At 44.5% G+C, this 236,286-nt stretch overlaps 4 protein-coding genes, 1 long non-coding RNA gene and 1 other non-coding gene across 7 annotated transcripts; 5 read left to right on the top strand and 1 right to left on the bottom strand.

The window, feature by feature from the left end:
- The first annotated feature begins 16,498 nt into the window (after positions 1–16,498).
- TMEM61 (transmembrane protein 61) lies at positions 16,499–20,210 on the top strand. Its single transcript, XM_075157029.1, has 2 exons — positions 16,499–16,909; positions 19,672–20,210. The coding sequence occupies exons 1-2, from the start codon at positions 16,560–16,562 to the stop codon at positions 19,955–19,957; spliced, it is 636 nt and encodes a 211-aa protein (XP_075013130.1). The 5' UTR covers positions 16,499–16,559; the 3' UTR covers positions 19,958–20,210.
- Positions 20,211–21,561: 1,351 nt separating this feature from the next.
- On the top strand, positions 21,562–24,622 carry BSND (barttin CLCNK type accessory subunit beta). Its single transcript, XM_075157028.1, has 4 exons — positions 21,562–21,738; positions 22,813–22,892; positions 23,287–23,529; positions 24,334–24,622. The coding sequence occupies exons 1-4, from the start codon at positions 21,562–21,564 to the stop codon at positions 24,620–24,622; spliced, it is 789 nt and encodes a 262-aa protein (XP_075013129.1).
- Positions 24,623–26,824: 2,202 nt separating this feature from the next.
- On the top strand, positions 26,825–26,895 carry TRNAG-CCC (transfer RNA glycine (anticodon CCC)). The gene has a single exon. It is a non-coding gene; the product is annotated as a tRNA-Gly (tRNA).
- A 2,152-nt stretch (positions 26,896–29,047) lies between these two features.
- PCSK9 (proprotein convertase subtilisin/kexin type 9) lies at positions 29,048–35,497 on the top strand. The gene is made up of 11 exons (XM_075155696.1): positions 29,048–29,192; positions 29,334–29,457; positions 29,660–29,793; positions 30,427–30,568; positions 30,672–30,868; positions 31,015–31,198; positions 31,513–31,683; positions 31,948–32,096; positions 32,209–32,374; positions 32,584–32,765; positions 33,035–35,497. Exons 1-11 carry the CDS (start codon positions 29,169–29,171, stop codon positions 33,200–33,202), a joined length of 1,641 nt encoding a protein of 546 aa, XP_075011797.1. The 5' UTR covers positions 29,048–29,168; the 3' UTR covers positions 33,203–35,497.
- Positions 35,498–37,642: 2,145 nt separating this feature from the next.
- USP24 (ubiquitin specific peptidase 24) lies at positions 37,643–102,206 on the bottom strand. Its single transcript, XM_075155697.1, has 68 exons — positions 101,757–102,206; positions 88,430–88,595; positions 87,400–87,467; positions 85,748–85,891; positions 85,131–85,253; positions 84,224–84,259; positions 83,574–83,639; positions 81,942–82,007; positions 80,901–80,975; positions 79,978–80,136; positions 78,461–78,575; positions 77,825–77,928; positions 76,560–76,667; positions 76,001–76,096; positions 75,719–75,880; positions 74,442–74,486; positions 73,760–73,867; positions 72,910–73,059; positions 72,000–72,131; positions 71,363–71,474; positions 71,031–71,107; positions 70,004–70,144; positions 69,798–69,851; positions 69,490–69,605; positions 68,739–68,805; positions 68,457–68,567; positions 67,968–68,066; positions 67,716–67,886; positions 66,990–67,075; positions 66,750–66,843; positions 66,334–66,489; positions 64,293–64,390; positions 63,426–63,521; positions 63,040–63,268; positions 61,926–62,085; positions 61,471–61,626; positions 60,825–60,895; positions 59,902–60,062; positions 58,964–59,025; positions 58,418–58,609; positions 57,998–58,115; positions 56,507–56,651; positions 55,943–56,062; positions 55,570–55,695; positions 54,754–54,852; positions 54,460–54,542; positions 54,091–54,232; positions 53,551–53,670; positions 52,926–53,146; positions 52,363–52,487; positions 51,571–51,712; positions 51,066–51,216; positions 49,647–49,742; positions 48,892–48,995; positions 48,356–48,469; positions 47,499–47,595; positions 46,625–46,741; positions 45,907–45,999; positions 45,458–45,560; positions 44,535–44,656; positions 43,900–44,013; positions 43,515–43,580; positions 43,185–43,251; positions 40,993–41,071; positions 40,310–40,385; positions 39,104–39,190; positions 38,658–38,768; positions 37,643–38,489 (listed from the first exon to the last, which is right to left on the bottom strand). The coding sequence occupies exons 1-68, from the start codon at positions 102,063–102,065 to the stop codon at positions 38,427–38,429; spliced, it is 7,842 nt and encodes a 2,613-aa protein (XP_075011798.1). The 5' UTR covers positions 102,066–102,206; the 3' UTR covers positions 37,643–38,426.
- A 60-nt stretch (positions 102,207–102,266) lies between these two features.
- LOC142084747 (uncharacterized) lies at positions 102,267–160,470 on the top strand. 2 transcript variants are annotated; one of them, XR_012674434.1, is made up of 5 exons: positions 102,267–102,313; positions 103,763–104,888; positions 131,529–131,614; positions 142,575–142,768; positions 160,224–160,470. It is a non-coding gene; the product is annotated as an uncharacterized LOC142084747 (long non-coding RNA). The 2 variants fall into 2 exon arrangements; XR_012674435.1 differs by lacking the exons at positions 131,529–131,614; positions 142,575–142,768; positions 160,224–160,470 and adding an exon at positions 106,992–107,486.
- The last annotated feature ends 75,816 nt before the right edge of the window (positions 160,471–236,286 follow it).

Raw genomic sequence — 236,286 nt, 5'->3', positions numbered from 1 at the left:
ATTCATGGCCAAATTATATTTGTTGCTCTTGGGCCTATTCTGCCCACTAGCTCTTTTCCTTCTTACATCCGAGTTGATGTTATCTGCTTTTGTTTACCAATTTGTCTGGTGACTGGAATTATGCATGGAAAAGAAGTTTCCCATGCCCTAAGAGAGGTTATTTTAACCTCTCTGAAGGAGCTAAATAATTATTCTTGATCTGAGTGTGATCAAGTGCAGGGCTTATTGGATAACAGCATCACAAGGGGATGTTTATACCTTCAGTGTAAATACTGTTTTGAAATTGTTTTTATGAAGGCACATTAAAAGTGTTTATAATATTTTCCATGTTCTGCTCTTGTTTTTGGGAGCAGCAAGGAGGGAGTAGGTAAGCGTAAAGATTGTGATGTGAAACCGTGCTTTAAAACAGAGGAGTGAATCACCATTAAGATTACGGTGAAATCGCCTGTGTACCTAGCGATGCCAAGCATAGAAAATACAGGAATCAGAAGGGGACGAGGGAAGGGGAGAGAAGTGTTTTTAATGCTGATGTTTTTCAGTTTTAGTTATTTTAGGTGTGAGCAAAATATCATCCAACAATCTATGTAGGCTTAGGAAAACATCATCTGCAAATCTGGTTTGAAAAGCTAGGATCCCCTTGATATCTTTGATAAGACTAAAATCCCTGGTCTCATCAATTACATTATCATTTTAAGTGTGTTTAAGCTGTTAGTGCTTCTTAAAAAAGCAGTCCTCTTCCCTTCCTCTCCCCCCTCCCGCTCCTGCCATCCCATCCGCCCACTCATGCTGTTCTGGGCACGCTGTGCAGTACAAATGCTTCTGCTGCCACTCAGTAAAACAGGTTGGGGAACTGATCTGACTGAAGAATTGGACTGGTTTTTAGATCAATTTTTTTTCCACCTGGATCTGCTCTCTGGTGGAGTTCACCCCACACACGCTTGTGTAAGTGGGGTGCGGGGAGCAGAGCAGGGGCCTCTCGTTGGCCGTGCCGGAGCTACCCATCTCCTTATCACAGATCGCCCTGCCGGTGCTGTGCGGGACTCTGTTCGTTACCAAGCAGGATTTAGTAATAACTATGCAAAGGCTTTTGGACGAAGAAAGAATGAAAAGATGTGGCTGTTTGTCTAAGGAGACAGCTAAAAGGGACGTGATAATAACGTACAGAGCATTCGGGCTGCAGACAAAAGTAGGCTGAAAATTTCTGTCTCTGTAAGAAAAGTATGAAGAGGCATTCAGTGGAACCAAAGAAAGGCACTGAAAAGCATTAAAAAGCCCTTTTTTTCACGCAAGCTCTCATAGCCTGGTACTGACTGCCACAGAGCTGCTGTGGAGTGGTACCAGGATGTCAAAAGGACGGGCATTTGAACAGTAATAGTCATGAAAACTAATAAAGGATTTTGGGAAGGCTGCAAGCCGCCTTAATCCAATGAACAAACCAGCCCGTGGTTACTAGGGGATAGGAGTACCCTTCCCTAATCCCTACCCTCGGCTTTCCTGGGCGTTTGCTTGGCGCAGAGCTGGTACTGTGGGAAATGGGATGTGCTTGCAGAGGGTTCGAGGGATGTGGCGTTCACACTGCCGTGTGAGAAGCTCCCTCTGCTGAGGAAACCAAAGTATGTTCGGTCGCCTTGAGGGAAGGGCCTGTTGGGGGACGTAGGCCGGAGTGGGGCTTTCTGAGCGGCGTTGACACGTGTTGTTCGGGGTGTGGGCTGAAGGAATCTTGAGAGCTTTCGTACATCCGGTAATTGAAGAAAAATGTCAAATTTCAGCTTGAAGGAAAACGTACAGGGGAATGTTATCAGGTGTTTTATGGACTGATGGTATCAGAACAACAGCCAGAATATTCCACAGGGATGACACACACTTACGTATTACCTCTGAAAGAAAAAAGTCGCTTTGTGGCACAGCAAGATTTAAAGCCAGCCTGGTCTGGGGAGTGCTCTCTGCCTTTCTCAGGGGGAGCAGGGCTGTACCGGGCAGGAGAAGCACGTATCCCACCTCACACCTGACAGCCACGTGCTGGGATTGGGGTAAATTTCCAAGGAATATGGGGAAGGGTGGCCAAACACCGCTAAACACTTTTGGTGGTGTAAATCTAAATGGAAAATAGCTGGTGTGATGGTCCTACCTGTCTGAAGAGCAGGGACTTAGGAACTGGAGTGGCTCTCTGTGACCTTTCTCCACCTGGATGCACATTTGCGAGGCCCAGGAGATTTCAAAAGACAGCAGAGACATTTCAACTGATGTTTGATTCATCAAACCTGCGTGCTGTACCTTACACCCGTCTCTTTAGAGGGTGTATGGGAAGAATGTGGTTTACTGTACGTTGCTCGATTGCCCAAGTTCCAGATGGTGTTTTTTGAAAGGTATTTATCAATAGAATATCCGTTATCCAGGAACCACTTCTCAGGTTTCACAAATATTTCACGTGGGGGAGTAGAGATGCATGACGACTTGAGGAGCAGGAGGGCAGCGGGTTTACTACAACAACTGTAGCTGCGGTGGCTGTTGGAAAATTGATCAAAAAAGGACAATGGGATTAGAGTTACTTTAGAAACTGCCAGGTAGCTCTCAGGGAAAGTGAAACACCATCTGAAGGCTTAGACAAGGCTCTTCAGGATGATTAGGCTATTTTAGGTGTAGATGGACCTAATCTAATGTGGAAGGACTTGTTTAACATCTGGGAAGGGTCTCCAGCCTGTAGCCCAGCCTGCTCAGCACACCTAGTCCTCAGGGTGACCTTTGCTCTTTCTTCCTTGCCTTCCCCTTGTCCTCTCAAGGCTGCACTCGCCCTGTTTGCACTGGGAAGGGCTTCACCAAGAGAAGGAATAGCTCTGGTGCTGCAAGGCAGGACGAGGAACCAAGGATGCTTGGGGTGTACCCTATGTGCTTGCACACTGGCTGTGTTGTGTGGCCCCACTCTTCCAGCAATGAGTTATTGTAGACGGCTGGTGGAACCCCAGCTGTTGTCTTGGGAGGAAGCAGATGTAGGGCGTGAAGTGAAATCTGGAATATTAACGATGGCAGAATGGGGCCCATCCTTCGGTGGCTGTGTGCTGCGTCAGGAGGCAAGGTCAGCTGCTGGTCAGCATGTTCACAGAGCTGCCGAAAAAAACCGGCGCCCGCAGAACGTGCGAGAGCTTTCGTGTATTCTCTCTGATGTGTATTAAATCCAGCTTTACAACTGCCTGTGAAAAGGCGAGCTGTCTGGGATTTATAAAAAGAATCACTTGTCAAAACAGAGAGCCGGGCTGGGAAAGGAATTCAGCCCTCCCTTCATTGTCACTGGGGCCAGTGTCCTCAGCAGCAAAAATGAAATGGCTGTGGCAATCTAGCTGGCATGAGGAGCTGGTTGCTGAAGGACCTGGGGTTCCAGCACTGAAGCTACAAACTGGGGGAGGCCGCACTCCTCAAGGGTGAGCGGTGGAGGAGAGCGAGCTCATGGGCAACCATCCGTTGCCTTCATGGCCCGTCTGGGCATGAGGCTGACTGAGAGTGAGGGAGGGGCAGCAGTTGGAGAAGTGGCGGTGGTCCCCTATCTCCTTCCATCGGTGAGATCCTGGAGACGCCGACTGTGCTGGGCATCAGAAAGGAGCTGCAGTCACTGAAAGGCCCACCCTGTGCACTAAATGTGTTATTTCAGACTCATGATACATATATAGCTCTCCATATAATGGACACGTGTGCAGGTGGCCTCCAAGATGCCCAGGGTGAACTTTGTCGTGAAGGCAGTTGTGAACCACGGCTGGTGATGAACGTCTCCAGGATACCTCCTTCTCCCATCACTTGCCTCTGGCCTCCTCTTGCCTGGAGTGGCAAATGCTGTGGGAACACGCAAAAAGCATTCGGAGCTAACGTGATGGTGAAGGCTTGCCAGTATCACTGGAGGAAAACCCTGGAAGTTATTTTTCTGTACAGGCCACATTTTTCTCCCGTTTTCAGCTCCCAGCAAATCTGCGTGTGTGTTTAGCCTGCCGGTACCAGATGTACTTGCGGTCCCTTTTCCTCCAAATAAAGCTAAGACTTTCGCTGCCTTGGCCGTCGCCATTCTCTCCGTCTGGTGCTGTCGCTCCGTCACCTGTCTGCTTTCATTTATTTCAATGTTTTAAAAATTTCATGGGCACGCTCCCAGATGATGTAAACTGATAAAACTCCAGGCCATGCTCCAAAAACATCAGTGTAACTGTAGGATCTAGCCCTTTGGGTTTACTTACCTATGCCAACGAAAAATAGAAAAGCTGTAAGCAAAGCAAAAAAGGAAAAGAACGGCTGAAAAAGAACAGTTAAAAATGTTGGTTATATAAGAATTGTATAGCTAGTACAGTTACCTAGCATATCCTTTTCATAAGAGAAGCAATCGCAGCCAGATAAGTTAATAATTAAGGGTGACAAAAATATACCATTGTTCCAATAATAAGGAACCGTATTAGTCTTATTGAAGATAAATGGAGGCGTATTTAATATGGCTCAGTGCTATGCTGAGAGACTGCCAATGCCCCTTTTTCACTAGAAGACTCAGTATAAAATCAGGTCCAAAGCTGATTGCCCGTATCCGTTAAAGCCATTTTACTTCCCTCCGAGTTGCTCGCCTCCTTTCGATGGCAGATGTGCCTTGGTGGCAATCCACGTTGGGAAGCGACTCCCACGTGCATGGAGCTGAGCAGAAGGGAGCTGGAGGCTTTGAGAAGAGGTTCCTGCCCCTTTCTGTCGAGAGCGACAAGACCTGCTCCCGCACATGGATCGTCTCATGGAGGGACAGAACAATTTCAGACTGAAGGCTGAATAAATAGACTGGTCCTCACCCCTGCAAATAAGCGATGGGCAAAGGTGTCTGCACGGGACGGTGATGAGGGTGTGATTGTTCAGTCTCCTTTAATACAAGAGATTCCTGTAAAATTCAGACTTGATTATAGCAGTACCTAGTAAAACGAGGCAGCAATTTCAGTACCCCCTGACACAATCAAAAAACAATTTTTTCGTACCCCTAGCAAGCGCAGAAATGCGATGGCTGCAAAACTGTGCCGATGGGGAGCCGTGCCCTTTCTATACCCACACACAGAAATCCTGTTACTCCCAAAATAGATCTGAGAACGGGTAAATTCACAGATTCTGTCTCCAGCTGACGTTAAAATTTAGGCGCGCTTCTCAAGCCTCGCGTGCTGAGCTGGAGACTCACACAACTGCTTTCTGTTTCCTTCTGCCCTCTCCGTCCTCGGCGAGGCCCATTTTTTTACAAAATGCTTAAGAAAAGCATCGGGAGATCAGCCAGCAATAAACCATTGTCATCCCAGAGCGGTTAATTACCATTGTCTCTAGTATCAGCCAAGAGCCTGTAATAAGCTCTGAACTTGCATGGCATGGAAGTGTCCGTTCACATCCAGACGGATGCAGATTATAGGGACGAGCTCTCCCTCCCGCTGGAAGAGCACGGTGAGTCACCGAGGGAGGAGAGCTTCATCCCGCTGCGAGGCAAGGAGTCGCCCGCCAGCAAGAGTTGACAGTTTTCTGGCACCTCCGGGGAAGTGAAACTATACTTGTTAAATAAGATGAGTAGCCAGACTAGCTCCTAGCTAAAGAAAGGACCTGATACATTTTGGGGAGAAAGATTAACTCTCTGGGTCCCGGAAGACTTCACAGGGAGGTCGAGCGCGGAAGCCTATGTTCTCCATCAGGGGTGGCAGGTCTCTGTCTCAGGGATGCTACTTCTTACGGGTGCTTTCTCTGAGGTCCTGCCACAATCTGAGGTGCTGACCGTAAGTCATCTGGATATGGGAGATAGAGACCTTTTTTTTCAGTCTCAAGGTGAGGAATTTAGGCAACGTCTTCCATCTGTTTCTTCACATGCATCTTTATAAACGTCTATTACTCACCTTCATGTCCTCTTTCTCCCAGACCAGTATAGGGTCTGTTTTTCTCTGACGTGTCGAGGGAAGAGATAGGAGCAACCTGCTCCTACACCTCCATAGGAGAAAGCTTCTGCTACTGCTGTTTCTTTCAGGAGTAAATCAGGAGAACATGTTTGGATTGGGGCCTTAAACTACAGAGCTAACCGGAGCGCGAGCCAAATTCACGGTTGAGGGAGCCGCGGCACTGCTGCTGGCTTCATTGGAGACGTGTGTTGATATCCGCAGCCAGCCTGGCTCTGACACCTTTAATGCCATTACGGAGAAGCTGCAGCCCTTTATTTCCCAAACTCACCTCCTGTCATTTTTGCAGAATTTCGAAATTGTCTCCAGTTACCTAGAAACTCGGGTAAGAAGATGTAAATATTCCAGGTTAAAAGCGAGGCAAGGTGTGCGGGCAGAAAGAACAGCTTTTACTAGGTCCACAGCCAATGTTGCAGACAAGCTTTGAAGAAAGCAGACAAGCTTTTGGGCACAGCACTACAGCCAGAGCAACACCACTGCCGCTGGAAGGAAGAGAGTGACATTTGCTGTTTGAAACGGAGACCACGTGGCGTGAAGAAAAGAGAAGCGAGCTAAAACAACACCTACCTCCTAAACTGGAGTAAGAAATACAGCACCTTTCCCACGCGCCTCACCACCTACAACCCTCAGACACCAGGTGCCCCAAATACTCTGACCCGCAGAAGGGCTTTTGTGCCTGAAAGCCGGTTTATTTTTTTTTCCTTAGACTAATAAAAAGTGCTCCCTCTCCTTTCAGCCATACCTTGCGTATCTCCTCAGGCTGTTATGCCCGCAACAAAAGTTTTGCAGGGTTTGCTGGCAGCATAATGTCCCTCAGCAACCTCCCAGCCCGGCGCACCGATGTAAGCAAGTGCTTGTGGGCAGCCCGATGCCCGGTCAGGAGGTGAGGTGATGCAGGGGGTACTGGAAAGGAAACCAGCTGTGGAGCATCTGGGATGGGTGTGTGTTGGACACCGAGGGCTTCCTCGTGGCTCTGCACATGGTGGCAACAAGAAGAGCTAGATGTCTCCTCTATCCTGTTTCTAAAAATCATAATTAATGCTGCTTTTTGCATTTCTGTGCTGGGAAAAAAAAAAAAAAGCCCATTACCTACTCCCTGGAGACCACTGTAACAGCTGAGGGCAGCGGAGACGTGAAGGCTGCACAGGGTCTTGGGGATGTCAGGGTAGCTGGAGTTCATCCCGCGTGTAATGCCGAGTTCACTGGAAAGCAAATTTAACCAGTTTTGTCTTCCATTAAAAGTGCTTGCTACTTTTTCGACCATTGGGATTTGGAATCAAGGATACACAGGAGCTCCATCCTCAGATATTCCATGTGTGGGGTAAAGCTAACTGCTGCTGTGTTTCAGCAGCCAGCGCAGCTCTTCCATAGCTCCCTCTGCTCAGGTCTGACGGCTACACTCACGACCGGCATCGAGCTTGACTGAGGAGCCTACAAGGCTGAAAATCGATGTTTCTTCACCGCGAACCAAATGGCAGCTCATGCTCTAGCAGAGCCGCAACATCTGCAGCGTGTAAAAAACGCTTGGTGGTGGGTGACGCGCGCGTTAGCACAATGGTTGTGCCTCTTCCCAGGAAAAGAAGCGCAGACCTGAAATGTGCAGAGCACATGGGGCCTCCCTAAGGCAAAAATCTCCAGGAGCTCACGAAAAGTTTTGCCTGACTAAAGATTGAGCAGAGACGTCAGGATTTAACTCTTCCCTTCCCCCTCCCCTTTTTAGACGAATTTCAAATCCTTTGCAGATTTTGGTGGAAAGCTCCTTAGAAGCTCTTACTGTCCCCATTTGCAACACAGACATTTCCCTCGCAGGAAACCCACAGGTTTATCTACACAACAGCCTCAGCGGGAGGTGGCACGTCAGCCTGGCGCTCCTGGACTAACACAAGTCCCAAATGAAGAGCAGAAGGAATTTAAGATCATTGCTCGTCCATAAAGCTCTCTGTGGATGAGGGTATCAGTACTTCTCCCTTTCCAGGACTTCCCACCACAGTCACATTCCTCAGGACGGTGCAGCTTTACAAACTGCTGGTGAGGACACCGTTACAGTCAGGTTAACACACTTTTAAGCTTTAAAACACCCAGAGGTTTTGGTCTAGAGGCTTGCTAAACGATGGACATAGCCAGTGCAGAAACCACTTCAGAAACCGATATTAAACACGGACTCATTTCCATTGCCTGGACATGACCGGCAATGTGCGCTTGTAGCCCAGCAGGCCAACCGTATCCTGGGCTGCATCACCAGCAGCGTGGCCACCAGGTCGAGGGAGGTGACTCTGCCCCTCTACTCTGCTCTGGTGAGACCCCCCCTGCAGTGCTGTGTCCAGCTCTGGAGCCCTCAGCACAAGGAAGAGATGGACCTGTTGGAGCGGGTCCAGAGGAGGCCACAAAAATGGTGAGGGGGATGGAACGCCTCTCCTATGAGGAAAGGCTGAGAGAGTTGGGGTTGTTCAACCTGGAGAAGAGAAGGCTTCGGGGAGACCTAATTGCAGTGTTTCAGTACTTAAAGGGGGCTTGTAAGAAAGATGGGGACAGACTTTTTAGTAGGGCCTGTTGCTACAGGACAAGGGGGAGTGGTTTTAAACTAAAAGAGGGTAGATTCAGACTAGATATAAGGAAGAAATTTTTTACAATGAGGGTGGTGAAACACTGGAACAGGTTGCCCAGAGAGGTGGTAGATGCCCCATCCCTGGAAACATTCAAGGTCAGGTTGGACGGGGCTCTGAGCAACCTGATCTAGTTGAAGATGTCCCTGCCCATGGCAGGGGGGTTGGACTTTAAAGGTCCTTTAAAGGTCCCTTCCAACCCAAACTGTTCTATGATTCTGTGCTTCTAAGTGATGGAGCTGAATGTAGTTTATACACCTCTTGCTCTTCTGTTATAATTCAAATCCAGTAAAAGCCATTGGAACTAGGTAATAAGATATGTTATGTACAAAATGGGACATGGTTTAGCGGTGGACTTGGCAGCGTTAGGTTAATGGTTGGACTCAATAATTGTAAACGTCTTTTCCAACCTAAATGATTCTGTGATTCTAAATGGGCTTTTGCAGTCAATAAAGTCTTGGGGCAAAAAAAAAGCTGTCTACAGAAAGAGGACTTCTTGGTGAACCTGGCCACAACAAACAAACACCACTTTGTGGTCATGGGGATGATCACCTTTCATATCCAAATGCTAGGCTTTTCCTGCTGGAGAGCAAGAATGAGTAGTCCCAAACCCTCCGGCTGCCGATATGGGCAGAACCACGAAATGGCCAGCTGCAGGTTCAACCCAAAATAAGCCTAAGGACACTGGTGAAAATTGCGTCATTTGAAGATGTAGGACAAATATTTTCAAGGCCTGGATTTACTTAGTGGATTAGGTAGGAGTGCCTGAGCCAGTATATCAACTAACACAACTAATTAGGCATTTTAAGACGATGCAAATTAAGGCAAAGATAAACAGCAGGAGATTTCTCCCTTGCTTTACGTGTACCAGGTGCAGGAACTCCTTCCCATCTCCACATCCTCATGGCTGCGTGCTGTAGCCCCTTGTCAGCTTGGCAGGCTGCGCCCACCTCTGCTGTGCCCAATGCCCCGTGCTAAGGGAAAACACGAGGTGTGCCAGCCCCTTGGGAATGGCTTCTCTATGGATCTGGACAACGTGGGCACCTTATGCCTGCAGAGACATGTCCCCTAAGCCCTCATCAGTGGCTCTTTAGTGGCTCTGCCATGGGTGACAGCACCCTGCTGAGCGGTGGTTGCCAGGAGCGGCTGGGTGCAGGGAGAGTGGCCTGGGTGCCAAATCACCGATGGAGACCTGTGACCTGGCCCAGGGTGTTGACACTCCCGTCCCAGGTATGAGGGCCCTGGCAGGGAGCCTGGGCTCCTCTTCTCTGGGCTTGGTGCCCTGGTGCACCCAAATTCACTCTTGACTTGGTGCTCTGGTATCAACCACCTTGTCGTGATGGGGCAGAAAGTGCATGCATGTGCACGCACACACTCAGAGGTATTGAAAAAGCTAACTTATTTAGCCTGATTATGCAGTGAAATACACTATTTTACATGTGGTTTGCTGCAGCAGCAAAATGTGGCGAGCAGTGACTCAAAAAGCAGCACTTTTCTGTGCCAGCAGCGCTGATCAGGCACAGCATCCTTACCTGGGGGAGGCAATTACTGGAACAATCTTTCTTTCTCCGTTCCTCCTTTGTTCCTGTTCTTGCAGGGGCTGTAACTGTCTTTTATATCTTCTTGTTCTCTCCACTGCGGTTTCACCGTGCACGGGATGTTTTACATATTTTGCACAGATATTCTGTCTTTATTCTGGAGAAGGCCTTTGCCCGTGCCCCGTGATGTGTTGCAGCACCTTGTCCACCAGCAGGAAAGTTCTCAGAGAAGGAAAATGAAGTTTGGCCAAGGTGCTGCTAAGCAGACAGAGGTGCTGGCACTGCTCAGCACTTACAGCCTCTACCTTCTTGTGAAATATTTGTCATGGGTTTGTGGCTGCTGTAGGCCAGCTCTCTGGGGAAGACAGAAGACGGCAGATGGTTATGGGGCTGGAGGACCAAACGGCCAGAGCAATGCGTTAGCACCGAGCCACCGAGCTCTCTGCAGCCCTGTGCTAGGAAGAACACACAGAGCCATGCGCCAACGCTGCCTTGAAGTGCTTCAGAAGCCATTTGACAATCAAATTTCAGAGGAATATAATATCTGAGCAGGTGATGAGCAGAAGAAGATGCCTCACTGTCCTTTGATAGGGGAACTGGTGATTCACAGTGCCCACGTCACACACGGACGGTAATGTGAGTGCTTGGCACTGGTGTATCTGCCACAGGGGAATCCAGATGTTCACTTCTGGGGTCCCTGGGGCCAAACGCTGTCCTGCCAAGGAGTGAGGACCACAGTGTTTAGAGGACACCTGGGATTTGTGGTCAGGGATTGCACCCTGGGGTTCGAGGACCTTGCTGCATCCCAGCCCGGGGGGTGAGGCCATGCTGGGGTGCTGGCCTCGGGGACCCCTGCCCCATGCCCCTCTGTGATGGAGACCCAACCTGCTACAGAGCCAGTGGCATGTGAACCAGCCCTTCCTGTGCCTCAGTTTACCATTTGTAAAACTCCTCAGTGTCTGCAGGTAAAAGGAGCTGTACACCCACATGTTTTCAGCCAGCCTGAATGGCTACCAAGCGTGTATGAAGCAGATACGAATTACACGATGGGGCTTTGCATCAGTCCCTGCACTCTGTACAGGTAAACCCCGAGCTGTTTTTGAACCAGCAAGGTGAGGAGCTGCAAGCAGCGCAGGAACAGCAGCCCAGGGTTCAGCTGCAGCGCAGATGTATCCATAGAAATGGCTTTGCCTGTCAGTGATGCTCAGCTGTAGCTCAAGAGCAACGCAACGGATCTGTGAGGTGCACAGCAATAGCACAGAGCAGCGCGACAGCTGTTAATAAAATCTACCTCCACCTGTGTGATGAGTAAGTGTGCGTGAATCCGGGTGCCAGTCATACGGACCATCCTGAACCTCACATCAGAGCATCTTCAGCTTGTTCAACATCCAGGTATCCTCATGGGTGCTGCAGAGCAAAAAGATCCAGCTGGAAGGGGGAAAAAGGGGCAATACTAGCACTTGACAGAGAGGTGGGGAGAACTGAAGTGATCACAAAGCAAGCTTCTGGCAGAGATCCCCCTGTGCTGCAGCGTGGGTGTCCCACCATAGGACAGCGGTGGCCCATCTGCGGGGTAGAGGTGTCCCAGCCACGGGGTAGTGATGTCCGCGGGGTAGAGGTGTCCCAGCCACAGAGTAGTGATGCCCGCGGGGTAGAGGTGTCCCAGCCACGGGGTAGTGATGTCCGCCGGGTACCTCTCATGGGCTCTGCAGCCCGAAGCTCCCTCCAGGTCCCCGATACGTCTGTTCCCTGGCTCCCACGCTCCGGGGGTGACCGGGCTCGGTACCACCCGTCCCTTAGAAGCACGGGCAGTGCCACCACCGCTCGAACCAACACACCCGCGGCACTTCCAGCCTCACCGACCTTCCCTGCCCAGCACTCGCGGACCACGAGATTCCCCCCCCCAGCAAGTCGCCTCCTTGACAGGCGGAATACAGCAACACAGTGCCTGCGGGCAGAGTTTCCTTTCCCTGTTTCTTTTTTTTAATCTCTTTTTTTTTTTTTCCCCAGGGCCGGAGCGCACGGGAGCTCCGCGCCCCGACGGGACGGGACGGGACGGGGCGGGGCGGGAGGGGAGCGGCGCTCCGAGGAGCGACCCGGGCCGCCGCCCCGAGGGGCCGGGCGGGGAGCGATGGGCGCCCGGCAGCGGCGCGCCCTGCCCGCCCCGCCGCCGCCGTCGCCCGCCCCCTGGCCCCGCCCGGCCGCGGCCCCGCCCGCCCCGCGGGCCGGGCTCCGCGGGAGCCGCCGCTCGGCCGGAGCGGGGCTGGCGGCGGCGGGTGAGTACGGCGGCGGGTCCGGGGCGGGGGTGTAGGGGACACGGACTTTCGGCTTTGCCAGAGGGGAGAGGCGGCGGGGGCACCGGCCGCGGCGGGGACGGGTCCACCGGGGGTGCCACCGGGTGACAGCCGCTTCTTTAGAGGGGACGTCGGGTTCAGGCATCGCTGCCGTCGGGGCGGCCAAAGCGGCGGCTGGCCTGGCTGGGGGCACGGGGGCCGGGGGGGATACATGGGCTTCGCTCTGTGGGGGCTCCCCTCCATCTGAACCTGCCTTTGGGAGGCTGAGAACGCCAGGGCTTCTCGGATGCTCTTTCAAAAGCTTCGTTACTATGGTTTGGATGGGTACCAAACCCTTAACTAATAATAATAATAATAATAATCATCATCATCATCATCATCATCATCATACCAAATTCAGATAAAGGCAGGAAGGAATCTTCCTAATGACACGCTCGCGCTTCGGCGCGTCTCTCCCCGGCGTTCCTCTTGGCACGTCTGTGTGTGGTTGAAGGTCTCCAGCCCGCGTGGTGTGGAAGGACAGGCTGTAAGCGCTGTGGAGGGATGGGGTGTGGAGGTGGGTTTTTGCTTGATAGCGGTGGGAGAGATTCAAAACTCTTTTTGTTTCTTGTGTCGCTGGAAAAGAGTGTTTTTTCTGAGTAATGCTTTGTAGACCCTATGAATCACCATCTGCATAACTTTATATGGGGGATGCTATTCTCAGCATTTTACTGGAACTATGTAAACTATTACCGTTCGTATGTGTTTGTCCGTGCAACATGCAACTCTATTTCCCCGGAAAGACTATTTCAGAGCAGGTCAAAGGAGGAGACGGGGCAGAACAAAATGTCAGGGTGGCTCAGCGGCTGGAGACGGGTGTTTGGGAGCCGGCAATTGCCATATTCGGAGGGGCAGCCCCTCCGTGGAAGCCTGCACTGGAAATCCTCAGCAGGAGATCTGATGTGTGGGATGCTGAGTGCCCCGGGAGCGGAGCCGGGAGCAGACTCGGGGAGCAGGGGCTCGGGTCCTGCCCCAGCATCACACCTCACTTCCCACCCCTGCTCCTTCGGCCTCTCCTTCCAGCGGTTGCTGCGCTGAGAAAAACATCGTGCGTTTTTTAAAGAGGCTCGGGAGAGCCGTGCCAGCCGAGACGGGGTTTGGCAAGGGGACGGTGCGATGGCAATGTCACCCAGCGCGGAGGAGCTGCCCCCGCACACGCGCTGCGGGAGCACGTGCCGGGTAGGCTGGAGGAGCTTTTAGCGTTGCTCCCCGTGCTGCGCTGGTTTTGTCAAGAGAGAAGAGTTTATTCTCTCGAGCTGTCAATCCGTCACCTCCCAGAGGCTCTCCGCCTTCCCTCCACGTCCGCCTCCTCCTCGCTGCCAGCGCTCCCAGATGTGCGCAGTGCCGGGGGCTGCAAAATTCCCCGTGCCCGGGCAGGGGAATCGCAGCATCTCCCAAACCTCACCAGGGGAATCGCAGCATCTCCCAAACCTCTCCAGGGGAATCACAGCATCTCCCAGGCTGACCCCACAATGAGGAAAGCGTTGACTGCAGAAGCTGAACATTTCAACTCTTGGTGCTGTTTCAATCCAGGCTTTCAGTGCGCAGCGACCTGTAATTTCCATGCAATTGGATCAAGAGCTTTGCTGTAGGGTTTTTTGGGTTGTGGGTTTTTTTTTTCAAATAATATAGGCTCAAAATTTTCCAGGAAAATGCTCTCAAAAGGAGCTGGATTCATGGGTTAGTAGGGGCCGTGCGCTCTCCTGAGCATCTACTGCTGCAAGGCAGCAAGAGCCCAGCTTTTCTGCTGTGTCCTGCTCATGTTTGGGGGTCAGTTGGAGGACGCTGATCCCTACTAGCATCTAATAGCATCTCTAACCGGTCTCTAACAGTCCCTACTCCGTCTCAGCTCAGCCAAGCCCCTGCAATTCAGGAGGGAGCATCTGAACATGTCCCTTCATTCTGGGGGGAAGATCTGCCTCCTCTCAGCCCAGAAACACCACCTCCTTCCTGGCGGGTGACTGCGGCTGCTGGTGGGGACCACCGGCCACCGCCAGCCCGGGCGGCGATTCGGGCTCGCGACCGCGGGATGAGAGCCGGAGCGTGTTGTCGGGGCTCCCAGTCCTGCAGTCTTCCTGCAGGTTTCCTAAATCCCACTTCTCATCGGATTTCTTCATTAAACGTAGATTAGATCAGATGGTGTTTCTTTCACTAGGAAGCAATTTGGCTTTCCATTTAGCGGGCCCATCTGATAAATAATGGCTTGAAATAATGTAATTCCACCCGCCCTTGATCACCCCGAGCCTGTGCTGGACTTCTGCTCCCTCCTTAGCTCTGGCTTGGCACTTCCAGATCTCAGGGTACAATTTGAGTCCCCGCTGTAGGAGGAGAGCCCTGTCTGGAGGAATCTAGACCAAAGCCACCAGATTATCTTCGTTTTACTGACATACAGGCAAAGTGATGAAGGCAGAGGTGAGGGATGACCATGGGTCACCCAGCTCTCCATCCATCCATCTCTGCGCTTGAGCCCCATCTCCATCCTGGACAGCCCCCAACATGCAGGCTCTCCCCTGGCACTGCCACCACGAGAAGCCCTTGCAGAGGAGTCACCCAAGACTGAATCCGTAAGGGGGTGCTGGTGCATAATTCCCACATGGTCCAAAGCTTTTTGTCCATCAGGAAGTGGGAGCTGAACCTTCATCTTCTTGCTGGGCAGTGAGCAAGGCCAGAGGGGATGTGGTGGGACCTTTTTGCCTCCCTGGTTGCTGGTGCTGTTTGGTTCGTTGGAAGCTGGGGATGCCCAAGCCTGGAGAGCAGATGCTTGTTGGTTGCTGGAGAAAGCAATGGGGAGTGAGAGCCCCAGAGATCAGAAACCAGCTCCCCCTCCCCAAATTTTCCTGCACTGGGGAAGGATGGTTGCTCTCAGCATGTGACATTGAGCTGAGAAGTGCCACCCAGCAGGAACATGTGGCACTGCCAAACCAACCCCAAACCACCCTGAGAGGGACGGTGAAGGTGGTGAATACACCTGCGGGATCGATCGTGCTTGGGAGCTGACCCAGCGGAGCAAGATTTGATGTGCAAAAGCTCGTTTGGATGAAGATTGAGCAGCCTCTTCCAGCATCAGGGTATTTACCCCACCTTCAAAATAAACTGAAGCCTCTCTGTGCTTCTGGAGTGTCTCAGAATGGAACATCATAGCTGGGTCAGCAAAAGCCTCATAGATACCTGTGGTCTGTTGCCTCAACCCTCCTGACCAGCATAGAAACACCTACTTCAGTGGTAGGTCATACCCTCTCCGAGGGTTTAGCTTGTATCCAGCACAGTCCTGACTTTTAATGGAGAGACGGAATGATTCCCGCTCCCATCCTTGCTCCGAGCTTGGTCGCAGTGGGGAGCGCAGCTATTGTGGGCTCCATCAGTCACGGGAGAGCTGTTCGGGGTCCCTGCTCGCTCAGCGTCTCGGGAGCCATCTCTAGATGAGGTACCCTGAGTTGCCAGCATCTGAGGGTTGATTTTTCCCTGAAATAGCATCTCTGTGACTTTCAGAGATGGTACTTGGCCTTTTTCCCTGAGAAAGCAAGAGGCAGCGCAGCCCTGAATCTCCTGGGCTGTGGGCTTTCGAGCAGTGATGCCAGACACCTACTGTCGCCGCGGGACATACCTCCAGTTTCAGAGGAGAAAACATGTGCACTGGTAATTCGGAAACGATGACATCTTAAATTTATGTCCCTCTCCCTAACCTCTTCCATAAGCCTTGCTTTGATCAGAAACCCAGCTGGCGTTCCTCCGAGCTTGGGAGGAAGTCTGGAATAAAACCCAAAGACAAGAGCTACGCAAGTCCCTGGAGCCGCCCCCGTAGCTCCCCTGGCTGGGGTTTCCATCCTGCCTCCGTGGGAGCGCTGGGGCATTTCTTGAAAATGAGGATGTTTTGACGAGGCTGTTGGGATATTTATGGGTCCAAACTGGCGGCTGATTTTGCCCTGCGCAAGGGCTTCCCATCTGAGGTGGTGGAAATGCCCCTTCTGATGGTCAATAATAAGTAGCTGAAGAGTCTGCGGCCCCCAGAGAGCTCCTAGCTCAGTAGTTGTCTCTTCTGGTATGTCTTCTTCCATGACCTTGTCCCTCTCAAACCCGGTCCCTTTCTTGTCTTGCAGGACGTGGGCTCTCTCATGCCCTATCTCGCTCTTCTCCCCTCCTAAAACCTCCTTCTGAAGGATGGCAGCCGCCTCTTTCCGCTACGGCGTGACCATCACCGGGGCCGTGCTGCTGGTGACGGGGACGCTGTGCTTTGCCTGGTGGAGCGACGGGGAGGTGGGCACCCCGGCCAGCAGCGGGGCTCGCCTCCTGCCTCCCCGGGAAGCCGAGGCCGTTCCCAGCTCTTCCTCCAGCGCCTTGCTCCGCTCCGTCAGCTTCTTCTGCTGCGGCATCGGCGGCATCCTCCTCCTCTTCGGGCTCCTCTGGTCCGTGAAAGCCAACGCCAGGGTGGTCTCCCGCCGCTACCAGTACCATTTCCCCAGGGACCTCCAGTACTTCACCGCAGAGCCTCTGGAGAAGTGGAACTGCAGGTGGGTGCAGTGCTTGGGTGGGAAGAACTCGAGGGTGGGTTTGGCTGTCCCGGCACGGCCGTGTAACTAAACCTGCTCTCGGGCCTGCCTGCGGGCGAGCTCAGATGAGCAGTAACGCCGCCGCGCTGCCGGCCGCTGCTCAGACCCCGTTCTGTGCTCTCCTCCTACTCCCGGAGCAGAAGCTCTTGCTCATTAGTGTCAACCCCAGCCCCCGCACCCTCCCCTCCCTGCAGGCACCCTCCGTGCCCGCGCTGGCTGCTCCCACGGCCGGCTCAGCCGCAGATGGCTCTCCTTGCCCTGCGGGGCCATCACCGGCCGAGGCAGACATCTCCTCAGCAGAGCCACCGAGCAGAAGACCGCGTTGGTTTTCTGGCAGAGCGCCTGGATTTGGGGGTGGGGGGGGTCATCCAGACCTCCAGCTGTTGAAACCTTCCCCGGTGGCACGGGTCTGCAGTGCTCTGTAAGGATGACGGGGTTTGTGGCGTCTTTAATGGAAGCAAAATCTGTGTTAAAAGGGGGTTAAAAGAAAAAAAGAAGGAAAATAATCCTTGGATTGGCATTGAGATGGGAGTGGAGGTGGAGGGTCCCTCTACGAAGCCTGTTTTGGGGTATGGGAAGACCCCTCGCCCCCCCAAACCCCACCAAGGGTCCCCAGACTCTTCCTGTGTGAGCCTGAGATTCACTCCTACTTCTTCATTTAGAAGTTTTTTGATCAAAAGGGTTTTTTTTCCAGAGACTGCTGTGGAAGCCGAGCCAGCCGGCCCTTCCCAGTGCTGTTTTATGGGGTCACAGCAAAGATCTTGGCTCCAGCATAAATCGGGCTCTGGGGAAAAGCAGCACTAAAAGAAACTCTTAAGAACATAAAACCATAAAAATTCAGTCGGGGCGGGAGGCACGTTCCTGGTTCTCTGGGGGTTTCGGTGCCCATCTGACTATCTGGGGGTGAGATCATAAGCTGGTCTGGGCAGTCTGGGGGGGGTTTCCTCCTCCCATGGAGGGCTTTGCTGTGTCCCCCACAGGGAATGTCCCCTTCCCTGAGCTCCCGGCTCCCGTACCGGACGGGAAGGCATTGCCACAGCATTGCTCGTGCTGCAGCAGCTCCTGCAGCCCCAGCTGCGCTGGCATTTGCGCAACAAAGCCCTCCAAAGCAGAAAACGCTGCTCCGCAGAGGGTTGGCAGCGTGACACCCTGTGCTGGGTGAAACCGCCCTCTCCGCCTTTCCAAGGCAGCATCCCTCTTGCAAGCTGCGGCTCTTTGGCAAAAGCCACGGCGCGGATGCCCGGGGTGGTAGATCTGGGACAGGAGGCTGCTGAATTCGGGATGGAGGCATCCCTGCAAGAGCATCGCAGCTTTCCCTTTGGACCAACTGTGCCCCTCCAACGCCTGCAGCCTCCCCGAGCATGCCTCGCTGGGTTTTCACCTGCAAAAGCAAGCGGACGGTGGGTTGCTTTCAAAGCCTCCCCATCTTTGGCGCCGAAACATTTCGTAGGGTGCCGAGCGGGGCCGTGCGCAGGGCAGAGGTTGGGCGGAGGTTTTCCCTGTACGCAAGCCGCGTTTGCTCACCAAAGAGCTGTTGGAAGTGGCACCAGGCTTGGCCGGCGCACGGAGGGTTCCGGCGGGCACAAGGGTGGAGTGCAACCGCGTTGAACCGGGACGCCTGGCTCTCACCCGTGCCAAACCGCTCAGTTGGCTGCCGGCAGCCTCTGTGCTTCGGGGGTGACGTTGGGGTTAGGCAGATGATGAGGATGCTCTCCTGCCCGTGGGAAGCAGCGCGGTGCGGAAGGGGGGGCAGATGTCTCGAGAGCCAGCACTTCTGCTGCTTTGTGGCCAGCCACAGCGACAGTGTGGCTCTTAACGCCGGAGGTGGCAGCTCTTCGAGGCTGCCTTGCCAGGCTGCCCTTCCTCTTCTTGGGTGAGGGGTTAATAAACTCAGTGGGAACTGGGCAACGTTGCCTTGTTGCAAGGTCTGATGGATGGTGCCCTTCCTCCTGCACGGCTCCCCATCCTCCTGGTGCTGGGAAGTGGCTGACACCGTCTTCCCTTGACTCTGGGCATGCAAAACCTGCCCATGAGCCGTTCCCAGCACACACGTGTCCATCACGCTCAGGGATGCTCCAGCCGATAGGGTTGACGGGGCACTGGGATGCTCTGGTTGATGGGTGCTGGGATGCTCCTGTTGATGGGGCACTGGGATGGCTCTGGTTGATGGGTGCTGGGATGCTCCTGTTGATGGGGCACTGGGATGCTCTGGTTGATGGGTGCTGGGATGCTCTTGTTGATGGGGCACTGGGATGGCTCTGGTTGATGGGTGCTGGGATGCTCCTGTTGATGGGGCACTGGGATGCTCTGGTTGATGGGTGCTGGGATGCTCCTGTTGATGGGGCACTGGGATGCTCTGGTTGATGGGTGCTGGGATGCTCCTGTTGATGGGGCACTGGGATGGCTCTGGTTGATGGGTGCTGGGATGCTCCTGTTGATGGGGCACTGGGATGCTCTGGTTGATGGGTGCTGGGATGCTCCTGTTGATGGGGCACTGGGATGCTCTGGTTGATGGGTGCTGGGATGCTCCTGTTGATGGGGCACTGGGATGGCTCTGGTTGATGGGTGCTGGGATGCTCCTGTTGATGGGGCACTGGGATGGCTCTGGTTGATGGGGCTCAGGGATGCTCCAGTTGACAAGTGCTGGGGTGCTCCAGCTGTTGGGCACTGGGATGCTCCAGTTGACGGGGTGCGCTGCTGGGTTTCTTCTTTTTCCCTTGCAGCACCTGGGACACCAGCACCATCCCCACCTACGAAGAAGCCCTGACCTGCAGACCTGCTCACGGCGCCCCAGCCTACGTCCAGCCCCCGGGGAGGAAGGAGGAGCTCACGCCGCCCCTGTACCGCTACCTGGAGGAGGACGAGAGCTGGCAGGGCGGCCGCCGGCGCAGCTCCTCCGACAGCGCCTTGTTCCGTCCCAGCCCGTCCTGGCTGGAGACCCAGCACCCCGGGGAGCCGCAGGCAACGCCTCCCCCCAGCTACGAAAACATCAGCATCCGGGGTGTCTGAGCTGGTGGCGGCAGGCGGCCGGGACTCTGCGGGTGGCTGCCCGGTCCCTTGGCTTTAAACCAAGCCCCTTCCGTTGCTGGGGTGAGAGGAGGGTGGGCGAGGAGGAGGAAGGCAGCGGGGTCCGTCTGGCTTTCCGAGCGATCGATCCGGGGCTGTCAGGATTGTGGGTCCTGTGGGCGATGCGTTCGGAGCAGCGCAGGTAACTGGCATGTTTGAAAGCCTTCGTATTTTTAATAAAACCACTGCTGGTTGCAGATGCTTTGCATTCCCTGCTCTGACCAACCCGGGGGAGCTCCTATCAGGCCAGGGGCTGCCCACTCAAAGCAAGAGCTATATAATAAAAGCTGCAGCAAAGAACGAGGAATCTGGCCATAGAAAAACCAGCTCCGTGCTGCCCCGTTCGCTCCTCTGCCTTTTCAATGCCCCTTCCAGCCCTATCTCCATCCCTTCCACCTGGCTTTCCCCGCATACTGGCTCCCACCCCTCACTTCATTTGGTTTAGAGATGTTCAGTGGCTCCTGCGTGCGTTCAGGGCATCCAAGTGCACTTGGCATTTCAGGCAGTATCCTATAAAAAGACGCCCTGCGCGGCTCACCCCCCTCCCTGCCCGCCACGGACGGGTTTGCAGCCTTGCCCAGAGGAAACGTGAACTTCATCGGGGGCTGCTGCTGGTTGCTCCATCCCACCGAAATAACGGGCTGCCCCGGGCGCCCTGTGACCTGCAAGGCTGCAGAGCGGCTGTGGAGCCACAGCCAAATATAACGTATTATTTATAATATAGTATATTATTTTTCATAAGCCAGGTACACGCTTTCGCACATGGGCAGGCAAGCAAGGGAACAAACCGAAGGCTCATTAAAGCCGCTGTCTGGATGTGCAGTGGGACAGGGACACCTTTTAATACCCCTGCTCCATCTCAAACACAGGGCACACGGATGCTATGTCCTCATCCCCTGGATGGACCGACCCTGCTCCATCCTACCCTGGCTTTAGCCCCCCCTTCGCCCCCCGTTTGCTGCCCCACTGAGGCAGCCCCACCGGTGGTTCCCCAGCACCCAGCCGGAGCAAGGCGGGGGCTATTCCCAACCCACCGGCCTCCAAAAAGACCCCGGAGCTCTCCCTCCTCCCCTGCTGCAGCCCCGCAGCCCTTGAAAACATGCGGCACCCTGGCATCCCCCTTATTTTGGGGCTCTGCCAGCTCCAATTTACAGCCAAGTCCAACTCCAGCCCCCAGGGCTGGGAAAGTCCCGTCGGGACCAGCCGCTCTCCGGGTCCCCGTCTCTGCCGCCGTGCCCCCCTCTCCCTTCCCCAGGCGTGGGGACCGGCCGCGCGTGCCTGCAGGGAAGGTTACCCGGACACGTGCCGGGCGGCTTCACTGGAGTGTGAACGGCGGGTCGGTGTTTGCATTCATTACAAACCCATTAAAAACTGGTTGGCTCAGCCCTGGGCAGGAGCAGGCTCAACGTGCAGCTGATCCTCAGCCCCTGGCAGCCTCCGGAGAAAGAAACCACTCCTTGCCTTACCCCGGAGCTGCTCAACAGGCAGCAGCCGCAGGTAAACGGGCTTCCCGGCATCTCTCCACTCCCATCTCCCACCCGGCACCCATGGCCGAGGAGAAGACCTTTCGCTACGGGTTCATCATGCTGGGTTTCTTCCTGGTGATGACGGGAATGTTCATCATGAGCGTGGAAAAGCCCCAGATCTACATCACCTTCTGCGCCCTGGGCGTCCTGCTTGTAGCCGTGGGCATCATCTGGAGCATGTGCCAGTGCTACCCGAAGGTAGGGTCCGTCCCGCCGCCGCGCGCCTCGGGGGGCTCAAGGGCTCAGCCAGATTTGGGTGGCTTCAGCTCCTTGTCCCACTTTGTCACTGCGGACGTGTAGCCTCATGCTGTGCCTCAGTTTCCCCATCCACAGTGGCAGGTTCCGGAGTAAAGCCAGCTGGCTTTACTGGGGCAATCCGGAGGGGGAAGTGTTGGTTTGGGGGGGTCTCACCCTGCTACAGCTTCCCTGCAGGATGCAGCCCCGCTCCCTTGCCCCCCTGTGCCCTTGCACCTCCCCGAGCCCAAGGAAATCACCTCGTATTCATCTCTCCCGTGCAAATCCCCCCTAAACCAGCCCCTTCCTTGCGGGGATCGGGGGCTTGGCAGGCTCCCAGGACTTCGGAAGAAGGGGCTGTCACGGCCATGGTGGTCCGGAGGGGCCCGGTCCCCCCCAGCACAGCCCTCACCTGCCGGTCTCCTTGGCAGAGGGCACCGCCGGCACGGCGGGGCGGCCACGCGTCCCTGCCCCGGGAAACGGAGCTGGCAGAAAAGGCTTTTTTCCGAGGAGAGGGTGGCTGTGAGGCTGCTCTCAGTCCTGCAGGGCAGCCTGTCAACAGCTTGGCTGCACCCCGAAATGTGGGGTGATGCACGGGACCCCAGGTCCTGGGACCAGCTGGGACCCCCAGGACCGGCCGAGTCCCCTGGGACCGGGGTGAAGCTGACCCCAGCTCCCCCCAAAGCCGAGCTCAGCCCCGGCGAGGAGGGAGATGTGCTCGGGGCTCAAGGATGGGGCACCCTCGGTGTTGCCCCTGGCCACCGACCTCCCCATGGGTGCCGGGACCCCCCCTGGGCTCAGGGACATGCATGATCCCCCTGGGGACAAGGTGCTGAGAGCGAGGCAGCGCTGGGTTCATTCAACGCCTTATTGATTTCCCCCCAAAAAACCATCTCCAAGCAAAACATCCAAATGTGCTGGGAAAAGTCCGAAAACCCAGCCGGAGGGACACCCTGGACTTTTTACCACTAACGAGGGGCGAGGGTCCCCGTGATGCCCAGCGCAGCCCCCCAGGCTCTGCGTTTCTTTTCCCCCCAGATAACGTTCGTCCCCGTGGACCTCGAGGCCGAGCGGTTCCTGGACCACAAACCCATCGTGCTGCCGGAGAGGGACACCCGGTAGGTCCCAGCGGCCGTTTTCCTTTTGGCGGATGTTTTCATCTGTACACACGGTTATCTGCGTGTCCCCGGGGACAAGGGCAGCGTCTGAGCACACCGGCCCCGGGCACTGGGGACAACTACACCTATTGCAGCAAAAAATGACAAGCAGGGGCCCGGGCGGGGGAGGCAAGGGCTGGCTGAGCCCCCCGGGGCCGGAGCCGGAGCGATGCTGGAGGGTGCAAAGCATCCGGCTGCATTCCTGCGGGCATCCCCCCCGCAAGGACCCGCTGGCGTGGGCAGTGGTGGGGCCTCTGAAGCACCTGATGGAGTCCTGCGTGCGTGTCCCCGAGCATCTCCCGGCCCTGCGAGGGTCCAGGTCCCGCTCAGCACCCCGTTCCTCCTTCACCCGCAGCCTGATTGTACCCTGCCCCAACCAAGAGGCCACCAGCACCTACGAGAAAAGCCTGCCGTCCTACGAGCAGATCCAGAGGCAGGCGGTGGGCTCGGCCCCGCTCCCACCCATGGCCCAGCCCAGACCCCGCAGCTGCTCCCAGTCGGCGGTGCAGGCGAAAGCAGAGGTCCACCGGGAGCTGGGGGGTGCCGGAGACCCCCCCCCAGAGCCGGCGCCTTGGCTGGAAATGGCGGCAAGCAGCTGGTACGTGAGGCCCGCGGGGTTGGGGTGACAGCGGTGGGGTGCGGGGTGAAACAGGGAGGGGTCAGAGCCCCAGGGAGGAAGAGGAGGCAGAGGGGTCTTTGCTACTCGCACAGCACCAACCACCGGACCCCCTCAGCCCCGCTGGAGCCCGGACAGTGTCTGAGCCCATGGGGTCTCTCGGTACCAAGTCATTTACCAGGGTGAAATCAGGAGGAAATCTGGATTGCCTTTGGTTGTGATTTGCGTTTTGCTTTTATTTCACTTTATAAATATGAACAACGTCCCTCACCAGAATAAATCCCAAGTTCCTGGTCAGACTCTGATAGAAATGAGACGCTCAGCACGTGTCCCTCAAACCAGATGCCATGTGTGATGCCCATGCATTGCTCCAGGAGATCCCAAAAACGTTTTGCAGGCAATGGGGGTCACCTGCACGTGCAGCCTCGGGGCGTAGGACTCGGGCACCCGCTCTGCCAAAACGCAGCTACAGCTGGGACGGGGCGCTCTGCTTTCCCCCCGGGACGTGGGCACAGCGCGCGCGGGCAGCCGCTACTTTGTTCCATGGGAGGAGAAGGAACCTGGCGGGCGGGTTGTCCCCGTAAAGGCAGGCACTGGGGGCTGAGACAGGGCCCTCCAGGGGCACCCCAGCCACCCAGCAAGGGGACTGGTGATGCTGGGATGGCTGGCTGAGGAACGCTGAGCCCAGCAGCTGCCGACGCTGGGGGGAAATCCCAGCTCCAGCCCAGCTGTGTTCAGTGTAACCCCGGCCTGCCGCCCGCCCCTCAGCCCTCTCTGTTCCTGCAGCCCGCCCCGGCCGGCCCCGGGGGACGCGCCGCTGGCATGCCTCCTGGAGGACATGGACACGCCGTCGCTGGAGGGCTCCGTGCCCAGTAGCCCCGTGCCACGGGGCCGACCCCTCCCGCCATCTGCTGCCCACCCCAGCTGCACCCCGACCAACTCCCCGGCCGGGGGAGAGCACCCCAGTTCCCCCCGCAAAGGCACCGGGGAGGAGGATGACCTCTATTATGGGCTCCGAGAGGGGCTGGACGCTCTGCTCGAGGATAGCGACTGCCTTTTTGAGCCTGAAAACTGATTTCCCGGCTTGGCGTGGACCCAACTCATGGGAGCGGATGCGGACATCGCAGCCTGGAAGAGACGGGCTGGGGCTGCCCCCCGAAAGCGCAGCGCCTGCACCGTGGAGGAGCCCCCAGGCTCCTCTGCCTGTCCCCCGTGCCGTGCTGCGCCCCTCGTGCCCACCCAGCCGCACGGGAGGCTGCCATCCTGCAAAACCCAAGGGGAGCATCACCATCTCCTGACCCCCAAATTTCCGCAGCAGAGGGGACAGTCAGCAGCAAGACCCCCCTTCCTGGGGCGCTTTAGGTGGGCACAGATAAGCGCGAATGCCGGGCTGGGCAGGATCCGGGCTAAATAATGTCCTTAGGAAGGGAAAAGTTTAGCTTTGCTGCTTGAAACAGGACCAGCGTTTAGGTAGGCAAAGATGTATTCACCCCAGGTAGGCTTTACAGGGCAGAGATGTCCACAAAACCTTTTTCCCACTTACCAAAGCCGCCCTGGAATTAAAATTAGATCCTGAGACTCCGGCAGCAGGCAGCCTTCATGTCTCCAGCTTGGGAGAGGGGTGATGGGGGGGACAGACTGTGCTGTCCCCCATCTCCTGCACGAGGACCAGCTTCCAGCGCCCGCAGGGGCTGAGGGAGGAGGACTCGGCTGAGCCGAAAGCCCGGTGACGGCTGTGGCTTTCTGAGGGCCGTGGTGGCTTTGGGCAACGTTTTTTCTCTCCGCGAGGTCACCGTCCCCAAACTCCCTCTGAATAATAAGCGTTTGTTTCAAATCACGTTGATGGAGCTAAGCCTGGTTCATCACCACGACAGGGGCAACGCAGCAGCTTTCTGCAGCCTGTTTGCAACATGCAGAGACGGCAGCGCCAGCGGGAGCTGCAACCTCCGCCTGCCCTCCGGCTACTCAGGGCCACGGGGATCTGCGTGGCTGAGCCTCCCCGGGGCAGCTGGGTTCGGATCAAAGCATCAGCGGACCCAACAGTATGGGGATACTGAGAGTCCCTCGCCCTGTTTTGGGAAAGCTGGGCTGGATGCTGGCTGTGCCCGGCATGGCCCCAGGAGGCTTGGGAGCACGTATCTGCTGGCAGAGCGGCTCTTCAGCAAATTTGTGTGGGTTGACAAGCCCAAAAGTGGGGAGAAAGCTGTCCTCTGGCGCCCGAGGGGGGTGGAGCATGGGAGCCCTGGAAGCGATGCTCTCCCCGTGCTCCCCTGCTGCCCAGGGAATGCTTTGCTGGTACAATCCAAGGTGGTGCAAGAAATGGCTCTACCTGGGGGCTTCATGCCCCTGTGACGCCCTTCCTGGTGTCATTGCCCCCCTTGCTCACCTTCGCGTCACCGCAGCAGTAAGGGGAAAAGGGCAGGCAGCGCCCCGTGCACTCGGGGTGTTTATGGCCAACGGTGCCGTCAGGAGGGTGGGGAACGAAGACGCCGGTGTTTGCTAAATATTGCCAGCAGGATTGCGAGCGGCTGTCCGAGAGGAAGCATTACCCAACTGTTTACACTTGCTCGACTCCTGCCTGTCCTTCCCGGCGGGGGGGGAGCGGGGTGGCTGCAGGGACGTCGTTCGGATGGGGCCACGTCTCGCTGGGCTCCGGAGGGTGCCCGGGACAGGACGTGGCTCTGTGTATTCAGTTTAGGACTCTTGTAAAGACCTGACAGCTTTTGGCCATCCCATGTCCCAGAATTCACTACCACTTTTGGCAAAAGAAACTTAATTTTCAAAAGCTTTTTCCTTGGAGAAAGGAAAGGGCTGAGAGGGGGGGCTGAGATGAGGGGCTGGAGCCTCTCCTCCCACCCAGAACCCTTTAGGCAGCTGGATTTGGGTCCCCGCATCCCTCGGGAAGCATCCTTGCTGTGCCCACAGGCGGGAGGACCCCGGGCACAAGAGGCTGCCAGAGCCAAAGGCGTCAGCCCCCCCACGCCGGCTGAGGTTAAACATTGTGGGAAACGGGACATTCCTGCATGCAATTAAGAGCTCCGCAAAGCCCAAGGCCCCACTCTGCTCTCGGGGGGGTGCAGCACCCAGCCGAGGAACCCGCAGGAACCCCACGTCTGTGGGACGCCCACATCTCGGCCACACGCGGCTGGGACCATCCCCACCGCAGGGAGGTGGTCGGGGGGAGGAGGAGCGGGGTCGCGCTGCTGCCCACGCAGCCCACGCGGGAGGGTGTCGCGCTGCCTGGCCTTGGCGGCGCGCGGGGCAGGCCCGCACCAGCGCACCAGTGGTGTAGTGGTATCATGCAAGATTCCCATTCTTGCGACCCGGGTTCGATTCCCGGCTGGTGCAGGACGAAGCTCAGTGCAGCTGTAGCGTGTCTATGGGCTTTAAAGAATCAAGTCACGCTCAGCTACCCTAAAAAAAAGGGATAAAAGTGCATATTTTTTTTTCCCTGCCCCCAGGCCTGCTGCTGATGCAGGCACAGCAGGATGCCCAGCATCACCCAGCACTGCCCCAGAGCTCCGCGGCTCCCCCAGGGTTGGAGGGCAGCAAGAGATTTAGGTGCCCTTTCCTCCTTGTTGGGGTCTTCTCTGTTGCCTTTTCCGCTCTCTCCTTCCTCCCCCCCAAAAAAGACCCCCCCCTTTACACAGCCGGAGGGTACCGCTGCTTGCAGCAGCAGCAGGAATTGCTGCTAGAAGCTCCCCTGTGTGCCAGGATGGGAAATGGATCTCTTCTCAGAAAGGCGCAAGTTTTTGGCTATTTCTGAATATTTTTTCATGAAAAAAGAAATCTTTCAGCAGATATCCGCTCCTTCCAGAGAGCTCTGGGGCCGGGCGTCTCTCACTCCCTGCACAGGCGTTGGGGCCGGGTGTTCATGCCAAGACCTCTCTGGGGTTGCCCAGCATGTGGGGGTGCGTGTGGGGCTGGGGGAGCCTTCGCCACCCCCTCCTCTGTGGGGTCTCCCCATCTTTCCCTCCGACACGGTTTGTCCCCCATGCAAAAAGGAAGCAAGTGACTCTGCAGGGAGAGGGAGACTGTCCCCCTTGAAACGGGGACCACCAGTGCTTGGCTAAGGTGTCCCAAAGCATCAGCTCCGTGTTGCAGGAGGACTTAGTGGAGCCTGATTAAACTGAGCCTAAAATCAGGAGCGAGACTCGTCCCCGTGAGGAGCCTGGTGGATGCCGGACCCTGGGGATGTCAGCTCACTGCAGCAGAGAGTGGGAGGCAAGTGGGGTCCAGCACCCCCCCAGTTACCCAAACCAGAGTGCAGACACCCACTCGAGGTCTCATTAAAAATAGAATATATAAATCCATATAAAACATATACATCCATATAAACATATACATCCATATAAACCATATACATCACTATAAAACATACACATCCATATAAAACACATACATCCATATAAAACACACAAGCTCTGAGGAGCTTATAAATAGCCAGTAAAAAAAAAATAAATCCCTGTTTCCCTCAAAAGCAAGGAGCAGGGAAGGGGTTTGCCGAAGGTCACCGGGGATGTCGGGCCGGCGTGGGAGCCTGGCGCTGCGGCAGGGGAGCGATGGAAGGTAGCGGTGAGAGCCACAGGAAAGCACCAACCGTATCCCGGAAAAATAATATTTGCGATGTGTGACGACTCTGTAAAAAATGCCTAAAGAGGATTAGAGGCTTTCATGGAAATCTATCTCTGAAGTAAGCCAGTAAGAGGCACATAAAAGCCTTCCGCCCTTTCTGAAAATAGTTCTTGAGCGCCTGCGTTTTGCCAGCCAGAGCTCCCGGGGCCATGCACTCGGGGGGGAATTTCGAGCTCGCTGGTGAGCGGAGCCCGGTGCGGGCATCCAGCTCCCCTCCTCTCGCCGCTTCCCCGCGCGGCTGCCCACCCACGGCTCCGCGCCCCCGCCGCCGCCCCTTCCCGGCCGCGGCCCCGTTAATGGTTAACCCGCCCGGGTGGGCCGATGGGGCCGGCGGCGGTGGCGTGATCCCCGCCCCCGCGAAGCCGCGGCCGCGGGAGCGCTCCGGCTCCTGGGCTCCGCGGGTCCGCTCCGGCTCCGGGGCTCCGCGGGTGCGCTCCGGCTCCGGGGCTCCGCGGGTGCGCTCCGGCTCCTCCGCGGGCGCGCAGCAGCTCCGCCGTCCCGGCTGCGCCGTGCTGAGGGGGCTCGGCGGCTCCGAGCATCTCGGCGCTGCCCGTCGGGGCTGCGGGCGGGCATGGCCCCGCGGGCGCTGGCGCTGGTGCTGGCGCTGGTGCTGGCGCGGGCGGCGGCGGAGCTGGCAGAGGAGCTGGTGCTGGCCCTGGGGGCGGCCGAGGAGGAGGCAGCCACCGTCGAGGCCGCCACGTCGGGTCCCGCCGCCTTCCATCGCGCCGCCAAGGTGAGGAGCGAGGGGCGGTGGGGGCGGCCGGGGCAGCCACGCGTGTGTGTGTCCCCCAAACCCAAGCCCGGCACTTGTGTCCCCGCAGGCGGCGTGGCGGCTGCCCGGGCGCTACGTGGTGGTGCTGCGGGCAGGCGGAGGCGAGGCCGAGGTGCGAGGTGCGGCACGGCGGCTGCAGGCCCGGGCGGCTCGGCGGGGATACCTGACCAAGCTGCTGCATGTCTTCCACCTCCTGCCCGCTTTCCTGGTGAAGATGAGCAGCGACGTCCTGGACACGGTACGTGGGGCGGGGGACAGCAGGTCCCAAAGCAGCGGGTCGCGGCGGGAGGCAGCAGCAGGGGTGGGCATTGTTGGGGGGTGGCAGCCCCAGCCTCGGGGTACAGGAGCTTTGCCACCACGCTGTGCCTCCTCTCCGCAGGCACTGAAGCTGCCGCACGTGGAGTACGTCGAGGAGGACGCCTATGTCTTTGCCCAGAGCATTCCCTGGAACCTGGGCAGGATCGTGCCGCTGCAGCCCAGCTCAGGCGCCTACAGCCCTCCCAGTAAGTGCTGGGGCGTAGTGGGAGGACCATGGGGGTTCGGGGAAGGGTCAGTCACCCTGTCCCCTCTCCTGGTTTCGAGGGGATGGGGATATCCCCCTGCCCCATGGTGCTGCGGGTCTGGAGCTGCATTTTGGGAGCATCCCAGGTGGCCTGGGCTGACCGCGGCAGTGGTTGCCTTTCCCCCTGGCTGTGTCCCTGATAGATAATGGTGACCTGGTGGAGATTTACCTACTGGACACCAGCGTGCAGAGCACCCATCGGGAGATCGAGGGCAGGGTGCTTGTGACCGACTTTGAGAGCGTCCCTGAGGAGGATGGCACCCGCTTCCACAGGCAGGTGAGCCCCAAGGTGCCGCATGCTGCGGCCTGGCAAGAGCATTCCCCTGCACCCACCAAACCCTGAACGGGCTTGCAGGGCTTCCCAGGACAGGAGAGTCACTCAGCTCATGACAAAATGCCGGGCAGGACATACAGCAGCGGGAGCTGTGGTCCTGGGGGATGTTGGGACATTCAGCGTGGTCTTTTTGGGGCTGTGCTGAGCGGGGCAGGGCTCCTTTCCGAGGAAAGCAGGCTGGGGGGGGAGCACGGGTGCGTGTCACGGTGGTGTTGCAAGAGGGAATGGAGGTGTCCACCCCACACCCGGGACCGGGAAGGCTGCCTGCACCCTGTGGTGGGTGCTAGCGCTGCCTTGCATGGCTTGCATCGCTGTGTGTGTAGGGGAGCCCAGCGCTAGCACAGCCCCAGGGAAGGCTGGCTGCATCCCCCATGCTTTCTGCCAGCTCTTCTCCTTCTGCACGAGATGAATTTTTTATCTTCCCCCCACTCCAAAATATTTTAAAAGATTTATTCTGCAGTGGGATTTAGCTGGTGCAAAGCACAAGGAGTGGGGTGGGATGGGGAGGACGCTGCGGTGTTGCAAACCTGCTTTGACGCAATGGGCCGGGGCGTAAAACCGTGGTGCCTGCACCAGGCCAGCAAGTGCGACAGCCACGGGACCCACATGGCCGGGGTGCTGAGCGGGCGCGACGCCGGCGTGGCCACGGGCGCCAACATCCGCAGCCTCCGCGTGCTGAACTGCCAGGGGAAGGGCACCGTCAGCGGGACCCTCATCGGTGAGTCACCCCACGCCCTGGAGAGGAGCACGCTCCCTCCTGGAGCCTCCCACCTCGTCCCTGTCCTGCGAGAGTGTCCTGTCCCTCGTCTCATCCCCCCCAGGCCTGGAGTTTATCAAGGGGACGCTGGAGGCTCAGCCCTACACGCCCCTGGTGGTGCTGCTGCCCTTCGCCGGCGCCTACAGCCGTGTGCTGAACGCCGGCTGTCGGCGGATGGCGCAGATGGGGGTGGTGATGGTCGCGGCCGCCGGTAACTACAAGGACGATGCCTGCCTGTACTCGCCAGCGTCCGAGCCGGAGGTACGGGCTGGGGGGGCTCCCTGAGGTGTGGGGATGTGCGGGGACGTGCTGCCGCCTCCCTGGGCTCATCTGCGCCAAGTCGGCTGGGTGGGCTGGGGCTGCGCATCCCGTCCCGCCCACGTTCCCCTCTGTCACCGCCCTGGCAGGTCATCACGGTCGGTGCCACCAACAGCGAGGACCAACCTGCCTCCATCGGTACCCTGGGCACCAACTTTGGCCGCTGCGTGGACCTGTTCGCCCCGGGGGACGACATCATCGGCGCCTCCAGCGACTGCAGCACGTGCTTCACGGCGCAGAGTGGGACGTCGCAGGCGGCCGCGCATGTGGCAGGCGAGCTGGGCTCCGGGGTGGCAGGCAGGGCTGGCCCTCCACTTGCTGGTGCTGGGCACGTGTCCCTGCAGGCGCAAGGGCATCAGGGCTGCCTGCGCCGGGGACGTTTTTGCGTGCCACGGTGCCACGGTTTTGGCATGTTTGGCTCATTTGGGTGCTGCAGCCTGCACAGTGCTCCCGCATCCCGTGCGTGCAGATGATGGGCTGCAGTGATTCTTTCTCATGTCTCTCTGGAGTTGCGTTGCTCGGGGGAGTCGTGCGTAGGCGGCCGCGTGGCCCCTGGTTCTCACCGCGGCCCCCCGGGCTCTCGGCAGGCATCGCCGCCATGCTGCTCAGCGCTGAGCCCCAGCTGAGCCTCGCCGAGCTCCGGCAGCGCCTCCTGCACTTCGCCACCAAGAACGTCATGGACATGGCGTGGTTCCCCGAGGAGCAGCGGCTCCAGACGCCCAACAGCGTGGCCGGGCTGCCCACCCGGCTGGGTGCAGGTAAAGACCTCGGCTGCCTGCTGGGTGCCCGGCAGAGCTCTGCCCTTACCGGGGAAAGAAGTGCCTGGGTGAAGCACGGCGCATCGGCAGGGCACGTCCCTCCTCGAGCTGTGCCGGGGACGGCTGAACCCGAGCACGGCTGTTTGCACGCAGAGGGTAGGGGGGAGACCTGCCAGCCCCCGTTGGCAGCCCGGTCTGTGCCGTGGGCTCTGGGTGCTGCTGCGGGTGTCCACCCTGCCGCTGACGCCCTCTGCCCCGTTGCAGACGAGCAGCTGTACTGCCGCTCGGTGTGGTCGGCGCGCTCGGGGCTCACCCGGCACGCCACGGCCGTGGCTCGTTGCGCCGGCGCCGAGGAGATGCTCAGCTGCTCCAGCTTCTCCCGCAGCGGCAGGCGGCTGGGGGAGCACATGGAGGTGAGCAGAGCGTGCGGAGACAGAAGTACTGCCCCGGGGTGCCCGCCGGCCTCGGAGGGGCATCCCCAGGCCCCCGAGCACCCCTGGTGACACCGTGCTGCCCCGGCCGCAGGACAAGGACGGGCAGAAGCAGTGCGTGGCCCACAACGCTTTCCGGGGCCGGGGTGTCTACGCCATCGCCCGGTGCTGCACGTGGCCCAGGGCCGAGTGCCGGATCAACGCCAGCTCCCCGGCGGCCGAGGGGGCCGGCTGCTCCCCGCGGGACCACGTGCTGACCGGTAATGCCCGACATGGCGGGTTACAGAGCCTTGAGGCAACCTGCTGATGGCCAGGAGTGTTTCTTCCAGAAAAACTCTGGGATCTGGGGGTAAAAGGGTGGGCGCGAGTGCTGAGCTGACAGGGAAGGGGGAGGCGGGGAAGGCTCAGGGCTCAGCAGGGACATCCCTTAGCACCTGCCCCGCTCCGACAGCCCCTCTCCCCTTGGCAGGGTGCAGCTTCCACTCCCCTGCCGCAGCGCTGGGTGATGGCGGCAGACCCGTCACAGGGCCGGGGAGCGGGCCCAGCCGCTGCGCCGGCAGGACGGAGGTGACGGCGCACGCCTTGTGCTGCCCTGCCGCCGGCCTCGAGTGCCGGGTGAAGGAGCACTCGTCCCTGGGCTCTGCGGAGAAGGTAGGGACGCTACACACTCCTCTGCCGTGGTGGTGTCCTCGCCTCTGCTTGTCCCTCTGCCACCCTAATGGGGGGTCGGGTTGGCTTCGGAATCTCATTGCGACCATAGCCCCAACCCCAGCCTTCGCCGGTGTCCCCAGTCGCCCACCTGTAATGGGACAAGCCCCCTGGCTGGACCAGTGACACCCTGAGCCCCAGGGACCACTGGGGACGGGCAGACCCCTGCCCCTTTGCTGACCCGTGGAGGGTGACCTCTTCTCCCCCGTTAGGTGACAGTGTCCTGCGACGCCGGCTGGACACTGACGGGCTGCAACGCCCATTCCCAGAGCCCCGGCACCATGGGAGCCTACGCCGTGGACAATACCTGCGTGGCAGCCAGCACCCTGGGCAGCAGCACGGCCGTGGTCATCGCCATTTGCTGCCGGAGCCGGCAGTAGGGACGGGCTGAGCCGGAGATGCAGCTGCCCTGGCCCGGCGTAGCAGGGATGGGTGCCTTGCTGGATTGCCGCGTCGCCGGCTCGGTACTTTCCTGGGGCTGAGCTGCCGCTCCCAGCACGGTCCACGCTCCGACATGCGGCTGCTGATGACCTCCACGCTTGGGCTGCTGTGATGGTGGGGTACAAGCTCGTCCCCCTCTCACACACAGTGGGGCTGAGACCCAGGGCGGCTCGGCAAGAGGTCTCCAAACAGCCCCCGCGCAGCCGGAGCCCTGCCCCATCACTGGAGTCATCCCCGCATCCCTTCCCCACACGCGCCGGGTCTCGCTATAAATAGCCTGACTCTACAAGCCGCTGGAGGCTGTTTGTTTGCATTGTCACCCGGCATATGACAAACCCACCTCCTTTTTAAAAAAAAAAAAATGTGGTGAGGATTGCTCCTTTCTTTCCTGGTTAGTTGCTCATTAGGTGTCAGCTAGTGCCACTTAGCACCTGGAAAATCATAGTTTAGCCATTTTTGGACAGTTTTATAACTGCCTACTCATGTACCTAGGAGACTTCTTTACTTTTTAGTCAAGTGTAAGGGTTTTAGTTTAAACAGTCTGCTTGTTTAATTAGATTTTAATCTGCATTGCTACAGAGTCAGCTACTGCATTGTTAGTGGTTTTTTTGTTGTTAAGTCAAAGTTAATGATCTGCTGTTGTTATGCACTGCTTTAACAGTTTTCTTTTCAGGGCTTCCCAAGACACATAGAACTGGCTGTAATCCCTTTTTAAAAAAAAAAAGAAAGAAGAAAAAGCTTTCATAGTACCTTGGTTTTTACATTTGTACCTTAAATATTTATTTGAAATTTTATAAATAAACATTTTATAAATGTCTTTTTAAAATAAAATTAATAGACCGGTGCTCAGTAGAAATGATCCATCGTCTGGCTTCATGTACATCCCCACGGGGAACCAGTTTGGAAGGGGGAAGCTGGCACCCGTCCGTCAGGGATGCTGCTCCCCCAGATGAGCTCTGCTTCGTTAGTGAGCCAGCCACAGGCCACCACCTCGGGCTCTGATCCCTGCCTCTGGCAGGAGGTGCCCCTGGATGACCACTGGCATCCTCAGAGGTCAGCGCAGACAGCGTGGGCACCCTCCCCTCGCCCACAGCTGGCCCGAGCGCTGGCACTGGCACAGCAAACAGGGGCTGAGTCTTGTTGTCCCATGCACACGCAAGAACAGAAGTTTGTTTTTAAAACAGTGGTGTAGGACAAGAGCTTCCAGTTACGGAAACGAACCATTATCCAGCTTTGGGGAACGTGCCCTTGTGCTTTTTGCTGCTGTTTCTAGTAACACTGGGCTTCACTTGATAAACACTGAAGCCCCAGAAAGAAGATAAAGCATAGATGCTCAAAGAGAGATGCACAGCAGCAGAGAAAGGCTGAGAAGTACCAGAAGCCACCAAAGCCGGGTCTCACTTTTTTTGGGTGATTAGCAGCTTCCTGGTACTACAATATATAATTTGTGTGGTGTTACCTGAGGAGAGATGAAAAAATAAAGCTTGATACAAGCACCAGGTTAACCTGTCAAAGTTCAGCTATTCTGGGTTGGGTGTTTTTCCCCATCAAAAAGCCCCTTGTAGATCTGCTTCTCCAGCTTTAATTGGCAAGAGAAGATACGAAACCCAGTAGGAAGCACCACTTTGAAAGGTTTAAACTATTTCTAACTTGTTAGCTACAGACGGCAAAAGCCCAACCCTAATCTAACCATGTAATTACATAACATGTATATAATTACAGCCCATAATTTTATCAGCTATAATCTGAATTTTGCACAAAGGGGGGGGGATGTTACCCTAAGAGCTCCTGAACAGCTTTGACAGAGCTGGTAATTTTTCAGCAGACTTACTAGGCTGTAACCTCTCAAAACAAGCACCAGAGATTTCACCTCTGCTGACTTCCCTGCAAGAGGGGAAGATTCTGCTGCCTGCTCACCCACCAGCTCCCATCAGAAGGTGTGAACACGTTCCATGCACAATAAGCCAGATACAGCCTTCACAGCTTAGCTCAGGCGTGCATAAGCCTGGTGGAAGGAAACAACATTAAAAGAAGATTAGCTCTTGCTTAGTATCTTGTATGCGGGTAGGCAGAAAAGCCTCTCGTTCGGGAGAGAGCAGCGTTGATCCCAGGTACGCTGCAGTCAGTCCCGTCAGCACACTGCAATACCCAGTCCACGCTCCCAGGAGCGGCAACGTCAGCGGAGAGCACAGGCTGGGTCACGCTTGAAAGGGAGAAGTCTTTGTCCTTAGAACAGAGGACAAAGGCACCTGTCAGGAAGGCAGAGCCGGGGCGGCAGCCCTGTCTGTAGCTCCTAGTTCTGCTTACGAAGGCAGCAGAGAGGCGAGCAGGGGAATACCAGCACCTCGGCACCGCTGCGTGTCCAGCCTCTGCACCTCGCGCCAACAGAAAAGGCAGTATTAATTCAAGTCCAGATCGCCTGCAAATCTTGCTATCTGACACAGAAAAGCCGGTCTAAATCCATGACTGCAAGCGTAGCCGGGGTAAATCATTCTGCTAAGAAGGTCAGGAGAAGAAACGGCACACAGACACAAATCTGACAGTGCACCAGAACAAGCCAGGGCATAAGGATATACAGCGGCGCAGCTCCGAGGGCCATTCAGCTGCTTCGATTTACTCTGGACAGGAGCCAAAATGGCAATCGGGGCAACCTCTCAGAGCTTACCGTCTGCAGGACTGGCCTAAGAAGTTTCAAGATAAGAGGATCAACAAGACAACAGCGTAGCAGTGTATGCGCAGTCTAAAGATTACACTAGTTTTCTGTGAAAGGAATAACTTTATTCCATTGACCAGGAATCCCAAGATTGTTCATCAAGACTGCCTATTTTTCCAGTGCCAAATGTCTACGTATTAATCAGACAATATCTCCCCGAATGCTCACAGGCAGGCTGCGGTTGCTCCTCACTGAACATTTTGTAAGCTGTATAAAAACATTTTCATCCAAAAAGATTGGCAGTAAAAATTACAACATAGAAATGCATCACAATTTACACAAAAACTAGTTTTGTTGAACTCTGTTTTCCAAAAAATAATCTTCAGCAGGTTCAAATGACAGCAGCTGGAAACAAAAATAATTGACCAAGTATCATCTTATTGCAAATTATAACCATTGACTTTGTACAAGCGTGAGCAGAACCATGAAAAAGTTTGTATTGGTTTCAAGTGTACAGTGGTGATGAGCCATCCTGATGCAATTCTCTTATCAATGCTTCTCTGGGCCCGCGGTAATCGAGGACGTTGTTTCCATAGGAAATAACAGGAACCTGAAGTGACAAGTGGTGCCAACCCATAGGAACATTACCAGCTTCTTCCATCACCACCACCGCTGCGTACTGACTTCTTGTGATGATTTATGACCCATTAACAAAGTATTAGGGATGGGGAAAGGAAGAAGGGATATCGTAAGAAATGATTTATTCAAAATTAATTTAAAACATCACATTTAAAATGTCCCAGCACATTATCAGAAACATTTATAAAATGCTAACTCTGCCATGTGTCTATGAAGACATTGTTTGGAAAAGAAAGTGAGAGATTCACTACAATGCCACCCTTACTTCTTTGCACGGGCCATTTATGACAACGGCTCTCTTAACCCACAATAAGTTATAAAGCTGTACAGCTGAAATCAGATCGGATGTTTACTTCCAACAGTGAAATGACTGGTTAATTTCAATATTAGTGCACAACAGTGAAAAGCTGTCTGCTGCTTCTTGTTTCGGCAACAGTGTGTAAAAAGAAAAAAAGGCACTTTTTGGCTGGTTGTGCCTTTAACTTGGCAAATTTATCTATTCTGGAGGTACCCAGGCACTCCTTAAGATGTCCCCCATTTCTGTGCATGTTTGTTTATATAATTTTTTTTTTTAAAAGTAAGGCAGAATCCATAAATAAAGGCAAAAAGCAGTGCAGAAAATGTGACAAACGCAAAATGTACACAAGATGAAGAGTTAGTTGGCACAAAAGAAGCTTGTATCCAGAGCCAGAAATCACTGAACTGCACTTGACATGGAAAACAAAACCGTGCTCAAATCATCCCAACTGGTTTCCAGTTGTTTATGAGCAAATCAAAAGAGCTGTGATATTTTAAACGTTGCCTGGTCAAGTGAAAATACAAACAAAGCCAAATCATTCTTTCCCCGTGTTAAAATTGCTATAAAATCTGCACAACAGTGTCCCCAGCTCACTCAAGGAATTATTCATCATATACAACCAATACCAACTTTCTCAGTAATTTCAAAGCATAAGCAAGTGATTGCAGATCACACGATTGTGACTACATTTTATTCAATATGTCTCCAAAGGTTAAAAAAATTTAATGAGTAAAACTGCAACAGAATTCCATCTTAAAGTGCTTTTTTTCTTTTAAACTACTCATTAACTTTTTTTTTTTTAAATTCACCAACATCCTTTAATAATGAACACTTGCATACCTAGAGAACAAAGCTTTCCTTTTATTGCCCTTCCCAATCATCTGTGGTTTTCAGAAGGGACCGGAAAACATGACCCAATCCAGAGCTCCTTGACCAAACCATTCTGTAAGGAATCACCCCCCTTACAGAGCAATCTTGCTGATCGTTCTCATAAAGAGCTTTACAAATTAGCAGGGAGACATATTAAATACAGAAGTCCTTATGTAAACCCATTCTTTAACTAATATTTTACAATGAAATGTAAGTCATCACACATCTTTACAGAAATTTGAATATTCCTATTCAATATTATCAGAAAGATTAAAAATTTGCCCTCCATACATAAGGGCAGTCTGTTTTTTTTTCCTGTATAAAAACCAAAAGAATTTTTTTGCAGCATCACAGAAAAGCAACAGTTTTACATTCACTCATTTAATGTTCACATAAAAATTCAACCACTAGCGTTTGTGTATTTGATAAAATCTTCTTGACAAAGTGTTTTCGGTGTCTGGACTGTCATAAGCTACTGCAGGTGAAGATGCAGTTTTCTAGAGCATTTATTGATCTGAAGCCTTCGTGGCTAAAAAATGCTTTTAGCTTTCAGGGAAACAACCTCCTCCAGCATTGCCTCCGATCCTATAAAGCCACTTCTCTTCCAGACTCTTCTAACGGCATAAGCAATGGGACTCCAGTTTCAGTAGGTACCAAGCATTAAGTGTTTGAGTTGATCTGTTTTTGTGTTCATAGGTATCCTCTATGGGTCAACATCATCAAGGTCACTTTTAGGCTCACCAATCATCATAGGAGACTCTGAGCCCTTTCAATACACACAAGGGATGGGAAGAGAAAGATACGGCACGTTATTTTTGTAGGGCGCACAATTACTGTGTCTACATTCAGTGATGGTTCTGACCCGAGCCCCAGGAACAAGCTGTCAAACAGAGCAAGGCAACAGAAGATAGACATGCCCTTATTTTATCGTTACCTGCTGCAGATGTCTCTCTCCGTTCTCGTTGGCTGGACTACTTTCTGACCCGTTACTGCTTCCAGACTGATCTTTCTCATTCAGCAAGGCTGTGGCATAGGCCAGCGTGTCCTGAGTTGGAAACAGTCCAAGAGAGGGTCAGGGGCCATGGTGATACCTTCATCTCAATCATTATTATTATTATTTTTTTTTTTTAAGTTGATTCTGAAACAATATAGCTGCTGTAGTGAGATAATTGAGTCACCACAGGTAATTGTGAGGCATTGACTAATATAATTTAAAGGTTAGTTTTTTCAGGAACAACCACGGGGTCTGGACTTCTAAAGGAAGAATGATCTTCAGTGCACTGGAATATGCTAGAGTTGCCAAAACCAAAGACCCTAACTGAAAAGCAAAAAAGGAAATAATACAAGTTTAACGTCGTTTCCCAAGACTGTGACACATACCTGTGCTGAAATAGTGCGCTGGAAGGTTTTTGCAGTTGATGTTTCATTGGATACATTACTCTGTGGAGCCCAATAATGTTCAGACATCTGCATAAAAAGCCCAGAAAGCCATAAAATTGCCATATGAGTTTTACATGTGTAAAGCCTCATCCACTTGTGATGGTAGGTGAACTAACAAGTCGGGAACAAGCTTCCTGAATCTTTTGGCAATGAGCTGGAGATCTGGGGCATAGACAAGCATGCATTTTTAATGCAGCCAGAACAGTCAGAGAGGCTATTGCCCCTCAGCTGAAAAGTTGCAACCAACTCCCTTGATTTGGTAGCTGTACATGCGTGCAATTTACTGGATGCCAGCTGAAGAGTGGTGGATTCAGGGTTTATATGAGCCAGTACAAAGTAAAAATGGGTACAGCAGGACTATCCAGACCTGTTAGTTCGCTGTGTTTTAAGAGAAGAGTGGCAACAAGTTCTGCCAGCTGCACTGCAAGCATCCCACTAATTCTGCTTCCAGTATTCAGTACAGTACTAGTTTATGCATCTGACATCTGCCTGGCAGCAGCCGTCAGGACAGAAAGGCAGCCTGGAGTTGGGATGCTATCGTCTTGTACATGCAGTGCTGGGAGACCAAGCATTGCCCTGCTTGACTGTAGGCAAACCTGGGCCAGTTCTGCTGACCTTTAAGTTTCCAAAATGTCCTTGGGTTTTTATTAAAGATGTGCTGGCCAACCTATGTTAAGTTTAGAGGGAAGAACAAAAAAATATAGGAATGTGGAAGGAAAAAGCTGTATCTGTCAACAGTTAAGTTTTGTGCAAAGCTGCAGTGATTCTGTAAAGAATCCACTCGCTTACGTGTTCCCTTGCACCAACATGCAGGCAATGGAAAATTGATTTTTTATAAAAGTGAAACCTTCTAACATGAATACAATGGCACTGAAAGCTTCCCACATGGCAAGGAATGATAATCATTACCACCTTCACGCTTGGTTTTATTCACTGTACACACATCTATGCCTGAAACATGTGGGGGGCCTACTGAAGTTTTTGCATGCACTAGATTTAGCTGCATCCAAACTGCTCTTGTAAAAAATGAAGTTGCTTGTATTTTGTCTTAAGAGTCATCTCAGAGAGCCATATAGAGGATGGAGATTTCATAATTCTCATTGTAAACAAAATGGCAGTCCTTCCGTAAAATTACAACCAAACTACCTTCTTCTGTAGCCACTGCACAGCCCAACTCCAGTGGTGGGAATTCTCTTTGAAATAATCTTTCGCAGTAGGGCACCTTAGAAATTGAAATTATATTCATTAGCCACGAACAAGACATTCCAGCAAACTTAAAAAAAAACAAATCTCCAAAGACTTCTCTTTCTTTGTGCTGCTGCCCTCTGTATGCACTGTTATCATTGCAAACTCTGACCTAAACTGTACAGCCCTGTTATTAACTGAATTAACAAGAGCAAGAACGCCTAATAAAGTTTACACGAAGTACTCTACTACACAGATTCACGTACTTCAGAACTATGCTTTATCAGGACATATGCCAAGTTCCAAACAAAGAGAATTTAGGAATCATAATATTTAAAAAATCTGGGACAGTTTCCTTATGTTTACCTTGGTCTTAATCCTAGGCTCCTGCTCTACAGAACGTAGCTGACTTTTGCCTTTATAAACAGCAATTATAGGTTGTTATATGAGAAATCCATCTCAGGTACTAATCAGCAAAGATTTCACTTCATACTGACACATGCACTATGAAGACCTTTGAGCACCACTTATATCACAGTAACAAAAGATAAAGCTGATCAAAAGTAGAAAGAGCAGCAGCCTTAACAGTCACAGAGGGGCCTAAGGCAGGGATGAGGTTAAATTCTGAAACCTGTATTACTCACTTCTGAGCCAAAGTAACAAGGAACTTGACACACTGGTAACAACGGCTGCTGTCCACATGGTTGCTGTGGTGCATCAAGGCTGTAGGGAGAAACACATGGATTAAAAAACACAATTCAGATTTCTGAACCAGCCACTCTGAAAACATAACAAAGATGAAGCTAAAATTTTAACTTAGGTGGAAGTTATTTCTACAGATGTTAGCATGAGTATTTGTGTTAAACACACTACTGTATTGCTGGCAGTTTTGAGTACTTCCACAACTCTATTGGATTAAAAACAGATCAAAGTGAAAATGCAGTAATTCATTCAAATGCGGTACCTGAATTTTAAACAGTCCTCTCCTAGTGCAGTTAATTCTTCCCCTATAATCCAGTCTATGTTAGATAATTGCTATGGTTATATCTATCTGAAGGAAAAAAAAATGTTTGAAACCCCCATAAATGGACCAGATCACCAGCGTCCACCTGGATCAAAACTTTCAAAGCTAGAGGAATGTTTAAAGCTTCTTCACACAAACAAACATAGCAAAATTCAACAGCCATGAATCTCTTCTATAGGAGACTTGGACAAAACTCCAGGCCATTCCTACCAGGAAGTTTTCTATACCATGAACTCCCACGTCTTAACAAAATTCTTTGACTGAGGAGAAGCACACAGATTTCCATGGAGCTGCCACAATCAGATTTGTTACTCAAAAGTTGTTCTGTCCATAGGAGTCAGCAAAGAACACTGTAGTGAAACCTCTAAAGTATGCAAACAATTGCTAGAGAACTGCAAATTGCCAGTTTTTCTACCGTGAAAGCACAGCAGATTATTAGAATTACAGCACTGCAAATTATGCACACACACCCTCTTGAGAACCACAGAAAACTATTTTTTGCTGATTTCCTTTCTTGGAGTAAAACTAGCCAATGTGACAGATAGGTCACGGTCCACGTGCAGTAAGACTGGATGCTGTTCAGCGCTGTTGCAAGGAAAATCTAAGGTAAAACTACAACTTCCACTCCCGAAACTCACAGCAGTTCTTGTAAAATATGTGTAATTTAATAACATTACACAAAAAGCCTTCAACATAAAAATCCAATGGAATAATTGCATCTCTCCTCTGTAGAGGAAAAAAGGTCATGTATTGCCCAAGTTACAGAATAGAACTGGTCCAAGTGGGACCAATTTACCCAGAAGTAAGATAACCGCTTAGCTATTCTCTTACACTGCTGCATCTTATCTTCTCTTCTATCAGTCATACATGGAAACTACTAAACAGAAGAGCAGTGAAGCATAAGAGAGAAATAAAGAACAAAGCCTAATATTCCTTCTCGCTAAAACAGAATCCAAAATAACTTAAGGTGAAAGCCACAATCTGAAGCAGCTCCTCATCCAAACATGAGGATTGCTCAAGCAGCACTAACTCATGAGAGGTGCTCTTTGAGCACCATGTGGCTACCCCACATTTCTCTTGCACACAAAGCCTCTTCTCCTGATTCATAAGACGTAAGCTCTCATCACTTCTGGGACTTCTCTATTGATTTTAAATGTTTTAGTAACTTCACTTCAGTAAAGTTTCTGTATCAAATGGAGAGACAACACTTTGTATGAGCAGCAACAAATGGAAGCCACCTGTCAGATTATGAGGCTATCCTGCAGTTAGTAGCACTAGCATCCTTCCATGCTGAACCAGTTTCTTTTCAAGGTAATTAGATTGGCAATTTCTGGAGATACGTAGGAGATAAAATTTAATTTCTAAGGTTACAAGATTCATAGAGCTACTCTGTTATGTTAATCCAAGGTACTTTTTTTTTCCCCGCATTAACTTCTTATTTCAAAAGTTAGATCTGCTTCTTATTTCAGAAAGTTATCTCTCTTGCCAACCTCTTGGTTAAGGTCCCTTAATGTCACTTTCTAAGTACGTAAGTACCACTCTTCTCTGGGTTCACTGACTGCTGTTGTTGGAGATAATTAATTTTTCCCAGTTAAATTCCTTTCCAGTTTGTCATAACTATAATATTCTAACGCTTATTTTGGATTTTCTTAGAGCGTTTTGTGGGGTGGTGGTGGCTAAATCAAATAGTGTCGAGTTGTTTTCCCTGAGAATAAAACAGTTCAGAAGGATTAGAAACTAGGAGATGATATGAACCATCATCAACATAAGGGTCAGTAGGAGACAGGAGCATTCACCCACTGGCTTACTTGCCTATTAATCCATTTTCAGTTTCAAAGGCAAATTTGATGCGCTCTACTTGTAATGGGTCTTCAATAACCTGTTAGGAAAGAAAAAGATGAATAGAAGTAAGTTGAGTATGATACCTGTATCTAGTCTACAAAATGGTTTTAACTACCTCAACATGAAAAACAAGTAAGACTTGTGAAGTTTCATATATCACCAGATTTAAAAAGTAATAAAAATTCCAAACTGAAGGATTAAAAGATACGTGGATGTTGAAATTACCAATGCAGTCCTGACTTTTTTCATTATGCATCAATACAAAAATCTATCCTGTATAAGTCTTTACCCTTCACCTACCAGTATCTCATGGAGTAACTGGAATATGTTTTTCAGTTCATGAGGTGGAGCAGTTTCCAGCTGAGTCTGCATGTAAGAAATATAAAGTTACTTAGATAGTAAAATATGTTGACGATGCAAAGAATTACAAGACAGCTTTACAGATTTTTGAAAATTTGTTGTTTTAAACAGTAAAAGCTTAAAAAAAAACCCAAACCCACCAACCCTCCTGCCAAATCCAACAAACTGATTGTTCTGCAGATTAATATGTTAATCCAAGGTACTTTTTTTCCCCCCCGCATTAACTTCTTAGTTAATGAAGTGCCATTATAACCCATCAGACACAGTATGACCAAAGCCTAGAAGAAACACTTATGCAAAAAGCTTATCCTGATTATCTCCATACCTTGATGAAGTGTAGCACAGTAAAGGAAAAGTGCTCATTACAAAAGCAGCAGTAGACCACCATCTCAATGAGAACCGACAGAGATCCAGTTAGCTCTCGTAATGCATACATCACCTAATGGAAAGGTGCAAACAGTTTCAGACACAGCCATACAATTATTTCTAAAAGAAGGATCAAGTTTATAATAGAATGTTAGTCTTTTCCAGGAGGATGCAGTTTTTTCTCCCAGCACCTGCACGGCCCAGTGAGCTGAACCCCTGCCCTCAGAGCACTCCATTCAGCTCCTGCTGCCCACCTCCAAGAGTCTGGTCAAGCATGATCCATTAAGTCAGAGCAATTCAAGCTAGCACCTCCAGCTGACACGTGGTAACTGACTGCAAAATGTGTCCAGCTGTCTTTAGACAGTTAACTTCGTAAACTCTCTAACCAGACCCCTGAGTTTAGCAATGTACTGGAAGATAAGAAGGTGTCAAGAAGAAACCAAAGGTGCCTTCTTGTTTAGGCTCAAAGTAATAACCACACACTCTCCAGCTGTCTGCTTTTCAATATTCAGTGTTTTTCAGGTAAGGATATGTCAAAGAACTAACATCAGATCAGCTTTCAGGTTCAAACAGGGCAGAATTTAGAACAGATACCTCCATTAAGTAAGGTTTTCCCTCAGACAGGAATAACAAGGCTTCCACTTCTTGATGCAGAGTCAAAAGTGGACCTGAAGCGGTGATGCTTAGAGGTGGACGCTGCTTAAAGAGACCAGGAGCTATAATAGCAAATACAAAAATAATCCACTAATAAATTAGATTGTTCTACACACCTTGAAGACACCGCTGCTCATTTGGCACCATGTAATCTCTAATGACATTCTTCTCAACTAGCTTATAGCTTGTATAGTACCACTGCAAGTAACAATCTCTTGCACACTAAAGTGTCATTTACTTTAGTGACAATATAGGCAAATGAACTGCAAGAAGGCCAAAGCAAAATGTACTGTACTATCAGTAGGTTGAGCTTTAGTTTCACTTCCAATCACTGTTGCATATGCATCATATTCAGAACGTTTATCATCCTTCTTTGAACCTGAAGATCTCAACTTATTCCTTCATTATCTTTATTTGGATATCTTGTCTCTTGTAAGAAATATCTAGGAAAGTATTTCATTGCTTGTTATTCAGTAGCTCAGTCTAAATACTCCCCTTCAGATTAGCAAAAGGCATAACAAAACTAAGCAAAATACAGCTTGTTAGGCTGCGAGTCTGTCCCAGGTAACAATGACACAGCTTGATTCACTCACATGAGAAAAGACCTTTTAGGCATATGGAGGAAGGGGGAAGGCACAATAATGTTAATATCAAGATTCCCCCCGCCGCCGAGTGCCTGTAATACTATACGTTTGCCACAGACTCTCAGTACATTTACAGCAAAATAAAAAGTAATCAAACGTATGCTAACCATTACTGCCTTAAATTCAAAGTGATTGCATTTTTCCTTACTGATATTAAGTTACTCCCAGTAAAAGTAACTGAAATGCAAAGTCACCAAAAGGCAAAAACTCAATTCTTACCAACATTTCTTTGTGAGGAGACGTCAGAGTGCAGAACAAGTAGTGCTACGGTATTGTGAAGATATCCAAACTCACGTGCTTGTGCTGAACTCCACCTGCGATTCTGCTTGAGCCAAAGGAGAGATTTAATTAACTTTTGATTGATTGATTTAGTCAACTTCAGCTAAGTCAAAACAAAGCAATGTCCTTAATGGTCCACCACCATGTTTTAATATTTTGAAGTTGGTGAAAATGTTGTTATTATCAAAACCATGACACTTGCTTCTGCCAAAACAGCTATTTCCATGTTAAGTACACATAGGCAGACCAAGACTTGCATGAGGTTTACAGAATAATCCAAGGATTAGTCTATCCTACCACATGAAAAGTATTTATCCATAATTTAAGCATCATAAAAACATGGGGATGGACAAACTACAGCACAAAAACACACACTACATAAGCTTTACCTGATTACTCTGCCGGTTGGGGCCAAGGAGAAAGCTGATCATGTGCCTCAAAGCAGAGTGTCTGAGAAGAAGACTGCTAGCCCTTATACCCTGCTGTTTAGATAACAATAAAAAGTTACATTCCTGTGCAGGTAAAGAGTTAATGCTCTACGGAACAAAAGTAAAATGCATAGGCTAAACACTGCATTTTCTATTCTAAAAGAAAAAGGCACACAGATCAATAAGGTACACCTCTAAAAAGCTGTCTCTATATAAACCAGACCAGAATGAGCATAAGCAAAATAAGTGTCATATTAAAAAAAAAAAAAGAAAAAAAGAATAGGGGAATAGAGAAACCACACTAGGGTGAACAGTACACTCCAGCCAGTTATTCTGCTTCCTACAGGACAAAAACCCAGAACGCTGGATTTTTTTTTTTTTTTTTTTTTTTAAAAAGAACAGCCAAGAACAACCCCCCAAAACAGAAACCCAAAATTCAAACTCTGGAAACGACATCTTCAATTTGTATAATTTGCTGGTATATTTTTGTGTGATTTTATCCTAATCCAGTGTTCAAAGCCATTTACTTTAAAAAGAAAAAAAAAAAAAGGAATATTCTAATAAAAGTTCTGGAAGAGTTTCCCTGTGCTGCTTAAACCTTCTATGAATATGGACGATTAGCTGCTTTACTATTGTCCTTTAAAATTAAATTAGCATTAAAAAAATAATGGTTTCTTACCTTCTGTACAAAGTTATTGAATAGCAAAAAGTACTGAGCACAGTTTTTACAGTTTTCAGGTACATCTTTATCCAGTAGAGCAAGTAGCACCTCCAATAATTGATGTAGACTTTTTAACTGTGAAAAAATTATTGATTTGAATTTAAAGAGTTGTCTACTGCTTAAAAAACAGAAGTGTTTCACATATCAGAGTTAAGGTATGGTTAACAAAATCACGTGTGGTCAGATTCGCTTGCTGTGATGAATATGAACAGCTAACATAGGATTGCAGCCTTCCCATTTTTAACTCTTCTGAATGAATGCTACATGTATTAAACAGAAAAGTAATGAAAGCATTGGCACGTAGGTAACTTGCTCAAAGAACTGGAACTCAGCAGTTACATAAGTTTGCAATATTTTTAAAGCAATTCAAATTACTCCTCAGAGTAATGTTCAAACATTCCAGGTCATTACAGTAATGCAAAACAAACCAGATGAGAAGTAAACTGTCACTCAAGGTCTCATGTTATCACACTCAACTATGCAAAAAGCAGTGTTAGTGTTTTGTTTGCATCAAAGCACACTAAGGGTATACACTGTTTCCAAACTATTAAAAGAATGTGTGACACCAGTTTATAAGACAAGCTGAAGTCAGGCAGAATTGTTTGTAAGTAATACTTTGAACTTATATTCTGAGAATTATAGCAGCATGTTACCTCCTAGGGTAGGAAGAGACAAGCATTAACCTATTCAAGAAATGAAGAGCTACAAGCATGATCAAGACAAGAACCTTTCATCTTGTCATTTACAAATCGCACAGCATTGTCTGCAAACACAGCAAAAGCCATTAGGTAGAGACAACAAACAGGATCATTGGCGATGAGGTGACACTAACCTTCTCCTGATAAAGCAAGGCACTGTCGAGGGTTTTTTCAAGAATAGTGGCTACAGCAACTCGCACCTCTCTTACACTGCATTCCAGGAGGAAAGTCCTGGAAGATAAAAGGCGAAGCTGCAAAGAGAACTGGAATCAACGTGTACACGCAGTTACTATGATTAAGTGTGGTGTTTATTATTTTAAAAAGGATAGCAGTCCAGATACTTCTTGTACTGTACTTCTGTGGATAAGCTTTAACTTATTTTCCTGCACTCCTGCTTGTCACTAGTAAGGCCTATAATATTACTCTATATTTATTCATTCAAGTAAACTAGAAGCTATCATAGGATCCTCTCTTTCAATGCAACTTCAAAGATAAAATTTTCTTTACATTGACACACCTCTCTAAGTGTGTCAGTTCTCCAAGAACTTGTCTTAGGTGTTTTCAAAACACCTATTAGCTGATTTTGAGCTTGGCGAGAAAAATTCTTTCCAGTTTATCTGTGATATTTGTCAGGTAATTATTTAATTCACCTTACCCCAAATACTTTCACCATGTTCTCCTTTCCCATCACTTGCAGGAGTGACTAGACATAAACTTAAACACATTCCAAGGCACTCCACTGAATTAAACATCTGGATCCTCCTCCAAGTACGCTGCACTATTTTATTAGATTTTCAGAATTACTCAGAAAGCTGCACAACCAGAGAAAATACTAGAAATAAAAACCTAAGTGATTATCTAGAGTGCCTGTTTAAAGAATATGCACAGTTAACTCTTTGGGAATACATCAGTATAGGCCAGATCATATTATTAGGAAGCTTTATCCATACATGAGACACAAAACACCGAAGACAGAGTTACCAGTACTTACTTCACAAGCTCCCGGCCCTCTGGCCCGACGAAATGTTCAACTAACCACTGACAAGCATCAGTGCTTTTGGAAAGCAGTGCATCTATGGTGGCAATCCATTCTTCTGTATCAGCCCTTTAGCAAAACAGGGACAACTGTCAGTAATGAAAGAGAAAAAAAACACCTCCAAAACCTAAGCCATGTTTCTTGTTTGCCAAATAGAAAGAATTTTTACTTTAATTGAACATACATTAGATGGCTTAAGACAAAAACACTTAGAGAAGTACTCTGGAACAACTTGCTGTCTTTAAATCCATTAAAGCCTTTCCATGCCCAATCCACTACCACCAAAATAATGGACAGTTGGAAGAGGCAGCAAACATTACCCTCCTTCCTCTCTCAGATTGCTTTGCTATGGGATTCCAATGCAAAGCAGAAATGTATCGCTAGTCCTGTGAATGTCGTCTATGCTACCTGCAGTATTTCAAGGTGCTGTAGGTACGACAAGCATGAAAACCTCAGAATATGTTGTTACAGTACCCAGAACAGGGCCTTACCTGAGTTTCTTCTTGGTTCGGAGATAGGTTTGGAAGAGGAATTGGACTGCCAGCTGTAAGCTCACCTTTGCCATGCATGGATAATAAGGATGCTTTACCTTAGTCTGAAAGAAATGTCAAATTTACTTCAGAGCAGAAGTATGCCTGCAGCACGTATGCTGTCTCTCAAAAATATCATGTTCTATTCAAGTAATACACTTCATTTGGAAAAAATAAAACAAAGCATTTTTCTATGTTAAAAACAGTCTCCAGTGCTCACTACACTAGTTAACAAATACGCTAAAACAGGTACAAACTTGCTGTAAGGCCCACAAGATCTGTGGATTTAATACATTTAATAAATGCTTATTTGTTTATTACTCCATTTAGAAAATCTTAATTAGTAAACTGTATTTCCAATGAAAGTCTATCAACTTTGAGGCGACTAACACCAACTATTGGATCTTCCATATAGAGAGGAATTTCTGTCCCTCTAGAACTCAGTCTGCATCATTAAAAAAAGGTGTGTGTTATTTCATAAATTTTACTATGGCACGATGATGTTTCTCCCACTACTAGAACAGGAGGCTGGAGTCTGCTTTGAGACAGATGTTATCAGTATGAAAAATTACCGGAGACAATTAATCGCTCAGCTGGAAAAGCAAAATCATGTCAACCCTTCTCTTCCAGTTTTCCTGGTTGTGATCCAAATAGTTTCTGTGGCCCTTTCTACCTAGCATATTCTGAATACTCTAAGATTAAAATTTAGTACTTACAGCATTCAGTGAAGCTAATGACAGAACAAAACTGAAGTAGTCACTACTGTATACATCTCTGTTCTTCATAAATTTCAAGTTTTCATCTCTCACCATCTGTAAAAGTAAAAGAAGGCCAAAAAAATTAAAATGTTGTCAAAATACATTTCTCTAACTGAAATTGCACCTTTTATGTAAATTTGTGTGATGTTTAAAAACCAGTGTCAGACTTATTCTGTTCACTCTCTGAATCACTACTTCAGCGGAGGGGAAAATACATACAGGAGACTTAGAAGATTTGTATAAACCCAGTGATTTTCTTCCAAGGATATTACAAAACGCAAGACAACAGACGAGCGACTTAATCATTTGGCCATTAAGGGAAAAGAAAAAGGAAGAAGTTGCTGATAAGTTCTATTTTTTGCTTGCTTTTAATAAAAAAAAGCCAATAGAACATCCTTCAAACCTGAAAGGCTTGCTTAGAAAATTAACATGCACAGAGCAAGGAGCCATGCAACAAGAGCTGCAGCCACAATAACGTACTTAAATGCCAAGCCCCTCTTTTCAGATGAGATTTTGCTGAAAGACTCTCAATAAATTTGAGCCAAGTTTGTTTATTGTAGTAATACAACCCCAGATACAAGAATGCCTAAAGTGACTATTAACACCCTGATACAGCCCATGAGGACGGCCATACATAGCTTGCACAGTTTATTCTGACTGTGTATGTGACGCAGGCTCTCTTGCACACGTGCAGATCAGTAAGACGGTGTGTGTTCAGAAAGCCAAATATATGCAAGATTGTACCCTCTCCTGTACGGACCAGAGCTGCAGGCCTGCGGACTGAGACCTTCCTCTTATGACAGCTAACCGATATCCAGGTTCTACCAGCCTCTCACTGCTCTGCCAATGCCATCACACCTCCATTTTCAGTCCTGACTTGCAAAGTTGCCTTCAACATCCGTATTCTTCCCTTTGAGATCATATTCAGTATTACATAAGCTAACAGACACGAGCAGAATTGAAGCTGGTTTTGGTTTCTCTTACTTCTCCCCTTTCCACATTTTTGTGGACTCAAGAACTTGAGGATGACTGTAATTTGCCATTGTCTCCACTAGTCCTCAAGTGTACTTCAAATGAAGCATCTCTCTCTGCTTGCATGCTGACTGCTGCTATATCTCATGTTTGACTAATTTGCCTGCAATTTCTTCAAAGCAAAGAATGATGGTTCAATTTTGTGAGAAGGGACAACAAAACTTACAATAATGTACCACTGAACAGCTTGTTAATAACTTTATGGCAGAATCCAGAATTATTTTCTAGCTTTGCTTTCAAGAAGGGAATTATTTCAAAGCCACCTTCAAAGTTACTGTGTTCCTCTTACTATGTGCTTAAATTTCATATGAGTAGAATTTATTTGCCACTTTCAGAGCGCTCTACCTGATATATCCGCACAGGCATTTTCTCCACAAAAAGTCCCTTTTTTTCTCCTTTTCGAACCAGCTTAGTCAAGATGGAGAGGCGGTCACTGTTGGGCCTATGGGGTCGAGGTGATGACTGGGGTGAAATTTCTGGTGAAGACGGAGCAGATCTGAAATATATACAAGCTCAAGGTGAATAACGAAATCCCATGACGCATCTACAGTTCAAGTTTAAAATACCAGTACAGCCAGTATAAACTTAAGGGAAATTTAGATGACAGTCTGAATACTTCTTGAGGCTGTCAGTCAGCTTGAACTTCTTACTGCAATAGTGACAGCAGTATGGAAGAAGAAATTATAAAAGCAATGAAAGACTATTCATTAAGCAGCTTAAAAAACAAAACAAAACAACAGAAGGGTCAGTATACTCCTTTGTCGAACAGGAATTATTAATTTCTTAGTTCTGGAGATAGGGTCTCGATATCAACATAAGAGAAACCTTTACAGACACAATAGAAACTTACAACGAGAGGTCCTCCGCTTCTTGACGCACAACACTCACTCGACTTTTCTTTGGTAAGACTGGAGAGTTCTGATCAGACACTCTCTGGTAAAACAGCATATAGGCATTCCAGTACCGCCGACGCACATCAGGGTAAGGGTTAGCTGATGGGGAAAAAGGCATTCGATGAAGGCCTTTGAAGGTTTAGTACCTTTTTCATTCATATAGGGAAGTGAAACTGGGTGTGCAAGTAATATACACTGTGGCAGTATAAAGTAATTTGTCAGATCAAAACATCAGTCTATGTTAGCGAATAATGAAAACCCGAATTCTAAAATATTTTTGCAAAAAGTGTATGTATTTTAAAAAGATAATTACCAGAATTATGAAACAAGTGAATATGGGTGGGAAATGTATTTGGAACTAATTCCTTAAAGCACTGAAAAATTTAACTATATGATACCACACCATGTTCTATGCACAATCATTTTCACTAGCCTAAAATAAGGCCTGTTTCGTTTTTGGTGTTTGTTTTTTTTTTTTGAGACTACTTTAACAAGGTGCAATTTTATTTTTGAATCTCCTCTGCTAAGTCTACAAAGTGCTGAACAACAGTGAATATAGTTCAATTAATATTAGCCCATATACTAGCTGTTATGTCCTTCAGTAAACAGAAAACTTTAGGGAAAAAACTGCTTCAGAAGGATGATTGGATCAAGTAACTCAAGGCAGATATAATGGACTGAGCTCTACCTCTACTGAGAGCCAGTATGAAATATAAAGCTACTGTAAATCAATCTGTGCTTCTGCTTACATTGATCATAGACTTTAGGTCTATACTCTCCACCAAAACATTCATATTCCAAAGTTTCATCGGTTAAATCAAATTCTTCAACAACGGTGTCATTAAATTTATACCACTTTCCTTTTCCACATCCCCTGTGATCAAAACAGAAGAGAAACACAACAGGAACAAAGTTACTTGATTGTCTAGTAAAAAACCACACCACCCTGACCACCCTGGAAATGACAACCCTGAACTCACATTTGTTTTGACAGTAAATAGAAAGCCGAGTTCAATCAATGTCAAAGTTACATTTTAAAAAAAATAAGCTTGATTAAAAATATGAGAAGCACATCACCTGCAACTGTCACAGGAAGCCCTCAAACTGCAATACAAGGTACGTAACAATTGCCGAATCTTTTATCATATGGTGTCCTATATTATTGTGTTATCATCTTAACACTCACAATGTTGGGTGTTAAGAAAGGGAAGAGAGCTTCCAAGAGAGCTCTGAATGGCTCACTATAACTTCCCAAAACAAGTAGTCTTTAGACCGCTCTCAGACCCCTCATGCAAATCTTCTTGGCCATTACCTCCTGTCCTTTATAAAGGAGTAGTAGTGCCCTGCATGTGCCTGGCCACTGTGAACAATCACACCAACAAGCTCATAGTTTTCTGTAGGGGCAACTTTTTTCCTTGGGGAGCCTCCGCCTCCTTGATCTGCATTTCTACCGTTGTCCCCCACTTCCGAGGACGAGTCCTGGCGAGCCATCCCTGACACAGTGTAAGGTTCCATGTTCAGCATCCAGGGAAACTGTTTGAAGAGATATTTCAGATTAACCGAAAGATTATATTGTGTACACGCTTAGTGCAATTTTATGAGAATTGTATTAATACTTCCCACATTGGGAACACCAAAGGAAAACATGGTACTTCAACTTTTTATCCTTATTACACAGAAATTAAATAAAATGTCTTTATGGAGGTTTTTGCTCTTGCTTTCTGAAAGGACCCCGAGAATGTTGCAGACAAGGAAGCTCTAAGGAAAGAGACTTATTTTCTGTAGCATGATCATGTCTGTAAGTGTACCACATACCCAAAATCCCTGTATCAAAATGTGGGGAAAAGGAGGAAGAATGAATAAGAAGAGTGAGAGTCCACTCCACGAAGCAGCGGGGGTGGAGATGGGTGTGTGTGCATACAGAAAAGTTTTCTTACCCTTATTTGTTCATCATATTTAATAGAACGTCCGCTCTCCCAATCAAAGCCAAATCTCATCAGGTGAATCACCAACAGGCTAGGTAAGACCTTAATGCATGTGCGCTTCACTGTAGTTCTCTTAAAAAGAAAAAAGAGTATCACCTCTATCTATGTACCTCATGCATTCTGTACTATTCTTCTATAGATGCACAATTCCAGCCATCTCAAACTGATGTACCATACAGCCACGGGAGGCAGGATGACCACAGGAGACTATAACACATACAGATAGGGTACTATTACAGGTATTACAGTGTGTGGGCAGTGGGCTGGTATGTTACAAAACATTTTCCTATCCTGCCATGCCCCTAAATGTTCAGTCTACAATACGAGTTACAGGGAACGAAGAATGCTATCTGCATGGATTTAACCTTTTGATTAGGTCTTCAACATAGAAAGAGTAAGCAGTATCTAAGCATGGCTTCTATGACCATGTAATGCTTAAGAAAATATCAAGCTACAGCTGAATCTTCTTTCACATGCATGAAGAACCAATACCTTTTCTTTACACTTTTCACAGTAGTATGCATTGCTTCCTTCCAGAACTTCTCCTCTGACAAACTGATCCAATGATATTTCCAGACTTTGACATGAAGTCACACCTAGGTTGAGAGCCATGAAGGCTTCCTCGCGCTCATACCTAAATTCAAGAAGAAAAATAGTCAGGGCATTGACAGAGTAGAACCTATCCAACATGCATTAACACGACATATGCTTAGGAAAGAGTATTACATTTGCCCCACAGCTATCAACAGCTGTGATGCTCACAAAGGCATATGTCTACCTTCTTGTGCCATTTTGACCTACATATTTTAATAGTTATGGGAGCACATAACGTGGTAACTAATGCACTAAATTTAACATTACCTGTGAGGACAGTCCTTGCAGATCTTCTGATCAGAGAAGATTCCTTGAAAAGTATTCTTAAATATTTGGTCTCTTCCTATTTTCTGTTGGAGATGTAAAGTTAGACATCAGTTGGACATATTGCAGAGTGAAAGACCAAGAAAGCAATAGGAATTTTAAACTTCTGAATACTATGTAGATTATAAAATAAGCCAAATGGCTCTCTGCCTTCTCTTCTGAAGAACAAAGGAGAAAGAGAGAAAAGGTACCAAGGAGATGCATATAAACAAGGAAAGAAATCCCTGAGGTTTTTACCTTGAGGTACTCATCCATTTGATCTATAAGACTGGTGAAGAACTCATACGCATCCTGTTGCTCTCTAACATAAAGTTCCTTATTCCACATCTTGAAAATCTATATAAAGTATAAATATATATAAAAAGGTGGTTGTTCAATATACATATTACTAAAGAAACTGATTTTTAAAAGAAATTTGTTGTTTTTATATGTTTCAACTTTTTGAAGTAGAACTTACTTTATCTCTAGAAATTCTGCAATGAGAGAAGGCTGAATAAACGGTTACTTGTTAAGTAGGTGTCGTGGTTTAACCCCAGCCAGCAAAAATAAACGCCACGCAGCCGCTCGATCACCCCCCCCCCCGGTGGGATGGGGGAGAGAATTGGGAGGGCACAAGTAGGAAAGCTCCCGGGTTGAGATAAAAACAGTTTAATAATTGAAATAAAACTAAGTAGAACAGTAATAATAACAGTGAGAACAACAACAATAACAGAATACACAAAGCAGGCAATGCACAACAGAACCGCTCACCGACCGCATGTCACGAACGGGGGGCGAGCCCCCCCACACACCTGGTTTTTATACTGAGCATGATGTCACATGGTATAGAATACCCCATTGGCCAGCTGGGTCCACCACCCCGGCTGTGCTCCCCCCTCCCGGTGCAAGCATCACCCAGCAACAGCCAAAGCATCAATGGGCCATCAACGCTCCTTTCACACCGAACCCAAAACACAGCACACCCCCCAGGCTACTGGGAAGAAAGTTAACCCTGTCCCAGCTGGAACCAGGACAGTAGGAAAGCTATATATTCTAAACAAAAAGATGTAATACCTTCCAAAAGTTCTCAGGTACATAATACTGTAGCTTGCTTTCCATCAAATGACCAAAAAGAGATTGAACTTGATAGAACACATTGTCATCTGGATTGTCTGTATCATCATCAATAGAGAGCAAGGCCTGGAAGGAGACAAATAACCTTATTAAATTGGTTCTTGGCAAAATTATTACTGTAAGTTGTCATGACACACAGCACAACAACTTATAATTCATGTATTTGTGTGTATATATTTATGCACACACACGTAGATACACAGGTTCTTTTTTTTTAAAAAAAAATTCATTTACAAGTGGTGCTAAGATGAACTTGCAGTTCAGGTGACAGTAATTCCAAAAAGAGGACTTTACTGGATGTTGAACCGATTACCTCTGGGAGACCAGGCTGCATATACAGCTGCTGGAAGACGGCATTCATGTAACAAGTAGCACCACCATTCTTCAGTCCCACAAATCCTGAAATGGAGCGACTATCCACTGGTGGAAGATACTAGAAACACATTTTTTTGTCCCAGTCAGTTATAAAATGTATGAGACTCCAACAACATACTATAGTTTTTATAATCACATTTATATGAGCTGTTAAGTCAATTTAATGGAAAACCAGGAATGTAAAGTCTGAAAGATCGCAAAAGCGCTATATTTGGTCATTTAGATATTTAACACTTTGCACAAAACTGTTAATGGCCTAAAATGTATCTAAATAAAATTGGTGATATTTAGGAAATACTTCTTCTTACCCAGATAATAACTGACAAAGACTCATTGGAGTATTTGCTTCTGAGGAAGATCAAATGGGTCTGCATTTACTCTTACCTGCTTTTTGTCATTTTAAATTGAAGACCAGGGAAATTTCATGAATAGAGCAGTTAAGTACATCATATACAGTACTCAAAACCATGCTAATACAAATCAGAAAAGGCTTCTTGCTTACATCAAACTCCTTGGTAAGTGCAGGGTCACACTGGTGATGCATAGAAAGCAGCTCTTTTGTAATAAGCTGGAGATTGGAAGGTGAGCTATCAGCCAGCATCACTAACACTTCATAAGCAGCTAATCGGCTATCTGCTGTACTGCACCTAAAAAGAAAACCACATTTGAGATCTATTTTGTAGATGACTCAATTATTTCTAATTCCAGAAGGCCATATTACTCAGAACAAGTGACAATTAATGTTCAAAAAGAACACTTTAAATGATAAAACACTCCTGAGAGACTGCAGAGTGCTCTTTTTTCTTTCTTGGGGAAGGGGAACAGGGAAGAATCGAATCAGAAGAGCAGCACCAGAAACATGCCTTTAAATAAGCCTCCCTTACTGACATGGAGACACCTGTTGTTAACATTCTGTAGCAAGGAAAAGTAGGTGCCCTAAAAAGAAGACACAGAATTGGTTGTATGTCTGAGGACAGACAGATATTCTCTATCACTGTAACACTGACGGACACATAATGACTTATTTACAGGGAGACAAGCTTTGAAAGAGCTAGACCAGATAACTTACTTGCTACAAGAGATGACCTTAGACCTAAGCTGCGCTAGACCAGTACAAAACACTCCTGCTTAGCTCTTTTCAATGGATCATCAAACACACTAGCCCTTTCTTCTAAAGGCCAAAGAAAAGGCTTTATTTACTTTAAGCAAACAAAAGAGCATGCTTGAGATGAACTGCGATGGAGCAAAGCTGGAGCAAAACCCTAAGGTGTAGGAAGTCCCATTCAGTTCAGGGGTTGCTAAATGCTCCACTGGAACCTTCTTTAGGTTTTGTGGAAAGGCAGTGTGGATGCGCCCGATCCAACTCTAACACCAACTAGTCAGTGCCGTGTAAGCAATCCAGCTGCAGCAGCACAAAACTCCACATGAGCTAATTTACCCACCCCTTCAGATATTGTATGGCAGTAACAGAAGGCAGGTGTGACAGGAAAGAGAAAGCCCACTCTTTTTTCCCCATTTGATATATTCTGGGCTAGTATCAGCTATCTCAGGTGCAAGGAGACTTGCTCAGCATTAGCTTTTTACAAAACACAGTTCTTTTGGATGGAAAAAGAAAATAGCAGAACTTTTGAGATTCTCATTTACAAGGGGCTTGGAAAGTTAATTTCCTGCTCATGCTCCAATTTAGCCAACTTTCCAAGTGATGACGTGCTAAAGGAGTACTCTTTGGACTCATGAAATCAGCACTCAGTTGTGCTTGCAGTTCATCATTGATCTAACAAAGCACAGACTTTGGAAGTACAGAAAAGCAGAGACTTTGGGTCACACAAAAATTTACAAAAATGCTATTTGGACACTTATGTAGGAAATGTAAGGAATTGAAGAAATGCTCCAACATTGGTATTAAATCCAGTATCTGTAGCCCCAGCGCGACATTTGCATTCATGAGATAGAGGACAAAACCCAACATAAACAAAAAAACCCCAATTTTTACTTTGGATGAAAGTCTTGCTGACTGATTGCAGCACTGCCTGCTGGAGAATGGCTATTCAGAATAATCCTGGATGCTCGGAAGAGGAAATCATCCAACAATGGCTTAATCAAAGATGAGCCTGTAACACAGTAATCCACATCTACTGTTAAATACTTACATTATCACTGCAAATGTCAAAAGGTGTTCCATAACAGCAAAATCACTTAATAGCACCGTAACAACAAAAAACATATCCAAATATTTTATCAAATGTCAAAGGTACAACAAAGGTACTGCCAAAATTACTCCTTATAGCTCTGTATCACTTCTACCAATGTATTATAATGTCTTCATACATACTGTCTACTGATCAAATCACCTGTTAGTGCTATGCAGAATTCACACTAGTCTAGTCACTTTAGGGTAAAAAGGAATACTTACCAACCATTTCCTTCTCTGCCCCACAAAGTGAAAGGAGAGTCTTGATGAGCCTCAAGTGTCCTGCTAACAGGATGTTATCAGCTTCACTGGTCTCACACTCAGCTGTGCGGTTGGGTTCAAAATTGTCTAGCCAGGTGATCTCATCTTCTAACATGGCAGCTGGGCTTATCTTTAGCTGTTCCATTTCTGATGCTGCAAGATAAAAAGAAAACCCAGAAAAATTAACAGCTCTATAAATGTAGAATATAAATACAAAGAATTTCAAACCATTTGATAATGGTCTAGTTTCCCCCACAATGTGTACAAAGTATACCTTCCACAAAGGAACTCATTTCACCTCCCAAAAGGAGTGAGCTGCCTTGCTGTTACCAAACGCCAAGAAAGTCCATGCCAGGCATTAACACAGGACAGCCAGCACACTGGCAAGTCACATCAAGTTCATGGTGTGGTAACCCTTCCGTGAAGGCAATTCTACATCTTGTCTACAGAAGGAAGACATGCTGGGAAGCTGCAATCAGAATGACATATGTGCCTGTACATACTTACATGTGAGGTCATCCAATAACTGACATCTCAGGTCAAAATATTCTGTACACTGGGACAAAAGTCTGAAACAGGTACAAATAGAAGAAAGGTGTAATTTAAGATCAGAAACTTTTTTCTAAGCAGTTGCCTTTAAGGCCTGTGTGCTCTGTCCACCTAATCCAAAATAGCATAGCTATCTAGGTATGCTTCTGCATGCACATGCTGCAGCTTTAAAACAAGTTCCTTCCCAACAGCTACTTCTGAATGTTATGAATAACATTTAATCCTGCTTTCTTCCTTCGCCTCATAACAATTTTAGTTAATTATCAGACGATGATAAAACAACCACATGTTTTAACTTCTCACTTGCTCCTCTATTCAGATTCCTCTAGAAATTGCTGTTTAAAGTTACTGTTAAATTCAATAACCTTTGGCCAGTTGGGGAGAAGTTAACAGGACTGCAACCTACAGTCTTTACAGGTGTAATGGGTAACACAAACAACAAGAAATCAGATGAAGTCATGGGTCCAGACATCACTGAAAAGGCTGGAGCCTTTAGGATTGGTTTCTGATCTGGATCTATGCAATACTATCAAATAAATTCAATGTTACTGTCATACATCCCATAGCCTCTATGCCTTATGCAGGATTCCAGACAGGTTCTGACTGCCATGACCACATCCTAGAAAAAGCAGGCCTATTTAGCATTTACCACCTCCCGAATGGGAACTCAAATAAGCTGAACTGTAAAAGTTCACAGAGGAAGAGTTGTACCTTGAGAATTCAGCTTTATTTCCCTTCAATTTACGTACTTCTAAAACTATCTGTGGTGTGACCAGGATGTCTACTTTTGACAGACTTGCAAAGTCCTAACCCCTTGTGCCTCAGAGCTTCCACAGTGCTACTCATTTAAAAAATGTGATAGATTTGCTTCCTCAATAAACATGCATCTGACTTACCTCTGGTTGATTCCTCTCATGATGCTGGTTGGTGACCAAAGAGGCAGCTGGGCGCCAAGAACAACACTCAGGAGAAACTGGTTTGGCTTTTGTACATCTGGGTGAGCTGATGTGTCTGTCTGACTAAGGGTGTACAACTGGTCACAGGCAACACGACGAATCTGAAACAGTGTCATTGTCAAACACTAGCAGTTGCTCAAAGGTTGCAAAAAATACACTTCTGTTTTGTTAAAAATCTTACAGAAAAAACAGACATTGAAAAACTTGTGTAAACCAGACTATGAGCTCTGCACCCGCCAGCCAGGGTTTCTCTAGTTATAGGGATTTAGCAATCCACTTTCACCCCTGAGCTAAAAGCTCTGATGCTTTATTAAACACAGATTGTAAATTCAGATAAAGGGGAAAAGATGCAATGACTACATGCAAAATATATGAGATGCATGAAAAGAAGTAAGTGTGACTTGAAAACCTCTAGGTTTTAGAATATCCAGCATAATCTCAAATCAGAAACAATGAGTTTTAGGAGGGTTCTGACATTTGGAAGAGTTTTTCAGAAGTTCAGAAGAGTCCACTAAATCTTACCCAAATCTTTCGAGATGAAAGTTACTTGGAACTTTCCCTAAAGTACTAGTTTTACAGAATTTGTCTCACCAAAATTACAGTATTTTCTTTAGACTAGCCACAGCACAGTCCTGTGCATCTCATGGATTAAACAAGCCTAAAGGATGTAATACTTCAGCATTTTCTATCAACATATCACTGGATACTGGAATTACTTACAGTTATACAAAGGTTATTCATTCAAATACAAAAAACTGGAATATTTGTAATGAACAATTTTATCTTCAGACCATATTAAATGATCAAAATGTACACATTTCAAAAGTATAACATTTAAGAAGTTTTCAGAGAAAGACCCTCACCTCAGCACTTGGTGATCCAAGCAGTATGTCAATGATGAAATCGGCAACACAAGGCAAATTGTAAAAAGATCCTAGAACAAAAGAGTACCAGGCTATCTTTTTTAAAATAATAATTTAAAATAAGTCAGTTATAAGTCGTGCATTAAAATACCATAGGACCTAAAGGACATACCCCTCCATTGACACTGAAAAGCAGTAACGGCTATTTGCATATTTCCCCATCTCCTTCCCTCACCAGAACTGGCACCACGTTATAACAGCATTTTCCTTCGCCTTCTACCACCACCAATGTTTATACTTCCTGTACACAAAGGTTCAAGTACTAAACACTAGCTATGCAAACAGCAGCACCTACAGAATTACATACTTCAAAGCCAGTGCAAATATTTATATATCGGCAGTAAGTCAGCTTTCCCAAAACATTTCACTAAGGCACAGCACTACATGCCTTGTTTCATGCCACCTGTTCTTCAGTCCTGGGAAAAAAACCTGTATTTTTTAATGAAATTTTGTGTTTTTAACTTGAGCTGTCTCAGCTTACAAAGCTAGAAGTTTCTCATGATTTTTTTGTACTTGTCTGTCTCCAAAAGCCTTCCCCCACCTTACTTATATTTCAAATAGTGAGTAATCCAATTCTATTTCATACCTAGTTGCTGACTGCGTAGCTGAAGGCAGGTTACTAAGAGAGACAAGGCTTCTCCAGCAACCAGAGCATCTTTGGTGGACACGGACTGCTGTCTCACACAGATACCAGCGTGCAGCGCAGTTGGCTCTCCTTCGCTTCCTGAACTGCAATTACTTCCTGCATTAAGAAATGAACAAGTGCTGTAATCCATTATATTTTTCAGATGTTTTCAGCTTCTGGTCAGTTCTCTGCAATTTAAAAAACTTCTCCAAATGCCACGTCTCCAGATGCTACATGAATGTACAGCATTTTTCTCAGATTTGCGTAATTCAATCATATAATATCCTGAGCTGGAAGGGACCCAAGAAGATCATCGAGTCCAACTCCAATGAATTCAGCTTCAAGCCTCGAAAGCGTTCAATTAAGAATAAACCAAATGCTTTCTTTAGATTGGTTTAGAGACACAGTTAACATACCTGAGCTGCTAAGTCTGTTTCGAATCCCAGCAGGAAATAAAGTATTGCTCTCTTTTATTGGCTGACTACTTCCCACGAGGTCCAGTCGTCCTGCAGCAGCAGCCCAAGAGAGTCGCATGAAGCAAGCCACTGTGGAAGTGAAATCATTCACCTCCATAGTCTGAAGGAACAAGAAACAGCAGTTACTTCTCCGATATTCAACAGCCTTTGTTAACCATAGGGATAAGAGGAATGTATCTTCTGAATCACGTCAAATTGACATTTGGATTTGTCTTCCTCTCTCTTCCCTAAGCAGGCTCAAGGATACAAGGGTCTTTTTGTTCCCAAGGAGAGATTAGTATTGCTCCTTTAATAGGAAGTAGTTAATTTTTAAACTCTCCACTAGGGTAGACACCCTTTTCACCTATCTGGAGTTAGGCATGCTGATTTCAATCATATCGATCCATTTGGGAAGCGCTGCCCCAGAACCTAACATAGCATACTCGTTAAGTTAACTATGAAGTTTCTTTCAACTGGACTCAACTTTCAAACAGGTTGAGTTCTTGTCAGATTAGATTATTTTAGTAAATAGCCAGTCTCAGATTGATTACACTAACATGCCTATTAAAGGGGAAAATAGCATTTTCTTGAAGTATTGAAAATAAAAATTTCCTTTTTCCCCAGGGTACCATCAAGCAAATTTAATTTTAATGAGCTATTTGAAACAAAAAACTTGCCCAAAATTTCTAATTCAAAGAAACATGGACTATGTTTCTTGAACTAAGCCAGAAGTTCAAGCAGGAATTTTCTCCTTTCTATTCACAGAAAATTAACAAGGATAAGATCTTAAGAGTTAAGCGTGACTGAAAATAAATCACAAGTAAGATTTCTGTGTAGATCTATTTCTGGTAAGCACTTTTGGGGTACTGCTTCCTTTTGGACTGCCAAAATAGTTTCTGAGACTATGTTAAAATTCAAATCAAGGTTGGGGAGAGAGACTGATGGTCAGGATTTTCAGAGGCCTGGGCAAGAACCTGTATAAGAGGTGGACTTTTGATTAAAAATCCAGGAGTTATACAGCTGTCACTGGAGACGACACCGCTACATCACCATAAATCATCAAACACTTCCTTACTTGTATGGCAACTCTTGCTGCTGGTATGATTTCTTCTACCCTAATGGAGGATCTATCAGACACAGAGAGCTGTCGGTAGGATGACTTCTCAGGTGTTCCACAAATGGACATCTGCCTACTTGCTTGTCGGCTGACATTACGGAAAGGGCGTGAGGACAATGCTTCTACCCCATCTTTAATGAAATCCTCATCCAGTAAGGTAGGCATTGTCTGGCCAACAAGCAAGAACCTATATTCACAGAGCAAAAACGTCAGGCTTATTTTTGAATGTTCACAGCAAGTGAATGAAACAGAACTCAAAGTACCAATTAATCTTAAATTAATTACAAGCAGCACTCTAAAAGCCAAGAAAGCAGCACTTTCTCTAATGAAAGACAATTACATACCTTGCAAGTTGCAGGCAGATGGAATAGACTCCCTGTCTTGTTTCATAGTCTACTTCTGATGGGATGGAATCTCTCTGCATCACATTCACCACCAAACTTAAAAACAAATCAATAAGACAGACTCCGTTTGAAAATGTTTTACATTAGGAGAGAGCTGCAATTAATTTATCTCTATCCTTCCTTCCTCCTATTCAGTCAGCTGAGTGCCAGTCAAAACTGCCAAACTGGCGTCTTTGGAGACTAACATCCCCATTTCCCCCTCCTACAGCTACAGATGGAAGCTTCCTATTCCTGCTGGAAAATCCTTCAGGATCTCTGGGGTGTGGGGGGGTAGACAGAATTACAGAGAGCAACATATACTTGATAAATCTGACACAAGCACAAGCAGCATCGCCAAGTCTTCCAAACCACTCACATTGTGCCTCAACTCTTATCTGAAGGGTCTGAATTTTGGAGACTGTAAAATTTAATTTGGTTCCCACTGCACGATCTATGCTTTGACTGCTTAAAATGTCCACTGGTATCTACGCAGGACATAGTGTAATGTACACACTTGCAAATTTGAACTGAAACACTTAAATGCTAACTACTGAAACACCAACCACTTTAGAAAAAGCTACTCTTCACAAGCTTATCTGTGCCTAACTTTATTTTGGGGTTTAACAACATGTACCCTATCACATTACTATGGTAGCTACAGTAGCTTTTCAGACACTGGATAATGAAAAAACGACTTTGGGTGGTTTTTTTCCTCAGAAAAAGCAGCTGACAGGGGTACTAGTGTGCTACAGTGTGGAAATCGGAAACCATGCAGAACTGCTAACTAAATGAAGTGTTATAAATTGAGTCAAGATTTTGAAATCTAACCTCAAACCTCCTGCTCTGAGGAAGTTTTCACAGAAAGACTTGGCACAGTTTCTTGCCATCTCATCATCTGCAGTTGGCATCAGCTTGGAGCTCAGTACCTAAAAGAAATGAATAAATAAGCATGCATACAGCCCCCCTGCCCTTAGTATTCTTTATCTGCTGAAGGTTAAAAGTATAACAGAAAAAAATCCACTACAAATGAAGCAATTAACAACACACTTATGCGAAGCTGTAGTCAGTAAAGAGAAATCACATTAAAAATATTCAGGACAACTGTGGCTATTACAGATATTTATTCTGTATCAAAGGGCATTTTTTTTTCTCATTGCAGTTCACTTGTTAAGGGAAAGGATAAAGTACATACTCTAGCACATGAAATGTTGTTTTGATGCTCAGTTGGTGCTCCTTAAGAGCCCAAATCCCTCTCCTTTTTAGATTTTCAGTTGACAGTATCCCATACAACACCCTACAGATGGATTACTTATTGATTCATGTCTTTTGAAACATAACCATATTACTATTATTGTTTTTTTTTGTAAAAGATGGTCCAAATAATTCTACGGGCCTTATGAACATCAACCACTGTATCATCCCTCCTGTTTTAAGTCAGCACTAAACTTCACAGAATGCAATTACTCTCAGAAACATGGCTATAAGGAAGTCTGCGGTCTCTGTGGGTCAGATCTCATGTACATTTACAATCAATTTCGCTTCCTTTTACATAAAGAAAAACCAAAACAACACCCAAACAAACAAAAAAACCCAGCCCCTCCCAAAACCCCAGAAAACCCCCAGAAGTTCTTTACTTTCTTGAAAAGTCTCTTTGTCACGTACAGCCAACAATGCTGCATGTGGGAAAACAAAACACATCTTTTCCAGGTTCGCAAGTCACAAGAATAGTTTACAGAGTTCCAGGCATGAAATCTTATCACAACACTGCATGATACAACCCTGAACATCTGCCACATTTAATTTTCATCTCTTTCACATTCTCTGCAAATTTCCTGTGTGCATTTTTTTCAGAAACCAGTTCAGACTGGTTCCCATATTTTCAACAGATCACCAGCTGAGGGGATAAAAAAGCACATCATCCTTTTCCTGATAGAAATCGTCTTCCAGTTGGCTTGACTGGACTTGAGGAACAAGTGCACTCTCATAATCTACACATCTAATCCAATTTACTACTTCTCATCCCTTGCCAGAAAAGCAAGCAATTTATTACTTGCTTTTATTATTTTCTCTGGCATAGAAGCAGCAGATAACTCGTCATACTGTAAGATAACCTGCCAGTTCAACAAGACACCCGTGCTGTGATATGCTAAACCATTTGTTTTCAGTTGTAGAACTTATCAACATATTTCAAAGACATCATCAAATATCTTTCATTCCAGCTGTACAGAAAAGGGGGAAATCCTAACGCTGCAGTGTGATGACAGTGTAGGAAGATGAAGACTACAGAAACCCAAAGGAAACCAACCACAAGAAAATTCCTACAGTAATCTTGGCACACACCGGGAATGAAAGAGAATAACTTTGTCCATTGTTTTTGAAGCTGCTGGCAACAGGTCCTCCAACTTCAAGTTGTTCAAATTGTATTTGTAATGAGTCCTTATAAACAGTGGGACCTGCGAGTGGAACTAGAAACTGTCCAGCTTCCTAGAGTGTGCAGATTACAGTTGGCTCTTTTAATATATACTAAAAATCACATACTCAGAATTTCTGGAGATTTGAGCAGGAATTTAACCTAAACGGTATGGACTTTGATGTTTCTTTGCTCCTCTCCACTTACTTCAGAATACTCCTTCCACCTTGCAAATCACAAAAAGAGGGGCCTGGCTTCACAGTAAAATCTCTAAAGGGGAACTTTTTACCCCTTTCATTCTGCATAGAATTTTATCACATACATAAAAGCAAACTTTGACATGACATTTGCATTTTGCATAATGACCCTGTCATGGCAGACTCCTGCCCAAGAAACTTTGAACTACTTAAACCTTAGTCTCAGAAACACAAGTAGAAAGAAGTAAATTTGTTTTCTTACCTCTAAATTGTAGAGCACTCTGAAGGTGGACATGCCTGGAGCAAAAGATCTGAAAAGACTTTCTAGTATTGAACTAGCACTGGGCTGATGTTGGTGTTTTGAAGACAAGGACGGTGATTTTGAAGACTGAGAACTTGGTTCTGATAGCAGTGTTTTCTAGGAGGAATAAGCCACAGAAGAAATATTTTGAGACTACCGCATTTTGTTGTAATTGGCATTACATTTCCTATAATCCCTGTAAAAACCCTCTTGCCTCCAGCTGCTTGGAAATAAGTTGATAAACCTTAACATGAGCAGTATCTTGCAATAGAGTTTCAAACCCTTCATAGATTATAATCTGACAGGGAATTTAAGAAACCTGGTAGTAAAATCCTTTTTGCTAACCTCACCAAGATTACTTATTGTTTAATCCATACCTTCCTTCCCAAGGAATCAAGCTGATCAAGAGCCTCCTGAATAGCTGGGTCAGTGGGAATTAAGAGCAGAAGTTTCCTCACTCGCAGTGTTATCCTGAAAAGTTATCAGAAGTTACTTGCACAAAACAGCGTTCAGCCACACTGTAGCTGGTGAATGCCTACACACTGCAAAATAAGTAGCTATTCAAACTTCGCAGTGTGAGCATTTCTTCAATATTTAATAACTATTTAGTTACTTACCTTGGCTCCTCTAGGTTGGCAAGCTGGTAAAGCATATCAAACACATTACACACGAGAGCCATGACTACTCCAGGGAGGGATTTCTCCTGAGAATTAAGCAGAAATACAAAGGTATTTTTCTCCCCTCTCTGTTGCAAGTAATTTAAGAGAGCTCTTCACTAAAGCAACTGACCCAGATGTCAACCTGGCCCACAGAAATCCCAGCTACTTTCTAGACTAAGACAACATTTGAATTTTTACATTACCCGATTTCCCTTTTAACTATACATTTTTGAAGTCAACCGTTAGTTAGGGTTGACGTACAAAGCACCAGGAGTGGTCTGAACTGGTTGATGCTTCTTAGTTTATTTTCATACTGCAGCTTTACTAATAGTGGAAATCTGGAAATCTCTCCCCCCAACAAATATACAATCTCAAAATTAAATCATATGGGTCTTGTTTGTTTAAAAGACCCTGTAAAGATTAATAAACAACAAGCAGGCTACAACAGGTGACAGAATACAGATTATAAAGTCCAATCTGCATGTGTAAGGCAATTGTGTATTTAAATGCTTTGTTTCAATTGCAGTTTGAAAGCAAAACCAGACTATGAAGACTGGATACTCAAGCTGATGTGAACAGCTTCTGTCTCATTTTACTACACCTCTTCCACACGAGCTGTGTCTCCCCCAACTATTCCCCCTCCAGGAAAAATCTGAGGGAAGGTTTCAGGCTATTACACTGTACCTGTTCCATTGCATAGGATGAACTAAATACACTGCCGCTGTTGCTGGAACTGGTTGAGGAATCTGCAGAGCTCCCTGATGGAGTCCCACTGCCTGATGTTTTTACTGTAAGGACTTGTTCATCAGAGAAGCCCAGTTGGTGGAGTAGTTTCTGATCTTTATTCACAGTTAGCTGCAAGAAAATATTTATCATTTAGTTCTGGAAACGAGACTCAATTTCATAAAGAATAAGAATTCTTTGTAGTTAACATACCAGGCTGTCATTGGCAAATATCTGTATATTATCCACAGGTGAATTCAACATCTTTGCTATCTTCCACCTGACGCTCCCTACAGTTTCATTGCTATGAGCCTGTAAAATTAAACAACACTGGTTCAGTAAGGCTGCTCAAGCAGTAAATTCCAAGAGAAAAAAAAGAAAAATCTTCCATTAAAGCCTTCCTGCTCCTCTGCATAGGGTGATAGAGGTATTGTCCACAAAAGAGACTGACAGGGTAGGACAGCAGTAGAAATACTCCATCACTGACAGTAAGCAAACAACTTCTTCTTCCCCACCCTGGAATGATGATCAAAATACATTTAGTCTACAGACACTTCCATTACAGTAGCTTTATAGACACTTTTAACATTTTCAAATAGTTTTCACATTGACTGGAGTCCTTAAAACCAGCTTACTCTGTTTAGTCCAGGCACCAAAAAACCCAAGAGTAGCTACGTGATCAACACCGCATGACGCACATACCTCTATGGTGAAAGTATCTTTGGTAGACTCGTACGTAACATTAAGTGTTAAAAGATGTCCATGGAAAGAGGCACCATGAGGTAGAATAGTTCGGGGAACAGAATAAAGGTCCTACAGGAAGAGAAGCATGACAGTAAATACCACCCTTGAAATCAAAGACATTTCTATGATGGTATGTAACAAAGTTACTAGAGTTGCATAGGTTTAAATAACCTTTACTATTTTTAACAATGTTGGAAGTTGTGTTCTTAGCCTCGCCCAGTAAGAAATTATGTATCTTACCTCTATTGTTATCACATAACGCTCTGCCAACAGCAGCAGTCTCTCAATTATTACAAGTTTAGTTGACCTAGAGATAACCATTGAAAACAAGAGTAACTAGTCTCGGAGATTAATTTTCAACGCCCACAGGTAACTACCATGAATTAGCTGTTCTCAGATGTAACTCCTTAAACTTAAAGTTAATTCAGTTGAAATTAACTAGGAAAACAGGCCAAGAAGCTTGTGTTATACTGCTTGAGATGTAGCCAGCTTCAGAAGAAGCTTCATGTTTCTGAAGGTCCCACCCTGCGCTCATATATTTAAGCTATACACATTTAGGTATGTGTAAGTTAAGCTAGAGGATGAAAAATCATCCTTTTCTCTCCCGATTAAAAAAAGCCCCAAACACAAACCCTGCTGCCCCAGAAATATTACATGACTAATAGGCTAGTAATAGTCTGTGGGTTTTTTTGTGGGGGCTTTTTTGGTTTTCTTGTTTTGTTTTGTTTGGCTGGTTTTGGTTTTTAGGGGGCTGGGGGGGTGTTGTGGGGTTTTTTTTTGTGTGGGGTGGTTTTTTTTTTTGTTAAAAACAAAGGTTTTTTCAAAGTCTCTTTGGAACTCAAATTGCATTGTAATTGGAATATTCAATTGAGAAACCACCAGAATATACAACTACCAATATTGAGAATTTTAATTAGCACTCAAAATCATGTGAGAAGCAGCTGGAAGCAAATGTCTACTGTCACATTTGTTCTTTTAAAGGCAGGCCTACCTGTAAGGAGACTGAACTGATGTTGCTACCGTAGGCATAGCAGTTGCTGTAAGCATTTTTGTAGCTCTTGTAACAGCATGGGTTAACGTTGGACCACCGAGTGCAGAGCTGGCTGCCTAGAATACAAAGCAGCACATAAGTGCTGGTTTACATGGACAATCAGTATGTCCTAGAGAGCTAAGAGGACAAGAAATATTTGTGAAAATAAATTTTTTCTTTAAATAGAATTATCAGTCAATTATTCTAATTCTAAGATACAAAACTGAAAAAGGCTGTAGGTACAAGAACAATTAAAATTTGTCCTTTACCTCTAATCGTGTGTAGCAATCAGCAATGAATTTCTTGTGCAGTGATACTGAATCCTAAAAATAAAATGTACAAATGAATTAGAACTTAAGCCGTAATCATAGGAATTACTCAAACTGATAGAACGCAACAAATTACACTCTTTAACATGCAGAGTATCAAGGCTCTATGAATGTCAAAGCACTTTCATGTACAAATATATGCCCACCTTTTTCAATCTAGGAGTTAGATTAATATAGCTGTAATTTATTATCAATTGAATAGCTTCATTGGCAATTTCTTCATCAGGTGACTCCATTGCAATCTTCCAAATGAAATCCATTCCTATTAATTCCAGTTTTTCTACACTCTACATAAGAAAGAACAACAGTAATTTGGATTTCTTACACAATAGTGAGTTGAACCACAGGAACAAAACAGTCTTCTATCTGCTGGAAAAGCATCTTTTGACTGAATCTTGAAAGTTTTCTTTTCCAACATGCTGCCAAGCTTTGGCACAGTGCAAAGTGAAATTAATAGCTGCGGATTTGTATACTTATACTAGGAAAAATAATAATTTGTTTACAGGTGGATAAACAAGTTCCAAAGAACACCCTCAGTCAAGCCAACTGAAAAATTAAAGACTTCAAAAGCATGGAGAAATTTAATCGGGAATGGAATTTGTTTCACAGAGGTCAACATGGTAACTAACCACATAATAAACCATCACAAAACCTACTATGATACTTGGCAAAAAATTATGCATTTGAAATAAGTTAACTCTGTGATAAAGATCTAAAATGCCTATGGAAAACTACTTAACGTATAACCATTAATTTAACAGAAACATTGAAGGATCGTAGAGTTAAAATTATTGTAGGCTAGAATTTGAATATGATAAGCTTAAAACTCTTGTAAAGAAGAAAAAAAAAAAGAAAGGAATATTTCCCTGCTAGGGAGAAGCAAAAAATGCACACTAGAATCCATGATTATTAATAAAAAAGTAGTCCACTCATTCCTCCTGCAATGTTTTAGAAGCTACATACCAGCTTTCAGCTACCAATGGCTGAATTTTAACTGTCACAATTCTGGAGTTTTAGCTTCAGAATTTAACAATGTTAATGCTAGAAGGACGATCTGCATATTAATACAAACATGACCATGTCAAACAGCTGCTAAAGAATCCTTGTCTCACCTCCTCCCATCCCCAAGATGCCACAGGTAGTACACAAGAACGAACTTGCTAGAACACTCACCAATTGAGTTCCTTGCCTCTTTAGTCGATGGTCACACAGGTTCACATTTTCAAAGAAAGTCTTAAATAAACTAAAACCTGAAAGTGAAAAAAAGATGCAAGCTTTTTATTCAGGTCAGGCTAAGTTTCTATGTTTTTTTGAAAAAATGAAGATATCAAATACAGGAGATGACCTTTTTGCCTCTACAACTATTAAAACTCAAAATGATAGAAAAAGATCCCTTTATTATATTGATTTACAGAACTGTTTGGAAATTTAATTTGAAGGCATAGGAAGCAAATTTCTGGTATATATTTCAAAAACAAATCTGTTGAGCAAAGCCATTTTCTTACCATTCATAGTAATTTCATACGACTCCAGTTTAAGAATTTTCTCTTTGAAGAGCTGTTGCTGTACATCACTCTCTAGATCATGCTGTCCTTTTGTAAACCACTCGAAGCACATCTGTGAATGAAAGGCAGATGTATTTTTACCCCATTGTCATGGCAAATATTTCAGTTTTATACAGCATTGGCAAACTATGTCAGATACTATAGTAACTCATCTTACAGAAGTTCTATCTACAGCAAGAGGTTCAAAATCTAATCTCCTAGTAACCTCACATATTATACAGGCTGTATTGCAGCATTAGGGTACTTCATCTTTATAGTCATCTTTCACGCAAATAATGCTGAATGTCTCTTATGACTCTGCAAACTTGCACGTACCCCTTTTCAAACCAGCATCCACAAACCTGCAACTAATCTCCTGGTCAACGTTCCTCCTTCAGTCAAATTTAATGTTAAAAGAGCATCCTAGTCCTAAGTGAACATGTACAGTGGCTCTATTAGCTTACACAAAGCATATAATGCATTATTAGTTTGTGTTTGCTACTTACGTTTCACATGTCTCAACAAATACACATGCTATTCGTGATCCATTAAGACTCACTCTGCAACCACAGACACCAGCTTTTCAAGTTTTTCTTACCTCTCGATCTAACTCACAAACATCCTGGCCAGTTACAAGGCATTCCCAGATCTCCCTGGCACGATTCCAGCCCAAATAAAGGGTGGCTTCTTGCAGAAAAAATGCCAAAAATTTTAGATGTGCCTCCAAATACTGAGAAAGAGGAAACAAAAACTCAAACTTAGGACTTTTCTTTCTGAAACAAGAACTCTGAGCATTCTTTTTATTTTTTGCAAACTTAGTTGTCAAGTAACAGTACACTTTGCAAAGCCTGGAAAACAGAAATTGTTTCTGCAGTGAGATTTATTTCTATTTTACACAATTTTTAACGTTACTTCTTTTTGATTACCTTTCTAAAAAGGAACACTGAAGTCCCTTGGATTTGCTATTACTTTCCTGATACTGATATTATTTGACACTAGTTACTAAGTCACAAGTAGTGTGGAAAAAATAATTATCAAAACCTTAGCAACAAACTGTTACAAGCTATCTGTGTGTGTGGCTTCCATGGCCTAACTAGCAAATCTGTTTCAGGTTTCAAGAGCTTCACACCAAATTCAAAGGCATAGTCTCTACGAGGGTAGTTGAAATGAAAGCTGGTGGAGAAGCTGGAAGCTGCACAAGCTTGGAGACAAGAGGTCCTAGGGTGAGGAGATCTAGCTCTCAACCAGTTAAAGACTTTGCTAAGAAACTTGTAGATTGTGATGTTTGCCCACCCTTGCTCTATAATATAACAACAAAGCTACAACAAGCCCTAATAGGTAAGTGTCAGAACTATAAATAAAAACTAGTGTAATTATTCACCAGAGAGAACATACATACCAGTGAATTCCAAAAATGAAACATCACCTGATCTCACACAGCTTGGTCAGTAACACTCTACATCATGTTTTCAAAAACCTAAGGTAGTATGAAATTCAGGGTTCAGTACCTCCCGGTAAGTGTATCGGCCATCCACTAATGTTGCTCCAACAAGTCCTCCTGGACCTGCCACAGATGCAGCCAAACGGTGGCATGATATTAAGCTTCCTGTCACCAACTTCACTATTTCAAAATTTTTCTTTAAATCTTGAATAATGCTCTTGGGGGAAAAAAAAAATTGAGAAGAGAGGTTTTTAAGAAAATACATAAACAGGCACGTGCACACAGCAGTCTGTTCTTCTAGACATGTGTCTCTTATCAGAAGGAGTAATCTTCCCCTCTCACCAGAGTCAGCTGCATCCCTTCCAAGCATCCAAAGCCCCCTGACGTTAGTGTTTTCAGCATGCGCTGAAATACACGTGCTGCAGATGGCAAACAAAGTCCCACACCTCCGCTCAGCCACTGTATAACACATGTGACTTGCTGGTATTCTAGTCTGTTTTCCAAGAGTCAATGTCAATTCAATTACAAAGCAGCTGGTCTAAACATTAGCCATTGTTCATTTGTTAACAGAGACATGCCTGTTAACTATTCTACAAAAAGCTGAGAATAAAATAAATTAGTCCTGACACAGCAAACAGATTTATATATATATACACGCATACACAAATGGACGGCACGCAACACAGCATCTCTACTTGAACAGTTTGTTTATGCTACATCACTAAACTGTACTTAAACTGTTTCTTAGTGGTGTTTTTTGTTTTGTTTTGGTTTTTTTTGTTGTTTGGTTTTTTTTCATTTTTTTTTTTTCCTTTTTTCCTCCCCTCACTTCTAATTTCAGACTTCCATATTCTACAGAAGCAGAGCCACACAGACATAAAAAGGGCTTCAAAAATCATCTCAGCATATATTCTTACCTTGTCTTGTTTTTGGTAAGTTTGCTTAATAAATGAACGTGTGATTTCATGGAGCTGACGTAATGCTGGCACCACCCACACAAATTGAGGATTATTGTGCTGGGACGACTAGTAGTAGGAAAGGTAAAAACAATTACACATGTGTACATGCTCAAGAACAGATTAACTTTCCTCTTAGACTCCTAGAAGCCTAACGATTTCCATTAACGCCGCTGTTTCAAAACAACAGCTACTAGCTCTGAAGGCTTCAGTTACTTGTTCCTGGTCCCTTTCCAAACACACTCAAGGTGTCCTCCTTCGCTTTCTACAAGGAGTCCTTTGACACACACATAGGCCATTTTGCTATCCTCATTAAGCAGCCCAAAGTACCACCTCCTTGCTAGAGAACATGCAAATTAAGTAGACAAAAAGAACTCAGTAGCATCAAGGAGAGATTATAACCACCACCTTCCTCAATTATGGGAGATGAAGCAGGCCTGTTAGGGCACAAAAGGGCAAATCGAGTCAAATGGTGTTACTTATTGCTAAAGCAAGAATAATAGAAGAAAGAACCTGAAATACTACTGAGGGTTAAGAGACAAGAAGAAATATCTGATTGGTGCTGCAAGGAGCCCTCTGATAGGAAGCAAAGGATACTTAAGCTGCATTTTGAAAGAGATCCTACAAAGAATAACCCTCCTACCTCATGGTTAGAACTGCTCATCACTTTTCTGGGAGGCTTCGTTTTCTGTAAAGTTTGACCACACAAACCAGTACTGAGGTTGCTTGTTCAGAGAAGTGATGTCTGGTTTAAATACTGACAACAACCAATACCACCGACACACTTAGAGAGATTAAAATAACCTGCCCATAACAGAGAGCTCTCTACTGAAGACTCCCTCATGTATTTAAGAATGCTGCCTTAGTATTACATTCCCTCCCAGTTTATGTCTTCATTTCACCTAATGAAGGGAAATAAGAAATGATGTATTTTTAAACATCTGCTGTATGGTTACTCCAATCCCTTCCAGCCTACAATGACAGCTTCCCTTTAGTGTTCCCCACTGCAGCACCTCTGTTAAGGCCCTTGCCAGAATGTAAGTAAAAAGAATGCAAGAACAAGAAAGGACAAGAGAAGATCCAAAAGAAAAGACTAAAAGTTTTACAGAGATTGAGAACTCAAAGTTTGAAATCCGTATTCATAAACACACACACAAAAAAAAGTGTGATCGATATCAAGAAGCAACATACTATGCCTCTTAAACAATTAAAATCCTCTACAGATGCTGCAACACAGACAAAACTTAATTTACCATGAAATAAATGAATGAAAATAGTTCAAGCATTTTTCTTTATTTACAGGTATACTTCAGACTGAAAAAAAGTAGACAGGAGCATTCCTGCAGACCTCAAGAAAAACTGCCTGCTATGTGAACAGTGCAGGATAGAGTATATGCAGTCTTTTAAGCCATGCACACCTCTGCTGCTGCCAGGAAACATCTTAGCACCGGCAGCTGCGGGAATGGCTTCTTTATGTTAAATGAAAAGAGTTTAAGTATTTTATTAAAATACAAAACTACTATGATTTTAATATCGATTTGCATTTTGAGACTTAATGGCCATGCCAGAACACATGCTTAACTCAAAGAAAACTAATCCAGGCTTTCACATGAAAGGGACAGTTAAAATACTGACATACCTTTATAGTGGTTCCATTTGCAAATTCTAACCTTGGGCCCATCCTGGTAGTTTCCCATAAACTGATCACTCCTTGTGCTGAAAATTTGCTTAAAACAAAGGCAAGAGACTTACTATGAGTCTCATGGTCAACAAACTGGCTCACACAAAGCCTACCCCTCTCGTGGACTCCCCAAGGTAAGAACTTACAGATGGGACACGCAATTTGTGCATCTTGAAAGATAGGGCGACATCAAGGCTAGATAACATTCCATTTTGGAAAAGATAAAATAATAAACCAACCCTCTTAATATCCTCTATGCATTTGATGATGTAGCTTCTTTTGATTGCCTCTTTCACTGCATAGGCATCACTGAGGATTGTCAGATGTTCTTCCAAGGCCTGCTGAATAAGACTACCTGGTAATGTTGGAAGATGAGCCAGCTCCCAAAGCACCTCCAGAACCTAGAGAAAGAAGTGCAAGATTAGTCCGTACCTAGGAAGTACAGAGACTAGCAACCCTACGTTTCATAAAGGGGAGCGGGGGGGGGTGGAAGAGAGAGATTTTATTTCACATTCACATGCCTTTCCGGTGGTTGTCTCCACCCGTGCTTCTCGACCAATGCGCCCTATCAGACTCAACAGCTTCTGTCGCACTCTATCACTTTCTGTCTCCCAGCTCTGTGTGGCAAAGAAATAATGTTCACTATTACAGCAGCAAGCACTGTCAGTCTGCTAAGTCTCAAGTGTACACAAAAATACCGTTTATAATTGTTTTACTGCAGGAAAATCAAAATACAAACAAGTATGTTTCCATCATGCATATTTCCTTATTTTTGTTACTGGGAGTCACAGTACTAACTTGCCCAACTCTTTTTTCAAATATAAACTAGAAGAGATTAGCACTGCTTATATAATGCACTTAAAATCTAAGTAAATTAGCAGTACCAGTAGCAGATCAGGCTTTTGGGTTAACAGAAAAAAAAACAGTATTAAAAGTGTTATTTTATAGCCAATTTTATATTTATATTTTAATATAGAAAATATAAATGTATTCAAGGCATTTGCCTTTTGGTAGGCTGGATGCACAAGTATATCTCATCAATTCTCTTCCTAAGGAATGTAAATTCATGTGAAAACTTACCTTTTGGATTAGGACAAATAAATGATTGAGCTGATCAGAGCTAAACTTCACAGCAGCTGCAGCAATAATGGTATGTATGTTTTCAATCACAGTGGAGGATTGTCCTGACTGAAAAGAGGAAGGAAAACACATGAAGGTAGGTCTTTATCCCAAATGAGACAGAGAAAAATCTTCATGTAAGCATTATCCTACTATTCATACTAATGAGAAAGAATAACAGCTTTTTACATATTAGAAACACAAGGTAAGAATAACTGTCTCTGCTCCTCATTTCACTGGCGGAGAGGTCTGTGGAAGTAATTCTAAAGCAGGAAAGAACAAGTTAGTCTGCCGTTACTGCAGCAGCTTCAAGATGCTGCAATGGCACATACCGCTGTAAGGTGTGGTGCCAGCAATACAAACATCGCTATTTTTATTGCTTGGTTAAGTTCATGTGTGGGGTGCTCCATCCCTGACACCCTTTAAGGCTCTACTCAAAAGTGAGCAATACAAAATCTCCTCCCACACTGATGGGAGCACCATGGTAACAACAGCCAGAAGGGGGAAGGAAGTATTGCATTTTAAAGAATAGAAGTGAGCAAGCTAGAATCATACTTCAGCTCTACTAAGCATGCAAGACTTGCTACCATGCCCGCACATACTGCAGAGCTGACAGCATCCAATGAGTTTAGTCTAAAACTTCAACATTTGGACAGAGAAGAAAACCATTTCCTGCAGCAGAAGATTATGTTTCTGGTCAAAATTTCCACATCATTTGCATTAAGCAGTCAAACCACCTATCCTAAACAGCGATAAGTTGAATATACATAAAGTGAATGTGAAAAGATGACTTGTCAGTCAGTTATATGTACAGGAAGTTAAATGAGAATTCATACAGTTTGAGCCCATTCTCTTTAGGGTCACACTGTGAGCTGCATTCAGATTCATACCTCCAGCCACGAAAATTAATATCCTTAGGCATGGTTTTTGGTCTAGACAAACACTCTATCACCTATTTCAGGCTGACAACTCTTATTCCAAGTCAAATGAACTGAACTTCATCATAAGATTTAACAGCTGTGTTACAAGAAATTGCCAGAACACTTGATTTTAAATGGTAAAGGAAGAAGTAGAAGAAAGCCTCTGCATTAATTATACTGTTAAGATTTCAACACCTCCACTTTGTAATAAAGAGATGCCTACATTATAAACCAAAAAATCCCACCACTAGAATGTTTGCTTTCGTAAGACAGTCTAAAAGCACCTGCCTAGTCTTGGTTGCTTACCTGAATTCTCCAAATTTTAGTGAGCTCGTCTAAAGATAATTTACTGCCCAGCAGTTCAATAATTCCCTTTATACGATCACAGTATTGCGCTTGGTCTATATTACCTATGAAACAAAGAAAGGTAACTAAATTAATAAATTTAAAACAGTATTAGATACATTAAATGCAGAAGAATAAACAAGTTCTTTTAAAAGGGAGAAGAACAAAGTTATCTTCATTTGAAAATTCTTTCTTTACTGTTACAGACAAATCTATCAGTTCAAAGAAAAAGAAAAGGCTCCTTCTATTTTTGTTTTCCCTCATACATCTGATAGCAGTTCACACCTATAGGGCCTTACTACTTGGAAAAAAACCCAAAACCTCTCTTCTCTCTTTTCTAGGGACTAACAATATACAGAGATAAACTGAGAATAAAAACCCCAGGTATAGCAGAAGACATCTGCACACCTGTCAAATAGAGAACTAGGCGACAGTAGCAGAATTTGCAGCGTTTTCCTTATTCTATTTTGAAGACGACAAAAACCTTGAATTCCTTTGTTAATAGTGTTCCATTAAAATGTATTGAAAGGGACAGACAAAATTTTTAAGTTTAAGACATTCAAAGCACATGCCAAAAGTCTTTGCGAAAGTGCTTACCTTCTAGAGCGATCGACAGGACAGAATTTTCTACTAGCCAATTTAGTAGTCTGTCTGTATCTATTGCATTCTTCACTGACTTGGATACAGTGCTGTCTTCTATTAATTTTGTTACCTAGAAATTGCAAAATGTGAGATGCTAACAATGATTCCCACACGCATTATACATGCACACAATGAAATCTATTCAAAAGGTTTACTGCGAAGCTTAAGTGTGAATACTGAAATATTTTGAGCATAGGAAGTGTTTGGGGTTTTTTTTTGTTTGGTTGGTTTTGGGGGTTTTTTTTTGGTTAATTTGTTTGGTTGGTTTTGGGGTTTTTTTTTGGTTGATTTGTTTGGTTTTTTATTTGTTTGGGGGGGGGGGGTGCGTGTTTAGTTTTTTTCTTTGTTATTTTTAATAAGCTGTTTAAAGGCAAATCCCTAACCAGAAACACCTCCTTGTCATCAGTCTCTGATGAAGTAGATTCTTATTCCCAGTGTGACACATAAAAGCTGGCCTGTGCTGCCAGGTATATTTCTACAGATATACCAGAAGTAGGTTATCTCAGGCTTCTGCTTGTTACACTCAAATCAGTGTCCTATTTTTTATCCAATACAGAACCGATACAGGCTCCTCACTCTGGAGAGAAAGAGTACATTTCTGCTAAAGCCTTCAAAAGCCGCACTTTTATAACTTTACCAAGGATACATGGCATTTATGATTAAGAACAAAACAGCAATGAGGTTTAACATCTCAATTTTCCCATAAATAAAGAAGCAAAAAGCACAAAAGAGGGACTCTAAAACACCTTACAATGTCTGCATACTAAAAAAATGCCTTTTTTTGGGACACTTAAATTGTACAAGTTCTGGAAGGAAGAGATGAATGAACAACTCTATACTTAAACCACAATGCCCATGAAAAATAAACTGTTTTATTCTTCTACTTAGATACAAGATACTAGCACAAAGAGCCCTGGTCCATAAACTCCAGCTCCTAGGTGCTACTACAGGGTCCACGTACAACCATAATAAAAAAAACCCCAAAACCAATTACATAGTGTAATGATCTGATGTAACTGGACTGAGACACCAATCTAGGATTAAGTCCTGTTTTTTTTTTTTTTTTTTCTTCCCCTTTCCTCTCAATGAGAGGAGGGGAGAAAAGGGATATCCCATAGGATGCTCTGAATTATCAGGGTTATCTCAGAGTGAATATTGAATGAATAGCATAGACCATTGCTTATAAATCAATCTGAAATTGCAGTTCTTCGAAAAGGTTCAAACTATGCCTAGTTGTTTTCTAATCGGGAGACCGCGGTCCTTGCAGTGGCTACTAATACTACAAAAAACTCTTGTCATATTAACTTGCTTTGGTATTTACCACAAACTAAGCTTTTGCTAAGGCAACATAATTTGTCACGAAACATCGCGCCATCTCTTTTTTAACGTTGTGGTTTTAATGACTTACTAACAACCATCCCACCTACACACATGCACACATACGTACACACCCACACAAAAAGCAAACCTACTTCTTTGAGGGAATTCATTTTTGCACTGAAGTGAGGAGATTTTAACATGCGCAACAGAATGTCCAGCCGTAAGTCATCTACCGCAGTTACTAAATCAGGTTGGAAGCGCATACACAGCAGTTTGATACCAGACAAGAGCTCAGGGATACTGACTAGTCTCTGTTTAAAACAACAAAAAAAGGACAAATAGAAACATTGCTATTTTTGCTATTCTGTTTCAGACTTCAATGATTCACAAAGTATAGGTTTAGTGACCCAATACAGACCCTTTAATCTACGAAATGCAGTACCACGTACATCTGAAAGTATTACTTGTACACTGGAAATTCTACGACAACAAAACCTTTGGTTAAAGTGGACTCTCCTGCTACAGATTTGGTACGCTAAATTGTTCCTCTGTAGTTACAAAACCTGTGCATACTTTCTAGTTTACAATTAACAATTTAAGTCTAAGTAAAAAGGCAACACTCAAAAATTTAATAGAACTGAATGCCAAATACAGGAAGTATTCACAAGTTATATGGACATTTTATCAACAATTACCAAATTGTCAGAAGCAAACAGCTAGTGCAACAGTCATATGCACAGAAGTTATAAGAATTTAACAGACTGCAAGATAGCAAGCATCTTCAAGTCAGTTAGAGAAGTGAGCATTCTGTACGCTTCAGAAGGGGACAAACAAAACCATATTTAATAGCAACAGCAGGAAAATATTTTTAAAAGGGTCATGACACCAGATGTCTACTGAAAAGGGTATTGAATGGAATTGGGTAAATGTATTTTGTTCTATGTCATTCAGTCAGAATTCAGAACAGGCTGTATTTTTGCCAGTGAAAATAAAGCTATTGTTCTAGCCTACGTTGCCAGCATTTCCAAGACACACAGTAAGTTCTTCCTAAATAAATATATATATAAAACATTACCTTGTCTTTCAAGTCCTTCTCTTCTACATTCTGTACATATTTAATCATTTTATGAATAATTGGATCCAGCATGGGCTAAAGAACGTGAGAAAAGGCATGACAATCATTTTACGTTTCCTGAAATCAATTACATTACTCAGAAGACCTGGCTGCAGCAAAGTGAAATACGTAGCTAAAAGCTCACAATTATCTTGGACATAAAGCAACACCTACTGCATATTAAAGCTATCCTGCTAGGTACATCCAGAAAAAGAAGCAATTAGAGTAAGAAGCCATTTCAGACCACCATAATACAGGTTTAAAGAAAAAAAAAAAAGAAAGAAACAAATCTTTCAAAATGCATCAGTAACTAGACATATGCCTCTCTGATTCCCAGTGGGTTCTAAACTACCTCCTTTTCAAATAAAGACCTTCAATCACTTATTAAATCAATAGTTTTTGTTAGTGAGTGTAGGTGTGAAGCCTGGGGTATATTTGCGTGTACAAATATCATGGTGAATTTTTTTTCCCCTGTACCACAATTTTTCCCAGTGTAAACTCTCATATCCATGTGCTTGATCTCAGCCAGAAAGTTGTATTTAAAACAAAATCCATCTATCAAGCTAGATTCTTTTCCCACATGCTTTACACTGATGAAGCTTACTAACGGCAGTGGCAAAGCTTCTCACTGTTGCCGATGTAGGTAAGTGACTACAGATCACTGTGCTTAGAAAATGAATCTGAACATTGTCTGAGCCCTCTATCCATCACTCTCAGGATGCTCAAAATGATTCTTGTACTTTATGCAATGTGAGTTTTGAAGGCTTTTCGCATTAGTCACCAGTTTCACACCAACACAGTTGTAAACTAATTTTCAGTCCTCTGGTTTTTCAAATTCCTACGATAAAAAGAACAGGTTCTCATGTAGTTGTCTTTCTGATACCGTACTGCTTAAGATCTACTTTAACACAGAGAGCTGCATCTAATTTTGAGCAAACTACCACAATCACGTTTCAAGGCTTTACTATTTGCTGAAAAGAACTCATAACAAAGGCATTTTACCTGTACTACAGAAGAGTTAAGATATTCTGCACAAACTCCAAATGGTTGAACTAATGCAGAGATTGCCTGAAAGAAATACAGCAAGTATTTAGGCGCACATATAAGAGATCTTTTCAGAGCTAGTGATCTATACCTTAAAAGGCAAAGGAAGGTGAATAAGTATTATTTATCTCACATGATAATTTCCAGTCATTTGCCACAAATCGATTTTCGTGTGCAACTCCTTTACAACAACACATGGTTCAGGAAAGATTTACTCTATGGCATACAGTATGTGTTATATACTTTTGCGTGAAATAAAAAATGCCTTCCCAGTTTTTACTAATCTTGGTCTTCTCATCATTCTGTTCAGTCTTCTCTGTCTAATCCTGTTTCAGTCACAGAAGTAAACAGACAGAAAGGGACACATCACATTTTGGTTGCTCTCTACAGAAATGAGAAGTGTGAATGCAAGACTTAAGGTTAAAGCCATATGGCAAATTTCTTCCCCAAAGCATTAAGTGGGAGAAAGCTTTAGTAAATATGTCATATACATGTCAAGATTTCTTCAATGCATGATTTTATTCTTATTTACTTTATACCCAAACTATATACCTATACTACCCAAACTATATTTGGGATTATATACTCAAACTATTCTATGATTCTATGATTTTCAAGTGGTATCTATCATGAAGAAGTGAAACGTATAAAGATATTTGTTTGCCAATAAATAATATCAAAATTGGTTTCTTCTCACACTGGCTCAAGAATTGTGAAATTGAGTGTGCACCACTACAATCAAAGGCCTAAATTAAGTGATGCTGAACCATACTTCCTTCCTAAGCAAGTAGTCATTAGTCATTAAACAAAGTCAAAGTTTCTATTGCAGTACCAGGATTTAAATCGAGTTTCCTTATTCTTCTGTCATGCTCATATATAAACGTATCTCTTTATAAAGTAGCAAATATCAATACCCCAAGAAAAGAAGTTGAATTCTCTCCAAATCACATTTCACTGAAAGCAGACTGATTTTATACTGAGGGACAAGATTCTAAATAACATGGTTTTCCCTTAGCCTCCTTGTTCTTCAAAGCTTGAAAGATTATGAAGTCTCCTGAATATAGATTATGAAGCTAAAATTGAACAAGTTAGGCTTTGTCACCAAAAATAGTTTAGAACTGTTGAACCAGTCACTTTTCAGACACAGCTCTTGAAAAGTTGCTTAGGATTGACAGTGTCTGTCTTCCTAAGGATTTTTTTTTCCTTAAACAATGATTTCTATAATAAATGACAGAGGTCAATTCATTTGCAGCTAAATGCAGTTACAGCTGAAATAAACAGAAAACCAGGGACATACTTGTGAATTTACAGTGAAACTAGACTGACTGATGTCTAACTGGAAGGCTGAATGTTAGCCAGAAAGGTACACTAACCCTTCCTCTTTTCTGTGATGTCTCAAAAGCTCTTCAGTCAGGATTCTTACGCACAACCTCATTTGACCTCCAGTCTGACAGCACTTCTCCAGGGCTCTGTGGGAGTGTTGCTCTGGTACCAAAGCAAAGGTAAGAGCACTGCCAAAAGGGACGGTACATGTTCTGCATGAAGTGTGTAATGGAAAGGGAGAAGTCTTGTGACAGAAAATGAACTTACCCCAAGTTCAATATCTTCTGAATTGAGTTTGGACTGAATTGCTGAAAATCCACCCAACTCTGCAAACTGAAATAAAATAATCAGTATTATGTTAGTGAACTACAATACTTTATTTTTTAAATAAGCTATCATAGAAAATACTCCATTGAGAGTTCCTGGGATGCCAACAAGTATCCTTTACCGTGGAACATCACATTCAACATAAGCTTTATGTTTTCATGGAACTCACGGGCACACTGGGGAATGCAATTATAGCTGGTACCAGTTTAAACATCAAGCTAGAAACTCTGTCTTCGGTGAAAATGGATATAGGGAAGAAAGATATGCCACATATAGCAACAGCTGACTGGCCAAGCACATTTGACTGGGAAACAGCACTGTAGCCTACGCTGAGCTCTCGACTTTCTCTCGTCATAGCTATCATATTAGGGTAAAAGTGCTCAAGGGAGAAGGCAGCAACTCAACAAGATTTATTTAGCAAGGCCCCTTCCCTACATGTAGGTAGGATTAAAATCTTAAACTTTTTTTTTTGTGGTTGTCAGAAAAGTGAAGACTGGAAAAAACAAGTCGGGGGGAGGGGGGAAGAAGAAATTCTCTGAAGCCCAATGAATTCAATGTGACAAATAACAATCCCGTTTACATTTACCTACCCTGTTTACCAGATCCACCAGCCACCCATGAGGTTCCTTGAACAATTAAAATATTAACAAATTAGTAGCTGCAACAATCAATGCTAAATATTTGTCTTCTGAAACAGAGATTTGGACAGACACATTCAGCCCATTAACCCACACCCCAAATGCATGCACTACTATTTCAAAGAAAACAGCAATGTGTTTGTAACAGCTTCTTTACTAAGCGTGTAGCTGGAGCTCTGGGAGGTTCTCATTAGCATCACCCTTTTTTGGACTCTGCTTGACATCACTGACCATGTGCTGTGGCAACAGTAGGCACTGTGGCTGCTGACTCACAAGCAACTGTATTTATAGCATATTAGCAGCATGGAACATTACTAAAGAACCTTTCCCAAAGCAGCAGACATAGAATTTTCTTTCTACGGCCACAAGCTTGTTTCCTGAACGAGAGATCAACACCACCAAGGCTCCTTTTTTAGACCTACCCATCTGGAACAACTGTGACAAGACAGTGCAAACCTCAAAAACTGCCTCCTTGGCAGTGTGTCTGGCTTGAAGATATCCTATCCTCGGCCGTCAGAAAAGCATGAATTCTCTGCTAGAACTGTACACTACCTGGTCATTTCACAGTCAACAGCCAAATAGATTTCAGACCTTAGATACAATAGATCTACCTGTCTAATTGTTGTGATACTTTAGACCAGTGAAAGTATACCAATTTCTAAATCCAGCCTTTAATAGAGAACTGGGACAATTTGAGAAGACAAATTCATTTCTACAGACCAACATGTACTGAAGATCTATTTGCTGTTGGTGACACATTTAAGCTTTCTCGTGTTATAAATACCTACTAATCAAACAATCTTTTCTGAAACAAACACATCTACCCTAAAAATAGGTTTTAGGGCATGGCCATACTCACCTTCTGAAAACTAGATATGGGCGAGACAGCATGCATATTCCCCTCCCCGAAGACTTCTGCCCAGTTTCTCTGGCATACCTTCATTCGATTCTTGAAATGATACTCATTGTCGGGGTTAAATGCCTTGAAAGAAAAGCCCATTGCAATGAACAGCATGGCTTATGCCAGTCTCAAAACTTATCTTGATAATGTCTGACTTGTTCAGTTGAGCATTCTCCTGGTTGACAGTTAAAGATCTAGCAAAAACCAAAGTTTAACAGAAGACCCCTGCTCCTGCCTCTCAGTTCTCACTGTATAAAGCATTCTGAAGCTTCCATTCTGTACAGACAATATCTAATACCCATGTGAGCCAGATATCTGTGTAAAGGGGGAGATGAACTCAAAGTACCAGTTTTAAAAAATAAACAGTGAAGTGACAGCAGATGTGATTTTTTTTTTTTTGAGAGCGCTAGTTTTCAAAAGTTTTGAACAGCACTCACCCCTTTATGAATTGCATACTGGATGTCAAAAATCTGCAGCAAGCAATGGCTGCAGATTGTAAGGCAATATACTACAACTTAAATATAGTTAGAAAAAGCAGCAGCAGCATAATTATGAAATGCCAAAGAGTCAAATACCATTGTAAGCACACCAAGCAGGCCCACAGGAATAGGATCTTGTTTTACTCTTTCTGCAACCAGGTCCACTAGCAGCATAAGCATGTTGTATATTCCTTCATGGATTTCAGTTCCCCATTTGTGAACAGCACTGGATGTCAACAGCTTAAAAAACAAAACAAAACAAAACAAAAGAAGTAATTTTTTGAAGTTTGAGCACAATCACAAAACAGAGAGAAATTTATCAACCGCTGAGATTGTTTTGAGAGCAAATGTTTCCTTAGAGTGTACTAAACGCTATCTGGTATGTTTTTCAGATGCTCTTCCTGCACTAAGGGCTTAAGAGTTAATTAAATTTGTAATTTCGTTGAAGAACACCTTAAATTACAGTTTATGACAGAAAATACAATGTAGCAAAGCAAACTGTTTTCCATTTCCACGCACTAGCAAAGACTGTAACCTTTGCAGAGAACAACTAATATGCAAATAATGTGTCTGCAGATTGAAGACACAACTATTAAATCTTCAAGTAGGCGTGCCACAAAGCTGCACTGATTCAGCTGTAATAACCATTTACCAATTCACACTTTTTGAGCAGTTTCTGTTGGAAAACAAAGAACACGTACCACGAAGAGAGAGATATTCCATGCTGCTTTCCCACCTACTGAAACATGTTCTTTAAATCTGGTCTAATGTGGTTGTTTACAAAGAACATTAAGCTTCCCTCTGCAAATTTCTGCTGGCTGTGTCTGAACATAAGCAGTTAAAAAGCTTAATACTTTAAATATAATTCCTTTTTGTACTGTTTTAGGCAAGAAGAGAGTTTCTTGCAAATATTTCAGCAAATTGTAATTCAGCATATTCTGAATTTAGATTTCTACAGATTATCCTTCTGGAAGAGTAATCTACACTGTTTATTTAATATACAAAAAAACACCAAGTGATTTAAAAGCATTACATGTAAAGTTATTACTCTAATAGCCAAATGGAAAAATAATTTTTCCCTTAAATTTCTATCTTCCTTAAATATACCTATATTCTCAGTATTTTAAGATTAGGACTGAGTAACTTTTTAAAAGGTGTATATATTTTTTATACATATGGTCTAAAAACTGGGCAAGAAATTTAGGCAGTATCCAAAATGGACAGAATAGTGGGAAGCAAATTGGTTTGTGGAGCTCTGTAGAGAAAATTCACAATAACCCAGAGAAGAACAGCCAGAGAGGCACACTAGGCATTAAGCACTGAGGGGAAAGATAAATTCTAAACAGATCATGCGAAGAGGTAAGAAAGAATTTAGCAACCCTCCAAAGAAGGAGCAGAAAGAATAGAGTTAAAGGAATTCTGATTCTGAACTTGCCATTAATGGCTGTATCCAAGGGTCTTTAAAATTGTCTTTAGGCTCCACTAATTAATATAGAGCTCTTCATTTAAGAAAGAAAAAAAGGAGGAAAAAAAAAAAAGAAAAAAAAGAAAAGCTATGTGCCAGAATTGGCCAGAGTTGCAGAATTGGGACTTTGTATGATTTTAATCTAGGAAAATAATCTGACTATGATTTTAATCCAAGAACATACTCACTAGTTACCATAGTTTCTTAAGTCTGGATTACAAGACACTATTTCCACCATGAACAACGCAAAGATACATTGAATTTGTCTACTGTACCTACTTACCTTTTTAAATGCTTCAGGCATGCATCTGTCCATAAATCTCTTGCAATTCTCATCAGAATCGGAAAGACCTTTACAGAAAGGAGAGTGCTTTTTTAAAATATTTAAAAAAAAAAAAAACTTTTTAAGATTACCTCAGGGAGCTTGTTGCAAGTTTTTGGGAACACCAACCAAAACGAGCAGTAATAAATGTACTACTGTTCATTCATAACTAGCATGCTTTTTCAGCCACAAGTAGTGTGTCAAGAGAACTCGCTTTTTAGAAGTAAGTTTCCAAATGTTTCATCTTTTACAACTTCTTCAAGCATTATTAGCACCATAAGTATTTCTCCCTTCAAAGTTTATAACTTACACTAACTTCAGATAATTTCTGATGCTTCACAGCCTCCACCCAAAACCAAGTCTAATTATGCCCTTTTAACACAGTTTAGAAACAAAGAAGCAAAACAGAACCACCTAACAACTTCCATTCTTCCAACAGATTATAACCTCCTTTCAGTCTGCCATCAGGCACTACGGGAGAACTATCTTGCACTCTTATTATATACCAGTTGTTGGGCATGATGCCTCTTAACCCCAGCCAAAGTACTGAATACAGAAAAGTCAAATTCAGGTCTAATGCAGTATAAGCATTTCACTAGGGAAAAACAACCAGTTATACAAGCATGGTACAGCATGGATTTAGATGACAGCTTGTTTTTACAAATGGAAAATAACCAGCACAATGAAAAAAAGAGTCAGTAATTCAGCTCTGAAAAAGAGTAATTCCTACAATCATTAGAACATAAAGAAACATGCTCCACTTTTTAAAAAAGCTTGAGTAAACAAATTACTTTAGAGACAAAAAAGAGACCGACATTCTTTTTACAGCATTGGGTAGAACAGTTCACTGTTAACCACTTTCACAGAGATGTGATCATTCTGCAGGGTGCTAAGTAAACAACTGTGAGATTAATACAGAAGACATAACTGCCCACTGTACTATGAAATCCTTTGAATAGATAATCTTTATATGTGTAAAAAGAGAACTTACCTAGTCTTGCTAGGTAGGTGGATGCAATTAGGCACTTGCCTAGAGACTCTTCCCGCTTATAGGGTATGGACCAGTGATCTGTTAAAACTCTGCTCTCCAGTTCATATAAGTTAGTTGTTGGAAACTCAATACCTTCACCAGAGCAATTCCCATTTTCATCATTTTTCTGTGAATAAAGAAGTTCAATGAAACAATTTTCTCTCTTTCTCCTAGACACTTTAAAGGATTTAGTAGCTTCAAAAAAGCTGCTGTGCTTACAATAAGCATGTCAAATTCTCAACAACCCTGAGGCTGCTTGTGTTTTTCAAAGTAGAATTTAATATTTCAATTTGAAGTGAAGGGATTACATACCTTTATACATTTCATGTAGGTGATAAATACTATGTTTACATGACTAATTGCTAACTAATTGCCTATTTAAGTGGCAAATCTTGTTCCTTAGCATATTGGCTCCTAGAGCCAAGTGATAAGTACTTCCAGTCCCTGTGAGACTGTAGAGTACAAACCCTGATCTTCATAGATTTGCATATTAATCCTCTGCTCAAGGACTGCTGTAGAATATGGAATAGTTTATTTTAAGGGAGGCCAATTTTATCGCCCTCTCACCCCATCACATTCAGAAACAAAAAAGACTAATCCAGTACATAAAGATTATTATTTCTTATTAGCTAATTACCCAAAGAAAAATTTACATCTCAAATATAGTTGTCCAACAAGGAAACTACAATTGTCTTTCCTCCTGAAGTCAAAATGAGTTACTGGAAAACGTTCTGGAAGGCAAACAGGGAAAAAGCAAGCAGATGTCTGCAGCTCAGCTTTACAGGTTTCCCTCCTAGTGCCACTAAACAGCAGCTATTTCTGTGTACGGGCAGAACACAGAATTAGCCCCATGTTCTCTGCTAAGTGCCATATGAGGTAACTGCCTCAGTAGCGCCAAATGAAAGAGTAGACAAGTTACCCATTTATTTTCTTTTGTTTATTCTTTAACCTCAAATAGACGCTAGCTACCCAATGTGTCAAAGAGTTCACATGGGCTAACTTTCCCTGCCTTCAGGAGAGCAGACAACTCAGGCAGGAGAAAGGACAGAATATCTGGATCAGGCCTGGCGGCAATCAGGAGCAACTGTCGGAGATAGAGGAAAACACAAGCGCAGTGATGGTAACAAGATCCCCGAGAGCGAAGCCAGGGACATGTGGGGAGGAAGGACAAGCAGGAAACATGTTCAAGAGTGAAAAAAACAGTGTCAGGAAAGTGAATGGAACAAATAGAAAGGAATAAACCAAAAGAAAGAGCTGAACTCAGGAGGACATGGTATACAAAGAATGAAATCAATGTATGCATACAGGTGTGCTTCCAGCTCTCCCCCTGAACTTGCTATTTGCAGGATTAGATCTGTTTATGAAAAAGTAAATGTGTCATATTCACTTTCACAATGATTCAAAAATATTAAGCCAAGGAAACGGCAATTGTACAGAGCTTACCCTTTAAAGTTCACTGGTGCAGATGACGACAGCACACAGTGGCTGGACTTACTAACAGATTCTGGAGAGCAGCAGTAAAATTTATAGGAATGGAACACAAAACAGTGCTCAGAAAAAACCCAACATGTCAGTGTTTGGGAAGCAAGGTGCCACCTTCTCCCAACCCTCTACTAAACATTTAGTCGTAAGTTTGTCGTTATGGGAAGTTGTACTTTAACAGACCTGAATATCAACTTCTGAAACTGTAGTCGTCTGATCCAGTACTGTGCATGGAACTCTAATGTAATTCACATCTAGCAAATCATGCCCTGTTTAAATAATTCAAGTTTTGGAAAAGAGGTGTTTGAAAGTCTAAATGAAAAGACACTGAAAGCATTTAAAAGCAAAGGTTTTCTAGGAAATATCCTGTCGTATTGATTAAACAAACAACAGTTAAGTTTACAGCTTCTTAAAGGACACCCATCCAGAACACAAATCCATTTCCTGTAGAAAATAAATATGCAGTTATAAAGAAAGCCCTTACAGCAACAGTATGGGATACAATGATTAGTCTAATAAAGGTAGACTGAGTATAATATAAACACCCAATTGCTAGGTCCCACATTTCAGTTCAGCCTAGACTTGGAGCAAAGAAAAGCAACACTTCAACAAATGATTACAGTAACTGAACTACAGTTGCTCCATTCCCTGCGGGAAAGTGTCCATGTTAAATAAAAATACCCATTGCTAACACGAGTTTAAGAGGTGTAGTCTAATAGCAGTGCAAACCTTCAACTGTTGCTGAAAAACTCCACCCGTTGTTCTGCTTCCCCATCTGCATCTAAGCAATGTTGCTCTTTATTTACCTCTTTCCACACACGTGGTTGCCAGTCTGTAATATTACAGAAATTCATAAAGAAAGAGTGAAATAACACATGTTCTTCACTGTACACTCAGCTCCCACAAATAAGGGCATTATCATAAATTGCGCTAAGGATGCGTCTGGCCTGTTGCTGGATGGAGTCTACCAACAATGTAGTGAAAAGATGGGTTTTTTACACAAGAAATAACAACGGGTGTGGTACTGGGAATATTGCCCTAATAACAATGGGAAATATTTGCATTGAAGGAGCACATCTTTGGCATATTCCACTAATTAAAGAAAACAAGTCTTCTTGCTTGTCAGTTTTCTGCTACTAAAACCCTGCCCAGAAAGTACCAAGTTTAATTATTTATCAATTTTAGAACCTTTCACATACAAGTAGCTTCACAGCTACTGTGAAACCTGCAACAATCTCAAATAAATGCCCAGGTAGTTTAAAACTCAAATTCCCCTTCAAACCATTAATAAATTTAATACCCTGCATTTTTTGGAGATTACTGCTACGTTCAGTTTATATTACTGCAGACTGAGTCTATGTTTCTTACAACATATCTAGTATGAGTAACAGACTTTAAAGACATTTGCTGCTCTCTCATAATTAGTGTCTTTCCGTACAAAAAAAAAAAACCACCACAAAACCTGTTCACCATCCAACTTTTAAATCGATTTGTGTACGGCTCTTTAAAGTGAGGGATTATTAACAGCAGTAGCAGCTGCTGTAGCAAGGTGCAATGTCAGCTCAGCTCTTGCACAATGTTAAGGTGGCTCACTAACCAACACAGGCTGAAGATCTTACTTGCTCTGTTGACATTCACAAATGCAACACGACAGCTCTGAAAAGGTAGCTACAATTAACACTTTAACTGAGGAGCTAGGAATTGTCACTACAGACTCCACTGACATGGGTCCACAGGTGAAATAAAAGCTTTTAAAGAAAGAGTATGCTATACATGAAAATAAATAGTACATAAGGCCATGTCAGCCTCCCCAAAAGTGGTTTTCTGGATCTCTTTTTTGGGGAATTACATGCATTTTTTAAATATATATGTAGAAACTCACTCACTCCGTCCCTCCCCTCAAATAGATGACTTAAGAATGGTGTCTGCCAGTTGATGATGACCTAAATCAGGACTATGCAATTCTGGCTGAACTGACTTAATACTGGACCGGCACCTGATATGTTAAGGATATTCTCCACCAACAGAATAGTAAAAAGCAAAGAAACTATTCCTTGCGGCCAAAGGGTCATCCAAAGATAAACTGTTTAAAAGTCTGTAAGAATCACCTGTTTTCTGAGATAGGAAATCATGGTGCACATCACACATCCTCTGACTATTCTCCATTGTGCAGCCAAAATCTTGAGACCAAAAAACATTTGCTGGCAAACCTTTAACATCATTTTCCATGCCTTCTGATACAGCTCTTATTACACAAAAGCCCCGAATATCCCTCCATTCTAACAGCATTACTTGACTCTTCTGGCTTATTTTCAAGGTGTGAAAAAGCAGTTATGTCCAAACATACACACACAGGCTCCCAAGAGAAATATCCTCACATGAACAGTCTCAAGCACTGATTCAAGATTCTCACTCCAGGGACCTGGCACCTCCCAGAGTTGTTTGCAAGGCTGAATAAACAAAAATTGTTAAATATCTGATCAATAAAGCATTGCGTAAGTCTGTAGTATAAAACCTTCCATGGAAGACTAACACAGAACAAAGATTAGCCCTCACACAAAAATGGAAATATAAATTAATTTTAATTGCCAAAAGGTCACAGCTGAAGGCTTCAAACTGTATTCCTGTAATATTCAGCTAATTGACTCATTAAACACTGTTTAACTAAAGCCACTGATGTTTACCACACTGGTCACTTTACATAAAATAACAAGGAGTTTAAGAAAGTGTTTTGATGCTAATTGGCAGTCTTAGTAATGAAATTGCAGTCAAATTAGAATTTAAATTTATTAATTTGATTTTGATAGAAGGCTACCAACAGAATTTACTATCACCAGAGCTGTCACATTATATGCTCTTGAATCTGGTATAACTTATGAAACAGAACCCCAGTCATGTTTCTTTCAACAAGCGACAGGATCAGGCTTTCTAAGATACCAGCAGACCAACCAGTTCCCTTCACCCTCATGCCCCTCTAAGAAGCGATTTTCACAAAATGACCGTCATTTTATAGCCAAGAAAACAGATTTTTGATGCTTCATTGTATTGTTAAAAAAACCCAACAAAACAAAACAACATATTTTGTTACTATTTACCTACAAACAGGGCCAAATTTAATTGTTCTGAAAAGCAGTAATGAAAAAAAACGCTTAAAGCCAGAATTAGAAGCCAAAAATTCTAGGTCCACCTTTCAGTTTTTAGCACAGACATACTAAGCAATAACACGGAAATCAATTTTTCTATGCTTCAGCTTCCCCAGCTGTAATGTGTCAGCAGTGATACTTCCCCCTGCCACAGCATGATGCACCATTCACTAGTGTTTGCAAAGTACTGCAAGATGCTCAGGTGGAAACAATGCAAGAGAAACACATCAAATACCCATAAAAACAGACAGAGCATTCCTCTGCTGTCTGATCTATTATGTCCATCAATTTGTGGGAGAAGCTATGGATCCTGAAGTCATGACTGGACAGTCCCTCCATCTGCCAGGCTACTGATTAAAGCAGCTTTTACTTTCACACCTGGATGTCAATTCTTTCTTCTTTTAATTAACTTTTAAAAGGAGGATATTCAGTTACCTAGAACTGAATCACAGGCATAAGACTTAAAAGGCTTTCAAATAAATCAAAGCTACCACCTTGCACTTACACTTGAACACACTAAGCATGAGGGATTGAATGTTTAAAAAAATTGTTACATTTTCATACCTGTAATCTACTGGCTTTTTATAAACTGGTGCTCCAGAACCTTAGAGAACTTCTTTAAACTCATGTTAAGTGGCAGATGTGGGAAAAAAATTGAAGAGTATTTCCCAGTTGCCTGTTCTTGCCATCAGATCAAAGTCATTCAACCCACATTGCTAAGAGCAAGCTTGATACCTTGTTATGAATATCACACTATTAGTAAGCCTCAGAAAATGGTGTCATATATGGAATTGCCACATTATGTTTCTTATTTGGCAATAAGAAAACCCACTGTGATTTCCTAAATGTTTTACTGACCAACAGACATTTATTTGCAAAGTATAGTAACAGTTTTTAACTGCTTTAAGTCCTAAACAGATACAGCATCTTGCCCTTGTATTTTCATCCACAGGAAAATACCTGTATGCAAAATTTTTGAGTACAGCGATAGATAGGAATGCTTTTTGTTATTTATGTTCTGCTAAGAGAAAGTAAGCTCGTTGGGGAGATATATGGATGTTTTATTCTTTTTGCATAGAAATTAAGCTCTTTAGTTCAAATTTTTACTATGCACTTCTTTACACAAGCAAATGTAGTCTTGTCATAAGAAAAAATATTAGTATTTCATCATGTTAATATAAAGGAATGATACCAGTCTATCACTAAAGGAAAATAAATCCTATGTTACAGACTCTACCTAACTGAAGCTGATTTGGACTCTCATCCTCAACATAAAGATGTCTTAAGAAAATTCTGGTTTATTTAGCGAATGTTCTCACAGTAAGTTTTGGACACTGACCTTAGCTGAGAGTAGTAGAAGTGCATTATCAAGAATGCATGGTTAGACTAAACCCTTCTTAGTAGTTGTAAGGGATTATAACAAATCAACCACAAAAATTCCCCCAATATCTCACAACCAAGAACTACGTAAGACTGGGAATAAGAACACAATATGAATTTGAAAAATAAAAATAAATTCAGCAAAGCTAGAAATTAACTAGGGTTTTCTAAAAACATTGCTTGTACCAGTCTCCCTGATTTCCAGGGTGGTGGTGCAATGTTACTAAGTGATATTCCCCAAGATACTTGCCCAGTTGTTCAGAGATAAACACAGTACTAAGCATCACAGCAAAACAAAACAATTGAGGCTCTATAAAAATCATATTTGAATTAAGAGATTCATTTAACTTAAAAAAAGAGGAATACCTTTACTCTTTTATACTACTATTACCATAGTATTTAGTGGAATCTGAGACGGATTTGTTACAACCACTTTTGGCAACGTATTTTAAAGTTTGATAACTAGTTGTAGGCCAGGGAGAGGTCACGGAAAGCACTGTTAAGAATGCTATTCATAAGGAACCAAGAAAACACACTTATCTTGCATGTGTTTTTAGTATTGTCTGTGGATATATTTAAAAAACTTACTCCATTAGCATAACTACAAACAGCCAGATTCTGAGTTGATACCATTATTCCTCCCAACCCTTGAGTTTTCATAAGCACAAAACCCCATGCTTATTTCCAAATAACTCAAAATAACTTTGTGTGGTATCAGATAAACATTGTGCCTTAATACAATAAAACAATGAATCACAAATGCTTAGCATTTCAGTACTTAAAATTAAGTCAATACTTCTATCTACCTTTGCCAAAACACCAGGCATTAATAGAGAAGTGCTGCAGAAACACTAGATAAAGTATTTATTATAGCATTTTAGTGACCAAAGGTCAGGCTCTGGAAGGGAGAATTAATTCAATAACACTGCTAAACACTCATCTGTACTTCTGTTCTATGGATATATACTGATGTATAGTGAGACAGAAACTAGAACTGACAAAGCAGCTGACAATGAGTTTGAAATCAAGTTCTACAATGTATAATTACAAAATTGTGATTAACTAATATGAAAAATCTTTAAATGCCCCTCAAGACTGCTCTGCTAGGCGTCAGAGAAGGCAGAACTGCTGTAAAGTAGTGAGCAGGAAGATCAAGTGGCAAGAAACATTGAGCACATTGGCTTTTTTTAATTAATTTTAATTTGGCCCATGAAGCATACCTGAAACATACATACCAAAGACTATTCCTATGGCAGCACAAATATGCGTTTTTTTCAAAATAAGAGCTTACAAAAGAAACAGGCACTTCCTTTCCATCTTTGCCCTCCTCATACAAAGAGCTACTGTTCCTTAATCCAAAAGCAATCCAAATGATTTGCTGGAATTAACTTCTAACACTGGCTAATTTGTTTTTATTCTTTCTTCCTCAGTATTTCACTTCCTTATTAAATAGCTGCCACAGAATAGCACTGTAAACTGGGAAGATGACCAGAAAATGCCTCCAGAGAACGTTATACCAAAGACACTTCCTGCCCAGCTGAGAAGTTCGCTATACAGAGTTGTCACCTACCTCCACTGACCCCACAGGCATCACCTTCACTGATGAACCACTAATTATAAAGTGCTCATCTCAATCCGAAGATTACTCTAACAATCACATTACAGGCTAATGCGTTCATAAATTATTCAAAACAAAGCTTACCTTTAAAATTAACCAATTGCACTTCTCAGCATCACCCCTATTTTCCCTAACTTCATGTAGCATCTCTACTAGTCTGTGTTGTATCAACAATGAAAAACAGAGTATTTTTTTCAAAATCCAAGAAAGCATTAATGTAACCAGAATCTAAAAAGAGGTTCTACATTAGGGCCACTAATTTTTGAAAACAGTGATGCCGAAAACCAGGAGTGCTAAAATACTAATTCCACTTGACATTCTGATGGCATCCAGCCAGGGCCTCAATGCCACAATCCACCACAGAGCTTTATTTGATTGCTTAATTGTTTTACAAGGCCAATTCCTAGACAAGCCACTGTAAAACTTCCATATGAGAATGCCAGAAATACTCACTTTTGCAAAGCTCAACACTACTTACAAGACAGGAGACTGACTTTAAATTTATAAAATTGTAGTGTGAAATCCATCTCACCTGCTTGAAGGCTAAATACCTTTTTTGTCTTTAAATAAATACACCTTCTTCCATTCAAGGATCAAAGAACTTCATGAGCCTAAAGTCCATGGTACTCCTAACAAAGCACACACCATTATCCTCATTTTACGCACTAAAAGCTAAAAGAGAGGTTAAGTTACACACCCACTGTGATGCAGCACATCTGTGGCAGAGCTGCTTTCAGTACTGAGCTCTAATAATGAGGAGAGACAGAGCTTTGAACACAACAGTTCTGCAGCGTGACTAGTGAGAACGTTCCTGGCACTTACTCATTACAGTTGCTGGCCTGCTTCCTTTACAAAATCACCTTCTCTTGAAATCACAGAGCACCTCAAAAGCAATCTTGGACAAGTTTTATGATAAACCTTATCTAGTAAAATCCGGCGTATATGAGCCTTTGATCCAGTTCAACTCAAAAAAAAAAAAAAAAATCAAAAGAGCACCTGCTAAAGGAGACAGGAATAGCTAGAAGGTAATATAATCCGTTAATCACAATTTACCCAAAAGGTCATAGTAATGACTCTCAGAAGCTCTTTAAAAACAAATCAAGATTATTTTAGTAAAGGTTATACAAACCCTTGTTACATGTTCAATATTTTTAGTGTATTTTACCACAATTTCAGGTTCTCTGGTCACAATCCCCACATTCATTTGGCCTGCTCTTCTCCATCCCATTCCTCCCCAGCTCGTGAAAGTCAGCACTTGGGGCACTCACGGCAATTCATGGACACAGTGAAAGACATTGTCATCACATTAATTTATAGTCTTATCTTAAATTATAACGATTTAGCAGCAGTTCATAAAAAAAGCTTATCTGTCAGTCATATGAAAAGATGAGTAAACCATCATTCCACCACCCCGCCTCAGCAAAGAATCACACCGTAAAAATCTGTATGTTGCCTAAGGAATCATAGAACGGTTTGGGTTGGAAAGGACCATAAAAATCACTTCGTTCCAACCCCTCTGCCATAGGCAGGGACACCTTCCAATAGACCAGGTTGCTCAAAGCCCCATCCAGCCTGGCCTTGAATACTTCCAGGGATGGGGCATCCACAGCTTCTCTGGGCAACCTCTTCCAGTGCCTCACCACCCTCATAGTGAATTTCTTCCTTATATCTAATCTAAATCTACCCCTTGTCCCATCACTACATGCCCTTGTAAAAAGTCCCTCTCTAGCTTGCTTGTAGGCCCCCTTCAGGTACTGGAAGGCTGCTATAAGGTCTCCCCAGAGCATTCTCTTCTCCAGGCTGGACAACCCCAACTCTCTCAGCCTTTCTTCATAGCAGAGGTGCTCCAGCCCTCTGATCATCTTCGTGGCCCTCCTCCGGACTCGCTCCAACAGGTCCATGTCCTTCTTGTCTTGGAGGCCCCAGAGCTGAATGCAGTCCTCCAGGTGGGGTCTCACTAGAGCAGAGGGGCAGAATCACCTCCCTCGACCTGCTGGTCACGCTTCCTGATACAGCCCAGGATATGGTTGGCCTTTTGGCCCACAAGTGCACGTTGCTGGGTCATGTTGAGCTTCTCATCAACCAACACCCCCCAAGTCCTTCTCCTCAGAGCTGCTCTCAATCCATTCTCTGCCCAGCTTGCATTTGTGCTTGGGACTGCCCCGACCCACATGCAGGACCTTGCACTTGGCCTTGTTGAACTTCATGAGGTTCACACAGGCCTGACTCTCAATAAACACAGAAATCCCAGATTCTTGCCAAAATGCACTTATCAGATTTACTTCAGCTGACGGACATAAACACAGAAGTTGTGTCAAACAGGCAAAGTTACCTCTTGTAAAAGCAGGTAATCTCAGCCTATCGAAGTGCTTTGGCACTACATAGGGCAAAACTTCAAACCAACTGTAAACGTATAAAATTGATACTTCAGGAACACTGCACAAATGAATGTGAAGCCCCCTTTGTATTTCTAAGTTTGTCTGGCCTTTTTCTTTTAATGAGTTAAGCATGGTCATGCTAACAGCATCAACGCCAGAGGCACACCACAGCTGTTAACTTAAAACTAAATCAATTGTATGCTCTTTGGAAGACATTAGCCTGCTGAAACAGAAGTTTTAGCCCTTGTGAAAATGAATTTATGTATGTCTTCATCTCAAGTCTCACATAGAAAAGCACAGAGTGCGCGTCGGGCCAGCTCATAGCACCTGTCTTGCTTCTGGGCCAGTTATTCCAAATTCAGGCTTCTGTAACACTTGCAGACACCCCTGAAGACCAGCAGTCTGGACCACTGAAAGAGGATTCACACTGGTTTTACTATCTTATCTAAAGAAAACATGTTTTTACTAGTACGAATGTATCTGGTTTCTGTGCTATTCTCAAAGAAAACCAACAGACAAGCCTTTCTTTGATCAACATGCTTACTGAACACTATGTAATAGAAACCAAATAAGCATATGCAAACATAATGGATTCATTACTGATTAGGGAAAATGTAAAGTGTTTAATCATTCATAAATCTATTCTTATATGCATGGTATAAGAATAAGAAGAACGTAAATACAAAGTACAGACCTGTTACACACACATCTTGGAGAATGACTAAAGCTTTCTTGTTATTTTCAAATTAAAAAAATCTAATCCTAACTTTTGTTCATGAAGAAGATTACTAGACCGGAAAATTTTATTTAGGGGAAAATGTCTAATAATTGTGCTCTTTTGATTTATATGTTCATGTATATTGCTGATATATAAAATCAAAAAATCAAACCAAAAGTCCAACACGCCAGTACCTCCCCACTAAATAAAAGTTAAAACTGGTATTACGATGAGAAGGAGGAATACACACTTTAAGAGCTGTCAGAAAGAGACATGATACTGAGAGGAAGAAAAACAGAAATAACATCTGAATTACCACAAGATAGTATGGGGTACAATATGTTTCAACATAATGTATATGACTACAATGAATAATATAGCTATTTGTGCAATGGCTTTCTGTACAGCTTCATATGCCATAAGCTTGTGCTAAATGGAAAATTACTTACTGATTAACCACCTAAATAATAGCTGTAATTTATTAAATAGTAGTAGTTCTTGATCACATCTAGTTCTATTAAATAAATGTAGTTCTAGATCACATTTGAAGAATAAAAAAACCAAGAACTGATCACATATCATTTCTTCCCCTTTTTATAAAATATATGTCAAAAGCTGCTAGGTTGTGCAGCAACATTAGACAAATAAGCACAGGCAACAATCTCAAGTCTTAAGATTTTTACAGGTATAACTCTTAGATTACAAAAATACTGTTTTGCATACATGTGCAGTTGACAGATGCTCATATGCAAATGAATCCAATTACTAAATAGAGGCCTGAATTTATGTAAAGTTTCATGTACCAATCCTTCTGAAATGTCTCTTTGTGCAGTCATTTGCCTATATTGAAATGTTTTGGTTTCCCTCTTGTGGGTTAACAAGAACACAAGTCAAAGCAATCAAGAACATGAGTAGCAAAGGAAACTATAAAGTCTAAGTAAGTTTGATCAGACATACAAGCTGAAATAAAAGGGGGAAATATCCTCTTAGTCAGAGTTGTCAAAGTGTCATTTGTAATAGGAACAAGTAGGGGGGAAAAAGTGCTTCTCTGAAGTTTACACTGACAGCTTCTCTTGAAACGCCACACTGACAACCCAGATTGTCCCAACCATAACTATATCTGATAGGAAAATCCACCCTCTTGGTGGCTACAGAGATCTGAATGCAAACAAGCAGAACTCTCATTCACTCCCAATCCTTCAAAGCAAAGGTTAGAAACCAGTTCCCTGTTGCTTCAACCAGTGAAGTTAAACAGCAACTCCTCTTCTGCACAGCACACCTGCCATCCCACAAATCACCTTACTCCACATGCATACATCATCAGCTTATAGGAGCTAAGGATCTAACCCAGTTAATTCAGTGAACAGGATCACGCATCTTTATTCCGCAAGACTGGACCGAGGCTATGGATACGGATGGTCTGTGCAAGCGTAGCTATGTACAAGAAGATACGTCCATGTATTCTTCATATATATATATTTATAGATACATACACACACGTACACAGAAAGATACCACTTCTGGCGCAGGAAATCCTCAGGATACTGTTCACTGAAGACTGGGAGGGTACATGAGTTTCCCTGGTTTTATTCACGTGCTTAGGCATCTGCTATTGACCACTTCTTGAGACAGAGAGTACTTAAGGTGGCCCTTTGGTACCGCACAGCAGGGCTGCTCTTCTGTTCTCATCCCCACAAGTTCCACAGTCTGGACACTATTAATTAGCTCTTTTCATATGAGCATTCTGGGAAGCTTTGGAAAAAAGACCTGGAGGAGGAGAGGGCTTTACAGCTAAGAGCTACAAGACTGTTCCAGGCAGCAGGGAAAGCATCATGAGTGTATCTGCTGGCTGAGGAGTTCAGAGTTCTGGAAGAGGATGGAAGAGAGAAGAAAAAAAGGCAGACCAGGAGGAAGGAGAGAAGCTGGGAAAGGCCGGCGTTCTCCAGCACTTCTATCTACTTCAGGTCCGTTTTAGAACACAGCTATAATTTAAGCTATGAGTTAAAGCCTTTGTTTTGAAAATATTTGAACTCACTGCATTCCTATTCCAGAATTTATACTTAGCTTATCCAAATAAAACTGTACACAAAGTAATACCCAGATTGCACTTTCTTGCACATTGTGCAAACAGTTAAAAAATATTAGACAGTCATTAGTCACTCGGATTATGCAAGAAGGCACAAGAGGAGGAGAAAAAAAAAAAAATCCTACGGTAGCCACACATTCCTAGAATGCCAAGGAAAAGCCTGGGTGCTCTGCACCTTGCAGCGATCGCAGCCAACAGCCACGGCGCGCGCTCCCCAGCACCGGACGGGCGCAAGCCGGCGACGCGGGAGGGCGGTGGGAAGGGAAGCCCCCGGCACGCCGCCCCGGCCCGTGGGGTGAGGGGGCCGCCCCCGCCGGCAGCGGGCGCTCCCCTGGGGCACCCTCCCGCGGGACCCAGGCCCCGGGGCGACGCCTGCCCGCCGGCAGGGAGGCTCCCGGGGAGCTTCCACTCGCCCCGCGGGGAGGCCGGCGCTGACAGGAGGCCGGCCCCGGGGCAGCCCACCCGGGGCAGGCCGCAGCTCACCTCGGTCTCCACCACTTCGTGGTAGGCGGGCGGCGGGTCGAAGCCGCCTCCGCCGCCGCCGCCGCCGTCCCCGTCGCCGCCGCGGGGGCCCTGCCCGCCGGCGGGGGAGCCGTGCCCGCCCGGCGGGCCCTGCCCGCTCTCCATGGGCTCGTAGCCGCCGTAGTGGAGGCCGGGCCGCTCGTTGGTGAGCAGCGCCACGGCCTCGTTGATGTCGTTCTTGGCCAGGCGCAGGGCCTTGCGGATGGCGGCCGCGTCCGAGAAGCCCATGCAGAGCAGCGTGGTCATGTGCTGCTCCTCCTCGCTCTCCATGGCCGCGCCGGGCCGGGCCGGGGAGAGGGGGGAGGAGGGGGCCGCGAACCGAGGGGCGCCGGGCTCAGGCGCTGCCCGCCCCGCGCGCCGCCATGTTGACGGGAGCGCCTCTCCCCTCACCCGCCGCCGTCGGCGGCCGCCCCCGCCCCCCCGCGCGCGCCCTCACACACGCGCCCCCTCCGCCCCGCCCTCGGTCCGGAAGCGGCGGCCGAAGCCCGGCTGGGGAGCGCACGCCGGGCCCGCGTCACGTGAGGGGGGAGGGGAGGGGAGGGAGGCGCAGCCCGGGCATGAATGGACTGGTAGGGGAGGGGGGGAGGAATGCGAGGGAGCGGCCGTCGCCATAGCAACGGGAGCGGGCGGGAGTGGCCGGCGAGGGTCACGTGAGGGGGAGCGGCGTTGCCAGGGGAACGGGACCCCGGCCGGAGGACCGGGCCTCGCGGCGGCCTGGCGCTGCCTCAGCGGCCGGGCGGCCCTGTGCGGCGGAGCCCGCCCAGGGGCAGCCCGGCTACCGGGTGTGGGCTGCCCGCCCGGCCTCCTGCCCGCTGCCGGTAGTGCCTCCTTTAATTACGGCTCTTACCAGTGAATAAGTCCCGCAGGGGCACGGCTGGCGGGGCGGTGGCTGGGCTTTCACTGCCAAACACGAACAGGCCCGGGGCGGAGGGGCGAGGGGAGGCTGGGCAAGGCGGGAAAGCGGGAAAGCGGCAGGGGGTGGCGCAGCAGCTGGGTATCTGTGGGCAGGGAGCGAGCGGCTCGGGCAGGCGGTGGGCAGGTGTCCTTCTCTGAGGCGATGAGGGTCGGTTTTAAGGCGAAACGAAGTCCCTGCCCCTGCGCAAGCTCCTGACCTGCCTGCACTTGTGGGTGGCAGCTGGACAGCGAGTCCTGGGACGGAGGAGGTGAGCGGTGGCGTTTTGGGCCTGCCTGAGTGGAGGATGTGGTTCACAGAAGTTACTATCTAACCGCAGGCTGAGCCCAGCTTCCATCTTATTTCTCTGTAGAAATGTGTTCTTCAAGCGTATAATATAGCAAACAGAGATGCAAATCCATACAAAATGCAGTAGAGTGCAAGCAGATAGCAAAAAAATTTTAAAAATTGCTAGTGCCCAAAGCAGAATGTTTCTTAAACACACTCGGTGAACTCTGGTACTGCACAAAAGTCAGTAGATCTGGATCTCTTGGCAATCTTCCAGACAAAATTTATCACCTCGTTTTAACGATGTGTTTTCTATGTCCAGAGAAGAGGAGGAAGAAGGAAACAGATAAAAGATTTGTCAGGATCAGTGCTGGTATCTGCATATATACATTTGTCTTTGGAGGCTCGTGTTTTCTGGCAATTTCTGGCAAACTATTTTGTGTTAACAGTGGCTAATACCACTGAAAGCACTGGGGTTAGGAATCTAGGAACAGCAGTCTGAAGTCTTAAAAATTGCATTCAGTGTACAGGAAACTTTTGAGTGTTGAGGACACCAACAGTATTTAGGTATTTAACCTATATGAACTTTCAGAGTTCAGTGTCTATCTCTGCTCCTGAGTTTGCAGAAAGAGACAAACTGAGGATCAGTCTGCTGGACTGGCAAGGTTTCAGATTAATTTTTAGATTGCAGTATGCCACCAGTGGTCTCATATTCCTTGTATACTGACCCAAAAGGTAGTCATGACTCCTTCATCGTGCTCATTCATCTCTGATTTTTTTCCCATAGGCTGACATTCAGTGGAATGGAGGTAATGTGCATATAACTCTGAACTTCAGCTTCTGCATCTAAGGAAGGTCTTTCATTCGCGCTGATCTCCAGTTATAAAAGAAACTGTTATGGCTCAAGCTTGGCAGGCTTCAGAAAAATTCCAGCACTTCAAATGCATTCAATTAATATGCTGAATATTGACTCACTGCTTGCTCACATGACCAACATTTAAATTACACTTTCTCATTTTTGAAGCATATTATAAATAATGGTTTAATTCGCACAGCCTGATGAAGTCGGTTGGCATCATTTTCCCCTACTAATGGAAGAAAACTTTATAGGAAAAAGTAATATCTTTTATTAGATGTCATTATTGCTTTCAGGTTTATTTCAGGGAAGTGCTCCTGTAAATTTGTGCTGAGCTAACTAATGAAAACATACCAAAAGTAATGGAGGAACTGATTGTAATCCCAGGTGACTAAGAAAGAAGAGAATGCTTTACAGCTAAGCTACCTATGCTCTATAGTCCAGCTGTCCTGAAGGAAGTTTGAAGGGAATTTGAATTTACCAATATGTAAGAGTAACACTTGGACACAGCAGCTCAGCATAACTGACAGTGAGGTGTACTGGTCCTAAAATTAGTTTTTACAGACTTCCCTGCAGCATCTCTCTTGAGACTACTTAAAGGACAAGATCGTACATTCCAGCTTAGTGAAGGAATGGGTGCATCTTTTTCTAGAAGTTATTCAGCCTGGAAGTCCCAGTTTGCAAATGTTTTTCATGCATTATTACTTCAAGAAAAGTTGCAGGGAGAAGCACAGCAAACGTGTCTAACTGAGAACAAGAAAAACAGTGAATGAGTCTTTTCTGATGGGGCACCAGGAGGTGCAAGGAGACAAGGCAAAGAAAGAAATTGAAGTGGGGAGCAAATATCCTCAAGGTCTGCCTTTGGAGAACTTCGAATTTGCGCCTGTGTAGTTGCCAGTTTGATATGACACGTTTACTAGTTATTTGATCGCGTTACTTTATGGAGGGTAGTTACTTTCTTCAGAATGCATCATATATGTATCCTAAAGCATGTCTGGACATGAGGAACCCCTACATTACAGAAAAGAGACATTTTGGAACAGAAACTGCTGTTTCGGTAAGTGGTCATGCTGTGACATCAAACCTGGCTTTTTGGGTTGACCATGGTGTTGCCAGGTAGCCTAAAAATAGAGTTTGATGGAGAATTGCAATGACTTCTGCAGAGATGTTACAGTAGGAGCGCTCAGTTAATTTGTCTTTTTAACTGAAAATGCTTTTATGCTTTTCTTCATAAGCCTGTTTTAAAGCCAGTCCTGTGTTTACAGCTCGCTCACTATTTAAACACCAAATGCAGTGTCTCCCCTCAAAAAGAAACAGCTGTATTGTTCTGATGGAACATACACATGCAGCCAAACTAAGAGGTGACACTGGCATGTTGAACTTGAAGGTTTCCCTTGTTGTTTACAGCTGTTGGGGAATGCAAACCAAAATCTCAGATGTCATTGGAAAACATCCTTTGCCACCCTGATTTTGCTTCCCTCTTTGTTGTACCTTCCCAGCCACAGTTGTTACATATATATTTAGAGACTTTGATAGAAGGGAATGTAAAGTTTGTTGTGTTGCCACCAAATCTTTAATTTCATGTATATGTTTTCTCAGGATAAAAGAGCATCTTTCTCATATTTTTTTAGAAGTACCATAGGAATATATTACTAAGGGAAGCTTAGTACGAGCTAAAACTTACTGTTCATACATCTTTTATAAATAATGACTAAATATGGGAAATCAGGACGAAATTTAATTACAGGGCTCCACCACTATACAGTACATAAGCACAGAAGGAGTTGTATGAAAAGTGGAGTTACAGTAGCTAGAAGAAATTCCTTAGCAGTTGTTGCATGAATGAGGAATGTGTGTGAGCCTGTATGGAACCCAGCTCCTTTGTTTGGAAGAGAACACACTTTTTCTCACTGATGGTAATGCTTTGGGATTAGGCAGCTCATGTAGTTGGATCTCATGATGATAAGAAGATGCTTCTGTCCTATCTGCCAGATGAACAGAAACATTCTCCACAGGCTGCAGGGTAAATGTTTTTTTGTAGGCTTGAAAAGAGGCAGCAAAGCAAATGGCTTGTCTTACAGGAAATCTCATCACCCAATGGAGACAAGAAGGTGACTTGCCGGTGAGAAATATCCTGTCTCTGTACACCTAAACATACCAAGCACTGACAAGAGGAACATGTTTACAAAGGTTTCCTTAATCTTATGGTTTGGATGGGCAAGGCACTTCTTGCTTTTTAGTGTAGCTGGCGGTTGGGGCAAAGGAACGCTTTACTACCTGAAGAAGGAGTATCTGAGATATCGTAGAAACCAGTTTTTGTATAGTGTTGCAAAGAATTAATTTAGGTTTTCTGGAATGACTTTATCTTTCCTTCCTTCCTTTTATTCCTTGTTCCACCCAGTCTCTTCCAGTTTCCTGCTTCTGCTTTATTTATAGCTAAATGTAATAGGTGGGATTTAAGAAAGTGCCTCAGGGACCAGGTAATGCAAATCCCCCTGAATTACTGAAAATCACATTTCTTATATGTAGATATTGATGAATCGTGTTTGATTGCCTTTAGCAGAGGGGTTGAAAGCATTTGTGAAGCACTATGTAAACCTCTTGAAAAGTACAGTTGCAATGGACAGATAACAAAATGCTTTTGACTCCTCAGGTATCTATGTAGCTTTACACGAAACAAAGATTTTAGCAGACACAAGAAGTGTGTGAGTCTATTCTCGAGTTGACAGATTCATGCAATATACTTTTAGACTTTATCTACGCCAGGAGTTTTTGCCGCCTTCACAGCTTTTGGCCAGCTAGAAAGGAGATTCGTACTGGGGTAACCACCAAGGCAAAGCCTGCTGTCAGCAGTGATTTGCAGAGAGGCAGTTTACCTTGGTTTCAAGCTGGGACTCATGTACACTAGTAATCATAATTACAGTATTTAGCTCTAATACAGTGCTTTTAAGATGGGTATCTAACAAGCCTTATAGGGGGATGGAGGGGTATCATTAGTTCCTCAACATGTATTAATTTTTACAACTGCTACAGACCGTAGTGGGGCTGAAAGGGAAAGAAGAAAGGTGGTGTTGATGCGCCTGCTCCAGCAAGTCTGTCCCCGTTGTTATTGTAGTGTCCAAAGGGAACAGGAGCTGAACCATGACTGTTTTTTCTACAGCAGAAGCTGAGTACCCGCTGGTCTCCTGAATACAAAAATGAAGTTTCATACTGTTTCCCTTGAATGGAAGCAGCATGACGTGAGCGTGAAAAGAGTGGAACAGTATGTTGAGGGAAACACGACTGAAAGGAGAGAACAGCTGACTTCAGGGGCTGAGCAGATCTGCCCCCTCTGCCTCACTGTATGGGTTTGTTTTCAGCTCTTCAACTCAGACCGTCTCGTGGGTCTTACAACACGTCTCCACAGTTCTGGGCTGGAAAATGAAACAATTGCAAGGAGGTTGTTCATTCTTCCTGAAACAAGCTTCACAAGCTGTGGAAAATGAAAGCTAAGGCTGAACTTTAAAACAAGCTGAAAGCCCTGAGATGCAGAAATGCAGAGTGAAGCCATTCAACAGAATCAGATTTGGAACAGAGCCTTGAAAAAACCTGCAGATATGACTAATCCATTTTAAATGTGTGTGGTTGTAGGTAAAATCACTTCTTTTAAAGATAATTTCTCTCCCTATGTTGGTTACCATTCTTTACTGTCATTTTAGATAAATGACGTGTTGACATGTGAGTTCAGTATCAGATGAACTGCAATGACAGAATTATTTCTGATGCTGCAGTGGCCCTGGCTGAGCTGCTGGCAAAGGGGAGAAACAATACAAACAGGATATTCAGTGTCAAGCTGCAGCGGCACTCTGAGAGACCCACCCAGAGGCAGGCACTTGAATGCTCACTCTATCCTTCAGCCAAGTTAGCTGAGGAAACTTGACGTAATAGTAGACTGTAGAGCTCAGTTTGTGCAGGGTCAAACTCATGCAGTGACATTTTAGAAGTGAAACAATCTGAAATGGAAACTTCTGATGTTCTTTTACACTGAACGTGTCTGTGAGGCACCACGCAGTTTTACAGGGTAGCCTTTGAGTGCTTTTATTTTGTCCTCAAATTGTCCCAGCCTTGCTTGCTGATCCCTTCTCAGGGATCCCTCTGATCCTGTGATACAAAGCCACTGAAGTTAACACACTGCTGTAGGGAGGGGAGATGTGGTATGACGCTCCGTGTTTGTCATGGCTGTTGTGATACCAATCCAACATTTACAGACTTTGCAAGTCGTCTTATAATCAGTAGAGCTGTGAATAGGAGTATGAATTCAATGCAAACAAGCAAGAGACTGTGGAGGGAAACAGCATGGAGACTCTGTTTAGGCAGGTAGGAAACAGTACAGTGAATCCAACGCTGATGGGATATGCTCAACTTATGGACTACATCAGTCTAGCTAAGGGCAGTGCAGTGTTTGACAGTGCTTGTAGTAACACGCAGTACTCTGAGGGTGAAGGCTGTTTTCTGTAGTGCGCATGTATCTGATATCCAGGAACAAAAGCAGTTGGCGTTTCCCTGGTGTAGGCTGAAATGTGGTGCAATGTGATAGAGCAACAGGGAGCTCCTTGCTGGCTTTTTGCCCTGTGCAGATTCCTTTTGAATTAGGTTTTGACCTTTAAAGCAAGACCTGGTTCTTCAGTTTCTCTTTGTCTAAATTCTGCATTGAAGCTTGAGAAACAAGTCTGTGAAGCTGGAGGATTTTTTAAGCTTTAATTAGTGAAACACAGAATAGGTGGGAAGGAGTCTGCTGAGGGAGAGAATCACCAAATGGAAACCGTTTTACAGATCTGGTGCCTTTTATTTTTTGTTTTACTCTGTTCCACAGCAACACAGGCCTGTGTGGTGCTGGGCTTAAATCAGCACAAAAAACTGGTTTATATTAAAGACTGGTCCAGAACTCCTCTCTGGCTCTTAAAAGGCACCTCTACCTCCTGATCAAAACACTACCTTGTTTGCCATCAGTGATATAGAAACCCGAAGTCGTGTTCCTGCTGCCAGAGTTTTGTACTAGAGCACTGCAGCTGCTTGGCACCAGCAGCCCCATGCAGCAGTTTGGAGGTGGGAGAGGTGAAAACCACTATCCTGACTAAAAATCTGGGGATATTTAGGCAGCGGGGCTGTGATGGAAGAACCTCTTTCCCATTTTGAATTTCTTTAACATTACCATTGCTATTTCCTATTTGGGCAGATTCTGTCATTTCATGTAGATTATTAAGTGCAGACCAAAGGGCAGCTGAAACCGAAACAGCTCTGGGTGGCAGGCAGCAGCTGTTCTGTGCCAGAGGAAGGCCTCGGTGCTGTGCTTAGGGATCTACAGGTGGGACTACAGGGGAGGTGGAAGCATGTGATTATTTTTGATTCAAACACAAAGCTTAAGTTTTCAGAAATACCAAGAGGTTCTTCAAGGCTGTGAGAGCCTAAAGCCTTGGATTTCTCCTGCCTCATCTGCCTGCTGGCACGCACAACCATGTTGTCCCTTTCACAATGCATTTGATCTGTCAGTGACTCATTTGAAGGCTCTCCATCTTCACCAGCAAAGTGCTTCAGGGCTGAGTCGCACCCATGTATCAGCTGTTACTGTACCCTGTTATCAGCTACTCCTTTCACTCCTAGGGTGCTCCCAGCCTTTGAACTGTTACCATACTGCAGCAACAACTTGCCTTGTTTTTTAATGCTGCATTACATTGTGCAAGGCCGTCATCGGTCCACAAATGCTGCAGTCTCTGCTGTCTGTGCACTGCTCTCACAAGTACATCCATGCTTTCTCTCTAAAGCATGAAATAAACTCTCGTTCCCCTCAATTCTCAAATAATCATAGCGGAAATCTTTTACTTTACTACAATATGACAATTTCCATGGAGATTCTTCTGTTTTTCCCTGTTGCATTTGTTTGGCTGCTGCTTTTAAAAAACTGTGGGGCAGGGGCTGTTTACTCCATCCGTACGGCACCTGGTGCTGTGGGCTGTGAGCTGTGACTGATCTGTAAATCCTAATGTTACTGAGCAATGATGAATCCTGTCCTGCAGCAGGAAGTGCCCTTTTACTGGCCAGGTTGGATCTTGTTTAATTTGAGGTTGATTCTGTTGAAGCTCAGTGGAAAGAAAGGTGCTGTGTGTGCAGCAGGACTGAAAACACTTTCTGTGTTTTACAGTTTTTTTACAGTGACAAATGCGTAAAAGCAGAGACGACACAATAATTAAAAACTTATTTGCTTAAAATCAGCTAAATTCCTAATAGTGTTGGAAGCAAGACCAGTAGCAGCATCTGAGCCGGTTCTGCTGGAGATGGTGCTTATCAGATGACCTAGCAAAACCTTCCTGACATGTAGGATTTGGGGCAGAAGCTCCAGCATAACACACACGCCATCTCACAGCCTACAGAGCAGTCAATTCCTGCTGTTGTGGTGCGGATCAGTGATCCAACTCGTTTCATTTGTACACTCAAGGGTGGGCCTTGGCTGGGATACGGGGTGGAGGACGTGTTTGTTGCACTAGGTCATGCAATATAGGGAAGGCTGTGGCTACCTAAGTGCTTGTCTCCTGATGGGGTCCAGCCAAGTGGCACAGCCCCTATCTGCAACACGTCCCTAACACTGGGAGTCCTGAGCACAGTATGCTGATCCTAACGTGATTTAATAGTGATGAATCACTTTCCTTTCACTGGCCAGGTTGGGCTTGTTTTATTTATGCCTTAAAACCTCTCCTCTCTCCCACACTGTGATCTGTGCAAAACTACTTGGCAAGTTAAAAGCTCTGCCTGGTGTGTGGGCAGGAGAAGGGCCACAGCCTGGCGCGGAAAACATGTGAGATGTGGTCCAGGCTTGTGGGGAGAATGAGGTGGGGACCAGAGGTGCCAGTCGTGTGCTTAGTTCATATGACTTGCCCAGCCTGTTTCACAGATTCATAACTACTGATCTTTGACTATGTTTCAGGCCTGGCCTACAGTCACTAATTGTCAGTATCCTGGGGCTTCTTCCAGGTTTTAATTGTCCCTATTAGTATGATGGATGCTCGAAATAAGGATACATTGGGGAAAGGTGGTAGTGTTTTCGCTGCTGCCGTTGTCGTTGCTGGGCCTGCCGTTAAAGCTGCTTACTGGCATTTGCCCTCCTGTGAAATGTGTAGGTGAGCTATTTATAAATGTGCAGAGAGATCCCACATCTCTAGCTTGTGCTCTGATTTAAGGGTAATCCCCACCAGGAGGGGAGAATCTGTCCAGGACTTGAAAGGAAGTTAGTGGCAGAGTTGAAAATAATCCACTTCTGAGCCTCAGCGTTGCCTTTACGATGGGGTGGATTTATGGGGGCAGGAGTGGGAGTGGAGAAGCAGCATACTGTTTCCCCATTAGCTCTGCCTTTTACAGCATGATCTCCCATCTTCAGCTGGAGGAGAGCACTTCTCCTGCTGCACAGCCCCCTCTCCTGTCTTCCCCTCCCTCTATACAGCAGATGCAGGAAGCTCTGTCCTGGGCTCCATTCAGCCTCAGTCCTCACTTGCTTTTACTCTTCCTGTCTGGAGCGGATTCAGCCTTGTGTGCAGGGAGGAATAGCTCTTTCCCTGGAGCAGTCCAGTCCCAGGCACACGGGAGTTAGTTTCTGTACTCTCAAATATTCTTCTGAAAGTAGATACAGCAACTTGCTTTCATTATTCCTCTCCTGAAAGGTGCAAATTACCTCACTCTTTAAAGCATGCAGTTTCTTGAACAGTGTGATTAATATAGCTGGATTTCTAGTGTATCTGATTGTCTTTTACCTTTCCACATGTGGATTTGCTGATGACTAATAACAGGCAAGCTTCTCAGCCTGTCTCAGTGGGAACATGATTCTTCTGCCTGACTCCCAGTTTTTATGAAGCTGAGGGAAATTATCTACCTTTGAGGCCTGCACCTCAGTGTTCTAGGGCTGACCAAAGGACTCAAGTAGAATTAGACAGACACCCCAAATGGATAGCATGAGCCTAATTGCCATAAGAAACAAGGCTAATGCTATGTGGTTGCAGTGAGGAAATGAGACTCCTGCTTGCTTTCCCCGAGAGCTCCTGGCATGCCGGCTGTATCTGCAGGACACACTGCCCCCTCTTGGTCCTGGGTGGGCTCTGGATCTGGACTGAGAAACCTGCCCTTCCTGCGTGTCGGGGTGGCCAAGGGACAATTGCTGGAGCCTTGTGGGGGAATCTGATACGTGCTGTGATTTGTAAACTCGGTCAGAGTTACAGACTTTGTGATTCCAACACCCCTGCCAGGACCTCATGAGAGGGTTTATGTGGAGCATCAGCACCGCATGAAATCGATTGTGGGAAAAATAACTTACGAGTGATTTTATCATTGTATGCAAGAAAGCGATGTAAGAAACTGCAGAAGTCTGCTAGCTGGATTCTTGAACACGTGGTGGAAGACTTTCATCTGTTTTCTCTTGTAAATGAGAGTTTTATGTAAATGTTGGAAAATGATAATTGTGACATAAACATTTCAGAGAATTTACATTTCCAGATGTAATGGAGTTGTGGGAGCAATCTCGGAACAGAGACTTGTTTGAAAAAGATATCTCTGACGATCTCAGCGGTGCCCTTTGGGGTTACACTAGCTCAGAGCCTGTCCCTCGCTGCTGCCTGGGTGACTTAATGTGAAGCTGAGCGCTGGACTGCTCAATACAGGTATTTTAACAAGTGGGATGTAATGGTTTCACATCTGCACATTTCTGCTGCATGATGTGCTTGTTCCTGCCCTTGTGTGGGTTATTTTGTACTGGCAGTGTCTGACATTGTGTTCAACCTTTTTTATGTCCTGGAGAACCTCATTAATCTGCACTATCTCCTTTTTGGATTACTGAAATTTCATGTTAGAGCAAGACAGGGAGGGCTAGGAAAAGTTAGCTGTTTTTCAGAGCGATTGTGTTCTTTTGTTTTGTCTTTTATCAAAATAATTGTTGTCAGCAAGAAAACCCGATGTGACTTGGAAGTGTACTCACTGTGCGTACTCTTGAAGGAGCAGCAGATGGAAATAGGCAGTGCTTGGGTCAGAGCATCCGAGAACGATGAGTGTCCTGGAGCTGCACAAGTTGATGGATATCTCCCCTTTCATCTAAATGCACATGGAGCCACAGAGCTAGTTCGAAAAAAAAGAAATAGATACTGTGATCCCAAATGTCTCACCTCTCTTACCTGTCTTACTCACTCCTCTCTGTGCACCTCCCGTGTGGATTGCAAATTGCCCCGTGTGCCTGTAGCTCTGTTTCTACACCATCCCAGTACTGCCTGCTCTGCGCTGTCACTGTCTGGCTCCCCGCAGCTGGCAAGTCCCCAGGGTCTATGCCCGCATTGTGAGTCAAACCCTAGGCAAAGTCTAAGTCTAAACACCTACACAGGGATTGGGAGAGCTGGGTTTTCCGCATCACAGGGGTGTTCGTACACACCTTCCAGAGACTGCCTGAAACTGCAGGCTTCCAGGGAAGGCCTGGGCAGGCTGAGGGAGGGCTTGGGGCACTCTTGCTGGGAAGCAGAGGGATAGAACGGGGGAGAGTTATCCACATGAGAGCCTTGTGCTCTCGGACAGGAGGAGCAGGCTCTGGGCTCTGCTCTCAGCACACTTTTGCTAAGATCCTGAGGAGACTTCTCTGTTTTAGGAATCCACTGTCCTGGGGCACAGGACACCCGCTGAGCGCTCTGACAGGCTGGTACTCTTTCTTATGCTTTTAAAAAGAAAAAATCACTTCTGATCCACAGTACCCCAGAGCAGGGAGTGCCTGCCCTTGAAGAGCAATCCCAGCTCCGGATGTAAAGAAGCCTGACAGCACATAGTGTCAGAGGTAGAGGCATCCAAAGTGATGTCTCTGCTTGCTTGCCTTTGCCTGTTCCCACTCCAAGAAATATATCTTTTATGCCTAATTCTTGCTAGGTGGCCTGAGGTGCCTCATTTGGCTTTCTGAATCCTGCGGTGGCTATAGGTGCAGAGATACATTGGGTTAACGTGGAGCTGGTTACCTGACCAGCTCTTCTTGTCCTGTGACAGCTAAAACACAGCATTAGGTGGGAAAGCATATGCTGGCTAACAGAGCTCAGCTGACGTCTGCCCCCATGGTGCTGGGGAGCATGGGCCAGCCACAGCCCCAAAGCACTGGAGTTTCTCTGCACCGCTCAGACTGATGACACGTCTGGCATGTGGGTTTGGTGAGCAGGAGAGAAGCCCCATGCCCACTTCTTGAGCTTGCCTTTTCCTCTGGCAACCCATGGGTTTCCTCAGGCCATGAGCTACACCTAGCAGTCTTGGCCTGTGGAACACCAGAAGTCAGTTTATGGTGGGAGGATTTGGGCCAGGAAGGGGAACCTTTCCGTGAAAAAAATTCAGCACAGATTTGCCATCATGGGAAGAAATGGCTTCTATCTCACCGGTTCTCCCTTGCCTCTGCGTCTCCATCCCTCCTTTCAGGAGGGTGTATGTGTCACCTCTGTGGTTTCTGAGGTTTGTGACATCTTTTTTGGGAGTCTGCCATGCAGCGACTGCTCACGTGTATCAGTGGTCTGCTGGCTGTGTTGTGATTTCCTTACTCCCGTGCCGGTGAGAAACCAGCCATCTGAAAGTGGAAAGTTCCTGACTTGGTGCCCAGCCTCACCACTTCTTTCTGTGGCCTTGAAGCTCACTGCTAGCAGTAAGCTGCTCTGTGCTGGCACTATCCTGCCTGGCTGGGCTAGCTTGAGGGAAAGGCACCCTCCAAGCCTAACTGAGTTCACTCCAAATCTCCACTTGGTATTTTTATAGTGATTTACACCTTTCTGAGGCTGGGCTTTTGAACCAGAATTTTCTTTAAAACCAAAATGAAAAGGGAAAGCTGGAAAAACAGCCAAAGGATTTTTTCTTTTCCAATGCAACAGGCCAGGTTTTGAAGACAGCCTCCGATTCCTGCCGGCCAGCTGCACAAAAGGCATTTTATGTGTGGCAGCCTCCTTCCTGAGTGATTAGCTTGTGCAGGTCCGACTGTCGGTGACCAGCCTGGGCAAGTCCGCAGGTAGCCACAGGGAAGTCCACAGCGTGTGCATTCACGTAGACAATTTGTTTTGCAGTTCTCACGCTTCAGCTTAACCAAAACCATACCCTGACCTTATAGCTACAGGCAAGATCAAAATGACTTTGCAACTGTTATTTATCCACTTACATTAGTCACTCATGTAATTAGACGATAGAGAGACATACATTTTACGCCGGCCGTGGGTGACCGGGCGGGAGCCCTGCCACCGCGGGAGGCTTTAGCTGCTGCCACCAGGGGACACTGTTGGATAGCCTATAGACCCCCTCCCGGCATGGCAGGTCGCCTTTCCCTCTCTGGTTTGTCTCAGTTTGGTCATCCCGCACTCCCAGCCTCAGCCTCCCTCCCTCCAGCACCCTCTGCTAAGCTCGCTGTCCTTGGCACTCCTTGCTCTGGCATTGGTTTCTTTAGTGCTGTTCCCTGCAACCCCGGCTGTTTGTTTTCCTGAGGCAATTTTATCGCCCAAGGTCACCGTGTTGCAGTATCTTGCGTTTCATTCTGTCTCTCCTCCCCAGAGGCAGGTAGCCAACACACCAGTTTGCTGGGAGCGTGTCAAGGACCTGCATGGAGCTGCAGGACTTGGCATGCTCGGGACCAAAAGACATAAGCCAGACACAACGTGCCCTGAAGTTTGGAAGCGCTCGGAGTAGATATTTGTGTTTGGGCCTGTTTAGGAGATTAAGTTCAGTCTGGGTTCAGACCACTCCAGTTCCCCATGTTAAAAAATGTCCTATAATTCTATTCCCTGTAATAAGAGTGAAGTTGCTTTTGAAGTTAGTGCCTTGATGGTTTGTGCAATAAGAAAGACATGTCATTACTTGCTCTAAATAAAAAAAAAAAAAAGTTGTCAGGTTGCTTTTTCAGATGGAAAGAGGCATTCCTTAAGGAGCCTGAACAGGTGGGCATGTGAGTGATGTGGGTTCCTGCAGGTTTCCTTCTGAGAAAAGCAAGTTGAATAACTTGTGTGTAAAAAGGGGCTGATCACTGAGCCTGGGCTTGAGGCGAGGCAGAGAGGTAGTGTCCATTGCTGCTGGTGAGAGGTTCTCTCTGCACCCCATGCCAGGGAGAGCAGCTTGGCTGTGCTGGGTCTCATATAGGCAGCCTTGGGGATGGGGGAATGGAGGAGAGACTGTGAGCCTTGTCTAGGGACTGTTCACTCATGGTGGTAAAAATGGATTTTGCTCCTTTCAGAGAGAGGGCTTCCTTAGGTCCAAATTCAAATGGACAGAATCACTTTTGACTGATTCTCTGTGGTTAAATCCATGGTTCACGCTTTCCTGGGGGCCTGCTTCAGTACTGGCTGCCCCCGGCTGCAACTTCTCTAGACTTTTGGAGTCACTTAGCAAAGTGGTGGAGAATTGGACCCTGCCTCAGGCAGCACAGAGACATTTTGCAGGGCCTCATTCTGAAAGTAAAACTGCTTTGTCTGTGAGAAGTTTTGGGATGATTATCATTTTCGGGGGGAAGCTCCTCTGTTTTAGGACCCTCCGTGGCATGAGGTATCTTCTGATTTGTGACATTGTCTGAAGATCAGGACAGGGTTGTTACCATCTACTGTTAGGGCTTTCACTGCTAACACACAGATTTAGAGGAAGCACGGATCTGTATCTCTGCTCATGTCATTTGGCATAGCTGCCTTGAATTCAAAGAGTCCAGCTGAGAATCTTGTCCATCTTGTACACATAGGGCTTTGTTTTATGTAATGGTATTTCTGCAAATATCTTTGCCAAGTGCTAATAATGCACCAGAGAGAAAGTTCACGCTTATGCTTTGGTGAGAACTAGTGTGCTGAAGAACTCCGTGTGTTGTGCTTAGACCAACAAACAGGGCTTCAAACACCTCTGTGATGGGGAATGTTTTTTAGGTGGCAGTTTTCTTTCTGTTCAGGAGATGAAGTGCCCACAACAGTTACTGCAGGAGAATTTAGCTGGTCAGCTCATGAGTGCTTTTATATTTGAAGTGTTTAAAAAAGGGGATGCTGATTTTAGAAGTGAAGAGTAAAAATGGTCTGGCAGTCAAGTGATGTTTAAGGATGAATGTAGTGTAGGCAGTGTTCCCTTGTAATATGTCAGGAGGCGGGAGGCAGCAGTCTGTGTTAATTATGCTTACGGTTAGCAGCCAATGCCTGTGCTTCAGCCGGGACTAACTGTGCTGATTATGATTGATTGGAGCTCCAGAGGAGACGCAAACTCAGTATGTCTTCTCAAAGCGGTAGATAAGTATTGTGAGATGATAATAATAATTCATTAAAGTTTTATATTCTTTATAGTGCTTTGTCCGCTGCGATGGTAGAAGCATTTCTGTAATCCAGAGAGTGTTGGAATATTCCTGGAACATTTCTTTCCTAGAGAGTATTCTCATTCAGAAGACTGCTTCAACTCACTGGGAATGAAACTTTCCTGCAGAGCCCCAGATTTCATGTGCATGTGGCAGCCTGGGAATTGGTGGAAAGAAAAGGAAGGTGCTGAAACTCATAAGAGAAAAATCCCTGCTCCCCTCCATCCCACATTGCTTCCTGAAGTGGCTGAGGAATTTGGCAGGGCCTCCTGGCTCTCAGAAACACTGAAGGGTCTTCATGTCACCGAGGTTTAGGCCATGTGTTGGGAAGGTAGTTTCCTCCTATAGTTGAAGAAGAAAGAGATATTCTGACATGAGAACGGGGGTCAACATTTCACTGCCATGTCATACCCAGAGAACAAATGGGATCTGTGGCAAGAGTGGATGTGCATGCATTTTTGATGAGTTATCCAGAGCAGATGAGATGGCTTTATCCTCTTACTTTTGCTGCAGGGAGACAGCAAAGTCCTGATCTAACATAGAGCCTGCAACAGCAAAAGGTAAACCTGTGAATTTCTGTTGGATCGTCACTTTTGCATCACATAGCTCTGGCTTTTTTTGACCCAGTATTAGGAGTCCTAGAGTTGGGTTTGATATTTCAGGGTACGATGGCTTGGACTGCTTCGGTTTTTAATCCTTTCCTACGAAGTCTCTTGTTTCCCACTGGCTCTTTTATTGGCTACGTTGCTGAGTAGAGTATGAAAATTGGGAGTCAGAAGTGGTCTGAATACACTCTCCTGCCCCTGCCCTGCAACCTGTCTGGAATAGCAGGGGAAACCTGGAGCAAGGGTGGGTTTTTGCCAGTGGAAAGCTGGGATCTGAATCTAGCTTTTAGATCCATTGATTTCAGTGGATTTCCTTATGGATTGAATCACCCCTTCATCCTGGTTGGATCATATACCTGCTAATAGGTGTGGTGATAAACTTCTCTGGAGGGTCTGCGTGAAGTTAGCAACCACGCTGTGGAGGACAGGCACCCCTCACCCCTTTTTTTAAGTAATGCTTTTTGTCTGAATTTACCTCTTGCAAATATCTTTGTAAACGTGCACAACATATAGAGAAGGAGAGAGCAGGGTCTCATGGCTGGGATCTGGTGGAGAGGAACAGGAGGACACCAGCGATCTGCTTTCATGGAGCGAGCATGTGGAAGCCACTTGCTCTTGTGCCTCAGTTTCTCCCTTTGCAAAGAGGGGGACTTGGTAACAACTGCCTTGCAAGATGACTCCCACGGTGTGGCATTGGCGTCTCTCTGTAACACGGGGCCCCAGCAGAACAGCTCTTGCAGTAGGATATGATTTAAATTATTTAGGGTGTTGTCATGTGATCAGAACTGATTGAGTTCCTGTGGCTTAACAAGTTGCCATCTGTTATCATCCCCATTATGAATTATGCATTAACTTAAATCAAGGCTTAAACCAAAGGAGTTCAAGCAAAGTCCTCACCCCAATGATACCATAAAACTGTCTTTAGGACTGTTAGTAATGGATCCAAAACACTGCAGCCACATGAGAGTGCATGCTGGTCCAGCACAAGCTCTCTCTGCTGGTTCAAACCATCCTGGCAGATTCCGTTGGTAGTGGCAGGCTTTATGCTGGGCCCTCCTGGTGTAGGCTCATAAAACTGGTGAAAACTCCATTGCCTGTGTCCTGGCTGAGGGGACAGAAATGAGACCACAGTCCCACACCAGAGTCCCAAAGATCTCAGGATCTTGTGGTCAGGGAGCTGCTGCTGAAGAAGGCACAGTGACCACATGCTGAATTGCTGGCTAACTTGATGTGAGGCTTTGTGAAGCTGTCGGCTCTGGAAGTGCCATAAGCCCTACTGTAAAACCTGACAGTATACCTGTGTGTGGTGGTGTCAAAGTGGCCATTTGCAGTAAAACACTTCAAGCCCAACTCAGACATTCATCTGAGTCCTCTCGCCTGGAAGCGTCGTGGCCAGAAAGCAGGCTCCGCCAGAACATTCCCTTTTCTCAAGCTGATCTCCAGTGCGTCAGCTAATCAGTACATTTTCCTGGTGAAGGAGAGGTGCCTCAAGCTGCTCCAGCTATGGGTATGGGCTACTTCCCTCCTAGGCCAAAGTGCTGTTGCTCCTTCATAGCTCAGGAAGCTCCTGCTGGCCAAGCTATGAAGTCTCTCCCTTTTGGTTGTGTAGCTTATATTGGATCTGCAGTGGCAAAAGCAATTAGGGCCTGCTGTCCTACTGAGGGTGCAATTCCCTGATATCCCATCATCTCTCAAGTCACATTTACAGGCCAGGCTTTCTCTGCCTGCAATACACCAACACGAGGTAGCCAGCTTGGCAGCCCAGGGTGACTGGGGCAGGCTTGGCTCTTACTAGGGTTGGCTGAATTTATACACTTTTGCTGGGCAGCAGATTGGGTCAGCGACCTTTTTCTGATGCAGAGGCAGGTCATTTATTACCATCCATTTGAGATCAGAGTCTATAAGATAAACATTTCTCTCTGTGGGAACAGGCAGCAGAGATTACTGTAGCTAAATCAAGACTTAGTTGGCGAGTGTGCGTAGTAGGGAACGCAGAAAATTCATGGCATCCACAAAAGCCAAGTGCTTTCACATAGATTGCATGGCTGTCCTGAGGAGGACCTCTGGGATCTGTGAGCCAAACAGGATGGATAGGCAAGGAATGAATGTCTCCTGGCATCAGCAGTGGTTGCAATGATAATTCCTGTTTGAATTTTGGGTCATAAATCTGTTTGTGGCTGCAAGGACACTTCCAGTGGCTTCAACTTCATCCCAGTGTTCAGAGCTATTTTTTTCAGTGGAGGGTGCTTGTTCCATCAGCTGGCACAAAGACTGACTGCACGGCTCCTGGTTTCTGCCCTTGGATATCTGAGGGCAAAATCCTTTGACTTCAGAGGGAGTTACTCACGCAATATCCCTGCTAGAAATAGAACTATGTCCCTCCTCTTTAAAGCAGGGCCAGATTTTCTGTCTTCAGCTTGATGTGCAAAGCCCTTCCCCTGGGAGACAGCCAGCCTGCTTTTTCTCCCAAATTCACAAGTGTTCATACCCCTTGCAGTTTTACAGAGGGCTCAACAGTCTCTTCAACGGAGACAGGAATTCAGAGTCTGTCTTAACCTCCTTTGGAAAGAGAGAAGTGGATAGGAAAGCAATAGCACCACCGTTAAGATTTGTGTAAACTGAATTGGTCATATTGGAGATCTTCTCTCACATTTTGTCCCAATGACTTTGCAGTCTGAAGGTGAAGAAAAAGAATGGTGAAGCTCTGGATGCTGGGGCCGTAGTGGATCAGGAAGGAAGGAATAAGAAAGCAAAGGAGAAAGAGTTGGGATTTAATGTGGACCACCAGGATGGGAGAAAAGTGAGACAAATTCTTGAACTAAGTTTTAAATTGCTCCAAACCACAGGGTATTGTGCTTGGGGGAGAGGCAGGGAGGGAATAGTTATGCAATTTCATCCTCAATCATGTAAAGGCAAATTATTGGACAAAGGGATTGTATTAGATATATTGCAGTTGGAGCCTAGTAGAGCATTTGATACAGGGTCTTACAAGATCTTGCCCTCCCTCCAAAATTGTTTGGCTTATCTTGGATAGGAACTCAGTCATGTGGATTAGTAGAAATGACAAATGATACATGGCTCTGATCATGCAGGTTTTTGACCAACGTGACTGATGAAAGTTTTTGATTCATCCGTTTTACTGAGGGCTCTTCCTGTGCATTAGCAAAGCAGTAAAGAGCATTTTAATGAAAGTTTTAGGTGCAATGTTTTGCAAACATTACTGAGTACCTTGTACATGAAGATGGCAGAAACCAGGAAGTTTGGTAATTTGGTGCGATAAAAATAATGAAAGCGATGGAACGTTAGAGGAGGAAAAGAAGTTTTTCTATCTGAGAAAAACATCTGAAAGCAAAATTCTTTAGGAAGGAGGAACCCTGAAAGTTTTAATGTGAGAGACAGCAAAGTGAGCTGTGTATAGTTTGGGCTTGCATACTTGGGTGCGTGTGATAGACTAACAACAAGGTAACTGAAGTCAGATTATTGGACCAGACTGTAAACTGAGGTAAGCGGCATAGCTCCATGGAAATCTATAGAGATTTGGCAATTTATCCCTGCTGAAGATGTAGTTGGGGTAGAATTTACTGCCAAGAAATTACCAATCAACTGGATTGAAATCAGAGCTGAAAGTAAGAGGGATGAGTTAAATGAATCTGCTTCCCCCCACATATAAAAGAAGAGAGTCTGCTTACCCCAGGCCAGAAGGGAAGGAGAGAGGCTGTATAGGAGCCTGCCAAAATCGCAGAGGTGTGGGAGCATTACTGAGCAGTATGGGAGGACTTGGCACACTTGAAAGAAAATGGAGTATGGCACTAAAGCCCATTCCTTGGGAGCAAGACTGCTGGCTGGGAGGCAGCTGTGATGACCAAATCAGTCTTCATACCTCTGTATAATTGGACTCTGTGGATTATGGCTAAGATTTCACTACAAGCAGGTCATGAGGTTTTACCCAACAGTCCCACAGAAGAAGGAATTACTCTGCCCTGTAGTAGATGTGAATATTGTCTAGCCCAACCAATTGTGGCTCAATATGAGATTTTCTTTCAGAAAGCTGCCCAGTCGCTATCCAAGGAGTCCAATTATGATGACTTTACCGTTAATGCATAGTCCATACTCAGCTCCTATCCTTGGAAACATGCATGCATGCAGGTCATTTATGTACTGTGGCCAGTTCAGGAAGGAACCTGTGTGCCTCGACAATATATTTCTCCATCCAACTTGCATCCAATAAAGCTCCGACCACCTCATTGGAGAATAGGAATACTTCATTTATTGTTCTGTCTGCTCCGGGTGAGTTTCCACCTGCATCATCTGCAACACCGTAAAACACAGTCAGCATTGTGAGAATGGAAGGGCTAAACCTGAAATAATCCTGCATCACTGCGCTTGGGCTTGCTTCTTCTGGGACTGGAGAAGGATGAAGGGTTTCCTCATCTGATTTCCACAGTTTGTTTCAAATGCTGCCTGCCCTTCTCAATAGCCACCAATGAGGAAATTGCAACTTACTGCTATTCTTCAGTACATTTTTCTTGAGGTATGGCTTTTTATATTGCTTTATGTGGCATTTGGCAGTTTAGTCTTTTGGAACACCTGCTGACAGTTTAGTTTATCTGCTGATAGTCTGCTGGCAATTTAGTCTATCTGCTGATAGCAGTGTGAAACAGTGACTTAGGCATTAGAGCATTTAAAATGATGGCTAGTCAAAGGATGTACAAAGCTGGTCAGACTATAACCTTCGCATTATAGGCAGTAATGCTAATATGAGATGCTTTCAGTGTGAAAGCCATTCAGCTGAAATCTTCTGATCCAAGCAATTGGTAGTTCATAGCATGGTCTTATACTGCAGCTTCAAACTTCTGTACTCATGGCATTACCTACCATGTATTGAATTTTAGCTACAGCTAGTTGTCCTCTGGCCCGTCTTACGTGAACTGCAGGGACTGAGTTCACATGGTGGAAAGCAGAGTTCTGTTCTTCCTCTCTTCAGCCTCCCTGCAGCTCCACTACTTGTAGTGGTATTATTCCTGGGTTACACCAGATTTGGGCTTGCTATCTCTTGATTTGACAGTAGATCAGGGTGAAGAGGAGTGACTGATCACTCCCCAGTCCATTTCAGGAGAGAACTGAGTGGTCAAAAGGTTACTTTTTAAAAAAATACTTAGTTTTATATCTTCATTTGCTCCTGTCTTTGTGATTTCATTCCATAAAAGTAGCTCTGGGATTGTTAAAAGCTGTTCTTTTAGATAGTGGCATACAGCAGAAAAGGCAGCATGCCTTAAGCAAGGAGTAAGCAGCTAGGTTTCAAACACTCACTGAGCTTGGTCCTTGAGGCAACTCTTTAAGAGAGTTGCACTAACAGAAAAGCAGAGAAGAAAGGAGAAGGTGGAAGGGAGTGTTTATATTGAAATTTTTGTTTAGTTCCAAAAGCCTAGAGCAAAGCATGAAAACACAGAGTGCCTCGTACAAGCCAAGACAGGGAATAGAATTTCCATTTTATTCCAGATGGGAACTAGGTCTTGTTATAAAAGATTTGGGTGACAAAGCTAAATGGACTTTAAATTTCTACTCCAATCTATTTTTAATTATTCATGTGTAGATTCTTTTGTAGGCTTAACAAGGAATTTGCCAGAAGCCAGCCCACAAAGGCTTGAGTTGTAGTTTTCCAGCAGGCATCCTGAAAAAAACACTGTCACAGGCAATCAGCATCCTTGGGAAGGTGGCCTGTTAGCAGGGTGTTTACTAATTGGGATCATTCTGCAGTGGATAATTGTTTGTGACACCCATGCTGATTGGACCCACAATATCTTCCCATCCTGCAAATGGTCCGTGACAGTTTTGATGAATTTGAAGTTTGGAGTCTGAATAAATCTACGGAAGGAAAAAAAATGCTTCCACTGGAAAATATATGTAGAAGAGCAGAGCTCTGCCCTGGGTCAGCCTCCAAGAATGGAGCCACATGAGCACACAGAAGGAGAGGCCACTCGGTGGGTCTTGTCAGACTTTCCATTTTTCCCTCTTGCGTTTAATTAAGAGACTGGGGGAGGACCAGCCATGCCAAATTAAAAATGGGAAAGTTGGTTTAGCTTGCACAGGACATGGATGTCCTAACCAAGGACTTTTGGGCTTAGTGAGAAACTGCACATTTATTGAAATATCCCTGGAATGAGTTCAGGTGCAGGTCAGGCCTTCTTGCTGGCAGACGATAGCGAAAGTGATGCAGATGTCCCCAGCAAACAGGCAGTTCTCTGGGCTTGGGAGCAGTATGTAAGGGTTCCAAGCATCATTTTGCAGAGGAGCTGTAGAGATTTTTTTGTTTTGGGGGCCTGGACCAAAATGTCTTTTACATTTTTGCCACATTTAACTGCTACATTGATATGTGCTAGAATTAAAAATTCCCTAGAAAGCTTCTTTGTAAGGCTACACCTGGTACCAACCAGATCAGTGCTGTCACAGCCAAACAAAGTGAAGCGCTCAAGAGGTCCCACATTACACTCTTTTCTCAACTGGGTCAATATTTCAGCATTTTTTTTCCTTTTTTTCCCTCTTTTTCTGGAGGAGTAACTTCTTCCTGGCAGATTTCAGGTCTAATAAGTCATCATGTGTCCACAGCACTTTATGGCCAGAGCAGGGATCACAAAACTGTAAGAGCATTCTTGCCCAGTACCCTGCTCAAAGCTTATTTGTCCTTCTGGGCCAAGCATAAATTGTATAGCCAGAATAAGCATCATATCGTGTATTTTCACTCATTTGACAGAAATGTGGTTGCCATGCTTTGTCTGGTTTGCATCTGTGCTGCATCAAGGTGAGCTGGAGATGTGGCAGGTTTAGTCTTTACAGTGAAGAGATTCTGTAAGCTCCACGCAAGTGTGCAGCATTTGCCAGATTTCAGACTGAGGATGAAGTTGCAGAGCTGATCTCAGGCCATGGATCAATGATATGATATTCTGGACTTCCCTGCTCCTAAAAGGTCCTAAGTGGTCAATATTTTTTCTATACATATTTCAGGAAGACTCTAGCAAAATTAGTACTGGACATATATCAGGTGTAAGAATCACTGCTACAATTCCCATATCCACTGTCTGGATCTTTTGATTGGGAAGTAAAGAATTAAAGAAGCATTACTCTGTAACAAGATTGGCAAGCCAAGGAAGTTATTAGTGCTGTTAGGATAAACCTATATTCATGTCCTGGAATCATGGGGCTAGTAACGGCTAAAGCATAGGAGGCAAGGATTCAAAGGTGTCCCAAGGCAACAGAGTTCATATTCCTGTTTAGAACAAAGGTCAATCATCCTCCTGAGCCAGAAACTATTTCTGGAGACAGAGCTCTCCTTCTGTAATAGCCTTGCTCCATTCCACAAGCAAATGAAGTTCCAGATGCAAATTGGCATGGAAAATTATGAGAAGCCATCTAGAACTGAGCTTTGGGAAAGGGGAACTCTTTATATCATCTCTCATTTCTTCCAGATTCTCCCTGCTCAGCTCAGTAAGAAGCATCCCTTGAAAGGCCAGCTCACTGGACATTTTAATGATGCTCCTTGTAGAATTAACCATAGCAAGCTGAGTGGTGGTATATGATACAATTGCAAATACCTCCTCCCAGTGGTCTTATCAAAATGCAAACAGTTCTTTGAAGATCTGGCTGGATACTGAAGAATGATCTCAATAAACTCATCACCCTGGGGCCTGTGGTTACACTGCATGCATTCAGTACTAACTGACCGAGTTAGATGGTGGGAGAGAAACCAACGTCTTGTCTTTGAGGCAAAGCTGAAGGTGCTTCTCAGGAGATCAAGATCGTAACATAGAGTAAAAGTCTCAGGGCACTGTATTGTGTAGCTTCATCATTTATGCAGACATGTTGTCCAATTCTATACAGAATCACTAACAGAATGAGAACTCCACCTAGCACAGCAGAAGGCTGGATGAATGAATGAAAATGCACAGGACTTGCAGAAGGTGATCCATTGCCACAGAAAGGCAGGTAGTACATATCAGATACTGGCCATTTGACACTCTATATTTAAGATTTCTCCAGGGAAACCCTCTGATTAAAAAAGAACTATATTCCCTAAAATAAAATTTTCAAGTATTTCTCAGCACTTTGTTAGTCTAGTGTTATGTTGTGGTAAAGTCAGAAGACTTGCCCAAAGCCATACAGAGAATGAAAAAGTCCTGACTGGAAGTGTCCAGGTGCACTTTACAGTTGCCCCTTCTATGTAACGAATGGGGTTAATTAACTGTTTCTAAAAATACGTTAAACCTTTCCCCAGTAGTAAAAGCCAGGATACTCTTCTGGTCATGCAGCCTTCCACTGAAGCCAGCAGGATCATACAGGAGTGGTGTGGTCCAGCTTTCTGGCGCCTATCAGAGGATTATGACTTAAATAGGATCAGGAACTCAGTCTTTTGAGTCGGAGCACTGGTTACAAGAGATGATCATTTTTATGACTCTTACCAGGGGCAACCCATCTCCTCAAACCCAGCATCCTGCACATTAGCTTAACTCTGATAATCTTCTGGAGCTTTAGCAGATTCACAGGAAAGGGTGGACCTGGAAGGATTCCTGGAGGCTGTCAAATAAGTATCCAGCATTTCAATTCCAATGAGCTCCAGTGCATCTTCTCTAAATCTGTTTCAAGTTGTTTTTTCGGGGTCAGTGGAACACAGTATAAATCCCGGCTCGCTCAAGTCCTTCAGGCAGAGAATTTGGGGAATACATATGGAAATACTTTTGTCTGGTGTTTTCTACTCTGCACCCCTCCCAAACAGAACATACATTTGTGTTGCAGTATAAAAGGGAAAAACCTCCGAGCCTGGAGTAATGTATACAATTCAGTAATACATGAAACTCAAAGCCACACATTAATCACATTAATGTTTAACTTTCAGATTTAAAACCCTGCAGGTTGGCTGGCCTTTGTTCTGCTAAGTGGAAGGGGGCATTCCAGCCTCTCCGTGCAGAGTTCAAAAGCTGCCTCGGGTAACAAGTGCAATTGGCTTTATGGGCCTCATTGTATTCTTCCTCCGGGGCATGGTGAGAAGCTACTGCACAGGTTGGCCCCTTATCAGGCTGTTCAAAGGAAGAAAAGTTTGGATAGCAAAGGTTTGGCAGGTCACTGCGAGGGGCTGCTTGCAGGTTCAGGAGGCCCAGACTAGAAAAGTGATGATGCTGCAAGTCAGAATCCAGCTGCATTGGCAGGTCTGGGCAGGAGAAGCAAGTTATACAACAACCCTTCCTTTCCTCGCACCACCGTCCAGTATCAAACCCCCTTGTTTTCATTAGTGTTAGCTCATTTGCAGATTTTTGTGAACAGCATTTCATGTTGGAGTGCTTGTCTCTGATGTGCCCTTGTGTTTTGGATTATTATTAACTGTTCTCAGTGGTTACCTTTGTCCAGGATTCACTCACTCATCTGAGTGCTGCAGCTTCCTTGCCACTGGCTGTTCAGACCCCCATTCTCCCCTCCTCTTTCAGTCTACTCAAAATGCTGTTGCCGCATGCCTTTATCCTACCCTTTTCTCAGCCAGCCTGGCTTTTCAGGGCTCCACACAGGCAAATTAAGCCACGGGGAGCAAAGACTATTCTGCTGCCCTTCAGTAGCCTGCTGTCATAGGAACCTGCCTGCTTGCTAATATCTATACTGGCCTTAGTTATAAACGCCAGTGGGGTGCTGTGGCTAACCAGAGAATAAACTTACTTGCAGTAGCTGATCTGCATCAGGGTTATAGTCTTGGGTGATCCAGTCATAGCAAGATGTGGCAGTAGTGATGGTTGTGCTGTGGCTGCAGATATGTTGGAATTAACTTCAGATGGACCAACTTGGGGGCTGGTAGCAGTCCAGCTGTGGCATTGTGGAGGTTAAGAAGGTAGCAAAACTCTCACCGGAAGCGTGGTAAGTGGCAATTAATCTACAATATTTTGGCCATCGGGTGGCTTAAAGTGCATCCACAGAGCTGTAATGACATATCCTCCAGCTTCCAAATCCCACTGTGTCTTCCCAGGTAAGACCTGAACTTAAGATGTTCTATCTGAATGGGGGAAATGCAGTGAGCATCCCAAGAGTGCTTATAAACATCCCAGGAAACAGGATGTTGGACAGACTTTTTAGAAGTAAACACACTGGGTGACTTAGTGAGACTACCCATCACCAGCAAATGAGTCTGAACTTTGAAGTTAAATGGTCTAAATTCCAGAGAGTCCAAAGGTTTTACACACTGGAGTGAAATGCCAAATTCTGCAGGCCTATCAGAGGTATAGTGTTGGATTAAGAGCTGTATATGTAGTGATGACCTCTTGCTGGTGGGTCATCCAAGGACATTTTCTGTGCTAAACTCAGCTTCTGATGGTGCAAATCATTAATAGCCATCGAAGTGGTGGAAGAGTTTGATCTTGTGAGGTCCTCTCCAAAACCTAAGCAGGAGAATAAAGAGGTCTTTTAACAGGGGGTGGAATTCAAATGCCTGTTAAGATCAAGTAGTAAATTCATCACTCTTACTTGCAAAATTGTGGGCTGACAAACAGAGCCCACCACCCGACGAGAAAGACAGCGTGGTCTGAAAGACTTTCATATAGGATACAAATATAGAGGTGCAACAGAGGGCATAATTTTTCTGTGCTGTCAGCTGGAGAGAAAATATTTTATGCAACAACACTGAATTTAACTTACAGTTATAAAGTATATATTGTTCTTGTAGGGCCACACTGGGGTTTCAATGAAGCAAATGGCAAAACTCCCACTGACAGGGTTTGGCCCTCAGCAACTTCGGTTCCGGAAGTTATTTTGTTATGTATTATATGTAGAAAGAGGAAGGTTTCCAACCTATCAAGCTTTGATGCAAACAACTTTTTCTATTTATGTCAGAAGGATGAAGTGTGTCCTGTAAGCAGCATGCAAAAATTTCCAAAAGGCTGGGTTATTGAATAGTACCTCAGAGTTTTAGTGAGAGATCACACAAGTGACTTTCCAAACTTACTCCCTATGCTTCTGTGCTCTCCAAATATATGGCAAAATGTGGAGCAGGCTTTTCAAAGGCATTAAGCACCCCGCCCCCATTTTAAGGGCTGTGTTAACTTCAAATCAATATAAAACCAGGTGTCTAACTTAGACAATCCCTGGTGTTTCATAGTTAAAGATTGCCATAAAGAGCAGTGTTAGTTAGGACATAGTGAAAGATCTCAGAGAAGTTCTGTTGACTTAAAAAGCAACAGGACTCAGCTCTATCTAAAGGGTTTGACACACAAGCAAGCATCTGTCAGCTGCCCAGTAATAACTTGCTGTTGGTATATTCTGACCCTGTGACAATCCCATTAAATGGAAAATAATTAGATTTAGTGTTTTTCTCTTTAACTCGTGGGAAAGCTACCCCATATTTGAAAAAAAAGGTCCCCCAGGGACATGAGTGTGCATGTGGACTGAGAGAAGCTGGTGTGTGGTAGTTTGTAACATTGCAATCACTCATTTCTGCATCAGAGCTCTGTGATACAGCAATTTCCATTTTTCGTAACTTCTCTTGTCTTTGCTGCTGCTTCCTTTCAATTGCCATTTTCCCTAAGAGAAAGGGGGATAGATTTGTCTCATGGCATTCGTAGGCCAATACTGAATGTGTAAGTTTGATGCCTGTATACCTTTTCTTGTTTCTGTTTTCCTGACTGATGGAGATAAGCTGCATCCCATTGCCCTGAGGGAACAAGACCCACGGTGGTGGTTTGCTGCTGGTTCTCTCAGCTTAGAATAACACGATGCAAACTGAGCTTTTGTTTACATCTGTAAGGGTTAGATGGATACTCAGACAACCACTGGAGGCTCCTGTCCTTTAAGGTGGGTTGTAGCTGGAAGATGTCTTTATGATCAGCCAAACTGATCCAACTTCTGAAAACCTGGCAGGCACTCTCTGGTTCAGACTGTGGCAAATATTCATGCACAAATGGTGAGGACATCCAGTTCTTTTGTATCTCTTTTGTTTATATCATTTATTCATGGAAGGAAGGTGTCAAGTTTGAAGCAACACCTGTGCAAAAAAATTACATTTGTGATGTTGCAGAAGCTGTGGTGGCTCCTGAGCAAGCCCAGGAGGGATAAAGTGTTTCCAGAAGCCTGGGAAGAGCAGAAGTGGCTGGAATACTATGGAGGGAAAGGACTGTGTCTCTCTGCCTCCGGTGCTGGACATTGGAGTGCCTACTAAATCTTGCAGTGGGTAGAGTGGGACCTGCTGGTGGTGCTGCACATCTTTTATCTCTCACAAAGCCTAGTTAGGTGTTAGAGGTTCTCTGTGGAGAACCACCTGTCTGGTGAGATCCACGGCAAGCTCACACGGCAGGGTGTCCTGAATGGACGTGTATTCAGGGTGGCTGAAGACACCGTCCACTGTGAGCATTAGGTCTCTATGCTGGCAGTAACTAGCTATTGGATGAAAAGGCAGCAGGAGCTGGCACATTTGGTTCAAAGTTTATAATTAGTGGACTGTGAAAAGGAGTACAGTTCCCATCACACAAGGGGAAAACTCAGAAAAGAACATTTTTTCGGTCCAAGGTGTGGGAAAATGAAACTCCTATGACATTCTAGAGAGGAGAAACCAATGGCTCTTTGCTTTACAGCAAGACAGAGGTGACTTATACCTTCCAGAAAGCTGTATAGGACCTTGCTTGGGTCAGGCTCAGCTCCCTGGCTTCATGACAGTGCTCTGGCAGAGCAGCAGATTGGTTCCAATATCCCAGATTGTTAAAAATATTGTTAGGAATACTCTTTGAGAGAGCCTGAAGTTAATGTGAGGCAACAGGTTATATCTAAAAGGACTTTTTCTTACAAAGCAGTGTCTGATGAAAGACTTGCAGTCTCTCTTCAGTTCATATGGTAGCAAAAAAATATTTTAGCCACACTGCAGGCAGCCAGATAGTTCATAAAAAGATTCAGTAACTTAACATGATCTTACTTGTATAGAACTTGCTGTTCTTTGATGCAACTAACTCAATCCAGGAGGGCTTTAAAAGGAGAGAAATAAAGTGTTTCTAATTAAAAATTTGAAAAAAATTTTCAAGAAAAAAACCTAACAGAAGAACATCAATTGTAGAATTATTTAATTTAAAAAGTTTCCTAATTCTCCCCATGTTTCAACATGAAAGGTGGATCTGTGGCCAGCTTGTTAAGTGGAATCACTTGGCTACTGGCCCACACACATGGGTAGCAAGCCAATTTCTGCCCTACTCCTCTACTCCACTGCTGATGTGCTGCAGGAGTGGCAGGAGGAGACAGATGGATGTGAGCAGGAACACTGCAAAATTGGCAGAGTCAGCAGTTGATTGGATGCCATTTTTACAGCTGTTGGATGTTTGAATTTGGGAAAGGAAAGCCAGCTCGTGATTTTAAGAGAAGGATAATTCCAGTCCTTTAGTGTCTCAATAGGGAAGTGATGGGGAGTGACAAAGTCTTTGAGATTTTGCAACTTGTGTGCACGCTTCTCCTTGTCAACTTCTTAAGGTGACAAATGAGGAGAAAGGCTTTTTTTGTTGTTAAATCTTTGAGGGGAAAAGCATGTATGATATTTCTTAAGTAGGTTTAGGTCAGAGCAAAACTTACTTGATCTCAAGTTTCACTGCAATTTCGATCATTCTCTCTGGCATCTGGTGCCCATTTATAAGGTACAAAATAAGGAATCACTTAAAAGCATGCGCAAGCAAATGTGAAATTTGTGCTAAAACAATGCACTTGGGGATTTTAATAGAATAATTGACCCCTTCCTTGTTTGTCTGTCTAATGCTCACTTTGTTCTCTCTAGATCTCACAAGATATTGAATTTACTGGCTAGAAAAGGACTGCAGACTAGAGAAAACAGAAAAATTTGCTGAGAAAGCAGAAGAAGAGGTTAGTGGAAAAATCTTGTTTTCTCTGGGCAAGTAGTACTTATTCCCCTTGTGATCAACACCAGATACTCTCCAGCAATGGTTTCTTGTTTTTCACTCCACCCTGAAAGAGTTCTAACCAGAACTGTTGTGTTTTACTGGTTTTACAGATTTGATAAGAAAATTCTGAGCGCCATACAAACCATTTGAGATAACAGCAGATCAGTACTGAAAACCTTCCACCCCACAAATTCCCAGCTACCAAAGAGCTTTACAGACAGTGGTGACAGCCCTAAGCTCTCTTGCTCTTGTTCTGCACGTTTGTCATGCTGGAAGGTTTTTTTTTTGCAGGTAGATCTTAAATTTGTAACGGAAAAGAAAGCTGGTGAGTGTTTTGTGGATGCCAGGCTGGGAGGGAGAAACGATGTGCATCTGACTTCTGGGTGAATCGTTGAACAACAGAACAAGTGGTCAGTACTGCAAAACGCCTGTGCTTCCCTGTGACATGCATACTGTGAAACCTGTATACTGCCATCACGGTTTGAAGTGCTTGTTCTTTGGACTAGAGTATGCAGCTCTTTCTGGAAACGAGGAATTTAGTGCTCCCTACGTGTCTGGTCCCATACCTCAGCACCGGGAGAGAGCTGCTGGTGCACTTCACTGAACTGTTCTGAAAATGGAAACAGGGGCAAGAGCCACAGTTTCAGTGGCACCTTTTCAGTGGTGTCTCCTTGTCTGCATCCTTTGCTCGTGTCCAGTCATCCCAACCTTTTCCAGACAGATCTCCCCATTCTGAGTGAGACTACTTCAATCAATGAATGCAAAGATTTGGGTATTTCCTATTCTAGCTCTTGGACTAATGCTTAGGTCTCTGGCCTCGGATTTAGTTCCTTGCTTCTCAGATGCCAAGCAGCTATTTGGATCCTGTAACCAGGCTTTCCTTATGCTGGCAGAACAAGTTACCAGCATGGCCTCATTCCTATCAGTAAGCGTGCTTTATATAGCCTCTTTGTTTCTCAGCCTGTTAGTTTTACCTGTCCCCAGGAGCAAGTGTTCAGCAGAGGAAGGATTGCACAGCCAGGCCCCAATGCAGGACATCCATTTGTCTGGCTTGGAAATCCCGAGTTTTGAGGTCTGATAATTAAGTGTTTCATTAAGCCTGACGCTGCGGTGGAGCCTGGAAAAATATGTGCTGTGTTTTAGAGCACTTTCACATGCTGGGGCGCAGGCCTCTCTGCTAGAAACAGCCACTGGGGGAGAGTTGCGGCGGATAAAATCTTCGTCTGAAAGGATCCAGTGGGTCTCCGAGTGAGGAAGAGGTGCAGCTGACGGCAGCGTGTCCCAGCGACAGGCTGAGCCGCGCACACGCTGCACCACCTGCAGCCTCTTCCCCAGGAACCTCCCGGGCGGAAGCAGAACGGGCCGAGAAGAGAAGAGCTGTCCTTGGGGGAGGAGGAGACAGAGGAGGATATTGAGGAGGGCCAGAAAGTCCCGGGGAGCTGGAAGACTGTCAGAAGGGAAAGACATGACTGGAAGGGTCCCAAAGATATTAAATGTGGGGGAGGAGATTTTCTCTGCATCTTTGGATGAACTGGAAGGCATTTGAGCATGGCGGGTTCCCTGTCAGCTCCTTATCACCATATTCAGGCATCTCTCCAGAGCCTATCAGGAAAAAGGTTTCTCGATGAATCGTTTGCACTGAGTAGTTCTGCTGCAGACACCAGAGGTGCAAGGCACTCTTTGGTCCCGCGGTTTGATGCAGCTATACTGATCTACATCACATCTCCACTCAAAATCACTTTTGTCCTGAGAGAGACACTGCTCATCACGATCAAAACAGTCCTATTTTAGAAAGAACAAAATGAGAATTAAATGGCAAACGGTTCCAGTAAAGGGAGTTAAATCTTAGAAAAAGACTGATGCTCACAGGCAATCTCACTGCTGTCAGGTTGTGCTGTAGTCAGTCATCTCAGCATTGCATTGGCCAGTCTGATTTTCCCAAGTGCCAGCTGGGTTTATGGGTTGTACTTGTACAAGAAAGAAAAACCTTGTATGATGCTGAGAACTCTCTGTTTAGGTGCCTGTGCACGGACAGATGATGTATACAGTCATAGTTGGATAAAGGGTATTTTGCGGTTGGAAGAAAACACTGTGTAGCATTTCTTTTACACCAGTGGGAATGACCTGTGGTCTCTGCTTTTCTATTCAGCCTGCTGTTTATTGCTCACAAACAATGGAAATAGCTCACATTTAAAGCGTTTGCTCATCTTAAAACCAAGACCCAGTCAAAAAGGAACTCTTTGAAAGAAGTTTTCAGCAATAATTTACTTCACTATAATATGAACAAGCTTGAACTGAAACTTATATGACCTATGACTTATCAGATTTTTCTTCACAGACCTTACCCTTTAGCACATTTTTCATGATAATACAAGCCAATCTGTTTATTATTTTCAATTTAAAAAAGTAAAAAAGTATTGCATCCTCATGAAAATTGCTTCATTGTTGGGCTGTTTGAGTGGTCAGTGTAATATATCATTGTTTGATCTGGCAGAACCATCTATTTATAAGCTAGTATGTGTCAAACTATTTTTTTGGCAAAACTGGGAAGACACCTGGTTTAGTTTAGATTCCTCGCTATGTAATTCCAAACATCGCTCAGTCCTCTTGGATTGAAAACGCAGGCTAGGATCCAGACTTAAGAGTGCTGCTGTCATTCACAAGATGCTCAAGGGCCTCTGCTCTCAAGGTTCATGAGATCATAAATTCTTTTTTAATTTTTCTTTTTTCGTAGTTCAAGTCTAGGCACAAACCCAAAGTAGGGTACATATTACATGTAAGTGAGGCACAGTCGGTCCCGTTCACTGTTTCGGAGAGAGTTGCCTGTATTGACCAACAGAGGTAGCAGCAAGGCAGTTAATGAAAGTTTGCTGATGAGATCAAGAGGAGTGGGTGACCTTTGCAGAGCTGTCATAAAACTTGGGAAGACAGCGCAACCCTGGGCCATGTTTGGGAATAGGAATTAGAAACATTGTATTTCTGCACTTGAGTAACTTTAAGGGAGCTGATGATTGACATGCTGTTGAAAGGCACTATTCAGTAACAGTGCAATAATGCCTTTACAGAGGTGTCTTTGTAGTTTACTAGTTCCCTTTTGTTAGAGCTGATATATGACATACTGTATCAGTACTATATTTTGATACAGTTCCCCTTTTGAGTCAGCTAGATCATGCTATTAGACAAGATTCAGGATGTACATGTCGCTGTTGCTTGGTTTTAAAGTTCAAGAGCTTATATTGATGGATTCATATTAATTTCAACTATAATTGTTTACAGGTCTCATAAAGGGAACTGGGATCATCATTGTCAAGTGATTGCTATGATGAGAGTTGTAGTATGCAACACTGTGTGCATGTTTAGCACTTACATAAGTGTAGCAGTAAAGATGAGCAACAAGAGAAGGTGAGAGCGAAAGAAAGAGAGGAGGATGAGATAGGAAAAAGAAAGGTGTAGATCCTGACCATATGCTGTGTTCCTGGTTAAACCAGTGAACCTGGTCCTTTCTGTCCAATAACATCATACCATTGCATCATTACCATGTTCAGCCTTTGCAGGCTTTGTTTTTCCTCTGTGGTGGATCTTCTGTCCTCTAACCGAGAAGTAGCCCTTTGCAAGGAGCTGGCCAGTTGTCTAAAAAGGTCCAGCCCCTCTTGATTATTTTCTCTTCATCCTCCTGATGAGGGAGATAGGTGGTCTGGAAAACAGAATCCAAGTGAAATGGTTCATGCACAGAGCAGCTAAGCAAAACTATGCTGGCTGAGGCCAGCTTATTTTTCATCATTTATCTTGTAAGGTAAGCCAATGCAGTAGTTTAGGACAAATTTATTTTAAGCCTTAAAGGGCAAAGGACTTGTATATTTAACCACAGACTTAAGTACACTGAAGTCAGTTACCTCAGTGACCTCCTATCTCCTACTAAGCAAAGTCCTTCTGTTTCTGCAGCCCATGTTTAGACACTCCTCTCTAATACAACCTTGACAATGCTGTGGGAAGACGATTTCTTGGTTGTGAGTGAATGAGTGGTTATTAGTGGCAGCTGAACACTTACCAGTGTGGTGAGCAACACTGTGTGGCCATTTCTGATGTGCGTTAGGTACTCAGTTGTGCACTGAATGAAGAGTTAGGCACCCGAAACGAGGATTGACATCAGCCATCTTGCTGAGAGGGCTGTGAAAGGCTGCCAAGAGAAATATCAAAGAGAAAAGGGTGTCTGAAATATTTCCCTTCATGTTACTTCAAGTTAAAGTACCTGCGGGCTGGATTCAACCAACTTTATGAGACTGTGCTTAACAGCCCAAAGCGGTCTGGTGCGCGGTGGTGCTGCGTTGCTCCATTGGACAGGCTTTCCGTTAAAATACGGCCAGGTGGGGTCACAGTAGTGACAGCCTTCTCTATAACAGACCTCAACTTACAACACTTGGTGAAGTGGAAGAGATACGCTTTAGACCTTCTTTAGCCCAGAGGGTTTCTGATCCACCTCTTTCCATTTCATACTGGAAGATAACTTGGGATGAGGAAAGGGGATTCTCTAGCTTTCCCGTTGAAGCTGCTGAGGCCAGAGGGAGCATTACTCTAGCCACAGAAGATATCCCCTTGTTTTCCAGCCGTCCCTGTTCTTAAAACTCTGTACATATTTCACTGGTTGGCTCTTTAATGTAAAATTCAGAAACTGTCTAGTTACATGGGATTTGTGTCTTATCTTCTTGGATTCTGATATGTGAAATCCATCCAGCTTGCACTGTAGGTACCTAAGTGGTTTGCTGGATCTGGCCCTAAATATTTCTTCCGCTCAAAATATGAAGTGTCATCTTCCTATTAAGGGAGCATCTTCTCTGATAAGGCCATTCCTTTTCTTACTTGTCTAATACCAATTCCAGGCTACTTAAATGAATGGAAGTTACATGGATATGCATGACAAATACCTTCATTTAAAACCAGGCAGTAACTGTGCCAGCCCGGTCTCTGATGGTTTCTGGGTCTGAAAAGTAAGATAAGCTAAGAACCTAGAGAAGGTAAAAGAAAACCTTAGTATCAGGAGTCAGTAAAGGGGCTACATTTTCTGCTTTTGCATTAGAGATTCTTTCCTGTAACTCTTGCAGAAGCAGTGGGACAGACTATCCCCCACTATATCATTTATTTGAGCATATATTGGGTTTGAGTTGTTATCCAGTGAGAGGAAGCAGGATGTTGTGGATTGGAAGCATTTCATACTGACTCTGTGTGGACTGAGAATTCGGTCCTGGAGACAGTGAGACATTTTCATTTTTGTTTTTCCTATGTTAGTAGATCATTGTAGAAGCAGCACTTTCCAGCTTCTTCAAAAATAAGAAAAATTGTGAACATCTTTCACAGCTTTTAAATGTAATATTTAATTTTTAAACAGTTCTATCTCTGTGTCCAGAGTGTGGGACAATTGCAGACTTTAGTAGATTAACATTCCTTAATAAATGTGAACACCTTGAGCTATTTTCTTAGACCATTACCAGCCTGTCCTTGAAGGACATGAATGTCCTGTTTCCTGTAGGGGATGGCATTTTATTTCTTGTTTTGCCAGTTTTCAGGATCCCAAGATCTTTTATTATCTGAACTTGGGTTTTTGAAACACTGTGTCATCTTTACTGCTGTAGGGCTTTGTTGAAAACTTAGTATTTCTTGGACACAATGTGCCGGCATTTACCCAACAGTTAGAGAGCAGAGATTCATAGTAATAGGAATATGACTCAAAGTACTTGCATCAGGCTTAATAATGTCTTTTTACCCTGCAGTCAATTACTGCTCCCTTAATACTTCTGACTTCTCTGCTTCCTATAGTACCTATTCATTACAATTAATGAGCTCAGTCTTATATTTGTCCTTAATATCATAAGGGTAAAGAGGATGCAGGCCGTTGGAACAACTAAATGATTTTGTCTTCCATATGCAATATGGAGTCCCAACACGGGATCCTTGCTGCTCTTGAGTGCTTGTTAGCTGAGCTCTGACAATGAACGCTACTTCCAGTTCTGTACATATCACAGTAAAAAGTATGGCCTGTTCCCGTGATGGAGGCATAGACTTGTTTTATGAGTGTGTTACACAAAACACCACAAGCAAGTAGATTCTGATTTTTATTTGGTGGTAATCTTGATCAATAGCAGCTAAATCATTTTCAGAAGAAAAATAAATGGGAAGAAAATTTCACATTTATATTCCAGCTGTGCAAAGGGATCTTGGGTTTTTCCCCATCCTCTCCTCCCAGAGCTTGTCAGCAGTAGGAATTCATAGTAATAAAAGCCAGACTTATTTCCAATGCAGGTGTTTCTAGAGTGATTGTAATCTTTCTGATTAACTGCATCTGCAAGAGATCTCATCATTACAAGCAAAGCAGAAGTTATGAAGGAAGGTGCCCCTAAAGCAGTGAACTGGCAATTAAAATAATATTATAGGCTCTGAGACATAGGATTGCATGGGGAGTTTGGAAATACAGTAAAGATGGGTCTGAAGATGTCATTATGCCACCAAAATCTTTGAAGCCTGCAGCAATATAATGGACTGGCAAAGGCAAAGGAACCCAATGCGATTAGGTAGTGCTGAAATCCAGCTTTTGGAGATTAAGCTGCATTACTAAGATCAGGGGTGCTTATCAAATTCAGTCCCAGCAGACTGCCCTAAGTCATCTGCCCTAAGTCATCAAGGAAATGGCTGCAGAAAAGTAAAGTGCTGATCTTGCGAAAATAGCATTTTACTGCTTGTGAAAGTCCCTAGGACAACAGCCTTGGAGACTAGGGTCTGGTTTCCTCACGCAGAGCAGCAACATACGGTTTGGTACATTACAAACTGAGTGGTCTCACGCTGTATTTGGAACAACAAGATTTAATTGAGATGGAAATTGATTAACAGTTGCTAATCAAGGCCACATTTCTTCTAGCCTCTCAGTTGGGGCATGTGAAACATTTGCGAATGATTGTCATTCCAAGCTGAAGTTTTAGTGAGAGCAGGATAAATTTACACAATGTATATGTATATGCCATAACTTGCCTAGAGGTTTTCATAGTCTTTATGGCCACAGTCCGAGTAGAGCTGTCACAAAAGGGTGGTACTGTGAGAGGTGAAGTGCACCTCAGCTTCCTGATGGCAACACTATCCCCTTCTGGTCACCCTTGCTGCTGCTGGCAGATCTTATTCCAGATCTTTCTCGGTTGCCTGGGACTGAGATCTCTTTCCCCTAATGCTCATCACTACTCTGAGCCCTCCAGTTATAACAGGATATTGTCCCTACAGCAACCTTTTGAGGTGAGAAGTTATTTCCATACAGTCAGATGCAAAAATAGGTGATTATCCAGGACGTGTCAGGATTTGAACTCTCAAGTGCCAGTCCAAAACCGTGTTTTGGAGATAATCCATACTGCGTTCTGCTTTGTGGTGTAAAACCAGCTGACACATGCATGTGTGGCACAAACAATTAAACTGTCCCTTCTCAACTAGAGGCACGACAGTCCTTTGGTTTTCCCATCATTACTTGTAGAGAGACAAAGGAAAGGAATGCTTCAGTGTCATACTGCCGTGACCTAAAGTCAGAAGGCTGTCTAAGTTGTTACTGGAGGAGATCCAGTTGCAGAAAGAAAAATTCTTGCCAAATCAGCTAGAGAAAGTTGACTGAAATATGTTTGAAGAGACAGATTGTTCAGCCATCTATGCAGCTGGCTCAATGGAGGAAACAGTTATTCCTGGGTAATTGGAAGCAACTACGTGTATGTATGTATAAAAAACCATATAAAAATATATATTGGGCAGTCTTTCTAGTTGTCACCATTTCTCTGAGTGAGAAGTCTGAAATCCAAGGGTAATAGGGGGAGAACTCAAACCCAGAAATTCAGTGTTGGGACCCTCCCACCCCACCTCCCCCAATAATCCCCTATTTCGTCGTCGGAGTACATGGCTCTGGATATTGCTGAGCACTTGTTCTGTGCAGCGGGAGATAGTGTTTCACATACACTAACCCGCTGTCCCCATTCTGTCCTGCCTTAACAAGCCATACCAGATTTCCTTTGCTTCATCATGTATCGTGAAACAGGGAAAGCCATTTGGTTTAGTGAACCTGGTTGCTAAATCAACAGCTAAATATCAATGCAGAACCACGGCATGTACTTGTTAGCAAAACATTTCAAATGCCCCATTCTGCATTAATTTGCATTCTGGGACTTGGCAGCAGCACCAAATTTTGTATTTGTTTTGGGATACCACAAGAAGAAAATCTGTTCCCTTCGAAGCATTTACCCTTCCCTGCCAATCTGTCTCTGTTGGGCTAACAGCGGGACACAGCGGCTTGGGACCTGGCCTTTCTAATGGTACTGAAGGGTTAAACTGAGCCCCAAGCACTTGTTCTTCCAACATACCCTGCACTCCTCACTCTCCAGGATTTATGGTCATCTAGTCACATGTTAAAAAGATTATTGGAAAAATATGTAAATGAAAGTTAATAAGTGTAGCGGAGTGGTGTAAAAGCAGACTTATTAGCAACAGGATGCAAGACTCTGCACATGCTACATTTCTGTTGCTGGAAACATCATCAAAGAGCTTTCCAAGGCTGCAAGGCCCAGATGGATTTTACATCTTTATGCACCAGCCCTGAGCCAAAGCTGAATTCACAGGTGAAGTTGACACCATAGCATGTGGGGAGATGCCTGGGTTGCATGTCTGTCCCTCACCCGGGCTGCAGTTCTGGCTCCCAGGAGAAGTGGAGGTCTCCTCAGAAAAGTGGTTTTGGGGAGAACTTTGCTAAAAATAATAACAAAAAAAAAATGGTGCAAAGGACAACTTTGCTTCTGCATTGGGAATTTAATGAGGCTTTGGCCTTTAGGCTGAAAATACACGTCACAGCCATTCCCTTTCCAGGCCCATTGGAGCTTTTCCTCCTCTAGAGGCTACATGTCTTTTTGCCAGCAGCCCACAGGGCAGTGCTTTAACCTTGTTCTTTTCTCCCATTGCTGGCAAAGAAGTTTTAGACTTAAATAGCAAAACACCAGTGTCACAAAACACATCTGCTTTCAGCACCCACGTGGCTTATGGCTAGGATTTCTGTGGCAGCTAGAAGCAGTGGCAACCAGTCTGGGCAACAGGACACTGAGCAGAAACCCATTTTCCCCAGGGTATCTGCCTTCCCTCTTGCAGGGTCTGCTCTCCTGAGAGAGAATCCTCCTGCTATGTAACTGATGGATAGATTTCACACACCCAATACCCCATGGGGAGAACCAGAGACGGGTCTGTGGCTATACTCAAGTTTTCGGGAAAAGGTCTAGATTGTAACATTTGGGAATTAATATTATTTAAATATCAAACAGTTAGGTATACTTGAACTATACTCTGCAGAGCCCCTCTTGAATTCCACAACAGAGACTGTCAGTGTACCAGGCTGGATCCCATTCTGTAGCCTAGAGATGTAGCCAGAGTCCCCACTAAATTCCCTGTCTGTAATGGCATTTGCTCTCTGATTGCCCAAACAACACGGATCCCTTTCGCATCACGAGCAGAGCGTTTGGGGCTGCTGCAACAGTCAGCTCTGCACTGCGCTCTGTCTGCTGGGAAGACAACGCAGCGCGCCAGCAGGCCCGGTGCCCAGATCCATGCTGTGCGTGCGCGGGCCAGGGATTCTGCTGTACACATTCGTCCACTTGATCGGGAACCAGATGGGCGTATTCAAGTCACCTTAAATCTGGTCTTTGGAAACCTCAAACTGAGACAGCCTTTAAAAAAATAAGCCCTCAAACAATAACAACAAAACCAGCATGTGACTAAAAGCTGGAATGAGGCACTGCCAGGATTTCTCTTGGCAACCCGTCATTCTAAGAATCTGCTTCTTGCCACACTTGTGCAAGGCACATTATTGAACATTTCCTGACTATTTGCCCAGGATGCTATAAATGCTGTCCAAATAGCAGGGTCTCGCCTGCCGCTTTGATACATCTGGCTAAATTGCATTAAGCAGCACGCCAGAGGCTGATGGAGTCCCCACAGGACGTGCTCCGTCTGTCAGGCTCTCCAAAGAGCCTGGGTGATGAATGATAGCGCTAACATTAAACAGCTTGCCTGTGATGTTTTTCAAGTGTCCCTCCCCAACAGCTCGCCTGCTGCCCTGTCTTCTAGGAGATAACCCAGCACAACAGAACATTACCTCATTAAGAAAGCTAGCTCTAATTAAAAACAGACAGGGCATCACCTCCCTTATATTAGCTTGAAGGGTCCACCCTGCCATTTAAATTCTTTGGAAGATTAATGCCCATACACATTGTGAAGAGTGATGTTCTTAGAAGTAGTCAGTTTGGAGCAAATGTTAGACATAATGAAAGTGAGCATCAACAATAAAAATTGTAATCACAGGACCTTGAGATGTTCATGCGATACTCTGGAGGGGGTATGTGTATGTGGGGTGTGTGTATCAGAGAAATCTCTCCGTCCCTAGCTTAGAATAAATAGAGAGACATGATTTTGTCCAAACCCCATGTTAATATGATCTAGACATAGTGTTTAGGCCCAAGTTCTGTATCAGTACAATATACCCATCTGTACCCAAAGAAACAGCATACCAGCTGAGTAATATCAAGAACAATTCACAGGACACCTATCGCAGAGCCTTCTACAAACATCCTGTCACATCAACTCCTCTGTTCTTCCCATTACTCTGAGTTTCAGTGTAAAGAAAGGCCAGGTAAGAGATGGATTTGGCTGGCCCCTGGATGGATGGAAAGGAAAGGGGAAAATGAATCATATCCATGAACTCACAGCTCAGTTTTCATGGCACTCAGGTTTTTCTTCCCTGATGACTCTCTGGTTTATTTTAAACCAAAGGTTTTTAGTTCAAAAATGACTTAATTTGGAATAATTTGAAGAAAGCCAGTAGCATCACTTAAGTCACTTACTACTTATTTTGCCTTTTATTCCTACAGAATATTTGGCGCAGAGCACTGCCATGATTTGTGCAGAATTCTCATTGCAGGAGCGGCCTGACACAATGGAAGAACTTGTTACTTCAGGATTTTACTGCCACCACCTGACTGACAAATCTAAGGCCGCCAGGCGATGAGCTCTGCCCATGACAGCAGCACAGGCTTCAGCGAGCCCATTCCACGCTGCCCTCCAGGTATGCCAATACAAGCAGTTGTGTTGTCTGCTGGTGAAACAAAATCTGTTTTTTTCATGTGGATCAGTTTCCTGGGATGGTTTGTCCCCCTGCCACCCCCACTGGCCTAAGTCCGGCAGGTGAGATAAAGTGGAAAAAAAAAAAAACAACAACCACCCCAGAAGCAGCAATAGGTATAACTTGCATCTAATCTGTGGGGCACTGTTTTCAGCAGGGCAGTAAGAGGAGAATAACTTTCCTATAGTCTTGGCTGTTCACCTCTAACCTCAGAGCATCAGAGCTCCAAGTTCAACCTTTATTATTGATAGCCTGCTTAAGAGCCCCTTGTTTGGATGGTGTGTTCAGTTCATATTAAGCTGGTCAATAGCCAAGATACAAGAGTACCTATGGATTCACATTTCATACAGGGAGCCCAGAGGTCCAGAAGAATTATGGTTATATCCAATATGCTGACAATAGCCTATTTTAAGAATATATACTAACATTATCAGGTGCCGTCTGTTCGACTGAATGGTAGTTTCCCAGTTACTCAAATCACAATTATCTTAAGTTATGGTGATTTGTGTACTAAACAGCCTTTTTTTTTTTCATTGACAAGACAAGCCTTGAAGCCATTAAAAGCTTGCTTAGCAGCCCACTATACCGGAAAACTTTTTCAACACAAAAAATGCGTTTTAAGTTGTCAAGCATCATGTAAACAGTCAAATGCAGTTGCCTCTGGGTGGAAAAGCTGAAGAGGTTTGTTTGGGAAAGGAAAGCATGACAGAAGAAAAATATGTGTTTATATATCTATAGATACAGCCTAGACTTTACAGTTCGCAGTGCGTCATTTTGGTACAGACTTTTAGTGAGCCGCCTTCCATATCCCTCTCCCATTTCAGATATCCTTTGAAGCAACTCCTCCAAAAGACTTAACTAGACTTAGTCTGTGACCTGAAGAAATGGCTGTCTGAAATGCAGATGGCATGGGCCATAATTTCAGATCATGGTGTCGCCTGCACTTTGGCAATATTTTGTGAATTTTGAAACAAAATTTTGTGAATGAAACAAAAAACATAGTTGGTCAAGGTGGGGCCACATTGCTGCTTAATTAGCTGATCTCTTGGACAAAACATCTAGATCCACTCAGTATAATCTGTAAGTTCATCACACATTTAGTGGAAATAGGTATCCTGGAAGAAGGCTACTCATCTGCTGTACATGTCTCTCCCTTAGCAAATGTTTGGCTCAGAACCTAAGCAAGGGAATTGAGGTTTAAAACTGAAACACTAGACTTAACGCTCACCTTAATGGGCACGTAGGGACCTAAGAATGGATTTCATGGGGAAGAGCCAGTTTGGATCCTTGCCCAAATCTTAGTCCCCAGTGTCAAGGCTCAAGAATGATCAGGTGCAATCAAAAAAAAAAAAGTTTCTTATTTCTCAGTTCTCCAGTTTCTGGTTCCTGCCAGTGTTCAGAGTGAGATTGTCAAGTACTCCAAGAACATCTGTTTTCCAGCAAGACCCAAAGTATCGGGAAGATGTGGAAGTGTACCAAGAAAACCTGTTATCAGGAGATCATCAGTCTAGTTATAGAAGGTCATCTGGAGAGGGCAGGAAGCCTTAGCAAAGCTGGCAGACTTTTGAGGTGCTTCTGTCAGTAATTATTTCACTGTCAGCACAATTTCACTGGATTCTCGGAACCATAACTGACCTTACAGCTCCACATGGACTCCTACCCCTCCATTTATGGTGGTGTTCAGACTTGCAGACAAATTCTTTTAATTCATTAAGCATTCTCCCTGTTGTGAGTATGATCCGGAACTCTTCATGATGCTTTAAAGTGTTACAGGTTTAAAAACCAAAACAAACCTGGCAATAAATGACTTTTTCAGTTTGCTTTTGAATAATCTGCAATAGTCATAAAATCAAAGAGGAAATAATAAAATCCAATATTCACACACGTTAATAACAAAGTGGAAATGGCTTTTAAAAACTCTCAACCTCAGTCTGTGCTGCATCCTTGGTAGTTCCTTAAGGGATCCCTTAAGGGATATAAGTGGCAAAAGTTCTGGTAGAGCAGAGAGCAGAGTAGACTTCTCTGCTTCAGTGGTAAGACCCACACCTCCATCCTAAAACTGACTAGTTCCATATTCTCACCCTTGCACACAAGGAAATAACTACAAATTAAACGGCTTGCAGCTGTGGAAATTGCGGAAGGAGAGGGTAGAACTTGCTGATCTCAGAGTGTTCAAGCAGATCAGTTTATTTGGCACTACAAGCATCACATGTTACACGTCTGTCCCTCCGAAATATGTGCACCTAGTTTCCAAATTCACCTTGGGTTACTAGTAAACTGTTGCTCTTCTCTTCCATTCTGCCCATCATAACCTTTGTAGCCATGATTCGGCAATTCTGAAAACATCCTACTTTCTTCCTTCCCAGAACTAGGTCATCTTCCACCATTCTACTGTTTTACGTGCCAAAATTTGATGAAAGTTTTTGATCAAGACATTGTTTCTTCTTTGCTTCGTCAATTCCTCTAGTAGATAAAGTAACTTTTTCCCTCAGTAACTTAATACAGTACCAAAGGACATTCCTTCAATGTACCATTTTCCAAGTTGATTGCTTGCAACTCTGCTCAGTTACTGGCACACTTGCCCCAGAGCACTTACAGTATAAGTCGTCTATAACTCCCGAATTCTGATTCTGTTTAGATCTAGTGTAAGGGATTGGATCATTTGACTGTTCTCCCCTCAAGGAAGGCTGGCATGTGGTTCTGCATATATGGCACACTTAAAGGTTGTGGAGTCTTCTACAGTTAACCCAGACCCTACTTTCATTTTCAGATAACGGTGCAGTAGTAGACTCCATAAACTGTCCCAACACCATACAATGGATTTGCAATCTTAAAACAGCTTTCAGAAAGGCCGGGGCAGCCACAGCTCAGGAGTACCTTACCTGCAGATTACCTTCCTGCTGAAAATCACATTACAAGATCATCTTATTATAGTAGTCTTCAAGAAACTAGCATAGTATCATAGCATGTCCTTGCTGTGCACAAGGGGGTGTGATGAGAAGTAGGAGGGTGAAACAAAGCAAATGTTGGCTGACAAATGTTTCGTGACAGCAGGACAAGGAGGATGCTCTATACTACAAAGAGGAGTCTAGCAAGTCATGGCAGGTGGTAGGTCATCTCATTTCGATCTGTCCTAACAAATGCAGATGTTGGGCATATCTAACTTTCCAATGCACCAGGAGACAGTGTTTTTATAGCCCTAGTTACTTCACTCATCAAGGTAATTGGCTGCAGCTGAAAACAGCTACACTCCCTCATGCCTGCCTCTTGGCAGACCAAACAGACACCTGCACTAACTAACCAAATTGGTGGGTTTTTTTTTTTTTTTTAAATACTTCTGTTAATACATTAGGCTGCTAAGCAAGATACAAACTTTTAGGAATTCTGTATTAGCAAGACCTCCAGAAGTTCTGTTTCTCTGTAAGTGAGTAAACTCTCACCTGAGCCTCTGGCACCTTGGGGCAGAGCCTGTCACATTTGATGGGAGCATACGAACACCCATGCCTTGGTCTGCAACGCTGCGTGAAGATCTGTCAGTTACTTCAGGGCTGCCTGCACCTGACAGGCAAACTCCTGTACTTCTACGTTACACTAGTGCAGAAACTGTTCCACCCCACTTAAATAGGCTTGCTTGAATGTAGTCAGATATTTGTGTTAACTTCTTTTATTGCAAGCTGAGGCCTTTAAATAACATAAGACTTGCAAACAGAGCTGAGCAGAGAATGTTTCTCTCATTCTCTAAAAACTGGGAATCTCAAGCTTTTTCCCTGCTGAGAGTCATTACAAAACCAGAAACAGCTCACAATAGACTAAACTTATTCCCCTGGGATGTGGTAAAGCCCATCTTCCATCCTGGCCAGGCCTCACTCAGGATATTCTGAGTTGTCTTGGCATTAAGTAACAGATGCATTTCTGAAGAGTTTTAACTAAGACATTTTCCAGCAGAAGACATGTCAAAATGGTCCTAACCAGACCTTACAATAAAGTCAATTAGTCATATGTTTTGGGAGGTTCAATGGTTAATTCCAGCTTCTAGTTCTGTTGCAGGCAGGATTTGACACAGCTGGGACTGGTTAAATAAGAAACTTGAGACTTGCGATGACACTATTGCAGGCCTAAACATTAGCCTGGGCTAATGACGACAGATCTCTCTCCTCTCAGCACCAAAGGTAACAATCAAAATAGTCTTGGATGTGTCTTACTCGTTTGCAGATCCAGGATGTTTCAGGATCACAAATCGGCTAGCAGAAACTCAGTTGTGATCTTTACTTGCAGCAAGTAAACGGGGCACACTCTTGATCTCAGTTTCTCACTGATGCTTAGACTCCCTATTTTAATGCTAACCTTTCAATTCCCACAATCCCCTTCCAAAGGGAAAGGACTCTCATTCCCCACAAGCCCTCCAGAACATAAACACAACACTAACCTTCACATAGAAGAATTTATTTGCCTAAGAAAGCTTTTCCAGAGAGTGAAGTAGTTCCTGACTGTAGAATTAGAGTTTAGCCATATAAACTCACTTTGGGGTCTGTAGAACAGGATATGAACGTGGATGAAACATTAAAAATATGAGTTGAGAATAAAAGCTCTCCCTAAATCTCCCTTATTGTATAAGCTGCTATGAATTAAAGCCCTTTCAGACTGATTTTTAGTCATCAACATAATTATTTAGGAACATTTTCCAGACCAGTGTTTTTTACAAGTATTTTAACAACCTGCAAATCAGGAAACTGTAAATCAGAGAAATGAACTGAAATCAGCAATCACAAGGCAGAAGGCCCCTGCCTTAGACTGTGACAGCATGCCGTGAATAGCGGCAGCTCTGCTCCCTAGCTTGCAAACACTGGGAATGATTGCTAGAGATAGGCCTGAGCCACTGGAGCCTCGGGCTCGGCAAGGTTGAGAGAGTTCAACTCCAGTGCTGTGAGCCAGAACACACTCAGATCCTGTTCTCGCTGTGAAAGATGGGGCATAGCAAGACCCTGAGTTTGGATTCTCTCCTTCCTCCTCTCCAAGCTGGACAAACCTAGAACCAAAAGCCCTTTGCAAGCATCTTCTTCCTTTCCCCAGAATGAATGAGTTCCACTTCACTTTCATATGATAAACTTGAGATAATAGGTTAATAAGCCTTAGGAAGAGCAAAGCTTAAGTTTAGTGCCAAAAAAATATAGCTGTATGCTTTCTAGAGGTGCACTCCATCAGCCTGGGTCAGTCTTACCTCAAAGCAGAATACAGAACCCTATTTCATGGTGTAAGTATGGCCTTAGTTTCCCTGGAAAGGTTTTTTGTAGCCAATTGAGAGTTTATTCACAAGTATTGAACACTGAAAGACTAATTCAGCTTTTGCAAATATGATTGAGTGGCAGCCATTGGATTCAGTGGTCAGCAACCTGTTTGAAAGGCAGGTGTTTAATCTTTCATAAAGGATTCATGTGCCAGAAATCAAAATCACTTCTGTCCCATGCTTAATGACATGGCAGAAAAGTGAACCAGTGAAGTCCCTGCTCTGTTCTGTCTGGGAGTGAAGTGTCGTGATTAATGGCTTTCCTAGGAGCAAGTGACAGCATACAGACATTAAAGGTGAAATCTCATATTCCAGGCCTCTAAAATCTTCTACCATTAAGAACATGACAATCACTGTTGACTAAAAAATGTCACAGCTCTGAGATCTCTACTCCAAAGATATTCAATACTTCTCACAACCAAAGCATGGATTTTCAAAGCCATTTGTCCAGATACCCAGGTACCTGGAAGTTAGGGCCTTGCATCTTAAAATATACTGTCATCTCTTGAGACCCTGTTTCCAACTTTCTGGGCTTTAGTTGCATCATCTGCAGAGAAACTAGAGACTGCTTTGGCAAGCCTGAGGGGTGGCTAAAGAGGTACCTTAGAGCTTCAGAAAGTTAGTGGAGCTTGTTTAGGGTAAGACAACAATCAGCATATTAGCTGTGCCTGGGGAAACACATGAAGGTTTGCTACAGGTGTTTTAACTAATGAGGAAAGAAGCAGTGTACCTTCCTACATTCAAGGAGTTTGCTAAAGCAGGAAAAATGAGGAACCCACAGACCTCTGCAATGGTACAAGATGTAGAGAACTAGCAGTCCCCTAGGAAGAAGAGGTGCCTGCAGTTACAGTACCTCCCCCGGGCTGGATTTCTAACCTTTCCTATGAGACAGAAGCTATCCACGAATGAAGGCTAAAATCACTAAGGAAATATAGAATTTTACAATGATATGTATAGGTCTAGCAAGGTTTGAGAAGATTGCTTTTTCACAAGCTCACAGCCCTCAAGTGTCCCAAATACAACACAGATCTCGTCCTGTGAGAAGAACAGGAAAGCATATTAAACCTCAGCGCTAGTCTTCATTCTTGCAAGTATAGGGATTTGTTCACATGGTGGCCTATCTGAATGTAGTCATCTCATAGTTCATCAGGGATTGTTCAGGACACTCTCACCAGGACAATCTACAGCAAAGCTTCAGTTATTTGAAAAGTCTCTATAAAGATGTGGTACAACTAAAAAAACTTAAGCAAAAATAAACAATAGCAAAATAAAATTCCTATATTTAATTTTCTTCTTAGCTAGTACTTACCCAAGACATCAAAAGAGTTCTCCCCTCTACTCCTCTCAAAAAAAAAAAAAAAATTTAAGCCCGGCAGAGCCACTTATATAGCCAGATAGACGAGGCTGCGTTAGTGATTACTTGTGCTTGGCTGTAACCACACCCAGGGAATGTATAAAAGGTGAGTTACAGGAGCTTCTCTCTTATAAAAGGACTGAGGTGGGGGAAAAGGATGAGAGGAAGATAAATAGGTTGTATGAGTCTTATTCTTTTCTGAATAATAATGTTTCTTATATAAGTCTGAGAAGAGTCTTTCTTATTGTTTTTTGAGATGCTTGGTGTTTTTTTTCCTCATTCTATCTCCAGCTTCCCCTAGGCTTTGCAAGTTTCTGTTTTAGCACAGAATAGGTTAGTGTTCTCTAAAGCTAAGTGGTGGCTCTCCTTGCTGAACTTCCTTCCATAAGGAAAATGAAGTGGGATTACCAGGAGGGCTGGCAGCAATTTCTTAAACAGTCTTCTGAAAGTTTTTTAAAAAATAAAAATCATAGCAAATAACACACACAAAGATAGTCAGTACTCCCATCTCCTTGTACAGGCTGTCAGAAATGCTGGCAGCTGCTGCGAGGAGCTGAAAAAATCATCATTATACTCTAGGCAGCTTGAAGTCAAATAATATGTGCTCACAAAAGGTTTTCATTTTAGAGCTATTGTGCCTGGCCTGTTTTGGAGGAGGGGAGAAAGAGACCTATTGTCTCTTAAAAAGCAAAATAGTGGCCTGGTTTTAGTTCTGCAGGAATGGAGTGATCTGTGTGCTATTAGCCGACAGTAAAGACATCCTCTTTGCAGATCTTGCTCACTGCTCCACTTAGTTTGCAACTGGTAACTGCCAAATCCCCACAGGGTAAGAGGCCTTGCACTCCAGCTGTTGGAGAAGTAATATCCCCCACTGCTCAGCATGATAGGAGAGTAATAAAAACATCATTTCTAATAGGAAAATGATGCTTGCAGAAGCAAATAGAGACTGGCTTGCTTAACAGGGAGGGGGCTTTGGGAAGGACAAAGCCATGCTTAGCAAGCTTGTGGATGAAGCCTTCAAGAGGGCAAGAAGTGTCACAGAATCCTTCAAATCTAGGCAGATAGTGAATCTTTAAGGCATTTGTAATTGCTATCTAAAGACCTGTCAAACGTTTAACAGACCCTACAATTCTTTGTGAAAAAGATGGTTAGGAGCTTTCTAGAAGAAAAATACTCCTATTTTCAAGGAATTACCGCAACTTTTCTCAGAGCCTCCCTTTTGTTCCTGACTCTACTTTTCTAAACAAAAGCAATTATTAAAACTACTGGCTGTGGGCACGAAGTATCCACAGTATTTGAGTTCTGTCTTTGTCAAGGACTTAACACTGATCACAACTGTGAATACAGAGCAGTTGAATGACACTTTTATAAGTCAATTTTTCATTATACAATCTTGCTCGTGTGCTCTTAAAAATATATAGGAAAGATTGTACCAACACTGTAAACTTCATAATTATTTCATCATGGCCTATCTTGCTCAAGCCTGTTCATAGAAGCTCTTTTCAGGTTCCAAAGAAATGGATCTGTTAGGGAAAAAATTCCCCAAGAAGGGAGAAAATCTCAGCTTGTTGCATGTGCTTGGTACAAAAGCTCGAGGTGCTAATTCTAAAGCGATCTCTCTCCAGCTGCCTCATGCACTGAGCTGGTCTCCAGGAGTTGCTCAACATCCGTATGTTTCATCCGTGAGGCTTTGGAATAACACATACGCAGTAGGCTTCTTTACCCTTATCTGTCCAGGAAGTCCCTTTGCAGAGAATTGCTCTTGGCAGGGAAAGTGTCAGCATAGTTCATGCTGATGAGATCACTGCGAATTAAGCATTGGCTTTGGTGGTATCCCATGCTGCCTTTTTGCGAGAGAGAGAAGAATTGCGCCCACTGCCATTTCTATTGTTTTTATACAAATAGGTTACATCATAATTCTGTATTGATATCTTGATGAAAAGAAAGGAAGTATTCAAGGGGCCTTGCCGAGTCTCTTTTAGGTAAAATACATAATTGAAAATCCTCCTTCTTGAGCTTTTCCACACCCTAACAAACTCAGAGAACTTTAGATTTAAAGTGTTTTGGAGATTTTGAATGCACTTTCCTGTTTCAGTAAGTACCAGCTTCTCAAACCTCATTAAGTAGAAGGCGCCACCGACTATAAACAAAAGTGATTCAAACTAGTTTGTGAGTCTCTGTGCCCAGATGCATTTAGTGCCAAAAGCATTTTTAACATCTTAAAAAGATATTGCCTTTTTTCCCACTTAAATAATCTCATCTGTACATAGATATTGATCTAATAATTAGGGAACAAAGATATTAATCCCTTCTATTTGTATTCAGCTGGTTTTAATGAAGACTCTTAAGCAAGTATCAGGAACAGTTTGGAATCCCTAAATGTGTAAGCACATGGTGTCTCTTTCCAAACAAGGTTCACAGAAGCTGTCTCATTTGAAGCACTAGGACAGCAAAAAAATAAGAATCCTAGAAAGAAAAGGAAATAAACTATAGGATTTTATATGTTTTTCATTGTCAAAACATGATCATACCAAGAAAATGGACAGGCTGAAAACTAATGTTTCAAACTTCTTAATACCAGGATAGAACTTCTTTCTCTGAAACTGTAGGAATTTGTCCTTTGAAACAGAAACAACTACTTCAGCAATGAGCATTAAAGGATCTATTATGATACTGAAATGAACTGGTCTGCTTCCATTCAGCTGAGCACAATGGTATAGGCATGCACTAGTTGTTCATTGTGATGTTGTTTCTAAACCCGGATTCATGTATAAAGTGGTCTGAAACAACCCCCTCTCTTCCTTCTGGGATACTGAAGCAGGGCTGTGCCTTTTTCACTTAAGGAGAATAAAGGAATCTTGGTGTATTTCTGACATCTAAGGAGAGTGATGTGAAAATATCTTTAGATCAAGCTTGTCACTTACTTGCTTCAGACTGTGTCATATTCAGAAGTTTTGTGAATCTTGGATCAAACATGTTGCATTTCAGACTATATCTAAGTTGGCTTTCATAAACACTCAGCATCAAAATCTGTAAAGATGCATTACAGATCTCATACCCAGGCATCTGTAAGGTACCTTCCTTGATGTTCTGAAAGGTGCTCCTATGACTGCAACAACGTTTGTAGTAGAGATGGGACCAGAAGTGTTTCTTAAGTCAGATATTTTGAAGGATAAAGGACAAATAAAGCTCAGTTAAATACTGAAAAAAACCCTCAAACAAACAAACCCCAAACAGTCGGTTCTATGGATAGAGCACCTACAGAGAGAGGACTGGAATTTGGAAGCATGGAACTTGGAGTTGGTGTGGCCAGGAAGCCTCCAAATTATATGAAACGAGTAAGTCTCATACATAGCCTTGATTGTTTGAAAAACGAGTATCTCCAATTTATTTTTATAATATAGGAAAGGAACATTAAGTCAAAGGACTGGACCTCTCTAGTATTGTGTCATTGTAAAAAACCACAGTGCATAATTCTCTCCAGAAACATATGGAGTTGTAAAGGCTAAAAGCCATGAAATGGGTAAAGTCTTTGTAATGAGTGACAGCGTTCAGAAGTTCTTGGTTTTGAAGCTATCAGTGAATGTCTCTTTTTTTTTCAGAATAGAAGGATAACATACAGTTTGTTTTGATCATAATGATTTATATGAACTTACATTAGAATCACAGGATGAAATTAAAACTGCATTCTGTGTGGAATTCAAAAGAATTCTGAATGCTCTTCTAAAATGTGACACCATACTTCATGTCATTAAATACTACAGAGATGAGTTAGTTTTGCAATATCTGACATAATTGTGAAGAACACTAGAACTAAGCTTAAATGTAGCTGATATCAGTCAGTCTGACATTATATTTATTTATTCAAAGGACAAAGTTATATCCAGAGAGTCTTCAGACTGTTGCTCAGTGTATTTCCTCAAGGAAGCAATGCTGAGAATGAACTAACACAATAAAATGCATGAGCCCATGAGACAAGACAAAATACTTGACATATCCAGAAAACCCAGGTATTGCTGATAATAGCTGAGAGCAGGTTTGAGGTTTTAGGATAGTGAATGAGAGACTTTTTAGAAACATAGAGAGGAAACTTGCAGCTGAAACTTTATGTATAGAAGCTGAGAGGGCTATTGCAGAGACAATTATTTGTCTTCAGAATGAGAAGCCACCTTATGCCGAGAATTACAATAAAGCTGAAGGACGAGTTAAATGACGCACAGATAATAAAACACAGTAGAGATGACAGAAGAGAAGAAAAGTATTAATAATGTGAATGCATTTTACAAGCATATCCATGTGTGGAGGAGTGAGTGAGCATGATTAAGGACAAAAGTGGAAATTACAGTGTAACTATAAAAAGATAGAGAAAATACTGTGATTTCTTTAATAGTGAGGTGGAAAAAAGAGATTCTGGCTATAATCCAGACAGCTCAGCTGTTTTGTAGAAATACCACATTTTGAGGAGCTTTGAGAGACAATTACAATTCTCAGGACCAATAAAGCACCAGGGGCCGATAGTGTTCCTGCTGCATTATTGAAAACAGGAGGGCCTACACGAACTCAAAGACTTTAGAAACTGATTTGGTTTGGAAGCTTGAATAAATTCCAAGTGAATATGCCCAATTCTGAAGGAGGGAGAAACCAGAATGGAAGAAATGTTGCAGCATTTTCCCTTCTCCGTACAGCCTATTATGTACAATCTGCTTTATAAAAAAAATGTTTTTCACAGAGGGGAGAGACTTGATCCGTTAGGTGCTCAAGAGAGGGCAGGAATGTGATCAGGATATATTTCTCTCTATGTGTATGTGTATGTATTTGCTCTGTAGCTTTTAGGGAGGTTTAAGAAAGCTTGTGTATTTGTCACAAATTGATTTTCAGCAGAAAAATGATCTGGAAAGCTTGAAAAAAGTATTAGAAAGGTGCAAATGTGAACTGGTTGAAATGGCAAAGGTTACACATTCTGCTCTATTTGACCTCAGTGAAGGATTAAGCTAGAGAGATGCTTAAGTATCATTCCTGATACTTTTAATGTGACTGTGTAGGGATTAATACACTTATTGTGAAATTCTCAGAATGGTGTGAATTTAAATGGTTTACATTTCCTTTTTGACCATGTCGGTGAGTTAACTATCATGAGAGAGAAGAAATATAGCTCAAAAGAGGAGACCAGAAGGTACTGCAAATAAATAAACAAACTCCAAACAGTGCTTAAATTTGAAGAAAATAAAACCCAGTTGTTAGCTTAAGATCATCTTGGGGCAGCTTTTCTGAGAGTCGATAAATACACTAGATTATGTTGATGTTAAATGGTTTGAACACCTCAGAGGAAACTAAGGCTTGTTAAAAGTGAGAATGACGTTACTTTTTCTGCAGGTAACTCTTAGGTCCAAAATAGTGAGAGAGACGAAGCTGCAGAGATCCAAGTTGTTGAACCTCTTTTTAGATGGAAGAATGACTACTAAATAACTTGAACAAAGCCCTGAGATAGATTTTTGGAGAATGTAAGGGAAAATGTGTGGAGAAGATTTAATAAAGATGAGCCTGAAGTCTATAAAGAACCTAATATAGTAAAGGTAATGAAATCCCTAGCCATTTTGTTGGCAGAGCCTCCATTTAGGATGATGGAAGACAGAACAGCTGAACATTTCTTGGAAGGCTGCTCTCATGGTATTTGACCTGGGTGCTGATCAAAGAGACAGCTATTACTGAGCATGACCAAGGGCCCTTAATGTGAATTAGTAGCAATGGAGAAAAAATGCCCTTGACAGTCTTAGCAAATTATGAAAAGAGCCAGGGATTTTTTGAGTCTGTAGAGCTAGTAAATAAGTTGGATATCATAACAGTGTTTCTGTAATAGCAGATATGATGCAGTAAAAGTGCACTGAGGATTTTGCATGGAGTGGGTTGGACGGTAGATCTGACCCAATTATTATGCATCAATGGAGATATGAAAATCAGGGCCAATATACTTGGGAGGATTTTAAAAAGTTAGAGCTGTTGGACTAACAACTGTGAGAGAAAGCAGTTTGGCTGCAAGTCTGGACAGTGATTATTGGATGGGTTCTGATGGCTGCAGTCTTCCTTCCTAGTATCCTTGCTTGGCAAAAAAAAAAAATCATATGTATATGTGTATTTATGTATATATGTACATATACAAACATTTTCATATATATGTGTATATGCACATATGGGTACACGCACATATATATATGCACACAAGTCTCAGTTCATGACGTTGTGATCTCCCTCTCAGCTCACCCTGGCCCTTTGCTTATTCTCTGTCACAGTCCCTCTTGCAATGGCTTTTCAACTCAGAACTTTTCTCTGCATCCCACTTCCTCTTTACAGATTTAAAGACAAGTTATTCTTCCTCCAATGGCTTTTGTTCCCATGACTCTTTCTCAGACTTTTGCATTAGCCATTAGTATCCTCTTGCCCCTGATAGCTCATTGAACTTGGTCTTGAGTCAATGGTCTTGTTTTGAACCGATTAGAAAAGATTTCCTTTTCTTTATCAAAGCTAAACAAAAACAAGGAAATTAAATTAAATACAAAACTATGTTCAAATAACAGTAGGGTTGTGACATGAGGCAGGAAGCTCAAAGATAAGGCTGATGATCTGCCCAGAACTTCAGCGTGGAGAGGCACTGTTGCAGGAATGAAGGCCAGAATGTCAGCCATCATAGAGCATTTTTGTGGAGTTTAATCAGTTGTCTATCAGAGCAGTGATTGTCTGGAGTAAGTAAGAAAATAGCATCTATCGACTGGGCTGGGAGGAAGGGGGTATGTAATCTTCCACTGCGCTTAGCACCATCACTCTCTGCAGGCTGAGATCTGAATACCTTAATGCAGTGAGTATAGCATATGCACTGTGGACAAAGATGCAGGAACCATAGTCACGAGATTTAACAGGGCCTCTAAATGGCTGTCCTCACAGTGTTGCTCACTGATGAATTAATGAGAATGTCTGTTGGGCATTTCAGGCTGCTTCTAGGGTAAGAAACATTGCTAAACTGGGCTTCTTTTGCTGATGTTGCTCAACAGCTTTATTGCTAATCCTTTTCAGATACTTACTTCTAAAGCCTTCTACTGGGACAGAGGGAGAACATCAGTTTATTCTATCCTTCCCTTAGTTTCTTTGATGAAAACTAAAAATTGTGTCTGCACTTGATGTTGAATGAGTTGGATCATTGTTATTGTTGAAAATCTCTTATGTTAGTAACTGGAGTATATCTGTTGTAGATTACTTCAGATTAGAAATTAGAGTTATGAAGTGACCATTCATCCTGAACCTTATGGAGATTGTTCACACTTCCCCTCCATGCTGGTGTCTGCTAATTTGTGTCTGACAGCTTGATACAGAAGTAGTTGAATGTGATGGCTTTAAGTGTATTGAACTGTCCTGTAATTTCACTTGCTACAGCCTCTGTCCTAAGTAGAAGTTATAATGCTCACATGTTCACCAGCAGACTGAGAGCCAAGTTCAGAGTTGAAGAAGGCCAAAAGAAAACTGTTCTCTCTGCTAGCAAATCCTTGGGCATAGAAACCCCGGGGAGGGGGGGAAGTGAGCAATGCACAGTAAGAACTGCAGGTCTTTTGACTTCCATCTACTTTTCTAAGGCATATGGTAAATCTTCCTTTTTAAAACCTGAGTCTCTCCATCACCCTTACTTTATGTGAGTTCATTTAAATTGCACTGACTCTAAATATTTCTTTGGATATTTAATTATTTTTAAATAATGTGTTTAAAGTTCTCTCAAGAAACAGAATATAGGATTAACATTCAAGGGATGGCCCTCTTTGTTGGAGTACTGTTGACAGACAGCTGTAAGGACAAAAAAGCCATAGCTCTGGTAATAAAGATAAAAGGAACTCAAAACATGAACTAACTTCCTCACTTGCTATAAATTCAGTGTGGTTTGTTTCTTTCAGATTAGTTTGGCAACTTCCAGTAGTTTCTGTTGGGAGGTATTGCAGATATTGTGCCTTGGAAATCTTTTTCTCAATTAACCATTTTGGTAAAATGTATGGACCTGAGGGGACTATGGGCAAATTCAAACCTCATATAAAAGAGATATATATATATGTATATATACACACATGTAATGCTTTAAAGATGTGAAATGTTCCTGGAATGCTGAGGGGCATACACTGGGACAGGTTTAGTGAAGAGATGTGTCTGGCACAGTGAAAGGGCCTCTGATGTCCCCATCCAGCATAGTTCAAGACCCTGGAAGTGGACATAGGAAAAAAACCTCCTCTGGCTCTGCAGCTGACAGCAGAGTTGCAAGGCTCAGCTCTGCGAGTGCTGACAATGCCCAAAGACAACCCTGCTTGGAGCTCTAACATCATCCTGTGCAAAGCAGGTGTTGCCAGGAACTAAAGGTTCTTTGCCCTTGTTATCTGTGGCTGTTATCAGGTGAAGCCACTGCCAGAAGGATGGATAGTATAAAAGAATACATACCAGTGACTCTTAAATTATAAAAATGCCTGAAGCTTGGACCACCTGGAAGATGATGTTAGGAGAGAAACAGAGTTGACTGATGACTTTCTCCTTTTTTTTGTTCTGGTTGTTGTTGTCACTCCAAATGCCAACCCTTCACAGCCTTATCCTGCTCCATCTTAGCATTAGTTTAACAGCAAAGGATGGTTTCCTTTGCCTGTGGCAATTTAGGGCTCATCCATCTGGAAAGACCTGCCACAATGTGTGTGAGAATTCATCTCGGCAGGAAGGAATACCAGTTACTTCGCCTTAATGATTGACAGAGTCCCTGTAATTATAGTTACACAAGCTGATATCCTGTGTGGTTCTCTCTCCTATCCCCAATTGGGATACATCCTGTGTGTTTGTATTTGCAGTTTTTCCCCCTCACTGGAACAGAGGAGACAGTTGTTAAAAACCTGTTTCATTCACTCTTCTTCCTATGCAAACCACTATGTTCTTCTTTATGGTAGTTGTTCACAGAAGATCTTTTGAAGCTGAAGGATAGATGTGTTTTTTAGAAGATAAGACCCCCTTGTTTTTCTTTGCTTATCTGTTTCCCCCAACTCGGATCCCAGAAGAGGGATCCCTGATCTCTCTCCCTGATCCTTCTTCTGCCAATATCAGATTTTCTTTGCATGACTTGAAATTCCCTCCTGCTATGCTTCTTTGAGTTTTTATTCTCTTTTGGGCACACAATGCAAAGAAGGGACCAACAATGCAAAGATGGGACCAACAGCAGAACCACCCAATGGAGAAGTGGAGATGGCCAACCCAAACAGCGAGCATACTCCTTCCTCTCTCACGGGCAAAAAAAAAGAAAAAAAAGGGAGTCACATGGGAAGTATCCCAAAGAAAAGCAGTGAGTATTTATGAATTAGATTCTCCAGAATACTCTTGCTGTGAGGTGGTGACCAAAAAAGCTCTTTAAACAGCAGTGTCATGTGACAAGCCCAGATCCTGAGACTGTTCCCCATTTGGTTTTCGTTATTTAATAGAAGTTAGATTGACAGAAAGCTCTTTAATGAAAGGCCTTAAGAAAGAACATATTGTTGATCTGGAAAAGCTGATAAACAACTGGCAGCCATGCATGGTATTTTCATGCTAAACCGACATAAAAAGATTCCCTCCCCTTTCTTCCCGATGCCCCCTTGTTTCTTTTTGGGATAATGTGAACATATGTTTTGTCCCCATGAAAGGGACGTGATTTTGATCAAGGCTTTGGCATGTCCAGCGAGCCTAAAGCAATTTTTGTGTTTGCAAATAACAAAAATGATCTTTTTTAAGATTGGCAGCCTCCCACCCTCGCATGGAACAAACCACCTCACAGCTTTTACTGTGACACACAGGCTGGCGGCCGGCTTCCCAGTGAGCCAGAGGGAGTCTGCATAGCACTGCTGAAACCTGATCATCTCCTCAAAATGAATTTTGTAACCAAAGCAGTGGCTCGCTTCCTCAGCTGGTGTCTGCAGTCAGATCCGGGGAGCTCTAATGCTTTACACTAAGTAATAATTAGCCTGCCATGGCCTGTGTGACACTTGAAAATGTCTGTATCAGTACCTAAAGACTCATCACCGAGTTTCTTTTTTCCAATTAAAATAAATAAACATGTAGTAAGCAAATATTCACTGTCGAGTTCTAAATGCATGTTATGCACTGTGCTGTTTGTCAGGCCTTGTTCTGGTGCGTGTTGCTTATGATCTGCCCATCCATTTGTTATGTTTTCCTCTGTAAGAGTGTTTAGGATATTTCATCAATCATGCATGCAGTTCCTTTGTCGTCTTTTGAAAGAGTTGATGTGGTTTAATTTATAAGAACCATGTTGAGAATATGTTTCCTTTTAAAAAGTGAAACCTCTTCTTACCAGTAATTCATCTGGAACTGGCAGGGACAGTAAACAACTTTGGCTGGTTTTGAGGACTTTGCTCCAGAAAGCTTATCAGTTCTTCATGTAGCTAGCCAAGGCAGCCTTCCTGAAGGAGTCGGTATAGTAATTAGGTCACTGTATGTGGATACCACAAACTATAAGCAACTCTAACAAAGTCCAGGTCTAAACATATGGTTGGAAATTTTCCACCATGCAGAGATGGACAGAGGCATTTCAGTGATCTGGAACATGCCCGAAGATACTCAAGGTGATTTTAAGGGAGATGTGAAAGAATTCCAGCATTAACGCATCTTTCCCACACAGTCTTGGGGTACCTGCCCCTATGTATGGGGTGGGGAGTGTTGTTCTGCTTTAAGCCTCAGATAACTCATTCTAATCTGTTACTTTGCAGCATTGAGGGGTCAAAACCCAGGATCTTCTCAATCAATCAGACCTGTTGCCATCATCTCACTGCACGTGCTACACTCCCATCAAGAAGCTAGTTACCTAGCCTGTCGTATTCTTTCATGCTCTTTTCCATGCCCAACATCAAGGGACGTGAACTGCTCATGAGACTGGGAATCTCCACACCTCAATTACAAGTCTAGATCACTGTGTAACACAATGGTAAATAGTTGGTCTGTGAAATCTCAAGCAAATCTTACTGACATTATAGTTCTTCAATTCCAGATCTGCATGCATGGTACCTGTGTGGTGAGTGGATTGTAAAGAATGGCTTATAGGGAAATTATTGATTAAGAAATGAACTAATCAGGTGCCTTCCCAAGCAATGATTGTGAAGCTTCTCTGATTGTCCCTCTACCTTGACTGATACTTCAATCCAGAATTTGATGGAAATCTGGGCAGAACAGAAATAGAAAATAAAAGGTGCTGTGAGATGCCACATGTCTTGGCACATGGCTTTTGATATTGGCATTGAGACTGGGAAGCCGTGGCTCACATCAGTGTAGCTACATGAACTCATGTCTGTGTTGTTCACATGCTCCCACTTTCCAGTGAAACAGGAGAGGGTGCATTGGCATCACATGAAGAAGCTTTTTTGTCTCTTTCAAATGTCAGCTTTCCTCTGGAGACTTGTTAAGCACAAAATGACAGTGTCTCCAGGTCATGCATTACTCAGCAGCAACATGAGGCCCCCAGATGTGCTGTGGCTCCAGTTCACAGGATGTTCTTTGTCCGGGGGACATTGTTCCAGTTTTTGGTTTGTTTTTTTTTTGTGCGTGATTTAATGCATCTGACTAGAAAAGGCGGGAGCCAATGTACCAATTTGACTTGAACTTGAGGCATCATTCTCAAAGACAAAGATCCTCCCATTTCCCATTCTGTCTTCAGCTCTTGAGAAGAATAGTGTTTTTCCCCTTCATATGGCCATTAAAGACATCGTCCTGCACTGCTGTCCTTCATGCATGGAGTGTACATAGAAGTCAGGATGTATTCCATATCCTAAGTAGTCATTGGCATCTTCTCAGGCTACAGCTGCTCCTTAGAGAGCAAGTGAGTTACGGCAGACAAAATATGTAAAAGCTAAAGTCACCCTCCATTCTGAAAATACCGTAGCAATTTCCCATGTTGAGATGGCTTTAAGTTGTCACAGTTTGCAAACAGAGTGAGACTGAGATGCGGCAGATTTACAAAGATCTTCTTTCACTTCAATTTGAAATTGTTGCAGCATATGGACGTGTTTAGGGATTGCAAGAAGGATCACCGTGTTTTGTAATAATTGTAGATTGAAAAACTGAGTTTTCTTCCGGTTGTACATGTGTGAAAGGCTGCTCCACTTAAAGATTTATCAGGCATGAGAGCACACTCCATCCAAAACTTCTCATAAAGCACTTTAGTTGCCCAGAGTCTTCACTATGAGTTCATATGCCTAGGGTGCTCTGCAACTTCATACACAATTGTGTATGCCAGTTTAACTCCATTGATTTCAACAGAGCTTGGGTGCTTTTCCCCACACCAGCACATCCATATGACATAAGCTTTTTTTTGCTGTCGCATAAATATAAAATAATAAAGTAAAGCCTAGGAATATGCCAGAGAAAGCACAGTGTGCCTTATATGAACTCAAGATGTCGTCTGTCTTTATGGAAAAAGGAATATGGATTTTGGCCCAGTTAAAGGTACCCCGTTAAGAGACATATGAGGGATGTTGCAGAATTACTCTGCGATACCATCGACAGTAAGAAGAGAAATTGATGTCTTCTATAAATGGAACTTTTCTGTGAGAGAATGAATTCTGAATTCCTAAAGACCTATGAATTTCTTAGGACTCATTGGGAAGTACTCTCAGTGTTACCATCAGTGAACGGGAATCACTAGCTTCATGTGTAACAGGTTAGCAGCGTGGTCCGTATGTCTGTCAACACATGAATACTCTAGAATGCAAGTAGTTGTTACTGTGTGAGCACCCTTGCAGAACACGTCGTTCTGCAGAGGTCTTCAGCTGTAGGTAGATTTTTATAGGCCCTTCTTCCAATGTAGGTGCTATTGTATTGCCTGATTTCTGGGGTCTCTGTAGGCATCTCTCGTCACTGCTGCTGATCAGCTTTTGAGACCCTCAGGCATTTGTCTGTGCTGGCGATGATATGGAGTCTCAATAACTGTCCGTGGCCAAGAAGAGGGGTAAAGTTGCTTGGTTTGTGGAAAAGATTATAGGACCAGGAAGGAGATCCAAAAGTAAGAGGAAAGGACTCAGAATACAGTTAAGTTTTCCAATAATTTTAATAGCTTTAAAAAATTATTGTTTTTTAAAGATACAATAATAGAATATTTTTAGGAAATGTTTTTAGGAGTTTGATAAAATGAGGACAGGAAGGCACTGAAGCTGGAAAGAACAGGGTCATTTGAGCCAAAAACCATATTAAAATGGACTGTGTTTCTGTAACAGCTGATAGAGCCAACAGGATTTATATTAAACTTTTATGAAGAAATATGTCCCCAATTCAGGTAAGCAGTTTTCATCCTTTGGTAGAGGGAGATGTGGTGAGATCTTGTCTAATAAAGATCACTGATTTGGATGAAATAAACCATTGGGGGGGGCACAGGCAGCAGAACCAGTCTGTTTTTGAAATCTCATTGCAATGTTGACCCAACGAACTGTGCGACAGCTGCAGTGTTCAGCCACTCCATCATCAACAGGCTTCAATGTCCCAACATGTGAAAATGTTCAGCTGTCTCAGTGTTCTTGACTGGGTGACAGGCTCGACTTGTGTAAGTAGAAATCTAGAACTCTTTTGAAAATCCTGTAAGAAAAACCAAAATGTTTTTCTAGACATGGGTTCATAAGGAATGTGGGCCAGGGGTCATGTCTTTGTCTTCCATATAATCTGTTGTATCTCTACGGAATGGTATTGCGACACAGCTTTTCTCTGTCTTTACACATCCCAAATTTGGGGATTAACACCCAGATCTAGAGTTAGGAAACAAAACGGACTCTTTCCTGTTAAAATTAATTATTACCATAAAAAAGATCATTAGCTTCTCAACTCTTGCATATCTGGTCATTAACTGATCAAAGTAGTGTGGTATTGTCACAGAATTAATGGTTGCTCTTTCAGAATGTCCAATCTCAATTGAATTACTGTGCTAGAACCCATGGTTTTGAGTTCTTTTATTATTATCCAAAGTCATCTCTCCCAGCCCTGCAGCATCAGAAGCTTTGAACTACGAAATGCTCAGTTGGGCACAAACTGCTGAATTTTTCCCACCATTTTTATCAGGTTGATTGATGACACTTACATCCAAGGGGGAGGTAGTAACTGCCATATGATGTATCTGACATAGGGATCTCCAAAAGGAAATCCCAATGAAGTAGGCGTTCTGTCCTGTCCTTGTCTTCTATTTTCCCTTTCAGGGCATATGAAGGCTACAGGAGCACAGTCTTTATTAGATATGGAACATTAATCAAGATTTTCTCTTGGAGAAACTGGCAGTAAGAACTCAGCACAAACTGGTCAAATAAATCCCAGAAGCCACTAGTGCAGCCCCTAGGAACGTTAAAATAGATGTCCTCCACATGGAAGATGGGTAAAACAGAAGGGGCTGGCTCCCTTTTTTATAATGGGTGTAATTCTGAATTGAGCCTCTCTTTGAATTTAACCACTATTGGGATTTGCTTGTTTTTAAGAGTCCGATCCCCTTTCTAGATCTCTTTTTTTTTTTCTTTTAACTTACTCATTAAATTGTATTTTCATCTTTTTGGAAGCTAGATTGGTGTCATGGGAGCCTGCTGTAGGTCCAGCTGTAGGTCCATGATTACAGTACTCCTAGAACTGGATTGAGGATGGAAATTGAGAGACAAGGGTGAAAAATAATGGAATTCAATATCTTTCTGAGCCTGAGATCTGGTACCGGTGGAGTTATACACAGAAATTTCTGTGAAATAACTCCTCTATGAGTGTTGGATATGCAAAGAAATTCTGATGGTGAGTACCATGAAAAACAGATTTTAGCCTCCTCAGGCCTGTGTAGACACTGGAGTTTAGTCTGAAATCTATGCTGGTATTTTTATTAAACCCTCTCCAAAACCTACAGGAAAAGCTAGGTATTTTAACAAATTTTTAAAAACATTTTAAAGGGAAGAAAAGAGCTTATAATTAACATCTCTCTCAATATCCTGTTTTTTCTTCTACTTTAAAAACATCTGGACTCCAGTGTTGACAGATAAACTCCTAAATCTACTTATGTTAAATGTGCTCTCCAAGTTATATTTTGCACTTCTAATTTAGTGGCATCTGAAGGGTGTGTGTGGGGGAAGTGAGCCAAAGGCTGAAATATTTGCAAGAGAACTGGTGCAGTGACTTTATTGTTGGAAACACACCTGAACAACGGATGCCCACAGACCAACCTCCTTTCAGCTACCTACATCTGTCTTGGCAGCTGGTGGTGGGTGAAGTCTTCTCCACTCACAGAAATCAGGCTGCAGGCAGGCTGAGCATGCAAGGACCAGTTGCGTCTAACATTGTCGAAGGCACCGCATACCTGACCGATAGGGTTGGCTCACGTCTGCTTTCCTCCTGAGCCTACCCAGGGCTAGTTTAAAAGCTTCATAACTAGTAGTATGTTCAGTTCATGGTCCTTCTATAGATTCCTATGCAAAACTAGTGCTGTATGGACAATTCCTCGCTGGCCTTCAGTGAACTTGAGCTGCTGTGGATGAACCCGAAGCAGCTCCATTCTCATGGGAATCACTTGTACTGTTGCCAGGAAAAGCAAACTGTTTGTTTAGTGGCAGTCACTTTTCGAGGCTTTGTGAAAGGCCGTTTGGCATATGACGCTATTAATATCTGAGGTTTAATGGAAGGTTGGATGACAAAAATCTGGCATATAATTGCATTTAGAGCTGTGAAATCCAAGATTACTTGCTAAATATAAGCCTGTTTTCTGAAATGTTTCTCCAATGACAGGCAAGCAGTGTGCCCTGTTAGGAACCTCCCGCATCTTTTAAGATGGATTTTGTTTAGTCATGTTCGCCTTGTGGCGATTGGCTGCCAGAGGTGACTTCGTCCATAGTAAGTCTGCTTTCTCACTTAAATGGACAAAGGCACATAAAGTCCTGATCACACTGTGAAATGTAACGGGTGCACCTCAGTACTATTGGTAAGGGTTTACCAATAGTAAACCACTTACCACTTCTGGAGGTTTTTTCCTTAAAGCACTATCTCCTGGAATCAAGTGATTCTGCGGTGCTTTTGGCTTTTGGAATTAAGTTTGTTGTTCTCAAAGTTACAGGAAAATGCGTAAAAATACAAGTCCTGTGAGCCATATAAAACAAAAGGCAAGAATTAAGAATATGGTGGTTATTGGTTTTGGTTGTTCTGTAAACTGAATGATTTCCTCGGGAGTTGTCGAAGGAGAAAGTATCCTGGCTCTTGAGTGCTTGGAGTTTCCAAGGCAGAGGAAGCAATTCTTCATGGAGTGAGGGGATAGCAAAAACCTGTGCCTGGGATACATGGTAGAGAATGAAGACTGTCAGGACACTTGCACTGACATTTTTAAGGCAATCTCAATTTTCACTGTTCTGTCCCACACTCCATAAATGAATAATTGCAAGACATTTTAGAGAGTCTTAATTTCTACTTCAAGTCAGATGATATGTCAGTAAGAAATGGTGGCTAGAACTGAGCGAATAGGAAAAAATCCTTATGGATATTATTTCAAATTCCAAAATGAATTTGGTTGGCCTATGTTCAAAAGCCTCGCATGTTAGCTTTGAGGAAACACTTGGGTGCCAGCGTTTTACTAGCAAGTAAGGATTTTAAAGCTCAAAGACTTCGGTGAGTCATTGGAAGTGAATTTGGTAATTTGGACTATCTAATTCAGATTTTGCACTGTGTTAAGCACCACATTCATTCAGGTGGCAGCATCATGAACCCAAGTTCTTTGCATTTCCCTCAGAGCATAGTTGAATGTTAGTCAGTAAACAGTCTCTGGCATTCAGAGGAAAAAGAATTCTCTAATTTGAAATAGTGGAAGTTTCAGATAGTGAAGCTATTCCAGGAAACAGTGAGCTACTGTGTTTGTAACGTTTATAATTTAAAAGGATTAAGAAGTGTACTGCTGATGCATCTAAAGCTGTTACCAAGGGGCTGACAGTGAGGATGTTAGAGAAGCTACAGGCAGTTCTTGTTTTTTATAGAAATTCTATGTGTGCAAACGCGTATCTCCTGCTGGTATCCATGCAGCTAAGATGTGAAGAACAAAACCCTGCTCGTCCAAAGGCACCCTTCTCAAATACTTAGCTCTGGATGGCAGCAGATTCAGTAGGGAAGCTGAAAGTCCTGACAAGTCCAGGTTATCAAGCAACTAACACTTAATCCACGCCAGCTGCCTGTGGTTTCCTTCCTACCACTGCCAAACCAATCCTAAATATGGCTTTCATATTAGAAATAAATCTTTTCGTATATTACAAGATGGTCGTGATTCTTGAAGTATGCAAAAGAGTGAGGAATCAGACTAAACTTTGAGCATTGTGGACAGTTTTCTTTCAGAGTAAAATACTGTTTGTCTGAATTCGGGCCTTTCTTATAGTTATTTTTCACCAGCCATGACTTAATGAGTGATAAACTTGGGCGGAAGAAGACTGGAGTAGGGTCTGGTATACTGATAGGAATGTATATGGAAGGGAGGGAGAAAGCATAAGTAGCAGGTATGTAATGATTAGATATCTAGAAATTTGCTGATGTGGTGGATGAACAAGAGTTGAGAGTTGAGACCATACTCAAGAAGTACCCTCCCCAATCTCATTGCTTTCACTTCCTGCTGACCTGTGTGCCAAGAGGCCTAAGGAGTCCTTTTGTCTCTACTTTACATGAAAAGTTTTCTCCCTTGCCATCTTGGGCTGAGCTGAGCTGAGCTGACTCTAGAGAGCCCAGAGCTGAGCACTCTTCCCAAACCATGCAGCTCTATGCTGGCCAGGAGGGACAGGTGGACATGAGGTGAGGAGTTGGAAAGGGTGAGAAATGAGAGTGTGTGATCAGGAGAGCTGCTTCACTCTGGGCTTGTTGGTTATCTGAACTACTGCACTGCCCTTTGTGCAAGGAGACGGAGTTTTCATTTGTAATTTCAGAAACAACACCACTTGTGTTCGGAAGGGGTGGACCTGACACAGGACCTCTATGATGGCACATGGGTGGAGCAGGAGAGCCATGGAGACCATTGCCTTTTGTAAATTTTTCTGTAAAGCTGTGTCACTGCAGGTTACATAATTGTTGTGAGCGATCCTGGTGTTTACACGATCCATTACGAAGTTCTCTGGCAAGTGCCCACCTGCCACGGCTCAGCCAACGTAACCAGCCAAATTCTGATCTCACATCCCCACAGCCCCACCGAAACGGCTGTGGATTTATATGGATCTGGATGAGGTCAGGACCTGGCCCGGGATCCACAGCAATGGTCAAAGTTGGTGTGTGGAGGTGTACACAAATCCCTGCCTCTATGCTGGTCATGCAGGCTGTGAATCCTTTTAAGACTGCATTGCCATAACTTTTAGGTTGATCTAGCAATTGCAAAATATTATTTCTAGTTGTCAAAACAGAAAAAAGTACAAGAAATATGGATTTCACATCCTTACACAGAGCTTCTGGCAGCTAGTATTCTTTCTGCACTTGTAATGACAAATAATATTAACCTTAGCCATTTTGCTTGGCACTTGGGATTGTGTTTTTTACACTCATTATTCCTCCCAGAACAGGGAACAGTTTGTAATCACTGCTTCAGTTTTGCACCAGCCTCATGTCCAAAAACAAGGCTAAAGCCAAGGATTAAATGCTTTTTTTGCATGGGAACAAAAGCCACATCAGTCACAGGATCCTCCAGATCATAAAACATCTTGCTTCGGAAGACAGTAGAAAAGATCTCTGTTCTTTCACAAAAATGGCCTGTATTGTGAGCCCTGGAAGATTCCAACACCAGGGTTTCTGGTCAGCCAAGCACTATCTTTGGTTTTCTTCAAAACTGACTTCTCTTATGTTGCTTCTTTTCTTTACATCTGACCGTCCGAATTTTGCTCCCCAGAATTTGTTTTGCTAAGGGCTTGCAAACAAATAAGAAAAGGGAAGCGGAACAGAACAGAAAAGAGTAGTTCCTGAGTTCAGGATCTGCCTGGGTGTGATATCAGTGAGACTACAAAGCTTTTAAAAGTAGGCCAGAGAGGTGGTCATATTATGACAGCGATATAAGACAGACTGTTGTCTGCTACTATGCCATTTGTCACCTTCCGGAGAAGCCTGAAGTGGCTCTCCTATCTCAAAGCTATTAGTGTGTCCTTTTCCGCAGATGCAACCAGACACATCAGTATTGGTTAATCTTTTAGATGTGATCCTTTATGAACTCAGTGGGCACGTAGGCATACAGCACTCGAGGGGACCTCCTTGGTTGTTGGGTCCATTCTCTGCATACTGCAGGGTAAACAGTCTTGCTCTACAATTTCATTCATAAATTCATCAAGCCACAGTCAAATGATACCCTGCGTTTTCAGTGCAGGGTGGTCTTTTTAGTTTTTGGAAAAATACTCCAAAGAGCTTTTTAACAAAATGGATGTGATATAAGCAACTACTATATTGAATATTTCATTGCTAGACTTGTAAATATGCAAACCCATCTGGTTGGACCATATTTTAAGAAAGCATGGATGCTAGCTTATGTTATTACAAGGAACGGGAACATTATGATAGGCTGTAAATTAAACAGTGAGATCGTGTTTCCTTCCCCATCATGTTGTAGGCGATCTCTAGGAATACTTCTTAGTACACCAAGGAGAAAATAAGACAAATGCTGAACCTAGAAAACCTTCACTGAAACTGACCTAGCTATCACCCCCCAGCTATCCAATTTTGCAATAAAGCAGAAGCTAATCAAATGCCATGGAGCTGTTCAGGGTGCAGGGAAGTCTCCCACGTACCACAGATATTCACTGAACAACCTTAATATCTTGAACCAAAACAAATGGGGCAGCTTTATCAGTAGACTTTCTCTGCTTTTCTAACCTTGTTTCTCATGAAAGCTCATTGTAATAATCCAGGCTGGATGTTGTCCAGGCAGCTGGTGGATGTTGTCATTCTTCCATTGACTTGACAATGGAGGTGCGGGCCAAGAGTGAGAACCTGGAAGAATAATTGCCTTGACCACAGAGGGGTGGGAAAAGGCATCGCTGGCAGTTTTCGAAGTAGTAATTACTAAGAGTCATGCAAAATCCTCTCCATCTCTTTCTGGATGATTGGAAGGATTCAGTTCTGCATGCCATCACTGGGTTTTTTTGGCTTGGAAAGGTATTTGGAGGTTCATTCATTACTTGTTATAATCCCTCCCAGTTCAGCTGTGCTGAAAGTGAAATATTTACATTAGAAATAACATCATCACTGCCAATAACTGAACTGCCCATTGTAGAACCTGTGAGGGAAATGAAGTCTTTATAGTGCACTGTGCTATGCCATTCTCTTGATCACTCAGATTTTGCTCCCTTGGTACTATAATGTATGTGTGACCTTCAAAATAAACTATGAGCACAGCCAGCTTTTTACTATATAGAATTAGATTTTCAAATACTTCCCTTTTGAACTACCTACCACTTGAATCTGTGACCAGTTTTTGGGCCTTCTTGGCTAGGTCTGCTCTCTTCAGACTTTGTCTTACTCTCTGCAGATTTATATTGCCCTGTTAACACGATTCGAGTCCAAACACTACATCACAACTGTGGGCTTTTGGGCAGCTCTCCAGCAGTGTGTTGAATCTTTCTCTTTTGCCTTGCTTTTAATAATTCTATTATATGTGGACAGAGCTGCTGCTGCTTTTAATGCATGTCTTGTTGAAGCTTTGCAGGCTCCTTCAGATTTACACAGGACTCTGTTATAAAAGGAGAAACTAAATTCTTATCCATTCCACTCCCAAATCTGTGTGTTTCTCTTATTTCCAAACACTTCATTTAGAAAGCTGGCCAGAGAAGCCTGAGCTAATGCCACGTGCCTCATGCAGTTCAGTTGTTTAGTCCAGGCAAGCTTTGCTTTTGTAAACTTTTTTAGAGATACAGAATTAAATGTGAAACATGAGACAAACAGTTTTTGGATGTGTTTAACTTGGAACACTTTGTAGTTGTGATGTCCTGATTCAATACAGGAGAATGTACTTTTTTGCCCTCAAACAGCTTTGTAAGATGGCTATCAACTGGATAGATATGTACTTACTCATCTTGCTCCCAATTCATTTGCTTTGGCTACTCCATCTCCAGCAAGGCAAACCAAGAGGCTTTGCCAAAGAAACTCATGTTTCTGTTTCTGTGATTTCAAAATGAAAAGAAAGCCCAGATCTGCAGGAAATATTCCCATCCTTGAAAGAGTTTAGAACAGGCAGGCACAGAATCTGCTTTGTAGCAGAAATGCTTTATGCAGACCAGGTATGAGCGAATGGTTAGGTAATCCCTGAGCATATCCATGTTGTGAAACTCTTAGCTAATCCATAAACCTGTATGCAAACCCCATCCCTGTTTAATGTCTGAAGGGCCACATGGGAATTTGAAAGACCCTTTGGTCCAGGTTTGAGTAATTCTTTACCCTGATTCTTTCACCTCAAGGGTCTCTTTGAACCAGACTGCTCACATGGATACTCCAGTGTCTGGTATACCATTTTGCAGCCCTGTTGATAAATGCTGCCTTTTTATCCCTCTGGCTTCATCTGAATGACCTTAGGATTCACTGCCAGGCCTGGCTTGCAGACCTCAGTGCAGCAGGTGAACATCGACAGAGTTTGCATGTTACTTCTGGTCAACCCTGCTTAGTATTTAGGGCGAGGGGACATCCTGACTTCTGGGGAGGTTGGTCTAGGCAAAACTTTTGTTTCACCAATTGGTACCCAGTTTGAGGGAAAGAGGCTGTCAATGCAGATCAGACCATGGCATGCAAAAGCAATTCCTGGCTTCCTTTGGTTTCCAGAGACACTCAGGCTCCTTCTGGTGGGGGGCAAACAGACCTCCCCGCCTCACCCTCCGGCATGTTTTTTGCCTTTTTGTGTGTGTGTGCACCTGTTTCCTGGCGGAGCTCTCCACCTGCAGCTTCAGCCCACGGCCTGCTTGACGCTGTTTTGTGGGCTGAGGACACTTCTGTGGTTGATCGCTTTGCACTAGCTGAGTGCTAGAGCAGGTATCCACATGCTGGGCTTTCAATAGCTCTGTCAAAGAGCGCATTACACCCCTCCTGGCAAATTGTCTTGTAATGGTTCTCCCCGATGTCTCTGGAGCTTGTCTGTGCTGGATCAGACAATGGTGCCAATCACTGGCAGTGCCCTCACGTTAAAGAGCTTTGCACTGCATGTAAACATTGCTTATCAGTGACTTCCTCTGTTGTGAGCACGGCACGAAGAATTAGTTTTGGCATGGAAAAAAATAATGGTAATCTACAGCCGCCATATCTGTCCTGTATCAAGGTCAGAGCATTCCTGACCCAAGTTCTGGCTCAGATGGCTTGGAGCTCTGTGTGTGCTACACGGTTTAAAGGTTTTCTGCAACAAAAAGCTATTCAAAACTCTGAATGAAAACACAGAAAAAGCAGGGCACGGTCTGTTATCCTAAGTCAGCTTGTGGAAACTTGTTGCCAATTGAGCCAGTATTTTCCACTCATCTGAGATAGTAATGGAGGTCAATGTTCATTTATTACCTCAACTGGCCTAAAATGTCACCAGTGGTTGTTTATCTCAGCTTATGCACCTCATGCAGCTACAAGCTGTAGCCTTGGCTGCTTGACAGGGCAAAACCAAGAGGCACTCTGTCTGAAGTCATGTTTTATTCAGTTACCTCTGGCCAGATTCGTTCTGCTACCCTTGCACGGTCATGTTATTTGTAACAGTTGGCCAAAGATGCACCCTTGTACATCAGGAATGACTCAGAAAGCCACGGTGGAAGTGGGAGGATTACCAGAGACCTGGTGTCTCCACCAGGAGAAAAGAAGTTGTGTCCGTATGAATGGCTCTGTGTTAGTTATCCCCAGGTGCTGGGTCCCCTTGTGAACATTTGAGGCCTTATCTGGGGTCTGCACTGTCTGTGTGAAAGAACAGTGCTAATCTGATCAGCTTTGGCAAGTTATTAAGTCAGACCTCTTGTCATAAACCAGACTTTTAGTTCAATAGTCACTTGGCTCTCAATGAACTAGTCTCTTCTGTGGGAACAGTTTATGTGCAAAAGGTCCAATTAAAGCCTTTTTTTAAAAACCAAACCAAACCAAACCAAACGTGTAATTGGTTGTAATTGGTAAATTATTGAAATTCAGGTTTCAGCCTAAAAGCAAGCTTAAAAACATTAGCTTTTGGAATTTCTTATTTCTTCTCCCACTGGCAAACATACAGATCCCACTCCCTCAGCTCTGGACCCAGACATGTTTTCTACTCATTCCTGGAGCTTGTAGACATACTCCAGACTCTGAACATGCCGTGTTTGTTCTACCCTGGAAATCTTCAGATATGGACAACAATGAAATCTATGGTTCCTCCAGATTTTGTCAATGTTTGGATTTATGTACAGACAGAAGTGCTGGAATTTTACTCTTGTGATTGGGTGCTGGTCTGCATTTGATCTATTCATGTCTTGGAAACAGATCTAAAATTGAGGCAAGCAGAAACACAGACTGTACAGGTTGGACTTCCCTGAAGATGTTGTTTGAGGTAGAGAGGTTCACTTGTTCTCTTGAAAGGATTCCAGCATGTTTCCTGCTTAAAAAGTCTTCACTCCTCAAGGAAGAGCCTGGCTTAGTTACTACCAGATATATTTTTTTTTTAGAAATTTGATATTTGAATGTATGGGAGTAGAATTTCCATTTCAGCTCGGAGAGCTCAGGGTGTTTGCCTCTGTTCCCATTATTACTTCGTTAAGTTCTACCTCTTCATGATTCTTTCGCATCATACTGCTGAGTTTTGACCCCCTGTGACTGGCATGCAAGACTACTGCTTTGCATTTGTGACCATGACTCCCCAAAATTCAGTTCTTTGGTTTTAACAGCCCTTTGATCTCCTGTAGTTTATTTCCATGTTCATTTTAATATTGTTCGTGGTTACTCTAGGTTTAATCCCTTCAAAGTTTTTTCTTTCTTTCATCCTTTTTCCTGTTATGAGTGATACATCAATTTGTGATCAGCAGATGAGCAAATCAAGCCATCATCAAACCAGCCCATGGTTCTAGATTTGTGATGTACCTTCACTATAGAAAGTAATGAGCTGTTGAGCAAGCTGCTGAAGGGATTAATGGTTGTTTATCGGATCAGTCTCAGCCAGTGATTATGAAGGGATGTTTTTCTAACCTTCTGCTACCTGGGGTTGGAGTTCTGCAGGGGTCACTGATGGGGTGTTTGTCAGCCGTGATGTTTATCATCCAAGGTTTTTCAAAACAGTGTGAGAATCTCCGTCCTCGGAGAGTTACAATAGTATGTTTGTCACTCTCATCTGCTGGCATCTATGGTATGAACAAGACAGGGCATCATGGGGTGGGGTGTGTTCTCTTGCAATATTTGCTGTCTTAGTCTTGTGTGGTCTTTGCCAATATGTGTTCATTTCCCTTTTGATAGCTGATGTGTTTTTATTCTCCAATTCAGGGAAATGTCTGGCTGTCTAGAAGTGTTACCTTTTCACCTGTATTAAGTCAGAGAAATGAACAGAGAAAGAGGAAATTAAGTTGAGACAGAACCAGAAGTTTTGACTCCACTACCTTTGCTTTCTTTCAGTGATCCTGAAATTCTTTAATGAATTCTTCCAACATAGTGAGAAAGAAGACATGAGGCTTACATTCATGCACACACAGACAAGCATAGGTATGATAGTTAAGCCATATAGTCTTTTACGGGCGTCTCCCGTTTGTTGGCTAGGATATTGATTGCAGCCTTATTTTCCTAAAGACCCCAATCCTCACAGAGATGTGTGCTATGGAGGGAAATGAAAGGCACTTTCCTATGCAGAGAGAGAAGGGTTGATCCAGTTTATATTGGACATATATGCTGAGAACTCAGTGTCAGAGGGGAGAATCAATCCTCCAGGATCTTCTGAGGCAGCCCATGCAAGACCATGGGATGCTGCTTCTGGAGTTTTTAAGGGGTGGGTAATCATGTTTCAAGTAGAAAGAGCATCTTTCTCTCATTAGAACTATATTATGAATATTCAGTCCAAATCACAACCCTATTTTTTTTTCTCTTTTTTTTTTTGGGTATAGAAGGGGAAATAATGGGAGAAAGCCAGAACCAGAATAGATACGTCCTGCATCGTGTGGTGACCTAGAAAAAAGCTGAAGATGTTTTATGAACTCAGGAAATTTCAGTGAAATATAGTGGTCCATCTTTGTCCTTCCTCATCATTACAGATTTATCTGCTACCTTTAACTACAGTAACAGTCAGAATAAGATTTTCTTGGTGACAGCGTATTTTTCTCATTTTTTGCTTTCACTTCTTCTTTCCCCCATGTATCTAGACAAACCACAACCATAGGGAGCAAGCAAAGATGTAAAACACTGTGCTGTTTGAATGGTAGCTGTGCTTGGATAACCATTGATTTGGCTCGGAGCCCTGTATCCACACTTGTCCTCTAAGATCAGGCCATGTAGAAGTCCATCCCTTTCCCTAAAGCTGTACCTGCCTGACTATGCTTGGGACATGGGTGCAAAATGAAAGCATGTATGGCTTCTGAGAAGCAGGGCTGTATCTGGTACTGACAAGTGGTCTAGTGGTAAATAAAATGTGGGTAAACTGACCCAAATTCAAAGTGGAGTAAACCCCACATTTTCCTTCAGCTACACTGCTGGTATTGAAGTGTTGTCTGTTTCTGCTGTGGTAGTCTTACTGGTAAGAAACAGGGGAATTAGGGAACTGTAAACCCATTTGGTTCAAATAATCTGTTACATGAACTCCGTTGTTGAAGAGAAGGGAAAAAACATAAAATATTTATTTAGAAAGTGCAGCTTGTTCCCATTTGTGACCAAGCAAATTAAGAAGATTGAGCTTTGTGGGGGTATTTTTGAATGGGGGGGGAACACTGTAATCATGAAAGCCTGTGAAATGAGATTATTTTTTCCTAAGGAAAAGAGCCCGTTAAGAAATTTTCATGTACAAGCCACGTAGCACCATAATATTGACATCTCTGCTCTCAGCCTGTTCAGCTCCCCTTCTCCTGCAGAGCTTTCTACCTCAGCGTCCATAGCTGTCCTCCCACGGAGCCTCCTCCCTTTACCTCTCTCCTCTCCTCTGCTTTTCTTCCATTTGGGGTATGAGGGAAATGAGGCAAGGGGTCTTCCTTAAAAATCCAGCTCCCTGTGATCTCCCACAAGACTGAGGTAGGCTCTCACCTCAGGTTGGAAAAGAGGCAGCTCTCACCTCGAGCAGTGGGAAGGGATCAGCAAGTGGGTGCAGGGCACGATGGACTGGACTTCTGCACCAAAAGAAAGGTCCAAGTCAAACCAAATGTTTGTTGCCAACCTGTGACAGACCAACCAAAATCCTTGAGTTTACAGCAGGAAACGCTGGGTAAAAATTTATGGTCTGGATTGTACAGGAAAGTAGAGTTTGACAGACAAAGTGTTTCCTTTGGTCTTAAAAGCTCCAAAGCTCTTCACTTATTGGGGGAGAGCTAGCTTGAAGTAATATAAAAATGTTAACTGCAGGGACTTTCAGAGGAGCTTAAAAGAATTAGGATCCTAACTGCAAAATAACCCATCATATCTATTGCAGGAAAATGCTGTTTGAACAATTTATTTTCTAGCTGCTAAGTTTCACTCTTACACTACTGGGAGGGGTTAACATTTTTATGCTGAATTAAGGTGTTGCATACTAGAGAAGAAATGCATGAGTCTCATTCTTGGGAAATGTACTCCTCTGTGCCATACAAATGAGCCAATTAATTTAGATTGAAAGTCCATAGATGTTCTTTGGTGACATACAACCACCATGAAACTCAGCAGAAACATGGGATTGCAAGAAGTAAATGTCATATTGAGTAATTACCACTGAAAGAGAGGGATCTGTTTTTAACCTAGTCAGGGAGATTGATGGTGCGGTATGGAAGGGGGAAGAGGACATTTCATGAGATATTCCCATAATAGTTTTGGGTTGGGGTGGCCTTTCAAAGGAGCTGTTTTAACCAATTCCTTCATCCCCACAAACGTTATATAAGAGCCATTGGCAAAACTAACACACACACGTTACTTTAGTCCTTGTACAAAGGACTAAAAAACCAGCCCAGATGTTTACAAAGCAACCGCAAAAGACCGGAAGAAAAACAAACATACAGAGATGTTTTAAATGCAGAGCAACCAACAAACACAGGAAAAAAAAATCCATGTTCCTGGCAGTAGCTTTTGAACATAATGAAACCATTTGGGGCAACTCTCTTTTAAACTTGCCCCATGGCAGGTTTGAATTATCAGTTACCCATCACTTAAGGTCAAAGACTTCATCTTCCAGTATAGGTCTACCCTTCTCTAAAAAGGCAGATGGAAAAGGTAAGGCAGATCTTCACCTGTTTCTTGATGGTCAGTCCTAATTGGCTTACCCTGCTTTCCCCTACTTCCCTTCTGACAGAAGCTCTACAGCAAGGACATAAAAGAGGGTACTCTTGTCTCATTTGTCTTCCTCTTTGATCAAATTGGCACTGCTCGTGCTTCCCAGTTAGCCTGCAGACTACCTAGGGACATGAGCAGTCCGAACCTTTGCAGGTCCAAAAGTGCATTGGACCACTGTGCAAATTGCTGTGTGTCCACTTCCTTCAGGCTGACATTTTGGGCCCTTTTCTGGGGACTCCTCAGCGGTTTGGAAGGTGAGAGATCTGACTGGAAACACTTTCCTCCCAGGTTGAAATGCCTTTCTGTGACAACGATGCAAGAAAGAGGACAGTTACCTGAACAACACAGGCTCTTGCAGAGCTGGTCCTGAGAGTATGTATTGCATTGCAGCGAGGAGTCTATTTTCTGCATCAACTTCTTGGTCTTCTTTGACCAAAGCCGCTACCCTTGTGATTTTTAGGTCAGAAACAAGAGCTTTTTTCTTTAGGAGGTATTTTGCTTGTCTCCTTTGTTTGCTAAGCGAGAATAGCTTGGAAATATATTGCATTTGGACAGATGCTTGAATTCATACAGTTACTCCTAAAATGCAGCTTACATTTTCCAGATGGCTTAATAACAAAGCTGATTTAATATTCTTTGCACATATATAAAAGTATTAAAGGATCTCACAAATTCATGTGCCTAGGTTAGGTGGTCCTGAACCCAGGACTACGAAATACAAGGCTAATTTGGATCCATACGCGAACTTCACAACTTTGACCTGTTGCTAATTTATGTATCCATTAGCTTATAGTGAAGGTACCAGAAACAGTGCTGCTTTTTGTTGAAGACGACTGTGTACTTTACTCCTAAGCACTACAAAACACTGTAAAACCTGTTTACTTTGGCTTCTGGTGTCCTGAATTTGCTGAAGAAGGTCATGGCTTTTGTCCTCCTCTACCTACAAGGCAAAATGCTAGAGGAGAAGAGGAAAAATGCTCCTTTCAGGCTGGAATGTTGAGGTTGCAATTTATTGTATGGGACTTGAAAGAGGAATTTTCAGTTCCAACTTGTTTGAAGAGGAATGGGCTGGTGAAAGAATTTAAGGGCACTTCTGAAATGCAAAATGTTGCCTGTCTATGGAATGGCCCAGAAAGGAAACATCCGTGAGGATCTATGGCTGAGATATTCCACACTGCCTGGACAGAATAATGAAACACTTCTCTTGAGATTTACGAGCCTGGAAAATAGACTGCAGACTTCCATCAAGGCCTGAAAATACTACAGACTGCAGTTGAAGTCTCTAGTACATCTCTTTTTATACGAGCAATACAGGGTGGGAGTATTGGGAAGGAATCAGAGATGAAGTGTAAATGCAAACGCAGAAAATAAATATATTCTTTACTGTCGTGAGACTCCCAAGCTGCAATTGTGAAAGAGGTTTAATCTTTCTAGCGCAAATTCCCTGTTCCTTTTTTTTTGTTTTTATAACTAAATACTACCTCCAACTTCCTACCATTTGCAAGGTGAGGTGTGGTGGGGGAAGCACGAATTCTGTTGGAAGCTTCTCTTTCTTTAGCAAATGCACAGGCAATGGAGTTGGTGAGTTCAGGCTGCTTCACTTTCCTCCGCGAAGGCCAGGGGCTGTCAGGAGCATACTGTGAACGCTCTTTCATCGCCTAATGTGGATGCTGATCCATCCCTTCCTGTCCAATAAAGGATGAGCAAGGCAGTGACTTGCGCATTCAGGATAATACCGTTTTGTATTAGAGCGTGGAAATCACAGAATCCTAGAAAGCAGGATCTTGAGGTTAGACCATCTCTGCCCCAAAGCAATGTCAGCTCTTAGAGGTGCGCAACGGTTGTTACTCTGTCCTGTTCCTGAAAAATTGCAGCGCTTGAGATTCGCACCCCCGGTTTGCGCTAACTGCACAGTTGAATTTTTTCCTTGGCTGTAATGCCAATCTCTCTTGCTGCAAGTGTTTTCTATCAAATGTATGTCATAAATCGTGGAGTAGATAATGTTGCTTGGCAGTCACATCTGCTGGTGGTATTGTTGTTATTATTATTTTATCACTGCTATGTTTTTTAAATGTTCAACCTACAGGTTTGAGAGTGATTTTGGATGTGAGAAAATCTTTGTTGCCTGATTAGATGCGTCAACTCAAGGAATGAAATCTCACCCACCGGTCTTAGGTCTAGGAGCAGGGACCAAACCCTTCTGCGTACGCACTTGAAGAAGAACTAGTTTGTGCTGTCACCTTTCTTAGTGCCAGACTCTTAGTAGAGCTTTAGAGGACCAGCTCTGGGCTCTGCGGAAAGCCCGGCTAGCAAGTTGGGTGTCACAGGTGGAGCTGAACTCCTTCAAAAATCTAGTGCTGAACTCCGCTATAAAAAGAACCTGCTCTGCAAGGTTTTCCCAAATGCATCCCAAAAGAGCTTATGATCTAAGCAAAGAAAATAAGTCAATCCTGATCTCTACCTGTACAGCTGAACAGGACCTGGAATAAAGCAGGAAACAGTGTGCAAAAACCGTGAAGGGGAGTACACACTCAGCAGCATAATTCTCATAAGGTTATAGCTGAGGCTTTTTTTTTGCATTCATTGTTTTCCTAAGACATCTACAGAGAAAAAGAAACAGATTTCAGTGGCTGTTTGGAAGGACTGCATGTTAAGGGCAAGGATCACTCCATAGGTAATCCCTGATTCTTATTCATCATGTCAGTACGTTGTTGTCAGCCTAATGCAAGCTGTTTCGCTATGGCTCTGCACTCCTGATAGGAGCTGACTCTATAAACTCGCTGTGTATGTGGCCTGACTGGTGATTTCCTAGTAAGGCGCCGTGTGCAAGGACAACCCCAGTTGTATTCGCAAGGAACTTTTTTGCAGGTAGAGAATTAGAACAAGTGCCTTGTGTGTGATGATTGATACTGCCAGGCGGACAATAATTATGATTTACACATGATTTCTTTATTCTTGAGGGGAAATCCCAGTTGCCAAGTATGTTAACGATGTATGTAATGGTGTGTTAACGGACACCATTAGTTTGCTGGACAAAACTGAGACCTCTGCCAAAACAAACCTTCTCCAATGGTACGTTTTATGGATCAGCAGATTCTGAAAATGCTTCAGAGTGGAACTGAATTGCAGGGCACATGCTTCAGGAATGGCTAACAGTTTCCTAACCACAAGTTTAAAGGTATCTGTTAGTAATTAAATGCACTCAAGCATTTTGTTAATTTCAGCATCGTACAATTTCTCTATGAGGTGCAATAATTGCAGTCCGGAAATAGTTTGTTTTAACGTTATGACTAGATTAGTACGGAAAGTAGTCCCAGCTTGTAGCAGCTCATGTTCACTTCCGTCACCAGTACCAAGCGGCTTGTCCGTGCTCAGGAATGCGCTCGTAGCCCAAGGCGTGTGGGGAGCCGTACCTCCCCAGGTCCTCCCCGGCGCCAACAGGACCCGGTGCCGAGGTCGTGCCGAGGTTCGTGGGAGACGACCCCGATGCACTAGCAGCCGCAGTGAGGGGTCTGGCAGACCCTCTGGCTCAGGGTGATTTCTGAGTGCTGAGGAGGCTCTTGGTTCAGCTGCTTTTGGAAACATTGGCAGCAGAGCTGGTCTGCAGGAGCAGCTGAAAAACTCATGCGCAGATGGAGTCGGGGTGGCTCAGCACTTTTTTAAGGTGTGTGAAGGTCTGGGCCAGTGCGGCAGGCCTTGGGCTGTACCTAAGCTGAGTTAAAAATGCTTGTGGATACAGGTGCATATTCTCAGTGGGAGCTGCCTGCAGCTTGGCAGGAAGAATTTGTCCTCTGGAGGCATGTGGTATCACATACTCCCAACCTGCAGTACATTCCCTGAGAAAGGCTGATCTCAGTTTCCAGATTGAGTTCTTCTGCATAATTCATTGTCCACAGAAAATTTTGAGGACTGGGAATTTTCTATTTCCAACAAAACTGGTTTAATTCAAATTGTGGGGACTTCTGCAGTGTCAGATGTGTCGGACAGCAGAGGACAGTAACATCCTGGAAGTATTGTGCCATAGTATCTGCCCCAGGATTTGGATCGATGGACAGATGTGAATTTCCTGCAATCTCAGAAACCTCCAAAGCACTTTTTATAAAAACCAAACCATGCGACCTGTTTACTCCAGAGCAGAACTTCTAGGCTTTCCCTGTACTTCTTTCTGCTCAGCCGTTCAGTATAGATGTACTCAATAAAGCTCATTAAAGCAGTTTATTGCCTCAGTTATGAACCTTCATGTATTAATACAAGAATTTCGGGGCACAAATATGGATTAAATAAATGGCTGACAAGGCTAGAGTGATCCAGCAGTGATGCTAGTTCTTCCTTTGAAAGGTTTCCATTCATCTCAGACATGATAGTCTAATCTTTGACCGAGACAAGAGTTTTGCCTGGATAGTTCCCAGTCATGTTAATGGGAGCTGTGAAAACCCTGTGCGTATCAGCAGCAGAAGTGGCCCCTTTTTCAAAGGGAATCATTTTGGTTGTTTCTTAGTGCATTACAATAACCAGCCACCAGACTTAATTGCTTTTTGTACCACTTTCCCTCCCCTCCTCATATCTTTATCTCTTCATGCCATAAAAATACTGCATTTTAAAATGAAATCAAGGAGACAGAAAACAGAAGAGACATGTTTTGCATAAAAGAAGAAACATGTGTTAGGAATAAAGACTCAAAATGGGCAAACATATTGAAGACATACATGCTTTCCCTCTCCCCCTTTTGCACCCTCACAAGCAAGCAGGCGTGAAGCTGCTCTCGTGTCTCGCTTTGCTGGGAGCAAGCCCCGGTTACGCCTGCAAAATCAACCAGCCATCGTCCCAAGAGAGGGGTCAGGCGGGCTTGGAGCAAAGTGGGAAGTTTTTCCACCTTGGGCTGTTTCGTGTGGGTGTGAGCATGTTCTGGTACTTTTATTGGAGCTGAATACACTGCTGGCACAAGCAGGTGAAATTCCTCTGGCAGAGCCAGAGATGACCCTGGATGGTTTTTAAAGGGATTGAATTGTTCTCATTGCTCCCAGGAAGGACAGAGAGGCCTGGGTTAATCACATTCATCCTCCATGATCATCCTGCTTAGGACATTCAGTGTATGCTTGTACTGTAATCAGACCTGGGTCAATTTTAAATGAACTATGGTTGGCACAGGTAATCCAGCATGGATTACACAACTTTTCCATGAAAATGTTCAGGTGACTCACTCACAAAAACCTTCATACTGCTGCTGACCTGCTCCCCTGACCTGAGCTGGGGTCTCAAGCTGTTGCAGCTGTGTCTGTGCTGTCCTGCAGTGATGCCAGGCAGGCAGACCTGAAGAATGAAGGGCTTTCAGGGAGTCTGCCTCCACCTGGGCCTTCTCCTTCTTTTCTTCTTTGCCAAGAAAAATAAAAATATATTCCCCCTACCAATTCTTTAAAAAGGTGGGGGGGAAACTACAGAAATATTTTAAGTACTTGTTGTTTTTCCTAAGGGGAAAAAAATGCAATGTGGTTTCATTCTAGCCATGCAAATATTTATGTGAGCAAGAGAGAAGCAAGATCAGAGGGAAAAGCTGGGCTTGCTTGTGACACAGGCTTTGGTGTCAGAGATGTGGATTTACTCTCGGCTCTGCCAGAGACTGCCTGTGTAACCTTGAACCAGTCACGTTCACCTCTGTGCCCACAGCTGCCCATCTGCTAGAGCTGATGAGAAAACCCCTCTTTTTTTTTGTATTAGCTGCATGGGGCTGGGACAGCTTCAGGGTAAAAAGGAGCTTTTCAACTCAACAGGAACTTCTAAGCACTTAGGATATGTAGTAATAGTGGAAAATTATGGCAATTTGAGCTAGGGAGGGTACCTCCAAAATTTGTACAGTACCGTGCACACTGTGCTTGATTTGCTGGAGTCTTCTAAGTGCTACTGTAATGCAAACAATGGTCTGCATTCAGTAAGTAGCTCCTCAAATTTCCTGTGGATATCCCCAGCAAATCTGTATTTAAATAAGCAATAGTTTCTTAATCCTGGACTGCAAGTTGCTGGGGCAATTTGTACTCAAGGTGAATGCTAAGGTTAGGGAGATGTTGAGTTGCATAAAAGAAGCTTGCCATCCAAATTGATTCCATCTGTTTTCATTATGCCCCACTCCTGCAGAATAAACCAAACATTTTAGCTTTCAGCTATTTCCTTCTGGACTCTGTAAAGCTACCTGTTCTCAAAAGCATTATTTGGTGTCTTTAAGTGCTTTAGTCTGATGTTTTTACAGTTGTATTCAGCCAGTCAAGAAAACCACCTGTAAATAGATAGGAAAGGCAGCTGAAAAAAAGGGAAAAGCAGTTTGATTAAATGAAAAAATCCATTCCATTCGCATTGTTCAAAGCATAAAAATATTTTGGTAATACATTTTGGATATGCTAGAATTTCTTCACAGTTGTGTAGTTTTTTCCACTTCTCCCCTGCCAAAATTGCCAGGGCCATAGAATTTAGTAAACCATATATCAGCTGGTGCCCTCTTTCCTCCATATTTCTTGTCATATCTAACTGGACGCTTCAGCCCAGATGACCCGAGCAAGGCTCCAACCTGTATTGCTGGGGCTGTGGGTGACATGTCCACCTCCAGTTCTTTGTTTTTACTTCTTCTGCTAAGATAAATGTCAGTCTCAAAGGAACCAACTTGTGTCAAAGGTGTCAAAGGTGTTTTAAAGAAATTTTTTTACTTTTGCTCCAAAACCCAAAGCAATTAAGAGTCTGCTGCAGTCATCCTGTACCTTCTTCAGATCTTAAAGACCAGCAAGGATCAGACCTTTCCTCTGGAAAGAAGTCTCTCTGGTAGTTGGAAGTATTTCTTCCCAGAAGTGAAAATATATTATGCCCTTTCTTTTTAGTTAATCTATTTATGTTTAGCTCTGAAAAGTGATTTTTATATGCTACTTGCCCAGTTGCCCAGATGTATATGTTACCTTAAAAGAAAAGTAATTGATTTTTAGCCAGAAGGACAGGAGAAAGGTTAGGAATGTGCAACAGAGTTTCTCATAACTTTGGAGGAGGCAGATGTTTCTCTTCTGGTTCCAACCTTCATTTTCTTTGCATGAAGAATGAGTTCTTTAAAACCAAATAAATACCCCTTTGAGAAGAGCATGGTTCCCACTGTTATTCTTTAAATTAACTCTTTTGTAACTAAAGCAGGGCTTAGCTTGTTGATTTTTATTACAAAAATGGGACAAAAGAGAGAATATAGTGTAATTCTTTTCTATACATGGCTTCAATTATTATTATACTCAAGAACTAGTCAAAAGAATAAGAACAGCAACAACAACAAAACCTCTGACATCTGACAAAATATGAATTCTCATTACTCATTCTAGGTAGTGTAAATATGACTAAAAATACTTTTTTCTTGCAATTAAGATTTCATTTAAACTTTCATAATTGCAAACATAGCAGCACATATTTCACATTTATAAAGATAACAGAGAGGCCAATTGTATCTGCTAGCAGTAACCAACAGCAGACTTCGACTGATGCAGGCAGAAAGGAAAGACAAGTAAAGGCTGTTATTCGTAGTAAAAGTGCACAGGAAGGATGTCGCCTCTCCTGACTGAAGTGACTCGTCTGCGCACGTAGGGCATGCCGTATGTGTCTTGGTGATGGAGACAGCAGGATGCCATTCACCTTCTCGGGCCCTGGGACCAAAATGGCAGGTGGGCTTAGAAAAGTCTCCAACATAGAGAAAAGTGGGGAATGTCTCATTTCAGGTTAATATCCTCCCTCTGCTGACACTGGGGATGCCCCTGAGACTAATGCAGCTAATTTCATGCTCCACAACCCCCATTTCCCAGGGAAAAGGACCGAAATATTTACCAGGACAGAAAGCCTAGCAGGGGAGAGTATCTGTGTGTGGCTGGGAATGGACAGTCTGAGATCTCTAGGGCCTACTGAAGCAAGGCCAGAGGCTGGGGGTCACTGATAAGGTAACCTTGGCCATAGTTTGGATTTAGTCATTTGTCTTCATAGAGTCTGACTGATGGGAAACGCGGACAAAAGCCTTTGTGAAGCTCTGCTTGCCATATGTAGCTGTGCAAGGCTACTGGGGAGGCTGACCTGTTTACCCACCAGTTCTGTGAGAGGCATTTGGCTCCTAAGTTTATAAATCAACGTGGTGACCCCTTCCAGAGGATGGGGGAATGGCTGAGGAATTACAGAAACCAACGTGTGAAGTGTATGTGTGTTTGGCCATGATGGGATCAATGAACTCCACCGGCTTCCTCTCGTCCCTGCTCCATGCTGAGTGCTGGGCAATAAGGACTTTCAGAAGTCCCCACTGGGAAATCTTGGGAGGAAAGGGATATGTGAAAAGCAGAGACAGGTAAAAAGTGCCAAGGAGGGGTGAGACAACGGTTGCCTCCAAGGAAGCCTGTTGTAGTCAGTGAAGCAGAACTAGTGTGCTGAAAGATGTGACATTCCTTGCATGTAGTGAGTCGTGATGGGAATTCGGGCTAGCCAAAGCAGGATCTAGTGGTGTAATAGTGTATGCAGAGTTGAGACTAAAACCACATCATCCAAGCAAGACCAGACTTGAGTGGTTCAGCCATTTGTCTCACAGACCACTGGCTGCCCTGCCCAGGAAGAGTTTTATGGGTTGCAAGACCCTTCCCAAGAAACCTGTGCTGGGTTGAGATTGAGAGAGGAGGGCAAAACTGGAGGTTTTTCCAGAGGAGAAGGAGGGCTTTTCACATTTGAAAATCACAGGTGGCTCTTCAGGGCTGCCCGTGATTTATTGTTTCCACATTGTGTGAGTGGGGGGCTCTCAGCCCACCCACACGCAACCTTTCCTTCCTACAACAAACAGAAGAACACAAAACATATGAGTGAGTCCCATATGTTCGTACTCAACTGGCTTCTTCCTCACCTCTGTGTTCAGTACTGTCCATCTCCTGCTCAGCTCCATTTTCAGCTGAAGGAGCATTTGGTAGAAAAGTACTGAGTCTGCTGCGACTTTTGGGGACATTTATGTGCCTTTGCAGAGATGTGTGGCACAATAGGACAAAGTGGTTCAGTTCCCCATCCAAATGCATCCTTATCTTTTCTTCTCATAGAAGGGGTTTTCATGATGGTCATAGTTCTGGAGTTTTTAGGGTGAACATTTACAGTATTTTCCCCTGCTCTCTCACTTTTTCTTCTAGACTCTCCTAAAGGCCCAGTATTTCATACCTTTGGCAAGATCCTACCAGTAGGGTAATCAGCCCTGCTGACCAAGGGGAACCTGAAGCTCAGATTCTGCTCAGTGTTAGTATTTTGCATCTGGGGCTTTCATGTGTTCTCACCTGAACTTCTGGCATACTCTAGCTGCATGCAAGCAGAGGCGTTACTGCCACTTCTGGATGACATTTTTCACTGAGCCACTTGAGAGTGAAGAACCTGTTTCCTGTTCAGAGCTCAGAGAGCTCAGCCCAGCCATTTCCTTGCCATGGGTTTTGGAAGGGAGCACCATTTACGTCCTTCCAAGCACTCTGAAGGCATCTGAGTTCACATCTGACAAATTGGTACAGATAGATCTGCCTGTTCCTGCCTGCATTCTGCCTGAGTAGGGGTTTGGGATCCTGGCCAGATCCAGTAAAAGAGTGGATTAGTGCACGCACGATTTCACCCTGCCAAGCTTCTGGCCTGAGGCTGCTGTGCGTCCATAGAATAGACAACAGGCCTATGTTGGTTTACACGTGTTCTAAGTAAAGCCAATTTGGAGTCCTTATCATAGAATCATACAGGTTGGAAAAGACCTCTAAGATCATCGTGTCCAACCGTCAACCCAACACCACCATGCCCACTACACCATGTCCCTAAGGGCCTCATCTACACGTCTTTTAAATACCTCCAGGGATGGTGACTCCACCACTTCCCTGGGCAGCCTGTTCCAAGGCCTGACCACTCTTTCAGTAAAAAAATTTTTCCTAATGTTCAATCTAAACCTCCCTTGGCACAACTTGAGGCCATTTCCTCTTGTCCTATCGCTAGTTACTTGGGAGAAGAGACCAACACCCACCTCGCTACACCCTCCTTTCAGGTAGTTGTAGAGTGCGATGAGGTCTCCCCTCAGCCTCCTCTTCTCCAGGCTAAACAACCCCAGTTCCCTCAGCCGCTCCTCATAAGACTTGTGCTCCAGGCCCTTCACCAGCTTCGTTGCCCTCCTCTGGACGCGCTCCAGCACCTCCATGTCCTTCTTGTAGTGAGGGGCCCAAAACTGAACACAGTATTCGAGGTGCGGCCTCACCAGTGCCGAGTACAGGGGCACGATCACCTCCCTATTCCTGCTGGCCACACTATTTCTGATACAGGCCAGGATGCCGTTGGCCTTCTTGGCCACCTGAGCACACTGCCGGCTCATGTTCAGCCGGCTGTCAACCAGTACCCCCAGGTCCTTTTCCTCTGGGCAGCTTTCCAGCCACTCTTCCCCAAGCCTGTAGCGTTGCCTGGGGTTGTTGTGGCCGAAGTGCAGGACCCGGCACTTGGCCTTGTTGAATCTCATACAGTTGGCCTCGGCCCATCGATCCAGCCTGTCCAGGTCCCTCTGCAGAGCCTTCCTACCCTCCAGCAGATCAACACTCCTGCCCAGCCTGGTGTTGTCTGTAAACTTACTGAGGGAGCACTTGATCCCCTCGTCCAGATCATTGATGAAGATATTGAACAGGACCGGCCCCAAAACTGAGCCCTGGGGAACACCGCTCGTGACCGGCCGCCAACTGGATTTAACTCCGTTCACCACAACTCTCTGGGCTCGGCCGTCCAGCCAGTTTTTTACCCAGCGAAGAGTGTACCTGTCTAGGCCGTGAGCCGCCAGCTTCTCTAGGAGAATGCTGTGGGAGACAGTGTCAAAGGCCTTACTGAAGTCCAAGTAGACCACATCCACTGCCTTTCCCTCATCCACTAGGCGGGTCACCTGGTCATAGAAGGAGATCAGGTTGGTCAAGCAGGACCTGCCTTCCATGAACCCGTGCTGGCTGGGCCTGATCCCCTGGTTGTCCCGGACATGGCTCGTGAGCACCCTCAAAACCAACCGCTCCATGATCTTCCCCGGCACCGAGGTCAGGCTGACCGGCCTGTAGTTCCCCGGATCCTCCTTCCGGCCCTTCTTGTAGATGGGAGTCACATTGGCGAGCCTCCAGTCGTCCGGGACTTCCCCAGTTAACCAGGACTGCTGGTAAATGATGGAGAGCGGCTCGGCAAGCTCCTCCGCCAGCTCCCTTAGAACCCTCGGGTGGATCCCATCCGGCCCCATAGACTTGTGAACATCCAGGTGGCATAGCAGGTCATGAACTTCATCCTCTTGAATTATGGGGGGTTTATCCTGCTTGTCGTCCCTGTCTTCCAGTATATGGGGATGATCGGCCTGTTCCACACATGATTAGCAAAAGGCCAGGCACAAAGTTTGGGTTCCTGCTCCAGTTGTCTTGAAGGCAATTTTCTATGCACAAAGTTGTTCTGCTCTAACAGACCAGAGAGGATGGTTACATCTGAGGCTTTTGCATATGGATGTGCCTATGTCTGTTTAAACCTGGATAATTTCTGGCTGGTTTACATCAATACCTTTACAGAAAGCACTAATGCTATATAGCCAGTGTGAAGTATCTATGCATATGTTAAACCAGAGTTTGCATTAGCTTACCCAGGGTGGTTTTCTGAGTGCTTTGTAAGGCAACTGGTGCAGTAGAGCTATGCAGGAAAGCTGAAAAGGTGTGTAGTTCTGGGTTTGTTTTACACACTGAGTCTTTCCAGATAACATATTTCTAAGGCCTAGTGCAATATACTGAAATGCCTTACATGACCTCTTCTGAAAAAAGGGAGGTGGTCTGGTTTCTCAGAGACGCTATTGGGATACTGTACTCCATAATCTTACCATCAAAAGCTCTCCATCTGCTGTTACATTGCCATCATATATATTTGATGCTGCTGTGAGGCCATGACAACTTCCATTCTTCCTCAGACCCCAGGAAAAATTTCTGTGGAATTTAGAACATCTGATAAACCTTTGACTGTTGCCACAACCTAACTAAAAATGGGCATCCTTCCTGCTCTGACAGCAAAGAGGAACATTTCAAGTATTTTATAGAAGTCACTTTTGTACTCCACCAATTTAGTTCAGTTTCATCCTAAAGGATATTTCTATTTAAGAGAGTATTACCGATGCTGAATAGGTATAGGGTGTTCTGGAATTGGAGGAAGTTCTTTAGCATATAAATATCTTATTAAACCTTAGCACACATCTCTTAGCAGGCAAAAAGTCCATGCCCCAAGATCTGAAAAAGCATTCTGTTGTAGGGGGAAGGATATTATATTCAATAAATCATATGGAACTATTTATCAGCAATCACTTCTTTAACTTTTCCACAGTCTTCAGTTTCAAAGCACATTTTGAAGTGACTGAAGTTTGTACAGAGCAGTTTATTTAAAAAATTATTTTAGGAAAATTACCTCAGGGTTGATTGTGTATTTATGAAGGGTTTCTCTTTTATTTTTTTTTAAATATTAACATAATGTAAGAAAATGGCTTTATTAAGAACAGTGGAAAAATGTGTAGAGAAACAGAAAAGATTTTGTGTCAGACAGTCTGCAATGGGAAAAGTTTTGCTTGTCATGCAGTGACAAACGACAAAGTCAGTGGAAAGACCCTGATTTCAATGGGCTTTGGATTAGGCTCTTTACCAGTGTGGGATTGTTCACTGCAGAACCTTGAGTTGTTTCTGGTTATGTCTACATCCTCCTCAGTGAATCTATTTAGACTTCTCTATTTTTCTCCCCTGCTATTATCAGTGATTATTTTTATTAACCTCATTTACCTACCTCATTCTCCTTGCTTGCTGCTTTCTTCTTAACCAGAATGCTGTCCTGATCTTCAGTTAAAAATGAAATTAAAATGCTTGGGATTCAAACAAACAAATGTTTTTTACCCTGCAACAATTGTTGCATGATCTCTTGCAAATCCACATTGGCCACTTTGTGTTCCTGACATTGTTCATTCCTGGAACAGTTATGGTCTGCTGCAGTTTAATTATGGTGTCTTTCAGTACACAACACAGCATGATGCTTATAGTGATGACTTAGTGATTTTCTAAATCATGAAATAAATCTGATATTGTGAGTATTCGGTATGTGGTTTACAATCAATCAACTGGATTATGACTTTTCTCAGTGCAGTCAATCTTTTTACGGTGAGCCCACAGATTGGAGTAGAACTAGCTTTTTGCTGTAGATTGTTGTGGGCTTTATTTTTTTTTTTTTACATAAAACTCAGTGTTTTCCAGATACTTGGCATCTGTCTGAAGCGTGCTGGTACTCCACGGGCTTTGCTTGGGGTCTCCGAAGATGAGCTCAAGTGTGAAGGCCGCATGAGCTATACTGGCAGGGGCCGTGCTCCTGGAAGGTAGGCTTCATGTCATGGCCTCAGCAAAGTGCTGTATGAAATCTGCTGACTGCCCTTAGAGCTGGGAAGGTAGCAGGGAAGAGGCGTCTCTCAGGTCAGTGCACTTGCAGGGTTGGAAGTGCACGCAGGAGCCCTGGACATGCTGGGATGTCAAGGTGCAGTTTGGATTCCATATAGACAGACAGGGCCTTTTCCCAGGCATCTATGACTGATGAAAGAGAAATTGTTAGCAGTGACTTGGAATGGATTAAGTAGACAAAATATGAATGTTTGAATAAAGTAGTAGCCACAGCTCTTGTGTAGACAGTAAACAATGGTTTATTGACAGTAAACTCTTGCTCTTATGGTAAAATGTCTTGAATCACTTATTTCCTGAAAGGCTCAGGCAGGGTGTCTTTGGTCACTCACACATGTTTTGTGCTTTATCTCAAATCAAAACATCCTGATTTCCAGTCTCTGGAACACATTACTTGTCCATGCTTCCCCTGTTTGAATAAAAGGTGGCAATCCCGGCTGTGCGCTCATCAAGGCTGTTTTAGGTAGCATCTATGAGTTAAGAAAAAGCTGCAGAGAGATGAGACCCTAAGATTTGTGCATCCTTGGTCTGGGCTTGACAAAAGGGAGTTGTGCTGTTGGATAGCTCTTCTTAGGCTCCTTCTGCTTAGACTTTGATGTGATTGCTGTGAAGGAATAGTGTGTTTTATCCCTCAGGCAGGAGCCTCCAGTCTCTTATGTTAAGCTTCCATGGCTTGAAGAGCTTCCCTGAAGGTTCCCATTGTGTCACACCACTGCAAAGGGGAGCCAACCTGAGTTCCTTCACAGAAGGCCTGTCTGGGTGTGCTGCAGGTATTCACCTCTGTGTCGGCTTGGTGAGTACAGAAGGGTCACCTGGTGGGTGACAGTGTGCTACTGGTTGGTGTTGAACCATCAAAATCTTCTGAGATTGAGTCTTTGCTCTGGTCTAGAAACTGCTGCTGCGGTTCAAGAAGGCCACTGTTGGCTCAAATGAGTCCTGATAAGTGTTCGGTCTGTCTGTTACCTTCCATAAGCCCCAAATTTTAAAATAAAAACCTCAAACAAGCCTTAAGTCCAGCTGATACACTGGATAGAGGGGACTGGTCAGACTCCTGCAGGACAAAGCATCAGCTGATATCCGCTGACTCCTCAGTACAGCTACAACAGTTAGCCCCATGTAGGACTGTAGCTGTGTACTATCTTCTCAAAGGCATGTCTCACCTGCATCTTTCTCAGGCAAGCTGCAGGAGACCTCAGGAGATTGTTAGCTACCAAAAATAGAGGGACAAGATTCTTTCTCTGTTCATATTTTATGATGGGTCCAGTTGCAGATCCCAAAGTTGCAATAAGTGGACAAGGACTTCTTGGAAGGATAATTTGCCTGCCTCATCATCAGTATCTGGAGAAAGGATAAGGGAATTCAGGTTAAATCTGGGACTAAATGAGCAATGGCGGCAACCATGATTGCCTCATATGTCAAATACTCTCTTTTTTCCCTGCAGTACATTGAACTAAATAACTTATTTTCTAGATGGTCTGTTAATAGATGTAAATCCATTCCCCACACAATAGGGTGAGGTATCTGCTGAAGCATCTTGTTCTGGCTGAAGGTGAGCTCGCTGAAGAGGTTACTGGCTCCCAGCCACATCCACCTGATCTCTACCTGATCTCTACCTGCCCCAGCCTCAAGTGCGCAGATGTAGCTGCATAGGTACTTGCTCTCTACTCTGATACTGTCAAAACAAGTCAGAAAAAATAATTCTACTAGAAGTAGTTGAGGGCTGTGGTCGTTTTGACAGCATTGGCTTTAGGCGTGATTGGACAATATCAGTTGTGCTGGCAGATCTGATGGGAGGGCAGAGGAGTAACCAGGGATGTACTGAGAATAAACCCAGGCAAAGAGAACTCACTTGCTTCTACCCCTGCAAAGACAGGTGTGTGAAGGAGACAGACATGGGCTGCGAGCAGGCTGGGTGCTCCCTGGAGTGGGTGACAATTGCTCTGTGGTACCCAGCCACGCACTGACTCCTGTGGCCTGTGCACAGGTAGCATCTTCCACAGCACAGCAAAATGACCTAAATTACTTCCCCTGGTCTGCAGAGACGTGCACATCAACCTTCCTTGCAGTGAGGGTTGTTCAGGGCAACTTGCTCATCTGTGAGGTGGTGCTGGGTGGCTGCAACACAGGTGCTGTGCAGGTGCCCCATGCAGTGACCGAGCTCGACTCTGAGCCTGTTTGTTAGGAGGAGAGCACAGGACAGAGGTGGGGAGCTGGAGGGCTGGCAAAAAGTGGTGTAGTGGGGAAAGGGAGCAGGAAAGGACCAGAGAGTGGGGGCTGCCTCAGTTCTTCCTCTTTAGAAATGAATCCCTTCTTGCCTGTGGTCCTGAATAACCCAAAGCCTGGACTGGTCACTTCAGAAGTCTTTCTTGCAGCCCTCAGCATTCGAAGGACTCAAATCTGTGATACTTCCAGATTTCTTTTTCCCGTAAGGGACTTGCTGTGACCTTCTCTCAAGAGCCCTGGCCTCAGGAGGTGAAGATTGCTGAGCACTATGTCAGCTGTATCCGAAGTGGTTTTTGTTTAATGGTCTCCGCTGCTGTTTATATTTTCTAATGCGCTGCGGCTGGCATTTGTTGCCATTAAAACTTCATTTGTTTGGAGGATCTTTTCAACAAACTGAAATCCAATAAATCATGAGTAAAATATTTATTATTTCAACTGGATAAGAAGGGGAGGGGGGAGTGGACAAATTTGTATTCCTTCAGCAGCATGTTAAATGGGAGACCATGGGGATGTGTTAGCCACAGGACTTTGTCCCCAGAAGAACAATTAGTTGGCTGGACAGGACTGGTGGAGTGACAGCTTCAAATTTGGAAGCAGAAGTGGAGCAAAAATACTCTGAGTACTCCAGCTTTATCCTGTCTGCCCATGTAATCACATTCGCAGATGATGGTAGTGAGCTCAGGGCTTCTGGATTAAAAATGTCAAAAAGCCTCTAATGCCTGAGTTAGAAATCCTGGGCTAATAAACTGGTCCCACTTATGCTGGTGGCAAAGCTGCTATTGTCTGAGGTCAGGATTTCACTCCAGGTCTGTTTTAGTTCACAGACAGTAGCAGTCTCCAAACTCTTCATCCTGCTGTAGGGTATGTTACATTAGCTTGTGGTGGGACAAATGACATGGAGATCTGGAGCGGGATGTGGAAAATGTCATCACAAGCATCATTACATTAGAGCTGTGTGGCTTTATTTATTTGTTGAATAGTGAACTCAATTAAAAATAGCGTGGGATTTAGGGCTCTTCATGTACTTTTGCGTTCAGCCAGTGGCTTTGGCTGAAAATGCAGAGGGAAAGTCAGTCTGTGATTTCAACATTTTAAATACAGAATACATTGCCCATTCACTTGGAAATTATGTTTAGTTTTTAATGTGACCTTTTTTTCAATGCCAGAAACACAAAAAAATTTTGCTTTTGGACTGACCTGAACAGAAATAATTCTGAAATCTGTCCATGAGACTAAGGCAAAATCTCTGCATTGTCCAGTTAAGCTCTGAGAACAGGTGTGAAGTGTGGATCCAAACGATTAGAAGAGGTAGCAGGCGCCATAAGAAACTCGATGCATACATGTAGTATTTCTATGGAGAACTGGTATATATGTATAACTATGACAGAATCTGTCTTTTCAGTCAGGAAGAGGCCCTTCTGCACCTGTAAACCAGATCCTGGCTGTAAGCAGCTCCAAAATATTCATAGAAAGATTTGGCCTCAAAGTTTTACATTAAATCCAATTCCCTCATCCTGCACGATAGCTTCTACCCCACACAGTCCCAAAAGCCATCACCTTCACTATTAAGGCCTCTAGATGCTACTATAATACCATAAACTTGTAGGATCCTAGATAAAATAAGTTAGTGTCCCATCTGTCAAAAACAGGACGTGCGGCAACCCTTCCCAGTGAGTCATCTGTTCAGCATTCTCAAGTCTTTGAGACCTCTGCACTCACCAGGGAGCTCTGACATTTACCAATGTTATCTTTCTTATTTCAGTTTTGGCACCTTCTTCCTTTCCTCAGAGACCGTACTGGGCAAAAAACACATGAAATGAGCAGCAGACATCATCTCTCATTTTTCTGAAAGGTTACTGGGCTTGAGTGTGTTGTTTGGCCACAGATGGTGGTAACTTCACCAGAAAAACAAACAAAAAAACCATACAGTGAAGGAATTGTTAACTGGGCAGAGTTTTACATGAGGGGTCCATTTGTTGAAAGGCAAGAGTAATCCTTATTCATACTGACTTTTGGGATGACTAAACCCTCAAGAAGCAGATTAGAAAATGTTATGAAATGCTTTTCTTACTATCATTTACTGTGAATCAGCAAGAAAGTAGTCACCCCATTGGCAGCATTCCCACTGAGGTCAATGGAGGCCGGGTTTCACCCCTGGAAGTCCTGCTCTGCAGGAGGGGCTCTCCATCAGTCTATGTCCATCCGTTTTCACTTCTGTGAGCAGTTGTGAGTCTACTTACAGTGTTTCATAATACAGGAACAAAGGGGTTATTCAATGAAAATGAAGGAGGGAGAGATTTAAAGCAGATGGGAGTAAATACTTGCTGCACAATAATGTCAACACCTGGCTTTTTATTGTCGGTAGATGTCAAAGTGCTGTACAAGAGTGGTCAGTACCAGTATCTGTGTTTAACAAAGAGTTGAAGAAAGATAACACTACCTGTTCAAGGTCACCAAGAAGACAATGCCAGAGTCAGAGAGGAAAATATCCTCCTACACTATGCAGTGGCTTCTGGTTAAAATCAAATTACTTTTATGCTACAGAGCTCATTGCTCCAGGTCAGCATGACACCAAGAATTCAGTGGCATGGACTGTTTATGTGGAGAACAAGCACAAGGCACTGGGAAGATGTGAAAAAAGAATTCAGGTCAGACAGCAGCTCCTGTTTTTGTAGTGATCTGTCTGATGCTAGAGAACAGGAGACTCTTTGGCTGGATGACATGTTTCTTTTTAATGATAATGCAGAGTACAGAGCTGGCTTCTGGCAGTCAGGTTTTCTTGAAAACCCTGCTGACTGTCCCAAGTATTTGGTGGTCCATGTAGAAAGGGAGCTGTCATTTTGGAAATCTACCCTGTTCGAGGTGAGCAAAGGTGTTGTTGGTTGTCACCAGAGATATTCCCACATAAGGGTAAAAAATGACCCAGTTTTCCTGGAGTTATTCAGGAATGGGCAATGGACTGAGGCCTAAGCTAAGCATTCTTGTGAGGCTTCAGGGTTTACCCAAAAAATCAGGCAGGACTCATGGATCCTTGCACCTCCACACCAGATCTGATGCTGTCCTTCCAGATGCATTCCAGGAGGCTTTTGCCAAACCCATAGTAAGTGCAGTTGGCTCAGCTGAAGATGAGAGGGTTGTCCACCCTCTCAGGCAACGCATCCTCCCATACCCGTGGATAGTCACACAGTGAGAGTGAAGTGTGTTCTCCAGCTGAGCTGCTGTGCCTCCTTTTACCTCTCTTTGAGAAGCATGAACCCCCAGCAGCCCATTAACCCTTTCCAGACTCACATGGGTTTGCACATGTGCTTTTTAGTGGCATAATTCTTGGCAAGAGAGGCAACCTTAATATTGCTATTGGACCTATGTGCACGTCTGTTGTTCATCATGTGTAAATTAAATGGACTACCCTGAACTGAAGAGAGAGAAACTAATGATTGCCATATTGTTTCCAGCAGTCGTCAAGCAAAAGAAGCTGTTTGAACTTTCCCCCAAAGACGCTTCTGCCTCTTGCAGTGATTTTAAAATCTTGAGCTTCTACCCTTTTCAAGGTGATTAATTTTGTAATGATGCCTTTGCTACCTTCCCCTCCCCAGGAGAGTGGGCAAGCAGGGGGAGGGAGGTAGGACAGGGAGAAGGAACTTTTCAAAACTAAGTCCATGTGCAGCAGTAAAAGACGTGATAGCTGCTTCTCTTCCTCTCTCCTCTAGTTTCCAGCAAATTCCCATGTGCTTTCAGATATTTCATTATGTATTGTTTTTAATTCCTCTTCAATGCACGTATTGACATGTTTCTTTCCGTCTATTTCTGTCCTCCTTTACCCAGTAAAATGATCCCACTGGGAAGGTGAAGGTCCAAATAGAAGGTGGAAGGAAGGAAAGCATCTTTCCTCATTACTGGGAGCAGACTGATTGATAGTGTGTGACTCTGAGGCAAAGACCCTCTCCGGGGCAGAGATCGTAGCTTCATTCTTAGCATAAGGACAGGCAAGAGGTTGGAACTAAGAATGGGGACTGCGCTTGGAACGTATGACTAATTGCGGTGCTTGTCTGGCCCTCTTCCCAAAAATCAGGAGAGAAATGCTGTAGCAGGCATTGTTTTCATCCTACAGGATATTTCAAGTGCCGTGCTTTGTGACGAAGGAAAAGACTGCATCCCGCTACAACTGGCAATTAGAGCCAACTGTGACCAGAGCTGACCTTCTTAATATTGCTTTTGAAATCTGCACCTGGGTGTATCTTGCTCCACAACCTTGAAATGGACAGTAGGAAAAAGCAGCAGAAAATGAGAAAATCCCTCACATTGTTTGGGTTGTCAGTAATAAATCAGAGAGAGTGGAAAAGGCCTTCTTTGTTGGCAGGGTGGTCCCATCATCTTGATATAAGAAAGAAATTTTTTACAGTGAGAACAATCAATCACTAAGATAATCAATCAAACCTCCCCAGGGATGTGGTGGAGTCCCCATCACTGGAGGCTTTCAGGATGCTATTGGACAGGGTGCTAGATAATCTCATCTAGGCTCACTTTCCTACGAGAAGTTGGACCAGGTGATCTCTCGAGGTCCCTTCCAGCCTGGGCTGTTCTGTGATCTTCAACATGTTGGTTGGCTGGGTGTGTAATGTTTTCTAACCAGAGGTGGTCAACCGCTGTCCTTCAGTTCTTGCCGCACATGAATCTGTGCTGTTTGCATGTCATTCCTCTATTATCTAGCTTCTTTACAATCTTACGTTGCAGTTTTAGGGGTAGTTGGGGGTCCCCTTAAGATTATCTACCTGGCTGCTGTCTGCTAGACTTTTCTCTGAGGTATCTCATTTGATCAAAGATGGGGCTCTGGAACCTACAGTGAGTGGAAAATCTGCATTCCTGCATGAGAATGGACTGTGTAAGCTCACCTTCTGAAGGACTTTCCCTCTGATCAATAGTCTGGCTCAAGCTGGTGGCTCCTTGGAGTTGGGCAAAGGACAGCAAATATGGAGATCTGAACTGTACCTCCAGTGCTGCTGTATTCTGTATCTCAGCTTAACCACATGTAGAACGTGGGTGTGTGGATCACTCTGTTGTCTTCAGTCTGGTAATCCAGAATACACTGCTAGAAGTTCCTAGGACAGTTTGGTTCAAAATAGAAAATTACAAACTAACACCCCCCCACCCCCCTGCCACTCCCCTTTGATTTGATTGGAATCAAATTATCATAGGAGGGTCCTTTAGTTTGCTTAATGTGGAAAGCATTCTCAGGAGAGAAATGTTGGAGGACAGGATCATGAAAGCTGAGACAAGATGTAAGGGTGTCATAAACACAGAGGCTGAGGTGGAAGAGAATACAGAGCTGGCCAAGAAAACATCATCAGTGACCCTTGTGAACACTCTTTTGTTGGAATGGGGAGGATGGAAATCAGCTTGGAGAGGATCCAGGATGCTGGAGGCAGGGAATACACCTGCTGTGCTTATCTTGTCCTTAACCACAGATGAATCCAGTTCCTCCAGAAGCTTCTGAAATAAAGTAGGTCCCAGAAGACCTACCACTGTGAACATTTCAGCAAGGACCTTTGTTCTTTAAATTGCAGAGAATTTTGAAATCTAACACAGGAGATAAGTAAGCTGCCTTAGTGGGTTTTCAGATTTTTTGGTATCGTTATTCGATTCTGCTAATATGCATTGTAAAGATAGAACAGGCCACGTCTCAAAAACTGGGAATCCAAGTGGAGGCAAAGATAGCAGGGAGAGCTGGCAAGCATAGTGGGAAGAACCAGATCAAGGGAAAAAGTGAACAAAACTGATGGCGACTATAACATGGTCTGATAGCTTAGGTGGGTAAAGTGTGTACTTGGAAAGGGTCGTGAATTTCCTGCTTCACAGGAGACTGTGAAGACAACATCACTCAAAGCCTTCTCTCCTCCAGGATGCAATTTCCTCCCCATTCTACTGACGGATCCTTTTCTGCTGTGTATATTTTTCTTTCAATCAACTCAGCAAAAGTACTGAAAACAAGCAAGGCAGCTCAGAACAGTAAGAGATCTTGTACAAATTCTTTCTTCCTTCACAGGTTGTTGAGACATACTGTAAAAGAAGATTACAGATAAAAATGGCATTTTCTGTCAAAGATAATAAAATATTTCCACAGCTGACCAACTGCAGTGCATTTGTCCTGGCAGATCCTGAAAGCAACTTTTTTATAGTTCTCTCCAGAGAACCAATTAGCTTGAATACTGGCATAGCTAGCACGATAACCTTGACTTGCTTGCTGTTAATGAAAAAAGGGCTTGAATGAAAGCAATAGGTTGGATCATTTGTCTCGGTGGCTATATGGTACAAACCTCCTGTTACTTAACAAAATACCCAGACCTTCTGTGTATGAGTCCTTATTTACCCCTGCAGACAACACAAACCTTCAAAAGACTCTCATAAATTTCAGTGGGAGTTGGCTATAACAGGCTGAGTTCCTGAAATCATTCCTTAAGGTAATTCTTCCCTGAATGCATGCCCAGCAGGAATATCTGCTTTATCAATCATAACTAGTCTTGGGATCTTGTGGGCAATGGAGTCTGTTATTCCACACTCCTCTGTGGGCCTGGGCATTTGCTCTTCAGCTGTGTTGCAGGTGCAGACCTTGAATTTAGGTTTGGCTCTTAGGCTATGTTTAGATGAATTTGGGCTGTGGCTCATTCCCCAATTCAGATGTGCCTACTGTGCACATTGCTTAGTTTTGTAGAGAAACTGCTAAGATGGGCATGAAAACCAGGCTCAGGTATTGTACTTTTGGAAGGGTGAGACTCAAAATGTCTTTAGAAGAGAACTAAATTCTTTCAAACTGGACAGATCTGGCATAGGCAGGCAAGACTGTCAACAGATGTCCTGAAACTAGCTGTTCCTTAGCCTAAGATGGTTGATTTGAGCCTGAACTGGAGCAGCGTGAACAGAAAGAGTGTGCATGCCTTGTGCAAAAGACTGCTCTACGGTCCTGCTGTGTAGCCACAGCCTTCTCTACAGTGAACAATTAATGCGTTAGCTGATGCTGGGAAAAGCTTGCCACTTCAGAGATCATCCATTCTCCTCAGTGAAAGTCTTTATAGTATTATGTGCCTCTGAGAGAAGAAACAGTGGTCATTTTGCTTTCATAGATCAGGAAGGGTATAGTGCACAGTCATGGACAGATGATTGCTTTGAGAACAACTCTGCTGGCTGAAGACGTACCACGCTTTTAGCTCTTTTGAGGGAGGAATCATCTGAATTCCCTTCTGAGTACTGTAAACAACTGTGGTTCAGTGTAACCTCACTAAGTGAGCCAGTCTCATGTACCTAAAACGGATGCTGCACTCTCAAATCAATAAGGCTCCTTGTAGCGTGGGGTCCCTTTTATCGCTTTGCACTGTGGGCAGGTTGCTTACTGCCAAATATCCCTGACCTTCTCCGAAAGCTTTGAACAGACGCAGTTCTGCTGCCATCTCTCCTTTGGGCATCAATGGGGCAATTTGTAGAGGGAGCCTGTGGCTTCTCAATAGGAATCCATATAGCAGTTGTAGGGTCTCTCTCCTGGCCTCGTGTGAGGCCTAACTCATGTTTGGAATAGTGTGTCGTTATGAGCTCATCTGAAACAATTTCAGGTTGTCCTTGCTGCCAGCGGAAGATCGGGTTAGATGACCTCCAGGGGTCTCTCCCGACCTACATTCTTCTGTGATTCCAGGAGTGAATGGTAGCGATCTCAGGACCTCTGCAGCACAGGCTGCTTTTATTTCTACCTAACGTGAATAGGCACATTGTGTGGATACCCAGAGGCCCTGACAGACAAGCCCTGGCAGTGATCTGAGCTTTTACTGTCCTCAGCTATCGGCCTGTGTCTCTGACAGAGGATATCATGCTTGTAGCAGCAGGAGGGAAGGTGTGAACTGGAGCAGCTGAGGATGCTCAAATTGTTTGTTCCTACAAGCTGCGTGTCATGGGCCAGTCATGTTTTAGACCATGGCAGCCAATTGCTCAGATAATGGGAGACAGAGCTCTAACTTTATGCAGCCAAGCTTGGAAAATGAAGCCAAAGTGATAGAGTTTGACTTGAGTGTGGAGAAGGGATGCTGCAGTCCTCCATACCATCTGAATGCTAAACAAAGCACGACATGGCCCAGAATCCAAATGCTTACGCAGTCTCCCACCTCTGAATATTAACTTTGAATTGGCTTTGATTTTTATTGCATATTTGTCCACAGCAGCTGTCAGAAACTTTAAATGCTAGAATTACTGCGGTAATAAATATATCCTTCCAAACCCTTGCTATGGTTCTACCCATTGGGAGTTTATGTAACGTACTGAGTGGTACAAAAAATATGCAGAGAGAACATTTTGCTTCCTGGAGATTTCAGCTTGGTTTGACAGCTCAGTGCTGACTCACTGTCAGGACCTGGGTTTATGCCTTAGTGTTACTCTGTAGTAAAGCAGTGAGGACTGCTGCCTGGGAAGTACAACCATCGACATTGCCACAAATGGATGTGAAACCAGACTGTTACCATCCTAGGTGACTTTTTTCCTTGGCAGTACAAATGCCGTGGCATTCAGCCAGAGGCCAGCTTAGAGCAAAGGCTGCTTTCCTGTGCCAGTAGGTGAAGAAGCAGAAAAGACCCCAAAGTGGTCTCAAAATGCTATAGTAAGATGAAGATTTCTTTTAGTGCTATTTTTATCCAATACTCTAATTTTATCTAGTTTCCTTACATAACTTTCAGAGTTACAGCTGAATAAACTTGCAGGGAAGAGAAATTTTTCTAATAGAGCTCTAACTTTCTCCAGATTCTCTGAAGTCATCCGCAAAAGGCTTCCAGGCACGTATGCAGAGTAGGTCCTTTGTCTATGAAGAAAAGGGTAGAAAGAGATCCAAGCCCCATGACAGTTGAGTTTTTCCCTCATTCTGGAAATGGCAAAAAGAAATTATTTTGTTTGGCCTGTTTCTGGCAAGAAAATGATAGTGATGGAGGACTTTCCCAATAGGTTTATTAGCACAGCAGAAGCAATTCTGTACCCGTCCTCCCAGGACCATCCCTATCCTGGCCTGACCCTGCCCCCCTGCCCACATCTCCTTGAGCTCTGAGCACACGAACAGCGAGTGGAGGTGCATTCTGTCTGCATCTGCCTCCCCTCCAGTCAGTTTAAGCTCTATCAGTGGGAAGAAGGGAGGTCTGGCTCTACTGCCTGCCCCAAGCTGATGGCTGCCCCAGGCAGCTGCCTACTCTGCCTGCGCCCGGAGGAGACCTTTGGTATTGTGAGGGTTAGGGTGTAGCTAAAGTTAACTGTGTTCTGGCTCTTCTCTGTTGGTCAGGAGCCATGTGAGGCAGATCACCAGTTAGCAAATGCTGAGGATTTTCTAATGCTCTCTAGGGACCAGGTGGGTCCCTGGCTGCTGCAGGATATGGCCTGAGAAAGGCTACCTTTTCTTTTCCCAATTCCCTTTTCGTGTTTACATCTGCAGGAAGAAAATCACCAGAATCCAGGCCAGATGTCTTCTCCAGCCCCTCCCTGCATCTAAATGGGAAATGTTCACTGCGGCATCCTAGAAAAGCCAGTCTGCTGACCAGCCAAGCATGAGGGATGGGGAAAACAAGGGCTTGAAGAAATGTGAACAAAACCAAAACAAATGTAACTTTAAACAGGAAAAATGGCTGGAAAGGCAATGTACCTGCACCTCTGCAACTCCTTTTTTTTCAAAATGGAGAGGAAACTGGGATGGCGGTATTCGTAAGAAATATTGTTGGTAAATTGTTTTTTTTTTAATAATTGAGAAAAGTTGTTAACAAAAATATAAAGCAAAATCACAAGACTCATGAATTAGAATGTTTTCTAGCTGTCTGTCTTTCCCCAAAACGTAGGCTATGCTTGGATGGTAGTTTAGGGGTTGTCTTATAATAAAGGCATAAATTTGACTAATGTGCTCGAGTAACTAATGGCCAGATGCAAAGCCCAGTGAAGCCAGCGGGAGGTTTTCCACTGGCTTCTTTAGACTTTGGGTGACTCTTAACTATATAGGCAAAATAACATGCATGAGCAATCAACATTTGCCCCTTCTTGGAAACACATCAGCCCAAAGGGGCTGTGGTCATGTATTTGTTATTGCATTTGACGCTGGCACCCTATAAGGAAAGTGCAGATCATCAGAACACGATGCGGCAACATTTGAGATCTTGGATGTGGAATTGTTTATTGAACAGTGACAGACTGCAGCACATCGCTTTTAATAATGATAAGGAAAGGTTTATGCAAGCACACATCTGCACTTGGCTGGGTACAAAGCGCATTAATAATGTCATGTTCCTGATTAACCATAAATTTCTCCAAAGCACTTGCTGAAATAGGAGCGCCCACGATGACTGATTTCTGCTGCACAGCTTGTATTGTTTCCACTGCTCCAAACTTGGTGTGCAGCAATGAAATATAGCCCTGTAGAATTGCTGGTCCTTTTTCTTCTGCTCTGTTTCTGTTACACAGTTTCACTATGTCGGTGCTGCTTGGACTCTGCCAAGAATTATGGGTTTTTAGTTCCTATTAAAGATAAGTGGGTGAGATGTTTTTCTACAATCTTCTGATCTCATGATCTGTGCAATACAGGTCATTGTCCAACAGCCCCTTCACTGACAAGTATTACGGCTGAGAATGGTAGGTGCTAGTAGGTGCAAACTTGTGCTAATGTGGAACTGGAGGTGCTGGAGAGCATATTGTACAGACATCCCGGCTTACAGCGTGTGAACGGGCTCACCTGTGGACAGTCAAATCATCTCTAGCCTAGTGCTGTGCCTGAACAAGCAATCCCTTCCCCGAGCCGTGCTGCACAGGGTTAACACGGTGAGGCTCCGTCTGGACGGGGCCGTGCGGTTTTGCTCGGACACTGTGTTCCCGTTCACAAAGCCCTGCGTCTTCCTTGTTCTGTCACGACCTGCAACATCTCTGGCTGTTGAAGTAGACTAACAATATTTAGGACTTTGGCAGCAAACAAAGGCAGGTTTTTCTCACTGTCGCTGAGCTAGGTCTCCCAGTGATTGTAATGGAGATTTCGGTAGCTCTTGTGACATATAATCCAAAGATGGTTTTCTATGTAATGTATATCTCTGAAGACCAGCAGTGATTTCCTCAGGACGAGAGGTAAAAAGGGCTTCTTGCACTGTGAAAGTCTTCTTATAAAATTAGAAGCAGGGCACTGGTATTAGATCTTGCCCTAGGAACGTAATTACAAAATACATATAGCTGTTCCCTGGTGCGTCTTTATATCTAGATTATTTCATTATTCACCAGTTTTGTCATGGTCTTCTAGTCTCCTGTTACCTCCCAGATTTTGTAAAAAAATCTGTAGAGACCTGGCCTAAAAAATGGCCAAGTCTTAAGAGAGAAGGAAATGGGAAGCAAACAGCAGTGAGAGCCGAGAGTACTGTTTCCTTCCATAAAGTATGTCTACTTGCCCTGAATCCAGGGATAATAGCTAGTCTGACATAATAGTAATATAAGCTGGCTTTCTGCCTTTTCCAGAGTTAACTTTGGATCCCAAATACGAATCCTGCACAGTGAAAAGAGGAAATCATCATTTCTGTCCGAATGTGCTATATCGTTTATGGAAGCTCACCTGAAACAGGTACAGCTTATTCTAACTTTGATCTTTGGTGTCTGAAGAGAGTCCCCTAAAGAGTGGGGGACCCCAGAGGGTGAGAAATGCAGCATGAGCAGAAACTGCTACCATCTAGGGAGGGGAGATTGAGGTACCAGGACACTGATTATTTGGAAGCAAGGGGTGAACTCACATGCTGTGTGTCAGTACCTTTATTCTTGCAAAAGGCTCAGGAAACAGCCAGTGGTATGTGTGGCCTTTTCTGCATTTGAAAGAAAAACTTAGAGCTCCTCTGTATGAACTAGAGCCGTCAGAGCAAAACTATCGGCTAAATCTGAGAACGAACTGAGGATCAGAGAGAGTCCCCCCACAGCTCCCGTTCAGCAGCCCTGTATATTATTTTAAAGGACCCTTATGCAAGAATTATGTTGCATTCTGAAAGAGGAGATTGTTTCACTTACTTGATGTGGGAAGGTCCTCAAATTACAGCCCTTCCTGCTTATATTATTACATTCTAGGGTTCATCCTGCTGCAGTTACCCTGTGCTGTATGGGAAGCAGGATCCATGGCAGATAAATCCACAGCCAAACTTGTTGTTACAATAGAAGTCTCTTGCCAGAGAGCCTGAGCTATTTCAGACTTCTCATTACAGCTGAATGCAATTAATAGCTACTCGGTTGTGCTCTGGAAAAAGTGTGTGGGAGACAGGTCAGCGTGTCCTGGAGCACAAAGTCACCATGTAGCTCCAGAGCAGGTGCAGCATCGAATGGAGGCTGCGGTGACAGGGGATGGCTCCAAACTAACAGGACAAAACACTTCTATCTGCATTCTGCCTAGGAGGCTGAGTTTTGGCTTATTCCTCCATCACAAAGTGATCTACTTTCCAGGGAGATGGAGGGGAAAGAGGTAAATTTTATCCAGGAAGTGGAATGACCCCAACCAAAACTATGACTGTAATCTTGACCAAGATGAAACATTTGTGTCCTGAAATTCCCATTCATGGGTCTTCTAGTCCTGATTGCATATGTCCCTATTCCCACCAGTGACCAGGCTCCCCGGGTGAACTCCCAGCCATTCATGTCACTGGTACATCGCCCTTTTCACTGGTAGAGGAGGCCACAGCATGTCATGGGAAATGTAGTCCACCACACTCCTCATCCATTGAGGAAATAGGGGTGTGATGCAGAGTTGCATCTCCCACAAGGCATGAATGGCACTTGTGCTTTGAAACGTTTTAGTTTTGCCTCAAAATATTGTTATTTTGAGGAAGAGAAGAAGCAGTTTCTGACCCACATTCTAACCTGCTGTAATGGAATGCTAAGGTTCATTATCTCAGCAAGGAATGGGAGGGTTCACACAGACATAACATCTCAGCTCTCTGGTTGTCCAAGAAATAACAGATAAAAATGATTCATAAGGAACCTAACTGAGAGCAGTCTTGAGAAAGCATTTCATGGAGAATAAGGTGAGAGCTTTGCAAATCTCCTGGGATTGTCTCCTATTCGTGAAGAGCACAGAGAGAGCCTGGTGGTCCTTGAGGAATAGAGGAGGTGGGTGCTTCAAGGCTCAAGTCTGGTTTGAAGTTGGCTGGTGGCATCCTTCAGTGGATAAGGGCTTTCGCATGCCTATTCTGACAAGGTTGCAGGCTGCTTTGCTGCACAAAGAAGAAGTTAGGCTGTGGGTCTAAATTAAAACATAGTAAAGCAGAATCAAACCGTTTGAAGCAGCTAACTCAAGTCAAAGATGCAGCTCTTAAGCCTGGTTGCAGATACTGATAAGGGGCACGTGCCTGAAACCTGGCACCCTCTGGCTTTAGCTGCAGAGTTGTTTCTTTGCTGGGTATATGGCATTTCTCAGGCTGCGCTCTGGGCAGGCCATGCTATATTTAAATTCATTTTGCTGGTGAGGGACTAAAGGGCCTCCAGAGTTGTAACTTCCTAAGGGCTATTCTGCAGATTCCTTCCTCCTTTCTTTTTTTGTTTTCCTTTAAAGGAAACTCTCAATCTTCTTAGGAAATAATCCTTTGTTTATGTCATGAAAAAACCTGTGCTCTCCTGGCCGGGAGCGTGGAAGAGCCAATAGGAAGAAGTGCCACTTGTGCGTTTTGATACAACCAAGCATGTTTTAAATAAACACTTGTTTATTTTTCTACCTTTCTGTTGAATTGCATCGTTGCCAACATAGAAGGTAAAAGTATCCAGTTCAAAGAAAGCGACTGTAAGTGTAGGCTGACATCCTGTTGTAAATATAGAACTGGCCTCATGACAATGCCTTGCTCGGAAACAATGGGAGCAGGGCTGGGAGAAAGAAATTTGTGAATTAACACAGCCGAGGCAAATGATTACAGCTGATGGAGGAAAGGAGCTGTGGGCAAGGCTGCCTCCTCAGGGGTGCTTCTGAGCTGGCCTTTGCCCCCTTCACAGAGCTGTGCAGTGTCTTTGCCTTGCTCGCATGTCATCGGTGATGCCACCCTGGGGATATCAAGGACATGGGAGACCCTTCTGTGCCAAACCGCAGAATAGATTTCCCTCTCCCCTCACTCAGGCTGGGGCAAAGCAGTAGCTTTCATCTGCTTTTGCCTCCATCCTGCTTTGCCAACAGGACACCCAGCCTTGGAGCGAGGGCAAGTTTCTGCCCTGCCCAGTACTTAGATCAGCATTTGCAGTATTTGGGGTTTGCACAAGCAGGGACCAGCGCTGGGGAAGCTGCAGCCAGACTGAATCCCTGCCCTCGGGACAGCCCTGGGCAAAACCCCTGTGGGCCGGGTGATATCACCCTCCATCGTGCTGCACTGGAATGGGCAGTGGAGACCCGTTTCCACAAGCAGGATGAGAGCCCCAGGCACTGCCAAGACAGAAGTGAGAAGGTTCATCTCAGTCAGGCTTTGCTGTGAGGAAACAGAGTCCCAGGCTGATTAGGAGCCTTGCTGATACTTTTTGTGATACCTGAGAAAACCTGTTATGACTTAATAAGAACCAGTCTGTGGCTGTCAGTTTTTCTTGGCTCTGGCTGGAGACCTGGCAGAAGCCACTAGCTCCTGTCCCCACCAAGGAGGAGCAGACTGCGAGAAGACAGGAGCCACGTGCTTCGATAACTGGTCTTCGCATTTACAACACGCTTGTGGGGACTTCTTCATGACCTTTTGGGTCATGGCTAAAGTGGGTGCACTCCTGGGCATCAAGGAAAGATTTTCAGTTCAGTGAATCCCTTGTATAAACTGGATTGAGTTTCAAAAAATCTGCAGAGAGAAGCCTAGTTTAGCTTAACTTCATACTTGTTTTTCTTTGATTAACTACATTTTTTTTGAGACTGTCATGTGGAAACTGATGGCTTGCACTGAGGCTGCAGTACTCACTTCGCTTGTGTCCTAAGCCACCTTTAGCTCCTGGGCTGAGCCAGCAGACCAGCGTCCACAGCGATAGCAAGTGGCTGTCACTAGTTTATCTTATCTAGCACACAGAGTATGGCATCCAAGAGTTGAAGCACTGGGTTTTCTTCTTTTCTCTTTCTGTGCAGCACAGGGTGTGCCCCATTTGACCTAAATATTTGTGAAGTTACATCCTTGGGACAGGCTGACAAAAGGTTATAAACTCATTTGTTTTCATCTTTTCCTAAGTCGGGCAGGCTGCAGTGAGGCATGACATCTGCCTCGCATGGGGTCCCTCACACCTTCCTCTGACGCATCTGGTGCTGGCCACCATCTCAGACAGGATATGGGGCTAAACGGGCCGTGGACCCGATCCACACCAACAATTCCTGCTTCCTTACCCTGGGAGGCTACGGCTGCTGCCACCTCATAACCTTCCGTAGGCACAGAGCCCGTGGGCTCTGGAGATACTCTTTGGGATAAGAAGCAAATAATGTCACTGGAGATCAGGTGTCAGTTCTGTGTTAGAGGGGCTCTTTACACTCATGGGTTTGATCCTCAGCTTAGTGAATCAGTGTGAATCAGCACAGCGCTGTGGGGGTCAGCATTTTCCCACTGATGTCAACGCCATTAGGTTGCTTTGTACCTGAACCATTAGCTGTGCTCATCTTTGGAGGAAGATGAGAAAGAGAAAGTTCTGAATGTTAATGGAAGGAAACTAGGCAGTTTAATCCCAGAGGTGAAGTGTGTATACATAATAACACCAGTTTTTACCATATTGTTTAACAAAGGCTGCATTTAATTATAGTTGTGGCACTGTTATTTCTTTTAGGAACAGAGAGGAGTGAGGTGCAGTCTCAGTATTTAAGCGTAAGACAGAGTGGAAGGGATTTTTTCACTCCGCTCTTGACTTTGACATTGGTCAAATTCCCCAGCCACTTTGAGGGCCTTTCCTAATGTGGGTGCCAGCTGTGCCCACATCTGGGCTACCTCGGGTATGAGGCTGGTCCTGGCTGTGCAAAGATGCTTGTGCATGTAGCAGTCCCAGGTGCCGCATGAGGAATATTGCTGTGTCTCAAGCCAGTGCTACATTACAGACCCATGGACTCGGGCAGAAAACAGCGAGTGTCTTGTCTTTCACAGGATATTTCAGTTTTTAGGCTGCAGCATCTTTGTGCTCGGCTATAATCGTGCACCACTCCCTAGCATACTTAGAGAGCTCCCTCATGCTGCCCTATCAAGCAATCTCTCTTCTCAAAAAGCTGAACAAATCTGCAGCCAAGTGTTTCAGAGTCAGTGCAAATTTCCATTAAACATCCTGGCTGTGCTGGACTTTCGAGTGCCTGAAACAGCACGTTCCCCTGGTTTCTATGATATCAGTGGGCAGAGGTTTGGGGGGGAATTAAAGACAGGACATTGGGGTGCATATCTACAGACCTGTCAGCTAGTGGGTGGAAGAAAGAGATCACAAAGTATTCTTGGGAGTGACAGGTGAGTTATTGCAGGAGGGAGCAGTGCAGCCCAGAAGCAGAAACTTTGTGCAGGGTACGAGGCTGGTACTGCCTGTGCTAAAGCTGGTGATTTGCAATGTGTAACCAGCAGTGTTGTGAGCCTGATCCCACTGTTTGTGTATGCTCTGTTATCAGAGCCTCTCAAATGTTTTCCATCAGCTTATCCTTAACCCTTTGCAGTTACAGACCAACCCTGCAATGGAACCAAGAGCCAGATCAGAAATAAATTTTTCCTACTCTTTCTTTGGAGGCTTTTTGCAATGAGTCCCCGCCCAAAAAAAAAAAAAAAAAAGTGGAAATTATTTAGAAAGAAGCGACAACCAAGAACTCTGTCCTCTCACCCAGGGGATATTTTAGCAAGACAAGGACAAAGTATCTGTGGAACAAAGTGATTTGAAAAACCCTGTAGGAGAGGCTCAGAATTCAAAATTAAAGGTGACTTTCTCTGAAAATTGACTAAGTGATTCAGTGGCATAAGTGCCATTTGAGAAAATGAACAGGCCTTCTGGAACAGACTAGTCAAAGGCATTCAGGTGCCTGCATATTCTAGTGTCCCTAAGCGGGTCAAAGAGAGTTGAGTGCTTGATGGGTGTAGAGGCCTTTCCCTATCTAGCTTGTAAAGACTCACTGAAAAACTACATGGATCTAAGGATTCTGAGTTCTTGTCCAAGTGTTTGACCATTCTTAGGGCAAAATTATTTCTCCTTGTAACTGATCTGAATCTCCCTCGCTGCACTTGTCCTTTTGCTGTGCATCTTTGAAAGGCCAGGCTTCATCTTCTCTGTTACCACCCATTATGTACTGGAAGCTGCGATTCCTCATTGCTGTCTCTGTCACAGCCTGAGCAAGCCCAGTTCCCTTCTCTCATGCCATGTGCTTTGGCCCCCAGACCATCTTGATAGGCAAAGCCAGGCTCACTGGCTCGATCCCCTTAGTGTTGTGTCCTGGGGAGCCCAAAGATGGACGCAGTATCCACACTTGGGCTCACGAGTGCTGAATACAGGGAAGAACCATTTCCTTCAACCTGCTGGTTACGCTCTTGCTGTTGCAGCCCTGTTCGGAGTTGGACTTTGTCCCTGGAAGAGCACATTGCTGACTGAGGCTCAGCTTGTTGCAATGTAATAAATATCCTTCTGCCCCACTGGCAGGCAGATCTACAAAATGTCCCTGACTGACCTTTCATGAGTCTATATAGGCAACAGGGCCAGATAAGGACTTGAGCAATCCTGTATAGCTTCTATTTTTTGTACAGTTCCATCTTCATCCAGTTTCTGATTGACTCCGTCCATCAAAGCCTTGCTTTAAGTGTTGGTAAGCTCACAGCAAAAGCAACAGCAAAAGCAGAAATGTGTTGGCTCCATGAAATTACTTTCCCAGGATCTTCTGTTTCCTGAACACTGGGTTCAGGTCTCTGAGCAATACAAAGCTCTGGGAGAGGTTTCAAGGGAAACGGTGTCCTTCACGTATAGTCTTATTTCACTGATCTTGGAAGACACACTGTTCTTGACCACTTTGATTCCTACTACTCACTCTAGTTGCAAATGAATAAACAGGAATGCAGCTAGAGCAAGAAGTGAATAAGCTAGAAAAACTCCTGTGTAAAAGCTTTCCACCCCAAAGAACCTGCATATTGATAATTGCTTGAAAAATATATTATTTGTTTTGCCTGGGGGGGTTGGAAAGCTGACTTGCTGGGAGGAAAAGGAGGGTCAATGGGGACTGCCAAAGCATTATTGTTATGTCCTGAATCTACAGCCAGATCCCCAGCTGCTGAGCACCAGTGCGACTCCATTGACTAACTGCAGACAATTGGGGTCCAGCAATGTATGAAGGGCAGAAGCACAGCTAGATATTTTGCTTTGTGTTTAGGAGGGTCCTTTTTGGGTTGTCCCTAGGCCATTCACGTCATTCCTTCTGCTTCTGCCCAGCTGCTCTGTCCTAATTCTGTGCCTGGGGTACACAAGACTCTTCCTTCGCTCTTTGGCCTCAGCCCTGTGGCGTGGTTTCAGCTGTGCTCTACTACCATGTCTGGTGGTACTGCAAATGGAAGCCCCACCACCCATCCCCATCAAGACCACAGAGCCCACAGTCCCATCAGGGTCACACTGTGACCTCAAATCACCTATGCCAGTGGGAGGGTGAGGTTGTGTGTATGAGCCAAGGTCACCAGGTGGCTCTTGGCCTAAGTCCTGAACTTTTGCACCATGCTAAGGGGAAGGTGGATAATTTGGGGTTGTGAGAAGCCTGAGAATATAGCAGCATTCCTGTATCCAGACTAGGTGGGGCAGCGACAAGGGGATATTAGCTCTCCCTAGCAGTCAGTGTCTGAAACTTCCTTGTATTGTTTGTCCAATGCTAAGAGTTTCCCCCCAATGCTAAAAATAGCTTTTTGTTTGTAAGTTCACTTTGCATTCAAGCTTCCTCTCTTGGTTTTCTCAAGAGGTTCCTTGGTATCTTTAAATTTGCTTTAACCACAGGAACAAAAGGCAGCAGAAGTCTCTCTGCGTGAAGATGGGGAGGTTTTCACCTCAGAAAGAGAGAAGGGGAGGCAGTTTTTAATCTTTTTATATTTAATGCAGGTTTGACTGGTGAGAGCAAGCATCATGTTCAGCCTTTATTCTGCTTACCCAGTAAGAGCAGAAAGAGAATGCATTGTCCTCCTGGGATCCCAGGGAATAGTTGGCAGTGATACCATACAGTGAAAAAATGTTGTTCTCAAAAATACTCGAGCAACCACCAAGCAACAGCAATCACTATTCCTCTTAGCGCTCGCCCTTGGCAGCTGTTATCTGGACCAGATGTTGTCTTAAGTAAAAGGGAGATCCTGTTTTCTGGGGCAGAGGCATATATATTTTTTTCTGACGTTATTGCTCGATTGATTTCTTTTAAAAATAATGCCTTGTAGAATGTTAATAAATAGCTGTTTATTTTGACAACAGTGCCAGGAGCATGCTAATGTGTTATTGTTTGTACTGTGGACGCTTAAGACATATAAAGGGAGTTTGTGTTGCCAGTTCCAGGGAAGCAGGAGGGTTTTGCTAGTGGTGGACCCGGTCCAGAGAATGTGCATTACATATGGGTGTTTATATCTTGCTCCGTCTGTAAGAGTTCATTTGGTTGATGAAAGATTGTTTGCTAGCACTCTAGGAGCTGGCAGGATGGTATTTATACCATTGTCAACTCTGATAAAAGTTTCAGATGTTACAAAAGCTCTTAGCTTAGATCAGAAAAAAGAATTAATTAGATCTAAATTTCTTCTAAATTTGTTTGTGTTCAAAAGTGATCTGCCTTGCGGGCCTTTGAATCTGGACTGATCTACGTGGTATCTATTGCAGTGAATCTAGTTTGAAACCAGGCAATTTTGGACTAGATAGCAGCCTAACCACAGCAGTGTGGAGCTTAACGTGGCATGGAAAACCAGGTGGTACATCGCGTAAGGCAGCTCATGCAAGAGTTGCTGTTGGTATACAGCAATGCAGATGTGACTGATAACTTGTGCTTCCTGCAGGTAGATCCCAAAACTCAAATCCTGGGTGTAAGTGTAAAAACCACAGGGCTAGAAAAGTCCTCCTAAAATGTCACCTCCTCCTTCTCTCAGCTGTGGAGCTAGACCAGCTCAACCCACATCAGTCCTGGCTCACAGGTGGTGATGGAGACACCGCAGCCTACCCCAGCTGTCTGATGCAATCCTGTACTGTCCTAGAAACTTTCCTCCAAGGTATAATCGCAGCCTTGCTGGCTTCAGTTTGCTTCTTATTGAAACTACAGCGGATGTGATGATACTGCAGCATGAATACTCAGGTCTTCTGGAAATACTATGCCTCTTCTGACTGCCTTTAGCTAGCAAATAGTGCAGCACAACCACTTTTAGGGTGCAACACTATTTCAGTATCTGTAATACACACAGGAAGGGAAATTAGATCTGTGAAACAAAGCCCTTTATTCATACAAAAAAAAGTCATGAAGACATGTGAATACCACTTCCTTGGTGAAGGAATATATTCTCAAATCGACACTCTTGCTGGAGCAAGTGCACAGTGCATGGTTGGATCATCTTCGCCTCTCGGAGGATACGCCCCAAAGATACCATGCGTTATAGCAATAGGAAAGGTTGCATTTCTGTGCCTTTGTAACATATTATGCATTGAAACAATACTTCCTCTGGAAAGGTCATGGCACTGACTCATGCAGCAAGCGTTATCAACAAGTAGGCATATTATATATGAAATGTTAACACTCATACGTGTGAGAATGTTTCTTAAGACAGCATCTGAATTTATGTAGTGTTAGTAATAGGTGGATACATTTTCCGCTAGCAACAACTATAATAAAATCAGATTGCAACTGAAACTAAATGCTAAATTGAATCATAAAAATAAAATAAAAATGAAGTGCTGGTGGACTCCCATCTGAATCGGATTCAATTAAAGAAACTGTTGAGGCCAAAATTATGCTTGAAGCAATTGTGAAGGACAGGCCCATAATGTCATCTCTGAGTCAACATTCAAATAAATTACTGGCGCTTGGAGGGAATGAATTCCCCTTGAATTCACACAAAGGAATGGCCTTTTCAGCTGGTGTTTCTGAATTATTCTGCCTGTCTACATGCACAGTCTCAGGTTATTTTGGGGTGTTTGGGGCCAGTACAAGGCTGTGGATGGGGAGGGTGTGCAGCAGTGCCTGCTGAGATCCCTCGAGTGCTTCCAGCGCTGGGTGCTCTGCTCGCTTTCAGGACAAAGCTCAGCACAGCAGGGTGGGAATAAAGGTTTTCTGCTCCAGATAATCATAAAAAAGGGTGCTGTTGAGGGCAAGTGGTCTTTAGTCCATCTGGCAGGTGTGGCTCAGGAATGGGGTATCTTTGCACTGGGTGCTGTTCCCACTGAATACATATTTGCCTGGGCTCCTACCAGTGCCTTGAAATGAGTGATCTCTGGCTTCCACAGGAGCAGTGCCTTATTGAATTAATGTTTTAAAGCATTAATTTTTATTCAGGTGGGAATCTGCCAGGATTTTTTCTTTATGCTTTGATTTGCCATTTTCTTGCAGTTTGTAATTATGTAAAATGTGTGGTCAGGGATTTTCTGATTGGGTTTTTGTAATCAAAAAATGGTAATCTAGGATAACCTGTCTGTGTTTGCACGTACGAGGGTCAATTTGGTAAACCTCCCAGTCCTGAAAACGTTTCCAAGTGGTTTCAAAAAGGGAAAGCATGAGGTCTGGATGGGTTTTTTTTACAGTTTTATCTTGCTTTGCTGTTGTCTGTAACATTAAAACCAGAATGAACATTTCAGTTGATCCATGCCATTTCCCCTCCTGACATGACCCCTTTGCAAGGATTTTGAAGCTCTGATTTTCCATTCCATCTCAGGGTGGTAAAGCACTCCCCTGACTGTGGTCTTAGGTGAGTACAAAGATTTACTGGAGCTTTCTGACAACTCAATCTGAGTTCCAGTAAGACGGAAGAAGACCTCACTATAGGGACGTCTCAGCTGGCTATGTTGCCGTTTGCCACTGTATTTTTCCTGCATTTCTGGTTGTCAGAGTCACAGCAGTTCTGCATGCTTTCAGACATTTTTCACCCCTGGAATAGAGCGGTGGCCCCTCTTTCCGGTAGAAAACCCGCCCTTTTCCTTTTATCCGGGCTCTTTGTCATGAAGCCTAAAACTGGTTTTGATGGACCTAATCTGGCAGCAGGCCATGGGAGCAAAACCAGGAAAAAAAACGGCTAAAATGTGATATACTGGGATATCCTGGCTTTACCTGCCCGGTGAAGTCTTCAACAGTTGCTCAGTAACCAGAGAACAGAGACAAATATATAGAAACTAGCAGAGCACTTACAAATAAAAGTGAAGTTTGGGGGGACAAGGGGTAGAAGGGAAGCGAAAGGAGGAGGGAGATGAAGCATCCATGAAGAAGACTTTGCTAACGTAGGCGTGTTTGAATTAAGCCAGACGTTTCCTTGGAGGCAGGTTTTTTCCAGAGAGCCACAACTCTCTGTAACCTGAGTGACAGATGCCAATCGAAGTGACTGTTTCCTCTGGAGGAAATAATTTACTTTCTGTCAAGGCCTGGGTATGTTCTTCCCCGCTTTTTATGCCAGCACATGCTAACGATTAAAGCAGTGGACGATGCAAAGACCTTCTGGGCAGAAATCCTTCCCTGTCTCCACGGAGCCCGTACACTGTCGCGGGTAATGGTACAGTTTGCCACAAAGCAGTCAGTGATTCTGCGTGCGCATTCAGGCTCAACCCGAGAGGCAAAACATCACCGTTGGACTCGTATTTTGCAAAGGGAATTCAGTGTTGGGAGCTTTCTGGGTTGCATCTGCACCCTGTCGAAGTCGGGGCCACGAGGTCAAACACGTCTGTGTGTGCTGATGCCCGCACTGTGGTCCCTGAGCTCTCTGAGGAGGGGGAAGGACACCGCTGCGTTATCCAGCAGTGCTAATGATTCAGGTCATACGGACCATCCCGGGGAAGAAAGATGAACTTGCATTTTTCTCCAGTGATGATGGTGATGTCATGATATGGTAAACAAAGTATTTCATCTTTTCTCCTTTTCTTCACTTGGTTCCAGGAGCTAGTCAGGGTTTTCTGCCAGAAAGCTGACTTTTCTCCTGGCTGAGATTTGAGGGCCTATCAGTGCTGAAACATCGCTGGAATGTTCTGTCCTGCAGACACGAGGGAACAAAAACCTCTCCGGAGGAGGAAACACTAGCCCAAGAGCTACAGGTTTTGTTTCTGTACCTGTCACAGTTATTTATTATTTTAGGCAACTTCTGAATTTATATAGTGCTCCTGAAAAGCGGTGCTGAGCCCTGAATAAGTAGATGAACAGACTCTCAGCACCTCACTGTTCATTTTGGCCAGCAAACGGAAAGCACTGTGATGGAGCAGAAGGTATAGCATCCGAAATTACCGGGTCATGTAGCAACAGCTAGTGATGCTTTTAACTCCTGCTGGTACAACTTTGAAAGCAGCTGTTTGGGGGCTGAATATAAAGGCAGTTTGTTTGCAATTAGTTTTTGTTGACTTTGCCAAAATGCCTTGTCCAAATAAAACCGTGTGCGAGTGTGTTCATGCACACACAGTGCTCATACACACATGCACACATGCTCACACACACACACACACGCATATTCTGGCATAAGCCCACTCCAAAATACAATTCTTCCTCTCAGTTTGGTACAACACTGTTGCTCCCCAAATATTCTGCTTGGGTTTGAATGTCGTGGTCCTTCTCTCTCCTGTCACTGCCTGACCCTCACGAAAGCTGCATTTTCAGAATACTTTTTCCCACCAGTAACACAAAGGTCAGAAGAGCTGGGACGAGGTCCAGGCTGGTGCCCTCTGCTCCTGCTGCCACCCTTTCCTGGCTGTGCTCCCTCGCTTCTTCCTCCTCCTCGCTCTCCGCTTGCTGCCAATGCTTCGGGATAAAGTGACTCAGCAGAGAACGGCAGAGAGCGAGGCTGACTCAGATGCAGCCGTCAGCGCTCAGGAAAGAGCTCAGACTTCTTGGAACCTCCATTTAGTATCCTCTAACTATGCCTAATATGGCCTTGAACCTTACTTCTTGGTTTTATGGAAACTGTGTGTGGCACTAGGCTCGGTGAAGCAGGAGGCTCAGGACAACAGTGGAGTTAGTTGTGGGTCGGATGTGTGTACGAAGAATGGCTGTGGACCCATGGGACTTCTGCACTGCAGGGTTGCAGAGGCCTTGAGACCCATAAATGCTCTGGGAAGTATTCCCAATGTGGGTCTCCATCCCATCTACAGAGCCAGCCTTTCTCTGTCTTCCCAGCAGCTCCCAGTTACAGGGGGCATTTGTAAGCAGGGGATCATACACAGAAATACTGGTGCCGTGGTGCTTCTTGCGAGGTTTTGAGGTGCAAGAGGAATCCAGGAGTTGCTGAGGGATGAATCCCAAATACGTGCACATTTACTCGCTGTGTTTGCTGGCAGCCATGGATGTGCTGCTATCCATCAGGGAGGTGTGAGAATACCAAAAACCAGCCCCTCTTCCGAGTTGGACGATTTTGAGAGGGGGAATCTTGTTTTCATAAAATTCTCTGAAACTGTCCCCTGACAAGTGCAGTATGGCAAGAAAACTGTTTCTACCTGCACATCTTCATGTCTTCTCCTTCCGAATGTGCAACAGACATGTTAAAGATGGGGGTTTTGGTCAAAGCCTCTGTGTGTTTGTGCTTAGGGTGAAGAAGCTGAAGCTGATTAGACCTCGCAGTGTTTTTTCATGTTACATAGCTGCAAAGTAGCAAAAAAATATATTTCTCTGTCAGGTACACATGACAGCACTAATTCATCCTAGGTTACTCCCTCAATCTTGTGCTGGGTCAGCGGCTGGATTTTTGCTGTCAAATTCAGAGCTGCTCCAAACACACAGCTTGGATAGAAGAAGTTAAGTTAACTTGCTGTCCTGCAGCCAGACGAGTGATTTGTCCGCATCGTAATACCCCGAGGTGGGTCCTTACTCCCTCTGGGCCTCTGGCATTTCCCAGCCTGCCAGGTGTGGGGTTTTGCCTCCTGCCTGCTCCGTCCGGCAGGGACGGGGGCAGCAGATGGTGCTGCCGGACCGTCGCTGGGTTTCTCCTGACCGTGCGAGCAACGGGCACTGTTGGGGAGAAATGCAGTCTTGGGCACACTGCGCTGTGGTTTATTTTGGAGGAAGCTGTTGGAAGCAGCAAAGTGGTTTCTTCTCTGGCTTAATCTCAGTGGTTAATAATCAGGTCTGGGGCAGAGCTGCTCCCTGGGAAATATGTTTTGCCCTAATGTTTCCGAAAAGCACTGGTAGCTGGCACGCAGGCTGCGACCCTCTCCCCTCGAGGACTTGTGTGTACGGCATGAGATAAATGTCACCAGATCTATAGGGCCCACTCTGCTGAAAGCAACAGTCTATTGGATGACAGAAGAAGCTGTGTGGTTAAAAAAGGAGAGCTATTTTCTTGCAATAATGTCATATTAAAGTAACCCTTCCTTTTCAATAATTTTTAATTATGTAACAGAAAACTAAAGTAGAAAAGTCAAGGAGAGTGAGAAAAACCTCTAGAAGGTATTTCGAGGGGGTTGGGCCTTTCAAATTCAAGCTGAAACGGGGCCAGGGTGGGAAGTCTGAAAAACTCAGACTGAAAAAAACCCTGGAATTTATTAATCAAAGCCATTTTTTTTTCAGGAAAAACACAGTTAAAAACTTTAAGCTGTATTGAACAAGAGCCTCTCAGTCAGCCAAAAGCGTGAAATGAACCCTGTGATGCTATTTGAAGTATGTAGGTGGCATGTGTAAACACTTCTATTTACCTTCCTACTCTAGTGAGTTTATAAAACTAAGAGATGTGCTAGAAATAATGAGAAGAAACATGGTCAATGGATAAAAAAGTTGAAATTGTTTAAAAAAAAAAGAAAAGGAAAGATATGTAAGCAAAGGAATGGGTCCCTGTTGAAAACTGATGGAAGCTCCATCATTTGGATCATTTGAAACTGGGCTGCACACTTCACTAAAAAATATGCTAAGGGAAACAGCTGTAGGTTTGTTCCCCCAGGGAAGGGCAAGACAACCTAATATATCTTCTTAATTTCATTTCTAATTTCTATGCTTCAAATCATGTAGGCAAACCTTGAAATATAACCTACAGTCTGCTAATTCTTTCCTTTCTTCCTGTCTAGAGAGAGATGTTGAGTTGAAGGCAATTGCCCAACATTTTTGACTATTATTTTTAGCCTGGTTTCCTAAGGAAATGAAGCTTATGTGAACATAGTGTCACCGTGTCTGCCTGCCAGTCCCTTCTCTTTCCTCTTCCCCCAGGAAGTTCTTGGCCAAATTTCAACAAAACTTAGAATAGGGCTGGGGATTAAAAAAATATTACAGTTCTTCAAGATTTAAGGGTAGGGGAAGCTGTAGAGAGAAGGAAGTGCATGTAGCATCATTAGACAGAGACTGCATTGAAGGTTAACCTGGATTTGGCATCCGAAAGTTCGCAGTGAGCTCAGCCCAGGGGCACGAGACCCAGGAAACTGGTGACCTTCTGGCAAGGCAGGTCCATGGGTTAGCTCAGATGTCGGCAGAGGTGGGGCTGTGTTGGGACCATTTGGCCGGAGTAACTGGAACGGCAGCTTCTCGCTGGTCGCAGCCCTGCAGCCGCTTTTGCGTGGCTGCCTCTGCTGTGCTAATGCTTTCCTTCCCGTTTTTATTGTCTCTCTGGGGCGTGCTGGGGTGAACTACTGACAACGAGGGTCCGCCACACGGCCTTCAGGCCAGAAAGCAGGCCTTCTTGGTTCTCACAGGGGGGCTTTTTCCCCTAACTCCTCCTTTGAAGTCCCCTCGCCCCACGCCCGAGGAAGCTGATGTCATCGGAGGATGGGAGGCCGTGGCCACTCTCGGACAGTTCCCACCTTCGGAGGAAGGAAATTCCTTGGGGCAGTGCTGTTTATCTGTGGGCCCCCAGAGAGCCGGACCGAGAAATGATGTGGCTTTCTAAAAGCCGCGGATTTTAGATTCCCCCCTCGCCTCCCCGTGCTTGCTGTGCTTTCATTGTGCTGGTGGCTGCCTGGGGACAGCTCATTGATTGCAATGTCAGAAAGCTGAAGCCTGGTGCCTTAATTACTTTTACACCTTGCTTGTGGAATTTGCTCCACAGAAACACAAAGCCTCATGCAAGCTAGTTTCTGTGGATTGATTAAGAAAGAAAAGCCCAACAAACAACCCCCCCCCCAGGATTAGTGAGGGCAACGAGCCAATGCAGCTCTGCAAGAAGGAAAAGGTGGGACTTGCTGCTCCAGAGGATGCAAAGGAAGAGGCCCTTGCCACAGCCTTGAAGTCCTCTTAAACAGAGCACTGAAATTGCTCGTTGTGTTGGAGAGGACTGCAGTGGCCAGGGCAGGAAGGACGGAGAGATCTCAGACCATCCTACCTGAGGACACTTACAGGTTACTTACACAAGGCTGCAGAAAAGGGCAGGGCAGAGGAATGCATCTTGCCCCAACAGGTGCTCGTGTGCAGCGAGTGGTAATATATACCTGGCATGGGGTCTTCCAGATTAACCCTCCCCATAAGATAGCTCTGGCTGCGGCTCTGGCTGTGTTGCAGTCGGTTGCGTGATTATGGCAAGTGGGAGCCAGCCTGTGAGAGTACAGAGTAAATATTAGGCCCTGTAGCAGTGGGAAGGAAAAGTGGATTGCACAGCCTGAATATGTCTGGTGTACCTTGGGCATCTGCAGCCTACATGGCAAACCAGAGAGACCCTGTTTTGCTGCTAGGTTAAAAGAAACTTTCTGCCATCACATCCCCAGAGCGTGGTGTAGCTATGTAGCAATCTCACAACCCGCTGTACCCACCACAAGCAGGACCAAAACCCTTGGAGTCCAACTATAAACCCCCCCATGAAGCAGAAGCTTGCCATTGATGTGGGCAGTGGGCCATGCCAGAAGCCCAGGAATGGCTGCACGTTATCACAGAGCAACTCTCTGGCTGGGGATCGTCTCCGACAAGAAACTCACTTTGCAGCCGAGAGGGTGCATGTCAGGCAGGAATGTGCTGTCTGATGGGCCAGCCTCCGGCTCAGAGCAGCCAGAGCTGTCCCCCTCACCACACTGTGTCTTGGCGTCCTTTTAGATATTGAATAGTCTGATCCTTCTTTTAGCCTCCCTCTATCCCAGGTAAAGACTTCAGAGAATCCAGCGTTAGGTCTCTCCTCTCCAGCAGGAGGAATGTGCTGACACACAGATATCGCCGGACTGGCAACCTACGCTGGAAATAGAGTTATTTGAGCCAAGAGGTTTCTTTTGCTGGTGTAGTTTATCAGAGCTACCCAAACAAAATTAGCTATATTGGAAAGAAAAAAAAAAATCCCTCCTTTTGTAGCACTGCATCTACACTGGGGCTTTTTGTTGGTGTAGCTCTCTCTCTTGTAGGGATGATGTATTTGTTTTTCACACTCCTAGCTGACATAATTAGGCTTGCAAAGTTTCCTTGTGTAGACTAGCCCTGGCAGAAAAGGGGTCAGCTTGCTTCAGGAGCACTCCCATGCACCAGTGAGAATTGCTGTTGTCTTGAGGTAGTACATTATATGTGTTTTCCACCGTTGTAAAAGATTTCCCACAGTGCAGAGAAGAAAGCACTCCTAAAAGCTCTGTTTTGTCCAGTCATTTTTGTTGATCCATTATACCTCTGTGTGTGTGTGTAGACCTTGTTCAAAAATTGCCATAGCATAGAGATTTGGACGTTGGTGAAAAAATACATGGAATTTATTTGCCATTATTCAGGCGGATGAAGAAGTGTGGAAGGAGAATACCATAACCCTATGAATGTGCTTGTTTCAATCTGTTAATTGGATACGCCATGTAAAAATCAGGACCAAATAGTTATTCTAAGGAGCGTTGATTCAATGCATTTAAATTATATGCTGCTGTTCATCCTGAGCAGGTTGTACAGGTAGGGATTTTTAGTCCTTTTGCTGAAGTGCAGATACTGCTGTGGAGAAACGCAGCGGCGGCTGGTGAAGGCACGCAATGGTTCACGTCAGGGAAGAATAGCCACGTCTGGGACCGGTGTGTTTGGGAAAGGGGTTGTCACTTTGTGTAAGGGGCAAAAAGTACCGCTGGAGGATGCCATTAATGGTTACAAGCAGATGTGATCCTAGGGTGAAAAGCCAGCATATAAACTGCAGTGTTTCTGGTCTGTGGATAAAAAGAGCGTCCTTTCTGTGAAAGGTGTCAAGAAGTCACTTTTCCCATAAGCTGGAGCCCGGGTTGGATGTCCTTTACCCAGTTGCATGACTTGAGGTGAGGTTTTCTGGCCAGTCAAAATGGTTGGCTGCAGTCAGAGCCCTCCAGCCGTCTAAACGATGGCCCGGGTCATCGCTCCCATCCCGTCATTCCTCCTTTCCTTTTGTGTGATCAAGCAGCCCCATGAAGGCCACCAGTGAGGGCTCTGAGGACCACCACTGGCACTCCATGGTAAGCCGTGTCAAGCCTAGAAGCTGTTGCCTGGATTTGAAGCTGAGTGGTCAGCCTTTGTATAGTGAGATAGAGATACTATTTGGATAATGTGCTACTGGATGGAAAAAGTTTATCTCCCCCTCTGCAGACATAGTTTCAGACTAACTAAATTATGCTCAGCATGGGTATTTAGGCTGAGTTCTGCAATATAGCATTGCACCCTGAGGTATGGTGCCTCCCAGTTTGTTGTGATATTAATCTTGGAAGCAAAACAAAATCCTTTACAAAAGATCAATTTAGTGCATCTCCTTTGTCTTGGCAGAAGACAAATTGGAGCTGCAACATCTGTTTTTCTGAAGGGATAGTACTTTTCCACTCTTGGTTTTCTCTGGCAGCTGTGCGCTGCCTGAAAGGCTGGAGTCAAGTACTTGTCAGTGGTACCTCTGACGCTGAGCAGGATAATGGGCCTTAGAGATGAGCTTAATATTTCAAAGCACTGGGCAGATTTTAATTATCTTTGCCATTATTGCCCTTAGCCCACCAACGAGTGTGGATAAGCCACGGGGAGTAATATCAAATCATGCAAACACTTTCATTTAGCAGAAAAAAGCACTGTTAGAAGTAGTGGCTGAAAAAAGAATCCCAAAAAATTCGAATGGGAAATGAAACTTGAATGCTCAATAGGGATGGGAATTAATCACAGGGGGGAAAATACCAAGGGAAGTGCTGGCTTTTCTCCATCTCTTGATGTTTCAGATGAAGATAAGTTGTTCTTCTGTAAGAGATGGAGAGATATATATTGGTCAAACATAAGCAATTGGCCTCGATTCAGGCACAACTGAGTGAAATTAAAGGTTTTTTTGATATAGAGGAGCCAGACCAGACTCTTCTTTGTAGAGCTTTAAGCTCTATAAATCCATCACGTTAACTATTTTCCCTACTTTATCTAAGGAAAAACCCAAACTGGCAGGTGATACAAGTTGCCCAAGGCCATATAAGAAATTAATGGCAGCATCAGGAATATAACTCAAGATTTCCTGGCTTTCTGCCCGGTTCTCCAGTTGTGCAGCCCTGCGAGATGCTGATGCTGCAGGGGAGAGGCTGAACCACTCACTGTCCGCTCTTCCCCACCGCAGCTGGTGCCGTGGCCCTTCTCAGGCAGCCTGCACCCCTTGCTCGGCACTGCCGCCACGGCCCAGCACCTGAACATGAATTTTCCACCAGCGTTCAGGCACTGGGTGCGCTTGTGCAGCTGGCTCTGAAGGCTGGAGCAGGGACCTCAGACCCATCTTTGTACTGGGGAGCATAGGCAGATTTTCTCCTCCCTGCGGGGCCACTGCCCAGCATTCTTGGGGCACTCCTATGCTTGCCTACAGGAATTGCAGGAACAGGCAAAGGTCATAGTCAGGATGAGGGGCTGCTGCTGGGGAAAGTGAAAGGGTGAAGGAAGGTCTCCCCGTGCAGGTTCAGATATGGCCAAACCAGAGTCATGATGCAAAAAAGGAAGAAGGGGCTGAGAGCGGCAGTGGTAAGAGCCCTGACCCTGTGCCAGCAATTGGTGGAGTATATCCTTAAAATACATCCTGCTGGATCCCATTAAATGCACTCTTCATGTTACACAGGGGCTAAGGGCTTAGCTGAACCAAGGCTTGCGTAAATGCAGGGCTGTGCATCATTTAAGATATTATTTTTAAAAAGTCACCTATAATAGAGTAGATAAGATCAGCTATTTCCTCAGTATATCTAGAAATAAAATATTTTTTCCAAGAGAAATAAAATTCCAAACATAAGAAAAAATCTACCAGGAAACAGCATATCAGGAAATTAGACAGACAGGGTGTTTTTGTGCTTGTGAGCTGGTTTGACCCATTAATAGCAATTTGCCAGCCCAAATGCATCTTGTGGCTGTCAGGCCTGGTGACTTTCACGTGGCAATGATACTGCCAGAAAGGTGTGTACTTGGGATGAGTGGGGAGGACTGGACCCCATCAGAGACCAGTAAAAAGATAAGCTGTGCCCAAGGTTTGCCCGTGTTTGGGCTGCAGTTCAGCACGGCCATCTGATTTAGCTGCTGTGCTAGCTGGGAAGTAACTACCATGTTTTAATCCTGGGGTGGAATCATTTCAGCAGTAAGTGATGTAAATGTTGACTGCGATTTTTCACTAGGATATCTGATATACAGCCAGCCCTGCAAACATTTAACTCTCTTTATACTACCTAAAAGCTTATAGGCACAAGCTCATGTCTTTTTATTCATGCATATGTGAGACTAGGTCTTACCTTAATATATTACCTTTGGATTTTTTAGGTTGAAAGTAATGTAAGATGTTATCAGAAGGATCTCATCTCCTGTGTTGTGCTGGGACTGTGTTCATACACAGAAGGCAGCTTTTCTGTCCTGCTGGGGTGAGAGCCAATCCCAAATCCAAACAGGAATTTATATCTCTTTAAAATGGTTATATCAAGTCATGAACCTTTGAATAGGGTCCTTCAAAGGTTTCTTTCAAGCACTTTCTTTGAAATGCAATTCTCCCCTTCCCTTTTTCCTTGAAGTTTCTGTTCCAAGGTACCTCTAATCTTCAGCAGCCGATAAGAGCAGTCACAGGGGAATTGCTGGAGGGGATCTCCCGGCACACAGGCACCTGTGAGAGCAGCAGGTGTGACAACCCGGAGTCCCACTCGGGACTGGAAAGTCCTCATCGGTCCCTCCTGCACAAAGGGGAGAAAAAGGCTTGCAGCTCTTAACTGGGTACGGCAGGCTCCTGGTGCTCTCTCCTGCTCACTCATCTCTATTGTCCCCCCCAAAACAGTCAAATTCCTGGCAGGGGCTCCCAGATGATGACATTTTAGTAAAAGATATTTGAGGATTTTCTTGTTCTTTATAGGATTCTATAGGTGTGGCAGGAGGTCTCCTTCCTGAATGATGCGGAAGGTGAGGAGAGATGTCGGGGGCTAGTGTGTGGTGGTGGAAGAGCTCGGCATTGCCAACCGGGCAGGAGGGAGGGCAGATGGGGGACGTCAGGTCAGGAAGAGCCAGCTTGAACACGATCCTAGTCCCTTATGCTTTTAATGAATTCTGCCTAACCCATTACCTAACTGCTAAGAGAAACTAGACCTGTGGAAGTGGAGGATTACTGATTCTTTGGGTTAATCCTGCAGATCCATGGAGATGTGTCTCCATGGCACTGCTGAGCTGCAGTGTCCCAGACTGGAAGAGGGCAGCATATCCTCACGGGTCAGGAAATGCTGTCTTGGGCTGGAAGCTGCAAAATAAAATTGCACAAAGAAGCTATTGAAGGCCCCTGTTTCTCAATCCTTTCGGAGAAAAAGCGACAGCTTTCTGTAAGCCAGTTATTCAGCAAGAGGGTGGTCAGGCCTTTTTTTGCTTTTTTAATTTAAAAATCAGGCAGAAAAAGCCAGTGAGATACTGCCTGAAACTGCTGCAATGAAAACGGGGAGCTGGTTGCTTGTGGTGTGCTGTGTTCACCCTGCAGCCTCTGTCAAGTCATTTTTCTTCTCCCTCCCATCCCTACATGTAGTAACAAACCAGGCTTGAAGGAGAAGACATAAAATGCGTTTATAAAATAATGAAACAGACACAGCACTGTGACATGGATATGGTGAAATTCCAGCAGACACGGAGTGAGGAGGACTACGAGTCCATGAACCTACCCAGCCACATGGTAGGAGTGGTACCGCAGAAATCCGTGGCTACCCAGGGACCACAGCGTGGAGATCCCAAAACTTCAATGCTTGGGCATTGCTTTCTTGGCAGCCTCCTGCAGCTGTAGCCTGTGAAAAGTGGTGACAGGGATTCTCCCCTGCAGCCGGATGGTGCCATGCTATGATGGCTCCAGCACCACAGTCCAGCCCGTTGTGCCCATCACTGTCTTTGCTCCCTTCAGCTCTCTGGGAGACAGTGCGCTCAGCCTGTCTGATGGAAGTTTGTACTGATGGAAGTTCGCTGGCTTGAATTCCCCATATTTTCACTGATGTGAGGTGGGGTGAGGCCTCCAAGAAGAGTCCAAAGAGACACAGCAGAAATCTACAGATTGGGGCCGGCTAGGGCATGAGAAGGCAGATAGCTCTGAAACGGGCCCTGCTGCTGGAAAACGCACAACTTGGAGCTATTGCCTTTCTAAGTGGAAAACTATTCATTCAAGCAATAAATTAATGGATCTGATAGAAGAGATTGTCTGTCAGTGCTGGCAATGAAATATAAATGGAAATATAAGTGGCATCAGCTGGGCAAGGGCAAACTTCCAAATCTAGACCTGCAATCTCAGAACTTTTCAGGTTCAAGAAAGAGGCTTTACTCCATTTGTATTTGAAAAATAAAACAAGCATTGGCTCATCTTGAAGGATGCTGTTCACTTCATCTGCAAGCAAATGCTTTCCTAAGCAAAAAGTGGATTTTGCCACAACAGGAAAGGGGAAATACCTGCTGATTGTGGATATCCTCAGAGGAATGCTGTGAGCACTTGCGGCACTTTTCCTTGTGGCCCAGGCAATAGTTCTTGCAGGTGGCCACAGGACCGGGCACACCGAGCAAGGGGAGCAGGGCATCGCTTGAGCTGCATACTGCTATGGGCAGCGAAGGAGTGGGAGGTATGGGGGTACCTGCGGCCAGCCCTACCGCATCCTGCCAAAGGGACCCCTCTTGTTTTAGGGAGCAGGGTACTGAAATCACACCCGTGGCTTCGGTGGTGAAAAGTAAAGGAAAAATGACAGAGATCATGTGTCATTTTTATGTTGACGCTGCCACTATAAGTAGGATTTCCATTTGTTGATAGTTTATAAATTAAACTAGTCTTTTTCTAATTTTTCTCAAATCAGGATTTGCCAAACTGCTTGAAAAATGGCATGAACTTGTCTGATCGTGATTGTTTCTGTGTGAATCCACTGGAGCTCTCGTTTGCTTGTTGTATGTCTGGAGACAAAAGAAAAGGAGTAGCTTGGAGTGCAGGGAAGTCACATTTCCTGTTCTTGGGTGCCACTGAAGCTTGAAATGAATTGTATTATTTTATGACAAAATAGCTTATTATCCTTTACCCATCCCAAGCCACACTTCCCCAGTTCTTGGCAGAATAACCAGACATGTCATGGGCCAAGTAAGGGTCAAAGCATTACCTTTTCTTTCAAACAACATTGCCTCGACCCTGTTGTGTTCAGTGTTTTCATTTATTGCTCTTGAAGCTGAAACACATTCCAGATGTGATTTGCAAGGGCTCCCGCAAGGTCACAGCCAAGTCGAGGTGCTCTGGCTGGCCTGCGGTGACCCCAAGGTGTCCTAGGGTGGGGGGCCCCGCTCCCTGCTGCTGGCCTGGGCCAGGGGGCTGTCGCTGTAGATAAATCCTGACTTCTCCTTTGCTGAGAGCGGCTTCTCTGTCTTTTTGGGAGAGAGGAATGTGGGGGTTTGCAGGCGCCTCTGCCATCACTTGGTTCATTTCTTGATGAGTGTGCTGAAGGCAGAGGGTGGACAAAAGGTGCCTGTCCCCAGGACAGCACAAGAAGGGAAGTTTGTGCCTTGGAGAAGGGACAGCAGACAGGATAAATGAGGTCTGTAATCCTGAGGGGAAGCATTTATAAACCATAGCATAGTTCTTGTATTCCTGTGTGGGATTTTTTTTTCTTAGATGAATGAAAAAAAGTAAAGAAAGAAATTACTTCCTTGATGATATCATTCACCTCTCAGTCCTTTAAGCTCACCAGACCTAAGTAACGACACTGGTGTCTATTAAAAATAAATGGCTGTTTTTTCTGCTACTGTTCCCTCAGGACAAATTCAGGCTTAAAGCGTAAAGACAACATAAATTCCCTTCTTCAATGTGAGCATACTAATAGCCTGATTTTCAAAGGTCCAAGTGCAAACAGGAGCGGGTACCACGGAAAACCCAGCTGCAAATTCCTATTCCTAGAAACACTTACACAGATGTCATTTCAGACAGACTCCTGGTATGCACAGAGCTGTCACATCCCTGACTGTTTGTGGGACTGAGTTTAATCCCTCAACAGCAGCTTTAAGGGTAACGCATATTTTGGCTGTGTTAACTGCTCAAGCTGCTGGGCAGGTAAGCAGAGTCCTCTGCTGCAGGTTGAAGTTTCTGAGACCTGCCTAATTAGTCTTTCCTGCCCACACTCGTCAGGCAGGGCAGAGGTGCGCTGAGCTGTGCAGGTTGTCAGCCTCTTCTCAGGGAACCTGCCAGAGGAACTATTTCTGTAGATCTGGTATCCAAACGACGCAACGGGTTTGTAGGAAGACCAAGCACAGTGTAGTTAGTTAGGTATTTAAGATACCTTGAAGGATTTTTTCTTCCAAAAACTTGTCCACTTGCCCTTTGAACCCATGTAAACGTATGTTTTCCTACTACATCCTGTGGCAAGGAGTCCCACTGCTTCCCTGTATGTTGTGTGCATAGGTGTCTCCTTTCGTCTGATCTGAATCTGCCACATGGAAGCTTTCTTCAATATCACTGTTTTCGAACTGGAAGACGGTCATAAGTTTCCAAGTTTTGGGCTAGTTCACAAAATCTGGGGTAAATTCTGCCATAGCTGAAGATTTTTTTCTGATGGTCATGCTGCAGCCTCAGCTTGGTGGGCTGAATAGAGGAATCCGCGAGTAACTTCTGTGACCTAGCAGCGTTCATACTCTCCAGTACAGTTTTCATTTCTTTAGTCTCATGGCAATCTCCAGCTGAAAAAACTGTACAGTCCAAGAAGTAGCTTTGGTTGCTCTGAGTAACCCATCTCCAGAGTTCAGGGTCAGGAGAACATCTTACCACAGCTGATGACTGTGGACAAATCCGACCCAGATTCTGGCCATTCCAATCTGTTTTTTCTCTTTTACCTATGAATCGTGTCTTCATTCCCATGAAACTGCTTTTTTCTTCTCTTTTCCCAAACCAGTCCTGGCTTGGTGCATTGAAATGTGACACAGAAATATAGCACTGCTGGCGCTGGAGGAGGTTCCCCAGATGATTCCCCTAGCAGTCGAGCAATGGTCAGCGATGTGGCTGCCAGCTCTGGGCTGCACAGCTGAGGACTGTGGGCTCCTCCTCGGGAGACTCCTGGGCTTTGCTGGCAGTCAGGCACTGCTGGGTTTTAACCTCCTGGGTCTTTTCCATCTCTGTCTCACCTCTCCCCTACCCCTCAGGATTGCTCCCTGCAGCACATTTGCGAGTTCGCTGCACAGTTAAGGGTTGAAATGACCCAAGTGATTGGGAGCAGGGAACTGCTGTGGCCTCTCGGGAGTGAAATATGGCTTTGTGTCTGCAAAGAGGTTAAAGCTGCTCCCCAGCAAAAGCAGCGGAAGGAAATGCCCTGTAGCTAAGTTTCATTTTGGTGTACAGTATGAGAACATGTGCAACCCATTACAATAAAGCTCTTGCTGGAAAATGCCTAACCTATGCACTGTAAAACCTAATTAAGGGATTCCTTAAAAAACAAAGTTACCAACCAGTATCAAGGAGTGGATAATGAGAGGCTGCTTTGTGTAATCCAACCCTTTATCTTTAGGCCTTCGGGGTGTCCGTGGCCAGAGTCTGTCCCCTTGTTGTTGCTGAGGCCTTTATTGTAATAGCGGGCCCCTCCGGCGTAAGAACAATTCAACCATCTCTTGTAAAGTTGATCGGCTCCACTTAGGTTTCCTAATGGATACAGCTGCCAGTTCCTCAGACGGATCCGCTCACTGTGACCTTGGGGATGGGGTTTCTGCAAGCATTGGAGGGACAGCGTGCGGGGATCTGTGTCCAGCCCAACCAGGCACTGTATGCAGTGCCCAGCACACGGGTGATGTACCCAGGTTCGGAGGGCGATGGAGATGCCATCACTTCAAAAGGGGGTTTTCCCCATTTGAGGGGAGGAGGACAGGGAGAAATGAGAACGCTGGAGGTTGTCTTTCTCTGAGACCTTCCCCAAGCCCAGAGCCTGCTGTCTGCTGCTTTGCCAGCTGACATTAGCTTCTCCAGCATGGGTGGAAAAGATGTAAGGCCCTTCCTCAATACCTGCAAGGGAGCAGCTCCCAGGGGACATCAGCTCTCAGGACCATGCTAGAATGGCAGTCTGGCCCTGAGCAATTTCCCAGTTTAGCCGGCAACAGCTGTGCAGACCCCCTCCATGACATGCAGAGCATGTGCACCATCCCTGCAATCATGCAGAAACTATTGTTTACAGTAACTACACTTCTCCAAATGTGTAAATCAAATTAACTTTCTCCTGCTGATGCATGGGTGCTCGGTGTCATCAAGTTTCCATTTATTTTTGGTCTTCTTTTCGGTGCCGTAACCACCTAATTCCCATGTGTCCTCACGTGGACTGACTCCATCCAGGCAGCTCCCAGCTCCTCACCTTGTCCCTCTGTGCTGCTCTTCAGAGCCTCTGAAGGACTCCCTTCCTCCTTCACAAACCAGACAAAGCCACTTAGAGGAATCTGGGTTTTTAGTATATGGTCTAACACATCCTCTAGCCCCATCTGAAGTAGACAGGTGAGGTCTACTAAGCTGGAACTGGCTTGGGACTTTATGGGTGGCCATATGCCAGAGACTTGTTGCAGGCCGTGAACAGGGGCAGGTTTTTTTGCGGGCCAGGTAACCTGCAAACACTCTTCTTGCCATTAAGGTCACAACATTATAAAAAGTGTTTCCTGTTGTGGTCATGGCCTTTAATGAAGGGTCAAACTAGAAGCTCTCTGTCTGTATGTAGGCAAAGCCAACAGGAGCAGAGGCCAAGCCCTCTTATCACTGTCTGCATCTCCCCCTCCAGCCCAGCAGCTGAGCCTGAGAGCTAAGCTGAGTTTTACAATATCTGTAATTAGTCATTTTTATGGTGTGCTCATTTGCAATATTCTAGGTAAGGATCTGTCAATGTTTCCATTATATACCCTTCTGTTTCCAGGGGTTTATAACCAGGCAATAAAAACACACTCTGGGGCAAAGCTTGCCACATAAATTCTCAGCAGAGAACCTATTTTTGTTTTGGTTTGGTTTTGTTTTGCTCTGTCACTTACAAATATGACTTTTAAATGTGTGGTAAATATAGAAAAATTCAGGTGGCTTCTTCAGGCATGGGTTTAACCAGGTTTCAGTTTAGCAGAGGCATATTGCAAAGGGGATTAATTTCTGTGGCTTTTGGGTAGCCTAAAAATGAGAAGTTTACTGTAATTGAACTGAAAGGCTATCTGTAAACTAGCATCTGGATTTAGAACTCTATTCACCGCACAAGCCGTGCTGGAATCGCTGACTCTTCATAACTGCTAGAGGGCAGTTACATTGCTCTGCGTTCAGCTCTGATAGTGCACATACAGACTCAAATCCAAAGGCTATATCCAATGCTCAATTTTTATACCTACACATCCAAGGAAGGGGTAAATTTTAGACAAAATTAGGATAGAAACTGAAGGCATGGTAGATAAATAAAAGAACGGCGTTTCAGTGGGGATTTGAGGTGGATGAGGGTTTGACCATGTTAAAGTGCCTACAGGGCTAATGATCTTCACTCATTTTTAGGGTGATTGGAAACAAAAATTCATGTCAATGTTTAAGGTTTCCTGTAAAAAACAGGATATGGCACACCGCTGTTATTCTGTAAGAAATTCAATGCAATGAGTTTTATGACATAAAAGCATTAAATTGTACCCGTCAGGCAACATAAGCAATTCTCTCACTCGGTGGTAGCCCTGCTTTGTAAAAAGCTTTCTCTGCTTCCAGCAATCAGAGGTGGATAAGCTGCAGCATCTGGCTGCTTGACACCATGCTGGTGGTGTGCCGAAAGTCGCCCTGCCACATCCAGCCAAGTGACAGGAGAGAAACCTCTGTTTGGGGCAGCTGTCCTGCCACCAGAGACTCCTCGTAGGGGAGACACCAAAGGGCTAATTGGCTTCAAGGACTCGACATCAGTTAAGAACATTTTCTGTGTATCAAAGGCCAAGTTTTGCAACCCTTTCCCTACATAAAATATAAAGTACTGATTTATCTCCCTCAAGAGCAAGGGCTACAAAATCTGCTCCTCATCTTCTTTTGATGATTTTGCGGTATGTTTCTCTGATCCTCAGTCTGATCCTTTTAATTTCAAAAGCTTTAATCAAAACCTCTTAACAATACATTCACTTACTGGTTTTGCGGTTTACATTTAATTCTGATTGATTTTTTAAAAGGATGGTTGCATTAAGATGCTACGGCTTCTGTTTGAGTGATTCATTAATATATGCCTGGGATGGCACAACCCCAGTCAGATTGAAGCTTTGTGTTGACAGACCACTAAAATAATACCCTGTGTGTGACTTCCCAGGGAGTAAATAGAGCTTTTACCAGTGAGACCTTAAACCCTTATAGTATCGTGCAAGCGTGCTCAGTTAAGGCCTGGGAACTCATAGGTATAACACAGAGCCGTGTGTCACATGGGGCTGTTGAGCACTTGCTCAGTGTGTGTCTGCGGACAGCTTCGAGGTGGAGTTCGGGTTCCCTTCGTCTGGGCCGTAGCGACGTATCAATTTGTACGGGTGTGCAATTAAACTGGGGCGAGCTACTGCCAGATGAATTAAAATAATAGGATCTGTTTTTCAGGTTTAATGACGGGATTAGTGAGGGAGAACCGCTTTTGCAGGAATGCTGCCTTGTCAGATGGAGGAGAGCGGCTGCATGTGATTGCATTTAAGGGGGCTTTACTAGAGGCAAAAGATCAACAGTTTATGCAGTTTAAAATCACAGCTTCTTCCTTTCACCGGGGCTCTACAGAGTCACAGCATCTTGACAATCATATCAGTCCATTGAAGCTGTACTATCTTTTCAAAACTGGCTTTTGGCATTTGTTTCTCTAGAATCAAAAATATTATTAATTTCCTCCAAGCTCCTCTCTTAAGCATCTTTGCCAAGAACCATGGCTAGTGTGGAGAAGAAAGTAGATTTACTTAGGAAAAAAAATGCCTTTGTCTTGGTTAATCTAAGTGCAAGAATTTGATGACAAAGGAGAGGTTAGCCTGGGTCCAAATTAATGTCACATTTTAACACGGAAATGAAACAGGTGGTAAACAATTTTTAAACAGGATAATAAAAATGGTCATGAAAGTTTATTTTCTTTCAGCCTCATAATGATAGGATAGTTTAAGGGACTGCAGGAGAGAATTTAGGGGCCAGGTATATGTGAGGTAACGTAACTCTAGGTGCAGGTTTCTGCAAAGGCATATGCAAAATTGCAGGTGCCTGCCTGCAGCCTAATGCATGTGCTGCACCAGGTGTGCGCTCAGGTGCGAGGGTTTGTCCTGCAGGAGATCACCCATGGGGAGTTAGGGCAGTCGCTGAGTTGAGAGACAGGGATTAAAGCGTGCAGAGAGCTGGTAACGCTCCCCAAACGTGCCTGCCGGTGCACTGAGGGGTCATAAGTAATAAAGTTATGAAGGGCTAGATTTGTGCACCTGTGATATGAACCAGTATAGGGCCATATTTCACTCTTTGATACTAACAGAGTCTGGCGATAGCAGTGAGAGGCTGTATGCTCAAAGCTAAGATGTTTGTGCCTTTCGTTTTCCTCCCCATCCCAGATAGCGGCGTGTCCTGCAAGGGGAACCCTGCGTGCCGTGGACATGGGGGAAGAGCCCTGATAGGGTGCACAAAGACATCTTTTCTTCCATTTGCAGAAAAACTTTGCGGCGTGGCGTACTGATACAGCGAAATATCTGTCACTCATGGTGCAACTGTTGTCTTTACAGAAACACTCAGCTGTGGCCTTTTATCTCAGTTGGCTGGCTCTACAGCTCTTTACAACTCTTTTGCAAAGCAGAGTGCTATTTAAATCTGTCTCCGGCATAATGAGGGAGGAGGAGTAGTTCATACTAGAAGTTTTCTAGTGATTTTGGAAGAGAAGAAACTCTTGAGTTACTCAGGAAAGTTTCATTTTGCGTTTTCTTTCTGTCTCTTGATCCAGAGATACTTACAGGTCTCTCAGCGCCTTCACACCTGAGTGCCCCTAACATTCCTACACCAGGGCTGCTTGGGCAAGTGAACACTGCCGCAAGGGGGCTCAGGTCATTAAAAAGCCAAAGTGTTCATGAGGAACTGTCTGTTTCTGCCAAATGTAATTTTTTTAAAAAAAGAAAAAACTATTTTTTTCAAAAAATTCTTTTACTTTGAAGAGAGATCTGAACATTTTTTTACAAAAAGGTTAGAAACTTGAGTGAGGAGGCATTCCCTTGCAGCCATAGCTGAATGACAAACAATTTAAAAAAAACATTTCTCAATAGAATCTTTTCTTTTCCAAATGCATTGCTGCTGTAAGTTCATGTGAGAAAGGATTTGGCTGGCTTGGAATGGGGCAGATTTGGAAACTGTCTTTTCCAGGTGACCACTTTGAAGCCTGTTAAAAGTCCTGTAAAATGAGCCAATCTCAGCCCAAATCACAGAATAACTTTGTCCACATCAGAAGAAAGTGGTCAAAATCAGTGTTCTTGCTGGCTGTCCCTGAAGAAAAGTCCCAGACTAAATGAGCCATGAAAACTGAGCTCTTTCATCATGCTTCATCCAGCCAAGCATTGCACCATATTTTTTAGCAAAGCATTGGGGAAGTTTGTTCTGGGTATATACAGAGCGCTTACATCTTCATAACTGTCCAGCCAGCCCCTTTCAGGGGGCCTAAACTCTCTATATGGAAGAAAATAATTCCCTCTTGTACTATACCTAATGCCGTGGACCTGAAAGATTGAGGGAGCTTTGCACACTGGAAGAAAATAAGAGAATGAAAAAGCACAGAACAGGCATTTGTGTAGGATCTTCTCAGGTATTTCTGTCTTCATCACGTACATCCATGACTTGTTACTACAAAATTATTCATCATGCCCCTCCTAAAATACTGCTTTGCTTCAGATTCCCTTTTCCCCAAAGGAGTTCTCATCTCTTTTCAGCTCAATTGCTTGAATTAGTATTCAGATATTGTATCTATTAACTAGAATGGGCTTTCTTCCTTCTCCATCACTTTTAATGAAGTTTACTCCTGGTCCTTTGATAGACCAACTTGCTGCATTAGTAAAGTTTAAGGAAGCCTGAAATTCCTTGCTAAGCTCGGACAGGGGAACACAGATTCAAAAGAGCCGTCTGACTGCATTTTGGATCCTCTTTCTTCCTAAAACATGAAGTAGCTTTCAGCTGGGGCTGCCCTGCTCCACCGACTGGACCACTCTAGAAAAAGCATCAGCACACAGCTGCACCCTTGAGCAGCTCCTCTCCCTGTGCTCGGGTGCACCCTGTCTGGCCATACAATTTAGCCCAATTAGCAGCCCTTGCAGACCGGAGAGCTGTCAGGTGGCTGACGGGAAAGCTTCAGGTGTAATAAAAAATTAGTCTGGGAAAATGGCATGCAGGCACTGGTTTCTGTGAAAAAGTTCTTCCGAGGCTTTGGGAGAGGCAGCGGGAAGCCTCCCCCCAGCCGTCGGGCCCAGGAGGTGAGAACTGATGTCCTGTTTTCTCGGTGACAGGCGGGCCGCTCGAGAGAAGCGCCGGGTAGCACCAGGCAGCTGGAACGGCAATCGCGTGCTCCTGGTAGGAGCGAGACAATAAAACTTCCTCGCGTCTCCCAGGCTCCGCAGCTTTCTGATGTCAACAACAGCAGCAGGAGGCTTCAGGCACGTTCCCGGCAGCTGATCATATTTATCAAGTTCATGTTCCTTGCTTTTTTTTTTTTTTTTCTTTTTCCTTAAATATCAAGGTCCGGGAGCCACAAGATGGCCACGTTCCAACTCCGGCCCCTTTGAGCATAGAGAAATGTGTGCTGGGGGCTGGAGCAGGGACATGCTTTCTCCATGTGAGCCAAAGAACAAACAGCAGAGCCCTCCATGGGGACTGATCGTTGACATGTTTATGATGATGAAGTGGGGTAGAGCTCTCAAAGGGGGATGCTAGAAATGAAGAAGTAAAGTGTGGCACTGCTGCGGGCCTATATAATGCTAAATATTGTAGGAAACTGCAGTTTCTTCCTATTTGTGACCACTTTGCTGAGCAGTTAGAAAAGTCCCTTCCCAGCCGTACATCACGCGTTCCCCATTTGGAGCTGTAGCTGTAACAACAACAACAACAACCCAGCAGGCGCCAGGAGTACGGAGTGATCGGGCTGAAGTTACTGGGACTCTCACCATAATTTATAGCCCTGCTCAAAAAGTGTGAAAGATATGATGCTATGTGCCTGGAAATCCTACCCAGAGGACAGCTTACAAACGCTAAGTGGGTATTGGAATACCCCAGCGGACTGGGACTTGCCATTTTTTTGGGGGTCACAGGCAAAAGCACTTCATCTTCCTCTGCATGTGCACATGTGTGTCTGCACCGTGGGACGGTCCCTAGATCTGCTACCCAAGGTCAAACCTCCCACCTGGCATTTG

Source organism: Calonectris borealis, chromosome 8 (assembly GCF_964195595.1).
Source record: "Calonectris borealis chromosome 8, bCalBor7.hap1.2, whole genome shotgun sequence".
Lineage (NCBI taxonomy): Eukaryota > Metazoa > Chordata > Aves > Procellariiformes > Procellariidae > Calonectris > Calonectris borealis.
The sequence above is the reverse complement of the archived record's forward strand: the minus strand, read 5'-3'. Positions and strand labels throughout refer to the sequence as shown.

Coding starts and splice junctions, on each gene's coding strand:
- TMEM61 (XM_075157029.1), top strand. CDS start 16,560: ATGGCAGCCGCCTCTTTCCGCTACGGCGTGACCATCACCGGGGCCGTG. Junction 16,910..19,671: donor CTGGAGAAGTGGAACTGCAG/GTGGGTGCAGTG, acceptor TTTCCCTTGCAG/CACCTGGGACACCAGCACCA.
- BSND (XM_075157028.1), top strand. CDS start 21,562: ATGGCCGAGGAGAAGACCTTTCGCTACGGGTTCATCATGCTGGGTTTC. Junction 21,739..22,812: donor TGTGCCAGTGCTACCCGAAG/GTAGGGTCCGTC, acceptor TTTTCCCCCCAG/ATAACGTTCGTCCCCGTGGA. Junction 22,893..23,286: donor CTGCCGGAGAGGGACACCCG/GTAGGTCCCAGC, acceptor CTTCACCCGCAG/CCTGATTGTACCCTGCCCCA.
- PCSK9 (XM_075155696.1), top strand. CDS start 29,169: ATGAGCAGCGACGTCCTGGACACG. Junction 29,193..29,333: donor GCAGCGACGTCCTGGACACG/GTACGTGGGGCG, acceptor TCCTCTCCGCAG/GCACTGAAGCTGCCGCACGT. Junction 32,375..32,583: donor GCGGGACCACGTGCTGACCG/GTAATGCCCGAC, acceptor TCCCCTTGGCAG/GGTGCAGCTTCCACTCCCCT.
- USP24 (XM_075155697.1), bottom strand. CDS start 102,065: ATGGAGAGCGAGGAGGAGCAGCACATGACCACGCTGCTCTGCATGGGC. Junction 63,522..64,292: donor CTCAGAGCAGGAGGTTTGAG/GTTAGATTTCAA, acceptor TTTGTTTTTAAG/TTTGGTGGTGAATGTGATGC. Junction 40,386..40,992: donor CTTGTTACTTTGGCTCAGAA/GTGAGTAATACA, acceptor TCAATTTCTAAG/GTGCCCTACTGCGAAAGATT.